The sequence below is a fragment of the Falco biarmicus genome, chromosome 1, assembly GCF_023638135.1.
Source record: "Falco biarmicus isolate bFalBia1 chromosome 1, bFalBia1.pri, whole genome shotgun sequence".
Classification (NCBI taxonomy): Eukaryota; Metazoa; Chordata; class Aves; order Falconiformes; family Falconidae; genus Falco; species Falco biarmicus.
The window spans coordinates 27,543,379-27,818,577 of NC_079288.1; the positions used below are offsets into that span (position 1 = coordinate 27,543,379).

A 275,199-nucleotide genomic window follows, 5' to 3' on the forward strand; every position below is an offset into this window, starting at 1 on the left:
GGTGAGCCCCATGCTGGGGGCAGCCCAGCCGGGGGGGTGGTCTCGGGACACTTGCCTGGGGTTTTTCCCATACCTCTGCCCCTTCTCAAAGCATCACCGGAGGAGCTCTGCTCATGGCTCCTTCCCACTTTCCTCAGCCCTGCCCGCTCCCCTGCGGGAGGGTGTCCAACCCAAAGACCATGGTGGTGGCAGGGGGATCCTGGGTGACACTGGCAGCCATGGGGCCGGGGTGGCCCCAGGACCAGTGGGGATGTGGAGGACGGCTGTTCCCAGGCACTGCCAGGCTTCACGCACCCCAAAGGCGCACCCACCCCAGGCCAGGGCTGTGCCCAGACCCAGCACTCCACAGGGCATCCAGCCCGGCCCTGAGGAAGCTTCTTCCCCCGCACCCAGGTTCTTGCTCCCTGGGGATGATCTCTCTGACATGTGGGGCAACTGTTTTGGTTGCAAAGGCAGGGGCTAGAGACGCGCCCACCCCCTCCCCGCCCTGGCCCCGAGCCACGTGCTCTGAGGATGCTGGCAGGGAGCTGGGCATCCCAGCATTGAGCATCTTTGGCCGTCCAGGCAGAGGTGCAGAGCCCTGCTGCGGGTCACAGCAGCCACGCTGGGGGACTGCTCGGGGCTGGTGGCAGAGATGGGAGACGGCTCCAGGCTGCTTAAGCACTTTGTGCCGGTCAACAAACAGCCATGCCAGAGCTTTTCTTCTTTGGCCTGGCTTTGCAGCTATTAAAGGACATTTTATGGCCCTGAGCCGCACTCGATGCTTCCAGGACAGTCCATGGGGCCGTGGGTGGCTGTGCCTGCCTGCAGCATCGCTGCTGCCTGTGGCTGAGATGAACTAAAACCAGCCTGGCAGAGCCAAGGGGAAGGAATCGAAGCCCAGCAGAAGCTGTGCCAAGCACTGTGTCTGCCACTTGCTGGGGTGCATGAGGGGCTGGGACATGCCCAACAGCAGCTGCAGGGATGCACGTGCCCTGCGCTGGGGCCTGGGGCAGGTCCGTGGGGATCCTGGGCTGGGGACCGCTATGAATTAGCCCAGGAAGATGGGGAGGGCAGCGGCTGGATCCCTCTGTAGTGCTGTAGCTGGAGGCACAGAGAACAGAAAAGGATGGCGGCAGAGCTGGGAGCATTGTAGGGGCTTCCTCAGAAACCTACCTGCCAAAACCTGTCCACGGCGTGGCGTGATTTCTTTCAGAGCCACACAGTTGCCCATGGCCCCTGCAGCCCCATGAGGCCCCATCGTCCACGGCTGGGGCTGCTGCAGACCACAGGGACAAACCCCTCAGCACATGACAGCCAGGGCAGGCTCTGGTGGCAACACCCTGATGGGGGTGACCCTGTGTGTGGCTGTCCTGGGCGCCGGGGCTGAGCTAGCAGCCAGAAGTGCTGCTAGGGGAGCTGCAGCACATCATCTGTTGCAGGACCCCCATTAGATGTTGTGTGCAAGAGAGCTGCTCTGGGCCACGTTAGCACTGTGTGACACTTGCTGGGGTGACAAGGGAGTGACCCGCTCCTCTGGGAGGTGAGAGGGAGCTGTGGGAGTCTGATAGCCATGTTGTCATGCCCCCGTCCCACTGGGAAACTCACTTTGCTGCAGCAAAAGTCAGCACACAGGCCTGACGCGTCTCCCCAGGTCAGGCAGCAAGATGCCAGCGAAGGGGTTTTGCTGCTGCCCTAAACCCACAGCCCGGCTATGGGGGCGTGCCCCAGGCTGTGAGCCCCTGCTCTGTCCTTGGCTCTGTCCCGCCGTGATGGAGGAGCCTCCGTGCTGCTGCTGCTGCTGCCCCGCGGGGTGGGTGCTTCTCGGGGCCCCAGAAGGGTGGGGGATACGAAGGGAGCAGCCCAGCACGCAGGTGCCCCCGCGCTCAGGCTGAGGGTGCTGCCCTGCTGCTGCCAGGACCAGCTCCTGCCCCTGGCTGTCCCCAAAGCCCCTGGCTGGCTGTGGGAGGTGGCCGCGGTGCCCCCAGGCTCAGGAGCCTCGCAGGGTCCCTCGGCAGCGCTCCCTCGCTGGGGATGCAGACGGGCAAAGCCAGACGTTTACCAGTTATTTGAAGGCTCGTTTTATCGCGCATGGAAAGAGCCAAGTTCAGCAGTTTTCGGCCGTTCCAGCGGCGGGGTGGCTTGCTGGTTTGTTGGAGGGATAAAGTCTCTGGCTCCAAAACTCCTGAAGCAGGGCTGGCGGGCGCTTTGTTTGCAAGGGCCGGTCTGGGTCTTGGCATGCATTCGGCTGATGCATGCAAACTCCAAATCTCCTTGCCAACAAACCCAACAAAGCGGGCGACTCGAATGTGAAAGCTAATGAAATAACTCCCCGACTTGGTGTTTGGGGAGACAAAGGCTGCGGCTGATCAGCTGACCTTGGTTTTCATTGGGTTTTAATCCAGCATTCTCGCTTTGAATCATGCTTTAACTATTTTGTAAATAGTTTTGGCACCGTTCTTCTGTGGCTCGGTATAAATTCCACCTCTCGGCCCCAGCCCTTCACTGGCTCAAGCGGGTACTGGTATAACTGGTAAGACTTTTCTATTTATTGTCCTCTTTTTCGTCGTTGCCTCCTCCCAAGCCCGGGTGCTGGAGCTCCCTCCTGCAGTACTGGGCAGAGGTGCGGGGCTGGCAGTGGGGTGCAGGCACACAGTGGGGTGAGCCATGGGGATGGTCCTGTCCCTGCAGCCCAAACCGGGCGGCCAAAGCAGGAGCACTGCTGCCTGGCCATGGCTCGGTTTTTGTTTTATTGGGAATGAGCCGTTTTCGCCTGGTTTGTAGCCTGATCAGATACAGGGCATCCCACTGGACTTGAGGATGAGGGTCCTTCGTAGGGGCGGCTGTGCCGGGCAGAGCTGGGAGGTCTTGCACCAGTGACCCTGGACGCACACGGCAGGCTGGTGGTGGGAGCCCTGGTGCTTCTCCCCATCACCTCTTTCAGGCACCTGTGTGGGACAGGGAGTCCTCAGCTGTCATTTTGTCACTTGCTGGGCAGGGACAGCACAAAAAGCCTTGACTGCAGGGGCTGGGCTCTGCTGGAAATGCCCCGGGCTCCTGGGTCCCCTTCCTCTGGGCTGGAGACCCTTTGCAGGTCCCATCACAGGTGATGCTGCCCTAGGACCATTGCCTGGGCTCCTCCACGAGCCTGGGGAGGTTTGTGGTGCCCAGCAGCCTTGAGTATGGACTGGTCCTGGTGAACCCAGCCTGTGCCCACCCTGCCGTGAGCCATAGCCCTGGCACCCCTTCTCCCTTTCCCTGCAACTCAGCAGCAAGGAGCAGTCGGTGGCCGGGCGCTGGGCAAACAGTGGGGTACGGACAGGGGGCTGTGAGCACGGTTCCGGGTGCATCCTCAGTGGCAGCTTGTAACCCACTGAGTTTTCCTCCCAAGGCAGCGGACAACCCAGCTTATGATGGCTTCCGAGCACCAAATGCCAGCCTCCAAGCAGCAGCAAGCCAGCTCTAAGGTCAGTGTGTGGCTTCTCAGCTCTGCAGTGGGGCCGGGGCACCCTCGGCCTCACCGAGTGCCCAAATCATCCCCCTGGGACGCTTCTGGGGAGCAGCTGAGCTGCAACGATGCAGCCCCTTGCCAGCATCTCCCGACTGGCATCAAGCATGGCCGGCTGCGGAGCAGAGCTGTTTGCAGACGGATGAGGGCACGGGGAGTGGGGTAGGACACGCTCAGATTTTTCTGGCATCTGATGGCCCCGGTGCAGGCGGAGCGGGTGGGAACGGATCAACTCCTAATCTCCCACCACCTCTGCAGACACAGCAGATCTGCTTCCTGCCACCCCGTGACCCATGAAATCTGTGCTGAGCTGGCAGCGCTCAGTCCCCGGGACTGCCCTAGTGCCCTCCCCGTGTGTGTGGGATGTCCTGCTTACTGCATCCCACCAGCGGCAACGATGCTCAAGCCAGAGCTGGGGGTCACTCACCTGAAGCCTGGTGTGAGCGCAGGCATCCCTCTGTGAGTTGTACTAGGGCGCTGGGCCAGTGCTGGCAGAGATCACAGACATCCAGTAGTGAGAGCTGCATATTCAGAGAGCTGGAAACATTGGTCCATGCTAGAAGGCTCGTTAAAAGCTGCTGAAGTGCAGGTTTTGGAGAGCAGCACGAGGTCTGGGCTGCAGCAGGCATGGGGCTGTGCTGAGCCAGTGACCAGGGACAGTGTGTGCCCCCCGTGTCACATTGCCAGGGACAGCATGCCCTGCTCTGAGGCTCCCGCTCTCTTCCAGATCGCCATCTTCGAGCAGGAGAACTTCCAGGGCCGCTGCCATGAGCTCAGTGGTGCCTGCCCCAACCTGAAGGAAGCCGGCGTGGAGAAAGTGGGCTCCATCCTCGTGCATTCTGGACCGTATGTGCCAGGGGGGCTGGGGGGGCATGGCAATGCGTGGGAGGGAGGCAGGGGCTGGGATGTGAAGGGGATGTCGCTGCTGCTGCCGGCACCCGCACTGCACCCCAGATTTCATGTAGCCAGCGTTGCTGTGCTACTTGCCTGCCTTGCCCCTGCGGGTGCCTGGTGGTGGGGGTGCCAGCGGGTGAGCAGGGGGTGCCCAGCAGCAGGTGTCCCCCAGCCCTGCTCGGTGCGGGGGAGGCTGGAGGGGTGTGGGCATGGGTGTGGATTGGATTGTGGTGTTACCCGCAGTTTGGTTTCCTTCTCTTCAGGCACAGGGACAGCTGGGGATGGCACCACCTTGGTGGTGCGTGGTGCTGCCGGTGGCACCCCCTCTCCCCACCCACCTGCTGACCCCTGCATGTGCTCGCAGAGGGAGGCTGTGGTCCCTAGGTGGGGGGCTCTGGGCAATGGGGAGCCCCTGAAAAGTGCCTGGGGAAGAGCCAGGGTAGGTTCCCTGCCTGCACCCTGCAGCCAGCAGTACCCAGGAACAATGGGGCAGCTGTGGAGCACCCTGGCAGCACAGCCCCAGCCAGGACATGTGGGTGATCCTGTCCTTCTGCGGGTCCCCAGGGACCAAGAATGAGTGGCCACCGTGTCCAGAGCAGCCACGCTGGCAAGCCCTATGGTGTTGTTGTCAGCAGGGACCTGGGACTGGCTGTGCCGGGCCCCGTGCGCTGGACCCAGGCATTGCCCCACAGGCACGGCTGCCTGCTCCCACCCTGGCGCTGCCGCCAGCCCCCCAGCTGGCACCACGGTGCTCGTTTCCATTTTCCAAGAGGGAGCAGAGGGGTCTGCGCCCTGCCGGGGGGCACATCCTGAGGGTGTTTGCTGGGGTCTGTGCTGGGGTGCTGGCCCCTGCACCACTGCCCCATCTGAAGCTCATCCCCTGCTCTCTTCCAGCTGGGTGGGCTATGAGCAAGCAAGCTGCAAAGGGGAGCAGTTTGTGTTTGAGAAGGGGGAGTACCCCCGCTGGGACTCCTGGACCAACAGCCGGAGAAGCGACAGCATCACTTCCCTGAGACCCATCAAAGTGGTGAGAGCACCCAGACAGCCACTACCCACCCGCCAGACCAAGGTCTGCAGCCAGAAGTCTTCCCCAGCCTTCCCCCGCCCTCCCCAGCCCCGCGGGCAGAGGGGCACCCCCTCCTGCGCACCCTCGCCCCAGCCCTCGGGGCCCGGGGAGCCGGTGGGGGGGCGGAGGGAGCGCGGGGACAGGGGCAGTGGCAGGTGACCCCAGAGCGGAGGACATCTGCGGGTAAGTCTGGCAGTGCCCGTGCAGGTGCCGGCTCTCTGAGCTGGATGGAGGGATGTGGAGCAGCCCTGGCACTGGTGGGAGTGGTGGCATGTTGTGCCAGCCCCTCACCTCGGTTTCCCCCTAGCCCTGGGCTTTGCCCCCCCTGCCCAGCCCTGGGTGCTGGCAGCCGCTGACACCCTGTTTCTGCTCTCCCCTCTGCAGGACAGCCAGGAGCACAAGATTGTACTCTATGAAAACCCCAGCTTCACCGGCAAGAAGATTGAAATCATAGATGACGATGTACCCAGCTTCCATGCGCATGGCTACCAGGAGAAGGTCTCATCCGTGCGGGTCCAGAGTGGCACGTGAGTACCGGAGTGGTGGGAACTGGGTGATGATGGAGCATCATGTGGCCGAGTAGCCTTGGCCATGCCATGCTGTGCCAGGCTGTGCCGTGGCTGCCAGGCCAGGTGACGGTGCATGACCCCTGTGCTTGCCTTGGCAGGTGGGTGGGATACCAGTACCCTGGCTACAGAGGCTACCAGTACCTGTTTGAAAAGGGGGACTACAAGGACAGCTCAGATTTCGGCGCTCAGCACCCCCAGATCCAGTCGGTCAGGCGCATCCGGGACATGCAGTGGCACCAGCGTGGCGCCTACCACCCCACCAACTAGAGCCCCCGGCCCGTGCCGGGGCGCGGGGAGCAGAGCAAGCTTTCCCCCAGCCGCCGCTGACCGCCGGTGGCCTCGCCTCTTGCCTCCCTCCGTGTGATGCACACCGCTGCTGAAGCAACTGAATAAAGCTTGGAGTTTCAAAGTCCCGGCTCTGGCCCCTTCATTCCTGGGGGACACAGAGGGACCCAACAGCGGGATGCTTGACCTGAACCCATGCTCCTGGGTGGGGAGGGGGGGCCCATCGCCGCACCCCAGTGGCATTCCACCTGCTCATGGCCAGCGGCAGTGCCCTGTCCACTGCCCGGCGCTGACAGCCCACCAAAGTGCCCGGAGGGAGGTGAGCTGGGGGCTCAGCGGGAGGGACGGGAGCTGCTCACATCTCCAGCAGCCCTGGGGGAGTCCAGCCCCACTGCGGTGGCTGTGGGGCTCAGCCCTGTGCTGGGGCACATGGCCAAGGGCGAGCGGCTCCTCCTCAGCCGTGCATCCCGCTGCGGGCAGCAAAGGTGTCCCTGGGACACCGTGGTGCCAGGGCAGACGCAGTGACAGCTGGGGGATTTGCCCGGATTTGCCCTCTCCATCAGGACACCTTCAAGCCAAATAACTGCTTTATTAGGCATTGTAAAGCTTAATTAGCAATAATGCTTTTATTTAGCATTAATAGCGCTTAAGAATGCTTTAATTATTTGCATCGTAAGTCGAGCAAAGGAAGCTGTGGGACGCCAGCCCCGCAGAGGAACCGCAGCCTCACGCAGCCCGGCCGGGGGCTGGGGACAGCGGTGGCGGTGGTGGCTGCTGCGCCCGCCCGGTCCCCGCCGCCAGCAGGATGCGGCCGCGGCAGCCGCTGTGTGTCACTGCAGCTTTGCGGGCGCAGGGCGGCTGCGGTGCCGGGGCGCTGCTTCCCAGCCCCGGTGACGGGCATCCGATGGGCCACCGCGGCCACCCCCTGCGCTGGCTCCCGCTGCGCTGCCCTCCCATGCACCGCAGCTCCCGGGGAGCGGGAACCTGCTCGGCTGCAGCGCTGCGTCGTGAGCACCAGCACCACCGGGAGCAGCAGGGAGACAAGGACACGGGGTCCCCGACGAGGACACAGGACCCCCGCTCGGCCAGCTCCCACGCGCAGCCGCCCTGGCAGAGGGTGTTTTGCCCCCTGAATCCTCCGCGTTTCAGAGCCTTTTCCGCTGTGCTCAGGATGACTGAGCCTGGCATAAATCACCAGTTTGGCAAGGCCCAGCTCTCACGGGGCGATAATCTGAATTAATCATTTGCCAAATGTTGCTGCAAAATGTCAGCTCATCGGTGAGTCGTGCTTTGGCAGCACGCTGCCGTGTCGCCTCGACCGAGCCGCTTCCCTGCAAAAACCTGTGCCTTTCCCTCAACGGGGGAAATTCAGAGCGATCCCAGCCCTGAAAATTTCTCATGAAAAAAGGGGTTTTAATGGAAGGAGCGACACTCGCCGCTGTGCTGCTGATGGGCGAGCTCTGCCTTGTCTGGGCGTTTGGCTGTGAATCGTTCGTGGGAAATGGTGTCTTCTGTGGGTGCGAACGGCTAAAATCAGCAACGAGGCGGAGAGCAGAGACCCCCAGACCCCGCAGCTGGGGACCAGGGCAACCCCCTCGGGGACCACAGAGCCTGGCTGTGAGCAGCCAGCGGTGTCCTGGGGGTAAACGCACTGAAAAGCAGAAGAAGAAAATGTGATTGAGCCCTGAGGCAGCTCATCTGGGACTTGTCGGAGGAATTTCCTCATCTGGTGGCTGGGTGCACTTGGGTGGGTGCCCTCAGAGCACCTTGGTGAAGCTTTAGCTCTGTTGAGTTGGTTTTTTCCACACTCTGACCCCAGGGTGCTCCCCAGGGTATGGGGAACCACCGCGCTGCCCCAGGTGCCTGTGGCAAGGGGACTCGGTGATGCCCCAACCACCTGGGGGATCCTGCCTGGTGGCATCACCGCCCCAGGATGGCACTCCTGGTTGCTGGCCCCAAGTTTTAGTGGCCTGAGTTGGAGATGGGACGAAATGCAGCAGCTGTGGCATGAGCAGGACCTGGCCTCCAGCCCGGCACTTTGCACCGGTGCGGGGGCTGCACCCAGCTTGCTGCAGGGCAGTGGCCATGCACCAGAGCGGTAGTTTGTGCAGGGGATCAGACAGGAGGAGATGTGCTTTCCTGACTGTGCGAGGGTTTCTGTTATGTGGCAGCTGCTCCCATTCTGACTCACAGTTGCTCACCGGTAACCCCAGCCCCCAAACCTGCCCTGGCTGAAGGAAGTCACCTCCCGTCCTGCATACAGGCTGCTGCGTGGCTCTGTCACTCCTCGTGCCACCATGCTGTGCCACCATGCTGCCGGCTGGGACTGAGCACGGACATGCTGCTGGCAGGTCCCCAGCTCCCCTCTCAGGTGGGAGCGGCCGTTTTCCCTTGTCATCCTCCCAGCATCGCTGCTGTTCCCTGCTGCTGTGGGCAGGGATAGCTCTGGAGAGAGCCACTTTCCATCTGGTTGCAATTTTAAGCAGAGATAACGAACACGAAGCCACCCGCCCGGCAATGCAGGCAACCCGGGCAGGGTGGGCAGATCTCCCAGGTTTGCCAGAGGCATGGTCATGGCTGAGAGAGGCAAAGAGGCTGGTGCATAGCGACAGCCCATTGCTGCAGGCCCCAGGGCAGAGCCAGGTCTCTGGTCTTGTGTCACCCTGTGCCTAACCCCAAGGCGGGAGCTGTCAGGTGCCAGCGCATGGTCAGGACGCGGTGGGGTCTGGCTGCCACCCCGCTTGTCCAGGGCTGCCAGCAGTGCCCAGGAGGTGACGGCATGAACAAGCCCTGCACTCATCCCTGGCTGTGGCACCCACCCGTGGGGCTGCTGGGATGGGGGGGAGGAGGACAGGGACACTTACCACCCCCTGCCCTGGCAAGAGGCTGGCCACACCATGGGAGGGGGGAAAGCCGGGGTTCAGCTCTTGGGAGAGCAATGCTACAGGCACTGCTGTCAGCTGCAGAGCCCTCCTGGTGCTCCTCTCACAGGGATCATTTTTCAGCCACTTACAGCTTTCCCAGAGGTTTGGATCCACCACCCAGGCGTGTGGGACTGGAGAAGGCAGCGTGGGCTGCCTGCTCCAGCTCTGTGTCCTCCTCTGGGATGTTTCTTCCTTCCAGCTCCCCTTTCCCCTTTGGAGAAACTGTAGAAATGGAAAGACCTGAGGGGGGAGCAGAAATTTGAGAGCCTGAGGCTGTTCAGCTCAGCAGACAGCCTGGCAAACCCAACAAACTGAGCTGAGGAGCGAGGGCTGGGTTTGGGGGTGAAGGCAATTAACCTGTGCAGGAAGCACCCTTGGCTTCGGGGGAACTCACCCCCATTGCAAACATCACCATTGACCCCAGCATTTCGGGAGACGTGGTCACCCCAAAGGTGCTGCTCCTCGGCAAGCTGAGCAGACGCTGTTGCTGGCTCGGAAAGACATGTACTGGGAATTTTTTTTTCTTTTCTTTCTTTCTTTTTTTTTTTTAATTTAAAAGAAAAATCATATTCAAAAACACAAGACCGCCTCCATCCCACGCGAGCTGTGGAGGTGCCATCTGGCACGCTGCTACCTGCCGCTCGCCTCCCGTCCCCGCCGGCAGGGCTGCCCACCGCAGCGGCTCTCTGCCCCCGGCCGCACCAAACCACATCCCTTAAACCTTCTCCCTCGCCGCTGCCCACCAGACCTCGCTGCCGGCGGGGGGAACGGCGGGCACTGTCAGCGGTGGTGGCTGGTGATATTTCAGCGGTCCCACGGCTCTGCTGGCGGGTGGGTGGTTTTGCTGTCATGCCAATAGACGGGAGAGCTAAAGCTGTTCTCCAGACTGGCAAAGTATTTCTTTTTTCACCCAGAAAATACTGGGGGGGGGGGCTCAAACCCCATCGCCACCAGCCAGGCTGGGTTTCACCCCCCCTCAGCTGGCTGTTTCCCCCAGTGCCTGCAGTGCTGGCAGGAGCGGCAGGTGCTGTGGGGTGGTGGGCATCCCCTGGGACCCTCTGTGGGCGAACCCCCCACCACGTGCCAGCAGCCCGGGCTGTGCCCGCAGGCTGGAGGCAGGAACAGGTACTGCTTGCAGGGAAAGCCCTGCAGCAATTTGCCACGGAGCAATTCATGCAAGAATAAAGATAGTGCAAAACCCTGGGTAAATCGTATCTGAGGTTCAGGTGCCTTTTCCTTCCTGTTTTATTATTCAACTTAAGCATAGGCTATTGTCTGTCCTTGGAATGTGCCTTCATGGGGGACCATGTCCAAGGTGGGATGGACTGGCTGGCAAGGAGGAGGTAAATGCAATGATAAGTGTGGAAAAAGTGCCCATGTGCTCACACTGGCTGTCCTTCGCCTTCCTGCAGAGCCCATGGTGGCAGCTGGGTGAAGCGCCCCTTGTGCGCAGGGTGCTGAGGCCCTGGGAGACACGCCAAGGTAGGGGAAATCATTGGCAAAAAAACTTACGAGAAATGAGAAGTGATTATTCTTAGTTATAGTGGGGTGATTTCTATCTCATCTGCAGCCTGGATGCCTTGGGTATTGAATGTGCCTTGCCAACTGTTAGAGGTTTACCGCGTGTTTCACAGATTTTTGACCTTTGAAAATGATTGTTATGTTTAATTCTGCAGCTTCTGGAGCCATAGGAGTATGTGAGATTCTTAGATTTGACTTTTTTTTTTCTTCTTTAAATTAAATTGAGCTTCTAGCCTCATGCTTGTCCATGCACGCAGACCGTAGCCACAAATACTAAAGGCTTAAGAAAGGAAGGGAAAAATAAGTAGGCATCCAGCATGTATTATTAAAATCTTGTGGTTTTCAGGGCAGATTTGTGATGTATCAGTGCTCAGCTTTGGCATGTGGAAAAGTAATCTCACCTCTGATTAATGCGAAAGCTGGGACAAGAGAGAAATAACCCGGTGTTACTTCTCCAGCCAAGAGAGGAGCCTCTCCTGCCAGCCCCGGGGCGATGGGGAGTAGCAGGGCTCAGCAGCAGGGCTGGAGGCTGAGCTCCCAATGGCTTCTGCCACCTTGTTTTCCCCCTTTTCTGATTAAAGAAAACAGCTGGGGAGAAAAAACAGCCGCTGTGAACAAGTGGATCTGCTGTGTGGTGGGTCCCTGCCGGTGGCCAGGAGCTGGGGGAGGGTGGAGAAGCCGGGCTGGGCGCAGCAGCACTGGCATGATGCCGTGTGGCCAGCAGAATGTCCTGGCTTGGCTTGGCTTTATAAAATCACCTCTGTTTATAGTGACCAGTTTTTAATACTCCTAGATGAAGAGTGGGATGGTGTCAAGTAATTTTTCCATTTCAGGCTCTGAATGCTGGCAGCCAAAACACAGCATTAGAAGTGGAAAGGAAACAAACTAGGGCTGATGGCTGCTGGACCCTGGCTCAGGACCTGTTCACATCGCTGCACTGGTGCCAGCCTGGACTATGGCTTCTCCTGTCTTACCAGCGGCCACGCGGGTCAGCGGCGGTCATCTCTTATATTTATAAGTAGGGGTAATACCAAGTCCTGTCCAGCAGCCAGTGAAAGAAATGCACCTTGATCACCTTGTGGTACCTGAGGCTCTGTGCTGTGCCGGGAGCAGATGACTGGAGCTGATGGATGCTTTTGTCCAGAATGCCAGGCTCCTGTTTGCTTTCCTGCTGCTTGTTTTCGTTCCTAACATTAGTGCGAAGAGGGAGAAAAAGGAAGGAAAGAAAGCTTTACAGATTCCTATGCTTCTTGCTGCAAGTAAAACTCATGTCCAGCTGAAGTACTGGAAACATCTCTTCGTCAAAGGCTAGAATTGGAAACAGCCACATGGAGTCATAATGGGATTAAAATGTATTGGGAGATTATAGCAGCAGCATGGGCTCAGCGATGGTGCTCCTGCCCCATGTGCGACACTCAGTTGCTTGGTGTATTTTTCCCAGTGCTTGATTGTGAAACGCTCAGGAAAGAATCAAAATGCTTTAATAATATGAAAAACTAAAGGTATGTGCTGGGAAATGAGTTGGCTGCTGCACTCGGCCCCCGTCCCCACCGGCGCAGGGCTCGCAGCCACTCTTGTCCACGGACGTACTCTGCCATGGGACGGGGCTTTGCATCAGACGGCTTTACCTAAACACATCTGAAAAAAGAAAATGTTGTCTTTCCCTCCGGGCAAGTGGCCAGGGCAGCCCTGATTGCTTCCTCGTCCCGCTGCCGGAGCTGGCAATTAAACTCTGGCAATCACCAACAAACACAGTGTGACCCATCCATTGTACCCACGCACCCCCACCCCGCTACCAGTGCTGCCGCCTTTGTAAGGGAAATAGTGGCTCAAGGTGGCTAATTGGAATATGAGCAGCCAATGCCATTATATATGATTTGAGGCTGTAAAAGCCAATGGCGGGGTCTTGCTTTCAATGTCAACATGAAAGGCAAAGAAACTATTTTCAGTGATGTAAACTCCTGGGCAGCAGAAGTGCCAATTAGGAAACATCTGCTCCTCATAGTCCAGGCGGACTTCAAGCAAGCACATGGCAACATAATGGGATTAAAACATATCACCGAATTATGTTGGTGCTGCAAAGATCAGCTGCTGTGGATGTTCTTATGAAATTAGGGGGAAAAAATGAAAAACAAATTTCTCTCTTCAGGATGGACGTAACCTTTTTTTTATTATTATTATTTCTTAATTTGTACCTTATGTAACATGCAGGAGCTGGTGCCATACCTTTTCTCTATATGGTTCAGTTAATCTAAAAAGACAGCCTGTGCTGAGCTGAGTTTAAGCAATTTTAGATGAAATGGCCACATGAGCAGCTGGTCCCTCCCGGTCCCCAGGCGCTGCCTGCGTGGCTGTGGTTGCAAGGTGGGAGGCTGCAGCTCCTAAGAATCGGCTTTGCCCGGGTGTCTGGAGGTATGAAATGGTGACTGTCCCCTCTGCCAACTCTGGGCCACCTCTGTGCCTCCTCTGCTCCTGCTGGGGGGTCTGGAAGGTGCGACATGAGCAGGATTCAGACCCTGGGGTAGAGCAGTGCCTTCTGCAAGAGTCAGGAGTCCAGCAGCGGTGGGAGGCTTGTGCAGGAGCAGGGCTGTGTCTGCAAGCATCCCTGCGGTGCAGCAGCCAGAGGCTCTTCCCTTCAGGCTGTGCCTTCCACTTGTACATTTGGTCTGTAGAAAAACACGGAGGAAAGCGTTAGGAAAGAAGAAGTTCAAGGCAGGGAAAGATGATCAGAGCAAGAGGGAAACTTGCATTGTAGCCCATGGCCCCCAGCTTGCAGCACCAAGCCCGCTTGCCCCATCCTACACACAGGGCCACCCCGCAGGTCCCCCATCGCTTAGACCCCGACTGCAGCTCAGATGGTTCAGGGGTCCCCATCCCTCCCGCACCGCAGCCAACCCAGCGCAAAAAGGGTTTACTCAGTGCCAGGCAGCAATTTCCAGCCATCGGGCACTGCAAATCCAGCAGACAATAGGGACATTCTTCAGAAACCCATAGAAATAACACAGAGATGCACACACTATTTTGGGATACTCATATGCTCTAAGGCAAATGTCATTTATATGTAACATCCATTTAGGGAATGGAGTAATGAAGTCGTGCATCATAAGGAGGGAACTGCTCGCTTAGCAACCTTCCCATCGCATGACGTCTTCCTTCTGCAGGATGGGATTGCTCCTTCAACAGCCAGGAGAACAAAATGCTGCTCGCAGCTGCTGTAAGGGACATTTTCCATTGAAAGACTCACCAGCTCCCAGTAAAATCAACCTCTTGATTTGGGCTTGTGTCCCCAGTCAGATCTCAGCAGCCTTTGTGCTGCGAGGGGTGGTTTGGGTCCTGCCACCTTCTGACTTATCACCAGCAGATTTGGGGGCTGCCTTCCCGATGGCTTTCTCTTCTCTGCTATCGGTGGAAAGAAGCTGGGGCATGGCAGGGGGTGGAACAGAGCCCTTTCATTTTGGGAACCGAATGGGAGAGCTGCGATTTCAATTCCCATCGAGAGCTGCTGAGCGCCACAATGGCCTGATGGCCGACACAGCGGCATCGGTTACGGGAAGCACAGCTAAAAAAACCTCCTGGCATTTTGTACATGGAAAGCATCTTCAGAGAAGCTGATTAAAAAGCAGCCCCTGCTCTCTGCCAGTGCCACTCATGCCACTGCAGATTTTGACTGCGATGTGCCACAAGTGGAAACAAACGGGTGCAGGGGTGTACTAGGTGTGCTGGGTGCTCTGGGTGCGCTGGTTGGTGCAGGCTGGCAGCAGGATGATGGCAGGGAGGGAGAGGATGACTATATCACATAGGGGGAGTGTCTGTCCTGGCTCACTCTGAGGTTTCCGGATGATGAGCAATTAAGGGAGAGAGATTTAGAGAAGATTAAGTCAGAAGGCAAAGTCCATTATCTGCTGAGACTAGCTCCAAAGGAAGAGGCCAAGCCCAACGGGGAATTAGGACGCTTTAACTATTAAAGTCCCTTTTGACATGGATCTGGTGTTTGAAGGACAGCAGCTCTCATCCCGCAGGGATGGTGGCCACTGGAAGGATGCTGGCACGTGGACGGCAGCAGGTCCATGTGCTGCCTTTCCCTTGCCACAGTAATGGCATTTTGGTACCTGAATTAGTCCCAATTCTCTCACAGCAGCCTGGCTGCATGAGAACTGTGAGCATACGTGATTTCAGAGCTTGGTTTAAGCACCCTGTACACCTGTTGTGTGCCATGTGCCTGCCACGCTGCTGCTCTCACACAGCAAAGGCAATGCGAAGGGTGTTATTTGCTGAGTTTGTGATGCATGCGCCGGCACAACAGTAATTAATAGCTTGCATTTTCCCATGTGTGGTTTAGAAGCATTTGGTCCTTCTCTGCCCTACCCAAGCAGAAAGAAGTTCATGGCTTTTAGCGTTTAATTGAAAGAAGTGTCTTTTCTACATCCCATCTGAGTTTGGTTTGCTCTTAGTACAGCGCATTGTAATGACTGCTTCTCTTGGAGGACAAACTGAATTGTCCTGTAGGAGATGTGCTTTCCACCAGTGTCAGGGGTCAAGCTCAGCTCAAGATGCTATATCCACGTGAACGCATTTTAGCAGAAAGATGCTTTTAAGGTCACTGACAGATTATTCACTATGCTTTTTTGACATGTAACTTTCCCTGTGAATTGTCCCATTTATTCCCAGGCAGGCTGTTTTGGGGATGCTGCAGTGATCTGCCCGGATGCACCCACAGACCCCATCCATGGAGAGTCCTGTTCCATGCGCCCCTGGGCAGAGCGGCCTCATTGGAACTGTGTTTCCTCAGCTGTGAAATGAAGATAATTTACTGGTTTGCTTTACAAGGGCACTGAGAGAGTAGATTAATTATTTGGCATATGGGGCCGCTGATAGGATGGGTTATGATCCTGAAAATCCTTCTGCTTTGTTGTTATGTGCAGCGCAGCAGGACCACAGCTTTGCTCTGCAGCCATCGTGGGCTCCTTTCCCCCGTGGACTTTTCCTGTGGTGTTGCTCCTGACCAGGCATCAGGGAATCGCGTGCCAGCACGAGGGCTGAATCAGCATCCCGGGGATGCCATGGCCAGTGGCTCCGGTGGCCTCACACCTGGCACACAAAGGGCAACCCAGTGTCCAGCATCTGCGTGCGAGGCGATGACGCAGCTGTTGCTGCCTACTGGAGGCACCCGCTGCTGTGTGTACCTTTGGTGTCTGGGTTAAAGCTGGCACCTAGGGCCTAAAAATCTGCTTAAGTGAAAGCTGACGTAATTCTCTGTGTTGCCAGGTCATGCGCTGCAGCATGGGGCCAGATCCCTCCCTGCTCTCCTGCTAATCTGGAGCCAGTGCTCATGGATGGTGTGCCCATGGGCTTTGCCCACAGCTGATACAGTGGGGACACCCCTTCGTGCCATCCTACAGCCGATGAGAGAATAAGGGATGATGTCAGGTGCCTGCAGATGGGCAGCAGATGACCCTGAAATGGCCAGCCTGCCCGCAGTCCCTGGCCCTTCCCCGCAGCAGGGAGGTCCCCAGTGCCTTTGCCTTGTTAGTCCCTGGGGGTGCGGGACCGGAGCCACCTCACAGCCTTGCTCCCTGCTGGCTCCTTCCCTTGTATGATGATTTCCCGAGCATCCCCTTGCCCTGCCACCAGCACCAGCCCCTCAGCATCCCTGCAGTAAGCTGTGCCCTCTGCTTTGCCAGTCCATCAGCTTGCTGGGGTGCTCCTTCCCCTCACTCCATGCCTGTCCTGGGGGTGCTTGCTGCAAAAATCTGGAACTTTTGGGGAAAAAGCAGCACACTTGCCCGTGCTGGGGGCTCTCAGGGCACAGCAGCACTGCACAGCCCCTCTGGGACCTGGGCGCTACTGACACCAAAGTTAGTTATTACCAAAGCGGAAAAGGCAGCAACTAAGGCTGCTGAGCACACACTTCTTCCAAAATTACCTCATTTACTCAGAGAATCAGATGCCGCAGTCTTTTATGGCTTCTTACAAGGCTTGGATCTTGTGGGATGCGAGGCTATTAATAGGAACCAATCTTTCCCCTTCTTCTCCTCCAGGCTAAAGGGAGAAGAATTAGAACAAGGGCCCCTTTGATGTGATAGAAGTACAAATAAACTCCATGCCATTTTGTTCCTAAGCTGACAGCACATTCCTACCACCTCACCCCGTGTTTCTGGTGGGGTTTATGTGCACGAGGGCTTGAGCCGCAGCACCTGGGGTGCCCTGGAGCAGGGCAGCCGAGGTGGAGGAGCAGCCTGTGATGATGCAGCACCATGACAGGACATGGAAAGCACCAGGTTTGTTCTGTTTCGCAGAGTTATTTTCTCTCACTGAAATAGGGAGTGATGCAGCCAAGTAGAAAAACTAACAGCGTAATGGCTGGCTCAGGCAGAACAGCATGATTTCCCTTCTAGTCTTCTGAGCAGCCTTGGAGAGAGGGCTTTTCCCATGTAGGTTTCAAACACAAAGCCCAGGTAAGGGGGAAAGGAGGGCTGGGACACAGGCAGTGAGGAGCAGGTGTCTGGGACAGCCTGGCTTTCCCCTGGGTCTTACATCTTCCAGCTGCAGCTGACGGAGATAAGCCGCTTTCCATGCCTTTATTTGTGGTACAACAGTGGGTGCTGCAGGCAGAAGGCATCCCCTTCCACTGGCCAGAAGGCTCCTGCCTCCAGCAAGACGTCAGTGGATGCAGTGAGGGCAGCGGCTGAGATGCCAGGGGGGCTGCATGTGCTGGGGGCTGCTGAGCCACCCGCCCTGGTTCCGCTCTGCCCAGACCAAGCCTGAGCTGCCAGACTGGACAAAAGGGGCCATCCCGACTGCAGCGCCGCCAGGGGCATGTGCACTGGCACCAGAGCTCCGCACCCCACTGGGCGAGATGCTGATGCCTGGCTCTTGGTGCTGAGTACCTTCTGGGGATGTCAGCTCAGGGGCAGCTCAGCCATGGGGGACCACGACTTTGGCTTCTGCCACTGTGCACCTTCTGGCTGACACCGCTGTCATCTGTGGTGACATCAGGCACCCAGGGCCATCTCGGGGACCAGATGTGTAATGCTGGATCAGGTGAACGATCAGCCAGGGCAGCAAATGCCAATCTGTGTGCAAATACCCTTTGAGTACAAAAAGCCAGGGAAGAGAAATAACTAGAAAGCATTTCCCACATAACTAGAATTGTTTCCAAGGAGCATATTTTAAAGGTTTTCTAGCAGGTTGGCTCGGCTGGCTCCTCACAGGCAGCCTTGCTGGCACTCGGGGGGAATTTCAGCGAAGCGGCACTGGAGCCCTGCACCCTCCAGATGCCAACCTGCTTCCACCACGCCTGGTGCATTCGGCATCACCCTGGGGTGCTGCCGTCTGGAGAAAGCCCCACACCCTCCCACTGCCTGCCAGAGCTAATTGTGTCCTTCTGATATACACCTGCAATGGGCAGCAAAACCACCCAGGAGATGAGGTCTTTTATTTTCAGCACTGGGTGAATTACCTTCCGTAAGACTAGTGACAGAATCTGAATTAACTTGTGCCATTTCAATATCTGCACAGTTGTTGTTTTTTCTCTTTCTCGCTCTCAAAATTTATAGCTAAATTAGTCAATTATTGATTTTTCTTTCCTTTATCAAGTTACACTCAAGCCAGACTGTGGAACAGTGAATGCTTGATGGTTCCCGCTTGACATCTGTTTGTCTAATCAGTCTGTACAGGGAAGATGCTTCTTTAACGCCAGCTGATATTAGCTGAAGGGGGTCTCTTTTTTTAAATGTCTTAAACATTTGCTGTTACAGTCCTCATTGGGTTTATTTGCTTTAAACTGTAACAACATACTCTGTTGTTTTTCAGTCAGGGAGGTCTTGAAGACAGGTGAGTTCTGAGCTGGGTGAAGGAAGGCACAGGCAGGGGGACATGGGGAAGGTCCTCTGGGACCCCCGGAGGGGGGCTGTGAGGGTCACTGCCCCACTTCTCCTGGCTCTCATCAGGCACCTCTAACCCCACAGGCAGGGCTGCACCGAGCCTCTAGCAAGGCCTGAGCGAGGAGCTACGCCCATACTGTGATCAAGCCGTAAGGACGATCAAGGGTGGAGATTTAGGTGAAGAAATGGCTTGAACTTCTCCCTGATCCCCTCCTGCCCTGTGACACTCTGTGCAGGGCAGCCCCCCTTGCAGAGGAATGCAGGGTGGGTGCAAGGTGGCACTAGGAGATGCTGTTTAAGAGGCAGAATCAGGGCTGGGTATTAGTCTAGCCCGGGGCTATTAAGAGCCTTTCTCTGGGCTATTAACTGCCTTTCTCCTACAGCAGTGAGTGTTTTAGTACCACCAGTGTGGCCCCTGTGCCTCAGCTGCATGCTCTGCCTGGGCTGGTTTTGGCATGGTGATGATGGCTCTGCAGCCCTGGCCCATCCAGCACCTGCTCTGCACTGGGGATGCTGCTCCTGTGCTTTCTAAGCTTGCGTTGGCCAGGTCAGAGGCATGTTTCTTTTTTTAGATGTGTGCATGGTGGGGAAGAAAGCTGTTTCATTGCTGTGCTCAGTTTTAGTAACGTTCCCATGCGTACTGGCAAGAGGTCACGGCCAGCTCCGGCAGCAGTGTGAGAGCATCTGGCTGTAGGGACAGCAAAAATACAGCCCGTGGGAAGGGACTTTGCACAGCAGTGGGTGTGTGTCACAGCTGGGAGGGAGAGGTTGGCTGGCACTCATGTTTTCAAGGAAAAACTCTATTTTTGTGCCATGCCTGTGGAGCTAGTGGTGGCTGTGCAGGTGCTCAGGTTGTTTTTACATTCAACCTCTGTGGGTGGCCTCAGGTGAGGGTCTCTTCCAGCACACAAATGTTCCTCTCCCCATTTACAGCTTGGTTGTCAGTAAATAAATAAATAGTCTTTAACTGCTGTTCTTCCCAGTAAATGATTTGGCTCAGCCCACTACACTTGGATTTGAACACTCTGCTAGGAAGCCACCCAGACCACTTCTGGTCCTGACTACAAGCAAACCAGTGTGATCTCCTGCCGCGGGGAAGCCAGCAACAGGAGCTCTGCGATTTCAGTCCAGCAATGCGACGGGAGCGCTGCAATTCTGGTCAGGCCCCTGCCCCTGGGAACCCCTCAGTCCCCATCCCAGCGCTCCCTTTCCACGCTGACCTGCCCCACTGCCAGCGTTGCCCCCTGGGAGGGCAGATGCCCTCTGCTTTGGAGGTGAGTGAGAGCTGGCTTTCCCGTGCCCGGGGCTGGGGTTTCCCCATTCATCTGAAGGACCAAACCTGAGGGTTTTCCCAAAAAAAACCCCAACCCTGGAGGGATCCATGGCTTGTTAGTAGTTGCTCAGGGGTGCCTGCTGTTTTGGCTTTTCTCTCTGTCTTGTTGGAGCCAGTCCCCATCATCTGTTGGGCAGGGGAAGGGCTGATTTTGTTGCTCAGCGATGGAGACATGGGAGCGGTGGGAAACTGCAGCCCACCCCAGGTCGGAGCTGCAGAAGAGGGAGCCAAACCAAGGCAGGAGGGAACCGAAGCCCCGTTTTTCTCTGTGCCATTTCGTGATCGATTTGCACCCAAGCCTGCTGGTGTTCTCTTGCAGGAACTTCTGTGCTAGTGAATAGGCGCCTACTATCTGTTTTAATTTGTCTTTAAAACCCTCTGCACTTTCTTCACAACATTCAGTGTTTTCATTTGTGTCTCTTTCCATTCCCTCACTGAAAGGAAGCAAAAGGAAATAAATAGTAGAGACTGCCTTAAAAATCTAGAGTCATACCAGAGGAGGGAACAGTATGCTTATTTAAAGAAAGCAAGCATGCTTTTTTTTTTTTTTTCCCTTTTTAAAGTCTCTTTCTGAGTTTGAACTGCTTAAATTTGACCACTCTGTATTCGGCCAGTTTTCAAAATACCTTAATGCAGGAATTCCCGCACATGACAATTTATTTATGCTTTATAGAAAGTTCATTTTTAAATCCCTGTGTAGGCTACAAGATGGCTGACAACTCAACTTGTGTCTTACCTCTTGCTGGCCCCCGAGTCTCGCCAACACTGGGATTGGAATAATTTTATTATCCAAAATGAAGAAATCACTCATGTATGTAGCTTTGAACCTGCAGATTAACTTTGTGAAATTAATTGTTGAAGGTTTCAACAGTTAACACTCGAGCTGCATGATTTAGGTGATGCGGTCTGACCGCCTGGTTAGCCAGACATCCCAATGAAGGGCTCAACGCACAGTAATCCAGAAGAGAAATGCCACCTGTATGAGCACACCTGAAAACACCGTTTCTGTGAGTGATCCCAAAGTACAACTCTCACTATGGACAGCAATCCACAAGCCAAGAGAAAAGGTGCCCTACGGAGGCTTTTGGCTTCTGGTAGCTGATGTGAAGAGCAGGCAGGATTTCAGCTGGCTTCTATCAAACTGGGAGGAACCGGAGGCAAGGTGGACATGACTGGGATGCCTCTTGGTTTTGGCTTGCCTTAGGACTCTGCCTGACATCCATACCATGTTAAAAGGCTCCAGGTACATGATGAGCCTCCCCATCTCGTGATACATGCTGGTACATAAACCATCAGTGCAGAATCTTGTCTGCAGTGGGGCACTTGGAGTCAGTCAGTAAATAGATGTTTACTATTGCTATTAATGATCATTAATGGCTATTAAAGAGAAGATACTGCCAAAGTGTCAGTCCAACCGGAAGGTAAAGGGACCAGCTCAATGACACTGTCAGGCTGGGAATGCAGAACACAAACATGCTACAGAAACACTGCTAGGAAAAAAGCGTCTGGGGTTGTGGTGAGTTGCACACCAGGAGGGTCTGAATTGTAGCATTTTGCAGAGTTGTCCTATTTCAGTTCAAAAGCCAGGATCTCTACCTATGACAGATATGGAATAGAATATTGGCCTGTAGCCCAGACAGCGCAGACATTAGTAACTGTCAGCCTGTTACAGAAGGAGATTATTACTAGAATTAGTGCTGATGTACATGGACCATTCTTTCAGGGAGAAAAAAATGGAATTTGCAGAGGATCCTTCCTGCCTTCTTCTTATTCCTCACTGAATGGACAGAACAACACATCAGAGTGGTTATCGCTGGTGTCCAGCTGTGCCTTGGAGTAAGGGCACTTCCGAATGCCCAGCAGGATACGTGCTGTGCTGGATGCTTGGAGGAATGTGCTCTGCTTGGCAGCACCAGAGGCAGGCACTGCAGTTTTGGAAGCTATTTCTTTCGTCCTGTAGCCTTGCTCAGTGATTTGGGCAGGCACGACGTGTTTCTTTCTGGTCTGGTGTTGCACAGAAGCCACTTACAAGAACTGAAAGCCCTGTGGGGTGGCGCGTGGGCAGGACGGGTCCCTGCGCTGCTCATGGAACACACGTGGCCGTTTGGCAAGCCCACGGCAGTCGGGCTGAAGGCTCCTGCAGATGGCCAGGGGAGTTGGGTCAGGCCCATAGTGAATCCATCATAAGCCACCAGCTCCTGGCCCAGGGCACTCTTGGCCTTTGCGGAGGGTGAGCATGGTGAGAGCAGAGAGGCAGGAGGGCCAGATGTCTGGGGTGCCACTGGTATTGGCTCTCCAAAGCCAGAGTAGCCACATAAATCAACATCTGCTCAAGATTTGGGCCCCAGTTTTTATGAGATGATCTGTACTGGAGAAGTTCCTGTGTGGCTGGCAATCGAATTAGTGAGGGGCCAGAAGAATGCATTCTGATGTTGCCATCATCTGAGCCAGATTTTTTATTTCTTCACAATTTATTTTGAACTAAAAATACTGCTAAAACCATTTCACTCAATTCCAGAGGAACACATATTTCCTCCTGGAGGATTAAGCCATGCCAGGGGTCCGGCCAGGCGCTGCCATTGCCCAGAGCAGAGCGGATGAGATCTCCTGCCATCCTCAGCGCAACCTCCTTCACTGGTTGCCCCTGCGACAGACAACGTGACTCTTCTAAATTGCCCCTATGGGACCATTTTGAAGTTTAAAAAAAATGGCAGGAGACTCTGAGAGCACACCTGGGGCACATCTGCCCAGCTCTCAGGTGGCCGTGGAGGAAATAGCAGCCTTGGATAATGAACCAGCAGCCCGGCAAGGCGCAGACTGAGGAAGGAGAAAGCAACAGGGCTTTTCTATGTGGTGTGTTGGTTTAAGAAAATGTGCAGAGGAAAATGTCCAAAAGATATTTTTATTATAGTGGTGAGAGAAATGGTGTGATGGAATCGCAAATTGAAGGACCTATACCTCTCATGCCTGTGTTTCCTCATGCAAGACTTAAGACATTGCATGACTTTCAACTCTGTTCTTATCTGTATCCCCAGAGGACATTATTATTACTAGACAGACTATTCAAGTACAAATGTCTGATGGTGAAAAATAATTTTGAGAATTGAATTGCCATTTGTTTCCCAATTAAAACTTTCCCTTCTCATCACATCGGCTAGTCAAAAAAAGGAACAGGATGACTATCAACTACACTGAGTGCTTTACCTATCAAAGGTGGTTGAAGTACCTTTGTTAAGAGCATTCAAGAGAAAGCTGGAGGAATTTGTAGAGATGCTGAGGAGCCATGGCGTTTCTCCAGGAGGATGGAGTTGCAGCGCTTATTCCCCTCCTGGGATTCCGGTTGCCTAATGCAATGGCACTGTGAAGGCAGAGGCTGTCTTCTGTAAAATTGCTCCTTCTGGAATAGTCAGTGAACAAAAGCAGCAGAAGAAATGGCCATTAATTACTCTATTTGTTTTCCATATTGCCTTTCACTGCTTATTAGCGTAGCATTAAGGAGATGGGATGCAACTTCAGCCTCGGTGTGGATGCTGCAGAGGAATGCCCGAGTGCTTGACCCGCTGTGCCTCATGCCCTACTCTGCATCGAGGCCAGAGCCACTCCCGAGCCCTGCAAATCGGAGAAGCCCAACAGGCAATGGGGACAGTGTGAGGCTGTTTCCTTGGGATGCTGGGCTAAAAGCTTCCCTCTCTGCCGTGTCCCACACGGCCAAGCGTGGGAGTGGTGACTCTGCACCTTTTTGCCTCCATGGCAGGGCAAGATTGGGGAAATGCAGCAGGCTGACAGGGGCTCAAGTTACCTAATTTTTATGAAGAATATTTTGCAATTTTTCGTTCTTACTGTTCTGTGGGCACTTTACTGTTGCTTACTAATGAATCCTCACACAGCCTCATTACGCAGGAGCTGGTGCTCCTGTTCTTTACCTCCAGGTAACCCTGCAGTTGGAAGCTGATTTAGAAGACTTTGGCGAGAGAAGCTCGGTGGAGGCGGTGTGGGGAAGGGATTTCTGCTCTCTCCCTTTCAGCCAAGCACGTGGTCACACCCCAGACAGCACTGCTAGAAGTAAAGGAAGCAGCAAAACATAACCTCTCTGCTTGGCTATTACACAAACAAGCCACGGAGAGTCAGATCCCATCGGGATCCATCACAAATAAATGTATTATCCTCTACCAGCGCTGCTGTGGAGGAGCAAAGAATGCAGTGGGTTTCTGGCTGTTGGCTTGCTCTCTGTAGACAGCAGCATCCCACAGAGGGAACAGAGCTAAACACTGCTTAATGCCCTTAATCTCAAACTATGTGCGTTTCTGGCAATGTATGAGAAACGTTAAAAACCCCAGCATTTAATAATCTCCTATGTGAACATTTCCCTCAAGAGGTATCATTGTTAGCATTAGCCACACACAGTAGCAGAGACCTTATTTGTTATCAGATTTGCCACAGGTTTGAGGGCAGCAGGATGAATATGCCCCTGCCCTGGTGTGCCGTTTTGCCCCGTTATCTTGATGAGATGTTAGTATAAGGCGCACTAATAAATCCACTTCAGATTCATTACTCTCTGTAATATCATCTGTCAGCCTGTGAACCAGAGCAGTGCAAAATTAAACATTTAAATCTTACACAGATGGTAGGAGAAACTCACTCCTCGGAAGGAAGAAACACCAGGGAGGAGGCAGGGTTTCTTGGCTCTGCAATGGGTGCACACAAAACCCTGCACTCAAGCCCAGCCAGGCCTTGAGACATGCTTAAATTGATTGAGCAGTATCAATCAGCATTCGCAGAAATGTCAGGAGATGATTAAAAGCATTCAGAGTATGCATATATCATACTCTGATTGCTGTTAACCCTGACATTAATTCAGGGTTTCCTTTACCTAGGGGAAAACACACACTGGCACAGCACACTGTTTACAAACACACACACAAATACTACATACAAACACTGAAACCAACACACAGCACATAAAACAAAACACCCTCACACAAAGAGCAAACTCCACATAAAATACAAACACTAAACCCCAGATACAAACACTAAGAAAAGTGGCAGACTTGCACTTGGGGAATTGAACTTCCCTGCAAAGGATGCTAGTGCTACCTGTTCTGCTTGCTTCAGCTTCAGGGAAAAAAAAGAAATCAGGTATGCTTCCACTCCATAATTAAAAAAAAAAAAAAAAAAAAAAAGCCCATCCAAATGACCTGCAAAACCCCTGACTATAAAACTGCAGAACAAGTGAGTTTTACGTGCTGCTATGGGTAACGATTAATAACCAGCTCTCCCCTGCTCCCATGCGGGTGCAGCACAGCTCCGGCTGGGTGGAAGAAGGGAAGTTTGGACTCTGCTAGCCAGAAGCATGGCTACCTCACCAGCTCATGCAGAGGGGTGGCTACAGGGTCACACCATCACCTCTGACTGCATTGCAAATATGCTTTTCAAATAAATGGTGAAGAGAACACCTTTCCTTATAACCCACTGCTGTTTTGGTTCCAGCTGCTGTGGCCACGCCAGCTAGCACCAACGGAAAGACGAAAGAACAAGTTTCTTAATTGGGTTTCTGTATTAGCCATCACCAAACATGACTTTCTTGGAATTGTCATCAAGAATGCCTTTGAAGAGTACATTACAACAATATTCAGATAACAATGGTGAAAATGTGGAACAGGAATTAAAAGGAGAGCGTTATGAATCCTAAGCGGTGTTTTCGTGACCATTGTTGCTATCATCATCCCTGTAAAACTTAAATATTTTAGATAACAAAAGGGCCTTTGTTGGCAAGGCAGCACTAGGCAGGCAGTAATGGGTTTCTGTTTGCTTTCTCCTCCTCTCGGTGTGGTTGCATCGTGATGGTGGTGTTTAGCAACACTATCAGGTCAGCACTGACAACCTCCCTGCCGTGCTCTTGCTTCTTCTGCACATTCACACTTCAGGAAATGAAAACCAGTTCTCTCCATGGAAATATCTGGGAGTGGTGAGGGGCAGAGCGGCTGCCCAGGCTGTGTCTTAGCCGTCCCCTCGGAAGAACCAGCAAAATGCACGTGTCTGGTCATGTAACCAGGCTAAGGATGCAGCAAATAAGGGTGACAAATGTTTATTCCTGGTTAAGCAAATCAGAGTGTTCCTTATAACCGTGGAGCCAAACAGTTTTGGGCCTGTCATTAAACCATGCCAGCCTTTCTCAACGGAACTCAAACATTTTAAAACTGTAAAATCATTCCACAGACGAGGTGCAGACCATGGTTTTTGCCTTAGTTGGTAGATTAGCACACTGCAGCACAGGGCATCTTGTATACTTTGGTATTTACAACTCATCAGACAATAATTCTGCAAGTGTTGATAAGAGCGCATGGCTGGATGTACCTGGACGGCTTCACAGACAGCAACAGGACCGCTCTTGTGTGGAGGACTGAGCAAGACTACTCTGCCAGGCTGGGAGAGAGGTGCCATGGAAAGCATCCCAAATCACTGCATCCAGGTGTAACGTCTCTCCAACCACGGCCACTGCAAAAGGAAAGCCCAGGCAGAGGTGCTGAAATAAGCTTTAGAGTGGGAGCCCTGGGTCCAGACTGAGCCTGAGTCGTCACAGGAACCATGTCAATGGCCCACAAGCTGGACCCGGCGTTCCCTACCATCCCGGCAGATTTATGAAAATAAAAAATACCCCTTTCCATCTCATAGCTTGGCTCAGTTAAAACTTCAAGCAGGGCTGGTGGGAAACTTTACCCTGAGCTTCTAAGAGGGACGTGCCCCATGTCCTCCTTTGCTCCTTGCTCGAACACCCCAAGCCTCAGCGCTGCTCCGTGGTGATCAGGAACTTCACTGGCAGAGGAGAAACCTTCCCCAACGGACCTGTTCTGGGGAAAAGGGTGGGTTAAATTAACATTTTCAACAAAAAGCGGGTTCTCAGATGGTTTGTAATGAACTGCAACGGTGAAATCCTCACAGCTGTATGCTCCACCTAGCTTTAATCAGATCATTAACTTTCATAAAGCTGTAGGAAGGAGGAGTGGCGGCACTTGAAAAGCGCTCAAAACAAGGTGAGTTTTCAACTTCAGACTTGTCATTGACTTAGCCTTTCATTGAGCCAATTATTTATGACATATTTGATGAAATTCAGAAAAGAAGTTGAAATCTGCATATCTGCTTGGCTGCAGCAGAGCTATTACTATATTTTTACCCAGGAATACGAGTGGGGAGCTGTGCCAGAGCCCCCTGGTGCAGCGAGCCCTTCGGTTCCAGCTCCCAGCCGCCTTTCGCACCGTGATTTGCCAGCAGACGAGTTTTGACGGGCAATAACAGGGTTTCACGCAGATGTATTTTATTGTGTGTCCTGTTCTCCTTAGGCACATCACGCTACAATAAACTACGAGGAAATTAGATTTCCAAAGAGACGCACCGGGCCGGTGCTGAGGCGGGCAGGCAGCCCCGTGGATGTACAGAATTATTTAGGTTAGAAGAAAAACCTTTGGGGGCACCAAGCCCAGGCCGGCTTCGGGGGTTGCGCGGTGCCTGCGCATCCCGGGGGCACCTGCACCCCCAGCCGGGGTTGAAGGCAACAGACACGGCGGACCCCCTGCCGCGGCTGTTTGCGACCCGGAGCTGGCAGTGCCGGGGGCTCTGCTGGCTGCGCCACCCCCCCCCGCCCCGCCCCGGCCGCCGGGCTCCCCGCGGAAGCCCCTCGGGGCCGCCCCCGCCTCACTCCGGCTCCCCGGGCCGCCCGTGGCCGCGCTCGGACCCGCCGGCGGGGGCCGCCGCCGTGGGCCCGGCGGGCGGGGGAGCTGCGGGCCGGCCCGGCGGGGGCGGCGCACGGGAGGCGGGCCCGGGGGGGGTTTCCCGGCCGCCCGCCGCGGCGGCCGCGGGCTGAGGGCGCGCAGGGCCGGCGGTGAGCCCCGGGCGCGGAGGGCGGGGAGGCGGCCTGCCCCCCCCCACCCCCCCGCCCGCCCCGCGCTCACCCACACGCACAGGCGCAGCCGGGAGGCGCTCGGCGGCACCGGCGGAGGGGGACCCGCCGCCCGCCTCGCCCGCCCGCCGCCAGCAACCCCCCCCCCGCCATCCCCGCCTCGGGGGCGGCTGCCCCGGCGGAGCCTCCATCTGCAGCCCGGCGGCGGGAGCGGGAACATGGCGGACCTGGAGGCGGTGCTGGCCGATGTCAGCTACCTGATGGCGATGGAGAAGAGCAAGAGCACCCCGGCGGCCAGGGCCAGCAAGAAGATCACCCTGCCCGAGCCCAGGTACCGCCCGCGGGGCACGGCAGCCCCTCCGCCCGGCCCCGGCGGCCTCCCCGCTCCCTCGGCCCCCGCTCCGCGCCGGCCCCGCGGGGCGCGGGACATAACGGTCTGGCGGCGGGCGGCCCTCCCGCGCTGCCGGGCACCCCGCGGCCTCCGCGGCGGCCGGGCTGCCTGCCGTTCTCCGGAGCAACTTCTGCCGGTGTTTCTGGGCTGGGAAAGGTGTGGAGAAGCTCGGCTTCTCCCGGAGGAAAAGAAAAACCCACCAAAAAACCCAAGAAAAAATCCACCCGCCCCACGGCTGGGCTGTTTATTTGGCCCTAAACTGGACGCTGCGTTTGGTGGGTGAGGAGTCCCTCGGGCTGTGAGCGAAGTGACCCAGACGGGCTCGTTCCCGCAGGGCTTTCGGCGGTGCGGACCGGGGCCGGGGCCGCGGGGCGCTCGGCCCGGCTCCATCGGCGGCGGCCACCGCGGGGCTCGCCGGGCGGCTGCCTCGGCACGGCTCGGGTCGTTTCCTTGGGGGTCGGTGGTAAAAGCAGCTTTTCTTCTGAACGACGGTGCCTGGGTCTGCACGCTTTCATAAAATCACCTGAGCATCGGTTGCTGATTTATTGCTGAAATTAAAAGCAGGATTTCCCTTTTTTTTTTTTTTTTTTTGTTATGTTGAGCTATTTCTCTTTCCTGGCTCTGTGTATATATATATAATTTAAAACGAAGACTTAGACAGCAGACCAAGTACTGCAACAGAAAAAATCTAAACCGAAATTTACTGCAAAAATGTGTAGGCAGTTTGCAAGCCTGCTGGTGGCCTAGCTTCGCTGCCTGCCATGAACGACGGAGCACCAGAGCCCTCTTCTCACTTGTTCCCTTGCTTTTTGCCTTTATGCTTGAATCCAGGGCAGCGCAGGGAGGCTGCAGAGCAGGGGAGGGTGAGGGGCACAGGGGTGCCCAGCCTGGGTTAATCCCCCATGCAGAAGCAGTGAAGCCTCAGAAAAAGAAGTTTGGCAGTCGTTCTTAAGGGCCGATTGAGGATGGCTTGCTGGGCAGACGAAGGTGCCCATTTTTCTCCTGGTATGTGTACATGCTTATAAAAATAATATCCAGAAAATTTAGCCCACGCTGTTAACCTGAGGTACGGTATGCTTTACTGCCAGCGCTGCTGGCTTTATATTTACCCGTGCTTTGGTGTTGTCTGTTACTGTGCTTAGTGATGTGCTCCTTGTTTGCAGTGGGGACATGGCCCCTGTGGGGATGCGGAGGGTGTCCAGGGAGGAGTCCTTCCGATGCTGTGAGAAATAACAGCACTGTTGGTGCTTGTGGGGAGGCTCAAAAACTGCTGCCCAGATCAACATCCCCTTGAGCAAAGTGTGGGGCAAACCTTGCAGCACAGCACAAGGCCTGAGGAACCCACGCTGTACTGCTCTCCTGCTCCAGGATCTGCGTGGTTTTGATGTTTGGTAGTTTCCTTGAGCTCGGAGGGATGGCTTACCCACGTTCGGCTCCGCGGGGCAGGAGACAGCAGCTGGGTGCAAGAGGAAGTTTTGCAGAGTAGGGGGAAAGGTGAAGGGTTAGGTGGCTGAAATGCCTTGCTTCTAGAGCTGCATGTGGAAGAACGTGTTTGCAGATTACATGAAATATTAAAGGAAAAAGATTGTTTGCCATTCCCCCCTCCCCGAACTGTCATGCTCTGAAGAAGGTGAGAAGCCTTAAGCAAGGGAGAGGTTTGCAGCTGTATGCAGTGCCAGGGTGCTGTGGGACAGGGGTCATGTAAGAAAGCTCAGCAGATGAACGAGAGGAAACATGGACATAAATGAGAACAGAGACTTACCTAAGCCTGGGACCACAAACGGCTCTAGATTGCTTGAAATGACTGAACTTCTCAGCTTCTAACTGAAACCTGGGATTTCCTCATACAGTAGGAAATTGTGACCGTTATTCTGGTGTCAGATGTCTTCATACTGGTTTCTGGTTGGGTTTTTTGTTTTTTTTTTTTTGATACCTCTCATTAAAAAAGACATGGTGTGTTGAGTATGCTTAAATATTCTGTATCACTGGCAAAGTGATTCATTTCAAATTATATAAATCGGCTGGTTAAATGCAGGTTGATATAGTAACAGTAAAAAAACCCAAAACCAACACAAAGTCCTCTCTTACACGGGTTTGAAATCAAAACAGTTTTTCCACATGTTTTTTTTTTTTATTATTGCTGTGTGTGAGAGCAGTTCCTTGGAGCCGCGTGAGCATAGCTTTGTAACGCTGGGCTGTGAGCAGCCGTCATTGCACTGGGCTCCTGGCTGTCACTGGGACAGACAGCAGGAAGGTCACTGGAATATCACATCCACGCTTGGAAATAAATGTCTCTGCCTTATTGCAGCACTCTTCTCGCAGGAATGCGTTCAGTTTATCTCTGGCGGGCAACCACAGCCCAGCAACAGCATCCTTTTGCTTCTGATGTTATCTCCTCAAGAAATATTGCAAAGGTTTTACCCCCCTATTGCAATTTGTCTCTGCTGGAGCCTGGTACACCTGTCCTCGCTGCTTTATCTTTCTGAGATAAGACTGACACTAAATGAAGTAAATGAGTTTACTGTAATGCAAATTTGAGGGGGCTTCCTGTTTACAAGGAAATAGCTGTAGTGCAGGCAGAATAAATTCCAAGGCTGCAGGCCAAGGCTTAGCAGCAAATAAACTATGAGGGTGAAGAGTTTATTGGCCGTGCGGCTGATTATTGCTGAGTTTACATGAAGTACCCTCAGACTGTTTTTGTACTGAAATCGTTAAATATCACAGTTTGGGAAGAAAGAGGACAGAAAACGCTAATGAGACAAGAGTGCCTAAGGAAGAGGCTTAGTGTGTGTTTTGTTTTTTTAAAACACCAAAACAAAACAACCCCTTTTTCCATCCTCTGTCATCTGCTTTTCCTTCCCTTCTGTGTTTCCTCTTCTCGTTCCTAAGAGCCTTGCCAAGAACTGGGAAAGCTGCAATATCTTTTGGTTTTACATTGTTTCTTAAAAGCCTGTTTTGCGGGTGGATTTGCATGGGTGGACGGAAGGGCTGTCAAAGGCAGAATGTCCTGCAGAAATAGGACCTAAAATGGGAAAGAAGACATACGTGTTGAAATGTGAGTAAATATGAAACCTTATTCTGCAGATATTTTGTCAAATATTTGTCAAAATATTCTGTCAAATATTTTAAGTTTGGGGGGAAAGGAGTACGTCAGCTGCACTCAATTTTTTAGGCTATTCAGCAGACTTCTGAAGTTTTTCACTTTCCCCTGTAAATTTTAGATTTTCCTTATTTTAGTCAACAGGAGTGGAAGAACACTATGTAACAGAGCTTTTTCTTTTGCCAGCAGCTGCTTCTGTTTTGAGTAAAGGATTTACATAATGTGAAGTTGAGAAAATAGTCCAAGAGATCAGGTAACTGGAATCAAAGAGGGCGCAGGGCTTGCAGAAGGCTCGTGTACAGCACTGCTGTCCTCACGCTGGCTGCGGCCGTCCTCGCCAGGAAAGTTAACATTAAAGCTTCCTTACTATAAACATCACGTAAGCTTAGGGTGGTTTCGGTGTACAAATACCAAGGGCATGGTAACAAAACATAGCATGCATCTGTCCAGGCTTCTCTGGCTGTGGTTGTAGATGTTTCTCATCTCATCTCTCCTTTTCTAACCTGCTTTTGGTAATTACCTCTCTTTCAAATTAATTCTTATTTTTTCTCCCAACCTCTTTCTTTGGTCTCCTATATTCCTCTGAATCCTGCCCCTCTGGGGAAAAAAAAGAAACATGTTGCAGCCAGTTCTTTCTTAAAAATCACACTTTTAACATGACATTGTTCCTGGTTATCATCCCATCTTCACTTTACCTTTAGAGCTGAGACTGACGAACTGGTGCCCCAGTTGCTTCTTGCCGGGGCAGTTTAGCTTTTTGCTTTCTTGCCTGGTATTCAAGCTAGCTTGTTTGAAACTCTTAATTGATGTTCACTGGATGCACAGAGGTTGCCTTTTCTTTTCCAGTTCTGTCCTGAGCTATTTGTCATTTGCTTTCTTTCTGTTACAGTGCTGAATATTGTTGAAACCCAAGTGACATCTCCCACTAGGAGCTAGACATCATTACTCTATCCTCTATTGCTGCCGTTTTTTCAATTTTGTTCTCTTGGCGTTGCTATGCTCTTTCTCTGAATTTTGCTTTTTTTCTTCGATGTGTCCTTCAGCCTGGTCTTGCACCTCTTGAAACTTACGTAACAACTCTTAAGTTACAGGCTAAAACTCCTCTATCTCTCTGCTGTCAGTCTTGGTTACTTTGATGGTATTTTCTCTGGCTTTAACGCTTTCTTGTTGTGCTTATTCATTTAGCATGCTGTCTCTAGGAAAATTTTCCTGATGATTGTTTGTGTAATTTTCGTCTTTGCTGCTATTACGCTCATGTCATCCCTTTTGCATCCTTCTGAGTTCTTCTTTGTCTCTGCTGCTTCAAGCACACCATTCAGTTTTGGGCTTCTGCAGGTGGCACTCAACTCACTGAACATCTCTTGCTCAGTGTCATGGTATGGTAAGCTGCTGCAGCTGGAGAGTGCTGCCAGCTTCCGTCGTTCCCCTGCATGAGTCAAGAGGCACTGCCTGCTTCGGTCTGTGCTGTTTGTTGCCATCAGGTGTACAAAACTCCCCTGAATCCCTCATTAAAACACTCTCTTCTTATGAAGCTTATGAGGTTTGACTGTGATTAATCTGCCAGTGCTGGAGGTGTTGGTGCAGTGTTTGTCGTGTTTACGGATGCTGTGTCCTGTCTGTCTCCCTCTATCTGTTTGCATTTGCTTGTCTCCGATGGCAAGCCTGGGACCTGGAACGCCTTTTTGTGGTGGTGGTCTGCGTCACAGCATAGCAGGGTCTGACAGGGTCTCATCAGTGATGTTAACACCAACCTCCCCTACTTTATATGCAGGTTCTTTAGAGAACATAGTGGCCTCAGGAAGCCTTGTGCTATATTACACTTCTTCCTTGCTATCTGAATACAGATGGTAGAAATCTTCAAAAGTACTGTTTTCCTGGTTTCAGAAAAAAAGTAGATGAGGATTTTGCAAAGGTTTATGCATTTACTGGGCTTTGCACAGAAATGGTGCTGGTGAGCGCACAATTAAATCAGAGGTGCTATGGAGGGTGAAGGATCTACTGGTTAATTCAGATGAATTTATGTAATGGGAACTTTAGCTCTTGAAGGTGATGGTACATCGTTGAAGCTTGTTCCATCTGCTTGTAGCAATAATGACTGAATTATTTTAGTAGAACTTCTTAAGCTTGGCTGTCTAAAATTGCGGAACAGTTTAGCTTTTTGTTTGACATTTACTTATTTTTTAGTGTCAAGCAGGATTGTTTCTTGGTATTTTTATACCATTTCCAGGACTTACTAAAAACTGAAATGAAAAATTTGGAGTAAGAAATTAAAACCAACATGCAGGACACTCAGAAATTGTGCGAAATGGTTTCATCGACAGGTAATTTGTGAAACTACAGAAGGCAAAAGGATTCTAAATGGAATGGGTTTATGATCTAATGCATTATTTTGCAGCTATGTTATATCTCACAATTTTGACTTGGACATTTAAGGAAAAATAAAGGAGGTAAAGCTTGGTGAGAGCTAAAGATGGCCAAATGTGTGATGTACACCAGGCAGATACTCTGAGAGCTAGGCTAAGTGCTATAGGTGAACCTGAAGTAGGTGTGTTTTGGAGGCAGGCAGTATGGATTTGTACTTTGCAAGGTCAGAGTGTCCCTGTTAAACAGAGCTTCTCATAGTTCACTGGGCACTTTCTTGATGCAGGTAGAAGGCTGTTTGAGCAGATGCATTCCATGTTACTGTACTTCCCATTGCCATCTAGTAGGGGCAGCTAGTATTTCTGAGGTGCTGAATGTCTTCTCATTTCAGTGAGACAGCAGAGCTTTCAAGTGTTAAAAATCCCCACGAGAGTGCTTTTGAGACACTTGAGCATGCCTTTTGCCCAAGCACTAGTGCTGCTCTGCTGCTCAGAAGGGTGTCCAGGGAGCAGTGTGACCACATTGCCCATCATGCTTGTCTTGTGTCCTAGACTATCCCTCTGTTCTTTTATTGCCTTACTTAAAGTGTGAAATTGTTATTGGCAATTATGGTCAAGAATATATATGTTTCAAAAGTTATTTTACATGTTCAGGAACGATGAAGTATGTAGACTGAAGGTTATCTTAAATCTTAATGTTGCTTGGGGGAAAAGGCATTCTTGAATATTCATACGGTAACTGTTTGAGGAGGGGGAAGAAACTTGTTTTTTGTCTGAACTAGCATTGCATGGAAGGAGGAACATTTGTTTTTTATTGTGGAATAGCTTAGTCCTGCTCAGGGTGGGTATAGATGACAGAATAGTTAAATGTTGTTTAGAAACTCAGCCTCCTAACTTTGCTGTCAGTAGAAGCGTGTGGTTGAAGAGGTAGTAAAAAATGGTTTTCTCAAAATAGATGAGTGTACATACAGAAATGTAGGGCTGCTAACAAAGTGTACGTGCGTTTTATCTCAAGTGAGCTTTGTACTATGGCACTTCCTTAGGAAAAATGCATGCTTTAGGGATGGATATGGACTGTCAGTATAGGAGGGCTCCTGCTTGCTGCGGATGCTGCTCTCCACACCAGTTCTCTCACTTGGGAATTCCAGTTGTTACTTGTTGTAACTGCAGTTTCTGATGCCTTAATAAAAGACAGGCTGATAAAGAAGAGCATGGGAAGGTAAAGGGCCTGTTGCAAAGCTTTTGCAGCTTTAATAGACAAGAAATGAGAGTCTGGAAGGAGGGCACTGCTGTTTTCTGTATTGTACAGATTGGAAGGTAAGCCATTTAGAAAATAAGTGATGTACCTATTTCCTGTGCTCACACATAGGACATCTGGCAGATGCAGGAGCTGAAGTAAGATTTTCTGAGCTTCAGCTGAGCTGTGGAGCTGTCTCAGCTCCTCAGCGTACAGTACTTGGAACATCTCTGGGCACAGGAGAGATCTGGCCTTAAGAGCGATGTTCCAATTAATTCTCCTGTGGGGATCCTGTAAGACTGAAGCTTATGTTTTGAAGCATAGACCTTCCCTTGGGTGTCATTACCTTAATTAAGAAAAAAGGTAAATGAGGGTGATCTAGGAAAACAGCAGTGTGCAGCCTTCTGTTTCTATGCTAAAAACAGAGGGATATTTCTAAGGGTGTTTTGGGGGGAAAGCTTCTGTAATGTGATGTTGCATTATAGGTGTAATGCATCTGCGTGATCCCATGCGGAGCGGGTGCCCGGTGTGGACGGGCTGCGGGTGCTGCTGGCACCTGCTCCGAGCAGCTGCCAGGGCTGGGTGCACTGGCTGGTGAGGGTTCGGCACACGGAGCGCGCTGGGTGTTTGTGGTGGGAGATAGGTGCAGGCATATTGGCCTTTTCGGTAAAATTAATAAACTTTATAGCTGTTACTCCTTTTATAGGTGTGGTGGCTTTTCAGTGCCTTGACCTTCCCATGTGAAATGTTTTCAGCAAAATGCTGGGACTGTAACATCAGGAAATGAGTGTATGAAGCTCTTAGTTTCTGTTCTGGTGAAATCATGTGGAATGTCCTGGTCTAATCTTCATATCAATAATAGCTTTTCTTTCCTCTTTTGATAGTTAATACAATTAGAAAGAAGCCTATCAGGAGCCGTCAGGTCCAGGTGCATAAACCGAATAACATAACTTAATTGAACTAAATTGATGTAAATGCAGCAGTTTCTAGATTTAGAAAATGCAGCTGTTTTCCACAGAAAGAGCTTCACCCCATACTTACTAGTTTCTCCAAGGAAATCATTCCAATACTGAATAAACACCTATATAAATATGCCTTCCATAAATAAATAAAAAATTCAGATAGTGTTAGAAGAAACCGCTTCCATATAGAACCCCTCAGTCTCCTTCCAGTGTGCCAGGAATCTGTCCCGTCAGCATGTGTCATGTCCTGTTGAGAAAGGAACTGGGGAAAGGGCAGATTTCTCAGGATCTGATAGAGCTGTGCAGATCAAAGCCTTCATTAAATGCCAACAGAAATTCAGTCTGGCTGATGCTGTGTGTTTGCAACACGCCGCACCAGCCAGGCACTGGCTGCACTCCGACCTTGCTGCAGCGTGGGGGGCTCCGCGGGGATGCACGTTGCAGAAGCTCTGTATGGAGCCGGAGCGGATGGCTGCTGTTACCCACGAGGAGTTGCTCCCTGGGCTTAAGGTGCAGGTGAGGAAAGAGCTCCTGGTAGCTTCCATGTTCTCCCAGAAAATTAAAAAGCGGAGGGTTATCCAATAAAATACTCAATGCCTCAAACCTTAGAGGCAGGCAGCTTTCTCCCGAGGGGCTGAGCACAGAACGCAGCCTTGATGTGACGGCCCTGCGGATGCTGCTTGGCTGCTATTCTGTTTGTTCAATTTCTGTCTTGATTTCAGAAGGGAAAGCAAGCTCCATGAAGTACAAGGTTTGGTTAAACTGAACTTTGAAAAGAAGGTAAAACGTGGGTAGGGGTTTTACTCCTGAGCCCATAATTATCTGGTAAAATAAGCCTGGCTGTGCCATGAGCAGAACTGGCTGGGAGGGACTTTGGTTCAGGCGGCTGCAGTTTGCTGGCTACGCCTCGGAGTTTGGGCTGTCCTGGCTTTGATTCTCAGCCCTCGGTGGGCAGTAAGGGTAGCCGAGGTGGTGCCTCTGAGGTGACTTTCCCTTCAGAGCTTTCTCATAATTTGCTGTTTTTCCTAAGTCACTGGCCTGGCTGCCCTATGGCTTCCCCATCCCATTCTGCCCATTTTCACATTTGAGCAATTCTGTAGCTTTGTGCATCATCCTCCACTTAAATTATTTTTACCACCCCACACCCCACCGATTTTCCCAATCTTCTTTCCAGATTGCTCTAATGATTACAGTTACTTTGTTCACATCTCCCTTGCTTCTGGGACCTTAAAATAACTGCTAGATTAAGACATGTAATAAGAAGGGGAAAAAAAATCAATGAAGGCAGTTTTACACTTTTTTTTTGTTTTGCTGTAGGAGAACTGCTGCTGAAGTGTTTGGGATGCGAGGCTCTGGAGGAATGCTTGCTTGTTCAGAGGGGATTGTTTGCTCTGGGGGAGAAAAAACTAAGGGGAATTTTCTATATTTTTAATTTGTTGTTTAAAAGAGTTCTGAGAAGATTCGATTCTTAGGCCAAATGTTTCTTAATAGTTTTCACTTTTGATTGGTCTTGCATTGTTGAACCTTTTAGATGCACTTTTATAAAGAAAAAAAAAGTTTTGGCTGTGACGGCTGTGTGCCATTCTGCCATTGCTTTCAATTGTGCTTGTTGACCCTGTTGTGCTTTCAGTTCAAAGGCTTTTGGGGCAGGATCTTTGCTCCAATTTTAGCAGCTTTGTGATGGATTTGGGTAGTGCAAATAAACATTGAAGTCTCTGTAAAATTGCATCCTGAGACTATAAATGAATAAATAAATTACAGGCAAATGTAATGTGTTTGGTCAACGTTGGCTGTAGTTCTTGGTAGCTCAGTTAATGTTTATACTTGCATGCTGCTTTCAGAGAAGGTTCTAAACATTTCATAGCTATGGAAAGATTAGAAAAAATTGGCACATCTCCAGTGATTTTGTATTTGTTTTTTTGTGTTTTTTTTTTAAAAAAAGATGATTGGCGAATTACTATAATTGCAGTAGGAGCGAGGAGATGTGGTTTTGCTCAGATTTCTCCTTCTTTTACTTTCTCAATAGCAGCGTTCTGGTGGAAGGGCAAGTCCTTGACATTGCAGTTCAGTGTAATTATTCCAGAAAAATTCATGTACTTAGAAGCTTTTATGTTAGTTTCAGATTTCAGCAATGATAATGCAAATGATCCTGAAGGAACATGAGGATACTGTGTATTTTGAAATCGTAGCTACATAGCTGTTGCTTTTGGCACCCTTGTTGTAAACTTTCTCCATTAATATAATTTGCATAAGTGAAGCTGCTTCGTCTCATCCGCACTGGAGGAGGCTTGCGGGGAAGTGGGAAAGTGTTGCTGAGCTTTAATCCTTCCCATGGCAAATACGGTTCTTGGGTGGAATATGCTATTAATCATTCTTGACAATTATAAGGGTGTTAGTTCACTGCAATGAAGTGACTTGGCAGTGGGCTTAGCATAAACTTTAGAGGGTGCGCAAAGGCAGAAAATGGGGTAGAAATGGGTGAACTTGGGGCAGAAAATGGCAGAGCCCTGTTCTTGTCCTGTGTAACATTGGTGCAAGAATAACTGAGATGTGTTCTGCATGCGCTGTCCGTTGCTGTGCGGGCATGCACACGGACGTGCTGGGAGAGAAATGAAAGTTTGGTGTCGCTCATCGCTGCTTTATTTGTCAGCTGGTGAGACTATGAGTAGAACGAGCATGTGTGCTAATTAATGTAGCACCAATGATCACTTTTATATCTCTGTTACATAATGAAGTCGGTTGGATATTGTGTTGCCATCAGGGGTATTTTAGTAATATTACAGGATGCTAAAAAGTAAAAGAATAAAAGGAACATATTTTTTTCTCAATGTCACTTCATTGTTGTCCAAAAATGTTTTTTCAGTCTTCTGATGATTTGTTTCCTCTTCAAATACGGAATTTTACAAGTAGTAGACCATCTAATCTGATATATTTATCTAATGATCCTTTCTGGCTTTATATGCTGGGAATTTACTTTTCCCCATTAATTGTTCGAACAAAACTTGCAATGTGTATTTTCCAGCATCTGAGAACAAAATAATTTAGAGAAGCATTAACTTCCGCTGAACTTTGAACTGGGTATGAGTTTGAGAGAAAGCAAAGGGAACTGGGTTGCATGGTTTATGGTATGTTCACTATTTTTTTACCTCTTATGTAGGAGGGAAGCTAATTCTTTTTGATGGGTTGCATCAGGTGTCTGCGCTTCACTTTCGCCCCCAAAGTGTATCATGAAGCTGATCCAGGGACTGTGATCCAGTGACTCCTTGCAGTTTATGATCTCGTTCGAGGGGAGTTTTCTGTTCAGTTGGAGAGGTACTTCATGCCAGTGATGAACGTACTACAAGAAAATAATATCATCGTTAGTAATCAGTCACAGAGGTTTACTCTTTATTTTGAGATGTTTCTTTCCTTCTCCCTGTCGTTTTGTTATGTGACTTGTTTTCTTTCCTACTCTGCAAAACCTCAGTAAAATACTTTAAAGGCAAAGCTATATTACTAATGATGCATTGGCAGTATTATCCTTCATACTTTCAAATTTTCTTCTCATTGGAAATTGGGTCTAAGTGGGCTTGGTTATTTTCTGACTGTGGCAAGCTCAGGTCTTTGTTGGCTTTGTGAGACTTCCCTGTGTGTGCGTGCTGGTGCATTTGTGCAGAGTGAGAAGGCAAAGAAGGAGGGAAAGACGAAAGCTGAAGATCGAAAGGGATGAGAGGACGTGATAAATATGGTGCGGAAAGCCAGGTGAGAAAAGGATGAGAGATGTGAAAATGGGAAATAGGGAGTGATAACAAGAAGGAAGAGGTGAAAGCAGAAGGTGCTGGCGGGTGCGGAAGTGGGATGCTCACAGTGTGGAGGGCAGGAAGGTGGTGGGGGTAGTGCAAAAGGTTGGCAAAGGCAGTGGTAATCTAGTTGCTGAGTATCTGGCATTTTCTTGAAAAAGTGATTATAATTTGAGTAGTGTTTGGGTGTGCCATCAGGAGTTTAGTGTGCTGGGTGCTGGATACATGCATGGCAGGGGGACGATACCTGCCCTGATGACAAAAGGAGAAAAAAAAAAAGAAATACAGCTTTATTTTACAGACTGGGGATCTGAGGCAGATAAAGTTTATGACTTGTCTGAGATGGTACAGGAAATGTTGATAGGGTTAAATACTGAACTCTGTTCTCCTCAGGCCAGTCTCTGTAAAGCTGCCGTTTCATTCTTGTTTTGTTTTTCTGTTCTCCTTTTTCTGTTTCAGCATATAGGTGAATATATTAGTGAGTGTAACTGCATTCTTAATGTAGGTAAGTTTCTTTAATGCTTGCAGTAAGGCAAATAATTTATTTTTTTTTCTAGCTGTGGTGTGCATGTGTGCATCTGTACAATAGATAATATACCACAAATCTGAATTCTTACTGATTTATAAGAAAAATTAATATGCTTTTATGATAAGTAATTAAAACCTCCTTTAAGATGCCACAGTAAGAAGGCCAATAGCAAGCAGCTTCATACAGTAAGAGTATGTATACGTATACATACCATCGCATGTTTCTTTACCCTTTCTATTTCCTAATTGCGAGATGCTTTCAAAAGACCTCCTGCATAATTTAGTATAACAAACCTGTAGGGACAAAATCCATGCATCTTTGAAACTAATAGCAGAAGTTTTAGGAAATGTCAAAATGAATGCTCTTTATTTTACTGTCCTCCATAACTTCTGGTTTCTGCATACATCCGTTGTGGTCGTGCTCCTGGCTGCCTGATGCGCCGGTGGCCATCCTGCAGGCTGTGCGGTTGCAGATGCAGTCATACACCCAGCGGGAGTTTTGTTTTTTTCTGATAGGTATGCTTATCTTGGGACTTGCAGAATATTACTGATCTCTTATAGTGGAGGGAACAGCAGGAGGAATGATTGCTGCCAGCACTGTGCGTGGTTCTGGCTGCAGCCAAGGACAGATCCTGGCTCTGGGGTGGGCTCCCTCCCTAAGGGACCTCCTGGTTTGCTGCTCCTGGTGTGGCTCGCCCGAGAGAGAGGATTGCGGATGAGTGGTGCTCTTGCTGTACACATGTCCTTTCCTGTGTTAAAAGGACATAATGTGTTTTCTCCTTAGTTTTTCAGAAGATGTGTTTTCAAGTAGACATTTTCTGCCTGCACCGACCTTGGCACCGTGACTGTTGTCTGCGTCCTGTCAGGCTGCATGCCTCCATGCATGCTTGTAGACAGTGAGACCTTTTTAATTACAGAAAGTGTTTTAACCTTGAAGGTTGCTTTTTAGTGCGTTTCTTTGATAAGCTCTGAAAGGCCAGGATGCTGGCTATAGTAACTAGAGCTTCAAGATGCATCTTAAAGCACCTTTTAACAGATTCTTCAGCTCACGCTTGTAATAAACCCCTTTGCTGGGGAGGTGGAGGAGCTGGCCTGGTTAGGGCGACCTGTGCTGTTCACAAAGTTTATAGTTTGATGACAATGCAGATAGTCATCTTTCTGCCTGCTTCTGGGCAGGCGGCGTGCTCTGAGCTGCTTCGCAAGCCTGGTGTTTTTGTTCAGCTCTTTCTTTAAGGGCAGTGTCTCCTGTTGGGATGCAAGAGATGAGCCTGCTGAGCGCCCACGGCCGTGCTGCAGCACCCGGCTGCCCACACCCCTCGGCATCAGCATGAAGCGCTACGTGGGTACCATTTGCATTGCCAGGGATCGAGATGCTTCTTTTATTTGCAATAAAAAAACCCCAAAACTCTTCCAGAACTTCTTTACTGTGCCACCTCAATGTTAGTTCTCTCTGACCGACCTTGGCATGGGTGCTGCTGCATGCCTGGCCCTGGGGCTGGTGCAGTTCGCTTACCTGCTTGATCAGGGCAAACGGCTGCACCGTGCTCCCAGGTACCCCCTTAAATTTGGTCCCGATTAAACCAGCAAAGAGGTATCTGGAGTCCAAGTTACATTTCTCACAAAATTTTAAGCCTGACTGTTCCCCTACAATATACTTGCCCTGTAATTTCAGTTGACTTGTGATACGCGGACTGCAAACTGTGTGTTTCTGTAATTTTTGTTGTTTGCTGTTTTCTTCTCTGAAATAAAAAATATATGGACAAAAAGTATTACAGTCAGATATGCTTTTGTTTCTGAAGTCTCCATGGATTTTGTTTTTAGACAGCTTTTGTTTCTGCTTATTTTGAGTGTTGCTATTAAGGTAGATCAGGCTGTGAACTGAGATGAACTTATGCAAAAAGTCCACTCCTCGCATTAGCGCATTGTTTGCCCTGAAAGCATATTTGGATATGGAAAGCTTTTCAGAAATGGCTACATTTCTGTGAAATGCAGCTTTTAATCCCAGATTGTTTACGTGTAGGCAACTAATGATTCAATATACCAAAGCAGAGAGGGAACCTTCCTTCCTGTTTGTGGAATGTGCTAGGCTCCATTTAAAAATTTTCCATCCTTCTGAAAGCTATGTGGGCTCTGTTTCCTTTGAACTCAGTAGGGTTTCTACCTTTAAGTTCTGTGGGAGAGTTAGAAGGTAACTGGGTAATCATAGTTCGCTCCGTGTAATTTTTTCCTATTTATTCATATGGATGAGAGAAATGGTTTTAAAGGGGGTTCAGAAGCTGGAATGCAGTGTGGAGTCCAGTAGCCTGTGATCATTTCACGGATTTGTTCAGACTCTGTAGCTGCAAAAACGTTTTGTTCCTTTGACATGTTATCCATCAGACCAGAAGTACTACATATCGAGGGAGAGGAGGAGAAGTGCTGGAGGGATTTATTCGTTACACAATCAGAGTGTTTTCCTTGACATTTCAGTCATACGTTAAATTTTTCATTATCTTTTCCCATTGTCTAGACGAAGATATGTTTATGTAATTTCTTGCAGTGCACTTGTTCGAGCAGAGGAAAGCTTTCTTGATGTCATTATTATTAAAGAGGCTTATTATGTTACTAATGGTCTAGCGGTCAGTGGGAATGGGACTTTGCTGAAGAGTGCTTTGCATGCAGGCGCTGCGATGGGCTCGGGTCAGCCCGGAGGCTGAGGAGAGGGAAGGCTGTGGTTGCTGTTGATGCACAACATCTTCATTTATAAGTGGGTGTTCCTGTAAGCGTGGAGAGACAAGGGGAAGCTCTGGCTGGGAGAAGAGGGATGCAGAGGGAAGGAGCCCGTGGGCGGGTGGAGCTGCAGGGCTCTCCTAAGCCTCCAGCCCTAGACTTGGGCTGAGGGCTGCTGCCTGCCTCCGGCCACCCCCTGGTCCTGCCAGCCCCCCAGGGCAGCGGGGGGACCCCGGTCCTGCCAGCCCCCCACCCCACTCCGCAGCCCAGGGCAGCGGGGGGAGCTGTGTGGCTCTTCCAGCCCCTGCTCACCAGGACGGGATGGCAGCAGTACAGCTGGAGGTGTTTTGCCATCAAGGTGCTAACCTGTTATGGGTTCAGGAGAAGAATTAAGTTTTATGGTCACCACCTTGAATGTGTTAAGCTAGGATGTGTATTTTTAAATATCTACCAATAGAACAGGCAGCCCAATTCGGCAATTCTACCGATTAAGTGATAAATTTTATTTTACTACCTTGCTTTTCCCAAGTACAGAACTTGATCTCTAGATAGTGCCTCCTCTTTGTCTGAAATCAGTATTTCCTTTAGGTTGTTAAAATGTGCAGAGAGTAGACCTAGTTTTTAATGAACAAGTAAAAAGACTAAAAAGTTTGCACTGAATAATTTATAATCTCAACCTGATTAACAATGTTTAGCCCTCCCAATTCTTGTTTAACTTGATGTGAATGCTCGCCTCCACAGTTCTCGCTTTGTATCATGGTGTTCGTAGATCTGTGTTCCATGTGGGGCTTTGGGATCTACATAAAAACTATCAACAGAATAATTTCATAGGTGGGGGTTTAGGGCCTTTGAGGTAATTTCTTGGCTTTTATTACAGACTTTTTTTTTTTCTGGTCAAGTATTCAGACTTCATGTCTCACGTCCTCATTTGAGGAGGAGCACAAATACTTTCCTCCCTCAAAGACGATGAAAGGGATGATTATTAATGTGTGAGGTTTTTTGGAAGCTTACCTGCTCAGTTTTTTCCTGACAAAGTAGTTCAGAGTTCACATTTTAAAAGGGTTTAGGTGCTCAGTCTTACTTCTGCAGAAATATGAGTGATACTTAACAGTCTTGTTTAAGGCATGGGTACTTCCTACAGGGTATTTATGGTTATTTTTATAAAAATAAAGAATAGATATGAAAATTACCAATTTAAAAATTGGAAACAGAAAAGTGGAATTTTGACTTAGTACTATAGGAATATAGTTGTTTTACCAAGGCACAGTACTGCTGGGCAACATTGATTTAAAAATCTGTGTACTTGTAGTGTTGCCCTTATGAAATTTTTATAGGCATTATATTAAAATGCATATTGAGGTTACTTTCATTGACAAATAAAGGAAATCTTTGTTAACGTGCTTTAAATGAGTGATTGTGACATTATAAATTAGGCAAAGTAGATGTTAAGTGCGCTGCAGCCAAGCTGGGGGCCTAATGGAGCTTCTGTTGGCTCACTTTCTAAATGGAACGTGGCAATTGCAGTGTTAACAGCCCAATGTAGTGTTGATCAACTTGCACATTTATTTTACATTGTGCAAACTAAAACCTGGTGCGAGAGTAAAGAAATGAAGCGATGACCAGAACGTGCCATGGGAAGTGCTGGGACCTGTATTCCTTGTGTGCTTCTGCCTGCAGCCTCCGTTTTTAAGGAGAAACACCCCCTGTTTGGTGCTGCAGCAGCAGTCGCCCCATACTACCCTTCCATTCAACCCAGGAATATCTAACTGGGATAAAAACCCAGCTGGGCAAACCCGGGGAAAGGCTGGGAGCTCTCCTTTTGTGCTCTTGCTTCTGTAGTGGATACAGCAAAGGGAACTGTGTGCAGTCACTGGTGTTATGGTTTTTTTTTTCCAGTTTATGGTCAGTTGTGGCATTCTCAAACCTTATTACTTAAGTATAGATTATATACTTAAGCATATAGATAGATAGATAGTATAATGTCATCCTGCCAGCACTGCCAAGCCCATGACTAAAACATGTCCCTGAGCGCCCCATCTACATGTCTTTTAAATACCGCCAGGGATGGTGACTCCACCTGTGTTTGTGACTTGATGACAGGCTTGCTGGCCGTTAATGGCTGTAGCCCTCTGGACTCTCATGGTCTTTAGATGGAGCAGCAGAATGCCTGTTGTGCTATGAGTTGATGCGATATAGGCAGTTACCACATGAGTCTTTCACACTGTTTGTTCATTTTAGTAATCCTTGTCTCTAAAGGTCTGGTTTAAAATAAGCAGTTTAAGTAACTTTTTTTTCTTTTTTCTTTTTTTCTTTCAGTATACGCAGTGTTATGCAGAAATACCTTGAGGAAAGGGGTGAATTAACCTTTGACAAGATCTTTCATCAGAAAATTGGTAAGTCCTATTTCAATAAAATGTTACTCATGTAAATATTTTTAAGGTTGGCCTGCCTGCCACTTCTCTGTAATGATTGCTGAGAAATCGGTGTTGTAGATGTTCTGAAGAACACTGGAGTATGGACAGGACTTAGTAAAACAAAGGTCTTCAATAAAATGAAATGTTGTGAAAGAGAGGAAGATGAAGCAAGGCAATCTGTCAACTTCATTTTCTGGAAAACTACTGTTTCCAAGTAATTTAATTATTTTCTCATCGAGGATAAAATTATATTACTTGGTATGGGCTTGTCAACAGTATAATGTGTCACATCAGTTAAACTTTTTTTTTTTTCCTCTGCAGGGGTAATAAGCTTTGTTGGTAAGGGAGCAGTAGTAAAAATACCATACGTGTTGTCTTGACTGTCTGACATCATGTTCTTGCTCACAACACAGGGGGATGTGGCCTGGGTGAAACTGCTGCATGTGGGGGGGGTGAAACTGTTGGGGAAAATTGACTTGAGGAATCAGTGCTTCCTTGTCAACATGGAAGGATGTATCCAGGGAGTTTGCATAAGAGCATCAAAGATCAGTTACTGTGCAGCATTTTAGTTAACAGTGTGAGTGCTGGGATGAAGAACCTCTGTATTCTGCTTGTGTGCTGTAACCACACTGAGAACAAGGACAGAATTACAAGAAATCTCCATAAACTAGAGGAGGGGGGGACACATGCAGTGCTTCTTGGTTAAACCCAGCAGCATCCTCTACACTTGTGCTGCAGGACAAATTACACAAATACAGGCTGGAGAACCACTGATCAGGTAGATGTTTTTAATTGACTTGGCTGTTACAGTGAGCCGTAGGTTATTGTCTCAGCTAGATCACACAACTAATATGAAATCAGGATTGTAGCCAGTGAGGCATGTGCAGTAATCCTCTTTTGGCAGAATATTATGTCCATCCTGGCACCGAACTACAAAATATACATGGACCTACTGGAAAGAGTCTGGGAAAGAGCAGTGTGAGTGAGCAGCCCTGAGCCGTCTGCTAAATATGACCTACAAGGAAGTATTGAAATAGGGTACTATGTAGGCCATGAAAGAGAGAAGTAAGGTTGAACAGTCTTCAAAACCAGAAAAGCTGTTTGAGAAATGTGAGGTTAGTCAATTTTCCAAAGGCTTAGCGTGTGAATTAAAAAAAATTTGGATATGAATAAAATGATTTTTGGAGTAGGACAGGTAGTAAAGCAGGGGAATGGATTTCATGAGGGGGTTTGCATGTGTCTGTTAGGGTAGTATGGCTGCTCTTGTCTTGTGAAATGGGGACAAAACCATAAAACGGGCTGGCAGTACTTGGGGAGATTAATGGATCTGTTCCTGTCTGAAATACACTGAGACTGTAATTAATTGTGGAAACAAATGCCCACGAACAAAGTGCTGCTGCACGTCGTTTCCCAGGGAAGGTGGTGCAATGGGGCATCTTTGGGCTGCTCGAGCTTTAGCTGGTCTCCATGGTTGGAGCAGGAATGTCTTCTCCCTTCCTGGTTGCCTGGAAATGTGTGGCTCAGCAGGTAGGAGAATATTCTGGAGTGGGAGTTTTAAGTATTGCCAGATTAAAATAAATAGTGTTCTTGTATAGTATCACAGATTGTCATTAATGGATTTCATAGCTTCATACAAAGAGGGTTGTGGAAACACCAGTCTAACATATGTGTTCATAGAAGTCCCATGGAGCTTTTCCATTGTATTGCAGTAATTGAAGTGTAGTCTGTATATGTGTGCATAAAAACTATGACTTTTTGTTCTGGTCAAAAATTTTATACTGTAAATGCATAGATACCTCATTTGCTTGTACTGACATCTCTCAGTGTGTGCTTCAGTTTAGATGTCTGTGCTGAATCATTAATATTTTGCTGTAGCATGGTAGTTGCAAAATAAGTGGAGTTTTAAAGACCAAGCACAGGATGACTTTAACTGTTTGATTCTGTTTGGTGGCAATGAAATTAAGAAATCTCTTCCTCCCTTCCCCCCCACCCCCCCACCAAAAAAAAAGTCAAACAGAACACTTATATATAATGGATAGTTCTGTTTTTATAATTGAATACTTTTCATTAATAGTCAGTTCAAAAGAACAGTGAAGAATGTTGCAGTTATTTTGGTAAGTTATAGCAATTATAGTTGGAAGGATTGTATGGGTTTTTTTCTACCCCCCCCCCCCCCCCCCCCCCCCCCATGCTGGTAGCTGTTGAACCTGGAATTTTAGAGTCCAAAGTTTCATTAGCATATTTGTTTCTCACTTACATCTTGAGATGCATAGTTCATAGATGTGCAGAGAGTTTTTCTCCTCTTTTCCCCTTGTACAGTCATAGCAGTACTTGCCCTCTGTTACCTGGAAATGAGGAGGGCTTCTGTGACCACTTTGCTGGAATTTCAGTTACTTCTGAAGCTGGTTTCTTCTGAAGTAGGATTTAGAATGGAAGAAAAAAAAAGATTAAAGATAAACATGACTTTTTAACAGAAGACGTTGCATTGCACTCGAAAATATTGTATTTCCTTACTGTGGTTGTTTATTTAAATTTTATTGCAGTTTCTAGCTTGTTCTTTGCCATTAAATTAGTTCTGTTTCCAGACATTAGCATAATTGCTTGTGGTAAAGTACCTTCAGTTTTAGGCGAGCATTATGCAAAAGGCTGTGAAAATAAATATGGTGAGGTAATTAAAAGTCTAATCACCTTTTTACTCTTGTTGTCATATCTTTCTGTGGCGGGGATGTGGAGAGACTGCAGCTAATGCTGGTCTGGGGTGGATGCCCCGCAGGAGGCAGCCCCTGCTCGAAGGGAGTTTCAGGTCGATCTGAGTCAAACGAGTCTCTGATCATGAGCTGTAATTCTGCTGGTTCATCCCCTTGCTGCTGGCTCTTCTTCTGCCTTTATTTTCTCAGTTAAAGAGCCATCTAGTATTATGGTGCTTTATACTTGTATACTAACTATAAAACTTCATCAGGCTACATATTTTTTCCTTTGGCAAGCGATGTAGATGAGGACTGTTAAGCTTTTTTCTTTTTTTTTTTCCCCGAGACCACAGTTCGTTCTTACAGCTCCAAGTAATTTTTTTTCTGTTTTTGAATATCCTTCTTTCAAATGTAAAAAACAGGGCTTTGATCAGCTGTCTGATACAAGTCTTTCTGATGTCATGTATGGAGTCCTTCCTGTTGGATGTTTTCCTATGTGTATTCTAATTATGGTGCAGGTCTTACCAGCTGCAAGTGTTTATCCTTAATGATACCCTTAAATCCTTTTAGGATCAGTGCTTTCCAGGTCCCACTATAAAAGATTGGCCCAAATTCCCTCCCTGCCACTCACCCCAGGTGTGCAACTGCAGGGAATCGCATGGGCAGTTTGGGCTTGGAAACCAAAACCTTTGCTCTGCCCTTTAAGATCAGAATCGGAGCAGAAGCTCCATCAGCGAGTGGTGTGGCAGCAGCCTTTCCAGGGATAAAAATGACCTGGAGGCTTCATAAGATTTGCATAAACAAGTCTCTGTCCTCTGTTTAAATCTTTTTCTTCATGAAGGCAAATAGGTTCCTCACATTTCTTGAAGATGGCATGACTGCAGGAGTGATGCTTCACGATGATCTTGAACTCTCGAAGAATCGCCTAATGAGTCAGAGGACATGAAGATAATAGAGCCACACAGAAAAATGCTCTGGCAGTGCTTAATTAGCCCAGCAGCCGGCTGTTCCTGCAGAAGCTGCTTCCTCCACAGCAGAAGCTTTATGGGGAAGTACAGCATGTCTCAAAGCGGAGTGCATAACCACCTTTAGCTGGTTTCTTTTTACCACATCCTGTTTGCTACAACACCAGATTATCTGTTTGCTTTAGAAAAAGAGACGTTTTCTGGTATCCCAGTATCTCTAACTCACACATGGAATCCACTCTGCTTCATGACTGTGTTAAAATTGCACATGAGGTTCTTCTTGTGGTCCCCTGCACGTTTAAAAATGCTGCTTTCCGAGGCAGTTTTGAAATGAACTCTGGTGTGCCTAGCTCTTGGGTGGATTGGGGTCTGCTGCGGCCAGTGTCACTGTCAAGTGTTAAAGGGAGTGAATTAGGTCATAATACCACTTAGAAAAGGTTTATCATGGTTATTAAAGTTAAATGCTTCTGAGCAAAGTTTTTGTGAGTTACGGTTGAGTGACTCTGATGCCTGAGACTGGACTTTCTGACAAATTGAATCTACCTGTAGGCAGGGAATAAAGTTGGTGTAGAACTTCAGCGGTATGATGGTAGAGCATCCTGCAGCTTCAGGTCCTGGCTTAGGTTCAGCCTTGGCTTCTCTGGTGACTGTATGGAAGCTGGTGGGACATGGCAGTTTGTCTACACCCTTCTCTGTTTCCCATCTGTTGCACAGAGCCATTGGGTTTGGGTCTTGGGGGAAAGATGAGAACAGAACATGTTTTAGCTGTTTCAGCAGCTGGTCATACCGCAATATAAAATTTTCACCTTGCTTAGTAAGTAACTTCTTTTTTTCTTCTGTTCTCCCCAAAGTTGGATCTAATTTCTGTTTTATTTTCTTGAATATAACACTTCAAAAAAGAACCAATTAAAAAAACTTGTAGTTGACGTAACAAGTTACAAACATGTTTTTTTTTTTCCCTATTTACCATCCGCTTTTGTGTAGTGAGGAATGATCTTTCTTGGGCAATTCATTTAACTGTCTTTCATATCCCTCTTAAATCAGCAGGCTCCAAGTTGGTAGGTCTTCCCAGCCGGGGTGAGCATTTTGGCCATCTGTATCAGTGCTTCTTCCTACACACGCTCTGTCTTGTGAGGGCCTCTCTCGCTTCTTACCCGCTCCTTTACACTGCTACAGCTAAGTATAGCTAATGTATATTCTGGTAGCTTTTTAGCCGAGTTTCCAGAGCAGATGAACGTTTGGTCTGTTTTGTAGTTCCTTCTGCACAGACAGCCTGCGACTGTGGGGAGGGACTTTTCTGCATGCCCTCTGCAGTTAGAGGGAAACGTGCCTCTTGACCGTTCTGGCTGCTGTTTCTCCAGTTTTGTCAGTGACAACTTTCTGTTGAAAAAAAAAAAAACACCCAACCACCAACCCCAAACTAGGGTGAGAACAGCTAAAGTGTTTTTTTGGGGTTTTTTTTTAGGGCAATGAATTCATGTTTTCTGTTGCTTGTTTCTCTAGTTATGGACACAGCATATTTCATTATTTCAGAATTTTGATGCTAATCATTAGATGGATCTTGAGTTAAATTCTGTTGTGAAAAACATTCTCGCTCTTCCTCTTTCTGTTGCCAATGTGGTAGCACTGCGCTCCCCGATATCTAAAAATAACAGGCTGGGAAAAGTACCTCCCTAGAGCATTATTTAAGCTATTGTTTAATTTAAAGCATAAGATCTATGTGCCATTGGCATTTTGAACTAATTAAGTAGTCCTCTGAGGAAATAACAATGAAAGCAATAAAACTTGGTTGGGAATAAAGAAAAGCACCTGAGTTTTTGGCTGTTAAATGAGGCAGGGGATGACAAAAGTATTAGCAGATCTTGCTCCTAGTCGCTTCTAGCCACTGGTGGTGACTCTGGAGCTGCGGGCCAGCCTGCACCGTCGGGGAGGGGGGATCATGCCAGTGGCGTGTTCCCAGCGGTGGTCCAGTGGTGGTGGTCCCAGCGCAGGGCTGACTCCCCCAGCGTGTTGGGGAGCCGATGGGTGCGAGTCCCTGCAGGGGTGGGTCAAGGTCCTCTGTCCTTCTGGGGAGAGGCAGCGATGAGTAGGGGGGCTGCACAAAACCCCATGCTATGTGTCTTTATAAATGGAGAGTATTTTTAGAGCTGAAGTCACCCAGGGGCATACGTTAGCTACTGATCTAAAACTTGAATGATTGAAACTGTCACAGCCTTGGACTTCTTAACAGTATTCATGAGAATTGTAGCACTGCGATGATTTTACTCTGTTCTGGTATATTGATGTTAAATAATGTGCAGCTGTGAAATAGGGAAAATAGTTAATTGCTTGGCAGGTTTTCTGTAGAAGCATGAAGGCGGGTTGGTTGTTCAAGTGGTTTTATTCTGGGGTTCCGTTTCTGACCTGGGGAAGACAGCCACCACACAGAAGTAGACACCATCAAAATTGGGAAGTAACTGTATGAACAAAAAAATATATTGAAAATACCATTTGAAGATTGATCTTATTTCTCATGTTACTTCTTATTTTCAATTGAAGTTTAAACTAAAACGGACTGTGGATAGTCTGCAGAAGGCTTTTATGAATCTATCGGAGCCATGCCTTCCTTGCACATTTCATATGATCAGTTAAAAACAACACAAAAACCAAACCACAAGTAGATGTTGGAAACTGTGTGATTGTAAACCGAAACGGAAACTATTGAAGTAAGACATTTCACAGGGGAGCTGTTCCTCTACAGCAATTCTCCACTTGTACCAAACTGGGGTGTGGACAGCAAAAGAGAGAAAACATGCACTCTTCTTATAAAACCCAGTCTGTTTTGCTATATGCAATATTTTTTTGCTGATTTAGTGTTTGGATTACGATCTAGTTTTTATGTCATAATTTAAATGTTACTGGAGATTACATTTCTTTCAACATACTTTAATTTTGTGGTAAAATAAAAGTGATACTTGCATGAATTACACTGAAGATCATTTAGAGGGGTGTTGATGAAGCTTCCTCCTGTTGATGTTATGTGCGTTTTACCTGCAGGCAGTTTTAAGGAGGTATCTGTCTTGTGTGTCAGGGACAAACAGTATTCAAAGTCACTATAAAAAATGTATGTATTCATTTTGGGTTTTCTTCTTATCATAAATAATTGAGTGTTTCTTTGTTGGGATGCAGCCTGATATGCTCCCATGCCTGCCTTTGTGGAGGGGTTGAAGATACTCAGTTGTGTGATTTCCCAGTGGAGTTGCAGATTTAAGTCTGAGCTTTAAAATAAGAAAAATATATATCCTGTCATCTGAAATGTCACACAATGGATAATGCACGCATGCTCATATATATTAGCATTTATATACAGTATTGTTCTTGGAAGACTTAAGCCATGGGGGGAAATAGTGTTTATCTCAGCAGAGCAGTGTAATTATCCAGTTTTTGGGGGAGATTATTGAGAATTCCAGGCAGACTAGAAATTCTGAACTCCAGAAGTAGTAGTATAGGAGAGGAGATAAGCAAGATAAGTAACGAATATAACATATAGAGGTAACATATTATAAATTATTTGAACGAAATTGCAGTTGGATGTTTCCCGGGTTAAGTTTTCAGCAAGTATACATACCAGACAGTAAACTCTGAGCTGCTCGTACAAAGCCTGCAGTGACTTTGTTGTGCACATTCCATAGGTTGGTTTGTTTTTCCCCAGGAAGCATGTCCGTAAACTCATTCCTTTCAGATGAGCTGAGCTCGCAGTGATTTGTTCGGTCATCCTGCAGCCGCACACCTGAGGCTTCGCAGCACTCTCCTGCAGCGGCCAGATGGCATCTGCCTGCTGGTGTGGCCAGGGGAGCCAAGGAGGAGGAGAAGAGGGCAGCCGGCCTCAGGCTCTCTGCATGGGTACTGGCGAGGGATGGCACGTCCAGCACACCGCTGGGCTGCATGGCCTCCCGGTCTTTGTGCAGCTGGGGCAGAGGATCGCTGGGCTCCACAGTTAGGTCCTGCTGCTGGGTGGGACCTTTGTGGCTTGCCAGGTCTACTACCCGATTGCAAGAAGGGGTTGCAAAGACCAGTTTGGAAGGCTTTGCACTAAAATGTTCTAAACCCATCCTTAATACAGTGCAAAGTGACTTCCACATCGAAGATAGTGTTTTCTATCTGCTTGTGCTCGCTTGAGCTTTCTTAACTCATTCTGATGGAGTGTTCTACCTGTGTATAAAATAAACAGCAATGGCCTCTGATCTTCATTGCCCCCTCCTGCCCCCCAGCACTTTCTCCGTCAGTCCAAAGCAGTTGCACTCCCATGGAGTCTTTATCGATGTGTCTTGAAACAATTCACAGACTAATTAATTCTCTGAACACCACTGTGAAATAGGTAAATATTAGTTTTCCATGTCTGTAATGTGGCATAATAATGACTTTAATGAGATTTACCTGCATAGCTCTGTACTACTAATAAAGCAAATTCGCTGGTCCTGCCAGTGCTACTCATTCATCTCAGTGGGATAACTCATTAGTAACAGGAGAAAAGCTCAGAAACCAGGAGAAGCGTTAAGTAGTCTCTAAATTACTGAAGCTGTTAAGTCTTCTAACTTTCAGCAGCGCTTTCAAGAGAGCGAGCAGCTACAAAGTTGCAGAGCAGAGATGCTGGAGAGCTCTGGCTATGGGTTACCTCGTAAATTCATCTGCAGAGCAGAGAACCAACATAGGTATTTACTATAAGCCTTTCAGATGCTTTTCTGTTCTGTACCAGTGTCTGTCCTGTAAAAGAATGATGCATAATACGACCTGCAAACCTGCCTGGGAATTGGTCTGGATTTGCAAGGTTCTTGCAGTAGAACATGACTTGGTGCACTGTCGGGAGGTGAGTAATGTACACCACCAGACCTCCGAAATCTTCAGACTCTGGAGGGGAACAGAGCAGTAACCTTATAGGGTAGTTGCTTCTCTCTTTCCTGGCCTCTTTCCACTGACAGCATTACATCCCGTCAGGGCCTCTATAATATTCTGCCCTCAGATGCGTGCATGTCTCTGGTGGTTGGATAGGTAGGTTCAGAAATATGCAAAACAGTTTCTTGATGTTTCTAGCTACTTCTGTCAACAATTTCTTTGATTAAAAGGGGAAAGAGTATGAAGAGAAGTAGAACCATCTGTTTCTGAACCTCCAGCTCTCAGCAGCTTTCTTCTTAGAGCACACAGAATGAACTAGCGGAAGGCTTTAAAAATCACGTAGGAGAATAATCTGTGCTCTGCCACTGTTGTGTTCGTGGTTTTGCTCCTCTCTACTTAAGTGCTGTGTGTATTTACTAACTGAATACTACTGGTATTTGTGTGTTGATTTTAAGCACAGTATAACAGGCTTCCTACATGCTGTTGCAGAACAGTTTGATTCTTTACAGTGGTTAAAATACTGAGCAGTACTTGCGAAGGTGAGTACTGGCATCAGAGACTTGAGAATACTCTTCTGTTGTGAAATTATTCCTGTCTTTGCTAAATAATCCTGTCACCTCGCTCTCCCCCAAGAAAAAGCGCACACAGACCTCAAACCTTTCTAAGAAGTAGAAATACACCTCCCAGTGTACTTTGTGTGTTAAATCATTCATAACAGTGCATGGTTCATAGCATAGAGCATTGCAGAAGAAATGGTGTGCTTTTCAGTAACAAAGGGATACTGGCTTGCATTATTCAAGTAATTTTAAAAAGTTGTATAATGGAAAACTACTGATCGAGAAAGTAACAACTGTTACTGCCTTCACAGGGACTGAATATTCTGTGACATGGGGAAAGAGCTGATACCATAAACAACCATCATGATTGTTAAGCTGCTAATACTTGTTAGCTTGCTAATAGCTTGCTAGTAGCTGCTAATGCCACTTGCAAAGGGGGTGGGAGTTTCTTGTATTTCCAAGTGAAAAAAGAACAGAACCTCAAGTGCTAAGTTTTTCTTGATGAGCTTTAGTGAAGGAATTTAATCACATTCTTCGTAGTAACTGATTGAAATCAAACCCTTCAATTCTGTGTATAGTTGTCTGTTAAAAATTAGAATATTTTTACATATCTTTGTTTAGTGATATTAGTCTTCCATCTTTTAGAGGTAGTTTTTCATATGTACAACCCTGTGTTTTCTTTCACCTTTGATATATCCAATGCCTTTGATACCTGACTTTAGTTGACTGAAATTCTACACGTTAAGGAAGACCAGAGCATGAAAGATCGGTACCAAGTGTGGTTGAGATGTAAGGTTCTTTTTTTTTTTTTTTTTTTTTTTTTCCCCATGGCTTAAAAAAATAATTTATTGCATGTTCAATATTCAGAGGTACATTTCATGAAGATATTAAGATGATATGTGGTGGGTTGGTTGTTGTTTGGTTTTTTTGAGACAAAGATCCAGTGGCAGTTGCGGTGGGTGAAGTGCAGACATCTCTATTATTTTTTTTTTAATGATTTACAGCCGCATGTTAAAAATAGAGCACGTTCTTCTTTTCATTAGAAATCCTTTTATCATTTGAATTGGTGGGGCACTGCTTGACATCTTGACAGCTGCGGGTCCTACCCTTTGAAAGCACTGTACTCCTGGTTGCTGTCAGAGGACTGGAAGGGTGTTTACTGCAAATGCAGGCTCTCTAATCCACCTCAAGTGTTTTGCTCCAAACTGATGTTATGGACTTGAAGCAGAATAATAATTGAACGCTCTCAGTAAGTTGGTATATTGGTTTATTAGCTGCTTAAGATCCTCTACCTTGTAAGGCTGATCGAGGTTTGGCAGTCTGTGACTGCGCCGGTGTGTCCCAGGTGCGTGTGTGGCAGGAGCAGTACAGCATCTCTGCTGCTGTGGCTGCAAGAGTCTGAGCCGCATGCAGGTCTGGCATTCGGGAAGGTGGCTGACCAATTTTTAACAAGGGTTAGTGATTTCACTGGGTGAAAAGCTATTGGAAAATATGCCTGGAAATACAGATTTTCTTTGAAGACACTTGAAACCTTTTAGCCAAAGTTTGTTTTCACATTATTATTTATAGACATCGTTAAACAAGCTACCTGGCAACTTACAGACTAATTTTGAGCTCAGTTTGATTCTCTTCTAGGGAAACTGTTCTGCACTTTTCACCATCATATGGCAAGTCCTGTCTTGTAAAATATAATTTGTTCTTTTACCCTGCTTTTTATGCACAGAGATGTGTTTTAATTTGTTATGATGTGTTATTTTTAATGAACAGTGAATGTACATTAGGCTCTATTAGGAAAAATAGGTTAAGGACAAATAGCTCATAATTGGAAAGAAAAGTAGTGAAATCTGTGGTGCCTTCTGGGCTGTGAGGATTTTTGTGGCTTTGTACCCAGCCAAAGCTGTGATTCCTACGCAGCTGAGTTTTCCCTGGAAGTCTCTTTGTTCCTGAAGGAGGAGATTGGTGGTTCTTTCAATTCTGGAGCTTTTAGGTGGTCTTATTACCCTGTGCTATGGCAACTGAACATGTATACCATATAGAACGAGATTTTGAACTTGACTGGCTATTCTGTGACAGCTGCAGGCTGGTTCGAATTACCATTTTCATACGGTTTAATGATAGACTTCTACCCCTAACTTTATGTGTCTACGACCCAGGTCTGTTACTGGTACCAGTGGTGGGCTCATTCCTTGAGACAAATAAAATAAAGTGGGATAAAACATGATATGGCATGTTAGGAAGAACTGGTAGTTTTCCAGCTCTGAAGTGAAGAGCGTGATCCTGTTTATGGTCCTGGCTCGCTGTTGTACAGATGCTACAGACCGTGCTGGAGAAGAGCTCAAGGGTGTTGTACTGTTTTATTGAGGGCAACAAAGCCTTGCCTCCAGGTGAGACCCATTTCAGGTGGTTCAGATATAGAATCCTAGAATGGTTTGGGTTGGAAGGGTCCTTAAAGACCGTCTAGTGCAACCTCCCTCCATGGGCAGGGCCACCTTCCACTAGACCAGGTTGCTCAGAGCCCCGTCCAGCCTGGCCTTCTACCCTTCCAGGCATGGGGCACCCACAGCTGCTCTGGGCACCATGGTGTGTTAGCTGAGTTTTGCTATCGCTGCATGCTGTCCTGCCGTTTCCTTGGCAGTTCTGCACAAGAGGCTTTTCTGGAGACGAGCCATCTGTGATAACACCACATGCAGGTGTCCCTCTGGTTACGCTTCTCTGACATCTTTATGCTGCTGTCTGAGTTCGGTCAACTAAGAAAGATCAGGAGAGATCTTGGAGGGACTGAGGACAGTGCCATACGTAAGGAAAAGTCTGCTGAGCATGAGCATGCATTCCCAGGCAGTCTGGTTCGGGGAAGCTTGTGCTGAAGCTTTTTCTGCCTGGGAGTCGGAGCTGTTAGCTGCAGCCGGCAGGAAACGAACCTGAACTGATTTTGGTGCAGATGTCACTACTTATTTGTTTGTCATTATTCTGTATTTATACACAGCACGTTTAGTTAGGGTTTGGAAACGGCTTCATATTTTTGTTTTCTAATTTGCTGTTTTGCGCACTAGGAAGAGTCTACATCAGCATTTTGGAGCAAATTCAGGTCTGCTGTAAATAGATGCAGCTTCCTTTCAATCAGTGACATTATGAATACTTATGTCAGTGCTAAACACGTCTATTTTTAGCTCTGCTGTCTCACCTAGTCACTTCTGTTTGTTTTAATAAGATTTTTATTTACTCCTGTTAAAAGGGTGTTTGAATCAGATACTAATAAAATTCCAGTTAGAATTAGATAAGTAGTTTTCTGCAAGGTTTGTTTTATTATGGATTTCCTCATTATTACTTTTTTTTTAATATATTTACTATTCCATGCTCTCAGTTAATTGACATTCTCGTGAAGACCAAGATACGGCATTATGAGTGCAGAAGTGACCTTTAGACTGCAGGAGGAGGCAGAAGGCCAGCACTGGCCCCTCTGGTGCTGCCGTGCTGCTGGTGGCTCAGCACCTGCCCAGCCCGCCGATGGGGCAAGGCATCCTGCTTTAATAGCACTAGTAGCAGGGCAGGAAAATTACAAGTAGCTGTAAATCAGGCAGCTTTAATCCCTACAAGTGGAAAGGGCAACATATCTTTATTAAAACTGTAAGAGAAGGGTTCTACGTTGCAGATTTTATTTCTTTTTTTTTTTAAAAAAGGGCTCTGCTAACAAAAGATGATTTTTAAATATGCTGTGTCGTGGCAAAGCGGTGCCTGGTTCTATTGGTCTCGGCACAGTGCAGTCGCGTGCTGGGAGGCTGTTTTTGGCTGGGGGGGGCTCCAGGTGGAGCATTGCTTGTGCAAGGGTGGATGCAGCCCACGGGCATTGGTCTCGCTGCGGAGCCGAGGGTGGCTGCTAAGAAGCACTGGGCTGGCATCAAAGCGAGGCAACTGTGGAGGTGTGAATTGAAAGTTTCATTGATGGAGTGTGTTAAATGGATGAATTTGTCGGCTGGGATAGCCTGGGAGGAGCTGGAGGCTCGTGGGGGACAGGCAGCTTGGCATGGGTACCCGCCGGCTCCTCGGTGGGAGAAAGGTGGCGTGGGCAGTGTAGAAACCTTGCGTGGGACGAGGATCAGTGTGGAAGGCTTGCTTTGGAGTAATGAAACAGTATAACCCAAAATCAGCTCGGAACATGGTGTCAGTGGCCAGGCCAGGTTTGGCAGAAGTGTGTAGGCTGGTCACCAGCTGCATTTCTGCTCTCTGCCCAGGCCTGACTGTAAGAAGTGCTGAATTCCGGAAATAAAAAGCAGGGCTTATGAATTCAGGGGTGGGGTGGGGGTTGCCCTTGACTTAAGAGTCAGGATTTCATGTAAAGTTTCTGAAATCATGTTAGAAAAACATAATTATGTGGTATAAGTATTGAAGTAAAAATTATGGTCTATTAAAAAAGAGATAGACTAACTTAATTTCCCTCCTTTACCCCCCCAGACTTGTGAAATGGACTGTGTCCAGTTGGGATGAGCTGTGGGAATGGCCTGATTACTCGAGCAGGCACAGGCTTTCTCGCCTGAGGCCACTGGTGCTCGGCTGCTCACCGCATCTCCCCATCCATACCCAGTCGCGAGCATCCAGTTAAGACTAAGCTGCAAAACTCAAGGGTCTTCCTTATCCCTCCTTGAAAGACATTTTATCTTGGTAATCAGAGTTAGTGCAATTAATGGCATTTGACAAGCTTAGATGTGCAGGATTGTCCAGAAAAGATAATGGGGAAAAATTTGTTGTCCGGAGACAGGGAAGGAAGAGGCTTGGAGCTAGGTGCTGTCTCACAGTTGCATGTAGGTATTATTGATATCATCCATCACTTTGGTGTTACCAGAAAAAGCTTTTAAAAAATATTTTTCTTTTCCTTTAACAACTAGTGATCTGGTTGTTGCAGAAATTACATAGCATAGAAGAAGAAATCTTTAACGCAAAAGCTGTCAGCATCTTTATTTCATAAATAATTGCTGGTTCCTTTTATCTGTTACTTAATGCTATCATTTTTTTAATTCCTGCTTTCTGTTCTTGGTCTTATTTTTCCGTGTAGCTAACTGTGCTTATTGTACTTTTTGTCAGTTCTCCTTGAACTTCTTGAAACTACTGTCACTTATTCAATGGTGCATCTGTCAATTAGTTTTCCTATTATCTGAGAGCTACAGTTTCTGGCTAATAATTTTTCACTCAATCTAAGAACATCAGTAAAAAGAGATTTCCTTTATGCTGCAGTGGAAGTGCAGAATCCATTGATACAATGGGAGGTTGAAACAAATGCTTCCACGATGGAGAACATTAAGCTTTAATTTGATTTGTTTGAATTCAGGACAGTGGGAAGATTTCCAGTGTGCTGATACCTGGGGATGTGGATTGTGTGGTCAGACAAGCTGCAAGCACAGAACAGAGAAGGAGGAGGAGTATGTTTGCATTTGCATTTGTGCTGTAGAAAAGCTAATGGTTTTAAGGCCAATCATTCAAAAAAAAAAAGACTGGGGAATAGTAGGACTTGTTAAATGAAGAATTTACCCGTGAAATGTTCTGAATTTTTCTTAATACTTGGGATGTTTAGATCCTTTGGAGCAGTACTCTTGACTGGGTAGTGGAGATTCTGATTCTGATTTCCTCTGTTGTAAATCTTCAGTGAAGCAATTACGAGTCACTAAAAACCGCTCTCATCGTTTGGCAATCTGTTTTTGTTTGTCGGCTTCCCCAAAGATTTTTCCTTAACGCACCTCTCCTCCAGGCTCTGCAAGAGTATCTTACAGTCCCCAGATCCTTCTTCATTTATTGTCCCTAGCCGTCAGCCTCTGATCAATCATCCCTGGAAATAAAGTTTTCCATCAGACCTCCCGTCTTCCTGGCACCGTGGCAGCGATTTGCCTCCTCCAGCTGCTTCCCGGCGCAGCCATGGGATCCAGCTGCTCCAGGCAGCCGGCAGCCAGCCTGCGCAGAAGAGCAGCCCTCTGTCCAGGCAGGGCAAGGAGGGATGCGTTTTGCTGCCTGCATTTTGCTGTCTGATGTGACTGTCATTTTGACACAGGAAATATCTGACCTGACACCCTTTTGCCCTGTTTTCATGAGACAAGTGGAAAAAAATAATCTCATTAACTGTGAGATTATCAATTAATTAAAAAGAACACCGTCACTTGGTTTATCCTTCTCTAGATACAGGCTGGTGAAGAAAAAGGTGATGCTGGACACCTACAATTTTTTCCCCGATGTCTGTGTTGCTAATTTTAAGAGGAGCACTCACGGTTGCCTAGTGCTAGCCAAGCATTAGGACATACTTAAAAACCTCAAAAGAATCTGATTCTTGTCAATCACATGTAAAATGTCGTAGTGGGGAGGAAGTTCATTTCCCCAGCGAGGGGAGAGGGCTGCTGCAGCACCTGGATCCCTTCGCCGGAGGCGGCTGGCACAGCTCCCGTGCGGGACGAGCAATTGCTTTGTTCAATGCCGCCTCAGCAGCAGTAATGAATTCCGCAGCTGGCTATCTACTTTCAGTTCTAGAGTGTTTTTCCAGTGCTAAAGCCACCAGATGGTATTTCGGTGACCGGTGCAGGCACCATCACATAGTTGTTAGAAACGTATTCCTGAAAGTAATCAAAATATGTGGGTTCCAGTTGTAAGGTATGGGTCTGTACTGACACTGACATAGAAAACTTGTAGATGAAATAACCTGGTGCTTATTTGCAGAGCAGTGTCTAGCTTTCAAAACTGTTGCTTGGAAAGCTTATGGTTCATATTACTTCTTATTTGTTCATTAGAGCATATCTTTTAAAAAATAATGCTAGAAACCTTTCTGTCAAGGGGAGTTGGTCCATGTGAAATTCAGGTTTTTTGACTGTACAAGCTGCCTGTGTGTATACAGTATATCTTAATATAGGTACGTAAATGCTTCCAGTCCATAGGTTCTTCAAAGGAAACTTGAAATAGCTACTTTTATGTCAACGTAATTGGTATCAAACAACATTTCTTGCAAGGAATCTTTTTTTTTTCCCCCTGAAAAGACAGTGGTGCATAGTTGAGGAAAGCTGATGCTTTAATTTATTTGTTAAACACTCCTCAAGTGCTTGAATAATATTCATCTTGGATACTACTGACCTTTTAAAGTGTGGGTTGGTGTATTTATTTTTTTTTTACCACTCACCACCCCACCCCCCACCCCCCGAAACTTGTAAAAATTACAATAAAAAAAAGGTCTTCACTGTTTTTCTGGTTGTGAGAGAATTTCCCTGTGACCTCCTGCTGTAGCAAATGTGGCTGAGCCAAGGACAGGGAGGGGGCTCAGCCCCGTGCATGGTGCCCACCCGCGGGGGCCGAGGGGCTGCCCCCTCTCCCTCCGTCCGCTCCCCACTACCCTGCTGCCCCTCCGGGTGCTGCCAGGCTGGAGGAACCACTGTCTGGCGTTCCCTGCAAGCCTGTTTTAGATATGGTTTTAATAATTGTTTTAAGATTAAGAAGGGTTGATTTGTTAGATATCAGGAAGAATTCTTCCCCATGAGGGCGGCGAGGCGCTGGGACAGGCTGCCCAGGGCAGCTGTGGGTGCCCCATCCCTGGCTGGGCTCAAGGCCAGGCTGGACGGGGCTGGGAGCAGCCTGGGCTGGGGGGGGTGTCCCTGCCCGGGGCAGGGGGTGGGACTGGGTGGTCTTTAGGGTCCTTTCCAACCCAAACCATTCTGTGATTCTGGAATATCTTGGGTGTGCTGCTAGTGAATAATTACAACATTTGTAACTTCAAGGAATAGAGATGTTTCATGCTATAATTTATTTTACTGCAGAGTTTTTAATTTAAAAAAAAAAAAAATTATCATACGCTTTAAAATGCTGCTGTAGTAATTCTGCTCATCTTCGCTGGAACCTGACTGACAGCATTTTCTCAGTATTTATTCATATGGCTGTAACATTATGACTATATTAATAACTTATAAAAGTTTCTAACTTCTTGTTTTGAATGTCTCTAGGTTTTTTTGCATAGCAATACAGTTTAAAAAAGATTTGGTGAGCAGCAGGCTGTAAAACCCAGGCAGCATAAGCCTGCTGTTGTTGCTTGTTCTCTGGTCTTGTGAACCTTTTCTTTCTCTGCAATAATTAAATTAAAAAGTTTGGAAGACATTAAACAGGGCTAAAATGTCTGGCATGGCATTGTTGAAAAATTGTGTTGGTATATTTTCACACTCCTCCCACAATTGTCTTTGTGGGTTATTTTGTTTTTGGGTTTTTTTGTTTGTGGGTTTTTTTGGTAAACAGCCAGTAGCTGGGACCACGCCAGGGCTTTTTCTTTCACTGCATTCATTGCTGTTTGTGCCACTCTTTGGTCTCTTAATTACACGACTGTAATCTTCTTTGGTTTATTGTCCAAATAAAAGTTTGGCCAATTCAGCATTATTTTGCTTGGTGCTACTGCTGTTTCGATCATGTGTAAAATAATGAATTAGGTTCAGTTCTGTAAGTGGCAGGTTTTGTTCTCAAAACCGGGTTCGTGCCACGGTTACTGCTCTGGCAGGGGAGTGCACGGGGAGGGGTGCTCTCCCCATTTGTCTCTAGCAATGAGTGATTTTGGGTGGTTTTGCCTGGGTTTTGGCAGCCATGGGGACGGTTTGTGACTTGCTTGGGGTGCCTGCCTGGGGGGAGCCCTTGTGGCCCTGCTGTGACGGCTGACTTGGTTTGGTGGCTGGCTGGGAGCTCCAGCCACCATGTGAGGCACGGGCATCACCGGGTCTGCTCTGGTGTGTTGCTCCTGTCTCCTCTGCAGTAAGGGAAGGCAACTTATTAAGAACATTTCCAGTAAAAAGGGAACTAAGACCAGCCCTTTAAAAAGAAAGAAAGAAAAAAAAAGGAGAGAGAAAGAAAAAAAAAAAAAAGCACTCTAATTGCAAATTGCTTTTAAGGAACAGAAAATTTGGTGTTGGGTGGTTTGCTTTCAAAAAAGCACATTTGTTTATAAAATATTTCAAGAATGATTCTTTTTGTTGAAAATCATTAGAAAGTTTGGAGAATCTCATAAGAGAATCTCTTAATAAGATTTCTGTCCTTTTTTAGAGAACAAAACCCAGATATCAAAATATCCTCATCAACTAAATGAGTCAAGCGAAGTATAGGAGTTATCTGATCATAATGCCTTTTCTGGTGTTCTGGTTCTGGGTTCTGACAACATAAATCCAGGGGACCCCAGGAAAGCAAGCTCTTCTAATAGGAAATTTAACTTGGGATCCAGATCGAGCTAAAGGGGCTACTGGGAAGAAATGTTTTCATTATAAAGTAAAGCTTCTGTTTGCCTCATCAGCATTGCTTTGTCTACTGTGACTAATGGTTTTGCTTCTGAGGAGTTGGTGGGTTTTTTTCTTATTTAGGTCTTTGATAAAATTAGATGATAAGGAGTTGAAAGGACATGATGTTCTTAACTGGCAATTAAATGCTCTCCTGTACATACTACAATGAAATTACTATGTAGCACGTGAAGTGGGTTTTGTTTTTTTTTTAAAGATGGTATACTCTGGAAAGCGTGAGATGTTGTAGGTGGTGGCTGTATTATTTCTTGATTGAACCTTCAGTGATGTGCTGCTTTTTTGTTGTTGTTGTTAATACAGTTTTGCTGTAACTTCAAATTACAATGACATTTTAATTAAAAAAAAAAAAAGTAGGTCTTTTGTACATATATATTTTAAGTTGAAAAGGGGCATCTTATATTTTGATGTGCTGCCCTGTTGGGAGAGGAGTTGAGCAGAAGAGAGCGGGATGGAGCAGTCCCCAGCCCGTGCCAGCCCTTGGGTTAGCTGCTCTGCCTTCTCTTGCTCGCTTTGTGATTTGAATTTACGTTTTTGTGGGCTTGCCTCCAGAAGTTGGGTGTGATTTCAGGAACTGTGCAGTCACCCTAAACAAGGAAAGGTGTTGCCTGCTGCAGTGAACTGAGAGCATGTTCAGGTACAGCTTGGAGGGGCTTGCAGATAGCTCAAAAGATTAGCCGTGACAAGAGGTCCCCACATAAGTAAAAGGGTAGCAGGTCCCAGCTCAGGCGCATGTAAAGACAGTACTTCCATGAGCTGAAGCTTGTAATGGTGCATTAAAATGCTTATAATGGAAAACACTCATCAGCAGGCTGCAGAGGTCATGCCTTAAATGACTTGCAAAGGAACTATAAAGACCCTGATGTAATTTATTGTGCTATAAAACCTATTAGAGGTAACATTACCCAGTGATTCTAAAATCAGTATGCAGGAGAGATTGCTTTTTATCAACAGAATGTAGGTGAATCTATTTAAAAAAAAAAAAACAAAAAAAACCAAACCAAACTGAGAATAGTGTCTAGATTTTACTCTCAAAAATAAAAATGTCACCCAAATCTGATCCGTGAAGAGGAATGGGATATTTTGGTGCATTATGTAAACATCTCATACAATTCTCAGCAGGTAGAAATTGGAATATGCTTAATATGACTTTGGGAGGTGAGTGAGGTTTGTGATCGCTTTCTGCTCAGAGTGTTGTAGAGCCAGCTTGGTAATCAGTATTGCCAAGCCTTGTCAATTAGGAGTACTAACACCGGTATATACGATTCATGATGTTACCTGGGTGGTTTTGTATCCCTTTTTACAAGTTACTGTAATAATGATACCTATTTTTCTGAAATTCTTTGTTTTTTTACTTTTTCTTTCCAGGATTTTTGCTTTTTAAAGACTATTGCATGAATGAGATTGATGAAGCTGTCCCTCAACTGAAGTTTTATGAAGAGGTAAGCAGCCGTTGTTGGAGTTTTGGGACTGTGCAGGGCAGCGAGGCTGGGGAAGGCTGTCCCTGTAGTCCTCGGGCAGGGGATCCTGCCAGGGAAGGAGACGCACACATGTTGTTCTGAGTCATTGCAACATTGTAGTGGAATGGTTGATTCATGAGACAATATTTTATATAGTAATGATTGCGTCGCAAAGGGACAAAACTAACATTCTAAAAAACTTCCAAGATACTTTTAAAAATAGCAGTGTAACTATTTAATCAAATTGGTAATTTGGTACAGTATTCTTACAGAGTATTTTATGGGAGTAGCAAAGTGATTTTTTTGCCCTTATAAATTAGAATATTTGCAGGAAAAAATCTACTTTGCTCAACTTCTAACAGTGCTTTTATTAGCATGTACTGAAACTTTCTTTTTATTAAATATAAGCTAACAAAGCATTTTAAAAGCTACTGTTGCAGTTCTCATCCTTCAAGAGTTAAGTATGTTTAGTTTTAAGGAATAATATGTTGGAAACAAAACAATGGAAGAAAGTTACCTGAGCAACCACTTAATCAAATGTTCATTCACCACATTCACGTGTCAGAAGATGACTTGGAAAATACTGAGAGAATGATGGAAAGGGAAAGACTACTGATAGAGGTAAAAATATCTTTAGGTTTATTGATGTTTTCTATCATAAGGTACGCTCTGGCTACAGTTCATTTGAAATACTCATAAAAAATGAGTTTAAATTAGGTTCATCTCAGTCTCTACTTGTTAAATATATCTGATCCCTTGAGATGGGATAAGCTTTTGATCCTGTGAAAATGATGATAAATCTTAGTTCTGCCACAAAACAGAGATGAAGTTAAAGCAAGTAACATTTGCCAGCTCTCACTGGAATTACGACAGTGGATTCCTTCTTTCAAAAAGACCTGAAAGCAAACCCAGTGCTTTTTTATTATTACAGCTGACATGGGGCACAGAGTTGTATCTATTGCACAAAGTGGAGATATTCCTTAAAGGCAGAAAGCCTAAAATTAAAGCAGATTTATCTTATACTGTCCCAAAGAGCGAAAGCAGGCGATCAGGCATGGTTCCCTGATGCCGTTTGTTCATCCCTGGCGTGGCTGGCAGCTGGTGCTGTGGGAGTCATGGCCAGCCTCTGGCTCAGCTCCGTGTCTCATTCACCAGTGGATGCAGCATATCTGGTCCTCTGCATCCCTTGCTTTGCTCCCTGAGGGTTTCCCTGTGCTCTCTCTGCCTCAATGAGACACCCAAAATGCTGTGCTGACAGTCACAGGCACCTCTGTCTCTGCAGCATCCCCCAGACAGGGGACGGTGCTCTGTTGTCTGTAGCTGAGCACCTGGGCTTGTAGGAGAGGAGGTGCGACTGACTGACGTTACTGCTCTTCGGATCGCGCTCTCCAGTGCTTCATGCCTTTCTCTCACATCCTTTTGCGTGTAGAAAAGACAACAGAGTACAGCTGTCCGTGGTGTTGCAGGAGGGATGGAAGGACAGCTGAGGCTGGTGCTAGCTTCTGAGATTTCTTGGGAGTCGCTGTGGCAGGGTTGCAGAAAAGCCCTGTCGAGTGCTGCAGATGGGTAAGGGGATCCAAAGAGTGAAACGAGAGGTGGCTTTAGATCGATAAGGTCAGTTGTACTCCGCTGTCACAGAATAATCGATGGAGAAACAGACATCGTGCCCCAGGCAGGCATGCATCCAGGATAAATAATTCAGAGGAGCACGGGAGGAGCGCGTCGTGCTCTTCCACAGCTCTCCATGGCTGAGAGCGCCCCGTCAGCGCTTCTGCAGGGACCGCTCAGGAAACTTGATGAGTCTAATCGCTCCATTCATTCCTTGTTATATTTGTGACACTCTAAATATAAAACTGTAGTTAATCCTATCATAGGTGCTGGTTTCAGTTAAAACATGCACACTTGCTATTAAAAGGCAGCCTGTATTGCTCAGTATTAATTAGAAATGCTGCCTGGGATAACCTTTTGTCTGGATTACGCTTAAGCTGATGATTTAAAATTTTTCTTGCTAGTAGGCTAATGGCACCAGATAGGCTAAGCTGGTTATCAGTTTGGAGATAAACCCTTTGCCATTTACGGTTCCCCCACTCAAATTAGATACTCGCTGTCAATAAAGAATCATCCTTTTCTGTCATTTCCATCTTTTTATCTGCTGAAGATATCACTGTCATAAGTAATCAAAAAGGCATGTTGTAACAGATTGTTTAGCAAGATATTTTTAGCCACCTCTTTATCTCTGAAACAATTTGGAATTGTATTTTTAGGTTATTAGCAAAGTGTAACCTAAAAAGAATTTAAATGCTTTGTCATGTACTTTTCAAAAAATCCCATTAAAGATATTTAAAGAGAAGTTCATTGTGTTTTCTTCTGTGACATACTGGATTCAGCAGCTTTTCTTTTTTATATGTATTTAATTTACTGACTGCATTTATTACATATAGAATAATTTGAGTACATTGCTACATTAAAAATCGCGTGATGTAGAAGGGCTGTGTACTCCAGGGATTTCATGTTACTGCAGCTTAAGTCACGATCAAGCATTTAACTGGATGAGTGATTCATCCAGATAAGTTTCAAGGAAAAAAAAAAAAAAAAACAACCAACTTCTCGGTGCTTGAAAACTAATGCATTCTGATTTTCATTTTTGAAAAGATACTTTGTCAGACACTTTTCTGGAGGTGAACTGAAGTCTGCTGTGGAAGCATTGAAATACATGGTGACAGTCTGTTATCTCTGGGTCAGGAACAATACTGTGGAAACTGCTGCTAGAAGAGACAGGTTACATTTATAAATGGTGATGCTCTTAGCTCTGCATATTGCTGTATCTTTTTTTGGCATGGTACAGTAATGTTCTATTTAATAAACATGTAAAATTAGCTTGTGAATATGTCAGGCATGTGTGTTAAATGTGATCATAGTAGAGGTGTGTCATCTGTGTGATGAGAGGCGTCAGACAGCGAGTTGCCTGCCCAGGAATGTATCGCTGATAGGGACTTCTGTCTCCTGCTGTCCTTTCCTTCAAACATTTACAAAACGAAGGGACTTTGGTTAAAAAGCTCACTGTAAAGACCCCTCTACTTTGGGTGCGGAGTGAGGTGGTTTGAAAAACCCAAATATTGAAGGGCAGGAGGTTGTGTTCAAGTTGGACAGTGTGATGTGCATCAGGCTTTCTCCTGTACTTCCAGTTATATTGTGGCATTGCATTAATTAAAAAATATTTATTTGCAAAGATGTTTTGAATGATTTTAATTATAAATTGGTACCAAGGGGGAAGAAGTCACAGATGGTGAATCGTGGTGGAACTGGTGCCTTATCACAGTCAGCAAACAAGAGGACTACAGCTAGAATACAGAGTTTAATTATGGTGTTTCACCTTCGAAGACAGATTGAATTTGTCACCTGGAGACCTGTTCAAGAGCTGTGAAGTACAGCTCATCATGCAAAAGGAGCAGCCTCTGAATGAAGAAGAAAAAGAAGTATATTGTGAAATAGAGGCAGACCACGTTTTTTGAAAAAATCTTTACTTTTAGAAGTCCTCAGTGACGCGCTTTCTGTTAACCCCAGTGCCGCTCTTGCTATTGAAGCGTGGCTGGCAGAACAGCGGAGCCCTGCTTTGTGTCCCTGGAAGCCCAGCCAGCATGTTCTCCCTGTTTCAGAAGGAGATGCTCTGGTACATCGTTTGTGCAGGCTTTATTCTGTAGGCTGAAAGTACAGACAGCTCTGACGTGGCCTGTTCCTTCTCAAACAAGCACTGAATGAAATCCAGCTGGGTCTGACTCTGCTTTGGTTTTCTTGAGTCAGTGTAGGGGTCCAGAGCATGTCTGCACGCTGAGATTTATTTGGATCCTGGGACCTCACAGGCTGGTGCTGGGAAGGTCTAGCATGTCAGAGCTGAGCATTCTCCCTAAAGATCTTGGACGGTTTTGCACATTCTGTCAGTTCTGGAAGAACTCTTTCCCTAAACACACTCCAAAGGACCCTTGGACTTGGTGAGGGCTTTTTCTGGAACTGGTTATCGGGTTTTGTTCTGTAAACAAACCATATGGGATTGCTGTTGCTTCACCCGGAACATGCTGACCTCCTGTATCACACCTAAAGAAATTTGATATATTTTGTGAAACTGTCTTTCTGGCCACCTTGAGGTTTCAAATTCAACATGTAGCTGAACTGCGTGAACATTTTGAAATGTGCTTTATATTTTTGCTTGGACATCTGTACTTACTGTGCTGTCGTTACCCTGGAGCAGGATGCTTGGGCACTGTGCTGGCAGCGGAGAGCTCTCACCAGGTGATGCTTGCGCTGCCTGGATAACATTGCAACTCTTCTGCTAGCCCTGGGAGCTTGGAAAAAGGGCGCGTTTTGGTGTGCTGTGGATAGCCAGAGCATTGCATGAAATAATCTGAGAAAGGGGTCAGCACTCTTGAGTGTTAGAGGAGCAAGGTCAGTGCTCTGCATCTGTGAGCTGAGCAGAGGGGAAGAAAACCTTCAGAAAGGTTGCCGGGCACGTTTGCTCATCTTGCTTTCCTTGCACGGTCCAGTCTTCTCGTGCAGTTAACTTCTGGCTTCCCCTGCACAGGCTTGTACTCTGGCAAAAGTTAGATGGAGGAAAACATGCTGCTTTAGCTCAGTCCTTTTCAATTTTTAGAAAATAAAGCTTTGTAGCAATTTTAAGCAAATCGGTTGCCTTGCATAAAAATTCGAAGATAGAAGGGAAATCTAAGGTCCACTGTAACTGTGGTATTGCAGGTGGTTTTTTCTTTAAGTGTTAATTAAGAAAATAATAAAGTAAAATAAAACTTCAGCCAAAGTCATGTTTTTACCAAACAAGTAATGCAAAATGGTTAGAAATGTCTTCATCTAATGGATTGTTCTGTCTTGTATTGCAGATAAAAGAATATGAGAAACTGGATTCTGAGGATGAGCGTCTGACCCGAAGTCGGCAGATTTATGACACGTACATAATGAAGGAGCTCCTCTCCTGTTCGCATGTGTGTATCATCCCAGTATCATCCCAGTTTCACACTGCTCTTGGCCTTACTTGAGTAGCTGTCAAGCAGTGGTAATTCAATATAACTGCTATTTCATTAAGAGAACAATTAAGACTACTGATGAAGGAATTGTTGCTCACATACTTGCAGTGCCCTGGAATTCTGTTCGAAGTCTGTGGGGCTGGGTTTGGCGGAGTGCTTTCCTTCCTTGGGTTTTATTTTCAGTAACGAGGTGTAAATATTGGCGGTGTGTGCCGGGTTTTATTAAACTTGGTAATACGCAAAGGAAGTATTTGGAGATTGATCTGTTTTATATTTCTTCAAACTAAATCTCTTATTTTAAAATATGATGCAGTGAGCGCAGTTTGTGTGCATATATACTTGCACACATACACATACATTAACCAACCCCCCCTGCCCCCCAACCCAGCAACTACCCTGCCCCCAAAAACCTCAGAGATGTGAGCTGCTGGTGCTCTGCAGGACAGTTTGGATGTTGGACTTCGGTGTCTCTGAAAGCTCAGTGTAAAGGTTGAGATTTTGTTTAAAACTGGTCGCACAAAGATAGTTGGGTTTTGGGGGTTTTTATTATTTGTTTGGTCATAAAGCAGTCTTTCATACCATACTAGGGGCAGTACACTTCATAGCTTCGGTATGGTGAGTTAAAGGCTGCATTGTGATGGATGCACCTTTATTAAAGTCAATGAAAACAGACCTTTCCTCCAGCTGAAGTTTTGGCCCGTTGGTCTGTATTAACAGTTTCATTTGCTCTTATTTCAAAGAAGAACTTGCCGTGTGTTTTACCCTAGTGATATGGTTCTTTGGATGAAGGGTTTAAGCACTTTTTTGTTAAGCCTGCATTATTGGCTCTGTAGTGGTTAAACATCCATGTCTGCATCTGTATTTGCATGTTTCACAGTAATATACTTAAGGGGAAGCTATATCGCATTCATTCTGACGTACGCGTGTTTTTCCTGTGGTTAAAAGAAAACAGTACTGCACATCTTAAATGAAACTTCTTACATTTGTAACCGTTTGAAATACTTTTTTTTTTTTTCCCCAAAGCCTTTCTCAAAACAAGCTGTAGATCATGTACAAACGCATTTAGCCAAGAAACAAGTGCCAGCCAGCCTTTTTCAGGTGAGGTTAAGACAGTCTGTTCAAGTTTTCTTCATTTATTTGACAGTAAGTGACTTTGTACTCATTATTTCAGGAGACAGAATAAGTGGTACTGATACATACCCTTTGGTGTAATGGTGACACTAGAGTGTTTTTCTAAGTCAAATAAAAAATGCAAATTACTATTCTTACCTACAATATTTTTAAGCACATTTATGAAAACAAACTATACCTTGGTATATGAACAGAATAGTTTTTAGATTTATGTAATTTTAAGCCATTAAATGATTTATAGGAAATCACTTTACATCAGGAAGATATACATCCTGTCAGGATAAACCGAACTGCATAGTGGAGAAATTGCCTTAACGTTTCAGTAATGTGAAGTCTTTTGAAAACATTTTTCCTTTTACTTTAAATTGTTGTTTATGTAGTTGTTGATGTGGAATTAAGCATGTCTGTGATCTCACATGTTTTTCTCTCTCTCCACAAGACAAAATCCAAAGTTAGCTATCCACACAGGAGTATCTGCACCATTAAAATTGTGATGCTTTCTAAAAAGTTTCTGAAATTCTGGATTGCCAAAAGAAAGTACGGGTTTAGCATATTCTCCATTTGAATATAAAAATAAATGGTATTCTGGGTCGTTTGTGAAATTATACATCATTTCTGTTGCTCTTTACTTTAGAAAATAAATGAGAAGTGGAATATTTCTTGTATTGTTACAGCTCTAATATACATAGATACAAGACAAGGAATTTAGATATATGCTAACTTTTACAGCTAGGTGTCTTAAAGCAGTGTGGTTTGGCACATAATGAACGTCATCAGTCGTGGCAGTGCTTGTGAGCTTAAATTTCTTTGATGTAAATCTTACATATTTTTATATATTGCAAAAATGTGCAGATTGCCTCTGCCTGATTTTTCTCACTGCTCAATGAACAGTTTTTAATGTTGCAATTAAGTGAACTGACAAAGTGATAGCTACATTGCTTGTGTTATATCTCACCGCTAATTGGGTTGGGATTGGAGATTGCTTGCATGCCATCACACATCATGAGAAAGTGTTTCTCTAGAAAAAGTCACTTGGGAATTGAAGGTGCTGGTTCTTTAGTAAGGACAGAGAGGAGAGAAGCACCAAGAAGATGAAGCCAGAGCACAACTCTGGGAAGTGCAGAATCCACAGGAGCGTCCATTTATTCTGTTTAAATATATTTGAAAAAAGGACCGTACTGAGGTTGTTTTGCCAGACTTCCTGTCCATGGGCAGGTGCTTTATACAGGTTTTGTACAGCACCCCCCACCCCCCCGGCAAACATTTAATGTTTTCTAGCTCCTGAAAGTATTTTATGTTTGACTTCAGGCCACCTGCTCAGGTTCCAAAAGCTGAATGAAGCTTAAATGCTTTATTGAGCCTTTTTCAAAGAAAACACAGTAAATGCTGTATTTGTATAGGGCCAGCATGAGTTGTATGTCATGGGTTGTATTGCATACCAATTTATTGTACATTTAAATACTAATCGTGTTTCTTAACCCTTTTTAGCCATATATAGAAGAAATTTGTGATAGTCTCCGAGGAAAAATATTTCAAAAATTTATGGAAAGGTATGAACGTGACATATTATCTGAGCTTTCTTCTTAATGTAGCAGGGAGCCAGGTCCCTTGTGTTGCTGTAAAATAAGGCTAAAAATGTTTGATCAACTTAGTTTAATTAATAATGTATTATCAGCAAGCTCCTGCAAATTACTAGCTTTGATGTATATCATGATTAATGTCAGGGTGTATGACCGGAGAAAATTGTAAAGATGATAGATTTTGCTGTCACTCCATGTAGCAGTAATAACAGATTGCAGTTTGAGCTCAAAGGTTTAAAAATGCAGAGCTGTGTTCTGGGGGATATTCTTATGGGATATCCTCTTAGGAGAGTAAGAGAATCTGATTCTTACCCTCATCTTATGGGGATATCCTCATATGGGAGTATCCTCATGAGGATATTGTTATCCTCATCTTAGGGGATATTCCCATGAATAACTCTCTTGTGCGTGTGACTGAGAGACCCAGTCGTTCTGGGTAGTGTCTGGACACCTTGCAATTCAGCAGGAATGGTCTAGTAAAGACTAGGCATAGACCTGGTTCAGCTGAGCAGCCCCCTTAGCCTTAAGGGAGCTGCTCTTGCGTGCAGGGACTGTAAAGCATGGCTCTCGTCCAGCAGCAGCCAAATACACTGTGTGAAATGGTTTGTTGGTGTTCTGCAACCAAGCTGAAATGTGAAAATGCCTCCATAGAACTGGTATTTCTTGCTCTGAAAATCAAATACTTAATTATTCATGTAGAAATGGCAAACCATTGTTTTTGGCAACAGCTTGTGGTATTATTGATGTTTTTCCTATTTGAAGATAAAATGAGTTTAAAGCATTCCTTGGAGTATACGGAGGTTCATTAACGTAAATCAAGCTGCCTCTGTTTTCTTATAATTATCTTTCTCTTTATGTAATTTAAATGCTTGCTAGTTCCAAACTTAGTTGTTTTTAAAGATTAAAAACCATCTGAAAGAGAGCTGCAAGAACATACTGAGCACTTACCATTACAGAAATGAAGTTATCTGATATCCTTCTCTTGTAAGGGTGTAAAATATTAAGTGTGCACTGCCTAGAAATTGTTTTTCTTGGTGGGGGTAAGATTACAGTTGTTTGAAAGGAAGGCTATCATTTACTAAGTATTGCAACACGCCCTAGCACAAACTTTATTTTAAATATCAAGAGTCTTGACATTTACTATAATACTTTACACAGTAGTCTCAGACAACTTTTAAACTTCTTTTTCCACAGTGACAAGTTTACTAGATTTTGTCAATGGAAAAATGTAGAACTAAATATTCATGTAAGTACTTGCGAGTGTATTTATCTTGTCAAAGGCTGATACAGGAAAGAAATATGTTGGCTTTTGAATACTGCTTCTGAAAAGGTCTTATTAAGGAGTACGGTGAACGTTACCTCTCTGCTCTTCTATTCTTAGATGTACAGTCCTAACGATTCCTTTCTGGACGTCCCTTCTGCCCGTCTGGGGTTAAGAGCTTTTGATTTTTATAATAGCTGAAAAAACCTGAACTGCCAGTATTGCTGCTCTTTAACAGCCCCCAACGCCCTCTGTCTCCTTTTCCCCCCTACAGTTCTGCCATCCCCAGCACCCCTTACCCCGGCCTCTGCTTCTGTCCCCCTGCAGTGCTCGGTGACAGCGCTCTGTAACCTCACTGGGACTGACAGGTTTTGCCAGCGGCAGTCCCATCCGTCCTCTTTATACTTCGGACTGTAGTCCTTGCACGTTCGCTGAAATATAAACACTAAGGGGCTCCTTTTTCCAAAACAACAAGTGCTATATAAATTACAGTAGTTAAGTATCTTAACACATTAATAGATTACTTAAATTTTTTTTACAGTGAGTTTTTGAATGCTGAAAAATGAAGTCTGGTTTTGTTTTGTTTTGTTTTGCGTTTACAGCTGACCATGAATGATTTTAGTGTACATAGAATAATAGGAAGAGGGGGATTTGGTGAAGTGTATGGTTGCAGAAAAGCAGACACTGGAAAAATGTGAGTATATATACACACAGTTTATTTTAGAGGTAGTTGTAAACTCTGAACTAGTAAGGAAATCCTTCCAATAATTTCTTACAAAATCACTGGAAAGCAGTGTCGCATAACTGTGTAGTTCTTTGAATTAAATTTTATCCCAAGAGGTTCTGATTTCTGGATCATCATTAAGTTTAGTTTGATATTTGATCGTGTTACGTGCCATGCAGTGGAGCTTCAGTCTAGCAGAGCTCTTAAGCACATCCTTCATTTAAATGGTCTTGTCAAAATTAATGGAAACTGCACATGTGTTTAAAATTAAGTATGTGCTTAAATGATTTCCTGGATCAGAGCCTGACAGTGCAGAACGATGTTCTTGTGGAAACCGTGGTGATTGTGCGAGGTGTTGCCTCTTGTCTGGTGAAGGTTGTTCTTCTCGCCACAAAGCGCATCACGTAGCTGGTGCTGATGAAGGGTCGGAGGATGACACAGGAACATGACCTCAGGGTTGTGCCTGGGCAGATTCTGAATGTGGTGTTCCAGATTTGTGTAATTGCATACGTTTCTGCCCTGCTGAGCACGTTTCACTGGCAAAAGCAGTGACCCTTGCTTATGTTTGGAAGATTATAGTTCCAGTGTTGAACTTCTGTTTAACAGAGCTCTCAGTGGGAACTCCAAGATCATCCCTCTGTGGGTTTTTTCTTTTCTTTTTCTGGACTTACTATTCACACACTTCTTCTGATCAGATTTCAATTTCTAGGCACATTGTGTTCTGTTTTGAACACCTAGGCATTGATTCAACAAACTGTTCTCAATATTTATCTGTGTGTTTATTTATTTACACCCCACCCAACCCCTTTCATCTCACTTTTTTCCTAACAGTTTTAGTCCAGGGACCATCCTTAAACAATTCTCTTCTAAGTAAGCATGGCGTGTTTGAAGTGCCAAGTCTCTGCAATTACAGCTGGCTTCACTGGCAGTCGTGTGTGCTTGGCATCCTTGATAATAATAAACTTCTAAGCTATTAACAAGTGGAAGACATCTTAATGTTGCAATCATGCTCAGTGTTTTTGCAGTGACTTCAAGTATTTATATTAATACTATCACTAACAATGCTGTCTTTATTCTTGCTTTGATACTTTTTTGTCCATGTACAACTTGTCAATTTGTCCATGTACAAAAATAAACATTTTATTTACCTTGAGCCACACTAAGTAGTTGTCCACCCTGAAGCGGTAGCTCTCAGATCCCAAGTCGTTTTGATGTCTGAGTTTTACTCTGGCAGGAGGTGGATAAACCTTGGGACTAGCAAGTGAAGCAAAGGACAGTTTTTATCAGAGTATTTTTAAATAGAGTAAAGGGAAGCGAAATGTGGGAAAACCAACCTTTTTCAAATTTGAAGCAAACCTTTAGATTCGGTTCAGTTTCTGGGTAGAGGTTTGGTTTAGTTCTTTCTTAATCCAAACCTGTTTACCCATCCCTAATCCAGATCCCGTCCACTCTAGATGGCTGCCTCTGCTGCACTTACTGCCTGCAAGGAGCTTGGGAAGCCACCCCTCGAAGGTAAATGCCATCGGTGTTTCACTAACCCACAAAGACACACCTGAGGCTTCTTTCACATCACCTCCTTCAAGGACATTTGACAGGGGCCAGAAGTACCATGCAGAAAGCAGTCCGAAGGGGGAGGGGTAGCTGTGCTTTTTGAGCACGTAGATATCGAGATACTTGACTTGGACAAGCCTTCAATGGCCCCAGTCATTGCTTTGATCAGCGGTGTCAAAGCATAAATAAAGGGTAGCATGTAAAATGTTATTTATAGTCGTCATTTACAGAGTCCTCAGCAAGGGCACGTGCTGTGAATATATTCCTTGTTTTGGAAGCTTAAAATTCCAGTATGTTCACGCTCACTCTTCCCCCACTCACAACACTTGCATGTCAAGGAATGACGTGGCTTTTTTAGGGAGTGCAAGGCGAAGGTGACAGGAGGCCCTGTTTCTGTACAGAGCTGTCACAGTGTAGGCAGTTGATTAGCATTGATGCAGGGCTGTAACGTGGTGTTTTCCTGAGCGTATTTTAAAACCGGTGGCCTAAAAATCCGTGGTTGCCCATGTCTAGAAATCTTCTGTGCAGGAGCACACGTGTCCTTCTTGCTGTTGTCTAATAGTGGGCTCACCTAACATCTTGAAAAAATATCCAGACTATATTATATCCTGCTCTCGTTTGATGGTTGTTAGGGGTAACATTCTTTTTTGAGCAAAATTTTATTAGTTTATGTAATACAGACGGTAGAAAATTAAAAAAGCTTTCCTGTGTATATCTGACCTTTTTTGAGTAGAAAGAAAACTTAAAAAAATACCCATAAAACTCAGCATGTGTTCAAGATATTGCTTTCCTGGCAGAGCTGAAACTGTTAGAATTAAATGGAACTGTAATAGAGTCTGTTACTTAATTCATATGGCAAATCCTTGCTTGTAGGTATTAAGAACTGAATGTATGGTACATAATTCCTGTATGACCGTGGTTGCTCAAATGCAGAATTACTTGTTAAAGCACATTTCTCTGTTAGGAGGCTTCTGTTGAAAATGTTTTAACTTGAGGAGATTTTTGAGGTTTCCTTGTTTAGTCGTGTAATGATGGTTTTAGTACCGGGTTTAAGTCTTTAAAGAGCTTGTACTGTAAATATGCATGGCATAACTGCTACTGAATAATACTGAGCATAGGAGGAAACTTTTTCTGATGCTTTTTCTGCATGGTTAATATTTTCAGGTATGCAATGAAATGTTTAGATAAGAAGAGAATCAAGATGAAGCAAGGAGAAACATTAGCCTTAAATGAAAGAATTATGCTGTCTCTTGTCAGCACAGGGGTAAGTATCATTGATTTGTTATTCTTTTCCTTTTTTTTTTTTTTTCTTTGCATATAATATAAAGGCTGTTACATATAATACATATTCTATCTATTTGGCTGTGTGACACGCAAAATTAAACCCCCCTGGAACCTTCCCCCTGGTTCTAGTAATGTGTCTGAAAGAAAAATTGAAAAGCAAGCTTGTTTTTCAGTTTGGGTGCTTACACAAGTGAGTGTCTCGGCTAAAGAGGCTTGAGGAGGTTCCCATTTCTTAGGTAATTGATTCTCTCCCCCTCCGTTTGTGGTTTTGTATATATTCTTTTTTCTAGTATTTTTATCTGAAACTTACCCAAAACATTAGGCTGTCTTGTAAAATAATTCCCTTTTCTGCTATAGTTATGTACTACTTTTGTAGTATATAGAGTGCTAGTTCAGAGAAGAACTTCAGTTACCTGTTCGCCCTCCCTTTCCTGTGACTTTGATATTAGCTTATCCAATTTTTCCTTTTTTTTTTTCATATGCTTTAGCTGAGTACCTATCAAGGTGTACCAAATAAGTCTGCCCCTTTAGCATACAAGTCTATTTAAACTAGGAGTATCACTAATGTGCATAAAAAGCAACCCGATGGGCACTGGTTTCACCAGACCACGTCATGTTACCAGCAGAAGAGGAGCTGGGCAGCAGCCGCAGTGAGTTGCACTCGGACAGCTTCAGAGCAGGCTTTGAAGTGCCAGAGCCTACCGCGTATGCTGCCCTCATTCAACAAAACTTGACAATCGGCTTGTATCACCATGGTTACATGTGATGTTGGTAAAAAGGTTAAATTTCCTCGTGACTGCTGTGATGTAGGAATTAAATACTTGGTTTGCACGTCCCCTTTTCCCAGTGCAGTTAAAGCATGGGAAGGAATTGGCATGTGGTTTTGTTATAGGCTTGCACAACTGGTGTGCAAGTAGCGTACTGTCTGTGGTGCAGGAGGATTACTGCTTTGGCTTGCAAAATGGGAGAGAGCATAGGCTGTGCTTTATTCTCAGAAACAAGAACTGTATAGATTATAGACTCATAGAATCGTTCTGGTTGGAAAAGACCTTGAAGATCATTGAGTCCAACCGTTAACCCAGCACTGCCAAGCCCACCACTAAACCATGTCCCTAAGTGCCTCATTTACACATCTTTTAAACACCTTCAGGGATGGTAACTCCACCTCATCCCTGGCAGCCTGTTGCAATGCCTGACCGTCCTTTCAGTGAATTTTTTTTTCCTAATATCCCATCTAAACCTCGCTTGGTGCACCTTGAGGCCGTTTCCTCTTCTTCTCTCACCTGTTATCTGGGAGAAGAGACTGACGGCCATCTCGCCATAACGATAATTAATAATAATTCTCCTATTAACTTTAATTTGTGATACTGTTGCTCCAGTACTGAATGTGAATTTTCATGTCTAGCAATTCGAAAACAAAATTATTCGCAAGGATGCTAATGGTGGAGCCAGATTTCTTATATGATAGCACGTAGCTAGTCATTTAGCAACAAAGAAGCAAGGAGACCATTTGGTGTTTTTTGTGAAGGATTATCAGCTCATTAGAGTGTAACTTCTTTTAGATTCTCAGAAATTTGAGGAAGAGTTTGAAAAGAGAGATTTTATACAAAATGTGACCCATTCAGGTTAGGTACACCTGCCAGTGCAAGAGATGCTGAAGCATTCTGAATATGCAGAATTAAATAGGTTTGAAAGTGGTAGGGTAAGATAATTCATTTCATTCCTGAATATAAGCTCTTAGGTTTGAATGAACAGGATTGATGTGCTGCCCGCAACAAAATGGAACTGGGAAGTTCATCATAGCACAATTAGTCATTTAACAGGGAATCCAGATGTCTCTGCAAAATGCATAGTAACAGCTGTGCAGATTACACATACGTTTGTGTAATCATTTTTGTTAATCCACCTCAAATTTTGGCATTCACAACTACTTCTTGAGTAGAGAGCTCCCAAATTTGAGTACGTCATGGCTGTGTTGTGAGAATAACTTTTCATGGTAATGTTACAGCTCAGAAGTATGACAGACACCTCTACAGAGCAGAGGGAACTGCTTGGGTTGGCCTAATTAATAGAAAACTTGGGCTCAGCATTGCTTGGATTTGCCATGGGTATATTGACTTTGTCGCTGGCTGTTGGTGTAACCAACTGTGGCTGAGGTTTGTGTTTCCTCTCCTGCAAGATACAGGCATTGTCTTTCTCTCCCATAAAGATGTTCAGTCTGGAGGCTGGAAATGCATTTTGCAGTTCTTAGAAGGTAGCACTGTTGGGAAAATACTCTACTTTCTGTTAAAAGAAGAAAAAAATATTTTCTGTAATAGCCAATATTTGCCTAACTTTTGTTCAAAAATTGAACACTGAAATCGCTGAGACCATCGCTGCTGGCAGGCTGTATAAAACCAAACTGCCAAAAGGTGCTGTTTGTGGTAGGAAGTGGTTATTTAATAAATCTTTTCCTGGCAGTCAGGAGGTAGTAGTTCCAGCAGGCTGCTGCAGGACCAGGAGCCTTGCAGGGCTGTGCCTCCGCTCCACTGTGTCTTCCAGTTCTCTTGTTCTAGAAAAAAAAAAAGAGGCAGTTAAGCTGTCTTACTCAGCTCTTTTTGAGATAATTTGACTAATGACTGGATGCAAGGTTCCCTCCAAGGGATGATAAATAGGAGGTACAGCAAAAGTGAACAATAAAACATCGGAGATAATAAATCAAGTTGGGCTCTTTTGAGAGGAACAGGTATTTTGTTTTCACGTGTACCGAGATTTGTAGGAGTCTCGATTTCACTCAAAAATGGAATCTTTTCCCAAATCTTGATAGTCACTTGAAGGAATATCTGGGAATGGCAGATAGCAGCTTGGTGTTTTAAGCCTTGACTTGTACATCTCTCCGAGCGAGACCCATCAGAGCGAGCTCCCCTTTAGTAAGAAGTGCTGCACAGCTGCTCTACAGCATGAACAGGTTTTTATCTTTTTGGTGTCATTTCTAGGGTCTGCTCTAAAGCCGGGTGCTCGGGTTATGGGAAGGAGTCACAGTCAAAGGTTTCCTCCTAAAGTAATTGTTAGTGTGCTAACATCTTTAAAACTACATTCCTACAATTTTGTATAGTTATTATGATTATTTTTTTTACCTTCCACATAATTTATTACCACTCATTTGTCTTCAGCATATTTTTTGGACTTAATCCAGGATTGTTTGGATGTAAAGGAACTGTTTCCGAACTATTCTTAGTTCACACATTGTCATACTGTCACTTTTTTTTTTCAGACCAGAAGTTTGATTGCAGGAAAGTAATATTATCTTGGGAAATTTGATTTATTGCTGTATGTTTCATTTAAAAAAAGTGCCTATAGGTTTGTTTTATTTCTGTGCTGGAAAGTAGTCTTTTGCAGTGGTTTTTGCGTCAGAAAAATATCACAGTACTACAATTCCTTCTCTCTGTTAAACGATGAGAAGGTAGTGATTAAATGAGGAAGGCTTACACAAAAATGAATTATGCATTCACAGTTGCACATGCAGATTTCTTTTCTTTTAAAAAATGAGATCCGTAAAAATATGGGCATGTTATGTTCTGGTATAGAAACACCCTTTTATTTTTCTGTGTATGGTGTTTAAATTCTAACACTAAATCCTTCTGAGTAATTAGATTGCTCTGAAGTTTTAGGAAGCCCACTCGGGGACACTTCTGAATTATCTAGTTGATTCAGAAAATTAAGTTAATAATTCTACTAAAGCTTTTGTTCTGAAGCTAAGTGGTGACTACAACAGTCTGTAGTTAGGAGCAATACAGAGTTCGTAAGGAGATGTAGTGTCTTTTGTTAGATGCCTTACTGCCTTGCCTACAGTCTCTGTATTTCCAGGACTGTTTAGCAATCAGGCATTTTTCGTGCATGTTGTGCAGGGTGTTTCAGACATGTGCCTGTGTTCTGCAGGGGGTGCCTTTGGAATTAGTATTTGCACAATAAATACAATATACACAGAATTTATAATATATACTGCATGCAATAAAACACAGGTTTGAACGCTACAGCAGGGGCATGGGAATCACTGGGGGTTGCAGTCAAGTAGATAAAGCTTTCTGTTGTAACCTTGTGTGGCTTTGCCTTGTGGAAGTATGAACGGACTTGACCTGTCCCGGGGGGGCCGGTGTCCATCCCCTCCCTTTCCGCCCGGCCAGGCCGGCGAGGCAGCCCCCTGAGGCAGCCCCCACGGCCCCCGCTTTGCCCAAGGCCGCCGTGTTTTGCTGCTTCTAAATTGGGAAGGAAACCAGTTCCTGATAGAGATTCCCAGAGCTTTCACTATCAATACTGCAATAATTAACACATTGTTTAAGTCACACCAGGGCACATTCATGCTTCCTCCAGTGCCGTCCTTGCTCGTCAGCAGTTAAGCTTGTCTTGGTTCATCTTCCTGTTGGCCTCCACGCTTTGGGGTCAGACCGTTGTCTTTTGGTGCTATGGGGTGTTTTGATAGCACAGCCGTTATTTAGGTTTTCCTTGCAGGCAGCCCTGGTTTCATATGGCTTTGCAGAAGGGGTCAACAGAGTAGTAGCCACCCCCGTCAATTAGCCGCTTGCATCCAATATAAGCCTAACGAAGAGAGAAAGGTCTGCCAACTTTCTGCTGTGTTGCAGAGGTGCCAGCACACTGAAGAGATCAGTGGCAGTAAAGAGGTGTTTGTCCAGCTGTATTTTTTATGGCTGCTTGTCTTAAACATCTGCATTAGGGTTCAGGTGTGTCAGGAGGTGGGAATGTAATCCATCCCTGCCCTGGCCGCTCTGCAACGACGTTCTTAAATCTGCACCCAGCGCACTCTTTCTGCATTTTGCATCATGTGGACCTTGCTGTTCTTGCTTCTCGTGCATTGCATACGCATCCGAGTTGTGATTTCCTTCCTAGTGTATTTATGTTCCTTTTAACTATCTGTTGCAAATGCTGCTGGGGAGCTGAAGGGCAGCGGTGGGTGGCAGAAGGCCTGGCTGTCACCTCTCTGCAGGGGCAATGCAGCAGCATGTTCAGGGTCTTACTGGTATAGCTGCATTTAATGTATAGGTGGGGATGAAATTTTTCTTTCCTCTGGGTTTTTGTATGTGACGTGACTCATGTTCTTGGTCAGCGTTCCGATGGCTGAACGTTCACCATGCAATTGTGAGAAATAGTGTGTATCCTTCACATGTCAGGGGAACAGCTTTAATTTTTTTTCTCAGCTGGCCTAAAGGTTTAGCTTTGCTGTATCTTTCATGTAAGTCTAGTGTAAACTCAGGTAAATATTTTTAGAATATTTCTAGCTGCTGTAGGTGCAAGTCTTTAGAAGATAGAGATGCTACCTGCATTTTTTTAAGCCTTTGGCTCCTCATAGCTTTTCTAATTTTTTTATTGAAATGAGATAGCAAAATCTAAGGTGTCTAAACTGGAAGTGAAACAACCCAGTATGTAGGTTAGTACACAAATAGCTTTAGAAAATTATTATGAATGTTGGCAAAAATAATGGGAAGAACATCACATGTATTTTTAGCTTTCCTAAGAAGTACTTTGCTTATTGTCTGAGATGAACTCTTTGCTCCTTTCCTTTTAGGACTGTCCTTTTATAGTGTGTATGACCTATGCCTTCCACACCCCTGACAAGCTCTGTTTCATTCTGGACCTGATGAATGGTAAGCAAGACTCATGCAGATGATTATAACATGACAGAAATATTGGCAGGAGGACTTGCTGAGATCATAAGGAGAATGAGGGAAAAATAATCTGAGGTGTGAAGCATCAGCCTGCGAGCAGGAGGGGTAAACCAGGATCTAAACCAGGGAATTGTAGAAGAGACTGGAAAATGTTTGTTACCTTATAACACACTTAAATAAAGATGTCAAAGGGTATACAAGGCTGGAAGCTTAAGGAAATTATAGTCATGGGTAGAAATTTACGAGGAGATCAGGGACACAGCTTTCAGAGTAAAAATAAAAGAGCTCTGCAAAGAAAATTGATGGGGGAAGTATTCCTCAAAGGAATGAAATGATACCTGGAATGCTTAGCATAGCTCTTGTGAGAACACACAGAGGGGAATCGACAGAGTTAAGAGAAAGAAGATACTGCAGTGCCCTTACTTGCTGATGATGCTCAGCACTTCCAGGACTCATGCTCAAACTCCAAATGTGGTCCTGCAGTAAGCATCTAAAGATGCTGGATACATCTGTGTGTACCATGTTGCAAAGCTGGAAGTTTAATTGAGAAATAGAACTCATATCCTGTAGGCTTTGGTGTTTCACAAGTGAAGATTTGCATTAAAATCGAAGCTGTCGGTCAAATTCAAGTAACTGGTTGATTATTTTAAATCTGTAGCTTGATCAGAAACAGTTTTCTAGGAATATTCACAATTTGATGTGTTGGTGGTGTGGATTAGCTCACAGAGTGACATTGTGTTTTGTCTGTTCTTTGACTAGGAAGGTGTGAAAACATCCCCAGCGTGAATATTTGAATATTTTGGCCCAGATGACCTTTCACATTCCATCCCAACCTGGGCTGTTCTATATGCTAATTTATTCATTTATCCAGAAACCTATGTCTGTGGCTGCATTTTACTTGCTGTGGAAATCCTAGCCTTTGCATTAAGACTCAGTTGCTGGATTGGTCATTGAATGCAAATGTATATGGAGCAAATGTATTTTTTAAATGAAGTTTCAGATGGATCAGATTTATTTATTTTCTCCGGTATTTTGTCACCACATGTACTTGCAGAGGGTAGGTCTGGGTCTCTGTGTGCTGCACAGGTTATAAGAACCTATACAAATGCTATGCTGTCCCACACAACGTCATACCGTCTGCCTGTGAGGCAGGATTTTACTGTTCTTTTAATTACATCTCAATTCATCTAATTTTAGGAGGAGATTTGCACTACCACCTCTCCCAGCACGGAGTGTTTTCTGAAAAAGAAATGAGATTTTATGCTACTGAAATCATCCTGGGTTTAGAACACATGCACAATCGCTTTGTTGTATACAGAGACCTAAAGGTAATCATTAACATGGTGACTGCATTCCCACAGGTGGTTGTTAGATAGCAGCAAATAATCCAGATCTACTGATAAATTAAATGAATTATCTTACCTGAAACCTTTTCTTGAGAAGAATACAGATTGCTTGTCTTTGGCTGATTTTTCTAGTAATTTTTCAAAATAGTCCTAATCTGTGCTGTTATCCAGTTGAATGGGCCTGGGAGGTGCTTCCTTGGGGTCAGAATAAATGCTGTGCAGTATTAATGATCTCACCATCTTAACGACACTATTAATTTAGAGAGGACAATGTATTTCTGAGAGCCCTGAAGGAGGAGTGTTTGTGATGGGAGACCAATAGGAAAAGTTGGTCAAGGGTGTTTAACTGACAACTGGGCAGCTGAGGACTGCCCTGAGATGGGTGTCTGTGAGCCAAGGGACAGCAGAAGTGGGGAAAAAAGTCTGCACAGGGAATACAGAGTGTAGACTGCAAATAAAGGATGTAACAGGCATACACAGACCCTTCTGTGAAAGAACCAAAAGCAGTGGGGGCTTGAGACTGAAATGGATTTATTCTTTCATGTGCTTTCTGTTTCAAACCTTGCCTGTTTTTTCTCTCTGTTATTCTTCAGTATTTCATAATCTGTGGAGATGGTAGAGCTCTGTTAGAATGTAGATTTTATCTGGAAAGTGTCTGTTACATTGACAAAAAAAAAAAAAAGGTGGCATTTACTAGAGAGTATTGATGTTATTGATGCTTGAGTTACTGTGCTCTGAGAATCTGTAGTTTTGTCAACCGGAAAATACCAAACAGTAACCTTTCTGTGTCCATGTAGCCTGCAAATATCTTGTTGGATGAACATGGGCACGTGAGGATATCAGACCTTGGGCTGGCTTGTGATTTTTCCAAAAAGAAGCCACATGCTAGTGTGTAAGTATTATGTATGGGAGCTTTGCTGCACATGCAGTTATGGCTAAGTCTGTCCTTTATGTGTCTTTGTAATTTAACTTTGCCTAGAGGAATAAAGTAACACTTGTGTGGCACAGGCTTGCTTTATAAACTGGATACTCTAATAAGGTTTTTCAGTCCCCTCCTGTTTTCCTGCGCGGTTGTAGCAGCTGATGTGTAGGCATGCCTGGAAGATGACACATTATTTCAAGATGATTCACTGTTCAGAGAAGATAAGAACCTGAGTTAAACACCAGATTGTTTTTATTGTCCTAAACAGATAATTAAATATTCCAAACCCAACTAAAAAACAGGATTTTTTGTGTCTTTCTCTTTCTGGATCTTTGGAGAACTGGAGGGAAATTGTGTTCCTTTCTGCCTGTTGGCATGAGGTCATAACTGGGATCTGAATGTCTTGGGTTGTGTGTGGATTCCACATCTTATCTGGCACATTTTATTCTCAGATCCTCATTTGCCCTGATCTAATCTCAGAATTTACGCAAAAAGGAAAGCTTCAGGAAAAAGTTCGTATGTTCCAATTATATCAAGGGTAAAAGCAGTATGTGGTGACTACTTTCTGTTGGTGACCAGTGATGACTTCTGGAGGTGTCCTGTTGTTAAATCTGGCACATGTTAGCTGGAAGGAGACACATGAAGTACATCATGAGAGCATGAGCCAGCTGTGCTCGCCCTGTTCCTGGGGTGGTGGGTGGGAGCAGGTCTCGGTTTTGCAGGTCCCAGGGCTGGAGAGATCTGGCCTTGTAATAGCAGGAGCCCTGACTGTGTCCTGGTGTCTGTCTTTCCTGTAAGCGGAGCGGACAGAATACACAACCTTTCCACCTCTCTTGCCTTTCGCTCTTAGGCAGAAGGCTCCTTGCTGACCCCTGTACTGATTCTGCTAAGCCTCGCTGTAGCTGCTTCATTTTTCTTAAGCATTTCTGTTGTTCATGTTTTAAGGTATCTTCTCAGTAGATAGACACAAACAAAAATGTGCGTGTGTGTGTGGCCAAAGAAAAAGCAAAATAAAATTATGTTCAAAATTAATTATTTTTAAATTAGGTTGTCGTATTGAGAAAATTGATTTTTAATTATTATTTATTTCTTTCAACGATAGTTCTGGTTGTAACCAAGATTTTGTCCTTTTCTGCTTCTCAGCGGTACCCATGGATACATGGCTCCTGAGGTGCTCCAGAAGGGAACAGCATACGACAGCAGTGCAGACTGGTTCTCATTAGGCTGCATGCTTTTCAAGCTTCTAAGAGGGTGAGTGAAGTTTTATGTCCCATGTGCCTTTTTTTTTCAGGCTGGGCCTCATCATTGTCTGTCGTTTGAAACACCTAATATGTAACATACTGCATATTATCTACAATGCTATCTTACTGCCATCTCTGTGATATAGACCCATCTGCACGTGAGACTAAAACAGGCTCTTTTTGCTTCCAAAACAAATAAAACAAAAACCCTGCTTCCTTTAGTAGGTACAGGTGTGGGGCAGTGAGGAAAGCAGATGCCCTAGCCACTCTTTTGACTTATACCTATAGGCAATTTACTCATCCCTTGGCAACTGTTAGTCTTTTAAATGATACAATGTTATTCATTGCTTAAATACACTAGCAGTCCTGTTAAATTACGGACTTGCATTTTGTGCTAAAGACCTGCTGTTCTGGTGAAACTCTCTGCTGCATTGTTCCCTTTTTACACAATACTCAGTCTTCCCTTCTGTAGTCTTTGTGTAAGTTATGATGTGTGGGTGCTTGCATTTGCTGAATCTGGCCTGTTATCGTATGGGTGTACAAAAGTATATACTAATTACAGCTTTGTCAGCTGTAATTTGCCCTCTCAGTAAACTTATGTGGCTAGATAGAATTTATTAATATTACGGGTTTAATCAGTCAGTAAGCACTGACTTGGCAAGTGTTTGTTGAAAATAGCATCCTCGTTGTTAATGGCAATACAGAAGAAACCTAATATTTTCGGAGTGATTCTCTGTAAAGACTGATCGTTAGTCAGATCATCCTGTGTCCTTGTACATAACTAATTTTAAGCTCTTACCTCTATCCCAGACACTGTGCAAAGGAAGGTAAGCGTGCGACTTCTGAATTGAGATACAGAGCTATATCAATTTAACATTAATTGTTCACAAAATAGATCAAATATGAGTGTGCAAATAAGGAAAGAAACCTTGTTTAAATTGCCAAAGAGAAGTATTTGTTAGTACAGACAGCATCATGCAGCTGAGCAGTACTCTGTCTCTCTAATCACTCATGGAAGAATTCTGAAACATGGTGGTCTGGGTTTGCTGGGAGGAGGGAGAGCATCTTTCATACGCAGGGCCACTGCGGGCTCCTCGTCTTTTCTTTTGAGGCCTTTTCCTTTTGAGTCACTTGGGCACAGAGGAGTAGCGCATCTGACTGACTCTGGTGTCGTTCTTCCTTCACAGGATTGAAGTTGTGTGATGGAAGAACTAGCACCTAGGGGCAAATGATCCCATTTACCATGGAAACTCAGGCTTGTGGGGTGGGGAGATCTCAGTCTTTACGGGCTGTGATTCTTCCCGACAGAGATCTGTGGGGTGGTATCAGTGGTCGGCCAGAAGCCAGAGCATTATTCATTGTGCACTATCCTTCCTCATATGTTCTGAAGCCAATTAAACAACGCACATCCCAAAACAAGGGTTGGGCACATGGTGCCATTTCTTGGTGTTTAGTAAATTTAGTCTGGCATAAAATCTGCCCATAAGTCCCCAGTGAGTCATTTGCTTCCCTGATCTATTCAGAACCTTGTAGTCAAAGTACGCGAGGCTGTATGTTAGACACTTACTTTTGCCTTCTTACCTATCATGCTTAAAAACAGAAAAAAGGAAATCCTGGTCTCTCCATCAGATCCATTAATGAGGAAAGTTTTTGAGGGTAAAGGGGAAATAACTCTTGAGTAGCAGGTCCCCAGTTGAAACCAGGTAGTACACACTGCCATGTGGCAAGACAAAATGTTTTATAATAGCTAATTAATGTATTTATAAGTAAATAACATTGTAATGTTGAAAAATATTGTACCCTCAAGGTTTTGAAGAAAACTTAAGAAACAGGGAATATATTCTAAATCGAATTTTAAAAAATCTCATACTAAAATGTTTCTGCTTTCTTTAATGCTGCCGTTTAAGTACTACATAATAAATCTGTGATATTCTAAGGTCTTCTGTAGCTAAAAGGAGAAATTCAAACTCAAACCACTTATAAAGCAGGAAAGGGTTAAAGCTGATAATTTACCAGATATCATCAAATATTTTCCCAGTCACTAATGCTGTGGTATCTGTGATTACCTTCTGTTTCATCTCCTTACTTGAAGGTCTTCCTTTATTCTTTCCATATTGATGAGAGGTAAGTTCTGTGGGTGTACTCAGTTTCCATATATAGGTCAATATTTGTAAATATCTGTGTTGTGATAGCTGTTCAGGATTTTCTTGTTAGATGAAATGTTTCTGGGTTTTGGGAGGCATAGATGTAATGAGTAAGGTATTTGAAACACCATCTTGAAGGACGGATCACTGCATTTAAGAATTAACTAACCTTCTGCCTGCCTTTATATGGACTAACTAGGTCAGATTTCCCAGAGTTTGGTAATCCTCAGGGATGTCTGTGTGTAGTCTTTAAAGAAATTGAATGGTTACTTTCCTCTGAATTTGATTTTTATGTTCACCACATGCAATTACACTGAGAACAGAAAGGATAAAGTTTCTTGCAAAGCAGTGCAGGTCTTTGTAGTACCAAAAGAGAGCAAAGTTGCGAGAGATTGAACATTGACACTTTTGAGGTAGTGAGTAGCCACAGTATGCTAGTGTGTGAAGTCTCATTTTTTGTTGTGAATGCTAAATATTTTACTACTTGTTGTATTCTTCTGCAGGACAGGATTGATGAGGTGGAAGCATGGGACTAGGAGAATGCTAAACTCTTTCCTGGGGTTGCCACAGCTGAAGTAAACTGATATGTTATGGCATTACATTTATTAGTGCATTTTCTTATTTCTACAGTCACAGTCCTTTCAGACAGCACAAAACCAAAGATAAGCATGAGATCGACCGGATGACGCTCACCGTGGTAAGGATCCTGGTGACAGTTGCAGTTACATTCCTCTTGTTGAGTAAACTCCCATTTCCTCTAAAAACTGGAACTCCATAGCCTGCTTGCTGAGAAAGCTGTATTTACACATGGGAGGGTTGTTTACAAACACTATCAAAGAAAAGCTGCTTTTCTGTGCGGGGAAAGCAGATCATGCTACTTCTATAATTAAATGTCTCTTTTTATACTACTTTTTTCATAGAATGTGGAGCTACCAGATTCATTTTCTCCTGAACTGAAGTCCCTTTTGGAAGGGCTCCTGCAACGGGATGTTAGCAAGAGACTTGGATGCCAAGGAAGAAGGTAGGTGTTATCTTCTCCTTGGACCACTGCCTTTAAAAATTTCCACTTCTCTGTAAATGAATGAATTCATTTCAAGTAAAAACCTGCCTCCTGTTGTGATTATTTTAATTTTGGAAAGAGAACATTAAAAATTGCTTTTGCATGGTATTATATTTCAGCTTCCTTTTGGTTTGGACAAATTTTTGGACAATTTATGTTTGTTAAAGACTTCCCCCGAGTTCTCCACAGTCAGGCTTATGTTGAGTGGTGTTCATACTTTTCATCCCTGTCTTGTTTTTATGTTTTTGCCTGATCTGTTTTGCGATGAAGTCATATTACTTGACTCTGACATCCCTATCATTAAAATTTATTGCTTGTATTGTATCTGTAATGATACGAGCAAATGACAGACAAAAACCCCCAATCCTAGAACCACCAAGCACAGAAAGCTGTGAATACTTGCTTCATTTTGGGTTGCCTCTGTTTTCAGATGTGCCAGTTTCATTTCATGATGCTAAAGAAAGTGGTGGTTTTTTGTTCATTGACTACAAAACACTGCTTGCTCCTGCCACGCTTACCTTGCTTCTGGCTGCTGGCTGAGATTGCTGTTATCACCTGTTCAGAAGCCAGTGTGTGCCTCCCATGAGACTGGGAGAGAAAACCGTGAGAGGAGTAAATAACTGTTGAGAAACCATTGGCAATATGTGGCAACAGTTAATTGACAGTCACACGTGAGACTTGGGCTGGCTCTAATTCTAGTGAGATGTTCAGAGGGCTTTTTTATCATGGAGCCCTCTATGATAATGACCTGAGATTGTTTTTGAGCCTTGGGCCTATCGAGTAATTGCTTGTTTTGCCATAAAATATGTATAATAGGAAATGGTGTGGAGTAAGCTCGTTACTTAAAAGTAGTGTATGAAATCTGACAACAGACAAGCATTGTTTGTTGTTTGAAATGATGGAATACCATAGCAAAACAAGAGTGATTGCCTGCCAGACCTACAGCACTATTTCTAGTGTTTCCACATGAAAGTATTCTCTTCTCTTGTTTACTTAAGAAGACTTCTCCCCCCCCTGCCCCCCACGATGAGAAAAAGAGCATTTCACGGATGTTTTCAAGGGACAGAAACGTGACCTTTGAAGGCTTTATATTTCTCCAATACATTTGAAAAACCCCTTCAGCTTGTTGACTTCAGTTACTTCTCTTTTGCAGTGCACAAGAAGTAAAAGAACATCCATTCTTCAAAGGCATTGATTGGCAGCAAGTCTATTTACAGAAGGTAAAGGATTAAGATAGTGACCCTCGCTAACTTAGTAAAGCAGTAAAAGGAAAATAAGCCTAGATGGGTAATGGACAAAAAACTTCAGGGTTCCGGTCCCCAGCACAGGTATTTACTTGCACAAATACGTGGAGGACTGTTGATGAAAACTGCTGTATATTCATTACTGCAAGTTTTCCTGATGGGTAGTACTAAATTATTATTTTTTCAGGGTCATACAACTGCATGGTTTCTTCTGCTTAGCTGTCTCTAAACTGTAGGGTTTTTTCCCCCAGATTTGTGGGGGAGCATTTATTGAAGGAGTGGGGGACAGAGAACAGCTTTGCACTGAAGTTTGATTTCAAGGGACTTAGTCTGGTGTAATTTGTGCAAAAAACAGAGAGGCTGATTATATCCACAGAATGGATTTAAATACACGTCCATTAATTTGTCTTTAATTATGCTGCTTTTAATTTCTAGTATCCTCCACCACTTATTCCTCCCCGGGGAGAAGTAAATGCAGCAGATGCTTTTGATATTGGGTCATTTGATGAAGAGGACACTAAAGGCATTAAGGTATACAAGTTTAAATGATAGGTGGAAAATGGCACTGTGACTGCTGTGCTGAACTTTTCATGTGCACATGCCATTCCTTTGCCTCAGGGGCTACTGAATGTGCAAGGAATTGCTTTCAAGTTTGGAAACTTAATCCACGCTGTTATGAAAGAGGTAGCTTGGGCCAGTGGCTGGTTTGTTGCTGCTTGCCAAATCCTTATGTTTTATTTTTTAGACTGACTGAAATCTACCTTCCTATCAAAAGTTTTCTATGATAAAGCAAATATTTCAAATGGTCAGACAGCTTTTGGGAAATGCTCATATTTTCAAGAATACTTAATGGTTTGTAGTTTTAAAAATTGTAATTTATTTCTGGTAGCTTGGATAAATGGAACTACACCTTATTTTAAAAGTGTTACCTCACTCTTAAAAAGGACAAACTTTATATTAATAGTAGCAACCTTGTAAGTTAGAAAAGTGTTAAAAGAAACTTTCACCTTCTGGTATTATGCAAAATCTAATGAAAACAATGTAAATGAAAAAGTGAGAAGTAAAAGCTCCCAGCCCATTTCTGACTTGCATGGAAGTGGTGTGACGTACCCTGCGTATACATCCCCTCTTCTGAAGCCTCCCTGGCACTTTGACACAACAGGGGAATCGGTGCCTGTCTTGGGTCTGTCCCGTTTGTTATTTGTATCGTACAGTTCTTCAGTAGATCAGACTTTATTCTTGTTATTGCAGAAGTAAGTCAAGAGAGAAGCTAATTGCTCTCAACTTTATAAGCAAAAAAAAAAATGTTAAGTGCTCACTGTGCCTAAAAACAATCTTATCTGTCAGTGTCACCTGCTGTAATTACAGAAGTTGGCACAGAAAAGATTTTACATGTTTAAAGAGAAATGCAGAGAACCCAAGATGTTCTTTATCCCAGAAAATCTGCATCTTCAGTGTCAGTGTTAGTCTAACAGGATTCCAGTTCCCTGCAATTCTGGAATGCCATAATTAAGAGGAACATTTTATGTGGAGATCCCAGGTGGTCTTTGTATTTAGTGAGGGGATCAGATGTTCTCAGCAAGGCCTGTAAATCGTATAGCCGGATCACTTCCAGGCCATCTTTGTTCAGGCTGCCTATAAGATAAATTTATTCTAAGTCATGAGTCAGTGAGGGATATCATGTACAGCTTCTTCGCTCTGTACTTTCGCTGGGATGTCACAGTCTTTTACAAGGGACTGAATAATTTGTGCCTCTGAGTCAGCTGCAGTCGGAGCTTCCATTAAGGTGTCAGGAGATGTCCCTGCCCGTGAGGATGCCAGTTTTGAGTGCCTTGCTCTCCTCCGTGGCCCCTGTGGATTATATTTATAGTGCAGTGTCCTGTGACACTGAGGTGAACGTGTGTTTCTTGAGGTTATGAACTGGAAAGCCAGCAGTGGATGGCCGTGGCTTTCCCCTTACTCGATGCCATGAGGAGTCCCTGTAAGCCACCTGTACAGAATTGCAGAGATGTCTTCTGCCTTCAGATCCACCATGGGTTTTCCTACTGTGATACGACTGTGGATCTCTGAGAAGGAGCAGAATGTCTGTTCCAGGAGTGTCTGGCCTGGCTGCAGGAGAATTAAGCCAGGCTCTCCTGCCCCGCTCCTGCAGCTGCCGGAGCTGCTGGGCTTGCCCAGCGTGCGCCCTGGCTGGGATCTGCCTTCCCCTGGGGCAGCTCTGCCAGCTGGGCAAAGGATGCTGCTTGGTCTTGTTGCCAGAAATAAAGCCCTAGTTTTTCTACTGATGGACAGAAATTGAAGCAACTGAGGGCTGGCCGTAGGGAGTTTCAACTGATCTCCAAATGAAAACCTTTAATAATTTTATAGGGAAAACAAAGTGCCCTGTGGCTAAATCCAGAATGCAGTTGCGTCAAGCAACAAACAGTCCTGCCCTGAAGATCCAGTCATTTTAGTTCCCTTCAGTGCAGTTCAATTTAAGTACTATAGTTAAGCATTTAAGGGAGGAAAGAATCAATATAACAGGAAAATCAGGTCTGCAGCATGCACTGCTGAATTTTGAAGGTTAATTATTAAAGAATGTAAAATTAAGCTGTGGAAACATGGAAGACATTGTATAAAAGGTATCTTTTCATTTATTAATGGAATTTTTGCGCTGAGGAAGCTTTTATGCAACAAAGTTAGGAATACTGCTGCTTACATTTAAGTAATTATTTAAATGTCAAATCTAGAGAACATTATGAGACAATGCTGATTAAGGATTTTAGAGCCATCAAACAAGTTTTGAACAGGTGGCCTGTTCTCTGTATATAAATGAATATCTTTGCTTCAGGTAGTATCTGTGTTTTCTATTGTTTGCACCTGTTTGTTCTGGTAAGGTTGGAGTTCAATACATCTTTTAAAATAATACTGTTACATGGGTAACTATTAACTATGGGGGATAAGAACAGTACAAGTTATTAAAATGTTGGGGTTTTATGTTGTTTTTCTCTTGCAAGTTGCTTGATAGTGACCAGGAATTATATAAGAACTTCCCTCTGGTAATATCGGAGCGTTGGCAGCAAGAAGTAGCAGAAACTGTTTATGATGCAGTAAATGCAGACACAGATAAAATTGAGGCCAGAAAAAGGGCTAAAAATAAGCAGCTTGGCCACGAGGAAGGTAATCTGTCAAATACACTTCTCTCCATCTTTTGCTGCTAGATAGTAATTCATGTGTTTGAAGCTTCACACAACAGACTCTCATATTACTGTCATTCACCAGTAATTGTTAGAATTCATTTAGTCAGTATCGTGTTTCTTAATGTTTTGAAATGCTGTATGATGACATAATGTTATGGAAAACCTTTTGTACTCGTACTCTCTTTTAAAGATTATCGTGTACAGCCTTTCATTGTTTTTGTTTACTGTGTATGCTCAGAAAAGTACATGGGGGATTTGATTTCGTGACGAAGCTGAGAAAGAAAGCGGGAGGTCATTTGCAGCAAACTTCACTTGTTTGCACAAGGATGTTGCATCACAAACTCTGAACTTTGGATAGCAACATATGTGTCTTTTAATAGTTAATTAGATAGCTTTTTTAAGAACCAAATTCTGTTCTTGGTTACTCCACTGCAGCCACATGAGTTCATGTCATTAAGGCAGAATTGGGTCTACCTGTGCCTGTGCACATAGAAGCACTGTTGCAAGCCTGGGGAGGGCAACGCGGAGTCACGTTGTGTTCAGGGCTGTGTCCCTGCTCAACACAGCACATTCGCAGAATGCTTTTAGGCAGAACCTTGTTTTCCATACTAATGTTTCCTCTTGTTATAGATTATGCACTTGGGAAGGATTGTATTATGCACGGATACATGCTGAAATTGGGGAACCCATTCTTGACTCAGTGGCAGCGTCGCTACTTTTACCTCTTCCCAAACCGGCTTGAATGGCGAGGGGAAGGAGAGTCCCGGGTAAGTGAGGTTAATCCCGAGAGCAGAGCTTTCAGGGGCGTGAAAGGCAGGTGGACGTTGAGGCAAATCTGAGAACTCGTACTCGGACGTACCTCCCGTGGAAGTAAAGATTTGTCCGAGTAAATGACCAGTAGATTTGAGTAACTTACCTTGAGTATTGCTTTAGTTAATGGGTAGCTATGCTGCACTGAGGAAACATAAAGTTGACTTGAGAAACCTGTTTACTTTGTTTTGTTATGTTTTTAAAGGAATTTGGTAGTTCATGATGCTGTTTTTCATTTAGGACCTCTGGACTATTTATACAAAAAAACATAAACTGGTAAGGTCATAAGTGCTATAGCATTTTATTTTAAAGAAAATGCTATAGTAACTTTAGTTTAGTCCAGCTGTGATCACGTGCTAGGCAGATCATTTGTATACTTAGTTAAATAAGGTTTTGGAATTTCAAAACGTTGTTGTCCTCTTACAGTCTATAGGGAAAGATTTTCTGCAGACTGTTGTGTATGTTTGCTTCTTTGTGAGTATATAGTACTTAAATATTCCCTTTCAGCTTGTTGAAATAGTAAGATTGTCCTTTTTATTTTTTTAGCAGCAGTAATACTTGGAAAAAATATAAAATTATGTGCACCTCTCTTGAGGGAAGATAGCGAATATTTTGTTTGTAGACACACCTACTTGTAGATTCTTGTTTCATGCTGTCATTACTGGCTTGCTTAGCTTATGTTTTGTTGTCTCTGTTGAAGCAACCAAGCCCCTTGCTCAATTTCTCTCTTACCTTATAATCTATCTTTAGTTCATGACGCAGTCTTCAGAAATAAAGAAAAGTTTGTGTAATGACTATTACTGTTCATAACTTGATTTATGTGACTAGTCCAGAAAAATTAGGTAGTGGCTGTATTTGATGGGCAACAGGTTTTTTTGCATCATCTCTCTGCTTTTTTGCAAATGCTACAGCAAAACCTGCTGACAATGGAACAAATAGTATCTGTTGAAGAAACACAAATTAAAGACAAGAAATGTATCTTACTGAGAATTAAAGGAGGAAAACAGTTTGTCCTACAGTGTGAGGTGAGGCGCTTGTTTTTCCGTAACTCTTAATCAGGTTGTTTTGCATATGATAAAACAATGGAAAAGTTTTTCAGGCCCTCCCATTATGCGTTAACTAAGGGTGCTTTATGAAGGAAAGCTGAATCTAAGCAAAACCGGGAAGTTTTTATCACACACAAATTCTGCAAGTAGGAAACCTGCAGCTATGCCAGTTTCTGTCATGGATTTCAATGGTATTTGGGCCAAAGTGGGTTCAGTTTAATAAATAGCTAAAGAAACTTGTCAGCCTGCGTGGGCTTCGAAGGCCTTGTTGGCATGTGGCTCGCTGCAGTAGCTGGTGGTAGCCGATGCGTTTGCAAGGGAGGAAGCGCACAAGCCCTCAGAATATTTTGACCGGCTGTAGTTGCTGCTGCCTTGCCTGGCTTCAGCAGGGTGATGGAGAAGCAGAGGGTCGTACATTTTCAGTATCCAAAGTTACTCATTGCTTCGGAAAGTTAAAATAAGTTGCTTAAAGCGCTATCTAAGAGAGAAGAGGGTATTGGCAGTTTACTATGAAGTGCCAAACTACTTCTGTATCTCTTTCAGAGTGACCCAGAATTTGTTCAGTGGAAAAAAGAGCTGACAGAAGCTTTTACTGAGGCACAGAGGTTGCTGCGTCGAGCTCCAAAGTTTCTCAATAAATCTCGCTCAACAGTTGTAGAGCTTTCAAAACCACCACTCAGCCACAGGAATAGCAATGGTCTGTAGGAGACACAGAGAATGGAGTTCACTTGGGGAAAGCTACTTGGTGAACATGCTGAGTTTCACAGAATCCTTACGAATTACTTTGTGCAATCCTGGACGTGGGATGTGCTTAGAAGAGGAAGAACAGATGTTTACAGCGTGGGATAATGTCAGAACTCTGTCTCTGGAGGTTGCAAAGACTGGAACAGTGGCAAGTGAATTCATGCTCCTAGCAGTGGTGGAAATTACCAAGCGCAGAGGCTGCATATTGCTCCCATGCATTCCCACACCCCGGAGGTGTCTAAAATGTGGTCCGTTACTCTAGAACTACTGATGGAAGGAAGGTCCTGCTTTCTCTGCAATACCCTTGTTTGGTGTGTGCCAAGCCTGGAGACTGAAATGGTTACTGCTGGCTAGGATGACACTTCTGTGTGCGATACCGAGAAACCCCTCAACTTGGAAGGAGCTGCAGACTTGCCATGTTGGATAACCTTTAATCTGTCGTGTTGCCATGTTCTTTCCAACCATTACTGCTGACTTGATAATAACCTTTCTCCGTACTGCTGATGGTCAACAGTGTGACTCTTATGCACTTCAAAGTACTGAATTCTAACTGTCCTGTGGTTTAAATGTTACTGCTACTTCATGGAAACATTGAACTCAAATTATTCACTTGGTTTGTTGTACTCACTAATAGTAGCTACCACCGTTTTGCTTCTTCTACGTATATGCAGTACTATAACTGACACAGTAGAGTAATAATTGGTGAAGAGGAATTTATGGTAGCTTCATCTAGTGCTCTGTTGTATAAATTGACTATTTTAGCACAGTTTTTAAAGAGCAGATTCCTTTTGAAAAGTTTACAGTGAACATAAAGACAGTACTTTTCCATTTCAGGTCAACAGCACTTTTTAAAAATTAAAAAGAAATTATTCAAATCCAATGCATTCTAGTGCATGTACTGGGTTAAAATGTCTGGGTACCTTGGTACGTATTCTGGATCACTCTTCAGTTACGGGACTTGTGGATCCTTCTCTGCTGTACATAAAACCATTAAGCAGGTGTGTTCTCATAGCATAGATAGCCCAGACTTTCATTGTAGCTCAGCTCAGGAGTTTCATGCACACACACCACGTGGCTCGGCTTGCAAAACGGTTTTTAATTTTCTTTTCTAGAGAGTTCAAACTGTCCACACTGAAAACCATCCAAAAATACTGAGGATGGAACTGACGAAATGAGCTGTTCAGATGCCAGATTTGTATTAGTTCTACTTGAGACAGCAGTCACATCATGTGGAAGCCCTTGCTAAAGTAAAGATACAATCTCTTAACTGTTAGACAACTTTAAGCACGTGAAGTCAGCCTTTCCCTGGTTATTGTGATGTTTTGTAAGAGATAAGTCAGGGCTGAATTTAAGCTTTTTTACCTGATTTGGTAAACACCTTAGAGAGTGTTTTCTGCCCAGCTGCGGTGGTATGACTCTCATAGTCCCTAAAGACGATGGGAATTGCATCTGCATAAACGGGAATAGAATTTGTGCTGACAGCTTGCTCTGCCCACCTGGCATGCACGGTTTGTCTGGCGTGTGTTGCTGACAGATAACCACAGAGTTCTAGACCTGTTTCCTTGTAGAAAAGTACAGATTGGCAAAAATAGGAAAACTATTTTGAAAGTATTTGTTTATCCTGAACACACTTGTGATAAAATTAGGTGTATTTGCTTCTCAAAGTGGGAAGGCTTAACTCTACATAGCATGTGCTTTCACAACTGTGTGAGCTCTGTCTTACTATCTGGTGTGGCATAAAAAGAAAAATGCATTTTGGAAAATACCTTGTGTGAGTCAGGTGGTATCTTTTAATGATTTCTTTTTTCCCCTGTTTATTTTTCGAATTATTCTGTATGAAGATTACCAACTCCTCTGCCATTCTTACTGGTGAGTGGTGTTTAGCATCTCAGCATCCTCTGTAAGGAGTAGTGGTGGTATTTACTGATGTTTGGAGTGGAAGATGTCTCATCTTTCTGGCACTGGCTGTGCAGTAGATGTTGTTAAGCTTTTCCTACAATACCATGCGATGCTCTGATTTTTCCTCTTGATTTGGAAAAAACCCTCAGATTGTGGTAAAGATCACTCTTAGATCTTGTGTAACTTGTTCATACTTTCTTCATTCACGGTCAGTTCCATTCTTCTCTCTTAGTTACTTTCCACAGTTGCTTTTTATGCAGAATGCTTGTTGGTGGAGTTTTGTGGTGTGGTGCGCCAGACACCGTAGGTTCTGGACGCTGGTGTCTGCGAGGAGGGGAGGGACAGATCTGCAGTGGGGACGTTGTACCTCAAACCCATAGATTTTATATGAAACAAGGCTGCGTATTGACTTACAGAAATACACAGATTTTGAAGTGTAACAGAGTTGGGATAGCCCTTATTGCCTCATCGGGGTACATGGCAGCTGAGCTGTGCCGTCGGTCAGCACCGCTCGCCAGTGTCAGATGGGAGCGGGATAGTAAAAGATTTGGGTTTTTTCAACTGATCTATCAACAATTTATAAAAGCTTTATATTTGTGACTTGCATGTGACTGCGCTGTTAGGAGAGGAAGAGAGACTACCGTAGCGAAAAACTCGCGTACGTGTGGGGAAAGCTGGGATCCCAGTAACAAGCGGGGCTCTGTGTGGAAGGGACTGGATCTGCTGGTGTGGAGGGAAAGCTGGAATTCTGCCCTTCAAAGCAAAATGCTAGATACTGCTCCAAACTGATCGTCCCTGGTTTAGGTACCAGATTCTCTGAAGGTTGTTTTTTTTTTTTTTTCTTGAAGGGTCAAAGGTTCTTGATGGTGTTATTTTACATGAAGGTCTTCAGCTGTAAGAAAATCTTACTGAATGCAGAAACCATAAGGCACAATGTCTTTTACGCATTTTGACCACATTTGTAGGACTGTTCTTTTTTTTTCATGTTCAGGGAAGTAAAGATAAAAGAAATTAGAGCTTCAGGCATCAACAGAGCTGAGTGAATGATTAAACACAGACTTTAAAACAAATTATCTGAAAGTCCTTTAAAAAAAAGTCAGCTGTACGTACTGAAGATGTAAGCGTGTATGGGAATTGTTTCTGAATTTCAAAACAGAGAATTACATGCCAGATAGAGCCATATTAAACACTCCCCTTACACATCCACATGCCTTCTCAGTGCTGCAGGGATTATTTTCTGATTATTCTGTGTCTCTGACTTACGAGCTGACAAATGCAGTTAAGACTAGGGCCTGGAAAGCAAGTGCGAGTGCTGTGGTGGTAGAAAGATGTGTAATTTCTGCAGGAGCTGTGCTTGGGGGGGTCACAGTGACTGTTCGGAGAGCTGCAGCTCTGTGCTGCGAGCTTTTCCTTTCCTGCTGCTCTGAGGTAGGGCATCATTTTTGATAGGTGGGAGTTGCTGTAAATTAATGTCTCACTTCAAGAATAGGGACACAGAAAATTCTAGCCAAAATCAGACCTTTGTAAGTTGAAATTTAGGTGAAGGAGAAGCAAAGTGCCAGTTATTCCTGCTGTAAGCCAAGTGTGACTGAGGAACTGTTTGGAGCTGGGCTTGGCTGATGCTGTAAAGTGTTCCCTGGACACCATGTCAGCCGAGATGTCATGTCATTGCAGGTAGAAGTTAGGCACTTTTTATTATTCAAATTTATTTGGCAATTATTTTGCAAATTCATGAAACTGTTAAAGGAACATCTTTTAAAAAAAACTTCACGTAGGTGCAGGCTATCCAGTTTTCTAAGTATAAAAGCTTCTTCGTATTAGTTGTGTTTGAGCTTTGTGCCTTGTCACTGGTCCAGCAAAGTCTACGCCTGCAGTCTCATGAGTTACTTCTCAAACCGCTGCTGTGAGATAAGCTCTGCTGGTGTAAATGCTGGAGCTGATCCAGCTTGCATTGACGTTCCCGGTATGTTACCCCCTGTTAGGCTTCAAAAACGAAGACTCTGAGCGAGCATGCTAATAATAGTTGGCTGTGCGGATGGGAACCCTGGCAGGAGGGGACAGCATGGTGCTCAGTGAGCAAGGGTGACGGCACACAGCTCCGGCAGATATACCTCAGCTTAGTTGCGTTTGGATTTTCCTTCATTTCAACAACTCTTCTTTAGCAATGTGGCAGAAATATTTCTTCTCCCACTTCTCCTGGTGGGGGGAAAAAAAGAAGGAAATAGGATCATCGGGTTGGTTTTGGTTTTAATACACATGCTGGTGTTTGCAGTCTGGTGCATAGATAATACGAAATGTGGTGTATTTGGTGCTAAACCCCCCCCTGTTTATCGAAGTTGTGATCCTGTATGAGGGGATGCTGTTGATGTCCAGCGCAACGGCTCGAGGTGTGGATTTGGTACAGCAGCATTGCCACCACGAGTAGGATCCAGCCCCTGCTGGCTGTGCTGACTTGCGCATTAACGTTTTGTAGGTTTACAGTAAATTAGCTCATGAAAAGTGAAGTACCTGGAGCTCTGTGCGTTGCTCTTTTCCTGGCAGCTGATCAGTTTTAGGACTAGATTCTTTTTTAATGTCATGTGCATATCTACGTGCTGCAGACGTCCACAGTCGCACACTGGTTTCACTGTTCCCCGCACAGCAGATGGCAATGATACAGTTACTTTAACTCTGAAATGCTCACACTCTAAATATATATGGAAGAAGGACTATTTTGAAGTGTACAGTAGAAAGTAAATAATTCTAGTTGTATTGATTAATATAAGGAATGAGTCAATTCTAAAAATTAAAAAAAATCTGAAAAGCGTATTTTGAAAAAGCATAGTATTAATTTTAATATTGTAAAAAAAGGAAAATATCTAAAATATACAGAGAACATATGTATATCCAAATGTCTGAGAAATTTCAAGATAATCTACTTTTGTTTTCTGTTGATTTCTATTCCATGGTGTACATATTGTGTGGATTGAACATTGGCTGTTTTAATACTGTTGTTAAATTGTATTTTTATTTTTTGTTAAACTAATCATCACAGACTCAGCTTTATTTTGTTTATGTAAAGGTTGCTATGCTATGTAGGTATAAAACCAAGAATTCTATTTTAACAAAAAAGCATTTTATATTATTTATTAAATACATGTTTCTCCAACTTCTGACATTCCACAGAATTTCTGCTCCGTATATGTATAGAAATGACAGCTCCTTTCAAGCAGGATCAGTCAGCTTTATTCTGTTTTTCATAATAAAGTGGAAATAGTTCCCATCAGCCTGTCCAGCTCACCCTTCTGTTAGAGCGTAGTGACTTCCGGGTACAGATGGGCCCATCCCAGAGTGCAGTGGCTCGTGAATGTTGAATCATCTGAAAAACTCTTGCAAATAAACCCCTGGATGTGATACCTTTAAATTTCCCCACTATGCCTCAGCATCCCAGAGAGTGAGCTTTTATTCACATGACTCTGTGCTGTGTTAACGAGAATTAATGACCTTAAAATTGGGGCAAGGAATCAGCTTGATATTTGAAAAAGCTCAGACATCAGCTGAGATATTTGCAAAGCTTGTTAATTCCACGGCTAATGAGCAAGTGGAAGGGAGAGCCCAGAGGGGCTGCTGAGTTTGAGCGCTGGAGGAGTCCTGGTGTGGGTCTGCTCGGAGCGGTGGCTTACGTTGGGCTGGTTCGGGTACAGAGCAGAGGTGTGCTGCCTGGCATCGATAATGGCAAAAATGTATTTACTGAAAATTATTTTTGCTGTTTCAGGGTGATTACTTGGTCCTTAAAAATAGGCTGGAGCCTGCGCAGATAGGAGAGGTGTGCTGCGGAGCACTGGGGAGCCAGGCAGCTGGGACAGATGCCCGGCCGCGGCGCAGGGCTGTGCTCCTTGTCCCCGTGCTGCAGCTGAGCAGGGGAGCGGGGACCCCTAGGACCCCGGCAGGGACTGTGCCTCCAGGGGGGTGTCAGGAGGGTGACCCTGTGCTCCCCGAGCTGAAGCAACCTCATGAGGCAGCCCCCCGCTGCAAGTAACTGCTGCTGGGCACATCTGTAGATAACCAAACCAGGCACCCCCTTCCCCAGCAAGGTACAAAAATAGCACAAAATTCATCAGATAACTCAGTTGCTAAAAATAATTCCAGTTGCAATCGCGGCCTCTGCAGTCTGAGGAACACTCAAGGTAGTAAAGCACATGCTTTTAATTTCCACTGTGGCAGAGCTTGAAGTACGTGCTCATCGGGGCTTAACCGAATGATATCTTGAGGGTGAAATCTGGCTTTTGCCTGCTGTGCCACTGAAGCCGCATCTTCTTGTTGAGATGCTGCCGAAAGTGGGGAGGAGGTGGCTGCTTTTCCCCTGTAGTAGTTAGTTCTTGCCTTGTTTTCCATTTTCCCCTTCTTCACGCCTGTCTGACCGTGTTTGATTCCTGCAGCTGAGGAGTGAGCTGTGGCATTGAGAGTGGGAGAGGGAGGCCAGCGGCAGGTGTGAAACCGCGGTGGTGCCGTGAGGTCGTGGTTCCTTGCTGTACCGTGACAGGGATAGCGCCCAGACTGGTGCCGCAAACCTGATGTGTGCCCAAGCAGGGCTTTGGTAGAAAACCTGCCCAGGGATGCAGAAAGCTGGTGGTTCATCCACAGTCGGGGTTTGTCCGGGTCTGTGTAGCTCAGTGTATTGCCAGGCTGGAAAAGGAGACGGATGCAGGCGAGCTGGGGGCTTGCCGGGATGCGGGGCTGGAAAGAGGCTTCCCTGGCTGTAGCAGCCATCTTTTCCTTACGGAAAGGGAGAGATCAGAGAGCAGGTGAGATGGCAAATAAAAACAAGTCTGAAAAACAGAATAAAGTGAGAGCATCCTAGGAGAGGTGCTTTTATGAGCACTGTTTCAGTGACTACATTTGGTCCTTTAAAAAAAAAATTAAGGAGCAGATTCACATGAATAGCTACTAGTGATTTAAAGAAATATATTGAAAGAGAACCTGTTTTCAATGTGTAATTTAATGGTAAGAAAAGCCAGTATCTGTAAATAACTTTAGATATTGTATCTATGAGAATCATTCTTTGTTTTATGTACTTGGCTCTTTTCATATTTATTGTGCAGAGGAGGGTGTGCCCCGTGCCGGTGTATGCTGCTGCACGTTCCGGTAGTATTTCTCACAGAGACTTATCTTCAGAGTTTACAGTCCTTGGCGATTTGTGACTGATGTGCCACACTTAGTTAATCCCGCCATTATTTTTTTAAAGGATTATTTTGGCACAGCTAAGCTGCTTCTGTGTGTTGGTCAGTACGACTGCTCTCATATGACAAGAACCCCAATAAAAACCGTCCTTTGCGTGTGTGCTGCCGCCTGGTTCTTGCGGTCTCGCCTATCCCTTCCTGCGCTGCGGCGAGGCTGTGCCGGGCTGCCTGCCGGGACTGGGCAGTGCTGGATGCGCCCCTGCTCCCCATTGCCCCCCGCTGCCCCCCGCAGAGGTAAGTCCCTTCACTCCGCCAGAGAAGCTGCCATTCGCGTGCACGGTGTTGGTGCTTTTACCACGTCTGGCTGCTGTGGGATGCACCGGCTGCGGCTGGGATGGGGCCGCTGTGGCGGGGAGGGCCCTGGGGGTGATCCGCAGCCCGGTGGGCTGGAGCAGCACAAAAAGTGGCCCCAGCAGGGACCATGAGGTGTGTTACAGGTGACAAACTGGCTTTCCAAAAGTGCAGGAGGGACCCTGATACTCAGAGCTGAGGGGTGCCGCAGCAGCCAAGCTCCCACAGGGACCATGTAAAGGATCATCTGAAACCACATGTCCTCACGCTGTTCCCAGGTGGAAAAGGGGTTTGGTGAGATGCTGGGGGCAGCCCTAAGGCTCCTGCCAGGCAACTACAGACTAACAATCCTGTTTCCTTTCTTATTAACAGAGCTGTCCCAGCTGCCTGTGCTGATGCCCTGGCCACGTCCGTGGAGCTCGCTGGGGAGGTGTGGAGCAGCGGAGGGGGGGTTGCACCTCTGCAGGCGTCTTTGGTCCCATCCCGCATCCTGCACCCCTGGCTGGGTGTTGGGTGCTGGTGGTGGTCGCACTGGGGTGGGTGGGACGTGGGTCCTGGCGGTCCCTGGTGGGTCACCATCTGCCCCGCGTGATAGCCCCATGGCACCCCCACATGCTCTGTGCCCAGCAGGGCTCTGCAGGGGGGGGTGGGGCTGGCAGGGACAGGCAGGGCTGCCCCCCTCCCTCCCTCCCCACCCGCCCTGCCTGGGGTTGCTGAGTATGTTGGCGTTATTGCTTCGGTGACTGTTTCTTTCCACCAGTGGGAGGTTATTTTGAGCACTGCTTTTGGGTCCCTCCCCAGCTCAGCCCCCCATCTCAGGGCTGGGGCTGGTGCGGGGAGCCGGGGTTAACCCCCTGTGCTGGAGCTCTGACCCGCAATCCTGGGGGACAGCCTTGGGGTCCCCTCCTGCAGTGGTAGAGTGCCCAGAGCTGGCTCACCTCAACCCACAGCAGTTCTCCAGCATCTGCGGGGTGCAGGCATGTGCGCTGAGGAGGGCATGGACACACGTGCGGGGGAGGGCACGTGACACACGCGTGTGCCACCCAGTGCAGAGAGGCCAGGGAACAGGAGGGCCCCACGGTGCCATTGCCTCTCCCCAGCAGAGGCCCCGGTGCCACCACCGCGGGTATTTTTAGCAATGACATGTGTCACCTCAGCTGCCGCGGCGGCAGGGGGTGGCAGGGGGAGGCGCACGCTGACCCGCTGCTGCTGCTCGCCCGCCCGCCGCCTTCGCTCCCCTGCTCGCTGCGGAGAGCCCGGTGCTGGCGTGGGCCCGCAGCCCCCACCAGGTATGGACACTCCAGGGGGGGCTCTGGGGTGGGGGGTTGGGGTCAGGGTCCCAGTGGGGCTTTTTGGGTGTGCTGGCAGTCAGGCCGTGGGCCCCTTGGCAGGGAGGGCTATTTTTAGTTGGGGATGGATGGCGATGGCGGCAGCCCCAGCTTTGGGGGGTGGCTTCAAGCCCCCATTCTGTGCCGGGAGGGCTGCTGTGGAATGTGGACTGTGCTCCCTGCCCCATGTGAGAGGGTGGCTGGGGACCCCTCTGCGGCCTCAGCTTGTGGCATCCACTGGGGTGGCAGCAGGTCCTGGGTGGCAGCAGGAGAGAGTCCCCAGCTGGCTCCTGCCTGGGGACCAGACCCAGACCCAAATGGAGCCACATCGTACTCGCTGGGTGGGGTGAGCTGGAGTGGTGGCGATGGTGGTCCCCGGCCCTTTTTTGTGCCATGCTACGTGTTTGGTCGAGGCATGTCCCCCTCTGTGCCTCAGTTTCCCTGCATGTAGAGCAGGGCTGGGGATCCAGCTCCAGCTGGCAGGTATGGGTTGGCCACCGCAGGCACCTTCTGGGCTCAGGGCTCTGGCTGTGCCCCTCGGACCTGGCTCGTCCCCCACGGCCGCAGGGCCCTGGCTGGGGGGACAGCATGGGGGCAGCAGGAGGGAAGGCATGTGGCACCCGGGGCTGCCACTGGACAAGGCAAGTGACATTCCTCAGCCGGCTCCTGGCCGCTCCCGGCGCCCCTGCCCTTTACTGTACAAGGAGATGGGGCTGCCGGCGCGAGCGGCAGGGCCAGACGAGCCCCGACCTGCTCAGTGCATGAATGATCTCAACAGGTGAAGCCAGGGTCAGCCCAAACTGGGGCACGAGCGGGCTCCCGCGGCCACCCTGTGCCACCCAGCTCAGGGCAGCGGGTCCCAGCACCTCCCCGGTGCCAGCGACACCCTGTACCACCGCGTCGCCGTGCTCCCTGGCCCTCCGCTGTGCTGTGCCAGGGGGCTGGAGGTGGCTGCTCGTGGCTGGTGCTCTCCCCAGCACTGCCAAAGGACCCGTCCCCTGCATGCCCAGGCTGCCGATGCCGGGCAAGATCATGGTGGTGCAGCCCTGGCACGGCCCCGGGGCCAGCAGGAGCCCCTGGATAACTCTCTCCTCTCTCTCCACCTCATGTGCCCAGTGCGGCCCTGTGGCTTCTCTGTACAGCACCGTCCCACCTCACTGCCGGCATGGCCATCTCCTCGCGCCTCGCGCTCTGGGAGCAGAAGGAAAGTCTCAGTCCAGGGCGGCGCTGGCGGTGTTTCGGGGCTGGATGCTCTCGGGCTGCCTGGGTGCTTGGTACTGGGAGGGGGGACGCACCGCAGCCAGCCTGCCGCATGGCTCCGGGGTCAGCATCCCCTCAGCGCCCCGCACATATTGCTCATGCTGTGTCCCACCCTGCCAGCTCCAGCACCTTTGCAGCCTGGAAGTTCTGGTTTGGGTGATTTTGCTGCTGTTTGGGGCATGCGGTTCCCTGCGGGGATGAAACTCATGGGAATCTGCAGGGTTTGGTGCGTGTGCTGCTGCACGATGGGGCGGCTGGGAAAGCCCTTTGCTGGGGGAGCTGTGAAAAGTGGGGCTGGGTTTTGGCTTTGGGCCTGGCATGGAGGGACCCGCTGGTCTGCACATGGCTGCAGTGATGCCAGGAGCTGCTTCTTATCTCGCTGCAGCTGGGACGGTTCCTCCCGTGGCCATGCTGGAGCTACTGGGTGCTGGGCAGAGCTTGCAGCGCACACAGACTCCAGCCCTTGGCAGCGTGAGAAACCTGGGTGCTTCCCTGCCAGGCTTTTCTTGGTGCTTCTCCTCCTTCTCATCGCAGCATCCCTGAGCCAGCCGGGTGCTCAGGGGTCACCCATGGCCTCACCAGCAATCTGCAAGATACCTGCAGCTGCAGCCAGCCCTGCTGGCAGAGCAGGGTGCTGGTGCTCGGCTCTGCTGCTCATGCCACTAATGTGCCCACGGGGCTGGCTTTGCCGGGGCTCCTGTCCCTGCGCCATGCCCCGTAACCAAGCCTCTGCTCCTGCAAACAGATACGGGACGAGGACCGGGGGCCACCCCCATCCACACCCCCCCTGCTCCTGTCGGTCATCCCTGGGGGGTTCATCAAGCAGCTCGTGCGGGAGACTGAGAAGGAAGCCAAGGCAGCGAAGCTGAAGAAGGAAACCAAGACGAGTGTGAAAGAGGAGGTGAGAGGTGATGAGTCCCATGCAGCGCCAGGGCATCCTGCCTTGATGCTGGCCAGGTGTCCCTGTCTGCCCCCAGCCCAAAGCGGTTCCTGGAGGGCTGCGGGGGCCCTGCCACACTGGCCACAGCCGGGAGCATGAGGGTTTTTTTTTTTTGCATGAGCTGGGTTGGATGGTGAGGCCTGAGCTTGCAGTGTGCTGTTGGCTGCGGCAGGCTGTGTCCCGGGCCAGCCACCAGCCTTGAGCAATTAATGCTGGAGACTTCATCAATGCAACTTGCCATTCTTGACTTGCTTAATTAGAAGGCAAGTCATTAAGCAGAGTGTGAGGCTCTCTGGTTCAGCTCACAGTGCAGGAAGGGAAGAGGAAGGACACCTGGGCACAGCACCAAGTGTGACCCAGGACCCAGCGGACGGAGGGACAGGCTATGGCCAAGCGGGAGGGAGGAGGAGGAGGAGGAGGATGCCACCACTGACTGCAACCATGCAGCCAGGTCCAGGCAGCCACCTGCAGCCACTGGCTGTGCCCAGACCCAGCAGGTCGGGGCTGGAGCTCCATGTCCTGCTGGGCTGTGCTTGACGTGGGCATCCTGCACTGGGGCTGTGGCTCCTGGGGCCAGGGCTGGGGTCAGGTCCTTTGCCCTGTCCCTGTCAGACCCGGCTCCTCTCCTTCGCTTGACAGCTGGTGGTGGAGGACAGTGAGGCCCGAGACAAGGACGCCCCAGCCGCCAGAGGAGAAGTGGCTGGCAAGGAGCAGCCACTGCAGAACGGGCTGCACGCAGAGGGACAGGGGAGCGAGGGGGTTGCAGCCCCCCCACGCAAGAAGCTACCAGCTGGGAGAGCAGCACCAGGGCCCAGCCACAGCAAAGCCCCATCTCCTGTGCCCAGCCTGGCAGCAGCTGCCCCCAAACCAGTGGAGACCCCTCACCTGGAGGCTCCCAAGGCAGCAAAGCCATCATGCCCTGAGAAGAGCCCCAAGGACCCCCTCCTGGGGGGCAGCCCCTCAACTCTAGCCCCCACACCCAACAAGGGCCCCCAGTGCTGCAGCAAAGTCCCAGCAAAGGAAGGGGACGTTCCCAAGGGGACGGGCCCTGAGAGTGGCAAGAAGGAGAAGGGGGCACCCCCGAGGCACGAGGAGCCCCCAGCCAAGGTGAGAGCCAGGAAGGAGCTGGGACTAGCCAGGAAAGAGCCCGAGAAAATGAAGAAAGATGTCGGAGGTGGCAAGAAGGAGCCAAGGGAAATCAAAAAGCCTGGAAAAACTGCAAACAAGTCAGAAGGTCTCAAGGGGGAGCCAGGAGGGATCCAAGAAAAGTCAGAAGATGCGGTAAAGGAGGTGGGGAAGGCAAAGGAAGAGCTGGGAGAGGGTAAGGAGACAGCAGGAGAGAGCAAAGAGACAGGCGAGAGCATGGACAAGGACCAGGTAATGTGTCCGCGGACGTGCTGGGCTCTTGCCTTGGAGCACCGATGCCATTTTCTGGTTTCATGCAGCTCTTCCCATTCGTGTGGGCTCAGCAGGGGGATGGGGGGCAGGTGACCTCCAGGGCCAGCCAAGCGGGCAGAGGAGGGGCAGGGGTTCTGGCTGGAAGTGTTGCTGTCCATGGGGCAAACGCAGTTTGTCCAGCTCAGTTTTCCACTGGTTCCTGCACAATTCCCCTCTCTCCTCCCCACAGGCTCCGAGGGACGTTTGGTACGAAGCAGAGAAGGTCTGGCTTATCCAACAAGATGGATTCACCCTGGGTAACTTGCCTTCCTCTCCCTCGCTTTCCAATGCCAAAGCTGTGCCGTGTCTCCAGCCTGGCTGTGGGTGTGGAGCAGGGTGGGCGCTGGGTGCTGTGCCAACACCATGCCCCAGCCTGGCTGCGGCTGGGGGTGTCCCCTCAGCAGCTCCCCATGCTGCAGCCGGCTCTGCCCCGAGCTGCCTCGGCTGTGCCATGCTGGAGGGACACACCAGCCTCTCGTTGCAGCCACGCAGCTGAAGCCAGATGTGGGGACACCCGAGCTGCCAGCCGGGAGGGTGAGGGTACGCAGGGAGGCGGACGGCAGCGTCACCGAGGTGGACGAGGACAGTGTGCAGCGGGTGAGCCCCCTCCTCGGTTTTGGCTTGTGCAGGGACGGGAGCCCTGCCCACAGCACCTGGTGCGTGGCAGTGCTCGGGCAGGGTTAGACCCGGGGCAGCCCTGCTGCTCAGGCCGTCGGCCCAGGCTGAATGGGCCCAAGGTGTCAGGGTGACGGTGGGGTCCGGCACAGCCCGTGCCACGATGGCAGGGCTCGAGGGGGGGCTCTGGCTCTGTTCCTGCAGACCAACCCCCCCAGCCTGGATTACGCTGAGGATCTGGCCGCGCTCATCAACCTCAACGAGTGCAGCGCCCTGAACACGCTGCAGCAGCGCTATCGGGCCCGGCTCCCCTGCACCTACGCGGGGCTCAGCCTGGTGGCCATCAGCCCCGGCTTCATGGCCAGCAGCAGCTCGGGGAAGGTGAGCGTGGGGAGGGGGGACCGTGGGGTGGCTGGCATCTCCCGTGGGAAGCGGTCACCCAGCCCCGTGGGGACAGTGGCGGTGGGCGCCGGGCGCTGCGGTGCCGGCAGGTGGCACCGTGGGACCGTCACAGCGCGCGGGGGAGGCTCGGGCTGAGGGCGCGCAGGGCCAGGGATGCTCGGGGCCAGGGATGCTCCGAGGACACTCAGGACTGCAGAAGCTCAGAGCCTGCAGTGCTCAGGGGCAAGAGGTGTAGGGACTGGGGATGCTCTGAAGACACTGAGGGCTGGGGACACTTGGGGCCAGGCAGGCTTGCAGCTGGGAACTGCTCCCACCACAGAAGTTTTCCTGGAGAAAATCACTGTGTTGCTGTGACTGCACGCCCTGAGCAGTCTGGGGGTGCCAGGGCTGGGGAGGGAATGGGCCAGGGGTGCAGTGCCCAGGATGGTGCCTGGCAGAGCTCTTGCTCACAGGCAAGCTGGAGCGGGTCCTGCGGCGGGTTCCCTGGGTCAGTCCCCAACCCTCTGGTGCCGGTGCTGTCAGGCTAGGCTGGTTGGGCTGGGAGGCATTTCCCCTTCCCCTGGGAGTCTTGAGGGCTTCTGCACCCTGAGGAGAAACCATGGCCCTGAGCGTGGATGTCTTTAGGATTTTCTCTACAAGAAGCCTGTTTTGGGATGTGCTTCCCCACTCTCTCCCTGCCCACAGGCACTCAAGGGGAAGCGGGACAGCATGCCCCCACACATCTTCTCAGTGGCACAGAGAGCCTACAGGAACCTGCTGATGCAGCGGCAGGATCAGGCCATCGTGCCCCTGGGGCGCAGCGGGGCTGGGAGGACCACATGCTGCCAGAGTGCGCTGGAGTACCTGGTGGGCATGGCAGGCAGCGTGGATGGCAGGGTCTCAGGTATGGGGCTGAGCGGCCACTGCGAGCTCCAAGCCCCAGCAGCAACGCAGTGAGCCCCAGCAGTGGGGCTGAGGTTTGCTTGGTGCTGGGCAGAGGCAGCACACCGAGACTGTCTGCGCAGGCTGGGGAGTGCACACAGATGCAAAGGTGGGGCTGTTTGCCTCCATTTGACCTGTTCCCAGTCTGATTCATGCCCCTTTGGGGTGGCTCCCAAGCACCTGGGTACAGCTGTGTGAGCGCAGCATGTGCTGGTGGGGCTGCAGCCCAGGGGGCAGGTGAGCGGTGGGGCTGAGAGTGCTGCTGCCGCTTACCCATCCCAGACCAAACAGATTTGCTATTTTGATAAACACCAGAGTAAGCACCAGAAGGGAACTGCGTGCTTGGGGCAGCACTTTTCCCATCTGATCAAGTTACTGGTGACGTGAGAGGAAGCACTGTTAAGCAATCAGTAGCTTTAGAGGGCAGGTTTAGATTTCGGAGGTCTGGGTACACCATGCTCTTGCAAAGGGCTGGCAAACAGCCTGGAGCAAGGTGGAGGTGTGGGTGGGCTGGCATGTCCCCGTCCTGCCCATGTACATGTGTTCCTATGGTGCAGGGTGCTAACCCCGTGCCCGGCTGGTGCCCCAGGTCCCCATGCACTGGGACAGACCCCCGGGAGGAGCAGGCAGAGGTGCAGCCAGGAGGAGAAGCATCCTCCAGCACCTGTCTGCAGCTCTGAGCCTGTGCTGGTGCAGCAGTGGCGCAGTCTGGCTCTCTCACAGTGCACAGCAGAGCAATGCAGGGCTGCAGCTGCTGCAGGCTGGCTCACGGGGCTGCCGGTGCTGGTTTTGCAGTGGAGAAGATCCAGGCAATGTTCACAGTTCTGGGAGCCTTTGGATCAGTGACCACCAGCCACAGCAGCAGCTCCACACGCTTCTCCATGGTTCTGTCGCTGGATTTCAGTGCCACCGGCCAGATAACAGCTGCTCATCTCCAGGTACCCCATGAGCCCTCTCATCTGGTGAGATTGGAGGGCTGTGGCAGAAACTGGGGGATCCTTGGGATGGGGGCAAACAGCCCCAGTGCCCCACTTCCCTGCCAGGCTGGGAGCGAGAGGAGTGACGCTCTGCTCTGCTTCTCCTCCTGGACCAAAGGTGCCCCAAATTGCAGCTGGGCAGAACTCTGCTAGCGGCGTGGTAGGGTCCCTGCAGCACGGCACCTCCTCCCCTGGCTGGGAGCACAGAACAGTGCTGGTATGAAATGTTGATGAGGAAATGTATAATTCAGCATCTCATTAGCAGCACCTTACACGTCAGCCTTGAGCAGAAACTTCTGAGGGCTTTTATCACCATCAGGGCTGTTTTGCAAAGGTACTTTCATCAGAGCTGCCTGTGCCCCTGGGCACAGATGGACGTCCACAGATGGACGAGAAGGCTTCAGGTGGTGTCTACTTGTGGACCACCAGGGCTTCCCACAGCTGCCCCAGGCACTGGCAGGGAGCTGATACCTGCTGTGGCTGTCCTGGCACTGGAACAGGAATGTGCCCTGGGAGCATTCACTCTCTGGACCACTAGTACCATCCTGGGATGCTTGTGGGAGACAGCAGGGGGGTCCCAGCTCCGCAGAGACTCATTCCTCATGTCAGTACTGGTGTTGAACTACCCTGACGGGGCTGGGGGCTGGTCTAGACTTGTCTCAGGCCCAAGCAATGGCTTATCCAGAGACTGTGGCACCTTTGCTAGGGCCATCGCATTGCCCAGACCTCTGGGGGTGGGGAGGGACCGTGGGTGCTGCACCCTTGCACTGAAATATTGCCCTTGATGCATGCCTGGGGCACGATGCAGCTCTTGCTTGCACACCCTGCAGTGCACAGCCCCATATGGGAGGAGCAGCCTGCAAAGCCAGCTGTGGCCCTGCAAGGAGCAATCCAGCCCCTCCTTGACAGCTCCCAGTAGCATTTCCCTCTGTCCAAGTGCCACCGTCTCCTCTCTTCCCTCTGTGCCTCGATGCCCTGGCACAGCAGCCACCCTGCCTGCACCGAGGGGCTGTCCCTGCCTGCACACTGGGTGGTGGGGGCTGCTGCTCATGCCTGCCTCTGCTCCCTCCCCAGACCATGCTGCTGGAGAGGGGCCGTGTTGCCCAGCAGCCTAATGGAGAGAGCAGCTTCAATGTCTTCCCCCTGATGCTGATGGGGCTGGATGCAGCGCACAGGTGGGTGTCAAGCTCCCATGGCACTGGGCAGCTCTGCTCCTCGCCTGGCTGCTCAGCTAATGGGCATCCCTGCTGCCAGTGGGCTCTCCTGTAATTTACACCTAAGTTGGCTCCAGCAACGTGATTTTTGAGACCCCTCTGATAGGAAAGAGGTTGTGAGAGTGAATACATTAGTGATGCTGCAAGGATTTTTATAGACTTAATATATTAGAGGTTTTCTAGCATTCCCTGGTGCTTTTTTTGCCCCTTCACTAAAACTGAAATTGGGCTGATCAGATGAGAGAGAGGTCCCTTTCCCTTCTTGCTTCTGGTTTTCCCCCCAGGCTCTGTGTCCCCAGGCTGCCCCAGGCGAAGGGTCCTGGTGTGTCTGGTGCCAGCTCCATCCCCCTGTGCGGGGCAGACCTGTGGCAGCTTTGCCCGTCAAGGTCCCTTGGACATTGCTGTACGGGGCTCTGTGGGTGTCAGAGATGCTGCCCGAGGAGAGGGCAAGGGGTTGGGGAGTACTGGGGGCAGGTGAGGAGGGAGCTTGACTCTCATTTTCTGTAACTACTTTCAGGACGATGCTGCACTTGCACCAGGTGGCTGAGAACAACTCCTTTGGGATCAAGCCATTCACAAAAGTAAGGAGACATGCTGCACAGCCACCTGCAGTGGGATGCTGTAGCACACCCCATTCATCACCCCCAGCTACAGGATATGTTGGGGTCCTTGGCTGCTGGGCCACTCAGGGTGGTGCTGCTGTACTGGTGCATGGAGGGAGGGAGTGGATGTCAGGGTGTGAGGAAGGGTCTGCCCAGCCAGCCTCCAGCCCCCTTGACAGCCCCATGGGAGTGGGGGAGCTGCCAGGACCAGGGCTGCTGCTGCCTGGTGTCTGTGCTGGGGTTTCAGACTGTCACCCCATCCACCCCGAGGACAGATCCTGCTGCTCCAGGGTCAACACTCCAGGTTCAACAACCCCTGATGTTCACCTGTGGTGTGGTGGCAGCTCCTGGGAGAAAAGCGCATCCTTTGGAGTGCCCAGAATGTGATTTTTAAGGGATAAAAGTACTGCAGTTGATTTCCAGCACCAGCTCCTTATTAGTCTGAGCTGTTTGCAAAGATCAGGCAAATTGCCCATGAGCCAAAGTGCTGGGGTGAATTGCAGCAATTTGCAGTTACATCATCTAGTGATGAATTCAGTGTTCGGTCTTCATTAGGGAGCTTCTGCTCCTGTCCAGCAGCTGAAGGAATTGGCTGTTGGGGCAGCAGCTCCCATGGAGGGCATGGTGAGGTACCGTGGGTCCTCACCCTGCTGGTACAGCAGCAGGCTTGGATTCAGAGATGGGGGTTTTACCTTCCCTTCACAGTCCCTGATTCCTGTGGGTCCCCTGTCCCAACATGGAGGGTTTTCCTGCTGGGATGCAGAGGGTCAGCAGGAGCTGGAACCAGCCCAGAAGGAAAGCCAGGGCAGTGGTGTGCTGCGTCTGGGTTCACTTGGAGTTTGGGGAAATTCATCAGATTTTCCCTTCTGAACAGTGCTCCAGGTGCTGAGCAGCAAAAATCTCACCAGTGGCATCGCAGCTTCATCCCTGCAGGCAGTGGGGATGGATAACTCCTGCTGTAACACCAGTGTCACAAATATTTGGGGTTTTTTATTGAGTCTGGAGAAATCACAGACCTCAGTTGTGTTTTCTCATTAATAGCCACCACACCAAAATCCTTTACACCAGGTGGGCTGGTCCTTGCTGAGATGGGGATGCTGCCTGCTGGAGCCCACGTGCAGTGTCTGCCCCAGGGCTGCACGTGTCTACACGGAACAGCCTCAGGGCAGGGGCAGAGAGCCCTGACCTCTCTGTGGGGCTGCATTTGCCAAAAAACCTGCAGGAGTCGTGGCCGGGGCTGCTGGGGCTGGAGGTGGGCAGATGAGGTCCTGCTGGTGGCTGGAAGCGGTTTGCTGGCCCCAGCACGCCTGTGGGGGGGTGTATTTTGTATTTAGCGAGAAGTGAGAAGATATAAAACGTCTATCCCTGGCTGCTGCTAAACATCTCTGCAGACACTCCTGAAGTGGGGAGTGGAAATTATGTGTAGTCATATGATGAGGAGACGTACCCAGGCTTGTTCCTAACACCAGGCTCTCGAGGAATCTGCCGGGGGCTTCTCCCACCACTGTCTGAACTGTTTCTAGGGTCCCTTATTGGCTTTTCCTTGCTGCCCATATGGTTTTCACATGCCCTTTTGCGTTTCCCCCATGTATCCCCCTGTGCCTGGCACCTGCGGTGCTCTGGCAGAGGCAGTGATGTTTCCCCTCCTGTCTCTTTCCCCTGCAGCCGGAGGAGAAGCAGAAAGCCTCAGCAGCATTTGCCCAGCTCCGGACTGCCATGGGCACGCTGGGCATCACAGCAGAGGAGCAGACTGCCATCTGGCGCGTCTTAGCTGGCATCTACCACCTGGGAGCTGCTGGCGCCTGTAAAGGTAAGCAGGGCTCCTGCCTTTCCTTTCCTTACACCTCATCTCAGTGCGGGGGTAGGGGAGGGTGAGGAAGCACATCCCAGCAGCGTTCGGTGCTTGGGGGCGTTGCTGGCAGGGAGGTGCATGGGAGCGATGCTCGACCGGAGGCTGTTGCATGGGCAGTGGCTCTGGGCTCTTCGTTGCCCATGGAGGAGCTGGGCAATGCTGCACGCTGGCATCCTGCCCTGTGGGGGCTTCTGGACCAGGTCTGGCCCCCGCCATGGGCAGACAGGACGGGGGCTGCAAGGCATTGCCTTGTGCCAACTCTTCGGGAAGGTCCAGGGTAGGTAACTCATTTGTTGGCATGTTGTCCCCGACGACACTGCGAAGGGACAGCTTCAGGTAGCAATAATTTTATCACCTCTTGAGTACCTAATACAGTAACTGAATTATAATAGGATGAGTCTGGATGAAGATTGTATTTATAAAGACTTCGTTAATACAGGCATATAGAAATTGCCTTATCCCTTATAAATTATTTTAAGATGTGCTCTAACCCATTTTAGAGACAGCCACATTGATTTACACACTTCAATTTATGAGGGCTACATAAAGGCTGCTATAAACTAAGCCATAGACATTTATAAATGTCTCTGCAACATGTCATAACACATCTTATGTTAATTTATGCCATTAATCATTTATTAATTATTTTAAAAGGATGAATGCTGTCGTCACTTACAGCTAGCTCTCTTTCTCCTTCTCTCTGGTGTTCTCTTTCCCCATCTCCATCTCCCCTAATACCCTTCCAACTTCTAAATATGACCCTGCTGTCTGAGGCTGAAGTGTGAGATAAGGCACTTGGAGAAAAAAGAAAGTCCTTCTGCCTTGAGATTTTTCAGGAGAGCAGATTTTGGAGACGTGTCTCATGTTAAGAGTGACCAGCTCGCAGGCGGATGGAGGCATGGTTACTGTGTTGGCTGTGGAGAGTTTCGCTGGGTTTGCTCAAACTTACTGACTGTTCCATCCCAAGCATCCTGTAAGTCAGTCTAGAAGTGAATCGAGTGCTAATGTTCAACAAATCTTGTCACAGTTATTTCAGCATGGATGGGAATGTTAATTGCAGGCCCAGGCAGGGCGGTAGCTTCAGAGCAGACTTGGGTACAGGATTAGCAACCAGAGCATGTCTCAGCATCACTCACTCTGGTATTGATTCCCCCATCGTGTCTCAACAAAAGGGGAGAAATGAAAGGAAATATGGATAAAAAATGGATCAAAGCTGGATGGAGCAAAAGTCTCAGTGGGGGCAATGACTCTTTTAATGTGGTTAAACCTGTCTCCTGATAGCCATCTCTTCCCTTCCCCTTTCATGCACTTTGAAGTTGTGTATTCAAAATCCTCTCCTTGAAATCTCACCAAAGGGAGCCTCATCGCTGGTTTTTCACTGACATTCAGGAGCGCAGCCAGGCACTGCAGCTGCCATCGCAGCCTCCGCCACTGCCATCCCCACCACGTGCCGTGCTCTGGCTGCTGGGCCCCAGTGCAGGTTATATGCACTCTTTTTTCCTTCTGCTGATGGCTACCATCTCGTCACAAATTCAGTTTGTCTAGGAATAAACCCAGAGGAAATAGCACCACCTCCTTCTGGCTGGAAGTGGAAAATATATTTGCAGCTAGACAAACCCTGAGAAGAAAAGGTTGAATTTCACAAGCCTGCTCTGTCCTGGTGTCAGCGTTTCCCGTTGCCTTTGAAACCTGTTAGAGCAGCTCTTTTTGTGAGAAAGCAGCCAGAGGCCAGCGAGGCATCCTAGGTACCCATTCACCTAAGTACTTCCAGTCCCCTCTGTGGGCTGCAGAATATTACGTATTTTCATTTATTCATCATCGCCTCTTTAACTGGGAAGGAGGTTTCAAGCGCAGCTGGGGGTTGGCATTCAGCTCGCACTCAAGTTGTCCGTTTTGCTGACTGTTATAAAAATAAAGCATCGCTGCTTTCTGTGGGCTTCCCACCGCATGCCTTTAATAGAGGCGACTGGGTTTCCAGCAGCTGCAAGTCACTGAAGTCCTCTCAGTGCTGCAGGCATGTGTGTGCCGCAGCCGGGAGCCAAGCGTGGCTACCCCCACCCCCCCATGTGCACTGGCACAGCAGAGGCTGCTGCAAAACCGGTGGCTTGAACCCCTTGGATGGAGGAAAGCCAAAAGGGCAGGAGGCAGGGCTGGAGCCTGCTGCTCATGTCAGGGAGGCTCCGAGCCCCCCCAGACCCTCTGCAGAGGTTGGCAGGGTCATGGCAGCATCCTGCATCTGCTGCCCTCCCGCATCGCTGTGCAGCCAGGGCTGGTTCCCCACAGCAGCAGAGGGGTGGGAGCATCCAGGCAGCTGGGGAGGATTTTGGTGTCTAGTATGGGAGACCACCAGCAAGTAGCATGGGGTCAGTGATCAAGCTGCTGGCAGCCGTGGGCTACCGTGGCCCCGGCTGGGTCCTGCACAGCCCCACCGCTGCAGCACCGTGCCCTTGGGAGGCAGGAGAAGGAGCATCCGTGTTTCAGACCCAGGAAACCGAGGCATCGAGCAGTTTGTGAGCTGGGCTTGGGTCATGCCAGGGCTGAAACAGATTAAGGGGCTGAGCCTGGGTCCCATGTGCCAATGTGCAGGGCCCTGTTGTGTCTCTCCAGGGTCTCAGGCAGATGAGGCTGGCAGGAGCAGCAGGGATGAAACCCCCTTGAACACCCTTTTAGCTGTGTGAAATGGAAAGTTTCCAGAAGGGCAGGAAGCCATTTAGCCAAGTACAGTAATGGGGATGTCCATCAAAATGTGAGAGGGAAAGCACCTGGCAGGATCTGACTGGAATTAATTATGCAGCTTCCTGAGCGCAGATGTCAATCAGGAGTGGACTCGGGTGACTTACTGCTTTCTCACCAGAGCTGAGAAAAAAGCCTTAAACCCGTATTATTGCTGCTGTTTTACAGCCTCTGAGACGTAGTGACCTTTTCTTAATTGATGTGGAGATGGCACTTTGTTCTTAGTTCCATGCAAGCTCAATGCCCAGAGTTACCCTAATTTTTTATTGCTGCCTGTTGCTGAAAGGAGGAGGGAACAGCATCCCTGTAATTAGCCCTGCACCAGAGTTTCCCTTCTGTGAAAAATGTATCGGTGCCCCTGGGTTGGTCACCGTTGCAGAGGGGAAAAAATGCGTGGGTGGCCGTGGTGCGGTGGGTGGGATGGAGCTGCGGCACTGCTGCTGGCACAGCCCGAGCCTGGTGCTCCGGCAGCGTGTGGGCTGCTGTCAGGAGGGGAGCACAGAAGGGGCCAGGCAGTAAATCACATGAAGCAACATCATGAAGCCGTGTGCCAATCATCCCTCTCCCAGCAGCTCCACCTGGCAATGCTCTCGGATACCTGTCTGCCTGGGGAGTCTGTAAGCCTTTGCAGTTTGTTTGGGGAAGCGGGGGGAGCCCCCAGCAGCCCCTCCTTTCCCTGGGATTCCTGTAAGTGCAGAGGACACAGTTTTGCAAGGAAAGCTCGGTGATCATTGCTTGTGTTTGTGAGGCTTGGAGCCACTTGTGTGTTCCCCGGCACTGACTGCAACAGCCAAACTGGCGTTGGAGGGGAACAGAGAGCAGGAGCCAGCGTGGGGAGCCTCTGCCCCGGCTTTAGCTTCGCTTTCCCATGCCCAACGGCAGCCTGGGGTGGTTAAATCCCTGGCTTTGCAGTAGCTCTGTGCTATGGGTGAGCGAAAGGCCACCTCGCTCCTGACGGGAAAGGCTCCTCTGTCTCCTGCATCATCATGTTCGTCAAAATGATTCTTGGAAAGGATTGCGTTAGGGCTGGCCTCTTGATCTTGCCAATTTTTCTCTCTCTCTGTTAAAGCCTTTTACTCTTTGGCACCTGGGTTTTCTTGCTGTAGGGGGAAGTGCAGCTGATTTTGCATGTTTTGTTTTTGGTAGGATGGTGGCTTTCTGTGTTTCTTGAGTTGAAACCCTCAGGAGCAATAGTTTTGCCCTGATGAAGCCTGATGGGAAAGACCTAAACCAAGGCAACACAGTCTCCAGGGGCTGGATCATCATGCAGTGACCACCCAGCCACAAGCCCTTGTACGCTGGAGGATGTCCTTAGGATTTCTTTTTCTCAGGCAAGAAGATTTAAACAGAATGGTGCATCCCCCCTCCAGGGCAGGGGGACCCCTGTTTGGAGCACAAACTGGGTAGAGCTGCATGCTCTGCTTCCTGGGTCTGCAAAATGAGGAGGTTTGCTGGAAATTGTGTTTTGAGCAGCTCAAGCCCCATGCAGGGAGTGGGGAGCAGGTCCAGACCTGCAGGCAGTGGGGTGCCAGGGGGGTCTGCACCCTGGCGCATCACTACTCACCATGGGAGCTGGTTTTCCTATGTGGCCTGGGGTTTGGAGCCAGGGGAGCAGGAGCAGAAAACACCGGGAGTAGCTGGGGTCCTGGCTGCAGCCTGGCTGCTGCTGCTGGCTTGTTGGGGGCCTGGGGGGTGCTGGCTTGGGGATTCCTGTTAACATTGCCTCTCCTTTGCAGAGATTTTAACGAACACCACTGCAGCCCTGGGTCTGGGCGGGCTGTCTCCCCACACGCCGAGTTATGACGCTATCTGTTCAGTGCTCTGACATCTTTATTACAAACAGTCGGGGAAATGCAGCCAGAATGGCAGATTTCTTTAATCATGCTATTACATAGCTCTTCCCTTTGTTTATATATAGGTGTTAGTATGTCATACATCAGGCAATGGGTCAACAGAGAATAGACTGGAGAATTTAGTGCAGGATAAATGAATTAACCATTCAGGTCAGCAGGAGCCTCCTTTCTCTCCCTGTCCCCTCCCAGGGTAGTAAAAAGGAACAAATGGATTTGTCCCATTAGCAGTGCAAATGTTTTAATGACAAAATAAGTGGAAGAAAAAGGGCAGGCTGGCAAAGTGTGCCCCATGCAGCCAGTGGGGTGTGGGAAGGCAGGTTACTGGGGCTGCCAACCCACACAGCTTGCACGGGCAGAGGGCTTGTCTGGGCAGCGAGCCAGTGATATAGCTCCCTCTGCTCCTGGGCACTACTGCTGTCGGCTTGCAGGTACCAGCCCCAGCAGCAGCAGGTATGGGGGTGGGGGGATGGGGGATGTAAGCCCTCCAGGCTTCCCTGCTGCTCCTCATGCCTCCCAAATTGAAGTAGAAAATGGGCAACACATGGGCACGAGAGTGAGATGAAGCTGGTGCTGACCCTGTGTTTTCTTACTGCTTCTTTTAAATATTAAATGGGCTGAAGTAATTACCTTTTAGGTGTTAGAGCTGGAGTGTTTTACCATGGTCACATTACACCCAGGAGGGCTGCGTGCCACTGCCGCTGTTTATATTTTATGAAGTGTGAAATGGTGTCTGGCCTCTCCTGAGGCGGGCTGGCGGCTGTGGGGTGGGCAGATCTGCGCCTCGGCAAGCCGTGGGCACAGTGGGGTTTGCAGAAGCACCGTGCCCCTGGGCTTGCTGAGCCCCTGGGCTTGCTGACTCAGCACACGCCAGCTGCTTACAGTGAGGGTGTAATCTGGGGAGCACCAAAGGAGCAAATGCCATTGGCGAGGGAGCATGCCCGGGGGATACCAACATGCCAAGCAGCATTGCGCAGCCTCGGGCACCATGTGCCAGTCAGACAGTGGCTGTTTGATTTTCTGGAGGTGTGAAATGTGGTGCTGCATCCCTCTGCCCAGAGCAGCAGGATGTCTTCCATGCTGGAGCAGCACGGTGGGAGCAACTGGTTTCCCTGCTTGCAACTGCTTCATTAGGAAGAGATGGCACTGTGGAGGGCTGGCCTGAGCAAAGCCCCTCGCTTGTCTTGGGGATGCTGGAGCAGCTGGCATGGGATGCTGGAGTGGCTGGTGTGGGATGCTGGAGCAGGCAGCATGGGATGCTGGCTGTGGGAACCCAGATGGCAAAGCAGGTCTGTGGCAGCCCTGGCCCTGCAACCCCTCCACTCCCCAGCATCCAGCGGTGTGAGGAGATCTTTTGTCTGATGGGAATCAGCTTCTGTCCAGCCAGCTCAGATGAAAACAAGTGAAAACAAAATAAATCAAAGCCTGGATTTTTGAGGCAATTCCTCTATCTGCTCCAGCACAGCCCTTGATGTTGGAGTCCTTCAGTCAGAATGAAAAATAATAGGAAAAGATCAAAGGGGAAGGGAATAGGGGGGTAACTTACATGGGCGTGCTGTGAAGCAGCCCCCCAGGCCCAGGGAATGTGGCTTTTTGCTGCTTTGTGCATCACCTCAGCTGGGAGCAGGCACCCTGGTCCCCCTGGGACTGGCTAGGATGAGGCCATCTCTTGCTTTCCATCCCAAACCCCTGCCACCAGCCACCTGCTGTATTTTAGGGGCTCGTCTTAGCCATGAGCCCCCAGGCTGGCTTCTCATCCATCACCACCTAAAAGTGCTACCTTGAGGTCTCCGGGCAACTTTGCTTGTCTGTTTCTGTTTCTACTCATCCCACGTGTTCTTGAGCCTGTGCCACCTGGCTGCCTCTGCAGCATCTTTCCTTCCTGGATTTGTAAAAGGATTTATCCCACAGATTGCTTCCCTATTGATTTTAATCATTAAGCTGGAATCACTGTTGCTGGATGTAAATACTGTGTGCTGGGAGGAGTGCTGCTCTCGGGCTGACAGGGACAGCAAACTTTGCTGGGGGCTGGGGAAGGTGATCCAGGATTTTGAGGGATTGGTTCATAATCCCATCAACTTCCATCAACGCATCTGCTAGTTCGCTGCACGGAAGCTCTTGAAATGCTGGCAGCAGCAGTTTCATGGTCCACCTGGTTCCTGACTTGCTCTGAATTGCCTCAGAACATCTCCTTGGAGCAGGTCTCCTCTCTGCCCGGTCTCACAGGGCAGGTGGGGTGCTCTGAGCAGTGGGGAGCACTGTAGCAAGGAAAATAGGTTCAAAAGCATTGGCTTGAAATCCTTAAAGTTGTGAACTGACTTCTGGCCAAAAAACCCCAAAAGTCCTCTTCTGCTGAATGATTGCCCAAGGGACAAATCTGTCAACCTTTCTCGAGTCAGCCAGCCTTTAATTTAAGTGTCGTGCAAAGCTGAGAAAATCCTTACAGCTGTTGTGAGCAGAGGCACGTGTGTAGGGAGGGCAGCCCCACGTCCTGCATGCTGTGAGAGCGGGAGCCGGTGGACCACCAACTCCAGTCCCTGGAGAGAGATACGGGAGCTGTCCCTGAAGAAGGGATTGCAGGAGGAGGTGGATGGACTTTAAGGAGGAAGAAGCTTTTCAGTTGAGTTAGTGACATTACGCAGATGGCGAGTGAGGCAATGCTAGAACTCTTCCTGGCAGCCATACCTTCAAGGTGGCAACCGTCTTGTGATGTGGGTTGATTTGTAGCTGTTTTGCATCCTCGTTTCAGCCAAGCGTCTGAGTGCTGCTGGGGGGGCAGAGGCCCCCTTCCCTGCCCACCGCGCGGCTCCTGCCTGCCTTGCCCAAGCCAGCTCGTTGCCCAGAGGGCATCCAGGCTGTGGTCTGCAGGGTCGGTGCTCTGAGTGGGTCAGCAAGGGCAGTGCCTGGTCTGAAATTGCCTGTTAGGGATGCAAGGGAAGGGCTGATCCAGCAGTCTTTGGGGAATGGCAGGGAACTGGGGTGCACTGGCACAGCACCACCACTCGCCTCTCCATCCCACACTGCAAACAGTGGTCCTTTTGGGGTTTTATTAGATTTTTTTGTGGGGTTGCACATGGGAGTGGGCAGGAATGCTTGCTGGAGGCACCAAGCTTGTGCCCAGCTCCGCTCAGGCTGGCTCTGCCTGAGCCCTTCATGCTCCCTGTGTTTTCCTCCCCAGTCGGCAGGAAGCAGTTCATGAAATTCGAGTATGCGAGCAATGCCGCAGAGGTGCTGGGCTGCGATCTGGAGGAGCTCACCACCGCCGTCTTCAAACACCACCTGAAGCAGATACTGGCACAGGTCACGACACACGGCCACCAGCTGCCTCTGGCAGAAGAGAGCTCGGCAGGTACCGGGATGCTACATCCCTTTTTCCTTTATTTATGGGTGGTATTGAAATGCTGTGCTCTGTGCTGCTCTGGGCTCTGTGTGAGGAGAAGATGAAGGGTGTGCTGCAGGGAGAGGCAATATGCCCTTTTTTTTTCATGGCAGTGAGGTCCATTTAAGTACATTCATATTAATTAAATCATTAACTGTCCTCTGTCATGTAGCTACCCTCAGCTCTACAGCTGACCCTGCTTGTCACCCTTAGGGACACGGAAAGATCAGGTGAATTCAGATACTGCCCTTGGCAGATAAGTGACGTGGCTTAAATGCTGTGAGAGCTCTCCCCAGAAAAGGGAGGAAACACCCCAAACCAGGAGGGCAGCAGGGTGGGCATCCTTCCCCCGTGCGCAGAAATGAAGCTGTGCTGGTGTTGTGCACCCATGTGCTGCAAGGAGACCTGGACACGGCGGGGAGCTGTGCTTCTGCTGGACAAGCTGCTGCTGAGCCATTATGAACCTCAAATTAATATATGGATCTAATTCAGGAAGGCAGATCCAGCATGCACACGGCAGGAGCATGTGAGATATTGTCCAGCTTTAAGATCAGCTTTTCCACACTGGTCTTGTCTTCAGCGATAGGATTACAGCCAGGCCCCTGCAAGTTATTCTGATAAAAGCGAGAACTTGCAGAACTGGCCTTTAACATGGCAATGGTTTTATTTCTTAAGTATATGTTAGGGAGGAGGCACTAGAGGAGCTGAAGGCGGGCAGGTGGATATGCACTGCTATCTAACTGGGGCAGGCAGAGGCTGAGAGCTGTGCGGGTCATCCTGCCCGCCGAGCGAGGGAATCCCCTGCTACCGGCTGGGCTCCATGTGGGCTGAACTCAGCTGGAAATAAATGATGTGTATTTGCCTGCTCTTCTCTCTGCCTGCGCCAGGACCGAAGATGACGGGTGTGGAGTGCGTGGAGGGGATGGCTTCAGGTCTCTACGAAGAGCTCTTTGCTGCAGTTGTGTCACTGATTAACAGGTACGGAGCTGCTGAGGGCTGCACTGGGGGTGTCTGTGGGCGATGGCTCCTTCTCCTGGGGTTGCTGAAGAGGAACCTTTGCTGGGGGCTCTCCAGAGGAAGGCACAGAGCAGGCAACTGTTGCCTGCTGAAAAAAGACACTTATCTGAAAATCTGCGCCTGGGAGAGTGTGCTGGCACTCAGGACCTTCTACGGCTGTCAGCCCTGCACGAGCCGGCAGCGGGGCCGAAAGGCCCCACGGAGCCGCAGTCTCTGTATGTCCGGGTGTTGCACAGGGCACCGTGTGTCCTGCCAGCACGGGCAGCCTGGCATGGAGACCCGACAGCGGCGGTGCCCGGCTGGCACCGCTGCTCCTGCAGCAGCTAAGGGAGGCGGCACTGTGAGCAGACGTACTGAGCAGTGGAGAGGAGGGCATCACGGCACTGAGAGGAGCAGCCTAGCTTCCTATTAATAATAGATGTGACTTTGCAGACTGAAATCAAGGTTACCAGTACAAGCAGAGCAATAAACCAGTCAGGGAATCCCACAGCGAGCCCTGCAGGTGCATGGTAGGGGTTGTTTTGTAGTAAAAGCTTGATTGCAGGAGAGGTTCGAGGTGTCAAGAGTGAAAGGTCTGGCACTAGAGTAGCTGTTGAGGTGCCCTGTGAGTCTGGGTCTGCGTCCTGCTGCTGGGTGCTGGTGCAGCTGAGCAAGCGGCACCTTCCTCTGCCCCAGGGGCTGGTCTTCACTTGGCTTATTTCCATCTGGAAAGCCAGGATGGCAAGGACATCCTCTGTGGCCTGATACATCTCTTTCTTCAGGTGGTGTAAGTCCAAAACAATCTATTCAGATAAATAGAATAATTTAACACTGGGGTAAGGATCAGGCCCCCAAACCATTCAATTTTCTCAGTTCCAATGCACAAGTCAATTTGTTGAATTCAGCATCCACATAAAAGCTGGTGCCCAAAATACTCTGTCTTGTTACTGTAGGTTTATTTTAACCTGCAGTTATTTAACCTGCAGAATATTTTTATTGTAATTCCTAGCAACCACACACCAAAGGGAAATTGCTGATGGTACTCAAAGGACTGACAGAAGAGCAAAATGTTGCTGGTTCTTCTGAATGATAGCATTAGCTCGGGATGTGTCCCAGGTCCCCTCTTCCCTTTAAAGGTAGCTTTGTTTTGCCTGGCTTTATTTTCCACACCAGCCCACCAAAGCCTATTAAGCTATTGCAACAATGATCCAGGAGGAGAGGCAGGTTTCAGTGCATCATGAAAATACTGTCTCCTCAGTCGATGGCAATGGTGAACCTGAAGCTTCAACTCCAGCTGCAGGAGGGTGCTGTGATGAAAATCTGCAAGGAATTCATAAATTGTTTTGTTTCTTCATTCAACCCTGTGCTTTCACGGAGGTGCTGGCATCCTCAGTGGCCCGTGCCCACCCAGGAGAAATGCATCCCCTTGAGTCTCACTGAAGCAGTGGTGGGCTGCCTTGTCAGCAGGGCTGTGGGGAAAGGGGCAGCACTGCAGCTGGGGAAGCAGCACACTGCGATGCCTGTTTCAGAAATGAGCATTAAAAACAATCTTAGAGGTTTCCCATGGTCAGACTCCACTGCTGTCCCTATCTGAAATACTGGAAAAGTCTGCAAGCAACATTTGAAGAAGTAAACAACTCTCTCCCAAGAAGCTCCTTGATGTCTGCTGCTCCGACCACACATGTTCCTCTTACAGATTTCCCCAGGAGCTGAACACTGACAGCTTCCCCTGTAGAAATGCCACAGACAGTGTGGCACAACATGGCAGCTGGGGCTCTGGATGCTCCCGTTGTCCTCAGCGTTGGTGTCACATGCCAGTTTAGGCACTTTGCAAATTAATTGCTCCATCAAACAATACATTTGGATGAAGATGTAGTACTTTAAATACCTTAAGTGCCAGGATGGGGCTAAACATGGGAAGGGCGGCATCTGGCCCCAGCCCGCTGTTAAGTGTTTGTTAGGCCAGGCTAGGAGCAGTCGGTGCCATGTGTCTCCATCCAGGCTGGGAGGAGATGCTTGGCTTAAATAGATCAAAGAAGAGGTGGGTGAAGCAAAAGGGGTAATCACAGGAGCTGTGCCAGGAGGTGTGGGTGCTCCCTCACAGGAGACACTGGGAGAGAGGGAGGGGGGAAGCACTGGGCTGGTCACTGCTACATGGGATGGTGCCCACCCAGGGATGTGCACGTTGTGGAGAGGAGGCAGTGTTACCTCTGAAGGGAGAGCTGAGATGCATCTATGGGTAAAACCTGGTGGTGTGTGCGGTTCTTTCCCCAGGTCTTTCTCCTCCCAGAGCCTCTCCATGGCTTCCATTGCGGTGGTGGACACTCCTGGCTTTCACAACCCACGGCACCAGCGGAGTGAGCGAGCGGCGACTTTTGAAGAGCTCTGCCACAACTACGTGCACGAGCGGCTGCAGGCTCTCTTCTATGAGAAAACCTTTGTTTTGGAAATGGAGAGGTACAGAGAGGTGAGGAGCAAGGGGTGAGAGCAGCATCCTGGAGAGCAGCTTCCAAGCACCTGGGGACGGGGCTGTCTTTGACCCAACAGGTCCCTGTGCCCTGCCGTTGTGTAACCAAATAACACACTCAGTAGCTTCATCAGGAGGGATGTTGCAGAGATGAGGGGTCTGTATAGAGTGGTGGCTTTGAGCTGGGTCTCTCTTCTGCCTTGCCACCCCAGTCACAGATCCTCTTGGGTATTTCTGACATGCCAGAGATGCCAGGCTGCCTTGGTATCTCTTTGGACATACTTGTTCCAGCTCAGGAGGCTTCGTGCCCTTCTGTTGGTGCAGTTGAGTTTTTCCTCAGGAGATGAATAATCCAGAGTAGAAGGGGAAATGATAAATTATTGCAGAAATGAGCTGCTGAAAGCTCTACAAGGAGAGATGAACTTGTTAGGCTTGCAGAAGTTACATTAATACCTCTAACCCTGGGAAAGTACTTGAATACCCATAGCTTAATATTCACACATCACTTGTGCCAAGTAAGTATATACGTGCTTGCTCTTCAGTAGTGATGAATGTGTTGTCAAGCTTGAAATGGCGGAGGGCTCAGCAGGCTCGTCTTGCCTCGGCTTTGTTGCTGTCCGAAGACGGCTGCCCTGGTGCAGGACATGTCTCTGTGAGCCTCTGGACTGCAGCTGTGAGCCTGAGCCCCAGTGACACATTTTCTCCCAGAGTTGGGTCCCACATGAGGGTGGTAGTGGCATGTGCCCTTGGTAGGAAGAAACTTGGGCCCTGCTGCTGCTCTCAGCCCCACCTGCATGCTCAGGCTGCAGGCCTGAGTCCTGAACAAAATCTCACCGTGTGTTACCATGGAGAGACACTAAAGCTACAACTTCTGCTGAACATCCCCGGTTCATATGTGAGCAAGAGCAAGCCTTGCTTACTGTGCCCATCGCGGGGGGCTCCCCCTGCTCCAGGGCACAGTGCTGGTGGATCGGGAGCGGGTGCTGGAGCTGGGGGTGGTGGGTGAGCCCTGCAGCCTCAAGCCTTGCAAGCTGCAAATTAAATAATTTATTGTTTTCTTGGTGCTTTCTTAAGTCTTCAGTTGTTATCATATCCATGATTTATGCAGCTTGTCTGGCATCCACAAAGCGCTGCAGACCCCCGGGGGGCATGGTGGCCCTGACAGCCCTGCCCAGGGGGCAGATGCGGCCATGCCCCCGTGTGTGGTGAAGGTGTCTCCAGTGGCTGCTCCACTCCCCCGGGGTCGGATCTCTGCAAAGCCGAGCAGGAGCAGGGCGTGCACCATCTTCCCCCAACTCCATGCAAACCTACCTCCTCTTGGCTTTCAGATGCCAGACCGTGACTGAAACAAGCTTTTAAATAATGTTTTCCAGGAAAATGTTGAGGTGTCTTTTGATCTTCCAGAGCGCTCTCCACTGGCCACGCTGTCCATCATTGACCTGAGCTCCTCACAGGTAACCTGTCCCCGTGGCCGTGGGGGATGCTGGTTGCTCTGGCTGTGCTCGAAGCATCCTCCTGCTCAGAGGAGTGATGCTTTCAGAGACAGAGTGGGACCTTGTGGTGTGTTTTGCACAGAGCAGCCCGGGGTGTTGCAGTGGTGGAGGGGGCACAGCATTAACTAAGACCTTTTGGCTTTCTAAAATATAAGCCCTGCTCTTGGTCAAGCCCTGCACCCCGGGCACCCCTCCCAGCCTGGCTGCAGAGCCAGGATGACTGGTCCCTCTTGGGACACTGCGTGACTGTGGAGGTCTTGGGGGTGATGTCCAGAGCTGGATCAGGCCAGAAGCCTGGTCTGGGGCAGGGGACACAGCTGGGCAGTGGCACTGGAGGGCAGGATGGGGGTGAGGTGGGAGCAGGCTGGCATGGCTGTGGCTGGATCCAGCTGCTGGCAGCCCTCCTGCCCCTTCCCTGTCACCCAGAGCCATCTTCCTCGGGCAGCCACAGGCGCTGCCTGGCAGCCCGGGGGCCGATCGCAGGGGGCTGCTGTGGATCCTGGATGAGGAGGTGCTGATCCCAGACTCTGGGGATGGCACTGCCTTCGACCGCCTGTGCTCCTACTTTGCCACGAAGAGACCTGACCAGGAGGGTAAGTTGGGGTCAGCTCGGCTGCCCATCCTTTGGCATCACCATCTAGTTTTTGAAATTTAAGAAATCACGTATCAAACTAAACTGCTTGCTGGGCTTTTCCTCTTGGGCGATTTTGGGGTGCTGTTGCTATTGCAGGGGATGGCTACATGCGTAAGTGCGAGCAGGTGCTGCACTTTGAGATCTCCCACCAGCTGGGCACGGACCCTGTGCGCTACGACTTCACGGGCTGGGTCAACAAAGCCAAGTTCAACCTCTCAGCACAAAACGCCATCCAGGTGCTGCAGCAGTCCAAGGTGTAAGTACAGGGGAGGTGTCACGGCGCCAGCAGCCATCCCCACGGCCGTGGGAATGGGTTGGGGAGGCTGGGGCTGGAGACTGCAAACCTGCCCCAGCTCCAAGAGGCTGTTTGGGGTATGGAAGGCAGAGGGTTGCGTGGGGCATCCCAACAGAGAGGAGAGGACCCACAGTCTGGCTGAGGTCAGAGGAGCTGCAGGCAGCCAGAGTGGGCAGTGATCTTGGTGCTGGCTGTAAGGTGTCCCTGAGCGTCCCCCCACCTCCTGCCCAATGCACAGCCTGGGGGACAGAGCTAATCTGCCCTTGGGTGGGCAGGAAGGGGATGGGATCTCAAGTGGATCCCATCTGTGGGGTTGCCTGAGGCACTTGCCAACACTGGCATTGCATTGCTGGAGTCCAGCATCACCCAGGGGAAAAACTACAAGAAAGCCAGGAAAAAACCCCACACCTTTCAACGCAGCTTTGTGGGAATCCTGAGAGTTTAGTTAAGGTGGGGGGAGCAGATGTCAAGTGATTTGACTTACAGCCATCAAACCCCGGGGCTGACTGACAGCCAGATGTACACGTTGTGATCACAGTAGACGCCACAGAGTGAGCTGGTGAATAATGCCATGGTGAGCTGCTCTCCATCAAAGCTGCCTGGTTTCTGCAAGTCAGCAGATCTGTGCTGTTGATGTTTCAGTGGGGGTCCCCTCCTGTGGGTGTGGCCAGGGGGTAGGATGGGGGCCACCGAGGGGACCCCACGATGTCCTCGGCTCTGCAGTGCTGCAGGGTTGGGCGTCTGGCACGGGCCGGTGCCGCGAGGCATTGCCAGCCGAGGGCAGCTCACTGTGCAGCAACCACACAGGTTTCCCCCGCTGCTTCGAGGCACCTTGTAAACTAAATTGGAATTGAAATGTAATCGAGCTGTCTGTGCACACGGGATGATTTTAGCCTTCTGCTTAAACACTCCCCAGCTCATTTTGTTTCGGGCTTCAATTCAGGGAAGTTTTAACAACAGTGAATAGCTCAGTGCCCAAACCAGGGAGGAACAGAGAGGTGGAGGGTGTCCCAGCACACTGCTTTACTCCATGGCCGGGTGCCCTGCAGCAGCACCAATGTTGAATTTGGGGTGCTGGGCGTTGTATCCCCATTGAAGGGGCTGGGAAGCAGAGGTTCCCTGGCACCACCATGGCCCCACCACCCCATCTTGTTGCTCGCCCTGACAGAGATGCCGTGAAGGAGCTGGTGTTGCTGCGCTCGTGGGCACCACTGGCCTGCCATGCTGTGGCAGGGCTGGAAGGATGCTCCCAGGCGGCCCTGCACCGCAACAGCTGCGTGAGGAAGACCTTTGCAAGCAGCATCGCAGCTGTGAAGCGGAGGTCGGTGTGTGCTCAGCTCAAACTGCAGGCGGTGAGTGTGGGCACCGGACCCCTCATGGCTGTGGGTTGGGGTGTTTGCAGCACTGCATATCCTGATCTCACACCGACACCCTGCCATTCACACACTCCTCCTTAGTGGGGAGCCCCACACCCCCTGGCAGGCACCCTGTGCACCATGGGGCTGGTGGCCACCGTTGTGGCTCTGTGTCCCTGCAGGGCTTTTAGTCCAGGATTCTGCTCTGGCTGCGAGTGGCCGCGAGCCTCCCCAGCGCTGCTGTCACTCAGGGAAAGCATCCCAGGCAAACAAATCATTAAGCAGATTACACACACACCTTGCTGTGCTGCTACTTAATCCTCTTAAGCACTCAGACAAGTAGACTGGCCCTCCGTGCTGGGGACATTCCAAGCTTCTGCTATCTCAGCCATAATTAGGTGGCTAAACTCTCTTGAGGAGATGAGGCTCAGCTGACTCCTTGGCCAGTCCACTTTGTGGTCCTGGCTGTCCTGGCAAACACCTGTCCGGCAATCCTCGACCCTGGTAACTTTTTGTAGCCCATCAACTGAAAACACGGGACATTAGGAGGAAGGGTCCTGCTCAGCATCTGTGACCTGCATCTTGGGGTCACCTCTCTGACTGAAGCGGTTGTTCCTAACATGCTTTAGAGCACTGAGGGCTTTGAGGGCTCTGAGGATGACTCCTTTACCTGCCCAGACATCCTGCAGCGGGTGCATGGGGAGCATTTCCCACTACTGTCACGTGCTGCCCCGTTGTCCCCCTCTGTCCACACTGACCTCTGCTTGCCTGGCAGGACGCGCTCGTCAACCTTCTCCGACGGTCCCAGCTGCACTTTGTCCACTGCCTCCTCCCAGGAGTGGGGGCAGAGGGGCCAGTCCCTCGGCTCCCCGCACCGCCCGACACAACCCTGCAGCTGGATGTGGCAGCCCTGCGAACCCAGCTGGAGGGGACCCAGCTCATGGATGCCCTGCGCCTCCACCGCATCGGTACGCCCGGCCCTTCGCCACTGCCGTGTGCAGTGCCAGTCCTGTCTACCAGTGCTGCCCTGCTGGTGGCTCAGCGCTTCCACGCTTTGCTCATCATTCTCCTCTTGTCAGCCCTACATCAAAACCCCCAAGTTTTACTGCTGTTTCTTGCAGGGGTTCCCAGCCCCTCTCCTGCCTGCAGCCTGCAGTGCTACTGGGCGGCACAGCCTGGGCATGGCAGCTGCAGCTCCAGTGGGAGCTCCCCTGGAGCATCCATGTGTCAGGCGGGACCTGCACCAACCATGGTCACAGTCCATGCCAGGGGGAGAGGGATCCATGCAGGAGGCTGTGGGGCACCTTCTGCATGACACGAGGTGCTGGGATGGCATCTCACCATCTCAAGCGCATCCCTGCTGCTTCTCTACTCCCTCTGCCCTGCCCTCACTGCATCAGTTTCTCTCCACTAGGGGCAGATCACCCCCATACCCACCACCTGCTATGCCTTTAGCTGTGCACAGGAGGTGCCACCCTTCGCAGCAGCCCCCCACAACTGGTTCCCTCCCCAATACTTTGGTGCAAGCCGCATGCCCCTGGGCTGGTGTGGTCCCCAGCCGTGTCTATTTGCCCCCAGGGTATGCGGATCGCCTGCTTCTGACCCAGTTCCGCAGGCGCTTCCAGGTCCTGGCTCCGGAGGTCATGAAGAAGCACACCTCTGCCTACGAGGTGCCGGATGAGAGCAAGGTGTGTGCTGGGCTGGGCTGGGGAATGTGGGCTGAGAGCCCTACATGGGCCTTTGCCAGTGCCAGGGCTCTTCCAGCCCTGCCTAACGTGGTCAGGGCTTTCTTTGCAACAAGGAGCAATTCCTGGAGGTCCCTGCAGGCAGCCCCTGTGCTGACATTGCCCGTACCCTCCATGAGCCCAGCTGTGCTCCCTCCAAACGGGCTGGATCACACCAGCATTCCCCTGCCCTGGGCCTCACTCAGGCATTTGGTGTTGCTGATATTATTCCTTTATCTGCTGTAGGCTCAGTACCCACAGGTCTGTGGGCTGCCGAGCTCTGGCGTCACAGCTGTGGGTGATGCTCCTTTGCTCTGTTGCCACAGGACCCACCACAGGTGGGAACACACATCTGGACAGCTGTTGAGGAGCTTTGGTAGCAGGGTTCTCAGTGCAGGTCTGGGGGTTCTTAAACACAAGGCTGTGCCCAGGCACTAGGGATGAAGGAGTACAACCCCATTCAGCAGGGCTCAGAGTAGCACACCAGCGTTCACAGTGCTGCCGAGAAACAGCGACTGGTTTTGGAAGCCTGCGGGGTCAGCCCGTAGGGTCAGAGATCTCTAGTAATGATCAGGAGTGATCTGGCAGCGGCTCTGTGTCCTGCGTGGGTGCAGCCTCATGCAGCACTGGGTTGCAGGGGGTGGCTTTGCAGCCTGCTTCTCTTCACCCTGCCCATGCGTGCCTGAGCACGGAGGGACATGGGTCCTCCAGCAACTTGGCAGAGCAGCCAAGCTCAGCTCTTCATCCCAGTTTCTCCCCCTGAGGACTGTTTTTACAAAGGCAGTAAACATGCCTGGTGTGGGCTGCATTTGCCAACGTTATTGCACTGTGGAGAGGACTTGGAGAAATCAGCCTGGAAATGAAGCCTGTTATTGCTTCTTTTTAATACTCAAGAGGAGACAGCTTTGAAAAGCCTGCTTGCTGAGGGCTGTGTCTTGATCATCTGGTGCTCTGGCTGTATGCCTGGTAGGTCTTGTTAGGACAGGGCACAAACTGTGGGACTGGAGGCATGTGCAGGGGCCAGGATCTGTGTGTTGCTATGGCCAAACATGGCAGCACCCCATCCCTCTCCATGGCTCCCCAAAACCCAGCTGGCTGAAGACCAACCAGGCAGCATTCCCTGGGACCCAACAGAGCAGCGACCATGGGGCTTCCTGGGGACTGGGCATCATCTGCCTTCAGGCACCTGTAAAGCAGCAGCCCAGGGTGGCTCTTGGCCTCATCCCACAAAGCCTGAAAGTCAAAGGAGCTCGGGAATGAAGGTGGAGATCTGCCAGTTTTATCGGTTTCATAATAAATATGTAGCAAAACCTGGGGACAACCTCCTCTGCCCCTGGAACAGGCTATGAGTGAGGCGAGAAGCACTGAGAGCCGGGAAGAGCTGAGAGGAGATGAATTAAACATGGGCGTGTGCTCTGTTGTGCAAACTGCCAGCCAGTGTGTGCAAATTCAGTTAAGACCTTGGGATTTAATAAGACAAGTTTGACAGTTGGAAAAGGTCAATATTGTTATTAAATGCTGTAAGGAGGCAGAGGGTGCCCTGTTGGCAGCGTGTAAGCAGGGGATTTGAAAAATCCCATCCTCCTGGAGCTTGTTGCCACACAGTTTTGTTAGCTGGAGACTTCTTCCCAGTAAGCTGCAGTAACTCGGCTGCTGGAACAGGAGATGCTGGTCTGTAGCGAGGGTGACTGTGCAGCGATAACTGACCCTGTGCTTGCACCAGCCCCACCGTTGTGGATGGGATGGGATTGTCCTGCACAGCCCTGTGCCCGGCCTCAGTCCCAGCAGTATCGCAGGAGCGGGGCACAGCCGCGGTGCTGGTGCTTCCTCACCTCTGGCACATGGGTTCATGCACCGTGGTGGTCCATACCGCCGTGCACTGACATGCTCCATCCCCACCTCGCCCTGGTGCATGCACAGCTGCAGGTGAGGGCTAGGGGTGCAGTTCTGCTGCAGCAAGGTGCTCCCAGGGCTGTGATGAAATATTTTGTGCACGGGTTTGTCCTTCATAGAGGAGATGCATGAGGCCGCCAAAGCCTCATGTTGTATGCTGTGAAGTATTAGTGGAGGATTTTTGTTGCAATTTCTGTAGCCCTGGGGCTTTCAAATCACTCCAGATGACATTTGCTGCGCCGGGGAAATGTATGATGTTACTGGCTGTTATGTTCGCATGTTGGTCCAAAGCTCAGAGTAATTGAGTCCAGGCTTCTCCTACGGCTCAGGACTAATCTCCTGGTTGCCTCCCCGTGAGGGCTCAGCTCTGCACTGGCAAGCTTGTGGGGGAACTCGGTGCTTTCCCCCCTGCTTTTGGCTCTACAGGCTGAGCTGCTGCCAAGCTGGGCAGGAGGGGAGCACTGAGGGCTCACAGCTGCACAGCACAGCTGGGGACCCTGGCTGGACAGTGCCAGGACAGGCTCTTACCTTCCCCTGAGTAACGTCCTTCCATACCTGCCCTATGCATCGGGGTCCTTCCAGACCAAGGGTGGCAGCAAAAGGGGGAAAATCTTGCACGCAGCAGCAGATCTCTGCTCCCCAACTTGCCAAAAGCCTCCAGGGCAGAAAGCCCTTCTCGCACTGGGAGGTGAGGCTGGGGCAGCTGCTCTGGAGGCTGCTCTCGGGCTGGGTAGGTGTACCTTTCCATGGGGAGGCAGAAATGAAAGCACACCAGGATGCACCCTTTACTGGGTGTCTATAAGGACTAGGGGTCCCTGTACCTCATTTCAGCAGGTTCATACCAGGGTATAAATGTTTTGTGAGCAATTGCATGATGTGCTGCTTCTCCACAGGCTATAGAGGAGCTCTTCCAGGTGCTGGATCTGGAGAAGAAGAGCATTGCCATAGGACGCAGCCAGGTATGACCACTTTGGTCTCTGCTTCCCCATTGCTTTCGGTGCCTAAGGGTACAGCCAGCCCCCACTGGGCACTGCCAGCTGCCCAAAGCTCCCCAAACTGGAGAGAGAGCCCCTCCTCTGCTGCTCCCTGAGGTTCCCAGGTGGGCTGGGAAGCCAAGCCTCACTGAAAATCAAAGCAGAAGGCTCCTAATGCACATTTGAAAGCACTAGCTTGGGTAAACTGTGTACCTAATTATTAAAATCTGGCCCCTTGTTGCATCTAAGTTCCTAATTACCTTTGATGTCTCATGACAATAAATGGAGCTTGAGCAGCTGATGGTTTTGGTGGGCTAGGGTAACACTGCTAGGCTGGGCAGCTGCAGATGCAAGAATTGTCACAGCAACAACATTTGAACTTAAATGTGATAATCTCAAAGAAAATTTAATTTTGCATGTGTGCTTGCCTTCAGCTCTCAGAGTCTATAAAGAAAGAATTTGTGAAATGGTTCTGTGGAACAAAATAACTTTCTTTTATCCTGCAGAGTGCAGTTTGCAATTATCTCTTCTATGAAACCCTTGTACTTAATCAATAGCATGATAGCAGCTCTAGCCACATCTTGTTATAGAGGAGTTAGTTTTGCCATTGCTTTGAGCATTGATTTTGTACTAGCTTCTAAAACTCCCTAGTTTGTGAAGTTAATACCGGCATTAATGAGACAATCAAATAGGTGGTGGAGCAATCATAGCATTATCTCAAGAAAGTGAGTTTCCTTGGAATTGTTCTTTGATTCAATTTGGCATCTTTAAAATGCAGCTCTTTAAGTGTACCACCGGCTTCACAAGCGTAATTCAGTTTTTATTAAAGCTGTATTATGCAAATGGTGTACAATAATATGGAGCGATTGGTCCCATATCCCGAGAACTTCATCAGGCAATGACCAAGAGATATCTTACACTCTGACAGGTCGATACTGAGCTAAATTCAATGGCATCAGCAAGTCTATATAATTTATGAGGTCTTTCTGACAAGTTCACTTAAAGAAAATTATGTAGTTGTGGTTTTTTTTCCTATTGTAAACTGGCATCTTTGTCGTTATCTGTATGTACACTGTCAGGAATGCCGTAGCCCTCGCAGTGGGTGGGAAATGGGCAGTGGCCCCAGGGAAGGGTTTTAAGGACTTGCATCTTTTAACAGTTGATGCCTATGTCGAAAGGGAGGAGTGAGAGGAGTCAGGGACAAAGAGCAAATGCCAGCATGCATGAGGTGTGAGGGCTGGATCCCAAAGGGCACTCAGCACCCTCGTCCTCAGGGAGTCAGTGGCACCTGGGCAGCCCTGTACACCCTGTTTTGGTGATGCCCAGGGACAGGAGATGTAAGGGTGGGTTGAAGATGCTCTCCGGGATGTGCAGCCATCCTGCTGCTGGGCTTGTGGATGGGACGGACACAGCTCCCTCTTGCTGTCCCATGAGTGTCCCCAGGCTGGCTGGTGCCAGGCTGCCTTGGGTACCTTCATGACATGGGGCAGACTGGCACATTGTGCGTTCGGCCACATTTGCTGAAGCCCCCTTCCAGCCTGGCATCTCGGGCTGATGCAGGGGTCACGCTCGGTGGTCTCAGCTGGTCCAAGGACCTTTGGTCTCCTGCAGGTCTCAGGGGAGGCTGCCAGGTGTTAGGCAGAAATACATCCTGCTGACTGCGGGCAGGCTTCAGACCCTGTCCTCGGGATGTGTAACCTCTCTTGCTTGCTGTCAGGTTTTCCTGAAACCGGGGGTCATCTCCAGGCTGGAGAAGCAACGTGACAAGCTGATCGCCCAGAAGGTGATCCTGCTCCAGGCTGCTTGCAAGGGCTTCCTCAGCCGTCAGAAGTTCAAGAGGTTGAAGGTATCCATCCTGTGGGGTGTGGATACCCTGTGCCCACTTCAGCAGGGGCTCAGGCTGCTGCAGAGGGTCAGCACTGCTGTAATACAGCACAGAGCATCCAAATTGCAGCACTTCTGAGCAGAGAAGGCTGCTTCTTTAAAGGGTACCCCCCTTGCCCTGCCCCTTGGGCAGCCATGAGATGCCATCCCCTGTGGTGCAGCGCTCCTCCACCACCTCATCCCTCTCCAGCCCGGCACCCCAGCCTGGTTCTTCCTGGTGGGCTTGGTCATGGCTGGGTGAGGGGCACTAACAGTTGTGTCTCCCTGCAGATCCAGCGCCTCGCCATCCGCTGCATCCAGAAGAACCTGGTGGTCTTCCAGGTGGTCAGGCACTGGCCTTGGTGGCAGCTGCTGAGCCGTGTGCGTCCCTTGCTCAGCATTAACCTTGCGGAGGAACAACTTCGTGCAAAAGAAGTATGCACCAAGCGACGGGACGGGATGGGACAGGATGGGACAGGACGGGAGGGGATGGGATGGGAAGGGATGCTTTAGGGGCTCTGCCTGGTGGGTTGGTCAAATTGGAAGTCACTTTTGCCAGGGAAGAGATGTTATTCTGACCATCCAGAAGTCATCATCTGTTCTTAGCACTGTGGTTTTTGCTCTGAGTAATGTGTTTTGCAGAGCTGTGGAGTGGAGAAATAACTCTCCTTCTTCCTTAGAGGGACTATAACAAAGGCAGCATGTCCCTGCAGCTGAAGCCCCATCCCAGGACCATGGCTGCCCTGCTGCCCTCCCCATGCTCCCCGCGAGCTCGCTGGGGCTGGGTCCGCTGAGCTGAGCCCCTTGGGGTGGGTATCCCACATCGGTCTGTGGGGTAATAGATGATGGGCAGCCAAACACATCCTTGACACAGGACACTCTGCTCCATACTGTTACCAGAGCTGTACTGGCTTCCATCTGCACTGCCACTGGTGATGTGAGACATAAATGGTCATTTGCTGACCTGGGAAGGGGCACCCTCTGCCCCTTTGCACCATCCGAGACCTGTGCTAAATTCTTAGTCCGTCTTCCCTGGCATCCTGCTCCTCCTCTTGCCTTAGTGAGGTTTTAACAAGACGTTTTCAGGCTGGATCAGATGAAATAAAAGCTGCGAAAGTTTCTGTTTCTCTCTCCAAACCCACCTGGGATCTATCAGACCCCATCAACCGTTAACCTCTGTTTTTATCACGACTCTGCATGTTCTGCTTCTGCTCATTGTTGGACATCAAAGCAGCACAAGACTGCACCGAGCAGCTCTTTCTGCCGTTACAGTCAAGCTGCCTGAAAAAGAATCACAGAAAACAATGTGCCTTTGCAACCACTCTGTGATAGCCTGCCAGGGCCCCAGGAATGCTCCATGAGCAAAATTCAGACGTTTGGCTGTTCATCCCAGGCTTTTGAGGTTTGCTTCTTTCTCATAAAATGTGCTCTGTGAGCACACCAAAGCTGACATTCCCTCCAATGAAATTCATGTCAGGAGCTGTAGTCCTGGCAATTTGCGGTGAGCAGCCTTCAAAGTTGCCTGGTAAATTTTATTAATAAGGCAGTTATGTCTCTCCCACTTATTTTTAACAGAAAACAAGATTTTTGTAAATAAACTGAGGATGCTGGAGCTTTCCATATGTGGTTTTTTTGCAATCTTCCCTAGGAGGAGCTGGCGGCGCTGAGAAGGAAGTTGGAAAAATCTGAGCAGGCATGCAGCGAGCTCAGGCAGACTGCAGAGAAGCTGGAGAGCAAGGTAGAGCCCCCCAAAAAGCCTCTGCTGCAGCCTCACTTGGTTGAGTTAGAAATTAAGCCATTGGGGATATATATGGCCACCAATTACATTTCAGCAGGAGGAGCTGTGATCAGCAGAGCGTTGGGCAGGGCAGAGTGACCACAGCAGAGGCGGTTCTCTATGCAGGACCCAGACAGGCTGCGGTGCCCACCTGTAGCACGGAGAACCAGCATCACTGCAGGCTCCGTGCTGGGTGGGATCCTGTGTGCCAGAGCAACAGGTCCCCCCAAGGTCTGCACCTGGAAAGCAGCCTGGACGCCTTGGGAATGGGCCATTCCCACTCCCACAGGGCAAAGCTCATGTCCCCTCCAGCAAGGACAGATGTCACCTCATGCTGCCACCAGCACGGCTTACAAGACTGCAAAGCGGCAACGCGAATGTCATCCCCTCTGCTGACAGAAGGGTATAATTAGAAAGGGAAAATACACACAGATGTATCATGTTCTCATTACGCGCGCAGGACTGCAGGCTCGCCGACCTGTGCAGACACCAGAAGTGACTTAGTTTAATTGCATGACTGCTAATACCCAGGGGATGGCTCGCCAGAGAGGTGTCCTGCACATCCCCAGGCTCTGAGCGTGACCCTGTCATGCATGGTGCTCAGGAGTGGCAGCTCCTGGGACAGCTGATCAGCTGCTCTGCTGTGCGCGTCAGAAGGGACTTGGAGGCATGTTGGGGAGCACACGCATCCCCAGCTAGCCACTGGGCCTGTGCAGGTTCCCCTCTCAGAGGCACAGGCTCCTGTGCAATTGCAGCTAGGGTTTTGTTAAGCACCGGGAGGAGGAGCAGCTCCCAAATTTGCTAGAAATACCCTGGGTCTACCCAGCTCTCCAGGCTGCGGCACCTACCCCTTGCAAGAGGTGGCTGAGCTGTGGCCTGGGTGCAACGCTGCAGCCCTGGCTATTGGTGCCAACAGCCCCGAGGGCCAGGGACCTCCTTCTTGATGGGAAGTGGCTAAAGATGACTTAGCTTAAGCTCCTTGTTAAAAATGAAATCACACCCACGAGGCTGGGATTGCTGAGCAAGGCTAATGCCTCAGGACAGACCTAGAAAAATGCTGGTTCCCCAGGGAAAGTAAACCTATGGAGTTTACCTTTTAACCTTTACTGAGTTAAAATTGCTGGACTCCCTAAGGAGTTTGTGTAACGTGCCTGCAAAATGTGAAGTGCCTTAAAATGCTGCCAGATGGAGGAAAAGGAGCATTGGAAGCCTGTGTGTTCCTGCTGGCCCTGCTGCATCTGCAGTCTCTTACTTCACTGGCTGAGTGGGATGGACTGTGTTCACCTCTGCTTTGGTGAAAGTGGAATTCATTCTCTGGATTAATAATTCCTGCCTTCATTCATCTGCTTGTTGCTTTAAATGAAATTTAATGTTAATCAACTACAACAATGGAGAAATCTGATGAACCCTGCCTGCAGCTCACTGCAGGCAGCACAGTGCAGGCAGCGGGCAGCTGCCCTGCCACAGGCAGCTGTGTGAGGGGTGCACAGCAGCGGCTGCTCATTGCTGGGCACTGCCAGTGGGAGTCTAAGTTCCCACTGGTGACACTGGTCAGTGATGGCGTGTACTTACACGTCGCCTAAGCACAGGTGGCTGCCAAATGAGATCAGTCAGAACACTCGTGTCGATGCAGGATGGCCAGTCCCCCCCAAGCTGGCATGCACAGTGATGCCCAGACTGACTCCCAGCTGCCCCCCCCAGATCATCGATCTGACGATGGAGCTGTCGGATGAGCGGTACAAGGGCGACATCGCCTGCCAGGTGCTGGATGGGGAGCGGGCAGAGAGGCAGCGGGGCACCCGTGAGCTGCAGGAGCTGCAGGTAGGAGAGCCCGGAGCCATCGGGCTGTGCCAGTGGCAATGCCACCCTCTTGGCACAGCCTTGCTGGACCCAAGTGCCCTGGAGCCGGGTAGATCTGCTTCTTTCCTTCCCTGGGTTTCCCCAGAGCAAACATGACCAAGTGCAGAAGAAACTGGAGTCGGTGGAAAAGCAACTGGAAGAGGCCCAGCAGCTGGTTCAGTTGCATGAGATGAAGATAAGTGGCTCTGGAGGAGGTAGGGGCATCCCTCTGGGGGCAATGCATGCTCTGGGCACCCAGCCTGACCTGCAGGGCCAGCAAGGCTGCCCTAGCAGGAGAGCAAAGCCTCTTGCAATGGGCAGAGGTTTGCCCCCCCTGCCGAAGCAGTTCTGCTACCCCAGCCCCTGGTCACGTCAGAGTGTTTTTGGCACCCCATCATTCTGCATTACTTGTCCAGCTCTTGCACAGGGCTGGGGATGCAGGCAGGCATTCTGCTTAAGGGCGCTGCTGGCACTGCCTGGCACCCCTGGCAGCACAGGGTGTGTTTGAAACATGTTTTGGAGTGATGAGGAGGCTGCTGAGACACAAGTGGGGTGGGATAGGACAGGACAAGATGGGATGGGATGAGATGAGCGTGCACGCTTTGTCTAAGGCAGGGGTACATGTGCTGTGTGAGCTGGGGCAGCCCTGGGTGCACAAAGCAGAGCTGCACCCTACGAGCTCAGCGCTGGCGTTCATGCCATACAGGGGCTGTGGTGCCATTGTGCATTTCCCCACCCAACCCCGGCATGGCTGCTCGGGCTGGTCAGGCCTGAGCACCCACCAGTGCCCCCGGTTCTCTCTCTGTTCACAGAGGACGAGTGGCAAGTGCGTTTTGACTGCGCGCAGACGGAAATTGCTTTCCTGCGCAAGCGGCTGGTGCAGCTGGAGGAGCGGCTGGAGTCTGAGCTGGGCACCCGGACGGGGCTAGAGCAAAAGGCAAGTGCTGCCAGCCCTGGCCGTGGGATGGGGGACAGGGACTCCCCAGGGTCACGCTGTGGAGTGGGGCTGGTTATCCTCTCCCTTCTCCCAGGGCAGGCAAAGCTTTACAGGGCTGAGGCTTAGAAATGCAGTCACTTGCTGCTGATGCTCTCACTGACCGGGGAAACCAGCTGTTTTCTGCTGGTTTGAGAATGAATACCCAAAAGCTGCCTCCAAGCTTAAAAAGTCACTTGTGCACCAGAACGTGGCAAAATTCAACCTTGGTCAAGTGTGAGCACAAATGAGCACAGGGTGGGAAGCTGTGGGGTGGGGAGGTGCTCAGTGGTGGGTCTTGGGGCTGATCTGGCTTTTGGATACTGGACAGGGTTGTGCTTGCACTATCTGTCATGCAAAGAGCTGCTAATGTGAAGAGCTGGAGGCTTCCAAGCTTTGTCATGAGGAGGGGAAAAGCCAGTGTGCTTCCCTGCACAGTGTCTGGGATTCAGGTCACTTCCCATGAGGATACAACAAAGAAATGTAGTGATAGGCCAAGGGGAAATGGCTTTAAACTGAAAGAGGGGAGATTTAGATGAGATATCAGGAAGAAATTCTTTACTGCAAGGGTAGTGAGGTGCTGGCCCAGGCTGCCCAGGGCAGCTGTGGGTGCCCCATCCCTGGCTGGGCTCAAGGCCAGGCTGGACGGGGCTGGGAGCAGCCCGGGGGTGTCCCTACCTGTGGCAGGGGGGTTTGGAACTTCATGGTCTTTACGGCCCCTTCCAACCCAAACCATTCCATGATTTTATGATTCTATGAAATGAATATTATTCATGGTACATTAAAAAATAATAAAAGCAGCCCAATCTTAGGAGCTTGGGTAAAGCAAAACAGCCCATTTGCTTCCAGATAGTTGGGAATTACAGGCTTCATTAATGCAAGATTTTGCTTATTTAAACTCATTTCTTAATGACTCCATTGTCTGGCTGGTGAGAACACTGCGTGTCTCTCTGTCCCAAATACAATATAAATCCTTGGGGGATCCATTTCATTTGGTCCAGGCGTTACCTTTTGCAGAGAAACGGGGTCAATCATCAGCCCCTGGGCAGCTTTGCTACTCAGCAGGAGGGATGGGATGCTGCAGGCCCACAGGAGGGTGCCTGGAGTGTGAGGGGTCAGGACACCTAAATTTGTCCTTATTTGGTGAAAGATCTCCGGGTGAAGCATCCCCTGGTACTGGAGGGGGGCTGAGCCCCACACGAGAGGGGCAGCTGTGGGGTGCATATGCCATAGGGTCCCTCCGCCACCCCACCACTGCCTCTGCCCGCAGCTCAGCGAGGTGCAGGCAGCATGTGAAGCAGCCAAGAAGGTGTCCCAGCAGCTGCGGCGGCGGTGCAGGAGGCTGGCCTGCGAGCTGGAGGATGCGCGGGTGCTCTCCGAGAGTCAGCAGAGCCGCAGCCATGAGCTGGAGAAGAGGCAGAAGAAGTAAGGCTGGCGGGAACGTGTGGAAGGGCTGGGGCTGCTGGAGCAGGAGGGTGGGGAACAGGGATGATTGGGGTGCCTTCAGTTGAGGAGTTCCTGGAAGGGTTGCTATTTTTGCCTACTTTGACTGCTGGAGGTTGCATCAAGCTGGGAGGTTATTTTTACATCCCGTTGCTGTGTGATGGAACACGCTTCCATAAGAGAAATCACTCCCAACGCAACGTTCAGTGCCATCGCAGGGAGGGCTGCCTGGGGCTTGGAGAGCATGTGTCTGGCTCCCGTGTCACTGGGTGCGGGGCACCCTTGTGCTGGGCCATTCCTGGCTTCCCTGTGCCCTTTGTGTAGAAATGTCCATGCTGGGGGCGCTGCTGGCAAACCGGGCATCTGGTGTGGAGGAGAGGAGCCCAAGGAATGACCCCCAGTGTCTTATTGTTGCTGTTTGGTACCCATGAAGGAAATAGGGTTTCTGCCCAAAAATTGGATGCCAGGTGCCAGGACTAAGCAGGCACAGAAAACATGAGAAATCGCCTATCACTTTCTTTATAACTTCTTTTAATTTACACTTCATTGACAGTGCCCCTTGCTTGCCTGAGCTGAGACATTGACTGTGGGCTGGGGCTTGGCCTGACCCAGAGATATGAAGGTGCTGAGAAGTTCCCAGGACTATTGCTTTGAAGCAACAACGCTTCCTAAGCTGAAACCAAACCCTCAGTGCAGCAGAGTCCCAGCCAGCCATGGGGATGGAGCTGCCCATGGGGGGGAAGGGGGGGCAGAGGGCTGCTGCCCACACACAGGCACGTTTCGGGCTGTTTTGGCTCTGTAGCAGCTGGTTACAGTGGGGTTTTGCCCTCTGCTCTCGGTGACCACCTGTGTGCACATCGCTGCTGCTCCACACCATCCACTTCCTGTGGCTGGCACCTGTGTGGAGTAATTAGGGATTCACAAAATAACGACAACACTTTGCAGACACTTTTTTGTCTTCTCAGAAGCACTTGGAAAGTCCAGTGCCAGGAGAAGTGGCTTGCTGCCGGCCAAGGCTGCCTCCCTGCCTGCCTTGGCACAGCTCCCCCAGCCAGGAGGCAGCTGTGCCACCATCACAGACTCATTCCGGAGAGGTAACGCGTGTTTTCCCCCTCCAGATTTGACCTGCAGTTAGCTCAGGCCCTGGGGGAGTCTGCCTTTGAGAAAAGCCTCCGTGAAAAAGTGTCACAGGAGAACACCAGCATCCGATGGGAGATGGGCAAACTTCAGCAGAGCTTAGAGGTAAGAGGAAATTATCTCACTTTGTTGCATTATACCCAGTTTGGGGAGCAGCTCTCAGAGCAAAACCAATATCTTTGCAATTATAGCAGAGGCAATCGGGCAACTTGATTCCAATTTCTTTTAGTGCAGCTCTAGGATATGCTTGATGTATTTAAATAATATTATCCTCTGCCAGAAGAAAGACTATCACTTTTTACAAGTGATACTCATCCTGTGGTTTAGCTAATTAGGCCCACCCTCATTTTTACTGCATTTATGCTCTTCCTCATGCCTCTGCCCTCAAGAAACTGCAGGTCTGTGCTGCCGTGGGATGGTGCTGCACCAGCCACCTGCCAGCTCCCCCCCCAGCAAGCAGGGGCATGGTGTGCCGGGTCTGGGGGGGAAGCCACAAGGTTGCTGCCACCCACGCCAAGCAGTGGGGCCTCCTGGGACCCAGCAGGTGGGACAGCTCATGGGAGGAGGAGGGCAAGGTCAGGAGCAAGTGAGCAAACCCGAGAAGGAAAGGATTCCTCGGGGCTCACAGTGGTGATGGGGCTGCTGGTTCAGGGAGGGGGCTGACCGCTGCCTGCTGCTGCTCCAGGGTGTTTCTGATGACACAGCTGGAAACGGTCTGGGTTTTAAGAGCAGGGTGTCATGCCAAGCCCCTCTCCTGAGTTTGGGGCTTGGCTGCTGACCTCCTGCTCTGCCCCTACCGAGCAGCAGAAGGAGGCGGAGGTGGCCAGCCTGGTGCAGCGTGTGACTGTGTTGGCCGGCCGGGTGCAAGAGCTCAGCACCCCCAGCGCCCTGGATGCCCGTGCCGTGCCTGCGCTCAGGAAGCAGCTCTGGGACCTGGAGGCTAGCGCTGCAGAGCAGCGGAAAGAGCTGGAGCGGCAAACAGCTGCCGTCGATCACCTGGAGCAGGTAGCGTGGCACCCACCCAGAGGGGGCTGTGTGTGCCAGGGATGTTTATCTCCACACGGGCATGCCAAACCCACATCAACACCCTCTTCATCCCCCCGGGGTTGTGTGCAGCCGCTATGTAAGCATCTTTGGGTCTTTCAGCTCCACCAGAGGCTGGAGCTGGAGATAGAGCGGATGAAGCAGATCCACCAGAAGGAGCTGGAGGACAAGGACGAGGAGCTGGAGGATGTGCGGCAGTCCTGCCAGAGGAGGGTAGGTTGGGACTGCTGGGAGGATGATGCTGGAAGCTTCCCCCAAGCTCCCCTAGCCACAGTGCAGAGGAGCCATTCCCAGGGGTCCTCCCTCCCCAGGGAGTGGTGGGGTGGGTGGGTACTGGCTTTCCCACCACCAGCCCAGCATGAGCTCTGGTTGTAGCCCTAGGGTGAAAAATCAGGGTCTGGGTCAGGCATGAGTCCCTGCCACGCTGGAGGGGCTGTCAGGGGTGGTGCACAAGAGCCATGTGCAATGCAGCATACAGGCATGCTGCTCCTGGTAACGCCAGCATTATGCCAAGGACATCAAGTCCAGCCATCCCAGGCTTCGTGTTTGGTGATACTGAATGGAAAATAACATTTCAACAAGGCCCTGAGATTGGTGGCATGCAAACATGAATTCCAATTTCTTCAAAATCTCCGGGGTGTTTGATACAGGGATGCAGGGCTGTGTGGTAGCAGCCAATTCCCATTAGGCCTGGGGCATACCTGGCTGTTGATAGTGAATTAACATTGCTGAGGCTTAATGAAGCAGTCAGTGAGGCTTTGCATATGCTATTTCAGGAAGGCAGGACAAGTGGGAAAGCAAATGAGGCAATCTCTGCTCCTTGTGTTCCTGTCAGCACATAGTCGTACCCTGAGTGGTAAAGCTGTGCATGCCAAGGAGGGCTGCCACCATGCAAACACCACCATTTCCCACCACACTGCCTTCCCACGGTGCTGCCCTTCTGCTGGATGGGGCAGCAACAGCTCAGGACTGCTCTCTTCCCCTCTCTGCTGGCCCATTTTTGCTGAAGCTCTGGGCTGGTTGCAAGGACGCGTTGCTCAGGGCTTCTTCCTGGGATCTTCCCTGCCCTTCTGCACCTCTCTGTCTAATTGCCCTCTGCAGAGAGCAAGGTAGTGCAAGCATCACTGAAGGAGATGCCGTGCCTTGCAGGTGCTCTCAGTCAACATGCTGTCAGTCATCCTTTCTCTCCTTCACCCCGCATGGCCTGAGCATTCTTTTCCAAATGAGTAAATGGCCAAGATGCTTTGGAGAGCAATCGATATGTAGCAGCCTGCTCACATTCTCTTTTTAAACTCTTAGCAGCGGCTGGGGGTGCAGGAGGCAGCTGGGGCAGAGAGGTCTCCAGGGTGCTGTGCCAGGGTTGCAGCCTGGCATGCCTGCTCTTGCAGCCACAGCCGTGCTGCTGCTTGCAAGGGGAGGAGCAGGCTGTGGAGTAGGCTGCTTGTTTCATTAACACATTTCCACCATCACCACCACAGCTGGACTTGCTGGGTGTCTCACAGCTACACGGCAGAGCTCTGTGGTGCTGCCCCGGGTCTGGGTCCCTCCTGCAAACACTTGTCATTGCTGCAGTGTTGCAGGACAATGGTGCTTGAGCAGAGGCAGAGGGATGCAGGCTCCTGCACTCAGTGCTGGCTCTCAGGCTCCTTTTGCTCCCAGCAGCAGTGCAAATCCTGCCTTTACGGCATGCTCTACTAGCGAGGCCACTGTCACCTCTACTGATGGGGAGGTGGACCAAATAGTGTGCTGCTTGCCTGGTTCATGGTCACAGAATGCCTTGAGGAAACCTGAAGGGATTAGAGGTGACTTCTCTTCTAGCTCAGCTGAAGGCCCTGTGTTACTGCTCCAGAGCTGCAGGGACAGGTTCTGGGGACATCTGAGTATGCCTCACAGGCAGAGTGGCTCAAATAGCCCATTGTGTCCCCAAAAGTCATTTAGGTTCCTGGACTGCTTCCCCTTGCTCCTCCTGGCCAGGAGCAGCTGCTTTGCCTGGGGCGTGGGAGGTGCTCCAGGCTGTGGTGATGGGGGGCTTTGGTGCACACCCTCTCCCAGGGACTGCCCGGGTCTCGCTGCAGTGGTGGCTGTGCCCTGCCGGGGCATAGGGCTTTGGCAGGGGTGGCTGGGCTCTGAGCCTGGCTGGGGTTGTCTTTCATGCATAGCTCCGGCAGCTGGAGATGCAGCTGGAACAGGAGTACGAGGAGAAGCAGATGGTGCTGCATGAGAAGCAGGACCTGGAAGGGCTCATCGCCACCCTGTGTGAGCAGGTAAGAGGATGACGCCTGCCCCGGGGCCAGCTCCACTCTCCTTGCTGCTACCTCCTGGCCAGCCAAACTGCTTCGCTGGCCATGCCCTGGCTCAAAACGCTGCTGGAAAAAAAGGGAGTGTGAATGTGTGTGTGTGGGGGCAGGACGACAGCGTGGTTGCTCATGCACATGCAGCTGGCTTTGATGTCCTCTGTCCCTCATCTTTTCCAGACACACCCCACCACCCCCTACCCCGTCAGAGCAGCAGTGTGCTGCAGCAGGCACTGGGTGCCAGGAATGCTTTGGGGCTGCAGGCACCATATAGGAGACAGCTGGTCCCACTAAGGACCCACGGAAGGGAACTGTTCGCTTTTGTACAGGAGAATTATCTAAGCAGGGGGAGTCATCTGCTTTTTGCTGGTATTTTCATGAGAGTCAAACTAACCAGGACTGATGCTGGAGCAGCTCCAACTGCCCAGAAAAGCAGTTTATCAGATTCTGCTCTTTGCAGAGGAATGCTATCACAGACACATTTGTTGAACAAATCCTTTTTCACTCTATAATGTGTCTGTGGCAGTGATTGAAGTGCATGTAATGGGAAAAGCACACACAGCTGCTCCCTGTTAAATTAGAAGGCGAGGGGCTGAATGCAGCCTCATTGAACAGCATTTATCGGCTTGGGAATCACTTAGCATTGCAGAGGAGTCAGGCCCAGAGGCCGTCTCATGCACCAGCTCCTGCTGAAGGAGCTCTGGTGACCAAGCGAGGTCCCACCTGACCCTTCCCTGGGGCCATGGGGCTGCCAGGGCCAAGGATGGCATCAGCCCAGCACTTCAGAGTTGCCATCTTGTTGCCGCTGCACCCCAGGGCTCGCCAGAGCTCAGCCAGGCTGGGTTTGTGCTGATGCCTCCCAAGTGCCTTTGCATGGCCCCCATTGCATTGCAACCCCCACTGCACGCACAGGAGAGGAGGAGCTGATGACCTGGAGTTACAGTAATTAAGCAGCGCATCCTCTGGCCATTGGCACAAGCCGGCTGGATTTCACCATTTCACCAGCCCTAGCAATTGCATGTGTTCATTAAACGGGATGAATGTGGGAGCTTTGCAACACTGAAATGGTGGGCATATTTCAAGTAGACACAAAATGGTCTGACGAGGCTTATCCATAACATCTCCCTGGCTCTTGGCTTACAAAATATTTTGGGAACTGTCAGAATAAATCTGGCTGTATAAAAGCAGCATATTATTATAACTCTCTCTCAGTCCAACATGTCCCTCTTGTTTGGTGGAGGAGAACTGAGATGGATAAGAAGGAAGCAGGAGTGCACAGAGCAAAGCCGGTGGGGCTCTTGAGGAAAGGCACCTTCTCCTTCCTGGGACTGTCCCCAGACGCTGCCCGTGCAGCCCCTGGCCCTCACCAAGGGCAGTCGTGCCTGTGAGGGGCAGGCGAGATGGAACAGCGCATCCAGGCATTGCTGTAGTGTATGTGAGGCACAACCAGAGCCTTGAAAGCAGCTTTGAAATGAAATCCCAGCTTTGTAACTGAAAAAGCACTGGGCTGCAGTGGTGGGAGGCAGGTGTGGCTGCTGCCATATACCTGCTGCTTCCAGCTACAACACAAAACGCATCCTCTGTGGCGGCGGACAGACCCTGAGCTAGGGAAAATGATGCTGAACGGCATCCAAGATACAGTCTGTAGGGATGGCAGGGATAACAGCAAATCTACTCCGCTGCAGTGTTGTTCTAAATGCCATCTGATTTACAGTGGACAGTGTGCTTCAGAGCAGTTTATTAAAAAGAAGAAAAAAAAAAAAAAAAGCCAAGCCAGAAAACTAACTAAGGAAATGGAGATGCCAACGATTTCTGGTTCAGCAAATGCCAGCCAGCTCTAAACCAGGTTACAAGGTCAAACCTGCACAATTAATTTTAGCCAGTGAGCAGAAAATAGGAGAATGGATTTGAAACAAGAAGAGCCATGGAAAATAGACTAAATGGAAAATGCTCTTAAACTTCAATTAGTCTGAAATCAAGTACTGTAGCCATGTCCCTGTTTATTTGGTGGGTTTCTAATTCTTTTATCCTTGTAACCATGGTTGCTGTCAGCTTGAGGAGGGAGTGTAGATGGGTTTTTTTTAAGGTGCTTCCTTACTAGCCTTGTTTAATAGGCTTCAGAGTGATGTGGTGACACCACACTGCCCAGGGACAAGCCTCCAAAACTCACCCAGCAGTTACTTTCTGCCAGCGCTGCTGGGGATTCATGCATGAGAGACTGCTGCCTCCTGCACCGAAGGCAGCAGCATCGGTTACATCCCTCCACAGCTGACAGGGACTCCAGATGCTTTGCATTAGAGATGTGTAAATAACTCCTAATGAAGCTCTCCTCATCAGTGTTTCGCATGGTTTTCCCTTTCCTCTTTGGGCTGACTTTCCCCTGCCTTTGTCATTCTTTTCCCCAAAGGTTTGTTGTTTTTTTTTTTTTTTCTGGCTTTTTTTCTTTCAAGGAATGGCTTTTGCATTTTCTGTGCCAGCTTTCAGCACAGACGCTGCACGCACATCTTCTGGGTCTGCCGCTCTCTGGCCCTACCCATCGGCCAGGGGTGTCTCCCAGAGGGGTGACAGTGCCCAGTGGCTGCAAGGACGAGTTGCTCTGGTTGTGGGGACCCACAGTGCCTGCCTGTGTCCCCAGCTGTGTGGCTGGGCTGTCCCTCTGGGCACAAGGGTGGTTGCTTGGCAGGCACGAGGCTGATGGAGATGAGGGGGGGAGGCAAATGTTTTCAGAGGAACAGCTTTCTGGTGGGGAAAAATGTGGTGTTTCAGTGGAATCTGCTAGTTTTAACCTTTACAAAATTTATTTTCTTCCTTTCATTTAACTGTTTAATTATTTTCATTTGATAGAAGGACAACAGTAATATTTATACATAGATATTTACTATCTTCTTGCATCGTGACTTCAGCACTACCAAAATTTTTCCCTATTCCCAAATTGTGTGGGGAATGACCTGGGGTGGGAGGGAATGGTCCAACAGAGGTTTTGTGGGGTGAAGCAGGGCAGCAGGGTTCAGGACACCCCTTCTCCCCTCCCCAGATCGGCCATCGCGATTTCGACGTGGAGAAGCGGCTGCGGCGGGATCTGCGGCGGACACGTGCCCTGCTCGCTGACGTGCAGCTGCTGCTGGCAGCCCCTGGGGAGCCCAGTGCCAGCGCCCAGGAGCTGGAGCGGCTGCACAAGCAAGTAGGTACCTTCAGGCAAGCGGGTGTCTCCCTGCCCCTTGGAACATCACCCTTTGTCTTGGCGGAGGGGAAGCTGCAAGAAATATTTACAGATGTCCTGCTTTTAACTGTGTGTGGGATGAGCAGTGGCCCCGTGCTGTCTGAGCATCCCTCTGCCAAGGCCAGGGCGAGACATGCCTCTTGCTCTGATGAGGGTCTCTTTGTAAGGAGCAGTTCTCTGTAATTAAGCCAACAGTGGTTAAGTATTTTTTTTTTGCTCCCCCCCCCCCCCCCCCCCCCCCGCCCTGTTAATTACCTTCTGTTCAGTGCATTTTCTATCTGTCTGATAAGGAGCTCTAGCAGCTCCAGGTTCGGGAGGCGTTGCCATAGGGATGCTGTAAGGCAGGAGCAGGGATGGCAGCGGATTTGCTGTAGTTTAACCTCAGACACCCTGCGTTCACAGCTGGCACTGAGCTACCTGGCGAGTGCCCACCAGGCTGGGGATGGCTTCAGTCCCAGGGTGAGTTCAGGGTCCTGTGGGGTGCCCTGCCACAGGATAGGGGTGGCATGGGGCTGTCCATCCCCAGGATGGCTGTGCACATGGATCCCACAATGCCAAGGACCAGGACTGACCTAACGATGCCAGTCCTCTGAAACTGCTCGGTAATTAATCTGTACTGTACATTTCCCCTGGAAACAAACTAATTGGGAGGCATGAGTGATTCCAGCAACATACATATATAATTGAGATAATAGTTCTGCATAAATAACATCTGTGAGCAGCAGCTGTTCCCACCTGTGCCGAGGGAGAAGGGGAAGGTGAGGTTGGCCTGACATGGCCAGCTGAGTGTCTGTGCCCATGCCTGTACCCACGTCCATGCCTGTGCCACTGACCTGGCCAGCCAGGGCAGTAGATGGCCATGGCTGGGGCAGGCAGTGGGAATGGCCATTTTTAGCACTTGTGCATTCCCTTTTAAATATTATTGAGCTAATGCTGTAATGTTACACTTAACTAATCCCTCAAGTATTTCCCGCATCCTGCTGTGGGGTTGGAGATGATGCACAGCCCCTGCCTTGCTCTTTCCCAGCCCCCAGTGCTCTTAATAGGGCAGAGCCCCATGCTCAGTGCTGGAGCTTGCTGCAGTGGGCTGATGCTGAGGGACCCCTTCCGCATGCTGATCCAAAGGACCAAGCAGCGATGCTGGGATGCTCGCTTTGCCTGGCGAGCATGGCTGTCCCTGTGGTGTCCAGCCCCACATTGTGAGGGGAATAACGCTTTGTTCCCTGAGCAGCCTGGTCCCCGCAGCGAGGCAGGCTCGTGCAGGAGGTTGCTTGCTCTTGCCTGTGGCCGCAGTGCCATGCGGTCCGGCCCCCTCGCAGCTATCTCGGTGGGTAGCCTCTGCCTGGCTGCCTCATCTTTGGAGGCAAACAGAAAGCCTTAATATTGGGGATATTGAGGTTTTGCTATGCCACCAGCACTGAGACTCATCATGCATTAAAAATGCCTCATGATTATTCCATGCCTTAAATTTAAACAATTTCTAATGGCATTCATGACGCCTTTCTCAAAAGCCAATACATCCTACCACCAGCCCACAAACCTCCACAAGAATAAAAACTTTGCTAAAATGTTACATTTCCGTTAATCAAAATCCATATGGCTAGAAGTATAGCATTGTTTCTTAATAAGGCTGAAGCATCCATTTTATGCAGGTATTTAACAGATGGTGTAGCGCCGCAAACTAATATTTTTCAGAAGCTCATACATTATGCATTTTTGCAGGGAATTTCAATTTATTCTTCCCAAATGGGAAAATTCCATTACATGAAGTGAAATGGAAGCTGGTATTTAACAAGAGGTCCTGGAGATGCATTTCTCTCTGATTAAACTCTCTGGAGTTTTAGTGTAATTGTGGCAAGGGAAAGACCAGTCCCAGGCGCTGGTTGTGGACAGCGTTGCTTCTGGAGGAGCCCAAAGCTGGGCAGGTGGAAAAGCTCTGGGCCATAAAACCAGCAGGCAGTCCGACTGGCATCTTTAACACCTCCCAGCAGCTATTCCTTGGGTCGTTCCAGCAATGGCTGTCTGAGCTTTATGCAAAAGCCAAAGGCTATTTTTCAGCTGGAGGAAGGAAAGGGAACACTGCATGTGTCGCTGTGAGAGTGGCTCTGCAGATGTATGAATAGACTGACTAGACAATCCATCAACACAGGCTGAGTTTGGGCACAGGCACATCATTTTAAATAATGTTTTTTCAGGATCTGAACTGCTACATGTCTCTGTGCCAGAGCTTTGTATTTCCCTGAGCAGCTTCTGGCTGGCACTGTAGCTGGAGACCCAGAGATGTTCAGAGTTATTTTTTCCCAATCGTTCCTTGGAATCATTGACTTCAAGGGAAAAACAACTTCCATTTCCTCTGCAGATTAGGCCTGAGGAAGCAAATTACTTGCTCAGCTTTTCCAAGTAGGTCTCAATCACTCCAAACAGTTGAGAAAAATGAGCTGAGGATTGTTCCAGTTATAGTACCTTATAATCCCCCCCTTTTTGAGGGAGAGAGTTAAAAAAAGACAAGTAAACCCTGAGAAAATAGTCTAAAATGCTCAGATTCTTGTCATGGTGTGCAGCAGCTCTCACTGCCCCCAGGAGCTCTGCATCCTCTGCAGGGAAACCAGGACTGGGCATGGGAAATAAGCAGCAAGTGGAGGGGGTAAGTTTTGTTTTTCTTGAAGAAGAGAAACCCAAGTGAGAAGGAACTGGATGTTCAGGTACAGCCTACATGAACTCCTCCCTCCAGGCAGTGTCAGTTTTTGGGATGCTGCTGCATCTTCCAGATGTTTGCAGCCCATTTAAGATCTTTGTAGTCTTAATGGTTGAGCTATAAAAACTGAGAGCAAATTAACATTTATAAATGTGATATTTTATGTGTATTTGCAAATGCAATTTATGCCACATGAAAAGCCCATTTGCAAACTCCGAATCATGAATTGCTCTAATCAGGAATTACATGTAATTCACATAATTTTGCAAATTAATGATCCCAGCTCTACCTCACTCAGCAGTGCCAAGGCAGAGGGAGGATGTGTGGTTCGGGGCTCTTACTTCAGCACTCAGCAGGACAGTCAGGGGTGGTAGGATCCACAGTTAGGTGTGCCAGGAGCTGCTAAAGAAGCCCTGCCTCACCGGCTGGGAAAGGAAAAGTGTTCGCTGTAAACCAGGAGCAGACGGGCTGAAAAGCAGCACAGATTTTAAAAGGTCGAGTTTCCATGTGCGTTAGCAGGGGAAAATGCTCTGGGAGTGAAGTGTAAATAGACGTGGCTGTGCTGCAAGGGGAACAGCATAATCCGCACATGGTTTGTGCTCCTTTAATTATCATCTCCCCCAATTTTTCCCAGTTGGAAGAGAGTGAAGCAAAGTGCGCAGAGGCCCAGAAGTCCCAGCAGACAGCCGCCCTGGAACTGGAGAACTTGCACGCAGAGCTGGAGACCCTCAGCAAAAGCAAGACCCTGGTGCGTTTGTGGAGATGCAGCCAGGGCAGGGGAGGCCGAAGGGCAGCAGTGCAGTCCTACCTCCCTGTGTTTGACAGCAATAATCAGCTTTTTTAGTAAATCATCAAGTATATTTACTAGACCACCCAATCTCTTTGGGAACAGCCCCCGGGGTGGTTTTATGGATAGCTAAAACGATTACAAATGTGCCGCATCCCGTAGTCCCCCTCTGCGATATGCAGTAGCTCCCTTTGCCTCTCCTGGTGCCAGCAACGGGGCTGGATGCTGGCAGCAGCATGGCCCAGAGGGTGCCACGGTCCAGGGTGTGTGTGTGGTGGGTCCTCCATGGGATGCATGAGCCACCAACCCTGAGGGTCCTCCCACAGGTGGACGAGCAGCTGTACCAGCTGCAGCATGAGAGATCTGACCTCCTAAAACGCATCGATGAGGACCAGGAAGACCTGAACGAGCTCATGGCAAAGCACAAGGCTTTGATAGCCCAGGTAGGAGCCAGGGCTGTGGAGGTTGGGCAGCATCCCCCTCCCTGGGAGGGTGCTTGGAAAACCCTGTAGCCTGGCTGAGAGCAAGTGGCAGCCCCCATCGGTATACCCAGGGTGGGGACCCCAGGAAGCAGATGCTGTGAGGAGAGGAAGGGATGGCTCACTGCTCCGGCTCCTGTCACCTTAGTTTTTAATCTTCTTTCAAGAGGTGTCTTGGCTTTAGTTTCAATAGTTGGGAAATCCTGTAGCTTTCCATCTGGATCCTTTTCTAGTCTGTCTTTCACTGTTTTCTCATGCAGAGCTTAAAAACTGCTGACAGACAGCTCTGGGGCTTTCTGTGCAATATCCAGACTAAGGCAGGCTCTCCCAAAGGATTGTACCTGGAGCTGTGGGACTTCAGGGCTCCTGGTGAAGCAGGAGTAGGCTGGTGAGACTGACAATTCACAGTCTGGTGCCCCTTGCAGTGGTGTTATGGAGCCAGGAGTCTATATCTGAAAGGACCCCAAGAACAGAAATTACCTTGACTACATGGTTTCTGTCCTGATCTGCAAATACTTGTTTCAAAAATGAAGAAAGCTGCATTGAGTCAGGAGAATTTAGCTCCTTCAGTCCAGTGCAGGAGCTGCTTGCTGTTTGGGTGGTAGGAGGTGCAGGCACGAGCCAGCCTTCAACACCACACTCCTCATGATGTGTGCCCTCTGCTCTGAGCCCCGGGTCTGCTCCCACCGCTGTGCTTTCTCTTTCCACAGTCGGCAACAGATATCGCTCAGATCCAGGAGCTGCAGATGCAAGTGGAAGATGTGAAGAAAGAAAAGCAGAGCCTTCAGGAGAAGGTAATTTCTCTCCAGCCCGTAGCACCCAGAGCTGAGGAGCAAGAACCACCTCTGACACCTGTGCCGGGTGTGCTGTCGGTGCTAGCCGCAGATGCTGTGTTCTTGTCTGAAATCAGACCCTAAGTCTCACCCTGGTGCTGCACAGTCATTTCTCCTCTGTAACACGGTCAGGTCCCTCTCCTCTCCCTGACACCCTTGAGAGCAGCACAATGCAGAAGACACTGTCTGCCCGCTGCACGCCTGCAGCCCCGGCCCCACGGGTGGGGGTGGGGCTCTGCCAGCCATGACCTTGGCCTGGAGAAAGCTTTCCCTGGCAAGGCTCTTGGGATGGAGAGCCCCCCTTCCCCTCCTTCCTTCCCAAGCTGCTGGTGCCGTGGCTGGGATGGGGCTGACCCCAGGGCAGGTGCCAATGGGTGCTGCACTGCCTTGCCTCTGCGGGTGCACCGACCCTCCTGGAGTGTGTGGATTTAATTTTAAACACATGAGTAATCCCATTAACTTAAGTGCTTTATTGGAGCGTAGCTAAGCTGCCCAGGAATCAGAAGCAGGACTCGCTCCCTCTGAGGCAGAGAGGGTGGTGCTTTAGAGATAGGCCGAGATAAAAGAAGGCAGATTCCCGTAGTTCTAGGTCAAATACAAAATCTGAATCAAACTTGTAGCAGGATCACTAAAAGGGCAGTTTGCTTTGGAGATCTCAGTGTAACAGCTGAAGAAACAACCCAATGCAGGAAGCTTTCCACGCAGGGCTAAACTGTGAGTTTTTATGCCTGCTGTCCTCAAAGAGTTTGTGAGAAGAGAAAAACCAAAAGAGGCTCAGACACGTGTCGTCTTGCCAGCACATTTTTCATTCAAAAATACACGTTTGTGTCTTGCATTTACTGTGCACTATTAACAGCAGCGAATCCTTCAGGAAGCCAAAGGCAATGCTTCTCCATAGTGCCTCAGGGGCCGTGCGGGGTCCTCGGTGCTGCCACACCAAGGCGAGGGCCTGGCGGGGGATCTCGGAAAGGGACCAGGAGGTGTTTGCATGGGTCAGGGGCTGGAGGGGTGCTAATGCAGCCTGTCCTCTCCTAGCTGCAGGCAGCGCAGGCAAGACTGGAGCGCCTGGAGCAGTGCCCAGCTGAGCGCTCCATCGTCAGCCGTCAGGAAGCCCGCATCCGCGACCTGGAGAGCCAGTTGGACTTCCAGGCTGTGCAGATGAAGCGCTTTGAGGTACCACCTCTCATTGCTGGCAGAGGGGATGCAGAGCCCTGGGGAGATGCAGCTTGCTTGCAAAAAGCTGGGTGTAGCAATGCCACTGCCTCAGCTTTGGGGGAAGAAGGACCCAGGAAGGGGTCGAGAGGGACAGGAGAGGCCATATAGTTCATGCCGCTGCTGTTACCTATACATGCTTTATTGAAAGCCGACAGTGAGCCTAGTGCTATAAACACCTGGAGGAATATACAGTCCCTGCGCCTGGGCACAGCGCATGGTGTGTGCTGACTGCACAGCGCATCCATCACAGCACCTTTCTGACAGCATCCCTCTGCTCTGGCATCGTCCAGAAGTCAGGACCTCAATCGCAGTATTTCACTGTTGTCATTAATCAGCACATCTGCTGGTGCCCTGGAATATGTTTTTACTGTCGCTTTTCTCTAAGTCATGCTGCCTGAACAAGCCCAGCCCAGGGGTGAAGGAAAATGCTTTTGTGTCTGCAAAGCAGCAGCTGTCCTGGGGGGAGCCCAGGGGGATGCGCTGTGGCCCTGGGGGGTGGCATCGCCTGTTGTGGGGCACAGGGACGGAACGGGGTCACTGGGGTCCACACCCACTGCAGGCAGCTGCTGCCACTTGTAAGGTCTCAGAGCAATGTTTGATAATGATAATTACAGTGACTGGCTCTGTGGTGTGGGTTGGGGAGGCAGTGCTCTCCGCATTGCTTGATGCTTGTGGAGAGCTTCATGACTCCTCATCTCCATCTCGCTTGCTTCACCTTGCACCTTCCTCCCCAGGTGCTGGTGTTGCGCTTGAGAGACAGCATCATAAAGATGGGCGAGGAGCTGGAGAAGGCGGCAGAGTCAGAGGCGCGGGAGAAGGAGAGCACCAGGTACTACCAGAGGAGGATGGAGGAGATGAAGGCTGACATGGATGAGCTGGTGCAGAGGGAGCTGGAGTCCAGCCGCCGGCGCGTTGAGCTGGTAAGGGGGTGCTGTCCCCATGGGCTTGCGTGGTCTCAGGGCCATGAGGGGGCTTTGCGGCTGCTGCAGGTTACCCCTCCGTAACCTGCAGATTGGCCTGATGGTCCTAGGAAAGTGATGCTTTGTCTGCTCTGTGCTTGGAGGTAGAGATGGCCAATTTGCTGTTAGCTGCTCCCCTCCCCAGGCTGCTCGCCTGCAGCTGCTCTGGGCTCTGCTAATGCCAGGGCGTCAGGGTTGGCTTTGGGGAGTGGAGCTGGGGAGCTCTTGCAGGGGCAGTGAATTGCTTTGCATCCCTCTGCAGCCCCAAACCATTGAACTGAAGCTGTTACTGAGGCACCTTGCCTCAATTCTCTGTGGCTAGGCTGGCAGACTGGGTAGTCCCTCTGTTCTGCGTTTTGTTCCAGCAAGGAGAGCGCTTTGCCTGCTCAGCTCTAGGAAATGGCAAGTTGCTCAGGTCGTTCCTCCACCTCCTTGTGCTGGTTTTCCTCATGTCGGACAGAACCTCAGCTGTGCATGGGGGAAACACCCCATCCTCCTGCCAGCCCGCCACGTGCCGAAAGCCAGTCATGTGGCTCGGTGTGCCAGGGCTCAGCCCAAAGCGGCAGCTCCTTGCGGTGCTCCTGGCCTTGCCAAATAACCCCCTTGTGGCACGGCAGTGTGTCAGATGGTGCCAACAAGCAGCTAACCTGCTCTGCGCGCGCAAAGCCCCAACTGGATTTGGAGTACGGCAAAAATAGATTCACCTTCATTTTACAGTCCTTTACAAGCATCTCTTTTCATGTTGTATTTTTCCAGTAAACAAAAGGAAAGCCTTGCTTTCAAGCAGTAATTGAAAGATATTACATTTCTGCTGGCAGCAGAGCCACATTAGAAGCAGTTATTTTATCAATAATCTTTTATTTAACAATCAAGGAGATTTCAGCATTTATTTCGCCCTGAGGCTGCCAGCCTTTCTGAAGGGAATGGTGTTTTAGTGTGAATTATTCCACATCCCCTGCCTGCACCATGAACAGGCTTTGTCCTTGCTCTTCCAGCCTGAATCCTACGTGCTCGCACACAGCTCTGGCTGCCGGGACACCCTCCCCTGGGCACAAAACGAGTCTCCCATGTAGGTCAGAGTCATGTAGCCACCGATGCTCTTCAGAGTTGTAAGATTTTCAAATGAGAGGCTGTGCCGGGTGCACGCTGCATGCCAGGCAGCTCCCTGGGCTGCAGGGCTGCCCGCTGGGTTTGCAGCAGCCCACCCCGGGGCTGGTCCTGCTGCTTTCCCTGTGAGTGCCGAGTGAGACACAGCTTCAGTTGCTATGATAAATGTGCGTTAATTACAGCTTTGTTAGAAGTGTGATGTTTTGGAACACAGATGGGCTGTCTGTTAGGATACGGGTGGGTTCTTTTAACTGTATTTTTGTATTTGTGCACGTATTTTTAGATGCTTTTTGAATGTTTCATGTGGGGATATGAATGATGGGTGTAGCAAGATACTTGGTCATCTTAGCATGCTTCTGTTCTCACCAATGAAGTTGCAAAGTCTGAAAGGACCTTTAGGGGCATCTCCCTGCAATAAGATATAAAACCCCATAAACAGACAAACTCATAAGGCAATACTGAGGCATCTAGGTTTATCCAGACACTCAGACATTTGGGGGTTGTCTGGCATCTGCTGCAGTGGGACAGGAGGAAGGAGCCAGGCAAGCACTAAAGCCCCAGGTGAAGCCCCCAGACACATCACACCAGCTCCAAGGTTCTCCCTGCTGGCATGTGGCGGCTGGTCACTGCCGATTGTTCTGCGGGAACCTGGCTCCATGATCCCACCATGGCACGAACACATTGGGAGCCGGGGGTTGCTGTGGTGTTCCCCAGGAACAGAGGTGTTCCCCTAGACTGTGTACTCTTAACAGCACTTAAATAAAACATCACGAGAGAACTGTGATTGCAGAGCCCAGCCATGCTTGTCGACAGGCTGGCAGAGAGCATCAATAGTTAATAGAAAGCTACTTACGGCTCTGCTCCTGATAAATCCCCCATCAATTATAAATACTGCATGAATTATTCACTTAACATTACTTAAGTCATCGTCTGCACCTAACAATTTTTTTAAAATATTATTTAAATAAACAGTTGCGAGGCTGTGGACTTTCCATGCACTGTCAGGGTTTAAGAGATGCGTTGAAGGGACAAATTCATTGTACAGTTTAGGTTAGAAATCCCGTGCCTGTATATAAGGTATTTCATTCTCACAGCTCGTGTTTATCAGTGGTTGAGGCACTTGAAAACCCTGTCCCATCATCCCCACACTCTCAGGCAGGCTCAGGACAGCTATTTCAATCCCTCTCTCATTTTTGACCTGGCTTTGGGCAGTTGGGAGGCAGACTCATGCCATTCACAGGAAGCAGGGAAAATCCAGCAAGAAGCAGGGATGGGAGCTGGAGAGCTGGCTGACAGGCAGATGGCTCTGCCTTATGAATTTTTTAAGAAGAATAGGTTTTGAACACTTTCCAAGCCCGGTGCCATTGCAGCAAGGGTGGCATGTTTTCTAACGGTGGGGGTAGTACTTGGCCCTGGTTGTCTCTGTCTTTGCTCTGGTTGCATGTACTGGATTTGTTCCGTGGAGCTATAGCTCCTCTTCCAATAAAATCTGGATCCCAGCCTGCCACAACTCCTCATTTCTCAGCTGCTGTGCTGACACTCAGAGCTTGACAGGCTAGACCCAGCCGCCTGGTCTCCTTGGACCACAGCAGAAACTGAGTCATAACAGAAGTGAAAGATGGATTTCCAACTCAGAGCCAACTCTGGGGAGCTTAAAACCAAGCCCAGCTCTCTTTGCTTATTGTGTATGCACATATGCTCATGCTTGTCCCCTGGTGAAGTTGCCTGCTGTGGTGCAGGGAAGGATGGAGCCAGGGGCTGGGACCAGGCGTGGGGCAGAGGTGTGGAGAACGATGAGCTGCCGTCACTGCGGTGGGATCAGCCACCGGCTGGGATTTCCCTCCTGAGGCTGCTGTTAGGGCAGGATGATGATGGGTGCTGGGCTCAGCTCCTGGCTTTGGTGCTCTGGAGATGATACTTGAGAGGGGGTAGATGGTCTATCATAAGCATCGGGGAGACAAGGAGGTGTTTGCAAGAGGCCTTGTCTTGGCTGCTTTGGGTGTCTGCAGCCATCACTAAGAGCCCTGGACAGGGACAGGGACACTGCATGAGGACCCTGTCCCATGCTTTGCCTTTACAGGGCTGTTCTCACAGAACTTCTGGCAGAGCATCTTCTCCTCACCTGTGTGTGTGCTGCAGCAAAGGGGGGGAGATGTGATCTACTAACAAGCCAGGGTGGATTAATCCACTAATTCCACCTTTTAGACAGTAATTCTTCCAGTAGGTGTTAAGAATAACTAAAAAGCTTAAAGGAGCTCCTGTTTCTGTAAGGGGGTACCTGCGGCTGTGCTGCTGCTGACTGAACTAGCTGCACAGCTTACATTTCATGGGAGGAATCAAGCAGCTGCTGGAGCCTGGGATGGGAGCTCTGGGATGGGAGCTCAGCCATGAGCAGGAGCCCCAAGGTCCCTCCTGCCCTGCATGCTGGGTGCCTCCCATCCGTGTGGGCTGTGCTGGGGCACCAAGCTGGGATACCCAGGGAAAAGCAGGGGCTGATCCTGCTGGGATGAAGCCCCAGCTGGCAGAGGCACATGCCAGTGAGTCAACTGGACTTGTTGGGTCTCTTCCAGCCGTCTGCACTGACAGACACGCTGCTAACCCTACCCAGCCCCCACTGCCGGGGCACTCCATGGGGTCTTGCAGGCACTGTCTTCAAATCAGGTATCTTTAATGAAGCTGTGATATTTGTCACCATAATAATTCACTATTTTTACTGAAAACTGAAGTATAGGTGGGAAGATATTCTTTGCACTTTTTTTTTAAAAAAAAAAAAGAAAGTTGAGAGTCACAGTGTAAATAACCTTTTTTTTCTGGTTCTTATGATGTGAGATCTCCTTCATATTAATGCTGCCCTGTTATCGCCACTCCATCCGGTATGCTGTAGCACATTGCAGCCTGATCTCTATGAGGTTGGTTTTTTTTTTTTCATTTGCAAGCTTTAAGGATTTTGGTGGTGCTTTCAGTGAACTTGAGAAGCCAAGTGGGAGCTGTTTGTGCCTCCAGCTGAGAATGCCACGCTCCCACCCAGGCAAACCTACAGCTCCCAGCCGGGTCCCAGCCAAACCCTCTGATGTCTCCGCCCTCAGCCCCAGCACCGCTTGCTCCTGGGGCTTTCAGAGCTGCTCTTTTCTTTAAAAGCTAATGGCTTAGACTAAGTGTAACAACAATTATCATCAAAGGGAGCCAGTCCTTAGAGGTGAGGTTGGGTGATGGAGGAGCTTCGGGTGAAAACTCAACTGGATAAGCGCTAATTAGGCCTGTTGTACAGCAGGCGCATGATTCCTGGTTTGCCATTAAAGTAGTAAATTCTTCAGGAAATCATCAGCACTTGTGGTTGCTCACACTAATTACTGGTAACAGCAGTGTTTGTGAGCACAGAAAGAGCCCCTCACCCCGACTCACTTGAGACTTCAATGGTGGAAATTTCGTCACTTCAAACTTTCTGAAAACCTTCGAGTTAATTACTTAATTAAAAATAATAATGATTGATGAATACTGCAGGTGTACACTAAATTATTCAAATAGAAGCAATCCAAATTGGACTAATTAGATTACACTTCACTTCAGGTGGATGGGATCTTGCAAAGGTTATGTTGTGACAGCAGAACCACAAACAAAAATAAAAGACGGTGACGAGGACACGGTGCTGGCTGCTCTGCAGTGCCTGCCTCGGCATTCTTTAGAGTCCCACAAATTATTTCACTGCTGGTTTTGCTTAACGCTTTTTAACTTATCTTCAAATGCTTCTGGCACAAAATTAGATGAAAAAGAAACTCTTAATAAAAAGAGGAGTTTAGAAATCCTTTTCCAGAGAAGCAATGAAAGCAAAGCTAGGATGTGGAGAGATGGGGCGACGTGGGTGGGATGAGGTGTCCCCTCCCTCCCTATTTCTGAGGAGGCTCTGGCCAGGGGCTGAAACACCTCCAGCTGCCTGCTGCTGCCTGCTGCTGCCCCTCACTGCTGAGGGCCTGAGCATCTTTGTTGTTGGAAAAGACTGCTGGCCAAGTGCAGGAGGAAGCCCCAGCGATACTCAGGGAGATGGTGGGCAGCAGGATCTCACTGCCAGCTGTGTGGGGGCAATGTGGGCTAGCAGCCCCCACTGGGAGCAGGGAGACCCCTGGGAGCTGCCAGCCCATGTCTCCTCCTGTCCTTGCCTGGTGCAGAGCCTGTGCTTGTCTTGATCTCTTCTGCTGCAGGGCTGGCTGACAGCCCTGCTGCCATGCCATGCCGGTGGTGGGGTGCCATGGGGCTGGGGGCTGTGCCCTCACCGCCCTTCCCTTGGCTTTTGCTTGTTTGGGTACCCATGAAGTGGCAGCAGTATTTCCCCTTTGCAGCAAATCTCTTCCTTTCCAACCTGTCCTTGCAGTGGGAGTGGATGGTGCTGTGAGAGGGGCAGGTGGGGGGTCTGGGGCTGCAGGGGCTTTGGGCAGGATGGGTAAAGAGGGGCCGTATGAAATGCAGGGAAGGGTGGCTAGCAGGCCAGACCCACTGTTGAGCACTTGGCTGTGACACTCACAGTAGGAGTTAATTTTTTTTATACTGTAACCCATGTTGTCAGGGTCTTACCAGCACAGATGTGCAGCAGCAGCATCCTGTGAGCCCCCCTGAGTGAGGACAGGAGTCCCACCAGCATCTCAGAGTGATGAGATGTTTGCTATGTGCTGACCATCACCAAGCAAGCTCCCACCCCCCTCGTCTTGAGAGTGCCTTTAATTCAGGCTTCCTGTAAGCAGAAATTAACCACAGATTTTCAGAATAAATGCTTTTGACCTGCCAGTGGGCCAGTGCTGACAGGTTTTGGGACTGCTGGGCTCTGGGACCATCTGTCTGCCGATATGCTGTGAATGGGAGAATCTAAACTGGAAACGTATGCAAAACCAGGCGGAACATATATTTTACTTGTTGATTATAAAATACACATCAGCCCGGGTTTCTGAGCTGGTCAGACTGGTTTCTGCTGTGAGTGACTGACTGGTTTGGTAGAAGGAGCCAGATATACTGGTGCCAACAGGGACCGGCGTTTAACAACAGAGGATGCTCCTGAGCCCATGTAGCAGAAGTGCTCTCAGCTCCCATTTGAGAAGCTGGGGCAGCTTTCCCTGGCCTCGCAGCTGGTGCCATGTCCCTGTCTCTCCTTGTGGCCCCTGTGCCAGGTGCGTGGGCAGGTTCTTCGCTGGTAGGCAGGATGGATGCTGTAGGGCTGCTCCAAACCACTGTAAGGCAGGAAAGACACTAGCGGAGCTTTTCAGTGAAAAATCAACATACACATGAAGTAAAGGACCACCTGCTCTAACATCTCTGGTTTGTGGCAGGAGCTGTAGCTCCTTTCTGGAGCACTGGGGCTTTTTGCAAGTCTTGTATCTGGTGCTTTGCAAGGGAGAAGGCAATGATCCATGCTTCTCCCTAGGAGAGGGAGGGAATGTGCTTCCAAAAGCTGATGGGGACCCCTTGGCAGTGCAGTCCTGCACCCAAACCCTTCCCAGCCAGCAGCTCCAGTGCTGGCCCTTGGCCCAGTGGCTGTGGGGTTCCTGCCCTGAGCAAGCAGCCCCCCTGTTTGGGGGTCACCTTTTGGGGGAGGCACTGGGGTCCCATGGGGCAGCTCTGGCACTGCTCTTGATGTGCCATGGGCTGGCAAGAGCAGCCCAGCTGAGGTGTATGTGTGTGCTCAGGGATGAAATCCCCCTACAGATCAGTTTGCCGTGTAATGCATATTAGACCCCTGTGGAGGCTAAAGAGTAGCAGAAGAAATCTCATAAACAGTTGGAAAATTGCTGCCTTACTCCCCATTGTGCAGCGTGAGGGCAGCTGCTCCAGACTTTGCCTGCTCCCTGATTAGGTAGAAAGGACTGATTCCTCTGGCAGCCGTTGCTTTATAAGCTCTGTTCACCAGCACAGCTCCTCTTATTGCAGCCCTCAGCAGCAGCCATCCAGGATCCCTGTCACCAGCAGCACCGGCCGGAGCACAGGGGCTCTGATAACAGGCCATTAACAACGAATAATTCAGGCAAAATGATGTACAAGTCACCTTCCATCCCCCAGGTCCAGCCGCAGCGCAGCACTCCGGTCCCCGGCAGCCTCTCGTTTGGCATCACGGTGGTTTCTTGTGCGTGGTGAAGGGCAGTGGCTGGCTGGCTCCAGCTGTGGCCACCGAGTCACAATGTGCAGGGAAGCCGGGAAGGGAGAGGGCAGATCCCTGCGTGCATGGGTGAGGTGGGGCTCTGCCGAGGCTGGAGGTGCTGGCAGGGTGCAGCCATGCCTGGTGCCTCTGCAGCCAGGTGAATTTCTTGGCTCCTAGCTGCTGCCTGGAGTGGGAGAGGACAGGTTCATCCCTGGGGTCCAGCAGGACTGGGAGAGGGACCGTGGGTGCACCACCGCTTGCTCCACTCTGCAGCATTTCTCTCCCTGCTTCGGCAGAGCCACATGAGCAAGCAGGTTATGAGTTTTCTCAATAAATATATTCTCCCTTTCCCCCGCCCCTTTTCTGCTCAGAGAAAACAAAAAGCTGGCAAGACTTGGCAGTTCATCCTGAGCGAGGATGTAAATGCTCAGGCCAATTACTGTATTAAAAGGGAAATGCTTCTTGCATTTACATTTAGATTGAAACAACATGTGTCAAAGGTGTCTAATAGTTCCGTGGGATAACAGTGGCCTGATGCTGGGACCATTCTTGTCAGTTTGTATTACGAAGATAGGTTTTTCACATTTGAAATTAATTATATTGACATAATTATTCCTTTCCTTGAGACAATTGTACGGTGCAGAGTAAAACATGAAGTGCTTCTGTGCACAAGATCAGGGATTGAGCACTGGGGTGGGTGGGACAGGGGGTTTGCAGCCCCCTCCCCACTGCAGTGCTGTCCTTATGAGCACAGGGCTGACTGACCTAGCTGCTCTGTGGCTCCGTAAATGAACCTTTCTACTTTGCACTGTTTTGAGCCCAAAATACTGAGCAGCACATTCACTCAGAGCATTTCCCCTTGTGCTTCCCCTGGCCAGCCACAGCTCTGCTGGCCTCCTCCTCCTCCTCTTCCTTGCTGGCTGCAGCATCCTTGGGAGCTGTGGATATGCTGAGCCCATGCCAAAAGACAGGGCACAGAAACTGAGTGGTACTGTTTCTCTTCCCCACATCATCTTGTTGCAGATTTGTATCACCAGAATTCATTTTACAGTAACACTTGAGCCCCAAGAGCTAAAATTTGCTTTCTGTATAGGCTTGTGCAAGCCACTTGGCAAAGAGCGAGTGTGGAGTAGCCCCAGGTTGTTCTTTGAATGTGACTGGTGCTTTCCTCTGCATTTCATCAGTCTGGGTACCTGGGGCGATGGCGGTGGTGATAGTACCTCTGCTGGAAGAAGTCTGTTTAGCAACATCACTGCGCTTAGCAGTGTCAAATCTTATTAAGAAACAGGTATTTTCAGGCTTATGTTCACATTGCCACTCGGCTGGCGTGTGGGCAGGGGACCCCAAGGTTACCCGCAGTGCGTAGAGCCCAAGGCTGTGCAGTTCCCAAAGTCACCCCAGTGCCCTGCGCAGCCCCATCCTAGGCCAGAGGCTCCTCCCCACCACACAGTGTGGGTGCCATGGACCAGGGGTACCCAGGGACTGCGGCATCCCCGGGGGAGCTGGGCTGCTCCCCACCATGCAGCGTGGGTGCCAGGGACCAGGGGTGCCCAGGGACTGTGGCATCCCTGGGGAGAGCAAGGCTGGAGCCCCGTGGTGGTCCTGTTTCTTTAGCCATGCCTGTGGCTGTCATGCAGAAGGCAGTGGGGCCGGAGAGACCCCACTAGCCGCCAGGACATGCTGTCTGCTGCTCTCGCAGCTGTGCCCAGGGGATTTCATTTGTCAGTGGCTAGAGGAAGCGGGGTCTGGGTGCTGGAGGGGTCACACCCTACTGTGTGCCCAGCTGCCTCCCCGCCAGTCACTGTCAGGTTAATAATAGCAGAAAGGAAGAAAGGAATTAAATGCAGCCACTGAAGTATATTTAATTTGCACCATATCCTGCAGCCAAGGAAGTAGTTCAATAGAGACTCTTATCAACCTGTTTGAAGGGTTGAGCTCTTTAGCAATTGTTTTGCTGCCTGGTCTCGCAGTCACTAATAGAGGCACGTAGCCAGCCGGAGCTTGGAGCTCACTCTTCTTAGGCTTTTCTCCTCTCGGGGGCTAGTGTTTCACCCTGTGCTCCCTCCCAAGCCCCTGGCTGTTTGCAGCATCAGCCCTGGCGAGGGGAGCATCTCCACTCCCCGGGCAGTGGACCATCCCCGCACAACTCGGAGCAGCTTCCACAATGAATGGGTCCTTCGCACCCTCTACATTCACCTGAACCAGGAAGGCAGCAAAGGGCTTAGAAGCACAGAGTTTCAGAAAGCTTCTTGGCAGCATTCAGGTTTTTACCAATATCGACACATTTGCAAAAGCAACTGTGATGCTGTGCAACCCAAACTGGGATATTTCTTTGCATGTTTTTATGAACTGAAATGCTCTTCCCCTCAGGCCTGTGCGCCTGGTGATTCCAGGGCTTTCATTATTTACTCTGACAGTCTGCCGGCTCCTGCGCCACGGCCTGTCGCAGCCCGCATTGCAAATCATCTCTCACCTTGTCGCCACTGAGATGGCAATTTTACAGCTGGCGGCTTCAATCACGGTGAATTTGCAGCTCACGCTCACTCTCCTCCTCTCTCTGCCGTGTGATGGTTTAGAAAATGGCACAAAGATTTCCTTCCTAGCTGAAAGGTCTTGGAATCTCATGAGCATGGTGGTGCTCAGCCACGGTGGGTGAGCAGTGCCTGGTCGGCGTCCTCGGTGTGCCATGAGGCTGCCCGGCTACAGGTGATGCTGGGTCCATGGAGCCATGCGGGTTGTGCGGCTTATCCAGCTTTTCCTCCTTGTAGTTTAAATTATGAATAGATTTTCTGTTTTTTCTCATCAGCTCCAGCGTTTCTGGAAAGAGCTTTGTTTCCAGGCAGGTGTGTAGTGTGTGTGAGTGGAGGAGCAGCCCTGAAACACCCAGGAGCATCCCTGCGGTCTGTGCCCCACTCTGTCCCTGGCAGCAACGTGGTGCTTTCACACCAGCTGCTTTTACATGTTCCACATGGGGCAGGGAGGTTAATGTTTAATATCAGATTTAATCATTTGGTATATCAGCATTACATTTTGATTTAGCAGAGCAATACAGCAGTGCACTGAAAGCACACCATGGGTACAGTACAACTGCAACATTCACCCAATGTGATTCACCAACGTGATACAAAGATGCGATGCCCAGCCCAGGTCTCTGTACACTCACCGCCACGGCACTGGACATCCCCAGCTGCAGGAGCAGATGTGTGGGCTGAAGCCAGCTCAGGCCTGTTGCTCTCTTCAAAGATGGTTTTTTTTTACTTCTCCAGGTTTTATATACTTTTTGTTGGGCTGAGCCGTATATATGCTTCCCCCATGGTGGTCTGGCTGGCTCAGGAAGAAATTATTCTTTACTAACAATCTCCAGGAAGGCTGTTAGTACAATCTGGTGGTGCCTTGGTACAGCCATGTGCTTACAACCGAGGTCACCCTCCCCTCCCCGGAGTTCAGTTCAGTTTCCGCACAGAAATTGCTGGTGGCTCCTTACATTCTTCCCTGTACTTGGGATATTTGGCTCGCCTCCTCTGAGCCTTTTTCCATTGTGGGAGGTGGTGCTCAGTCATGGAGGGTTCAGCTTCCTTTGCCTCTCTCCTGTTGGAGGAAGTTGCATTTTACAAGCTATCACACGTGTAGCAGAGCGCAGTGGGAGGTAGCAAGCCCTGGCAGAGCGCAGAGAGCAGGGGGACACACACCTTTATCAGGTGCCTCGCTCGCCTGCTCCACAGTTTGGGGTGCCATGCTGGGGTGCCAGTGCTAACCCAGTGCCGTCCATGCAGGAGCAGCAGCTGGCGGAGCTGGCAGAGGTGCGGCAGGTCCTGCAAGCCGACCTGGGGACCTCCATCCGGCGCATTGCCGATCTGCAGGTGGCCTTGGAGGAGCTGAAATCCAGCGATGAGAGCGATGCGGAGAGGTGAGGCGAGGGGCTGCAAGGGGCTGCAGAGGGGCAGGGTCAGATGCTTTGTGGTGGGGAAGGATGCTGCGTTGTGCAAGGGTGATGCCAGGGTGGCTGTAGCTGCACATCTGCATCTTCGCACATTTTTGGTGCAGCAGCACACGTTTACGAACCAGGAACCTCATATTAAGGGAAGGTTTCACAAAAAAAGTGTCACCCTTAAAATCATAACGTGCGGCCCAGCTTAAAGTAAGCAAAAGGGGTGGAAACCACTCCGTTCACAGAGCAAGCTCCTGTCCCTAGCAGCACGGCATGCAGCTGTGTGTCAGCAGGTGCCCCAGTACTGGGTTTATTGATTGAAAATCCTGTGATTTGATCAGCCATAGGAGCTGGGGGCCTGGAGGAACCAGTGAAGCTGGCTGTATTAGGTAGAGGATTTTACTACCAAAAAATGAGAAAAAAATTCAAATGAATTTTTCAGGTGTTATTTCTACAGCCCTTCAATTTTCCCCTCTGCTACACTGCTAAAGGGGCATAGTGACAAATGGAGACAAAGTAGATAAATGCATTAAAAAAAAAAAAAAAGCAGAGATGTGCTTGTCACCATGCAGTGAGAGAGATTTTCTTTATGTAGTGATTAAACCAGGGAAGGGTGAGATAGAAACCACGAGCTCAGAAATTCACTCCTTTGTAAAACAAAAGTGATTTCCAACACAATTGACACATTAGCAGGAGGTGAGAAGCGCTTCCCAGCAGGGACCTCCGCAGCTGCTGCGGGCTGGGAGGCGGTGCGGTGCGGTGCGCGGTGCTACCTGCCCTTCCCCGGTGCGGGCACCCCAGAGATGTGCTGCGAGTGCAAATGCCACGTACGCTGCAGCAGCCCTGATGACTACGGGGGTGCATGCACCGGGTCCCTTTTGCAGCCCAGGGCCTGGCCGGTGCAGGGAGCAGGTCAGGGGGTCTCCAGCCACGCGACGTGCTGGCACTGCCCCCGCCCCGCTCCCTTCCGCAGCTCTGCCCGGGCTGCGGGGAGCGATGTTGCCTGGCTCAGGCCAAACCCTGCTCTGCTCGTGTCAGCCCCCAGAGCAGCCGGCTTTGGTGCAGCTGGCCTGGGAATTTCTTCATCTTGTCAGACCCGTGTGGCGGCTTTGGGGAGGCTGTGCAAGCCATCGCTGTGCTGACCCTTTTGTTCTGTCCCTTGCAGCGCGCAGACAGCAAGGGGAGTGAGCGAGCCCTGGGGAGCTGCTGGCTGAAGGGCAGGAGCCTGCGCCTGGCTGTGCCGTGGTCACTGACCACCAGCTGCCTGCAGCCTGCCGAGGGCAGGGAGAGGGGCTTTCGGATGCGCTGGCTTCTTGTGCCCCTGCGCCTGTTGACCCACTCGCTTTCCCTTTGAGCTCTGTCTGTTAAACCAGCGAGATGCTCTCACTCCCCCAGGCTGCACTTTGAGAATATGAAGCTGATCTGTGACTTTGAAGGAAAACTGAGATCCTAAAGAATTTCATCTGCTACAGCTGGTCTGGGGGTTCCCGATGGGTGGGCAGGGGTAGCTCCAGGCCCGGGGGAGCCCAGGGGGGGCGTAGGGCACAGTGGGGTACCTGGGGTCATACCAGCTCTATCACTGCAGCTCCAGTCCCAGGGCACTGCAGGCAGCAGCGAGGTTTTCCTGCCCACTGGCTACAGGGCACCTATAAAACCGAGGGAAGCAGTTAATGGCAGCAGTGCTGGCCCAAGGACCAGGTTATCTGTTACCCGACCTGTGCCAGTGCTCCAAAACAGCCAGAGCAGAGCCTACCAGCTGGAGCTGCCGTTACTGGAGCTGTGAAGGAGCCCCCCGGTCTGTGCTTCACACGTGCCCCAGGACCCCTTCCCAGTGTGACCAGCCCTCTTGCCTGTGCTTGCAGAGCTAACGGGGTATCTCCTCTCCCCACAGGGATGCCTGCTCCAGTGTTGGCTCCACACTCAGTCTGGAGCCTGCAGAGAGCGTCAAGTCCTGGCCGGGTTCATCCACAGGCTGGTCTTCCCTGGTGGGTTCCAACATGTCTGGGAGCCTTTTGGCACAGTCCGTCAGCAGCCGCAGCACCCAAGGCCCGAGGTAAGGGACCCCCAGCCTGTCCTGGGCACAGCCACCTCTGGCAGTGACAGATGCACGGCTGCTCTCCCTGCACGGGGCACCCGACGCCGCTTTCCTCCAGGGAAAACACAGGTGCTTGATGCCAGCTCCAGCATCTTGCAGATGTATGGATGGTAGAAAAATGTCTTGCAGGAGCAAGCCATCACAAAGATATTTTAAACCCTGCTGTATTTTAATCTTTTTTTTAAAGAAGTGTGAGAGGCAGGAGTAAGCTGCTGACAGCACTGGTTTCTCAGTGTTCAGGCGCAGAGAGGTAGCTGTGGGCATCCTGCCCCGTTGGGGTGTCAAGGCAAGGAGCTGTCAGCCCCGGAGCTGCTCTCCTGTCACAAGAAGCTTCTGCATGGGCAGACCCTGCAGCCTGGTGGAAGGTGCTGCCTGCTCCCCTGCCTGCTGCCTGCCAGGGGCAGTGGCTGCTTGTGGCCCTTTGAACAGGGAGAACACACGCAGAGCGTGGACCCCATAACTCCCTCAGCAGAGCTGAGTATCCCAAACCGCTATGTATCCTCAGGGGCTCCCACTTGCTCTCTTTGGCTTTTATTTTCCTGTGGAAAAAATCAAGAGGGATCCCATGGCACAGCGAGGAGCACCATGGTGGCACCGCTGCAATGCCTGCACCTGCTTGGGGACAGGGAAGCCCCTGTGGTTCACCGAGAGATGGTGCAGATGCTGGGCCAGGGATGGTGGGTACTTTGGCTGTGCTCCGTTCAGGACATGTGGAAAGGAGCTCAGGGGGTCCGTGGTATTTAAGGTCAAAATATCAAATCAAGGAAGGTAGTTGCTGCCACACCAGGATCAGTGAAATGCTAGATGAAAGTCGCTACATCAAAAACATGCTTCAAGCAGTATAATATCCCTTGATGTATTCTCTAGAGATAATTTAAAGAGGCGATGCAGCCTATTTGAGGATTTGTATGCCATATGCTTGCCTTTCACTGGTGAGGAAACAGTCTGCATTTATACAGTTCTAATATAAAATATGTTAATTTTTGACAGTAATGCTAATGGGCTGTGAGGGAGTTGGAGAATGGCCTAAGCACTTGCATGGCCAAACTGTCTCTGCTCAGCTCCTGCAGAGCCACTCCAGGGTGCTCGGCAGCAGGGCTTCTCGGGGCTGAGTGGGTGCCCACGTGCCCAGCCCGAACTGGAGCCATGTTGCCCAGCTGCCCGTCAGAAGGACCCTCCAGCCCACAGACAAAGCTCTGTTTTACAGCCATCCCCAGCACCATAGCAATTGCCAGGATGAGTTTTGAAAAGCCCTGTAAATCAGGGCCTGGTAGGTGCATCTCAGAAGGGAGGTGATGGGGATGGAGGAGAGCGTTGGGTCTCTTTGGAGGCTTGGGAGAGCAGAGATGGAGCAGAGATGGAGCTTGGAGTCCTGGGGCCAGGAGCCATGCAGGGCTGAAGTGGCTCCAGACAACATCATCCCCATGGAGGGAAGGTGATTTCTCTATTTTGCATGCAAAGATCTGCAGAACGCTAGCTTTCTAACAAAGAAAAGCACATTTTTTTTGCATAATGCATGACCTATAACATCGATTGACATGGGACGTGGTGTCAGCCTGCAGTGGACACAGGTGCAAAGATAGGCCAGCCGAATTCAGGGCAGGCAGGGCTGTCAGTACCCCTGCCTGCAGCCTGACGCGGGGCCTCCCTGCCACACTGCTTTCCCAGGGATGTTGTATCAGGACATACATCACTATTTTCCCAGCTTTTCCCCCCATTTCCCCCAGAACCAGGGTGAGGGCCGGGCTGATGCTAAGTACAGCTCACTGCAGCATCCCCTTGCTCCCTGCTTGTGTGCAGGTCCATAGGCAGATGCTCCAAGCTGAGAGCGTTTGATAGGGTTTGCATACTGCCATTTCATTGCAGACATTAGCATTAAACTCCCTGCTCTGGTTCTGGTGAGATCTGTTCCCACTGCATTCACCTGCTTTGTACAGTAAAATAACTATTGCCGGAATTAGTTTTCTGAAGAGCAAGTTCTCCTGGCAGCGGACACCTTGGGTATGCTGCAGCGGTTTGAAGCAGTCCATTGCTGATAAAAGGCAGAGTTTAAGAGCAGTCTGGCAGGGACCCGTGGGGAGGTGATGGGTGAGAGCTCTGACAGCAGCCAGTCGAGCTCCTCTGGGACCCCACACCGCACCCCAGCACCCATCAGTGAAGTATTTCCTAAATACTGCTTAGGAGTCTTTGGTCTGAATGACCCAACTCTAAGCATAGATGAATGGCAGCACAACAAGACTTACGGCTAATGTAATATTTCTGATGTGCAATACACTGGATTTATAGTAAAAGGGCAGGTATGGAGGCTGGACTGACCATGGCCATTGTGACAGGCAATTTGTGCCTGGAAATAGTGTGACAATCCGCCTCCATCCTGGGGTCATGAAGGGCTGAATTACAAATCCTGGTGCAGTAGCAGTGTTTGGCTTCAGCTAATCTAAGATGGAAATATTAGCAAGGAGGCTATATGAAATGCAAACAAACAGACAATGAGACTGGTAAGGTAATAAAAATGAGATCAGCAAAACGAGCTCTTCCTTATTAAGATTCCTTTGTCTTACACAAGCACCCAGTAATGAAAAATGAATCGTCCTAGCATTCGCTTCTCGGCACTACATATGGGATATTTGCTGAACAAACAGCTGCCAAAAGCCAGAGGAAAGCACAGAAGGCTGTTATCATCAGTGTGGCGTACAGGAATGAGAGATTTGATTAACGTTTTCTTTAATTCTCTGCTATCTAAATGCTTGTACAAAATGGTGGCCAGCAGGGCTAAGACTCAGTAAATATGACACATTGCAGAGCTGGAATAAGCTATCATTATTTTTATTAAGAAGACAACTCAAAATTGTATGCGTTTCTTCTGCCCCTCGCCAGGCAGGGCAGGGTTGCATTGCGGTAGAGGGGCTGATCCCGCAGTGCAGGCAGGGAATGGACCCGCGGCACAGGGCCCTGCCTCTCAGTCCCTGCATCCCATGGCACCGCAGCATCCACAGCTCTGGCATCACCCCGGCATCCTCCCCCTTCTGCTTCAGTTCACAAAATCAGGAGCCCAAGTGCCAAGGCTGGTGGGGATCCGACACGTTTATTTTTAAACATTATCATGTCAAGAGCAAATCATTATATGGGAAACTGGGAGCTCTTCTGTAGATGACGGCGTGACAAGAAAATCCTCTTCTGACAGAAATTAGGCCAGTCTCTTTTCTCTCGCTGAAATGGAGTTGTCTTGGCTTTATTTATGAGCTACCAGGAAAAGCATCTGAGCCACACTTTCATTCCTGGTCATGTGTTGCAATGCATGTGTGGATTTTATTGTATAAATTATTTCAACTAGCGTAATTGTAATCATGTTAATTGCTATGTAATCTTCACTAATTATTGTTGTATGTCATTTGCTTTGGTGTGAATGGCATATTGCAGAACTCTGTTTGGCTTACAGATGCCTTCCGAGTTCTGCATTGGGCCCCTGCTTTTGCTTTTGGCTCAGGAAAACCATCTCCTCTGATGCTGAGGCAAGGAGCGGAGTTTTGCTGGGCAGCTGCAGTGTGCTCACGGTCCTGCCCCCTCCAGCATCACCCACCACCGGGGCTGCCGGGGCTCCCAAGGGTTATTCCAAGCCCTGGGAGTTGTTACCAACACATCAGCCCTTAGCCTGGGATTAGCCAGAGGATGCTGCAGGATGGGACAGGACCATCTCACACTTGTGCTCTGCCTTGTGAGAAGGCTTGAGTATGGCCAAGAGAAGATTAGCCATGATTTTTGGGTTGTTTCTTTTTCTTTTTTGATAGCCATCAGGGTATGGTTAAAGGAGCACATGATGAGGATAGGGTGCTGCTACCGCGGTGGGCACAGCTTGACCAGTGACAGGGTATGGCAGCCCAGCAGTAGCACCAGCTCCAGCCTCTGGGCTTGTTCCATCGGAAACTTGTTGCATAGGAGAAATTACGTTGTGGTCCCCAGGCTCCTTTTCCTGAAAGTAATTAGTTGAAATTGAGTGTGATTTCAGCGCACCTGTGGCAGAGGAGCAGGGGCTGGTGCTCCCACATGTGCTGGGCACACCACAGCGGTGGCTGGTGCTGGGGTGGGCAGCAGCTTGAAGCTGTCATGTGGGGGTCTCCAGAGGTGGGCAAAGCAGGTTTTGGCTTCCTAGGAAGGGAAGAAATAATGGGTGTTGCTGGAAGGACCTGAGTGTTTTAGGTGCTGGAAAGCAAGAGGAAAAGCATCAAAAGTGGAGATATTCATGTAGTGTTTCCCCACCACACGGTGCTTTTGCTACTAGTATAAACATTTTAATTTAAAATTCATTTACATTTTCATTTAAAATGCAATCAGGCCCCACATGTGCTCACCAGGCAGCTGATGCTGCTCGGGGTTAACACACCACAACCCTGGCACCAATGTGCCGGCGCTGGCACCGCATGCACTGACCATGGGCTGATGAGCCGTGTCCGGAGAACTGCGGCTTCCCCAGAGGAACCAGCCCTTTCCCTGGCATGTGCAGTCGGGTTTCACTTAATGAATGTGGCTAATACGAACTGTTGGGACAGACAAGGATGGAGGGGGTGGTTTTGGACTTCAGCTATTTTGCTGAAAACCAGGACATGGAGAGCGTGGGCATGAGATGCTCCATTACGCAGATGGTCCCTGCTTGGACCCAGGGGGCTGCAGGGCCTCGGCAGCCGGACTCTTACTAGCCATGGGAGCTGGAGGAAATCCCATGTTTGCAGCTTTCACTCCATTTCAGGCTCTAAAGATTTTCATAAAAATGCTAACTGTCCATCATACCGAACAGGACAATAAATAGTGGCGTGTAAATTGTTCATGTTCACAGTCCATTAGTGTTTCTTACCTCTCCAGCTCACTTTTTATCTCAGCCTTAAAAACCAAATAAAAACATTGAAGCTGGCTGTTTAATTTATGAAAGCCGGTCATGCAGCAGTCAGTTTACAGTATTATTTGGAAACGTGGAGAGTGATTGGAGCAATTTCCGTACAAGTTCTCTTGGAAGGATTACACCAGCTATTTAGGTAAGATGCAATTTAGGTTCATAAAAACCAGCTTTATCGAAATGTCTCAAACTATTAATCAGCTCCGATGGTTCAGCAACATCAGGTGCTGTGGCATGGGGTAATGCTGCAGGTTGCTGTGTTTGAGGGAGTTTAAATCTCTGGTTAATTCATTTTGCATTAAATAATCCAGTGGGTTAGGCTCTTTTAATGAGCTACAGGCGCGTGGCATGGAGGTTAGTGCTGGGGCCAGGCAGGCACCCCTGTGCCCTGGGCTGTGCCAGTGGGCACGGGGGACCTGAAGGCCCTCCATGACCCCATCATTCCTGCAGTCGCTTGTGTTTCCCAGCCGTGGAGTTTGCCTTCAACCCATCTCGGCACGTAAATTATTTCACAGGTCAGCAGAGCCTGGTCCGAACCGGTCCCGCATGGTGGCTGGATTATCTGCTCTCTCCCCGTTCCCATGGCAACACCAGCATTCCCAGGGCAGGATGCTTCATTACCAGTGATGTAAAACTTGACCACTGCTTCCGCATCTCAAAGCCTGCTGGCCTCCAAGAGATGTATTTATATTTAGGCTCTGCTGCTTTACTCTGCCCTTCACTGTCTTTTTCCCTCCTCCTTTCTTTCTCAGACAAATTCAAGTCCCGACAGCCTTCTCATTAAGGCCAATACCAGACCCCCCTTGGCTGAGCAATGGTGGGGGTATCTGTGAGTGGGGATAATCTGCCGACGGTGCTGGCAGCTGCCATCACTGGGTGCAGACTTTGTCAAAACGCATCACTCGCAGGCGCCTACGCTCCCCAGCTCACCGGCAAGCGGCTGCGTGCGAGCAGCCTATAGATAGTAACTGGCTATCATTGATCTAAAGCGATGGACCGAGGAGAGACACAGTGCAGCTCAGCAGAGCGCCTGCTCCGCTTCAGATCTATCCTGGCAAAGAGGACCCTTTGTCTTTCCCTACAGTGGGACAGGCAGAAAATCCAGTTTTTCAGCCCTTCAAGCCGACGTAGGTGCTGGTGGGGGGGATGTAAAGTGTCACACTGGGAGCTCAGTGTCACTGAGCCCACTGGTGATTGCAGCCCCTCCTCATCTCCATGCATCAGCTGCACAAGGAAGGGGACAGGCTTGGTGCAAAGAAGCCCTTTCTGGCAGCCTGCACATGCCAGGAGCCGGCTGCTCGGGAGCAGCTTCAGAAGCTGAACAGGCACTACATTGGCATCCTGTGGTGCCCAAGGAGATGTTCCCAAGCTCCTGTCCTGGCTTGTGGGTGCTCAATGCCATCAAACGCTTTGGGGATGGACAAGCAGGATTTGGGGGAAGGCAGGACCATCTTTTGCTCCTGCCCCCATGCCACCATGCCTCTGTCCTGCTCAGCAAGTGGCTGCTGCAGGGGTGGGAACAGTGTCACCACAGCGGTCCCAAAGCAGCTCTTGCAGCTCTGTGGTGAGGAGCAGGGGTTAAATCAGGAAAAGCAGCTGGCTGGCAGGGCTCCTCCTGGGCATCGCCTCTCAGCACCATGTGCTGGTCCCAGCCGCAGACCTGCTGTGTGCTACTCTGCTCTCAGCACAGAGGGGCGTGCATTATTAGTAGTATTAGTATTGGTGTTAACAACATTAACAGTATTATTGTTAACATTACTATTATTAACATTATTATTGTTATTGCCCTTTCTGCTGCTCTACATATGCACTCTGCACAAGCTGCAATCCTGGTAGCAAGAGCAACATTCTGCCTGTGCTGAGCCAGTGCCATCCCAAATCTGGCACCATGTTCTGGCTGAACCAGCCCTGCAGACTGGCCACCAGCCTGCTGATTGAGGGCTGTGTGTCCTGGGGACGGTGTCCTGCTGTGACGGTAACCAGTGTGGCTCCTCTTTGGTGAGTGGAGGTGGAGCCCACACGGTTCCTGTATCAGCCCTTGTTTGCAGGGCAGGGGTCCCATCTCCGCACATCACTTCTGTCAGTCACTTGTCAATGAGCAGCCCCTGGCCAGGTGGCATTTGGCTCTTGCAGTTCAACAATCCTTCTCCCTCCACAGCATCAGCCTGGTTGAAACATGCCCTGCAATAATGTTAAGATGTATTCAGGGTTATCTGTGAACTGGTTTCATAAAATTTTAGTGAATAACCTTTGGCTTTGTCAGAAATAAAGTAAATCCTACATATTGCTATAATCTGTCAAGAAAGAAGGACATTTGGAGATATGTCTTGGTTTGGCAGAGATAAAGTTGGTCACGCCACACACCCTACACTGTGGATATAGCAGGGTTAGCTGACCTAGAATTATTTAAGATAAAATCTTTGGGCATTGCCCAACTGCTTAGTGTAGCAGAGGGAGTTTATTCTGAGACTACCATGCCAATACTGGCTTTTTGCTGCTCAGCCTTGTCCTTGCTGAATGACATTATGGACACTGGAAATCATGCAACTTAAACTAATGCCAACATCTGTTTTTTAGGGTGAACAGAGACACCAAGGAACCAGTGCTGAGCCGGCTGGCTTCTTCCCAGAGTTCTGCCAGGTCCATCGATCCTGTGGATCTGGGGAGGATGACGAGTCCCTTGCTTGGTGCTAGGAGACAGGAGTACGGAAAACCTCTGGCAGATGAAGAGGAGCTGGAGAGCCCAAAAAAGCCTGAGGACAGGATAGGAGAGATGTCCCCGTCAGTGCTGCGGCGTAGGACCTCCCCTGCCCCGGACACGAGGTTCCCCAGCCCGCTGTCTCCAACGGTGCCAAGGAGGAGAGGGCTCTCCCCAGTGTCAGGGATGGTGCCCAGCTCCTCAGCTGCCCTCTCTGAGTATGTGGAGGAGCTGCGGCGGCAGCGGGGAGTGGAACGGGAGCAAGGGCACCTGGCGCTGGGTGACACCTCTCCCCTCCCCATTTACCGCACCACGGGTGCTGCAGCCCTGCGGCGCTGCAGAGCTTTCCCAGCGGTGGAGGATTCCCTGGGGAAGCTGGATGGGAATCAGCTGAGGGAAGGTGAAGAAGCAGGCACCAGCCTTGTGCGCTCCTCCAGCTTGAGGGAAGGTGAAGAAGCAGGCACCAGCCTTGTGCGCTCCTCCAGCTTGCGGAGCATGGCCTCAGAACCAGCTGAGCAGGCACGCTCCCCAGCTCTGAGAAGAGCATCAAAGTTCGGCTCCTATGACTCCCTCCTGCAAACCCTTGATGGCTCCGGCCGCCAGCCAGGCTCTTCAACTGCAGGAACGGAGGTGCTGGGCACACCGCGGCCAAGCTCCTGGAGGAGCTGCCTGGAGCCTTCGGTGGAAGATGTGGAGGTGGGAAGGGGCTCTGGGGGGCTCTTGGGCTCACCATCCAGCGACAGGCTGGGCGAGGGGAAGGGGAGCAGCTACCCCTTCAGCTGGCGAATACCCACCCTCAACTATGAGAGGAAAACCAACATCGACTTCGATGACTTCGTCCCGGCTATTCGCAAATCCCGCTCCACCAGCAGCCTGGCCAAGCCTGGGAGGGACAGAAAGGACGGCCACCGGCCCCTCACTGTCCGCTTCGAGGATGAGGCTATAGCAGGCAGCTCAGCATCCTCCGAGACAAAGGGCACAGTCAAGCGCAGCCCAGCCCCCCGGGAGGACCCTGGGGACCTCTCCGATTCCTCCTTATCCTCTGGCTCCTTCCTCTCCTCCTGTAGCGCTGACAGCATCAAACGCCGGCCACAGCCCCAGAGAGGGGACGGGGAGGGTTGCAGCAGCAAAGCCAGCACCCAGAGCAGCGGGGCAAGCCACCGGGCAGAAGCAGAAGGGAAGGAAGACGATGTCACCAGCATCATGAGGAAGTATCTGGGAAAAGACTAAGGTAACTGTACTGAGCTGCTGCCTGGCACTAGCTCAGAGCAGTGGTGGCAGGTTTGCAGTGCTGGCCCCAAGCCGCTGCCCCTCCAGCCCATGCAGTGCTTGCACTGATGCTGTGGTGTGCATGAGGACAGGGTGCCCCAGGCCAGCGGGAGTCCCCATGTCCCCTGTCCAGCATGCTAGAGCAGTCCAGGGCAGGGGAGGCACTGGCCCAGCTTCAGCCTCAGTGCCCGACTGTGCTTCCTGCTCTGCTGCAGCTGGGATGGTGCCAGGGATGCCCTGCAGGGTATGCAGCACTGGGGACCCCTTGCCTTCTTCTTGCCCACTTTGGAGCTGCAGAGGGGTGGGCAAAGGGGATGCTGCTGGTGCTGGGGCCAGCCCCACAGTTGACCACAACACTGCTGGGTTCCCTTGGCATGCTGGTTTCCTGAAAATAGTGTCCCCCAGTTCCTACCTTGCCACCCAGAAGATACATCTTCCTGAGCCCTGCTGAGCACTCCTCCTGGTGCCCGTGCTGGTTTGGTTAATATGACATTCACTTTGGCTGGATGCTGGAGGTCATACCCTCGCCAGAGGAGGGGCCTCCCGCCTGGATCAGGCGTGTTTCTCCCAGTTAGCAAGTGCCTCTGACAACCACTTGGATCCAATGTCTGTATCACAACTGACGCTTCAAGAATTAGGATTTATTACTGCAATCCAGGTTTGAAAGCAAAGTCCCTAATGAATGCAGCACAACTGTAATTAAGTGTTTAAAATAGATTAGAAAAACATTTTGTAAAACCATTGCCTTTAGACTAACTTACTGGATGTCAAGCTGTGACCAAATTGACTAAGCCAACACAAGAAGGGAGCGTGTGTTAATAAAACATTTCTTTCCAGGAAGCACAATTTGCATAATGAAACGTCCCACTTTCTCCAGACTTGGTTTCAATAAACTGTAGCGACTGGCCTCGGTGCTGCACCAAGCAGGGAGCCACGACCGAACTGCTTCCCCGCTCCTTTGGAAGAGCACCTGATAGGAAACACATAATTTAAGCCGAGACTGAAAGTGGCTCCCCAAAAGTCATGCGACGGTTTTACAGACAATGGGACTTTTTTTTTGTTTCTAAACATACCTTGGTTTCTTTGTGCTCCTGCCCTGTTTCCATTACCACAGCTTTGCTCAGGGCCAGCCGCGGGGACAAGGGACTTTCTTGTTCTCCTGCAGTTGTTTGACTCAGGAGTTGGTGCTGTAATTAAAACCCAGCGGCTGCCATAAATGCCTGATAACGTGCTGTGCTGGCCAGGGGAAGGCCACGCTATAAAGAGCTGGAGGAACACCAAACCCCTTTTTAACCCAGAAGGTGCAGCCCAGACATCTCAACCCATGCACCACTGCTCAGAAATCAGCTGAAGGGTCAAAGGATGCTTTTGGCTCTTGGTGTGACACCCAGCAACAGCAGAGCTCTGAAGCTTTTATAATTCCGTAGATATTTGAAAACAGATCCGTATGTACTTTCACGGTTCCTGCGTGTTTGGGACATCTGGGCACACACCACTGGCGTGCAAGGCAGCACTGCCATGTGTGTGGCAGTGGGAGGCCGTATTCGATGTCTGCTTGGTTTTTACACAATAAAATACTTGCTTCTTTGACACGAGTCTCTTTCTGTCTTTTCTTTCCCCGCAGCTCTGTGGAAGCTCCCCCCCAACCCCCATGGCTAGGGTCTTCTCACTGGAGACCCTGCCAGCTTCCCTATCTCTACACTTACAAAAAGCACTTTTTTTCAGCCTCAATCTTCTTTCCTAGAAGAGATCGAAACTTACTCAGTTATCAGAGGGCTGTGGCAAAATTATACAGGTATGTGAACAAATCTCTCCTTTCCGTCAGTGATTTTGAAGTAATTTGCTCGACTGGGAAATTTGCACTAATTCGCACAACCTCGTTGGACCTCCCGGGAAAGCCGCAGTGCAGCGGCTGCTTGAAAAGGCAAATTGGGCAGTTTTCAGCACTTTGGTTTGCCTTTTGGATTTTTTACATTCTTTTCTAATTTAAACCAAAGCCTTGCAGCAAGAACCATTTTCCTTGTCACAGATGAATGCAAAGTGTCCGGATGGGGGTTGACATCAGCAGTTTGCTTTGCCGCCCGTAGGCTGTCAGCAATTCCCAGCAATTCCTCGATCCCAGCTCTGTCAGCAGCCCTGCAGGCAGGAGGCAGCTCTGCACAGGGTGACACTCCCTGTGCTTCCAGGTCTCCCTTTTGCAATGTGCAACTCATACAAGATGACAGCAAATGAAGAAATTGCCGCTAATTAGTTTAATATTGGCCTTTCTAATGATTCTGCTATTTCTGGGGGAAAAAAAAGCAATGCATTTTGTAGTTCTTACATGTCTCAGCACCACCATGCTGGCACACATTTGGCCATGTGCCACAGCTGGGTACGTGTGTTTGGGGGGTGGTCAGATCCTGCCCGTCGCTGGCTGGCAGTTCAGCACCCTGGGCTGCTGGTGGTGGTGCTAGGGAGGTAAAGCGGCACTGGGAGGGCTGGGCTGGGTGGGTGGTCCTGGGCTGGGACACCCCGTGTGCTTTGCTCCTTGCAGCGAGTCCTGCTCCCCGGAGGGATTTCATGCTCCTTTGGGCAGGGACAGGCATCCCCTGGGGTCAGATTCAGACCACAACAGCAACCACCCCCCCCATGCCAAGCCCCGGTGTGGCCCGGTGAGGACTGTGCTTCACCTTTCCCGACTGCTCATAGATGGGCATCATGGCACATGCAATGAAGGTGGTTTATTCCTGATGTTTATCCAGACACACACTTGGCATTGGGAAGCGAGGGGCCAGCTTTTGGCACTGCGGCACGTTCACGGGGGCCCTGCAGAGCTTGGCTGTTAGCGGCATCTTCAGTGAGCACGGTCCGTTCTCTCGGTGCAATCCCAGTCAGAAAGCCTGTGTACAGCTTGGGGCTTTTAAAAGCTTTTTTTCCCTTGAAACTGGCAAACTGGAGTGTGCTGTGCTGTCATTGCACTCCCTGCAATTTCACAAATTAAGTGAAAGGCAGCTTTTCCCCAGTTCTCTCTGCATAAAGTATGCAACTTAAAGGAAAAAAATAGTTTACAAAAATCCTGTACTCCCTTCTGTGCTTTCAGATGAAAAAAGAAAAATCACAGATTGTGTCGTTTGGAAGAGATATCTTCATGATCTGCCCTTCCAACTTGTCTGGAATTTTTTAATGGTATATTCGAACAAACAGTTCCAGGAAAAATCTTGCAGAGCAGCACTGGCTGAGCTGGGCAGGAATGGGAACTTTTTCCCAATGAACTTCTCAGTCTGAATGATGCTGAACCTGGCCTCGCTCCCTCTAAACTGCTCTGCTCGGGGGAATTACTGCGGGGATGTGTTGCAGAGGGAAATTGTCTGCTTGGGCAGGAGGTCCTGCCTGCCTGTCTCCTGCCTCAGTGTGCAAAGCTGATGGGAGCAGGATTGATGCTGGCTGTCCTGGGAGCCATCAGCAAGACCCGCTTCAGACATGGGATAAGGAGGAAACCACTGGGATCACCTGGACGCTGCTGCAGCTCTAACAGGCTCTTGTGTGTCCTGAAAAAATGTGTGATTATATCCAGCACTGGTGGCATATTGCATCTGGTCCTGAGCGCTGGCCCCGCTGGCAACGGCTTTGTAAATGAAACTGTGACCAGAGGCTCTGGAGTCGAGTGATGCTCTTGGAGCCTCCAGAGAAATAAAACAGCTGGAAAAAAAGATGCAGTGCAACTGAGAACAAATCACTGCCTGCCTGCACTGGGGCTCTGAGTCGGAGCTGCCAGCAGGCCCCCTGGAGCACCGGACGCTTGCGGGTGGGGGTGAAGGCTGAGCGCCCCCTGCCGAGGCCACAGTGGGTGTGGGGGTGGCTGGGGCAGGGGCTGCAGTGGGGGGGACGTGCCACACAAGACCAGCACACAGCACTGGGGGAGGGCAGCCATGCAGCTGCTCACTGCAAGGAATATCTGTATGTGTGTGCCATTGGTAGGACTCATTAATTGTCCAAACGAGCTGGGCAAGCCGATATAATCAGATTAAAGTTCAGTGCAGCAGCAGCACTGACATGGTGGGCATGTCAGGCTCCCACGGCCCTGGGCAGGCTGCTCTCCTGGCATGGGAGACAGAGCAAGCCTGTGCTGTTGGAGAGATGGGAAACATGGGGCAGGACAAGGATCGAGGCTGAAGGCAGATGGACAAGCAGAAGGAGCATTGCAGCATGGCTTCCTCCCACAGCATCACAGGTCTGTCACTTCTGCTCCTTCCCTGCAGCACATGGCGCTGGGGGGACATGCCAGCGCCTGCAAGAGTGGGGTCTGCAGGTAATGGGACCCCCAGCTCACCCAGCGCCGACTGGTGGCACCAACAGGCAGGGACACTGGTGACCCTTGGAGGAAGGGACACCCCAAAGGGCACCCAGTGCTCATGCCAGGAGGCCAGCCCTGCTTAGCTTCGTCACCACTTTTGGCCTCTGAAGTCTGACCTACAAACGCTGGCTGGATGAGGTGTCGGTTTGAAGTTCATTTTTAATCTAATCTCAAAACGCTACATAAATTGCTCATTATTTGGCCGCTGTGCAAAATTATTCCTTTGACACTGAGCCTTTGATTTGGAATTACTACAGCGGTGGGTTTGCTGAACATTAAGCTGTTGCCATTTAAACTTGCAAAAGAAATGCAGATTTGTGTGTAATACGCTGACTTCTTTTTTTTTTCCTTTTGCTTTGCAGGCCACAAAGGAAATTGCTCTGTCACTTGAAATGGCTTTGCACATCCTTTAACAACAAACCACAAAAAATGATGCTTCAGCTGGAGCTTCTCGGGCTGAGTCCAGAGAATTGTGTGCCCTTGAAGCAGCCGGAGCAGGAGGAGAGCAATGCTCATGGGTGGCAAGAATGAGCCATCCATCAGTGCTGGCCGTCAATAAATACTGCACGTGTACGGATGGGGTGTGAAAATGCCTGTCCCCTGCCCACTCGCAAACACACAGGAGACAAGTAACCAATGGCCAGGTCAGTCAACTTTAGGACCGTGGCAGTTTATAGCCTGGAGTAGGAGGACAAGAGTTATTCTCTTCGCCCCTGTATTTTAGCTACATTTACCTGCTTTCAGCACAAGAGCTCTGCTGTTTGCTGCTGTAAGGGATGGCATCTGCAGGGAGGACAGTGTGGCTTTGGATGGATGCTGTGCCCCCATGCTGCGTGAAGCAGCTGGGGTGGGTTTTGCTACTGAGCTGCAAATGTTGCCAGCCCAGCTTGGGGATGCTGCGAGCTCCCTTGTAGGGGCATCTGCCTGGGGATACCCCGTCACCCTCAGAGAAGGAAGAGTGCTGCCAGCCCAGAGCCCACTGGCCAGCTGGAATCCTTCACCTGGGTGCACCTCATAGCCTGGATCAAGCTGGTGCTGTGAGGGTAACCCCAGCACCCCTGTGCCCACAGCAGCCGGCTGCCTCTGTCCCTCTCCAAGGAAGGTAGACACTGATAAGGGGAAATGTCTCCTCATCAGACAGAGAAGCACCAAGCAATGGAGGCTGTCAAGTTTCTAATTAGCATAATTAAAGCATGCTCTTTTCTCCCAATAGATGTGCCTTCAGAGAGCCTTCATCAGAGAAATGATCTCTGTAAAGGGCTCCTTCGTCTGCAAGATGCTCATCATTCAGCAATAAGAGTGTCCAAAGCCATCCTGCCACTGACTGCAGCGTGAACAGAGCCTGGACCTGGCTGTTCTCCTGTTGGCACATGCTTTTTCTGGCACGTCACATCCGTAACGGATGGAGAATCAAACGCTGGAGCGGGCAGGCTTGTGTGCTGTCCAGTGCATGTCACCGTGGCAAGCAATGCACGGTCCCTGCTGCGGGGTACCGGGGCTGGCAACCCTCCGGGCTCCCCATCATCCCCCCCCTGAACTGCAATGCCTTTGCAGGAGCTGGGTGTCAGGAAATGCTCTGTGGTTCCCTCCAGTGCTCTCAGGGAAGTCAGGGAATTACATTTATTATAATTCCAAGTTTATTAGTGGGGTATGTAAGCCTCTTTTCAAATGAATAAGCTGTTTTTCCCAGTGCCTGCATCTGGAAACACTCCGCTTTGATTCATAGCATTGCTCAGTGGGATGGCAAGCATGCAATGATGCACACGCTCACCACATCCCTCCTGGGGATGGGACGTGGCAGAGTGGCCGGGGCTTCTCCTGTGGGTTGGTGGCTCTGGCAGCTGGGAGGGCGTGATGAGGCTCCCCTCTGCCTGTGCAAGCAGGGCCAGGCAACGTTCGGCTCCCACTCTGCATGTGACAGGATTCAATTTCACGCCTATTGGATGCAGGGAGTTAATACCCAATTGCTGCCATGCACGAAGCTTCTCTGCCACTTAAATGTGTTCCTTCCAAAAAAGGAAATATAATTGAAATTATTCTTCCTGCGGGCAGTTCAACAGGCGTGGAAGCCTCCTTTTGCTCTCCACAGTGTTTGCCATTGTGGCTGGTCTCGTGCCCTGGCAGCTCTGACAGCAGCCAAGCCCACCTCCAGGACAGCAATTTGCTGGTGACCTTCAGACAGACTTGGGCTGGGGAGTTTGCTCTGCAAAGCGGTGAGCCAGGTCTTTGTCGGCATGGCAGAGCTGGATGGAAAATGAAAATCACCTGGACTCGTCAAAGCAGTGCAGCCTTGGCCAACGTCCCTCCTTCCTGTGCGGATGGAGAGCAGGGATGGCACTCTGTGCTATGCAGGATCACTAAAGGGTGACCCCAAGCCCCAGGTCCCCACCAGGACCGGGACCGGCAATACTGCTCCGTACCCCAGCACAGGGTGCCTTCCCACAGGCCAGCACCCATCCCGGTGTGGGCACTGGCAGGGAGGAAGACTGCCCATCCTCCTCGGTGGTGATCTCTGCCAAGAGGCGTCAGCTCGGGCTGCGGGATGGTGGCAGGATTTGTGCTCCCTGCCTGGCTCCCTGCTGCCCGCCTTTCTCCCCAGCGCAGGGCTGAGTGACTGCAGATTCAAGGCCATCTGTCAGACTTGGGGGTTTGTTTTATCAGGATGAGTTTTATCCTTATTGAAGTCCCGCCAGGTTTCCTACATCAGCGTGAGCCAGCCTGCACCCTCCTGCCGCGCCGGTGACAGTTGTGTGCCCTGCTCCAGCGAGGCTCCCGGCAATCCCAGCAGAGCTGAAAGCACCCCGGCTAATCTGGTGAATATTTAACTATACCGTGCACACACATGCCATCGCCTCATGCTCACTGAGGGGGGGCGATTCCCTAAAGTTGGGACAAGGAGCCAGAGGAAGAGCTGGTGTCTTTAGGCTGAGGTTCTGCTGGGCTCAGCTTAGTCTGGCATACTGCCCCACAGCCCCTCCATCTGCTGCACAGCCTCCGTGGGAGCTCCTGGGTTTAAAGCTGAGCTCTGAATAACAAATTAGCAGAGGATGTGGTAGGATGGCAGAGTACAAATTAAGAGCTAGAGGTGTATTTTAGTGACGCCCCCCCCCGCTGTGGGCTCTGCCCAGGAGGCTCTGCTGCATCAGCATGGACAGTGCTGTCTCCACGTTGGACACTGCATCTCTCTCTCAACTCGAAAGGTCCAGAATGTGTATTGTATGCATTACTTATAGTATATATATTATGTACTATATGTACCCATCTATTATAGAAGGGCTTGATACGTCATCAAATGACTGGTGCGTTAGTGAAAAAGTGGCGTAATTATCCTCATTCTGTTTTCCTGTTCTCACTAAAGGGACTTTTTCTTGAACTGTTAAAATTATTATAATTAATTTTTGGTTGAGTTTTTGGGGTTTTGGTGGTTTGGGGTTGGTTTTTTTTTAGTGTAGTCTCATGCAGGACTTTCCCACCTGTATCCAGAGATAATTTTTACCATACACCCACTGAAGTCCACCTTAAAATTGCTGCAAAATCAACCCGATACAATTACATTTTGCAGGACAACTAGTGATTATTTCTAATAAATTCTATTGTGCTAAATAATTTTGATCATGTGAGGACTGAGAGCAGGGGACGGTCCCTTCCCTGCTTGCCCAGATGATGGAGAGGGAGCAGGGACACTGCTGGGACCGCAGGTGGGGAGGAGGTGAGGGATGCTAAGCACCTTGCTGGGGCAAGCTGCCCCTTGCTGCCCACCACAACCCAACCTGGGCCCCTGGGACTGATGCAGTGGACAGTTGTGGGCAGGAGGGGCTGGGGGTGGGCAGGAGGGCAGCACGGTGCCTGAGATCCCACTGGGGCTGCCCCACGGGCTGCTTCCCTCAACACACTGGCCATGGCTCTTGGGGAAAAGCATTGTTTCTCCACAACTTGCAGTCAAGCTGCTCATCTGAGTTGGAAGTGATGAATTTCTCTGAACTGACATCCTGAAAGAACAGCAAGAGCTTAATTACAGTAAAAGGTCCTTGTGCCTGTGCAGCACATTGCAAACCAGCTGGGGAGAAAAGTTTCTGCAATAGGAACCTTTCCAGAGTAACGTGCTGGCATTAGGAGACCTGGGGTATACAGAGGTTTTTAAAAAGGAAAAAAAACCACCAACAACTAAACACCCTACAGAAGAAAATCACTACTCTGAGGTTCATTTGCATTTCTATTGCAGAGCTTCAGCATTGGCAATACAAATTCAGCCCACCCAGACATCACTTGCTTACAGAAATGACTGCAAAATCCAGAACTGGAGCAAACTGTTGATGCTGAAGATGCTTTTTAAAATGAATATTAACATTCTCCTCTGTTGGTTAGAGGGGCCAAGGCACAATGACTGTGCCTTAGGAAATGGGCCCCTCGGAGATGGCTGTAATCCTGGGGTTGGGAGAGGAGACAATCCCACTTCTGCCATTTTTTGCTGATAAGTTATGAACTGCTCAAAATCTTGAGTGTCTTTTAGGACAAAGTTCACGGGGTTTGGTACCTGTCCGTTTTAATTGCTTTCCAACAGCACAACCTTTGTCAGATGCCATCCTACAGGTTCAAACCATTCTGCTTTGCCAACATTTCCCACCAAAAGTGGGATTTCACTGGGAACTTGCATGCACAGCACTGTACAAAAAAGCAGGGTGCAGGACAGACAAGCAGGGTGCAGCACAGACCCACAGTCCCTCTGGCAACCCAGGGTTCCTGCCACCAAGAAGGGGTGCTGGCGAGGGGGAGTGGGCTTTGCTCTGGGGGCTGCCGGGGCAGGTGGGGGTGCCCTGGGCAGGGTCTGGGGCTCGCAGCCACCCACTGGCATCAGGACCGCAGCCGCTGCTCCGAGTATGGGGGCCTGCGGAGCATGGGCAGGGATCCAGGGAAACAGAGCTCTGTGCTGAAAACGTGAACATGTGCTTTACGGAAAGTGCCAAGAAAGCAACATTTGGAGGTTAAGAAATGGCAGAAAACAGACAGATTTTTTCATGTGAAATTCAGTGAAATGATGACTGTGAGTTTCAGAGCGCAAGCTGTGTAGCTTTGATAATTAATTAATATTTGCAGAGGGCTTTGGGATCCTCAGATGAAAGGTGTCAAGCGTTATTACCATGATAGATGGCCGATGGCAAAGCTGGGGGACGAAGGTGCACGGGAAGGGGAGCTGCAGGCTGTGCCAACGAGGCCCCCTCCCACCCCCGGTTTGAAGGGCAGCTGGTGGTGCACACCAGATGTGTAAAGCTGTGCATCCAGTAAATGCCTCAAGGGCTTCACTCTGAGGCTCCTGCCCACTGATGGAGCAGCCAGGCAGTGAGCTGGTGGCCACTTTCCCCACGCACAGCGAGCCGGCAGCCCTGCCAGCAGTGATGCCTGGCTCCCCCCTGTCCCAGGGGAGGCATGGGGGGCCGCCTGCTCTGCACCCTTCAAACATTTTTTGCATTGACGTCGCCAATTGCATTTTTGAGCCCAAAACGCCCTGTAAATTAAATTATTTATTCATATGAAATGTGCTTACAATTGCAAAAGGGATTCACTTAATTGAAAGTGCAGCCAGCATTTTAATAAAACTATAAAAGGGTGAAACGTGCATAAACGGAAGAAAAGTGTTTAATCTCAGAGCAATCGCTTGATGTTAGTGAGAGCATTTAGCTTCCAATATAGCTAAGCAAATAATACTGAGATCCCATGAGCAAAGAGATATTTTTATCTTTTTGCACAAGCCCTAGGTTTAAATTTGACATTATAATTGTGAATTATGTTAGTTCATTACCATAGCTACAGAAGGCTTTGACCAGCTAGTGGATTGCATTACTAATGGCTGTCACAGGTTGGCTGTGCATGTGTCAGCATGACAGTAATCCCTCTCATGCACACGGGGCTGCCATGCCCTGTGTGACACTGCCGAGCCAGCATCAGCTGCATGAGGCACCGTGGGCATGTTATGGATGCAGGGTCAACACAGAAAATAGCCTGTGCTTGCATTTAAGCCATTCAGATCATAGGAGATGGCAGCTATGTGATGAGCCCAGCTAACGAAGTGGGCTGATGGTCACCTGCCACTGTCTCCCAGCTCTGCTGGCACCCTACAGCTCCTGGGGCAGTCCCAGGACAGACCCTGCACCCAGAGCTGGTTTGGAGGATGAGAAAAGCTTCTGAGAACCTTTTATCTTCCATTTAGCACCAGCCCAGGGTGCTCCCCTCTTGGAGGGGCTGGTTTTATGAAGGGGCTGGGGAGCCTCGGGACTTGCACTCATTTTCCAGCTGGACGGTGCTGCTGTGGCTGCCCTGAGGAAATGTGGAAAGGGGCAAGGAACTGCTGGTTCAGGCACTGAGGATGCTGCAGCGAGGCGATGCCCAGCCCTGCACAGCCTCGGGGAAACGCAGGACCCAGGAAAGCATTTGCTTACAGACCATCAGCACCATGTGGTCCTGGAGCTGCACCTCCTTGATAGCAGCACTACACCTACACCTCCCTGGTGTGCTGGCACTGGGAGCAGCACCCTCCTGTGCTTCACCAGAGGTGCTGGGTGAAGGCTGAGGCAAGTCGAGCCCTGTGCTGGTCCATGTAGTCCCACGCCAGGTATAACAGGCAGCACATCCTCTATTCAGCAGCTCCCAACAGCCAATTAATCCCTTGTCTTGTTAATACCTCAGAGCAGCTTGTCTGGGCTGCATGAGCCTGTCTGCTTCCCGATGAATAATACAGCACAGCGGGGAGGTTGCTGAGGAATTATGCGGTGATTATAATTAGTGTGGCAGGTGGAACAAGGGGGGATGTGGGGCACAGGGGGGGATGTTCTCTGGGAGCAGGAGGATGGAACTAGTGAGCTCCACTCTGGCCCGGGCTGGTACATCAATGGTGTGTGCTGCTGCCTATTAATAGCATCGGGCTTCACGTCAAGGACGAGGCCATTAACACGGGAGGAAGTGCTTCTGCCCAGCCCTGCAGTGATGCTACCAGGGGGGTTCCTGCCAGAAACCTCTTCTTCCTTCAGCCGTGTGATAGCAGAAGCTCTGGACACCCTGCACAGGACTTCATCGCCTTCCACCTGGAAACGCCCCAGATGCCCCATCCTGCTCCTCAGGCTGTGCTGAGCCTCCCAGCTTGGGCTTCGTCCTTGCCAGAGCGTGGCTGTAGGATGGGCACTGTCAGGGGACAGTCCCAGGGTGCACACTGCTGAGAGATCCCGGCTCCGGAGAGATCCCTGGGCTGGTGCCGCGGGAGCTGCTCAGCCTGCACTTCTGCATCCCAGAGCCAACTCCATAACCAGTGCTAATACTGCTAAATTACTCTAGCAAAAGAGCACACGGGAGGGAGGGAGGGAAGAAGTTCTGTCTTTCACTTTTATAGAGATTAACTGAGAAACATGCAGAGCAATCCCCTGGCAGCTGTGGCCTCCTGCCCTCGGTGAAGCACAATGGCTGTGCTGTGCCATGGGGCTCTAATGATGAGTGATTGCTGGGGGGACCCAGCAGCCCTCCAGCTGGGCTCCCCCACCCACACAGGGCACAACACAGGCTGTTCCCCTGGCCCAGCAAGCAAATCCCTGGGGATTTCAGGCAGATCAGGAGCATTAGCAGCAGCTGGGCAGGGGTGACCAACCACTTTGACTTTGCAGGTCCATGTCCTCTTGCTGCTCTCGAGGCCTTGAAAGACTTGTTACAAGACAACTTTTGGCTCCTGCTGTTGGGCTTAGCCTAAATCCCTGCCCAGCAGTAAAGCTGCAGGGAAGGAGCCGCCACCTTTGGGCTTCTGCACTAAAATCCCTCCTGTGGTGTCTACCAAGACAGAGGCTGCAGCTCCTCTCCCTGCCCCAGCCCAGGGATAAAGGGTCTGTGAGTGGCTCCTGGAAATCACATTAGGTTCTGCTGGGGGAAACTTCCCTTCTTTTCTGGGGAGGCAGGTGAGAGCTGTTCTGCACCAGTCACTACCTTTCATCTCAAAAGTATTTCTGGCTTCAAACACTCATCAGATCCCTCTTGCACAGTATCTCCTGGCTTCGGCTTTAGGCTGGGATATGCTGTCACAATGGTAAAAATAAACAAGATCACTTTTAAGAGACAAACACACAAATTCTGTAAAATCTCAACAGATTACTAAATCTTGCCTTGCTGTGAGTAGTGCATGCAGCCTGTGCATGGCGCAGGGATACAGCCAAGGAGGCACTGGAGGCCAATGGTCTCTGGACAAAGTCTGCTCTGGCTTCAGGAGCAGCAAAGGATGGACAGGATCCGTTCAAAGCAAATCCTCACATTTGGGTGCAGGGGCTCTGTAGGAGCATCTGCAGTGATGCCACAAGGACACAGCTCTGCTACCAGATGCACAGCTCATGCCCTGCATTGGGGAAAATGAGGCTCCCACCCGTGTGGGAAGAGCTGAGCCATAGCCCGTCACAGCTTTCCTGCTGTGGCCATAGAAAAGCAGACTCTGCAGAGACGTGCAAAAAGATCACTTTTGTCCAAAGTGATCGTCTTCCCCCTGACATGGCTGATGTTGACCGAAAACTGACCCCACACAGCCTCTGCAACAGCAGCTGGTGGTAACTGGGATTGCACAGAGTCCACTGGCTCTGCTCCAACTGCAATGCTCAGCCACCTCTGCAAAATGAGCATGAGCACCCGCACAATGCCCTCCTCTTTGGAGCATCCTTCCAGTGCCGTCACCAGTACCCCAGGGTCCCTGCACGGTGGTACAAGGTAGTGAGCGGCAGCAAGATGAGGAATCGCTCAAATCTAGGATTTGAACTCTGTAGCTGAGGAGCTGCTGCTAACAGCCTGGTCTCCAAAACTGCATTTGTATTGCATGTTGTGTGGAGTTACTGTAACCAAGGAGATTGGAAACTCGGGGAAATGGCTAGTTCCACTTGTTAGGGGCTCTTCTTCATCTCTCTATGGCACAGAACTGTGCTCAGTTTAATAAAGAGGTTGAAAACAGTGTGGCCCTTTGCAGGGAGAGGCTCTTCTTCATGAGGTACGCTCCGCTGGCATCTGCTGATATACAAAGATGGACAACTTCGAAAATCAGTGCAGCTAGCAGCTGAAATTCTCTGCACTCCTCTAGTCATAAAACTTACATCTGAATTGCAAAAATTACTGGGCAGTTTCCAAGCTGGTGGGAGCTGGCATTGCACCAAGGAAGGCACCTTGCACCAGCTGACAGCCCAGTGCAGAGGTGCCTGGGCGGTGGTTTGGAGGGTTGCACCCATGCGCTCTGCCTGTGGGCACCGCTTGGCCACATCCAGAGGGCAGATCACCAGGGAACTCCTGGTGAATGCTGCACTGCAGCCCCCACAGCCCCCAGCATCCTACCCCAGCCCCACAGCAAGGAGCTGCTTGTTCCCATATGCAGGGCAGAGCATTAATATATTCCTGCCTATTTTGGAGTCTCCTCCTGGGGAGGAAAGCCATTATTTAAACATTAATTCCTTGTGTGGGCTTTCCTGCAATAAAGCAGGAGCGCGGAGGTGCTGAAGGAATTACATTTTTATTTAATCACAGAGTAATTACAGGACCATAGCTCTATGGAGTGGCTCTGATTGACTTCCCAACTCAGATCAGCCCCAGCTCACGGGAAGGGCTAAGCCAATTGACACCAAACACACGCAGGGATGACTTCGGATCGGGCACAGGCTTTGCAACTGTGCTGCAGCAGCTCCTGCCAGAAGCATCCTGTGACCTCCCCAGGCTCCTGCCTGCTGCAGCCCCTGCCTGCACCCCCCAGCTCTGGCACTGCTGCAGGACTGTCAGTGTGGCTGAGAAGCAGATGCTTATCGGGCTGCATGTGTATCTATACATACAGTCCTCCAAGGACAGTCCCAGCTTGCACAGGGCTCCACTTCCAGGCTGGTTTTACACCAGGGAGCTGCAGCCCCATCACACAGAGCAGATACCCTGGGGCCACATCCAGACTGCTCTCTAACTTCAAATTTTGTACAGACACCATTTTACAAAAGGCAAACAAAATGTCCCATGGGTGGCAAGTGTAACAGCAGGGACACCAGCAGGACCAGCAGTCCCAGCTTCACTGGGAACAGTATCAGTGCTGGGAAAAGCCTCCGCTCTCCCAGCCCACGGTGGAGACTTGGACAACTGTTTTGCCTTAAAGCTTTCACCAGTCTCATCAAAACATGGTTATGCTGATTTTAAGGCCAGAGGGATTCTGCAGGGTCTGGGCTGACCTTTGAGCACAGGCAATTAAATCCCTCCAGTCGCTGCTGGACAGAGCTCAGTCATTTGTGTTTGAGTAAAGCTTCTTCTCAGAAAAAACATCCCGTCTTAATTTGAAAACTTCAAGAGATGGTGAAAGCACCACTTCCCCTTGATAATTTGTTCCAATAGTTAATTACCCTCCGTATTAGAAATGTGTCCTTTGTTCTAATTTAAATGTGTCTGGCTTCAGCTTCCAGTCATTAGTTCTTGTTATGCTTTCCCTGCTAGATTAAAGGGCCCTTTCAGAGCCAGCTTTATCCCGGGGAAGGTTTTTGCACAGTGGTTTCAAGGCACCACTGGACCATCCTTTGGCTAAACCACACGGACCACACTCTCCCCTCATCTCTGAGGTATTTTTCCAGACCTCAAAGAATTTTCCTGCCTCTTTTATTCACCCATTTGCCCAAATCCCTCTTTAATTAACCACAGCTCCCATACCTGCCTGGAATATTCCCTTTGGTCCCGCAAGCGCAGCAGGACCATGGCAAGACCATCCCTAGCCACACACCATGGCTAGACCAGGACTGTTTGCTCCAGCCCAGCCCATGCATTTAGAAGTATATCACAAAGTGCAGCCCTAAGAGTGCCTGTTGAGTTGCTTTTTTGCTACAGTCTCTAAAATATTTTTGCATTTGATGTTTTCTGGGACACAGCCGCCCAGTTTGTGAGCACAGCCTATATTCTCTGGCTCTAGATTGCAGCATCACCTTGAACTGTGTTAACACATATTTTTTCTTGGATGGTGTTTAATTTACCAAGTAACCCAGATCCCCCTGCTCCCAGGGACATCGGCTCGCCAGCAGAACCAGCAAACGTGGCACTCAAGCTGCTTTCCAGCAGCACCCAAACTCTGCAAGAAGGCAACTGTGTCCAAGAGCTTGAGCTGTCTCTTAAACCGACAGAAGCACCCTCGGCATTGGCACATCTGGCAGCAAGCTGCTCAGCTCTGGGCGCCGCTGCCAGTGCTAATAGGTTTAGCATCGGGCCCCGTGGCTTAAGCTGCTTAGTGGAAGTAATGCTGCATTTGTGGGAAAATCAGGGCAATGCTCCTGCACAGGGATCCCTGCTCCCATCCCTGTCAGCAAAGGCAGCCTGGGAAGTGCCAGGGGCACTCCCTGCCCTGCTCAGTCCTTGCAGCTCTCCCCATGGCTGCCATGCCAGCACACACCGGTGTGTGAGGGGTGGCCAAGACACCCTCCAAGGAAAGGCAGAGATGTGGAGGGGGCAACAGTGCATCCCTCAGGGCTCTGGCTTGGCAACCAGAGCAGTCTGCAGGAATTGCTCAGTTCCACAGTGCTGCTTCTGGTTTAACAAGTAGAAAATGGTCACAGGAGAGCAAGTGGGAGAGCCATCGTTTCCTGCCATGCATGAAATGCAGAGGAAAGTTGGGAAAGCTGAGGGTGCTGCTGATGCACTGCACCATGCATGCTGCAAGCAACCAGATGGCAGAGCACTGGGCAGCTGGCACAGCACTGGGTGCAGCGGTGAGGAGCAGCCCCATCCCAAGCCGGGCTCGCACTAGGCTGCTGCTGCAACACCAGGTGCTGGCACTAATCCAGCCTTGCTTGCAGTCAGGGGGTTGCAAGCCCGAGGCATTCCTAGCATTTATGTGTCACCCCTAATGATGTCTCTAGTCAACTGCAGCATCATTACCAGCTCAGCGCAGTGTGTGAGCAGGACAGCTCTGCTCCCTGCCTGCTGACACCAGCAGTCTGTCCAGGGAGCCAGCCCCTGGGGACACTGTTAGCGAGCACTGCACTGTTAGTGCTGCATAAGCTAATCAATAGAGACTGCATCGCTCAGCTAATGCTGGTCTTAACAACCCCATTCCAGGGCCATCCACCCCAGCACAGCCCTGGAGTCATGCTCTTCATTCCCATATTGTGTGGGATTTTGTCTTCACCTGGTGAACCATGCAGCATCAGGCTCCCTGTTGGGGTGGGTGGTTTGACATTTGTGGGTATTCACCAGACGGTGGCCGTGGATGATTTCCAGGTCAGGGGACGCCTGCGGAGAACTCGGCAGGGATTACTCATGGCTTGCTACTTGTGTTGTGCAAGTGGTTGCGTACAGACACGGCATCACTCCTGCTTCCTGGCTGGATGACAAACAAACAAGATGAGACCACGCAACACCTACCACAACACAGGAGGACATGCAGTGGGGGGTGTTTCTTCAGCAATAAGGAAGATCTCTAGCAGTTTCTTTGAGCAAGACAGAGGCCAGTTTCCTCCTTTGACAAGACCAGTGCCTGTGCACAAGGCAGGCTGGGGACCCCTGCCCTCCATGGGAGGGGTTCATAAATCATCAATGACTTGCACAGTCCTCCTCTCACCAAAGCCAGTTTCTTGTGGAAGTGTTCCAGGAGGATCTTTGTGGACCTTCTCCTCCTTGGAGGTGTTGCATAGAGGCATCAAGAACATGTCAAGTAAATAAAGATAAGACTTGACCCACTGCTGTTCATGTGAATCATCACTGGGTCCCAAAAGGGCATCACAGGAAAACATTCCATTTTCCTAGACCTCTGCATCCCCACTAAAAAAAAGAAATCCTGGCTGTCCCCTTGCCCTTGCTCTCAGCTCTGCCAGCGGTGCTGAGCTGCCAAAGCCCCAGCACAAGAAACCTTCACCAAGCATCTGCAGACAGTGCAGAAACACAGAATGAACTGTGCTCTCAGCAGTCCTTCCTGCTTTTTTCTGCATGTCTTTTTTTCTGCACAGGCATTTGCACACGAGGTTAGAAGCACTAGTGGGGAAGGCGCCCGAGCCGAGGCTGGCCGGAGGGGAGAAGGCAGCCTTTGCAGCGTGGATGCCATGGGTTCGGGGACCTGCTGCCCTGCTGCACAGCCCATGCAGCCAAGCTCGAGGGCTCTGGGGAATCAGATGGCTTCAACCCCAGAAAAAGCCCTTGCTGACGGCTGCAAGGCAGTAACCACAGCCTGTGCGCGGCAGGGAGCACAGCCCCTGGGAAGCGAGGGGCTCAAATGCTGCTCCAGGACCTGCAGCTTGCTACAAGGGGATTGAGGGAACTGCTCCTGGAGCAAAAAGCCCAGCACCAGGGCTGAGCTGGAGTAATACACCTTGCCTGGGGAACAGGCCACCGCTTTCAGCTGGCCTGTTTGAAATAGCAGGCCAGTCTGCAGCCCTGGGCAGGTTTTATGGCTGTACAAATAGATAACGAGGGGTCTTGCCACCAGTGCATCCCCAGGGTGACTCTGCCTGGCCAATCTCCTCCACATCTCTGTCCTGGCTTCCAAGTGACGGCTTTACAAACTACCCTTGTTGAAGAGTCTGTCTGCCATCTGAACGTGCCAGGCAGCAGCAGCAGCCACGAGCAGGAGGTGAGGCACCGTGGCAGCCAGCACACAGACTGCGTCTTCCACCGCCTCCGAGACCGGCAAACATCCACCGCTTGCTCCTGTCGCAGGGCACACGTGTTGCAGCATGACTGATGTTTGTTCTGTACCAGCCCAGGAGCTGAAATAAATTGCAGCTATACAATGAAGAGGCACTTTATTGCTAAGGCATTAGGCAAAGCCAATGTAATCTGAACTGATATTGAATACAAATCCTTGACTGTGAGTCACCCTGCTTTTACATTGTGTTCTGCAGTGGAGGAACGGCATGCCATCAGAAAGCCAGGCATTAGAAAAAATAAGAAAGGAATATGGTTTTCTTTCTCCCTGTGAAAGACAGCTGCAATGACGGCCAAATCACCCAATCATTGCATTAATTAATAAGTGTTTGGAACCTCCTGAGATTGATTGGATCATTATAACACCAAGTGAAGCCTAAAGAGAAAGAACTCCTGGGGGAAGACGGTGCTGATTTTATGTTCACTTTGGCTCTGCTCACTTGCAGAAACAGCGTATCAAAGCTGAAGCAGTTTGGAAGCCCACAGAGGGGAAGAGACCACATTTTTTCTAGATAATTTATTCCCACAAGTGGCATGAGACTTTACACCCAGCTCCTGTTCTTTCTGGGACTTAAGCCCAACATGGGGCTGAGTCGCTATGCTGGTGCAGAGCTGCAGCGTAAGGACCGCACATTTGCAGAGAACTGGGAAACGCAGTAATGAACCAGTCAGGGCTGCTCTGTGCCAGGGCTGATGCAAGCCAGTCCTCCTGCCCTGCACAGTGCTCCTGCCATGCTGCAGTAACCTCCGATGCTCCCTTGCTGCTGCTTTTCCCCATGCACAAAATCTGCTGCCTGGGCTAAGGGGCCAGAGGAACTTCATTTTCCCCAGCCCAGCTCGAAGGCAGACCCTCTCACTCCCTCTCCGAGAGCAGAACTGAAGAGCTGGGACCCTGCTCAGCAAAATATTTGCTTTGCGCAAGGTGATTACAGATGCCACATTTGTGCATGATGCACAGTTAACAACCATAATAGCACTTCGTATTGATGGTGGATCATTCATCTCTAGGTATGAATGCATTTTTGCAGACATTGATTAATCAAGCTCCTAAATAGTCCTGCAAGGCAGGTGCTATCAATGCACACTGTGTTAGGTGAGATTTAGAGTCAAGCATGGCCTTGTGCTGAGTTAGGGAATTTCTGCTGCTCGCCATACCTGAGGTCAATACTAATGCAGTCCTTGATCCCACAGCCAGCTGGAGGCTGAAAATCTTCCTTCTAATATGGTCAAGAACTTTTCGTGGTTCAAGCTCTCTCTTTCCCTTTAACTTTTCATTTCAACACCAAGCAAACTTGAGAAAATCAAAATGGTGTCTCTGACCCACCAAGGCCAAGAGCCCCAGAACATCCCAGACAGGTGGGAAAAAGCCCAGCAATGATGAAGGGCAGAGTCAATCTCCACTCAGGGGTTACTCACACTGAGTCTCTGCAGCCCCTGGTCCCCTGCCAAAACCTGCATCCAGGCACCCTTGGGGACAGCCTGCTCATCCCCTAACCCCCTACAACAGAAATTCTTGAAGTGATCCAAGAAAATAAATATGATCCCAGAAAGAAAAATCAAAATACCTCCCACTCATGTATTGGATCATCACCTTGTCAGATACCCATGCTGTGAGCACATGGGGATGAAATAACCGTGAGTGTTCGAGCGCAGAGATGGCTCTCCAGCACAACAAGGTGTCATCCCTGGCTGCAGACACTCTTCCAGCCCTGTGACATTGCTGGCTGCAGGCATGCTTCCAGCCCCACAACAGCCCCCATGCAACCCAGACCCCTGCAGCAGCAGCAGCTACAGCCAACACACGTTGCATGGCCAGCTGGTGAGTGGATACACAGCCACCAAGCCCAGCACCAATGCCACCTGCATGCACTGAAGCTGTTTTGCATCACGGGAGGCTGGGAGGGCAGCACTGGCTTGTGTTTCCAGCTTGCCACTGCCCTAGTCCTTTCATGTGCCTTGTGAACATGGTCAGGCATCAGCTGGGACCATCCTGCTTTGGATCATCTCACCAGTTTCTGCTGGGCATCAGAGCTGGGAATGAAGCACTGTGCTCAGCTGCAACCTGCAACAGGCACCTCTGAGCCCTGAGCTGCTCCCCAGTCCCTGGCTGGCACATCCTCCCGCTGCCCTGGGGACCCCATGTGTGCCGAGGCCAGCGTTGCCTGCAAGCCATGTTGCAAGTGTTGAACACATCTGCTGTTTCCCCTGGCTTTGGGGAAGAAGGAATGAACCGTGCTCACACTGCCAGCAAAGCCTGTAGGAAAGGCAATAAGTCATTTGCTCCTCTCCCTCGCAGTGCACCCCTGTTTAATGAGACTATCTATCACTGGGGTTTTTTTAAGCTATCAGCATAGTTCAGAGAGAGACTCAGCCACCAGTCATGGGGATCTGTCAGCGTCTGAAGGCAGAGGCAGAGGCACTGACTGCTTCCCAGGGCCCAGAGCAGCACTGCACTGAGCCCCCCTGAGCCCCCACCCCTGTGGTCCGGGGCGCAGCACAGTGCCTCATCCCACCCACAGCATGGCAAGTCCCAGAAAGGCACCTGCTGCTGCTGTGTCATGTTGCTCGAGGCTTTCTGAGCAGAGACCGCTAATCCAGACCCCGGGATGGCTCACCTTTCTGGCAGTACCGGCACTGCGGTGTGGGAAAGCTGTGTGCAGCAAAAAGCAGCCTCTGTCAGGGCTATTGAAGGCTGCAGAATGAAAAGGTCAGGCTGACACAGCGCAGTCTCTTGGTAAATGATCCCCCAGCCCCATGCCATCCCTCTGCTTGTTTATTTTCTCTTTTGAAAAACACCAGGGGAAGGGAAGCAGAGCAGCTCAGAAACAGAAGGTGCAAGGGCAGCAGGATGAAAGGGGCTGAAAGCAGATGGCAAGATGGGGAGGGACCAGAAATACCTGGAAGGCTTGAACTGCAGAGAATCGGTCTGAAATGCGAATAAATGGATTTTCCACAGTGCTGTGCACCACAGGTGGACAGGCAGGGGCTGCCAGATAGGTGGCTTCTACACCATGAAATCAATCCCACCCAGCACACACAGGCATTTCTGCCGGCAAACACTGTTCGTTCGGTCAGGAATCCTTCCTGGGTCTTGCTAACCCACCTCTGATCAACACCCACAGTTTCCAAACGGAATTAGAGCAGCGATGAGTAAAATGAGACCTTTTTTTCCGGAGTGGAAAAGAGCTTATGAAAGTGAGAAAATGCCAGGAATGACTGGTTTTTAAGGAGATGTGGGACACGGCTGTGAGCTGAAAGGAAACCTGCGCAGAGCAGCACTGGTAGCAACACAGTTCTCTGGTGTGGAGCCTGGCACTGTACCCTGAAAAACAACAGCCACAGGGACCACACACCATTGCAAGTTCACATGTAAACAGCAATTTGTGCCAGCACACAAACATCACTCAGGAATGTCCTTGAAGTACAGGCTCAGCAGTCCCTGAAGAGATTATTCAATGAGTGCTGAGTTTTGCAGAGTGCAGAGGCAGCCTTGGTCAGAGCATGAGAAGCTCCTGCCCACCCTGGTGCCAGCGTGGGCCAGCCTTTGCTTATAAAAGCTGGTTAAGCAATTGTGCAGCACGGCTGGCATTGCATGAGAAACCACAGCCCTGACCACCTCCAGCATGAGCACCACCGGCTGCGCCCCAGCCCGCAGGGAGCAGAGCCTGTCTCAGCTCACCGGCACCTGCCCTGGTGCAGTAGGGCTGGAACACAAGCCCTTGAGCACATCCCAGTCCAGCAGGTGATGGCAGGAGCAGCTCGAATGGCCATGCTGTGCTGAACCCACCAGCGCAGGGGGGAGTGATGGGCCACGTTGAGACAGCACGTTCCTCAGAGTTCGGGGTCCTGTGCGGCTCCTTTTGCTGACAGTCAGGTTTTGCAGTGTCCACTGAGATGTCCCTCAAGGCAGTGGCATGCAGCAGCCTTTGCACAAGAGGACACACCAAGAGGGAGAGCTGGAGAGAGCTCACCAGGAGCCAGCAGCAGGGCAGAGGTGGGTAGCCCCCTCCATACCCCTCCAGAGCTGAAGGCACTCAGGGCAGTGATCTCCCATGTGCTGCCCTCCCCTTCAGCCCTCTCGTGCCACCGGGGCTTTTACCAGCTCTGGGAAGAAGGGGAGCAGGATCCTGGAGCTAATCCAAGAGGCAGCCCCTGCCGTGGGCAGAAAGGCTCTTTGAGGATGCTGGAGAGCATTGTATATGGGCTCTTTATGCACAGGGGAGCTTTTGATGATCACAGAGGGCTTTGCAGGCACAGAACAGAGACGGCACTAAGTAGGGGCATGTACGCTGCACAAATCTGCCACCACATGTACAGAAAAGGAAGCAAATACAAAGGCTTTACAAAAAGTCTTATTTTCTGGAGAACCATAAGAGAAAATTCTCTGCCCGTGGTTACAGATGTTACATTATTGGTGTTACACACTCAAGCCCTTGGCTCCAAGCATGAAGGCTTAAACAGCTCATCCTCTCATCATCCTCAGACCCAGGAAGCCACACATGGGGCTGGGGAAAGTCTCCATGACTCAGGGCTGTGTGTCATTGTGCCCAGTGATCGCCCCATCACACCCTCACATGCACGCAGCCCAACAGGTGACCTGCCAGTGACGGGCCCTGTGAGCAGTCAGGACACACCACATGAGTTCATACATGGTGGGGACGCTTGCAGGTGTCTGTGCTCACACACACTGTATACATACATCCATACATGTATGCATTCAAGCTCTGCTCTCTTGGCTTCACATGCATCTGACCTGTGCCTCTATACATAGCTTTACATCTCAGGCTTACAGCTCCCCTTCCCCAGGTAATTATGAAATGGTGATTACATCTAACTCATGCAGAATTAGCACTTTACTTGAAACAGTGATGACTTCATCCTCAGACCCACAGTTTTCCCAATGGATGTCAGCAGAAGCCGTATCAGTTTGTGACTGTCCCTGGCTACGGGCCATAACCAGAATCAGAGGAGCAGGTCCCAACACCATGGAGCTTCTCTGCCCCCCTCACACCCCCATGAAAACCCCCCACCAGCTCTATGGCTCATCAGAAGGCTTGAGTTGCTGAGTGGTAATTCATTACTTGCTCAAAATAAGAGTTTGAAAGTATAAGAGAAGATTGCGTGGAAGCATCTTTCAGCCCCAGACAAGGGCATGCACCAGCACTGCTGAAGGAACAATGCTAATTAACACAAAATTATTATAACCAGGGTATGCAGAGATGGAATCCACCAGATGAGAGGCTGAGCATGCTTTGGACTGGGCAGGCCACATTTATTCCAAATCCAACCCTCGCTGCACACATCTTGCCTAACCCCCTGCCCACCCTCCACCTCCATCACTCCCAGGTCTAATCCTGCAGCTGTGAGCAGAGCCATCACCAGTGAAAGCACCACCACCATCCCTCTGGGATAGCCTGGAGAGGCGGCTCATCCTGGAGCCAGCTTGTCTGGGGGCTGCCAGCCTCCCTCCCTCTGATCCCCCTGTGTAATAACACACTACCACACTTGACAGCTTCCCTTATCTGCTGCCAGGCTGATCAGTTCTGGCTGTAATTTCATGCTGTTATAAGCAATCACACTTGTAAAGCAAAAATCATGGCTGTGTTTCATAGCAGAGGATGTGAAGTCAGCTTTTAAGCGTTGGAGAAATCCTGGCTGGCAGCTCTTCCCTCCACTGGCACCAGCTCGCCCAGGTGTCCCCGCAGCCACCCCATTCCCACGCCTGCTCCTGATGCACTCAGACCCACCTCCCTATCCCAATCCCTTAGGCTTTTGCTGAGACAGCAGCTTGCAGCATCCATAGCAGGGCATGCAGAGATGCGCTCAGGGATGATCTTGGCACACAGGCAGAAAGACGAATGACTCTGGGCAGCGTCAGAGCCATACACGTACAACCATTGCTGAGCCCAGGGCAGCACACAGACACTGGCACAGCAAAAGGAACAAATATATTGAAAATTTTGGTGCAAAACTTTACTTTTATGGTGGGAGGCTTAAACAACAGTGCTGCTTCTGTCCTGAGTCTTCACAAGCCTTTTGCTGGGTCTCAGTCCTTTTGTACAGGGATGCAATGGACGTGTCATTGGGATCAGAAACCACCCTCCCCCTCAAAACCAAGTATTTCTCCCACAAAATGAATCTGACCTTGGAAAGATGCTGCCTTATCTTCCCTGGGCTGTCAAGAGCAGCATGGACCAGGCAGCAAGTGATCCTCCAGCTCCCGCTGCACCCACTGCAGGGAAAAGACAGGAGCTATGAGAGCGGAACCTCCGAAGGACCAAACAGGGCTATTTTTAGAAATAAAAGAGAAGCTTAAGACATTTCCTGCAGTGTTTTATAAGAAACCATTTACAGACATGCCTATGGGGAGGGATCACCCCAGGGAGACAGCACCAAACTGACCCCCCCGGCTCAGAGCTGAGCAGGAGAACACCCATGCAGATGCTGGCCCTGCAGCAGCACCAGCCTGGCAGAAGCCCACCATGCCCCCATGGGAAGCTGAGCTCTTACTGGGGAGGGTCCCATGCTACCCTAGGTGCCAGTTACAGCAGGGGGAGCAGCCAGTCCCAGGCACCCCAGGTTTGCTCCAGGGCCTTTCCCCACCCATGCCCATGCTCATCCCTCACACAGGCAGCACAGCGGGGAGGCAGCCTAGGGCTCCCACCCTGCCATGCTGTCCCTGGGGAGCCTGGCATTCCGCACTCCCTCGCTCATCTGCTGAGGGAGCAGAGGGTCCAACAGCCACACCAGGGTATTGCTGCAACACAGGGTGCGAAGCCCAGCTCTGCTGGCAAAGCTCTCCTTCACCCCCCACCCTGCCATAGAGAGCCTTCCCCGGGTGTGCAGGGAAGCTGGGATTTGGCACCCAACATCAGAAGGGCACGCAGGATACCAACCCCTGAGGTGGGCTATCTGTTGTTAGCAAGAAATCCTCTTGCAAGCCAGCCCTGCTAGCACACCGCTCCACACTATTTGCACAGCATCAGCTCAGCCTCTCTCAGTGCACAGCCCCCTCCATACCAGCAGCCTCCCAGGAGGGGTAGTCCTGGCCCTTTTTAATGGCTCTCAGTAGCAAGGCCCAGGTGGAAGCAAGCATCTCCAGGTGGGCTGTGCCCCAGACCTGCCCTTCAGCTCCAAAACCTCCTCCATGCTGCTCCAGTGCCACGAAGCAGGTGGTCAGGTAGTGGCCACCCCACAGGGACATTCAGGCAGTCACAGCCTAGCCCTGCTGCTGCTTCTCTGCAGCCCCTGGCTGTGCACATCTGCATCAGCTCTGGGGGCTAAGGCTGGTACAGCTGAGTTACCTTCTGCATGCTCTGCACAGCATGGTACCTCATCTGCTGTGGGACAGATGCACGATGCTTTCTGGGCACAGCATGCCATGCACCTGCAAAACATCCCTGAGCGCAAGCTGCGGAGTGTGACTCTGCTCCAGGCATGCAGGGGCAGAGAGCTCCCCATTCCTCCCCACTGCAGAGTCTGAGGGAAGGAGTATGAATGATTCCTGCAGAGCCAATTGTGCCTTGCACCACATAGTGCAGCCCTGTGCAGACACCTTGTTAGACAGGCAGAGAACGTGTCGTGTGTTTGGGGAAGGAAACAAAACTCCTTATGGTGCTCTCCATCTGGGCTGAAAGGTTGCCTGGAAGGAAGGACAGCCAAGTGCGCAGGGCACTGTACCAGGGCGAGCAAAATCTGTCCTGCTTCCAGCCCAGCCCCCCACCATGGCTCGGTTTCCCGCCCCTCTGCATCATGTGCTGCTGTCCCCCACAGGTGTTGGGAAGAGGGGCTGGGAGCCACGGGCTCAGTGGGAAGGCACCACGCCACGGCTCTGCTCACCAGGTACCGCAGGGAAGAGGATGCATCTGCTGAGGGCAGCCAGGAAAAGGATGTCAGGCTGAGAATGATGCATCTCCTTTGGCCATAGCAGGAGGGGAATGAGAGCAGCTCGGCTGAGCTGTGGGGCTCCCGTGGAGGGGGGGCACATGTTTCTCCACTTGCAACTGGCGATTTTCAGCAATGAGTTGGGATACAGACAGTCCAACCTGCAGCTTTTCTAGCAGGGGCAGGCTGCAAATGCTTGAATTTAGTTCCAAGTTGTCAAATAGCTTTGACACCCTGATGGAGGACAGCTCCTGCACTCGTTTCACCTTGTTTTTCACTCTTGCATTTCTGAAGAGTTGATATTGAGGCAATGCAATGGAAAATCTTTTTAAAGAGAGATAACTCCCCAGTTGTGTCATTTAGCTTAATACAGGACAACTTTGGCAGGAAAATGTCATTGCAGTAAAAGGCGAGAAGCTCCATGGGCTTGTTGGCATGGCTGGCCCTCAGCTGGCTCCTGGCACCCCAGAAACCCCTGTATCCACCTGGGCTCAGCCCCTGCATGGGCATCCCAGCCATGGGCAGAGTCCAGCTGCCTTCCTCACCCCAACCCATTCTTCAGTGGCTACCGGGGGGTGACAGGGCTGCTGCGGAATTGCAGCTTTCGGCAGCCCTCATCCCTCCCAGCCTGCCCAGCCTCCCAGCAAAGCATCTTGCAGACTCTCCCCTGTCCCAGCACCTCTCCAGCCCTGCTTTGGGGCTACAGGGGTGGGGTGATCTATTTGGGTGACTGAAAGACCAACACCATAGGAACAATAAAGGCTTTCCCCAGGTACCAAAAAAACCCTGAACTTGGGGATTTTTCTCCTCCTGGCAGTAACTGATGCAAAAGTGTCTTTTTGGGCAGGAGAACATGTGATGTCCATTCCTGCGTGCCCCCAGGGGAACTGCTGCTTTCTACCTTATTCATATTTATAGATCAGGACTTGGGCCCAGCCAGGCTCTTTGTTGGATTTACAATCTGTGCTAATAGCAAGGCTCCTTCCAGGAATCCTCCAAATAGCAGTGGTTTATGTTGTGCCTGAAGCTTTCAAAATAAACAGCTTGTCTTGGGGCTGTGAGGATGATGTGGAGTCAGTCAGCACTTCCCCTGTCACAGCCAACCCCAGCAGCAGGTGAATGAAGCCCTTGGAGGGTGAGGAAGAGCCGGCAGCGGCTCAGGGGACCCTGCGGAGCTGCAGGGACTGTGCCCTGCTGACTGCAGGCAGCAAGGTGTTCAGAAAGCGATTTGTGATTGCAGTGCTGCTTGGAGCTGCGGGATCAGGACTGGGATCAGGCTCAGGCTCAGGCTCAGGCTCAGGAGGACATTTGCAGCCACAGCCCAAGCAAACAGACAAAAGAGCCAATGAAATTCCCAACTTTTTCCTTCCTTCCTTCCCAGGAGAAAAGCCAGGGACTCAAACTGCTCTCTCTGATACTTCTCACCCATGAGCTTGCCATGCCCTCATCCTCCATCTTCCCTAGAGAGCCTGGGCCTTCAGCCTCCCAGACCCCCACCCCTCTCCTGCTCTCTGGCTCTGGGGGTGAGCCCCGTGTTGGCAGGGCTGTGCCGTTCAGGACTGGCTGCAGCTCAGGAGAGGGATTATTGATCCGCCGGCATCCCATGCTGTGGTGAGAGCCTGCTGCAAAGTTTAATTAATTGATCAGTAAGTGCTCAGAGATCCCCAGAAGATCGAGCCACGTAATTACTGAGTATCATCCGGTGGCACTCAGAATAATTGCAGTAACTACTGCTCCAGGCTATTCTGAGAGGCCAAATTACCTCGGTGTTTAATGTCACCCTCTGGGGAGAGACAATATTCTCCCTGAGCCATACAGAAGGGACTGGAGAGCTGGCCTTGGGGAAAAATACCCCTCTCTGCATCCCCTGGGATGCTGGTCCTTGGGGAGAGGCTGGGGACAGTGGGAGGATGGTCTGAAGGGTGAAAGATGAGGAGCTGCTGTTCAGCCTACAGACCTGAAGCAGGGACCTTTCAGATCACAGAATTGTTCAGGTCTGACAGGACTGCTTGAGATCATCTGGTCCAGCCCCATCAGTAACCCCATCCATCAACCCCCACCACCAATGCCGAGGAAGCCCGTTGAAGATCTTGTGGTTTGGGCAGCAGCGCTGATGCGAAACTGCTCTCGCGCAAGCAAAAGGGCTCTCCCGTGGGGAAGCCCTCACAGGGCTGGTCCCCAGCACGCCCCAGGGACCTGGGGACTGAGGCTTTCCAGAGGAAGGCGCTGGAGCCTAAAAAACTGCAGTTATGCAGACATTCAGCTCCATGTGGGTTTCTCTGACAATTCCCAGCCTTATTTTAGATTTTTACGGTCTGCCATAAAACCAGTTATAGTAAATTATTAGACCTACATGTGGGCTGTCAGGAGGCTTCTTCTGTTTTAAATCCCCCACAATGTTGTTAACTCATTGCACTCAGCTGGGCCATGTGGACCAAACCACATCCCTCCATCCCCTGTGTTCTGCCCCCACAAGGCGTGTGGGGCTGGAGCCTCATCCCCTTGCACCCACACTGGGCTTACGGGTGGATAAACATGCCAACAGGGAGAGAGGAACCTCAATGGTGATTTTCTGAATACAAGGGCTGTGCTTTGGAGGACAGATGGGGGTGCTGCATCAGGTGACAGCAGAACACTGTTATCCCTGAAGATATTTGAGATAGACATCCACTGCTGAGCTGCCCCAGAGCAGAGCTGGTTCTGCACAGCCAATGGGCATCATTTCCCAAAACACAGGGAAGAAAAGCAGCTGGGGACAGCCTGGTGCCAGGAAGAACGTCAGCTGGCCAAGCAAGAGCCCTGGTAAGAGCATCACCATTCACTGCACTGATAAGAGCACCACCATTCCTCACTTTGAGGGCACCTGCTCCAAGAGTGGCAGAAGCCCCAGGCCAGATGCAGCTCCCAGACAATCACTTTGCAGCTGAAGCTGCTGCAGCCAATTGTTCCCCCCCCCCCCCCCAACTCCATTTCATGTGGTTCCTGTGTGAGGATCCTGCAAAAGACAGGACCATGTAGGATGACATGAAGGTTTCCAGAGATGTATCCTCAACTTCACCTCTTCAGTCCCAGCTGGTAATGATATAAAAGTGCAGAATAAACCCCCTGGGTATTTTGCATGAAGGAGCATCAATGCCAGAACATGCTGGGCTTGGGAGCCAGTGAGCACACGGGGAGCCCAGGCTGTGTGCAGCGTGCCTTACCCCACAGCTTTGCCCAAGTGTATGAAAACCTCTCGTGAGTCAAAAATGGTCCTCACTAAGTCATCCTAATAGCCAGGTTGGGGAAAGCAGAACAGTATTTGCTTCTACTGCCAAACACAAAGCAGAACCTGATCTCTTGGGTGCTTGGGAAAGTTTTACAAATTTTCTTGGTTTATTCTATTAACCCTGGAGGCTGCTCCAGGGAGCTCAGCAGTCATGTTTGCAATAACATGACCTTGACCTCCCTTTAACCCACAGACATGGCTCCTTCCCTGCTTTCCCAGCTGCTCACCAGTGCAAAGCCCAGCTCCCAGCCCTGCCTGAGCTGCAGCCCAAGCAGCTATGTGCTTTGGTGCAATCTCAGGGCAAGAAGCCTGGGCAGGACATCTCTCCAAGGGCCAGGAAGAGCTGAGCGCACCAGTGTCATTCAACTGACAATTGCAGCAGGCTCGTTTCTTTGCACAGTAATTAGCTGCAACTGGAAACCACTTCCACAGTGGGGTAGGAGCTGTGTGGAAGTGCTGAGCTCTTCTTCAGGCAAAGCAGCACAGATTGAACTGCAAACATTGCTTAATGCTGTTGTGTTTCCCCGATGGGTAACTAACCCTGCTGGGCTGGAAAGTGGCCAGAGCTGTGATCCCTGCTGCACCACTGTGCTTGTCTGCCTTAGCATGGAGGGATGCCACCACTGGAGTCTGTCCCTTCACAGGGCTTGCCTGTGCCCCTGCACCCTCTGTTCCAGCCTCTTGCTTGCTCAGGAGCTTTGAGATCCCCAGCCCCCACAGCAGGCTGCGGTACCAGGGCTGGCACCGCCTGATCAGAAACCACGGCTAGAGCCATCCTGGGGAGGTGTCTTAGTCCGTGCCTGATGGGATGAGGTGACTCACAGTGAGTGGGCAGTGGACGTGTGCCCATGCCAACACCAGCTAGCATCCTTCCTCTGCAATGATACCCCACCCCTAGCTTTGAAATACGTCTATAATAAAGCTGCACATGAATAGAGCCGCAGGGTTTTATTAGCGGTGGTGCTGCAGACACCCCTGGAGAGCCTCAAGCCCTTTCCAGACATGATGAAGCCACCAGCAAGGGCAGCAATGGGTTTCAGCCACCCATCTGCTGGTGCTGCCTCGGAGGGTGGAAGCAGTTCTGTCCTACAGCTAAATCAGGTTTGAGGACAGCTGAGCACAACAGGCAGCAGAGGCAGAATGGATTGCTGGGTGCCCCAGGCAAAGTGGCAGGCCCGGGAGCAGGGTGTCTGCAGCAAGGACATGCACAAAAACCCTGCACAGGGTTTCTCTGAGCTGGCTGGAGAGGCTTGGCTAGAGGGTGGGCCAAGGAGGGAGCCCTGAAGTTAAGCCAGGGTGAATCCAATTGCTCCTGCACATATGCGGCCTCAGGGCAATGACTGCTCCCTTCCCACATGAATCAATGTAGACACAGAGGAGCTTAACACTGGCATGGAGCCCTTGCTCTGTACTCTACAAAGAGCTTGTCCTCTTGTGGGACACGTGCTTATAAGGGAGACAAGAAAAAATAATCTCTGCTGTTGCAGTTGTCACCATCATCAATGTTACACGTGCAGCTACGAGTCCGAAGAGACCTTTCTGCTCTAGCACTTGTAAGTACTGAGAATTAAAAGCAAGCCTGCAGCCCACGAAAGCCCCTTCCATGACAACTACTTCTCTCTGCCAAGCATCTCAGGACCTGGCCCAGATCATCATCTGAAAACACGTGGATTTGTGCTAATTGTAATGGAGGCACCGGGGGACATAGCTGGTTATCGCCGGCTGCACAGCAGCCCAGGGGCCCTTCAGCTCTGACTCCCCAGCAGCTAGCTGCCATCCTGCTTGGCACCACGGACTCACCCAAGGTGCCCAGCAAAGGAGTGTGTGCTCCTGTCCATAGGTGCAGGCACGAGTGCATAGGTGCAGGCAGGGCTGGCAGCTCTTTGAACCTGCAAAGCGTGTGCCATGAGCAGGCAGCGAAAGGCAGGTCCTTTCGGACAGGCACAGGCGCTGCTTGTAATGTGCCAGAGCTGCAGGAAACAATGCTGGGTGCTTTCAGCCGGCGGACTATTCACTGCACAAACATTTACCAACAGCCCCCTGCCTGCCTCCCCTCCCTCGCCAGCAGGCAGGGCACGGGGGTTAATGGGCAACATTACACAGTAAACTAGGCATAAAGATTTGCATTTGTTGGAGACAGAGATTTCCTTACTAGATGGTTTGTGTTTGCAGTACATTAGCTAATCTCATTTCAGCTTGCGCTATGTCTCCCACCGTGTGAATGCACACGCGCACACACTGCGATGCTGAAGCCCTGCCAGGGCCCAACACATGTTGTTTCCAGTTTGTCTGCTCCTCCCTCCTCCCCAGCCTTCCTCCTGCCTTTCTGAGTCGTGCTTGGATCCCCACAGAGCCCCTCAGGTGCTGATGCTTCCACAAATGGGGAAGGACTGTGGGGCTGAGGCCATGATGCCTTCGCATGCTGGCTGCTGTGGCACGGTGCCGGAGCCACCGCGGTGGCAGAGCTGGGCTCACTGCCCACCCTTCCAAATTGCTCAGAGAAAACCCCTGCATGGAGCCATGGCCAGATCCTGCCGGGAGTACAAAACCATGTAGCTGGCACTGAGGGACAAGCCCCTCCAGGAAGACCTGCTGGATCCCATAACCAGCTGTATGAAGTACTGGGAACCAACATCGGACCTTCCAGCCTTGACAAATCCCTGTTTGCAGGACTCTGACCAGGTGCTGGGAGCCAAAGTACTGTTATTTCAGAGGAGGCATTTATATAGCTGCACTTAGTGACTGCTGGTAGGTTTATACCAACCCCTCATCATACTGACACACTCAGCAGCATGAAGTTAGAGCAAGCCTTGATAATAGCTCTGCACAAGTGAAATGTTATTATTTCGCTAAGATCTCTGGGAATAAATAGTCCTGTATCTCTGTAACCTCACGGTGCTGCAGGACAGGCAGCATATGTGCAGCATGGGTGCAGGTAGCAATGTGCATGGGATGCACATGGACCTCCCAGCTCAAGGCAGTGTACAAGGGCTGACCTGGCCACAGTCTTAGGTGCTGTGTGTTTTAGGGGCTTTTCTCTTAAAACAATGGAAAAGCATCCGCCCAAAGGCACTTTGCAGGCAAAGGGACAAGTCTGGAGGCAGCTAATGGCTTTCCACCTGCGGGAACTGCGGAAATGCTACCAACAAAGCACAGGCTCGGCTGCCAAGCTCTTACAAGCTAATCAATTAAAGCATCACAGCTTGGAAGACGGGTCAGAGCAAAGCAGCACAGTATGGATTTTATTTTTTCATGAAAAGAGCTTTAGAACAAATCCTCTTTTCCCCCACAAAGAGAGCAACAAGCTCCTGCAGAGAAAACCAGCCCCAGGGCACCAGGGAGTATCCATGGGTGGGCTGGGAGGGAACTGCTGTCTCCCCAGCAAGGCACAACCACTCACTGCCAGTTAGTACCATTGTCCTTGCTCTCTGTGTCACCTGGTTCATGGGTGCTGGCTCCCTGGGTGATGCCCAAAGCATGGGAGGTGCAGGTATGTCCCTGCTAACCCATGGCTTTGCTGTGGCTGAGGCACAGACCCCATCAGGAATTTGCTGTGTGTGAGGGTTGCCACTGCTTCTCTGCAAAGCCAGGATTAAATAAAGCCCCGCTCCTTGCTCCAGCTGCAGGAGCTGCTGTCATGGTGGGTGTTTCTCTGACCTGTGTGATGCCAACTGCTTTTGCCACTGCAATGGGGCCCTTGGCCTCTCAGACCTCCAAATCCCTTCCACCACTGCCCAGAGTACAGCTTTCCCATCCCAAGGCCCTCTGTTTCATGGCACAGAAATTAGTATTTGACTGGCTGGGCTACAGCTGGTTTAATAATTCATCCTGCACTGTGACTTGGGTGCGCCATACGACTGCATGTCTCCACACAAGTTAACCAACCTGCTAATCTCTGGCTTGTAAATCGAATCACTAGTGATTTTGTATTTACCTGCAGACCATAAGTGAGTATGTGAAGCAGTGACAGAGCTAAGCACTAGTTCTTAACGGACTCATTAATAATTCCTCAATTTGAAGATGATTCCTCATTGCTGTTCTGTGAGATCTGTGAATGAGCTGGTTCTTAACTCACTTAAGATGCACTGCACTGATACTGCATCATGCTGCTTTTCATGAGAATACTGCTTGATACCACATCAAATAAATTACAACAACCTATGACAGTGATTCAGGTACCTTCCTCCATCAAATGTATAATCTCTTCAAAGATTACAATCAGCTGCTTCACAAAATTTGGTTTTCATAATGCCATGGTTATTGGTGCTAATTGTAATCTGTTTTTTCCTTCTTTTCCCTCTTATTTCACTGTTCCTTTCACTTTACCCATGGTCAGCCTGTGCTGCCCAATGGCTGGGCTCGCCTGCTCTTCCAGTCTCTCCAGCATCTCAGGGATTATTCCCATTCAGCATCATCAAGAGGTGCTGATTGCATCAGCTCCTCAGAGAGTGCTTTTAAGATTCCTGTGGGGAAATTATTTGGGCTAGATGGATTAAAAGTATTTACCTCTGGTCAGTGCTCAGTGCCAAGGTCTGCAGGCTGCACCCAGCCTGTCCTGCAGACGCCTCAAGCCTTCCCCGAGGCATTCCTGCCCAGCTTGAGGTGCTGAGCACTGATGCTGTGCCATCCTGCCTGGGGCTAGGGGACCCCGAACAGCGTGGGGAGACAGTAGTGTGAGAAAGCCAGGACATCTTCCTGGAGACAATTAATAGATTACAGTAAATGTAGAATAGTGCAGAGGCAAAGAAATCACTTTTTTTTAGAGGCAGTTGGATAGCACTAAAGCCATGCTGCACTTTGCCTCAGTTGAAAAAACCAAACTTCTAACAAAACTTCTTTTTATTCTTCAAGGAAGAGTTGCTAGATAGGACAAAATAATTCTCATGAATTTACAAATCCAGTTTTCTGTATCAGTAACAGTATCTGGTGCAGAGTAACATCTCTTGCAATTTATATGGGATGCAATGAGTAAATACCAGCAGTGTCCTGGCATGAATACCAATTTTGAAATGAATACGGAGAATGGAGGCCCAGGTAGGAAAACATCAACAGAGTGGGTGTTTTCTGACAGCTGGCACTGTGCAGAAGGTGCTTGTGGAGATGGTTCAAATGGGCTGGCCACGGAGCTTGGACATGGATTCAGATGCTGACTGCTCCTGCATGCTTTGCCTGATGCAATTCCTGCCAGAAACAAAACCCAGAAATATCACAACTAAAAAGTCCTTAAAAACTTTTGGACAGCACAGTGCAGCAGTGAATTGTAGATATGGCAACCAGACCAGCATTACTGCCTTGGTAAAGAGTCTGTCAGCCATGGGTCGGAGTTGGCTGGAATTGCTGCTGTGCCTGAAGCTGGTGGAAGCCTCTCTGGGTGCTGCCATGAAGAGCTTTAGTTAATTAAGCTGTGAATTATGCATAAAGGATAAAACAATGCCTGTTTTATGGCTGGGGAATTAAGGTGCCGCAGGCTCAGGTAGGTGCTCTCAGGCTTCATCCCTGCTGCCCGATGAAAGCATTTGCTCCAGTAGCGGGATGGCTCCCTGGGATGTGCCACGGGGACTCATCCCTGCAAAGCCATGCTGTGAGCCATTGCTCAGCCGAGGGATGTTGAGGTGCAGTGCAGAGGTGATGCCGTGAGTCACAGCCGCCAGGCCTTGCCTGGTTGCTTGGCCAAGGAGCAGATGGGGGGGTGGGCCACCTAGCACCCCAGGCAGGCTGCCCATGGGGTCCCTTCCCTCCTGCTCCACAGGGACGCTGCTGCCTTCCATCTCTGCAGCGGGTTTGTTTCGCTCAGCCCCCTCCAAACCCCAATGAGCAATAGAGAGCCTATTTTTGAGCTGTGCAAAGTCTTCTCCTGTTGACAAGGAACAAGGACTTCCCTCCTGAAAGGGCCCCCAGCTGTGCCTGCAGGCACTCACTCAAAGGGGTTGGAACTGAGCCTGGCCTGGGACTCAAACCCCCCATTCAGGGCTGGCATTTGTAAGGCAGAGCAGGGATGCAGCCTGCTCCAAAAGCCAAAGGCTGGAGTGGCTTTGCCATCTCAGAGGGACAAAGGCCTTTTCTGCCCTGGGACAATATTACCACTCACCAAAGATGCCCCCCAGCCAGCAGAGCCTGGAGACTGCTCCTCAGAGCCTCCATTCAGCTTCACTCCAGGAGACCTCAGCTTCCAAGTCTAAAGCTGAGGTTATTTTTCCGCTTCCTTCTGCCATTGAAGCCTCTCCAGGCACTGCAGAAAAGGTGGTGAAAGCCTCCCAGGAAAGCTGTAGGGAGGAAGCTGGCCATGTATGTGCACCAAGGGCTTGAGAGGGCAGGAGCCTGGCACCCCATGTCTGCCCCTGTGCCCTCAAAGGAACTCCTCTTTACAGCATGGAGCAGCTGTACTAGCCTGGGGTCCCAAACAGGTCTGTCCTCCCCACCCCTCCATCCCTCTCTCCAACCCAGGGCTGCCGTGTACTCGCCAGCACTGGGGCCCCACTGCCCCACAAGAACCAGTGAAAACCCACCTTGCTGCTGGCCGACAGCATCTCTGCTCAGAGCCCCTGCCCTCTTTACACTGGCACTGGGGAAAGGGACCTGCACCCAACTCGTCTTTAAGCTGTGAGGTGCTCCACTTCTGGTAGCTCAGGGTGGAGGTCTTGGCTCATCAGGAGAAACTGCTGTGCCCAAACTGGGAAAGCTCCTTCCCGCAGCACTGGAGGTGCCACCGTGGCCCCCTGCTCTGGGCATATGCTGCTGGAGTGCAGCTGATGTGGGTTTGCTTTCTGCATCCCTGCTCGGCTGCAGCTGGTGCATCCCCACCTGCCCGACACCACTGACTGGCAGCTAACAGTGATGCTTCGGCCTGGGCTCAGGGATGACTTGGCTGTCCTTGCAGGGGACACCCTCAGGGCTGGGAACAAGGGCCCAGAGATGTGTCACTATCCATAAAATCACCAGAGGCAGCCAAGGGTTCCCAGCCTCTCAGCTGAGCTAGAAAGCTTTAGATGCAGGGAATCAGCTTGTTAGTGCTTCTGCAGGCTGGGCACTCGGCGAGGTTCATAGCATGGTTGGGGGAAAGTAAAACCTGCAAGGGCGCTGGCTCTCTTGCTGGCAGCACAGCAAACACCCTGGGCGAAACCCCCGCAGCCCCCCTGCCCAGATGGGGACGGCCAGCCCCGGGGTGTGCAGACGCACAGAAGGTGTCTCTGCACCGTCCCTGCTCCTGCACTTGCAGGTTTCAGCACAGCAAACAACCCCGCTTGGCGGGTGCGCCAATGCTGTGCTGTGCCCTGTGCCTGCCCGGTCTCTGCCCGCCACCCGGGAGGTGCCGGGGGGTCCAGTGGCTGCAGTGCCAGTCCCACCCCACTGTGGGACAGATGCTGCCAGGCTCAAGGCAGAGGTGTCTGCAGGGTCCTTGGGCAATGCCCAGGCTGCATGGAGCCTCAGCTAGTGCTGCTCCTGCCCCGCAAGGTGCAGGGAGCTGGGAGTAGATGGTGATCAATAGGTGTAACTGCAGAGCAAATGCAGCAACACTGGGCTGCTGCATCACCGTCATGAAATTAAATGAGAGATTGATTTTCCAGGCAGTTTGGATCTCATGGATCTTACCAGCTGTGACAAGTGGAGCTCAGGCATGGCCAGCATTGTGGGGCTGACACCTCCTTGTGCTCCTGTGCGCCAAAGAGAGGCAGCTGGGAGGTGGCTGAAGGCTTGGGCACCCTGAAATGGGGGCAAAGCAGGTCTGAGGGGCTTCAGGCTCTTGCTAGCATCGCAGGGGACAGGCCCCAGGCAGGGAGCCAGGCAAGACTGGACACAATGGGAGGGATGGGGAAGCGCGGTGCCCCATGCTCCCCCACAGCTGCCCCTGGCTCACCGGCATCAACTGCATCCCAAACTGCAGTGAGCAGCACTTGTCTGCTCACCAGAAAGACACTGTCTTTCTTGTAACATCTTATCTTCAAGCTTCTCCTCCTAAGTCACATCTGACTTAATTATGGTAATTAAGATTGACATTAATACAAGATTAAAATGTGAAATTAAAATTAGCTGTGAAACTTATCTGAATTTTTAGTGTGCTTATTGATTTTCTTCACTGTTAATCAAAGGTCTGAGGTAACCACCAGTGAACATGGTGCTAATTAGAACAATGCCCACTAAAGTGGCCTCAGGGGACTATTCTCTTTATTTCCTTTTGAATACCCCAGGTTTCTGACCACACAAACATCTGCAGCCCTGAGGACTGTCAAAGAAGCAATAACGATTTCTCCTTTTCTTACACACAGCCGTGTGGCTGCCTGCTTGTGAAGCCACCATCTCACACACTTTGGCCACTGGTGCTCCCTGTATGCAGCCGAGCTGCACACGCAGTGGTGCACAGCGGTGCATGGCCATGTGCAGTGCTGGAGGAGCTGGTGTGGCTGGAGGGGGCTCTGGGCAGTGGGTCCTGGCTGCAGGCAGGAAGGCCCCGGTGTTTTGGTGGGGGCAACAGGAGTGTGGTGACCTGGGAAACATCGAGGCGGATGGCTCCCCCACTGCAGACATGGACGTTGTTTCTCAGGCTGAAATTTCACAGGTCATTAGACCTCAGCACTGGCTGTGCGGGGAGGCTGCAGGAGGAAAATGATTCAAATCACCCAGTTACACACCAGCTACAGGGAGTGCATCCCACGGTGCTTCCCACCCCATACCCCCGCATGCGCTCCCACCTCCCCACTGCCTCCAAGCTCACTCAAGGCCTCAGTGAAGCTGCTGGAGGGGCGAGGGGTCCCCAGCACCACTGTGAGAGCCCCGGGCTCACCAGGCAAGCACCATCCCCAGCAGCCAGCGACATCCCTCCCCCCCAGCCACAGGCACTGCGGGGAGTCTGGAAACACACCCCAAGAGCCACACCGGCTCTCGAAGAGCAGCAGCAAACCCCAGCTGGTGCCAGGCTTGATGTCCCAGGCTCATGGGGTGCCGTGCCAGTGGGGAGCCGGAATTAGGCAGCACTCCCTAATCCCAGTTGGTGAGCCACGGCTTGAGTTTAACCATTCCCTCTCCATCACTAACAACTTTTGCCACTTAGTGGGCATTTCTGCATTACAAATACAGCATTTGTTCTTTTTTCCTGCCTGTTACCATGGCGCTGGTATTATTATCTGGCTATCTTAAAGAGTTTACTACAATGCAGATGAACATAATAAAAATCACTCAAGGAAAACTGCTAAATGAGAGACAACTTTTATCTTTAATAACGTCAGGTTGGGAAGGAAGCTGGGGATAGAGCAGAGAGGGGACCAGAGCAGGCTGCGCTCGTTGTGTCTCAGATAGCTTTGTTAGACCAAATTAAACCTCTGAGCAAGCGAATCCCACTTTGTATATGAAAATGACAGTGTTAAATAATACACTGCACCTCTTGGTGATTTCTCTCCCTTTCTTATTTTGTCCTTCTCTCGCCTGCTGCCCAACTGCTCCCAGCTGGCAGCAGTGAGGAGTGACACAGGGAATGCAAATGACCCCGCTGCCCACACAGCCTGCCTCACGCTCCTCAGAATCCCGCGGCTGCTGCTTCTCCCGGGGTGGAGGAACACTGCAGAGCCCAGCAGGGAAAAGGGCAGCAGGATCGGTCCCCATGTTTGGATGGTTTCTTGACTTGATGTGTTCTGCGTGGTGGCATCTGTAGTGATACCAGTATGTGATTATTGTTGCTGAGGTAACCGAGATCAGTGTAATTGCTCTCTCGAAGGTAGCAGGGACTTCTCAGATGGCAGCATCAACAAACTGGCTATTTGGGGGGAAGGCTGACCTCAATCTTGTGGTGTTTGACACTTGTGTTGAGCTTTGTAACATTGTTCTGGCTGTTTGACTTGACTGGCAGAGTGGCTGGGAGAACCAGGCAGCTCTTACCGGGAGGTGGTTTACAATAAACATTTCAGGGTAGGATTTGGGATTTCAGGACCATGAAATCTCTGTTCCTGTTCTTATGAAAGTCAGTGTAATTGCACCGTGTGCTCTGACAGGCTCAGGAGGGGCCTGCTGGAAGCTCCTAGCTTACTGCAGCTTCTGCTGGCCTGGGCAGCAGGGATGGACCAGAAGGGACCAGGGCCAGAGCAGGAAGGGAGCATCTGAGAGCCATCAGGCCCACGCTCCAACCTGTAGGCAAGAAGGTTGTGGAGCTCCGGGGCCAGGGTGCTGAGCAGGGACTGCACATTGCTTCTCTTGCTGCAGGGCTAAGGAGACGCCAGTGCTCACCCATGGCCATGGTGCCAGCCCCACGTCATTGGGGGTTCCTGCTCAGCTTCCACAAACTGTGAGCTCTCATGTGCCTGGAGCCCACCACCCACCGTGGCTGGGCAGCTCCCTGTTGCCGGGCTTTGCTGGCTCCAGCAGCCAGACCGGACTCTGGGGCACCCATGATCCCAAGGGGCGCAGGGGGCCTGCATCAGCCCCCCCCCCCCCCCCCCCCCCCCCAGCACCACTGCCCTATTGACAGCCTGCTTGTGGGGAACCCGAGGAGAGGGAAAAGGGATAAAGATGGGCTTAAGTAGGGAGGCAAGAGGGGCTTGGGGTGCTGAGAGGGGCCTCAGGTGCTGGGTGGGGGGGATGCTGAGAGGGGTTTTGGGTGCTGAGAGGGGCTTCAGGTGCTGAGAGGGGCTTGGGATGCTGAGAGGGTTTGGAGATGCTGAAGTAGGCTTGGGGTGCTGAGGGGGGCTTGGGGACAAGGGACAGTGGAATGATACAGGAGACTGGGCACAGGCTGAGCGAGGCCTGCAGCAGGGAGCACAGCCCCCCCCCCCCCCCCCCCCCCCGCAGGCTGGGGGGGTACCGGGGCCCCCGGAGCCTTGGGGAACGGAGGAAGCCACGGGGGACCGGGGGCGGCTGAGGAGATACGTAGGGGGCTGCGGGTCGCCGGGGCAGACCCGGGCCGAGGAAAAGCGGCGGGTCGCTGGGGCTGGGGCTGGGGCCAGCCGGGGGGGCCGGGGGAGGCGCGGGCGGGGCCGGAGCGCGCGACGCTGCGCGGGGACCGGGGCGGCCACCGGCGCCCTCCCCCGCCGCTCGCTCCGCACCGCTCCACGCCGCGCCGCGCCGCTCCTCTCCGCCCTCCGCCGCTCCCCGCGCCCGCTCCGGCTCCGGCGGCAGCCCCGGCCCCCGCCCCCGGCCCGGCCCCGCTCGGCTCGGTTCGGCTCGGCTCGGCTCGGTTCGGCTCGGCTCGGCTCGGCTCGGCTCGGCTCGGCTCGGCTCGGCTCGGCTCGGCTCGCAGCAGCGCGGAGGCTCCGCCGCGCCCGCCGCCGCCGCACCATGCCGGGGCCCCGCGGGCTCTGCCTGCTCGCCCTGCTGCTGGGCAGCCCCGCGGCCCCGCGGCCAGGTAAGCGGGGCGGAGCGGGCAGGGGCTGAGGCGCGGAGCAGAGCGGGGGCTCCTCGGGCACGGCCGCCGGGGCCCTGCGTCTGCCGGTCGGGGGTGCGAGCGCTGCCGGGGAAGGGGGCACCGGCCGGGGCGGGGGTGAGGGGGGACGCAGCCGTGGCCGGGGAGTGGGAGCTCGAACCGGGAGGGGATGCTGGAACCTGCCGTGCTACCGCCGACCGGGCACCCCCTGTTTCTGCTGCTCCCCGGGCCGGGCTGAAACTTCTGGCATTCCTTGGAGAGGACAGCGCTGGCACCGGCACCGGCACCGGTGGCGGCGGGGCCCGGCGGGACAGCGGCGGCTCAGCACCGAGGCGCGGACAGCTCCCGCAGCCCGCCCGGGTCCTGCCGGGGCCGCCCGGGCACCCGAGTCCTAACGGCGATCGCTGCGCAACGGGGGCCGTGTCCCCCGGGGGCCCTGCGGACCCTCCGCCTCCATCCCGCCCCTGTCCCCAGCCCCTGGTGTCCCCAGCTCCCGGTGTCCTCGGTGCCAGGTCCTCGCCGCTGCTCCCGTCCCACCGGCAGTGGCATGCAGAGGGTGGCCGTGGGGTGGTGCATGTTTACCCAGGGGCTGCATGTTCATTCCACGTGTTCCACGTTTCCACGCAGATCCGCTCCCTCTCCCCCTGCCGTGATGGCAGACCTAAGAATAGGCTCCGGGACCTGTTTGCGGGTGACTTGACAAAGTCATTGCAAACTAGCGCGGTGCTTAAAGATCTCTAGAGTGGTGCCTGCTCCCGGCCTCCGGTCACTGGAAGGCGGCGGTGGGGAGCAGCGGCCGGGTCTGGTGCGCTGCTGGCCGTGGTTACGGTGCGGGCTGCTCAGAGGGAGAACGGCCTCGGTGCCTGCCTGTGCTGCAGTGTTTGTGCAGGGCCCGGGAGCTGACCTCTAGGGCCGATGGTGCGTTTTTAGCAAAGATTAACAGCTCTTGGTGGCAGGAGGGCTGTGCAGTGCTGCCCGCTCGGCTTTGGTTTCTGTTCTCATGTTCAGATCGCATTAAAAGACTGACTTTTTTGGTCTCAAACCTGGCTCTCCATATAGGTATTATATTACAGAAACCATCCTTCTTTCCATGTAAAAAAGCAAAACTGGGCATAGATTATGGCATTTTCTCTCTCACCTGCATGGGTTTGTGTTCTGTGTATGGACATGCATGTATATATGAAGGAATCAGGTCTGAAGTCTCTATCTCCAATCGCTGGCATCCTGTCTCAGTGTCGGAGCAAATAGCAAGACACATTTCTCCAGCATGTTACACAAACGATCTCATCCAGGCTGCTGGTGAGCTGCTGCAGGAGATGTGTGTGTACAGCGATAGTCCCCGTGCTGCCAGGGGGGCCGGGGGAGCTGGGCAAACAAACCGGGAGAGTGCAGGGCCCAGGACAGGGCTTACAGCTCCAGTGCTGCCTCGTGCTCCAGAGGCGGGGGGGGTGGTGGTGCCCCAGTCCCGAGCACCTCCTGGGAGCATCAGCAGGAAGCTCAGCTCCTCAGGAACAGGATTTGGCCCTTATGGCAAGCACGATCTGTCATAAATCTCAGGGCAGGAGAACACAGCGTACTGAAGTCCTCTTTCCTTGGCAGAGAGGGAGCTGATAAATAGTTGATAAATAGTTGACCGTTTACAAGGTTTGGCGAATTATTGCTGTAAAATCCCAAACTCTTGCACATGCAGCTCTGGAGCTGACAGTGACGTGGCAGCTCTCCCCATTCCCCAGGGGGTGGCTTGTCGATCTGTTTGTAGGAGGTCACAGCCGGGGCTCAGATTAGCAAACCCTGCTGTTCTTAAACTGTGAGGGGGAGCAGGATCAGACCCTGCAGAGAGGGTTTGTTGTGCTCTGTCTGCCTGCTCTTTCAGTTCGTGCTTTCAAGAAACAACTAATTTCACATGACTTGCACCCATCGGTCGCTCAGCTGGTGGCTTTTTGGTGCTTTGCACTTGTGAAGCCATTTAGATCAACACAGAGGAGGTGTGAAAGCCTCTCCTCTCAGCATCCGCTTACAGCCACCCACCAGCACGGAGCACAGCAGCAGAACAGGCAGCAGAGGCACGTCCCTTCGCAAGGACTTGTGCCAGGAGGCTCCGGGCAGCAGCGTGCAAAGAGCGCTGTCACAGGCATGGATACTTATTCAGCGCCGTGAATACAGCGTGCAACCACGGGGCGTGCAAGCAGGCCACGTCCAGTCCGGCAGCTGCAGGCAGGGGAGGGCAGCAGTGCTGCCTGTGAGCCCGTGCTGCCCGGGTGAGCTTGGACTGGGACCGATGCTGGGCAAAACCCGGGCGCTGGGGACGGTGGGGACACAGCCAGACCCCCTGGGAGGTCCGGGGTTTCTAAATATATCCCGTTTGGGGTGTCCACTAGAGGTTGCGATGAGACCAGCAAATCCTTCCTGAGGCTGCTTGCCGATTGCAGAGAAGCAACTCGGGGAGTGCTGAGCATCGGGCTCCACCTAGCCCGGTCACCTGGGCTCCCCCTGCTCTTCTTCAAGGCATTTGGGCACCTCCAGGCTAGTTGTCGAGCAGAATAGCGAGCTACAGGGGATCACCTGGCTTTGTGGTGAGCGCAGCGTCATGGGAGAATTTTTCCAGACAATCAGGTGTGTCCAGCAGGAAGGAAAACCGAGCATGAACTCATCGAGTGCTGCAACAAGTGAGCAGTGTGCTCTCACTGCAGTCAGCTGCACCCCAAGTGGTACCATCTCAAGCAAAGAGATAATAGCTCACAGTCAGGCTGCCAGTGGGCTGTGCGGCCAGAGATAACAGGGAACGGAACTTGTCTGATGGAGAGGTATCAGAGGCCCTAATAAATGTCTCCTCTTCCTTCTCTCCCCCTTGGCAGAAAGAATCAGGAAAGTCTGGATCAGTAGCAAATGAAATTAGTATCTCTCAGCTCTCTACTTCTCCTGTATTGCTGCCTTTATGAATATATGAAGATGCTATTTAAAGTGTATGTTTTGTGGATGCCAAAGATGTTTCCTTCTATACATTTTTAACTTTGTCAGTGCAGAATTTGATACGCGTACATGGGGCTGAAGAGGCAGGCTGTAGACCAATTAAGCTAAACAAGCTCGCTTGGCATACAGAATGCCACACAGAGGTCTTATAAAAGCAAACTGTGTAAAAAGGGAAGTGCAGAACATACCAGTGTATAATCCATCCCTTGTAGCTCTAAGTCAGATTCCGCTGGGTTCAGAAATTAATAGATAATAAGTCATGGAAGAGCCAGTATGCACAGAGGCATGGCAGGGCATCACTGGATGGGTAACACGGGCATCAAAAATGTCTGGTGTGAGAATGGCATGTCCTGCCAGAGGGCAGGGTTATTCCTGCGGTTATTCAGGGTCAGAGCCTGTGGCGCTTCATTATCCCATTTTGAACAAACAGATATATTTTTTTTAAATTAAATGGGCTCTGTATGATTAAATAACATGCAGCTTTTGATCTAGACTGCAAGCATCCTCAGAAATCGGTGTATTTTACATCCTGTGTCATTGCAATGAGTACAGCCAGTTCCAGTGGGCTTTGGGGAAAAAAAAAAAAAAAGAGACTAACCTTCTGTGAGCAATCCAAAAGTAATTTACTTGATGTGATTTTATTTTTCAAATATCTGAAAGTGGTTACTGAACAGTATAATAGCATCATAGAATTGTTTAAGTTGGAAAAGACCTTTAGGATCATTGAGCCCAACTGTTAACCCAGCACTGCCAAGGCCACCACTAAACTATGTCCCTAAATGCCACATCTACATGTCTTTTAAATATCCCCAGGGATCGTGACTCCACCACCTCCCTGGGCAGCCTATTCCAATGCTTGATCACCCTTTTGGTGAAGAATTTTTTCCTAATACTCAATCTAAACCTCCCCTGGTGCAACTTCAGGCCATTTCCTATTGTCCAGTTGCTTGTTATCTGGGAGAAGAGACCGACCCCTAGCTGGCTACAACCCCCTGTCAGGCAGCTGTAGGGAGCAATCAGGTCCTCCCTGAGCCTCCTCTCCAGGTTAAAGAGCCCCAGTGCCCTCAGCTGCTTCTCACAGGGCTTGTGCTCCAGCCCCCTCCCCAGTCCCACTGCCCATTTCTAGACACACTGCAGCCCCTCAGTGTCTGTCTTGGAGTGAATGTCCCAAACCTGAACCCAAGATTTGAGGTGAGGCCTTACCAGTGCCAGGTACAGGGGGGTCACTGCGCTGGTCCTGCTGGCCACACTGTTTCAGATACAAGCCAGGATGCTGTTGGCCTTCCTGGCCACCTGGGCACACAGCTGGATCATGTTCAGCTGGCTGTTGACCAGCACTCCCAGGTCCTTTCCCACCGGGCGGCTTTCCAGCCGCTCTTCCCCAAGCCTGTAGCATTGTCTGGGGTTGGTGTGACCCATGGGCAGGACCTGGCACTGAGCTGTGTTGAACCTCATACAACTAGCCTCAGCCCATCGACCCAGCCTGCCCAGCCCCCCCTGCAGAGCCTCCTGCCCTCCAGCACATCAACACTGCCCCCAACTTGGTCTCATCTCAAACTTACTGAGGGGGCACGTGATTCCCTCATCCAGATCATCAATAAAGATATTAAACAGGACTGGCCTCAGTACTGAACCCTAGGGACACCCCGTGTGCCCGGCTGCCAGCGGGATGTAACTCCATCCACCACAGCTCTTTGACCAGGCCAGCCAGCCAGCCTCTTACCCAGTGCAGAGCACATCCATCCCAGCCAGGAGCAGCCAGTTTCTCCAGGAGAATGCTGTAGAAGACAGTGTCAAAGGCTTTAGTAAAGTCCAGGCAGAGAACATCCACAGCTTTCCCCCATCCGCTAGGCAGGTCACCTTGTCATAGAAGAAGATCAGGCTGGTCAAGCAGGACCTGCCTTCCATAACCCCATGCTGACTGGGCCTGATCCCGTGGCTGTCCTGCACATGCTGCATGATGGGACTCAATATGATCTGCTCCATAACCTTCCCTGGCACTGAGGTCAGGCTGACAGGTCTCCAGTTCCCAGAGGTTCCCTCTTTCCAGCCCTTCTTGTAGATGGACATCACACTGGCTAACCCCCAGTCTGCTGGGACCTCCCCGGTTAGCCAGGACTGCTGATAAAGGATTGAAAGTGGCTCGGTGAGCCACCAAGGAAATCCTGTTACAAAACACAGGTTATATTTTAATTAGCATAACGTGCAGTTACATGGCTGGAACTGGAGCCTGCCAATAAATATATCTTTCAGGAGTTCAGATAGATGTCTATAGGAAATACAGCATGAGCACTGGCTTTCCAATTTTCCAGTCCATCAGGATGGATTTACACTCTTGTCAGCAGTATGAAATTGCTGAATTCAGTGGGGAGAGAATTCTGTGTCTTTAACCACTTGATTTGCCAGGCACAGGGTGCTCGGTAAGGCAGGAATGTGTCCCTGCTTCGGTCCGAGGGACACAGAAGCAATGTGGGGGGGTCGCCCACCAGACGGGCAGGATGAAGGATGAAGGGTGAAGGATGGCACCCTGACAAGCACCCACCCCCTTGCCCTGCTTTAGGGCTTCGGCAGAGCCAGCACCAGGATGAACCGAACCAGTATCAAATGCAGTGCACAGGGCAAGCCCTGGGGCTGTTGGCGGTACCTGCCCATCCCCCTTCATTAGCAGAGTGGTGCACAGGGACAAAGCCGACATTTCCAGCAGACCACAGCTCAGGAGCAGACACCCCAGGGTGCAGCCGTGGCCAGCACCCATAGCAGCAGTGATGGTGACCTGCCATACTTCCAGCCATGGCCTTGGGACAGCAGTGGGGAGCAGTGTGTGTGCCAGGGGGGGTTAGATCTGCTGTGGGTGGCAAACAAAAGTGCTTCAAAGTCCTTGTGTTGGCTGTGCTAGGCCAGGATCGACATCCCTTGGGGAGGGTGCTGGCAGAGCCCAATGAAGCTGCTTTTCTACTGCTGCTTTCAGAGGGAGGTCACACACATGTGGTCAAACCAGCCACAAGAAAATGCCATTGGACTCCTGCCAAAGAGGCACAGAAGGGCAGGGAGCCCCTCTGCCTGCCCCAGCAGCACCCACTGTGCAGGGTGCTCATTGTTCCCCCTGCCAGCTCAAAGGGAAGAAGTGTTTGGCCAACAATGTAATTTAAAGAGAGACAGAACAATCTTTAACATGTCCTAAGGTAAAACACTGGACCCCATGGAGCTGGAGGTCTGGGATCCCAGCTGAAGCCTGGGACGTCTCCAGCCATGCTGCAGTGCTGTGAGGCCCTGGGCACAGGTCCGTGCTGTGTGCTACTCTCTGCTGAGATGGAGAGCAAAGCAGAGAGTGTTAGGAAGGCTCTGGGGAGGCTGCAGGAGGGTGAGGGAGGATTTGGCATCACTCTGACTCAGGTTGCTGTGGTTCAGCTGCTGCTCGTAACTGGCTTTCCAGAGCCCTTCCCAAAATGACCTGCTTCACAACATAATTTTTCAAGCTGATGTGCACGTGGGTGATGCCTAGATCAGATGCAGGGAGGTGACTTGTGTGATACAGGTGCTTCAACTGCTCTCACTGCAGCCCTGCACCTAACCCGGTGTCGGGGCACCGCAGTCTGCATAAGCCAGGATGAAGTGAAGGAGAACTGCTTTGCAGACAGCAGCCCCTTTCTGCTGTGTTGCTAAGGGAAGGTGTCCTTCATTTCAGAGGACAGGCCACCAGCTGCCTGTCTGTCTGCCTTGTTTCACAGCTTGTTAACAGACAAGTTGTTCAGGATGTTCTTGCACAGTCCCGTGGGGCTGGTCTGCTCTATCCACATCCTGCTCCGGTGAAGATCTGTCTGCTGCAGCCTTGCCCTGGCAGGAGAGGAAAGCCCGGGACAGATGGATGCTCATTCGGTGTGCTTCTGCACCCTAGCCCTGAGCCCAGGCTTCCCAGCAGCTCTCCCAAAGAAAATGGAGCTGCTCAGGCAGGACGAGCTGCTTGCCCACTGCCATCCCCCTCTACTGGGTTTGCATGGCAAGGTTTTGTAGTTTTAGGGCTACAGGGGCGGCTTTTGTGAGAAGCTGCCAGAATCTTCCCCTATGCCCGATGGAGCCCACGCCAGCTGGCACTTGGCTGGACCCGCCGCTGGCCAAGGCTGAGCCCATCAGCCATGGTGGCAGTGCCTCTGGGATAAAGTATCTAAGAAAGGAGGAAAAAATGGCACAACAGCAACTTCAGCTGGAGAGAGGAGTGGGAATATGTGAGAGCAGCAGCCCTGCAGGCAGCAGGAGAGCAGGAGGGGCAGCAGGGGCTCCCAGCACCAGAGCAGAGACTCCCCAGCAGCCCAGGGGAAGCCCACGGTGAGGCAGCTTGTGCCTCCAGCCCACAGAGCCCACAGGGAGCAGGTCCCCACCCCCTGCAGCCCGGGCAGGACCCCACGCTGGGGCAGGGGGGTGCCCAAATGAGGCTGTGACCCAACAGCAGCCCCCACTGGACCATCTCCTGGAGGCATCTATGGCCCCCTGGAGAGGAGCCCAGGGCTGCTGGCAGGGCTTGGGGCCCCGCAGGGACCCGTGCTGGAGCCAGCTGTGCCTGAAGGATTGCATCCCATGGGAGGGATTCACACTGGAACGGTGTGTGAAGAGCTGTAGCCTCTGGAAAGGACTCATGTTGGAAAAGTTCATGGAGAACTCTCTCCCGTGGGAGTGACCCCATGCTGGGGCAGGAGAAGAGTGTGAGGAGGAAGGAGCGGCAGAGACAACATGTGATGAACTGACTGCAGCCCCTATTGCCCATCCCCCTGCACCACTGGAGGGGAGGAGGGAGAGAATTCAGGAATGACGTTGAGCCCAAGAAGAAGGACTTTTTTAAAGTTTTTAAGATTTGGGTTTATTTCTCATTATCCTACTCTGGTTTCATTGGTAATAAATCACACTAATTTCCCCAAGTCAACGCTGCTTTGCCTGTGACAGTAATTGGTGAGTGATCTCTCCCTGTCCTTATCTCTATGAGCTTTTTGTTGTACTTTCTCTCCCCTGTCCAGCTGAAGAGGGGAATGCTAATGTGGCTTTGGTGGGAACCTGGCATCCAGCCAGGGTCAACCCACCACATCTCAGGCACAATTGCTACAGCAACTGCACCACTGGGAAGATGAAGGGGAATAAATGAACTTCTGATACTTGCAGTGACCCCCTTGTCACTCAGCTCTCTTATCTCTCAGACTTCATCCATAAGGATTTCAGAAATCAGAGGAGATCCACAGAGCTGGGCAGCTGGAAGAGCTGGCTGGAGCCTGGGATGGAAGAGGCAAAGCCGGGAAACAGCTGGAAGAAAGAAGACTAATTTGTTATAAGGGAGAGTAAAGCACTGTGGATTTCTAGCAGAGCCTATGGCATAGGCTGTATAAGCAAGTACAAGCGTTGCTTATCTTTGACTTGAATCTACAGCCGTGGTCCCTATGGCTGGAGGGATGTGTGAGCAGTCACAGCTGATGCCTGTGTCCTGACGCAGCTTGGCACCCTCTGGCAGGCCCAGGCCCCCCCCCCCCGACAAATGAGGGGGCAGGTGATCAGCAAGGAACTGCCAGGAACTTTAAAAATTAGGGGCTGCAGCTGGCACAGAGAGAGAGTGCTCCTTCTGTGCTTTCGAGAAGACACTATTTCTGGCCCAATATCTTTCTTACATGACATGGATGTGGAATAACAAACCCTTTGAAGCGTGTTGCTGTGTTTCAGCATCATGCCATTAAAGCTGCTGGAGTTGCACTGATTTGTAAAAGCAGGGATGCAGCTGAGTGGCCCAGTCCTTGTCTGCAGCCAGAGCTGCCGGGGGAGCGAGCTGGGGGAGCCCAGATTTAGCCCCACAGTCCCCCTGTGTGGGCATCACCCCGGGCTGGCCAGATGCAGGGGTGGAGGGGGGTGACAGCCCCGTGGCACAGGGGACTGTCTGCTGCAGTGCTCTGTCCCCGTGATGGCTGGGGGGCTCAGGGCCGCAGGCACACAGAGGTAATGCTGTCCCTGACTGGGGGCCTCCCTGGGCTTGGGCTGGGGACTGTGTTCCCGGGGCGCTGAGAAGCTGCTTTCCCCTCTGTTCCTTCTTTTGCTTGCTAAAATTCATGGCTCTGGTGCAGCTGAGGCTGACACGCTCACAGTGTGGGCAGAGAGCACAGCCCCAGCTTGCCACCTCTTTTATTTTTCCCTTTTCTCCTCCTTTTTGTTTCCCTGAGGAGAGGCCAGAATAGCAGCTGACCAGAAGGGACCTGAGTGCTGGCTGACCTGGAGCTTTCCTGAAGCAAAGCAAGGAAGCTCTGCCTGGATTCCCCAGGTCTGTGTTGTGCAGGGACAAGCACAGATTTGTCCAGAACTTTCTCCCTTTTCCCAACCCCAGGATCCCATCACTTGCAGTAGAAGGTGTTCAACCACTGCAGAACCCAAGCAGCTCCCCAAGGGCAGGGCCAGGGCCTTGGCTCTGTATCCCCTCTGGCAGGGGTGGGGAGTGCAGAAAGGAAAAGGGCATCAGCACCCCAGGACAGGTGGATGCAGCGGGAAGGTACAAGGAAACTTGATGCAACCAAAAGCCTTAAGCTCCTGGCAGCGGGGAGGGAATGTATGAGAAGCCTGGCCACTAAACCCAGCTCTGAAGGTGTGATTCCAAGTGCAAAGCTTTAGTCTGGGAAGGAAATTTGGTGCCAAAATGCAAAGGCATCCAAAAATTTAAGCGCAACAGAAGGAACATCTGTGGGACTGATCCCAGAGCTGTGTAATCCGCTTGGCAAAAGATTTTTACATCTCTGTCCGTCTCACTGTCTTGCACACTTGTGCCTTATGTGCCAAAGCAAGGAACCAGGGCACCAGCAGTCATGCTTAGGAGAGGCAGCTCTGCAGGCGAGACCCCAGAGAAGGGACAGCAAACACGGTCCCCAGGGCTGCTGGGGTAGTTTCAATGACATGCTTCAGTCCATCAGCAAGGGAACTACCATGGGGACCTGGCACTGCCATGGAGAGCTGGGGCAGAGCAGGCAGGAGTGGGCTGGGGGGTGCCGGTGGGAGCAGTTCTGCTGCTGGTCCCCTGCGGGCAGGGAAGGAGCAGGGATGGAGGGGTGTCCCGTGAGATCTTGTGGCGGTTGCTGTTGGGCTTGGTGTAGTTCTGTGAGCAAAGCACTAAACTGATGAAGATATTAGATTAGTCCAAGCACCCAGGCACTAATGGAAGAGGAATAATGTGGAGTGAGTGAGGGAATGTTCTGGAAACTGGTCAATTCGGGGTGATTTCAGAGTTAGTCAGAACAGCTGAAAATACTTAGAATTCAAGAGAGAATCTCCATCTGACTTTTTAGGGTGGATTAATGGAGCATGTCAACATTTTGTGGATGACATCCTTCATCTCGGGTAGATTGGTGGCTGGGGGACAATACCAAACAACATCACTTCTGATATCCCCTCCACCGCCTCCCTGCAGCCCTGCAGCTCTTTCCCTGACAATGGGGCTGCATGATGATAGGAAGGAATGGGGCTTGCATTTTCTGATGATGATTTAAATGCAATTTCAGTAAAAAAATCAGGCTGTTCCTAACAGTCCTAAACTTCCGTTTGCAAAGATACCAAGTCCCTAAAATGAAAGACTACTTTTGCATGAGCCCTAACAGCCTCCCAGTGCTCCCAGCACACCCGCAGCATCCCCACCCACAACGAGGAACTCTGCAAATACAGCTTAGCAGATGCCTGCTTGGACACACCTTTACCCCACTGCACAAAGGAGGGAAGGATTTTAAAAAAGAAAGGTAGATGATGCTAGCAACATTAAAAACACGATGCAAGTGCTGCTTTGTTGTTAGTGGGGTTGGGGGGGGTGCATAGCTCTGCCACCCTGGTACCCAGGCTGGCCTGGGGCAGGATGCAATGCTGTGCTCCAGCACCAAGAGCATCCTTACAGATGTCAGACTATTCCCAGCACTGTCACGGCAGTCACCTCTGGTGCAGAGGGAACAGATCCTGGGGTAATGCTGCCCAATGCAGCTACCACCTGCAAAGCTGTCCCAAAACCCAGCACCCTGAGATGTGGAAAACCTGTTTTCCAGAGCACACAGCCCCCATCAGACAACTTGGTTCCCTTCACCCCATATCATCCATCCAGCTTATTCGTGCAGCAGTTTTTAAATTGCTGTTGGACACTATATTTACATAAATATGTGAGCCAATGAGGTCTAAAACCCTGGTGAGCTCTAAATGGTGTATTAGGTTTCGGAAAGAGGATTTTATCAATTTACTGAGAGTACAAATCAACAGAGCAGAATTTACAAACCCATCAAAAAGCGAGGTGACAGTTTAGAATTAATCCTCTGCCTGAGGCACACAATGTACCTCCACAAACATCTCCCAGCATAGATATATTTGAGAAATAGTGAAAGAAAATGTAACTTCTAATGCCTTTGTACACTGCCAGTGAAACGGCTGCAGCATCATTGGGGAGATGAATGGAACTAATGTCATTGGGAAGGTGCTGCCGCCTCTCACTTTATTTTTATCCAAGACTCAGTCCCCAGCCTGTGTTGAAATATTTCAGTTAGTGTTTGTGCCAGAATTTCCCCAAAAGAAAACTTCCCCACTAATCTCTCTTCCTCATTCATTCTTAAAAAATAATAATAATAATAATTTAGTTTCTCCACACCCACTGCTTGGAGCAGCATTGGAGCCCACGTGTCATGGGGGGCATGAGTCTGCCTGTGCTGCCAGGGTTGGATGGTGCTGGTGGGTGGCTTTGGCTTTGGGGCAGTAACCAGCAGTGTCTGGGGCCATTTGTGCCTGGAGAGGTGCAGGGGTCAGGGGTCTTCTCGGGCTGGGTGGGATGCTCCAGGTGCCCATGGCCCCTGCCTGGCTCCCAGGTGGGCAGCAGCCCTGCTCTCCTCTGGCATTTGCTGGGCAGTGGCACTGCTCCTTGGGTAAGGAGGGAAAACAGCTTTTGCTCTCCAAACCCAGCACAGCACCCTGAAGGCATGAGGATTCCTTCTCCTGTGCCCTTCCAACCGCAGGATGCGTGCGGCTACCGCCTCTGCCAGGAGCTGGGGCTGCTCTCCCATAAGGGGTTTAGAGCTGACACGTAGATGAAATCAGTGAGGCAATTTTAAGTAAAAGCAAACTTTTCAAGCTATCTAATCAAAAAATATAAAGGCTTCTTTTCAGCTTTTGTTTCCAGTACACAGAGGAGCCCATGCCTGCCAGCGGTGAAATGGCTGTCTTTGTTGTGTAGATGACTGTGAAGGACACAGGCTGCGTTCCCATTTAGGAACGCATTGAGGCTTTTTTGGAATTCATTAGGAAAGGTAGGGAGGGAAGGGTGCAGCAAAACAAGAGCCCTTGCAGCTGCAGCCTAATGCTCTCCTGACAGTGACACAGGGGAGGATCAGCCTGCTCCCCCAGAGGCAAGTCTTTGTAGTTTTTCCACTGCAAAATGCCTTTTACATAGACATCTAAAAGCATTTTCCATTCCTCTACTGGGGCTTATCTAGAGTCTGCAGTGACAGGCAAACTGCACCACCAGCACCCCAGCTGCTTGCCAGCATTGTTGCAGCTGCAGTCCCAGCCAGAAGCCACCACACCTCCTCGCAAAGACCCATCCAACACGACCTGAATGGCTCTGCTGCATGTCAGCATCTGCTCCTGTCTTCTACAGACTTTTGCTGCTCTTGTATAGGCCCAAAACTTGCATGGAGCAGCGGTGTCGAGGCTCTGTGTGCCCACCAGCCTGCACCACAGGCAGAGGCATGCATGCACCTCACCTGCTCTGACCATGGCATCGCTGCTGCTCCATTGCCACAGCAGCCACCTGCATCCGACTGGTTCCCTGGGAGCCAAGCTAAGGCAGAACCAACAGCTCGCTCTGCTCACCCAGCAGACATTCAACATTTCCTGCAGGCTCAGGCACCGCATGTGCCTCAGCATTGCGGCTGGATCCAGAAAAATTGTGCCAGCCTCAGGAATCAGCAAGATTGGCTGTTTGCAGCCTCAGAATTGCCATGCTGGCCACCCATGCCGTAAAGAGCCAGCGCTTGCAAACCAAGAAGATAAAACCAATGCAGCAGAAACGCAGGCATGCCAATGAGAAGAGGGCGGTGCTGGGCTGCAGGCAGCATCCATCAGTCGGGCGCTGCCAGGGGAATGGCTGCTGGTGAAACACAATGGGGAGATGCTCCATGGTGCAAAAAGTCCCCCAGGCTGACGGGATGCAGCGCAGGGCGACTGCAACTCATTATTGCTCATTGGTACATTGTCACCCAACCGCACAAATTGAATTGAGTCATGGCAAATAACGTCTCCTTGAGTGACTCAGATTATCCAAGCGAGCTTCCATAGGCAAAGGCTGTATTTTTCCACATTTCCACTCCACATGCATCAAGTCAGCCTCACAAGTAAAGTCTTTCTTAAATTATACAGCGTTGCATCTTTCATCAAAACAAGAAGCCCGAACAAATAGCAAAGGTAACAGCCCACTTAAAGTCCGGGCTATGAGCCTAGCATTAGATTCAACTCTGAAAAAAGCATTCGGCTCTGAAAAATTCCTTCCTAAGACTCCCAGCGCCATTCCCAGTTACAGGCCAGAGCATTCTCTGATGGAAAAATACATATAAGTTTACGTTAAACTTGCTGCTGCTGCTCTTCCCATTCCCATGCGATTAGCTGTCGTGTTTCTAATGAGCAAACAGCCCTAACCCCGGGCCTCCCGACTCCAGCCACTGCTCCAGAAACTGCTACGGGCTCTGCTGCACCTTGTAGGCTGCTGCCCTCCCCCCCTGCCAGCTCGGAGCGGGACCTGGGGGGGACCATCCCCACGTGTGGTCGGTCCAGGTCCCCTTCAGCAGCAGCTGGTCCTTCCCTGAGCATTTAATATTGCACATAAAAAAGGCAATCCTTAAAAACAGATTTATTTCCCAGATGTGCCTATTTTAATCATACTGCACTGCTATCAAAAGTATGTTAAAAATTACAATTAACTGGTAGGAACATAAACAATAGCAGCAGTAGAAAAAAACTTATCCAACTTGCATGACACACTGGTTTTTATAATTTGCTGATTCGTTACCTGCTGGGAAGAACAGTGCCAGGTACTTTCTCACTGCATTTCCCAATCAGCAGGGTATGTCAAAAATAATAATATAGCCAGGAAACACGCACAGGCACCAGTGATGTGACATGCATGTTTTACAAGAATATATGAGGAACATCTGACAAAGCCCCCTCTCCGCACCCTGATTCAAATATCAAAGCTCTTCTGGAGAGGCTTGTAGAGTGCCGCTGCTCCCTGAGCCGAGCCGGAGCAGCAGCCGCTGCGGTGGCACACGCTGCCAAAGCCGCTTTGATGGGAGGAGAAAGACTGGAAATTGAAGAGCTGCCCCTGAGGAGAGCCCGATGCACCAGCAGCACAGCAGGTCCAGCCCTGCTTCCCAGCACACCCACCCCGAGACAGGGCTGGTGCTAAAAACAGGCCTCAAGGGCTGGCGTTTAAGGGCTTTCTCATTTAACTCAATCCATCTGTGGTTAATGAACAAAACAGGCAATCATTTACATATTTGTGTTTTCTGATTTTTCTGTTTAAGGAATTCTGGGGAGTGGGGGAAGGTGATATTGCCCAGCTCCTTAAAAGGGAGATGTGTTTCCACATCACTCGTCGGTATCCTGTACCAGCTCCTATGGTGAAGCATGGTGGGGGTGCTCAGTGTGTCCCACCTGGGACGGGGAGGGCAAGATGAGAGTGCCCTGAGCCTGGTGGGACCCAGCTAGAGCCTCTGCGTGGGCACAGGGCAGGGTGAGGCACCTCCATGCAGGGCAGGACACCCTGATGTGGGTGGCACAGGAGAGCACCTACAGCGAGCATCTGCGGTGAGACACGACGGGAGAGGCAGACATGTGTTCTCTGCTGCCTGCCATGGTTCAGCTGGGGCCTCTTTGCCACATCCTCTTTGCTTGCTTATGACACGCATTTAGCTTTCTGCTTCTCTGTTTCAGGGGAATACGGGGGTTTCCTGGGCATTGGCGATGCCCTGGAAGCAGCACTGGGAGCAGAGGACTGGGTGCCCTGCAGCTTGTCAGGCTTGTTAGCTGGGTGCAGCGGCTGTGCCTGCCGTTGCTGCCCGAGCAGCCCTTGTGTGCTCTCAATAAAGAGCCTGTCGTCTTTGTTCCCAATGTACTTGCACCCCCACAAAGCCTATCATTATCCTTTCTGATATAATTAAGATCAATCAAATGGAATAATAGAGCAGAGGTCAAGGAAGGCAGTTACTTCCTCAGGGAACAAGGGTCTGCTTTCGTCAGAAATACCAGGGAGCCAGCTTAATTGTTCTAAATTTCAGAAATTACCAACGTACCTTATAATTGCATGTCCTCCTGCACTGGAGGGAGGAGGGACCCGAGGGAGGCTTTGTCTTGGAATTCACTGCGTGGCCCTGCATTCAGCTCTCACCCCACAGTCACTGCACCCCCTACCCTGGTGGATGCTGTCATAGGGCAGCATGGCTAAATTAGCTTTTTTTCAGGGTCCAATGGGTCATGCCACCAAAACCCAGCTGGTAGGAAACTCTCTGCCCAGCCGGTCCAATATGGGTGCATGCGGGTGCAGAGGGATGCAGAGGTGGCTGGAGCCGGGCAGGGGTGGGGGCTGCACCCTACCCTGGGAGTGAAGGCACCGATGCTGCTTCCCGTGCAGGAGGACCATGATTCTCTCATGACATCTTGATGACTAATGAAAATAAATTTGCTATATGTATTAATTAAAATAAAGTGCAGCGGCTTGTCATTGGGCTTGGTGGAAGAAGCTGTACATAGGTTATCATCATCCAGCATAGCACAGTGCAGAAATGGAATTAGTTCTGCCAGACCATCTTTAAAACACAAATCACTGATGACTGATACAGCTGACAATTAATTATATAAAAAACAGAGTCACTGGAAATAAAGCAAGAACTGAGAGGAGCACCAGCAGCAGCCCAGCTGCCCTGCAGTGATGGACCCAGGCTGGGCTGTGCACCCATCCCAGGTTCCAGGGCAGTGCAGGGTGGCAAAAGCTGTGCCAGCCCCAAGCTACTGCTCTGCTCCTGGCAGAATGACTCCATTTTACTAGGAAAAATTAAAAAAAAAAATAATTAAATAGAATTTTATATTTCTTCAGTCAAGAAGAAATTTATATTTCTTCTTGTCTGAAAACAGGTTAATTTTTGAAAAAGCTAGCCAGTGCACTGGTGCATCCTGCAGCATGGCAAGGCTGGATGCACAGTGACATGCTGGGTGCTGTCTCCTATATGGTGCTGAGCAGCTGGCTGTGCCGCTGACATGGGGAGCTGCCGTGCTGCCAAACCCGAAATTGTTTTGACATAATGAGGATCTGGCAGCTGAAGTGCAGTTTATTACTTTCTTTAGAGAGAAAATACTAAGTAATGGAAGAGGTGACTGCCCGATAAACTGCATCACATTTGCCTGGCGGTGTTCTGGGCTGTTAAATGGTGTTTGGGAGCAGAGCGTGTCCTGTCCCTTGGCCACGTGTGGTGTCGAGCTGTGATCACTCCGCTCCACCGGGGCACACCGGGCTGCGGCGTGGGAAAGGGGAGCACCGGGCTTTGCCCTAGTTACTAACAGCCTCCGCGGCACAGACCGTCCCTGTAATCAATGGAGTCCAATAACTATAATAACCACAAACATCAGTAACCCAACACTTTTCCTGCCTTCCTGATTGCTAGCAGCAGGAATGTTCGCAATCTGTCAGGAATCATTAGACGCCAGAGCTACATAATTTCAGAGGAGTACAACAGGGGTCTTTTCAAGGGCACTATGCAGTAGCAGGCAGCAGACGGGCAGGTTTCTGCATAGGCGCCACAAGGGGAGAAAATGCAAAGAAAAGCATTGCTTGGAAAAAAGTTTCTCAGGGCAGTTCCTTGGGGAGATGTGGGCTGCAAGCATCAGTGGGACATGACCCCAGTGCCTGGCCTGGCAAACCGACTAAGCAGGCGGAGCTGAAACTCCACTTAGTCCCCAGGGAGGGAGAAACGGGCCGTGCGCAGGGGCTTGGGGGTGCGGGGGATGAAGGCACAGCCTGGGGTACAAGGAATACCCAGCCCTGTCCCCCTTCCCTCACCCTGAGCATCGCTAGCTCTGCCCGCCTCTCCCCAGCGCATGGTGCGATTGCCAGGTGCTGCATCCCCGCAGTGGGAAAAGCCCAGTGAGCAGAAAGTACCATGTACCACAGTGCCAGGCTTCACCGGCACTGCCCTCATGGCTCTGAGGCACCTCCACACCCCAGGAAGATATCCAGGACCCGATGGCCTTCAAATCCTACCCAGAGACACTCCAGGGCATATTTTGGGGTCCTAAAAAGAACCCCTCTATGCTTTTGGGGTACCACCGAAAAACCCACGAGAGGAGAGCAGCCATGGACAGCAGTGGTGCCAGCTGGACCCTCCCTGGCTGCTATGGCACAGGCAGTGATCAGACCCTGAAGAGGCTGCTTGTATCTGCTCATCTCTTAGGAGCTTGGACTAGAGCCACACTGTGATTCCTGTTACATCTTGCAAAAGAAATGTAAAGCTTTGCCAAACAGATTTGTCAAAAGGCAGCTCAGGTCTACCCCATGCTTTGCAGTCAATGCAGCAGCAGTGCTATTAGCTCAGGCAGAAACTGAATCCTCTGGCTTCCCCCACCCGAGATAGTTCAGGGCAGTGATGCTGCAGCACAAGCATGGGGCTGTTCTGGTCACTTGGATCTCTAACGTTATATTGTCATCTCATATTTCCTGTTCTGGAATGGGAATCATATCAAACCAAGCTGTGAACACACTCCAGACAGGTAGAACAACAGAAGGAGGTTTTGAACAGTCAGGTAGTCCATGAATGTGACTGCCTGGAAGTGAGAGCATGAATGATTTATAGTCAGGTAGAGAAATAGTCATCCATTATAATTAGACTAAACTTTGTCTCCCCAGATGTTTTACGGCTTTGTATCTTGCAATTGTTTCCCAGCTGTCCCCAAGTGCAGAGACTTTTAGCTAAACTCAGTGGGTGATAGCTTTGGTGGCTCTGGTGTGCCTGGTGGGATGCCCAGGCTGTCCCCCTGGCCTGGTGTGTGTCTTGGACAAGGTAGGGTAGGCAGGGACACAAGTGTGGTGCCCTGCTGGGCTGCAGCCCAGCAGCAGAGGTGTTTAAGATCAAGGGATGCAATTTGGAGCCTGTGGTGCTCCTGCAGAGCCCCCAGTTGGCATGGCAAGAGATGCTCCTGGTGCTTGGGGACATCAGTACATCAGGAAGAGGAGCTCTCAGGGGCAAAGCCCTTCTGGCCATGGTGTACCAGCCTGTCCAGCCTGCCAGGAGACCAGGGGCATCCCAGCCACAGCACTGTAGCCAGGGCTGCAGGTGCTGAAGGCTGCTTGCTCACTCCTTGTGAGTAACATCCCACCTACAGTAAAGCTGCTGAAACCCAGGCTGCATCCCTGCTGGAGCTCCTGCATCCCTGCAGGGGCTCCTGCATCCCCTCCATCACCCAAGAGGCAGCAACAGGGCAGAGCAGCCCTGCCAATGCATCAGCTCATGCAGCACAGGCATCGAGAGGCACTGGCATGGCATGGGCAAAGCCAAGCACAGCCCAGCCAGGGCAGGAGCAGGCAGGAGCCCCCAATGGCATTGTGAGAGATGAGCCATTTAGGAAAGAGCAAAGCATGAGTTGCATTTCACAGGGCTGACCCTCTCCCAAAGAGTTAATCGCAGCACTCACTTCTCAAGACCTGCTTCGCTGCATCTTAACAGTGATGGGAGATTAATTATTTCAGTCTCAGATAGCTGACTAGAATGGGCTTTTTGTATCTAAATATACTCTCTCTTTAGGAACCCATTTAATTTTATATCCTGATATAGACGACTAGGCTGGATGATTAGTTGAAAAAGGAGCTTCTCTTCCCCCAGTTCAATTTGTATCCTGAAAAGCTGCCAAAATACTCAATTCCTCTCCCTGGGCAAGCCCTAAGGAATGAGCATTGGGACCACTGAGCCCAGAAGAGCCATAGGATCGATTTGCCTTCACTGCTTTGTCCTCTTGATGAACCCCTCCAGAGCAGGGACAGCTGCCGGGACATGGCAGGTCTCCCCTGCCCCGGAGTGTCTATGTTTGGTGCTGGCTGGGGCCAGCCTGGGGGTGCATCTGGCCAAGGTCAGAGGTTTGGCATCAGTGATTTACCAGGGAGGCTGAAAAATGCTATGAGAATCTTTCTATTTGCACCTAGTGAGGCTCAGCCTTCAAAAAAAAAAAAAAAAAAAAAAAAGAATTACTCCTTGAAACCACCCTGTTAATTTGTTTCAGACAGGCCTATCCGCCCGTAACAAGGCAGACACCATGTCTTTCTTACATTTGATATTACAAAAAAACTGCAGTGAACTCAAATGAACACTGCATCAAAGTACTGCTATCTCTAATGGCTTTGCTCCCCTGCTCCTTGGTCCCCACCAGCCTGTGTATCTCTGCTGAAATATCAGGATAATTAATCACACCCATCAGCTGAGGAGGCAGAAGCAGTGGTACCAAGCCAGGACAAGTCAGCACACGACAGTCGTATCGTTTCCATGCTGTAAATCTCTTGATTCCTCCATAATTGGATGAGCCTCTTTAATTCCTCTTCCTCGTTAGCTGCTGCCGCTGCTTCTCCTGCAGTGGAGCAGTGACCCAGCTCGTGGGCACTTGCGTCCCCTTGGGAAGGAGCTGGGCATCTCCCAGCATGGGCTGGGTTCATCCCCAGGGACCTGGGGATGCGAAGGGTCTGTCAGGGCTGCTCAGTGCTGGTGGTGATACTGGGGGGTGAGAGGTGCTGGGGCACTGGTTCTCAGGGCACAGCAGGGCTGGGGCATCATGGGGACATGGGGATCCACAGGCAGCAGCTCTGGGAGCTAGGGGGAGCGTCGGCAGGTCCCCACACAAATGCCTGAGAGTCAAAGTCTCATTGATTCCAGCTCTGTGAAGCAGCACTGGGGAGGAAAATCCATTTTCCTCGTAGCTTGGAGAAGTGTGTAATTTCCAGGCATCTGTCAGGCTGCTGTGGATCGTTACAGCAGTTACGAGCTTCTCCAGAGCATGGGGAGGGGGAGAGGTTTGCAAGTTTAATTCCCATGTTCCTGTCCATGTCCTTGCTTCTGAGCAAAGAAAGTCAGGCAGTATTGCTTTATCACTTAAGCAGGTTTTTAAAAGAACATTTCATTCTCGGAATATTACCCCCACCTGCAAGCAGTGCCTGCCACAGAGCCCAAACCCACGGCTTCCACCTGTGACCAGAAACCCCCTCACCCAGGCCAGTCTGTGGGGGTTTTCTGCCTATCTCAGCCCAAAGCTGGGGCCAAGCATGGGCGTGGGCGTGGGCATCTACTGCCACCAGGGACCATGCCCCAGCCTGGTGTCCCTGAGCATCACACCAAGCCCTGCTCTGACCACGAGCAGCAGACACAAGTGAAATGCCTTTCCCCTTGTTTGCCTTTACTGACAAGGGCAGGTTTGCTGCTGGGTGCAGGAGTAGTGGCCAGGTGGACAGCAGGGAGGAGAGCCCAGTCCATGGCCACAGCTACTTGGGCTGGGCACCACTACCAGCATCCTCACCCAGTAATGAGGGTTTCCATAGCAACCTTATTTGAGCATTGCTAGTGACACAGATGTAAATTTTAAAATGAAATATTCAGACCACAGTCCTATGAGCATAAATAAACTCCTGCACATGGCCAATTTAACAGCATTTTAAAGCAGTTTGGAAACTCCCCAAAGCCACAGGAGTCTCTGTGGTATTAGGGAATTCAGGAAAATGGAAGGAAAAGTGCCCTGACCCCATCCCACCCTGGGGGCCCCAGCGCCCAGCTAGGTCCCCAGTCTGAGCCCAGCATGGCCCCGAGCTCCAGGGCAGGATCAAATCAGCAAGGGAAGGTGCTGGTTACAACCTGTGCTGCAGAAGACGCACTACTCAAGGACTGCACACGAATGATGCCCAGATGCCCACAGAGATGGGAGGCACATGGGTCCTGAAGGTCCTCGACCTCTGCTGCAAAAACCTGAGCAAAGCCTGGGCGTCTCTCTTCTTCTGAAGTAACTGCCTGTTAATTGCTCTTTACAACAGCTACGGTGAGGACAGGCTGGCTGACTCCATCCACCGCAGCCAGCTGTGGAGCCCCACAGTACCCCAGAGCACCCCAGCACTTATTTTTAAGAGCCACTTGCATTGCACAAGCACTGGGAATCACTGCAGGATACTCTTACTGCCCTTGAAGGCGCAACATCCATGTCTTCCCGGCAAGCAGGACCAAGCACTGGAATCTTGGGGCTCCCCACACCCCCAGGCTGTCATCCCCATAGGGCAGAAGGATGTGGGGACGGGCACCCCTCCTGCATCCCTTGTGCTGCACTGGGCACCAAACCGTGGGAGAGTTATTTTCTGCTTTCTCTGACTGGGATAGAAACGTTTGGATAGAAGCCATCCACAAGCCTTCCCGCTCCTGCCTCGCTGGCTCTGGGTGGCACAAAATCACCTTTATACAGGAAAGTGACTCAGAAATGCCCAATACAATGGGCAGATACTGCTCTAGCTGCGTTTATCTGTGGCCCCCCATGGATGGCTGAATGATGATTAGATTGCTGCTATTTTATTTGCTTATCGGTTAAACTGTCAGAATGCTCTTGAGGAAAACTTTTTTCTATTTGAAAATCTTAATTTGCTGAAATTGTAATCATAGGAAAAAAGTAGGTTTCAAATCTGTTTGGAGACAGGTGGCCATCGAGGCTGTATCAGTCTTTTTTTGACATTTTGAAAATGAGAGACTGTTTTGATTCAGGTTTTTCTGCTTTTCAAGATTTAAGGCAAAAATCTTTTAAAATCTGAAACCAAACCAAAGCATTTCCAATCCATCACGCTGGAGTGTTTTAATGGATGCTACCTGCTTTTTTTCAGATCCTTGGTTCACACTCAAACCCTTTATATTTTTCTCCCTGACTGTGAAATTTATTTGGCGTGTGCTGGAGACCAGCGTGGGACAGAGGCCCTGGGCGAGCATGACATGCATGGGGCCTGCGCTGCCCCTTCCCACCCACACAGCCCTCCATCAACTCAGGGTTGCATCACAGAACCTCAACACACCTCTTTTATCCAAGATCTGGATCAGCCCTGTGTGAACTCACAGAAGGAAGTTTCAGATTTAATTAGCAACACGCACATGCCTGTGCTGCCACAGCGTGCAGAGGGCCAGGCTGGAGGGCAGTGGGAGCGCGGGCAGGAGCTCTGCATGCATGGCCGCCAGCCGGACAGTGAGGGCAGTGGGACAGGCAGCACCACCTCTGCTGCCAGACTCAGCCCCGCACAGCCCTGCTGCCTGCCAGCACACAGCAAGCCCTCCTGACCAGGCACTGCTGCCTGCGGGCACTCACGCTGTGGCAGGAGCAGCAGCCCTATGCAAGGGTTCGCATCCCCCCCAGCACGCGGGAGCTGGTTTCTCCCATTGGGGTAAACGGCAGCACTTGCCAACCCTCCTTCATCGATCTGGTGGTAATGGGTAATTCCGGGCATTCAGCCTGCTCCTTCATCTGCTCGCATGCTGTCACTGGCTTCAGATCACCTTCTGCCTGCATGCGCTGCAGGCTTCGAGGAGGGAAGAAGAAACCTCTATCTTTAGGAAGACAAGTTTGGCCTAATCAAAGTGGCTGCAGCATCACAACAGCCTGGGCTGCAGTGGAGGCTGCCGGGCTCCTTCCTTAATGGCAGGATTGGCGCAGCTGCAGGAGCAGCTTTGGTGGGAGCTTTGGTGGTGGGCTGCAATGTGTGGAGCCCCAGTGCGGGGGGGAGGTGAACCCCAGCCTCCTGGGGCTCAGCCAGTTCTGTGCCGAGGGAGGGCATGGCTCTGGCAGACCTGCCCAGCCTCAGCATTTTGCTCACCCGAGCCCAGGAACAGAGAGAGCCTCTGCTCCAGAGCACATCCTTCACGTCGCACGAGAGGTGCCAGCCAGCGTGCGGAGGCAGTTATGCTCATTATAACTATTGATTGCCCCGTTTCACCTGCCAATGGAGCCTATGACAAGGCAGAGATGAACCATCTGCTGGGGTTCACCGCTCTGCTCAGTCCCCTCTCCTCGGCTGCCTCGGTCCCTGCCGTGCCATCCATCTCAACCTTCAGAGGACCTCATTCAAGGCAGAGAACACAATAAAAAATTGAACTCTACTCTGAAAATAAATCAAGGCAGCATCATTTTAAAGGAAAGCTTATTGCATGTCCCCAGCTGGTTTGGAGAAGTAGCTCTGCTGGCACAGAGCATCCCTGAATGTGGGTTCTCCATACCAGGGCAGTGCTGTGTGCCATTCCCGGGCACCCACTTCTCAGAGAGCTCCCTCCACAGTCTGGCCAGCCCCCCCCTCACCTGCCTGACCTTGCAGACACACAAGGGCTCGTGGTCTCCATGGTCATCCCTGGAGCCAGGCACCACAATGCCTCCCTGCTCCCAGGCAGGCATCACATCCCACTGGCAGTTCCCAGCCAGGGCAAGCGGTGCTGTGCCAAAAGCAGCCCACCCCAGAGTGGCATGGCATAGTATGGCAGATCTCTGCAGCAGCACCCCCAACTCAGAGAAATCCTCGCAGCTCCCTGCAGAGGCTGAGCCTGCAGCCCTGACCCCGGAAAACCCTATGCACAAACCAAGCCTATCTACCTGGGCTGGCTTTATTGCAGAGTGGGGCCAGCTGCTCCGGCAGACCCTTAACGAGGGCTTGTTCCCAAAAGCAGGGCACCCCTAGAGCTGGCATGGGGCCAGGTGTGTGCAGAGGCTGGAGTGCTGGGGTTGCAGGATCCGTCCCAGCTCTCAGGGAAGGCTCGGGTGAGATGTCCACAGCAGAAGCAGCTCCGGGCAGGATTAGCCAGTCCCGGCACACCGTCAATCCACCTAAACCCGTCACACAGGCAGAGCACAGGGGCTGAATGCCGCCATTAATAGCATCCGTATAAGCTTCTCAGGGTTTCTGGTATAATCAGATCGCTAAAACCTTCAGGACGGTAACTACTGAACTTGAGCAATCAAGCCGCCATCCTCCAGCAGCCTGGGAATGTGTGCTCACAGCGAGGCAGTGATAGCATCGGCATTAGTAATGGGAACCCAGCGATACAGCTACTCATGGTTTAGCTCTTTCAGGAGCACAGCAGCAAAATGAGTGCTATGTGATTATTTCAGCATCCTTTTATCAAGCATGTGCAGTTCCCTAATTCCTCTAAGCTCCTCTGGCTGAGATACCAGCAGCAATCAGATTTGCCTAGCTCTCTCCAGCCATGGCACCTCTGGAGAAGCACGTGCATGTCTGTCATCACTGGCCATGGGACACAGTCCCATCTCCCCACCTGGGGCTGTGGGAGTCCTGGGGACCCTCTGTCATGAGGATGAAGCACTGGGGCTGTGGATGATGATCTCTGATGTTGCAGAAATCACAGTTGATGGGGTTGTTTCTGAGGAGGTGGCTGCTGCTGCAGGCACTGTCCCCAGGAGGTCAGCTAATGGGCAGTGGCTCCTGCCCTGTGCTGAGCATCCCTTCAGGCTGCAGGTATCCTGCAGCCAAGATCCCACCCGAACCCCAGTGCGGCACCATGCTGGCACCTGTCCTGCAGACCCAGCACAGCCCCACGCCAGCCTGTCCATTCCAGGGGAACTGGGGATCCCTGGGGCCATCCCAGGGCCTCAACCATGGGCAGGGACCATGGCAGTGTAGGCAACGTGCTTTGCTGCCAGCTTCTTCTAGTGCTTTGAGTGCTGCGCTTCCCATCCCCTGCTCCTCTGCAAAGGCTTTCAGGGCTGGAACAAGCTCTTTGCTGTGCCCTGAATTGAAAGTCCCTTGATTGGGGGGGGGGGGGGGGGGACGGACTCTGGCATGGTAGCAGCACAGGCAGTGGTGCAGCTGCAGCTGCTGCTGGCAAGGAAGGTCTGACAGCACTGTGGGTTTCAGTGCCGTGGGTTTCAGTGCAGGTTTTGTTTGCAAATTCAAGGTCCAGTAGCTGGAAGTGTCATCTCCTGCTATGCTGGTGCTGTGTTAAAGGCAGAGTCTGGGGGTGCCTCATGCCCAGGAGTGCAGCCGGGCCCCCCTCTGTGGGGACATGGGAATGCTGGCACTGCGGCCACCTGAAAGCGCTGTGTCCCTTGCCCTGCGCAACACACAGCCAAGCTGCTTTTTGAGAGGGACAACTGAAAAACCTCTTTCACTTTTATGGAGAACAAGAGCTGATAGTGGATGAAATTGTGGCAAAGGGGAGAGCTTGAGCTCACATTTAATTAGTGTTCTTTCATTCGCCTGGCCTTGCAATCTCATTCACTCTTTTGCTCAGTACATTATGTTGCACTCAGTTAATGTGCCTGGGCCATCACAGCAAATTCCAAGCTACAGCCCAGAATCTGTTGCTCCATGCTCACAGATCACAAGCAGTAAGTAGATCTATTTCTGAGTAGTGGGAAACCAAGATTCTTCAAAAAAGCAAGGGAAAACTATCCTACATGGCAAAAAAATAAAAGGCTGTTTGCACCTGAAAAATATTGTCCTAAGAATTAGTTGTTCTTTATATGGGCAGAAGGATTGCGTGGGTAACAGAGCACAGAGCACAGGTATGTTGGTCTTTGAGGTCGTTGATTTTTTTCACGCTGATGGCAAGTTTCAAAGAGGCATTTGTAGTCATCTATGTACATTTAAGGATGCTTTTTGTGCCAGGGGCCCTCTGTGAGCAGCTGACAGTGCTGCTGAGGTGGGCTGGTGGCTTGTGCCCTGCAAGCACCCAGGTCAATGCTGGGTCTGGGCAAGAGGAGCAGCTTTGGCAGCCCCTGCCCCTCTCTGCCCTGCCTGCCCTGCCACCCCTCAAGAGCCCCGTGCCATCAGCCCAGCCCAGGGGACTGGGGCTGCATCCCTGCTGTCAGCCCTCCCATGCGCAGCACGGTGCGCTCCGCACCCCTGCCCTGCAGAGGAGCCAGTGCTTCCGACGGCGGCTAAGTATAAACTGTGGGGGAGTGAAAGCTGGTTGGAGATGTCCTCCCCAGAGCTGAGCTTCCTTCCTCGGTGTTTACACGCCGGTATCTAGGCAGATCCCAGAATAGACCTGAAGATGAGCTGTCGTTTTGCATTAAGGTCACTTGTGCTCCAAACTGTCCTGGACGTTTCTGTCCCATCTTGCAGGAGCAGCCACCCGTGCCAACACCGCTGTGCAGAGCACAGTGCCCCGGGTGCCCTGGCATGCCCGGGGAGAAGCAGGGGCTGCAGGACCACCTGCAGAGGCTTTTGTGGATTTAGAGAAGCCTTTTTAGTCTCAAACTGCTTGAGGAATGCTCCTGATCAAGATACAAGATAAACCCCTTGTACATCTTGATAGCATTTACTTCCTCTGGAGCTGGTTTAGCAGATTAGAGCAAGGTCAAACGCAATCATTTCCACCAGCTCAGTGTCTCTAGACTGATTGCTTGTGCAGAACTGGTTGGATTTTGGCCGCCAGGACAGGTCCTGCTCTGCCTGCCCTGACCCCCAGCCCAGCCTGCCAGGGCCTGGGGTGGTGGCAGGGAGCTTGGGCACCCTGCAGCACTGGGTGACGTTAAGCAGCCTCAGCTTGTGCTGGCAGTGGGCAGCAGAGGGTGAGAGCCCGGCTAGGAAGGCTCCCCAAGCAACCGACCTGTGCTGACATTTCCTGCCTGCCATTACAATAATAGTTTTGCTAAAGCAACTCAGATTAAATCTACAGAATTGATCACAAAACCCCAATGGCTTATTTAGCACTCCAGTGGATTTAGGTGGGCGGGCTGCACTGCTGTGCTCCTGGGAGTGGAGAAGGGCTGCAGAGCTTCCAGAGATGAGTGTGAGCCACAGACCCCCATGGTCCTGTGCTGGCTCCTGGATAGAAATGCGCGAAAGGTGCTTGGGGAATTTCAAACCTCATCTCTGCCCATGCTTACCCTGTAGTCCCTGGAGGTGGGAGGATGGCTGTTTGCATTCAGATCAGCATGGAAAGTATCTTACCAAAGTCCACCCTTATCCTAATATCAAATATGGAAACCTACTGCAATCCTTCCTTAAGGATGAGGATATTCAGGTCTGCCTCTCCTGCTGTTTGCTTTTCCTAAAGCCTTACTCACCCTGGAGAGGCCATGGGCAAGGGAGCTCACCTCTGCGGGCAGCAACACCCACTCCGTGTGCCCCGCTGGGAGGGCAGAGCTGGGGGTTCCCTTCCCATGATAGGCACCAGGCACGAGTGAGCAGAGGAAAGCCAGCCGAGTAGGGGGCGTGCGGCTCTGCCAGGGCGGGGGGGTCATGGGGCAGCACCGAGGCGCATGGGCTGGGACCAGGGGCTGGCAGCACCAGGGAGGCAGCAGGCAGAGCTGGCAGCCCACACCACGGGGACATGCTGGAGCACAGCTCTGGTTTGGGGGTGGCAATGCAATCTGGAATTAAGATTGTTAATCAATTCTCTTTCTGGTAATGTGAAATATGCCCTTATTAATCACTGATGCCAGGGGCCCCCTGTGCTTCCATCTCCCTGCTCCAGCCTGGCTGCATTCTTTGCTTCCCTGAAGTACACATTTGCCCTTTACAAACTAAAGCATGTTAAGTATCTCATTACAGACTCACTATACAGAGTGTTTTATTTCATGCTTTGTTAAGGACAGAATCGTTTAAATGCATACTGGCAAAGGATCTAATAAGAAATTAGTCAACTTTCTGAAAGCATAAAATATGGTTTAACAGCAACATCCGTTAAGAATTAGAGTTCATGTGACAAATAACCTGAGGATGCTGTTTTGCTGTTTCTGGTAACACACCAGCTTTAAGGTCTCAGGTTCCTGCAGGAACACCCTGACTGTCCCCCTGTGGGCCCAGTGTCCTACCATGTCCCACCACATCCCAGCGGTCAGTGAGCACCCTCACCTCCCAGGGCCGTGCTGCCTCCTCCTTGTCTGACAGCCCCATCTTCTCCTGCAATGGAGAAACCATTTTGCTGCAGAGCACTAAAACCAATGAGCTGAGCCTTGGCCAAACCAGCGGCACTGGGAGAGCAGCTGCCAGCCATCCATCCCAGGCTTGCGGTGGGAGACGAAGCCTAAAGCACATGAGAACCGTGGAAAACTTGTCACAGAAGGAGCTGACACTAGCACTGCCTTGGGACCGATTCCCTCCATCACCCTGTGGCAGGATGCCCATGGAGGCCAGGCTCAGACCAGGACCAGGATGGAGAGGGAAACAGAGACACTCAAAAACAAGCAGAGGGTGTAGGGGTTTCTGGGCTGCCCCACCAGCAGTGTGGGTGGGGATGACGAGGCACCCACGCTCCTTGGGGGAAGCCAGGGGGGATTATTCAGAGCTGACACAAATCCCGTGGTTGTGGATGACATGTGTGAAATGTCTCTTAATGTGCTAAGGGAATCAGCTAATGAATTTGCTGAACCACTGCTAATTAAAGAATTTTTTAAGTCAGGGGAAACCAAACAGGAGAGGCCTGGTAGCCCTCGGTAGCTGGGGCTGGCTGACCCACTGCTGGCTTGGGGCGGGCATGGGCACAGCACTGGCTGCCCCAGGGAGCTGGGGCTAAGGACCAGCCGGGGTAACAGCAGCATGTGCAAGGGCTTTCTGGGACCAAGGAGCAGGAGCAGCTCTGACACTGCCCTGGAACAGCCTGGCAAGAGGAGAGGCAAGCCCACCCGTGGCCGAGGGGAAGGCTCCCACGCTCCTGCAGTACACCCACTGCACAGACCTGGACAAAAATACAGCTCCAGCCTTGGACAAGCAGATACGGGAAGCTCCATCCTTCAGGCTAACTCTCCCAGCTTTTGCCTTTCCCTGTTGTGTTCCTTTACCTTCAATTCTTGCCAGAAACTGCTTCAATTTTCTAGAAGATGGAGCAAAGTCAACTTTCAGCAGGCTGCTTGTTTCCCTCTGCACAGGCTGCATGTGCCTGTCCCTCCTGCCCTGTAGGCAGCAGCTGCCCCATTAGCAGCTAGGATGTCCCCTGTCCCTCAGTGTGTTCCCCAAGGGTGACACTGGGCTGCTTTTGCTGCAAAGCAACCATTTGGAGCAGCGACCAGTGCTTATCCTTGCACAAGCTGCAGCAAGAATAACTGCTTGGTTATAAAGGGAGCTGGCAGGGATCACTGGGACATGCAAAGCCAGACTCTGCCACTCCATTGCCACTGTCGGTCCCTTTTCTCGCTGGTACATGTGGAAGTGACACTGTCCGAGTCCCTGGTCCATCTGGGCAGGTGTTTTCACCTTACAGCGTATGAGCCCAAGTCCTGTAAAGCCCCTGATCCAGCACATCCAAACAATGCAGGGGATGAGCGTTATGCATGCAAGTCAGTTCTGAGCAAGTGCACACCTCTGCAGAAAGCAGAGCGGGTACCTGAGTGTTTGTAGGATCAGCACTTAAATGTGTAATGAGAGGCCACAGCTGGATGGCACAAACACGCTGGGGGAGCTGCAGCGCGGCTGGGGATCATGAGCAGCATAACAAGCAGCCGTGCTCTGCGGTGTCACCGCCGAGGCAGGTTTAAGGTCCTCTACAACTTTCTTCCCTGTCAGGAGCCCTCTGTGCAAAATCTTGGGCAGGGTAGGGGGGAGGGTGGCTGACTGCATGTGCCCACACAGGGCAAGAGGAACACCAGCTCCCCCAGCCCAGGCAACGCTGCAGAGCAAAGCCAAGCCAGCTCACTGATCCTCACCTGCTTCCCCATTCTCTGCTCAGCTCTGCCCCAGCACTCACATAGTTAGCTGCAATGAGATTACACTTCTGTGCTTAGGGCTGAGGAGTTAAAGCATCCCGTACCAGCAGAGCCCTTGTAAATACACTGTTGCACCAGGCTGCACTGAGGCCTGCCCGGCATGGCACTCGATGGCTGTGCAGCCGCAAAACTAATGCTAAGGCATCAGAAGCAGAAGTTGAAAGGCATTAAAATCACAGGGTGATGTAAACAGCAGTTGGAGTCCGGGGGAACTGTACTCCTCCAAAGCAATCAGCCAGCAGTGTCCCCGTGTTTCAGGTTTCATATCCAAAAATTCCTTTCTTCCTTTTCATTCTGGTCCTACCTTAATTAGTAGAATTTGAAATGCAAAATTCAAGTCAAATTTAACGCCGGCACTGTGCTTTTGTTTAAAGTATCTCTAACACTACTTGCAATGAATTGCCCAGGTTGAGCCAGAGGTTTATCCCACTTTGCTGGAATCTGCTTGGAACAGAAACCCTGGCTGCTGCTCTGGTCCTCCATCCCACAGAGACCTGGCACTGTGGCAGGCACATGTCCCGGCTGCCCCTGTGGGAACATCGCAGCAGCTTGAACTGCTTTTCCGAGCAGATCGATGCCTTCATTTGCAGTCGCGAATGGGAGCACATGCCCAGGCAGCCCTGGGCCAGCAGCAGGGCTGGGGACTTGCAGAGACCCCGTGTTTCAGGGACTCCAAACCCTCCCAGGGGAGCCGAGGGGGCTGGAATTACAGTCTTTAAGTACTGTGCATTAAACACCTTCCCTGGCAACTGCTGTTTCCATGGAAAATGTTGACACTCTGCCTCTCTGCAGCATTTCACAGAGCCACGGCACTGCTTACAGCTTATTTTACACCATGGATCACAGCCCAATCAGACCCGTTGGTGGTGAATAAATCTGTACCTCATGCAATTAAACTCCCTGGCCAAAGCGGTGGCGGTGCAGCTTTGATTACTCTTTCCTCCCTGCCCATCGCTTTGCCCAACACAAAAGGTTAGTGGCTGCCTAAGGAGAGACTTTACAGAAGCAGGTGGTGTTTTGGTGCAGGATGCCAGAGGAAGCCGGTTAATCGGCATCGGTTCCCCGCCAGGCAGCAGCGTGGGGAAGACAATGGGAAAGAGCCGTGGCCTAATCAGGCACTTTGCAATAACCATATTTGCTGATGACAATTGCAAAAATAAAGGCTTTTCACAGAGACCGAGCCAGAGCAACAAACTCGGCAGGGGCGGGTGAACCTCTCTGAAAAAGTGACCTCTAGATAAAGAGACCAAATAGCAGCTCTGAAATGGTGAGATAAGGCCACCGAGTATCAGCAAAACCCAAACTTTCAGGGAATTGGTGCAGACTTATGTTTGCTTTCCCATAATGAGCCCGTTTGGGAGAGCGGCAGGCATTCAATCAGCCGCAGCTCCTCAGGGGCCTGATTTCGTGCCACTGCCACAGTTACAATTTCATGCCCAGAATTGCCCAAGTCCCACTTTTCCCCGTTTTTTTGCAGACGGCGGATCAGGGACAGCGCTGGTCCCCACCAGCCCAGACCCTCTTGCTGTGGATGAGCTGATGGACAAGATGGTCGGCGGAGCTGAGGAGCTCAGGTACACCACAGGTTTGGCTGGCAGAGCCGGAGAGCTTGGGCACGCCACCGCCCTCAACCTGCTGCCAGCTGCAAAAGAAGGCACCCAGACGGCAGCGGAGGAGGCAACACTGCTGCTGCAGAGCCACATCCCGCCAACACCCACCGCTGCCCCTGAGACTGATGCAAAACAAACTTTCCCTGTTAAGAAAAAACCACCTACTCTAAAGCAAGTAAATATGGCAAGGAAGCACCCAAGACCCAAGCCCACCCTGCCAGGGTCCCCCAGGGCTGCCTCTCCGGCCAGCCTGCTGGGCTCCAGGCTCCCCACAGCCACCCAAGAGCTGCATGTGCCAGCAGAGGCAGTGGCCGGGGCAGGGGATGTGGAGCAGAGCCCCCCTGAGCTGCCCTGGGGGGGCCAGGCCACCACAAGCCCCCCCGCACTGCAGATCTCCCCACCCACGCTGCCGCCAGCGGTTCTGCAGCCCTTACCCAACAACATGGGGGATGCCGGTGAGGCTCCGACAATGGCTCCTGACGGCACCACTGTTAACTGGACAAACAGTGGAGAGAGAGAGGTGCACGGCTCTGCATCAGAAGAAAGCCAAGAAACCACCACATCCACCATCATCACCACCACCGTCATAACCACGGAGCCCACACCAGGTAAGCCATGCTGCCCGCATGGGGCCGGGTAGCGCGGGCATGTAACGGCAGCTGATGGGGAGCAGCTGTGTGCGGTGCCAGTGGCACCACCAGGGTTCATGGGGCTGCCTAAAATCTGCACTTCAGCAGTGGTGGCCGCTGGAGCCAGGAGCCAGGTGCTGGGTTTTAGGGCAACGGGAGCACCTGGGCATGGGAGGGGGCTGCTGGGTGAGCCGTTTCCCCCGGGCAATTGCTGATGCACTGTTTCCCCCCAGTTCTCTGCAGCATGAGCTTCCATGACCCTGAAGGCTACATAGACTCCACAGACTACCCCCCGCTGCCCCTGCACAGCTACCTGGAGTGCACCTACAATGTCACCGTCTACACGGGCTATGGCGTTGAGCTCCAGGTGAGAAGCACGTCGGTGAAGGGATCACCATGGCCCAACCCCCCTGCTCCACAGCAGCAAATGATGCAAAGCACACACAGCTTTGGTTATGGCTGCCCCAGGCACCTGCACTTGCTTAAAAAAACCCTTCCTGGGGAAAAAAGTATATTTTTCTTAGGCCATGTAATAAATAAACTGTGTATGGGAACTGGTGCATCCTGAACATCAGCAATGATCAAAGCATTAAAACGCCATGCAATTAATTTAACAACAAGGCACTGGCATGCTGTTTGCAAAAAAGCCTTCATGGGAAGGGGCTAAGCCACAGCAGCTGTCTGCAGTATAGCCACTGGCCCCCTGCCCTCACCCCCCAGCCTGCTGGAGGTGTGCAGGCAGCCCCGAGGGGTGGGGAGCTCTGGGTGGGCAGCCCAAGCCCCCTCTCCAGCCAGCACTTGCTTTGGATGGCTTCTGACAAACAGCCCCTACACCAAAGCAGGGCCACATCCCTGCCAGCTGAAGGGTAAAAGCCACACCGACAAGGAGGCATTTTGCAGCAAACCCCAGCAGCAGCAAGTATGCATGCTGCAGTACCAGGCCAGGGTTGAATTTCTGTGGGAAGGCGTCTGTGAATGCTGTGAGCTGGCACACATGGGAGCACAAAGCAGTGGGCACGGCTGGTGCTGGTGCAGCACACCCCGTGCCAGGGCTGCCGCCGTGCTGGTGCTGTGCAAACCCATCAGAGCATGGGGGTCTGGCCCAGGCAGATGTGCTCCGTCCATTCTCCCTGAAACGCTGCATCCCACAGCCTGCAAAGCTGGGAGCATGCTGGGTAGGGGCCTTGACATGTTTCAAACACCATCAGTCCATGGTCTCCAGGCTCTGGTGCACAGTCCTTTCTTGTTCTTGCATTTCTCCCATGTCACCATTTACATTCAATTAAAACCCATTAAATTTTCTGTCTAATTAAGAATGTGCATTAAAAGGAGTAGTAGTTCCAGCGAGCTTGTTCCTGCCATCCCTCCGGTGGGCACACACAAGAGGCTGACCACCATGGCACAAGTGCCTCCATGAAAGCAAGCCCCACTGGGGAGGTTGCCCTGGGAGCTGGTCTTCCCAAATTCGCAGGGTGCTAAACATAGGCTGCTCTGCTGCAAATTCACCTCCGTCCATAATCCATCAGGTGACACCACTCCTGACCTTGCTCCATTGTAAACCAAGATTTTAATGGAGCGTAAAATTAGCCTCTCCACCCCCCAAGCTTTGGATTTCACTTTGCTGATGCTTCTGAGCATTGCAGACAAATTAAACCACAACAATAGGTCTGCGTTGGCTGAGCATGGTCTCATCTGGAGCTGGCTGAGCATGGACTGAGCAGCCAGTCTGGCAACAGTTCCTGGGGTGCCCGAGATGCCTGTGGGCAGCTGGGCAGGGCTGAGCCCCCCGGCTCATGGACACTGGGGAGAGCTGGAGGAGGATGGGCCATGGGGCTGCAGGCAGTGGTGCTGAGCAACCCGGAGCTGCTGCCTTCAGTTGAGCGCAGCAAGTGCCTGCCCATGCCCTGCCCCAGGGCTGGCAGCAGCTCAGCAGAGATTATCAAGGAGGGAAGGGGGCTGCCAGTCCCTGCCCTGCTGCCTCAGCTGCTGCAGCGTCCCTCTGCAGGTGCCCATGGATGGACAAGGACTGATGTGCTCCAGCATGACAGCATCAGCGAGTGCCTGACCTGCGGTGCAGGGAGTGAGCTCTACAGAAGGCTTTTTAACCACTTAGGCGGCAGCAGTGACATGATTTATGTCCCAAAGAAGCTAGAAATAGCATTCATGGCAAGCAAGACAAACAGATTTATCCCCTCTTTAGTTCATGCAAAGGATGTCGCACACAATACATGCTGATGGAAGAGGCAGTGTAGTGCAGAAACATTGTCTGTGTTTGCATGCAAACCTGATTTTAAGACAACAGGTCCACCCTGGACATCATCCCTGACCAGTGGGGCTGGTGCAGAAAGCTCTGGTCCCACGGTTGGGACTTTTCCCCACCATCACAAACAGGCTTTGCTGTAAGGACTCGTGCCCAGCTGCTCCTGACAAGCCTGCAAGACCAGCATGGAAGGTTGGCAGCCGAGAGAGCTGAACCTGGAGGCATCCCCACCTGAGCTGGCACTGGCTGTGGGGGAACAGCGGGCTAGCAGCCAGCCCCACATGCAACAAGCCCCCAGCAGCATACCAGCCCCTTGCCCCAGGGCTGAGGAAATGGGGCACAGCACAGCGGAAAGGCCACTAATGGGCCAAACCATGGGGTTTGGGCTACCTTTAACCTTTGCCTGCCCTCCCAGGTGCCAGGACCCAAGGCAGTGCACAGGCGCTGTGCCTCAGTTTCTCCACCTGGAAACCAAAACCAATGGCTTCATTCTGTGCTGCTCTTCTGCTTGCACTTTGGGGAATAATTAGCACAGTCATGTTGGAAGGTGGCAGTCCTGATTCTGCATTATTTCCTACCAGAAGGGCTGGGACTGGAGGTGGCAGGGAGGACTGGTGACTGCAGGGATGGCTCACAGGTCCAGCAAGCAGAGTAAGGAGTACACTAGCCAGCACGAGCAGGTGGTGGATGGTGTGTACCACTGCTCGCCCCTGATGTGTCAGCCTGACTGAGGGCAATGCCCATGCCGGAGCCGTGTGAGATGGCCATTACCTCCTGCTGCTCGCCCTTGTTTTGCCTGGTGCTGATGAACTCTTTTCCATTGCTTTTTAATTACTTCACATGTACAAGAGCTGCAAGCTTCAGTGGCTCCGAGGCTAATTACATTGGGCAAGTGCTGGAGTAACGCAGTGCAACTTCCTCAGCTGCCTCACTGTGATGTGGATAATTGGTTAACATTTAAGTGATTTGGATTTAATTCACAGCTCCTGTAAGGGAGATGGGCAGGGGAGGCCTTGCTGTGAGGAGGAGTGGGGCTGAGCTCTCCTGCCACGATGGTGTGATGCAGAAGTGACCCATGGGGGACTCCTTTTTTCATGTGGCTTTGCTGGGTCTGAACTGGGAGCTCTGGAGGCCAGACCTGCTGCTGGTGTGGGAGAAGCCAGGCTGGGCTGGAGAGCAGAGCTGTGCAGGTGCTGCGTGGCCTGGGGAGCTGGGCTGACCAGGCTCTGCATGGAGCCTGGGCTGGTGCACTCCCCTGTCACAAGTGGTGTGCAGTCTCAGCAGGTCCTGCCTGGCGCTGGATGTGAGGATGTCCTGGAAGGTCTCCCCCAGGATTCAGAATGCAGCATGGGAAGGGCAGAACAACTGATGGTAAAGTGCTGCCCCTTACGTCTTGCTAAAGGCATGTGCAGGAGAAAAGAGCTGCCCCTGGGAAGGAAGGTGCTGCATGGGGGTCACCTCCCAATGCAGCATTGCAGCCCTACGCTGAAACTGAGACCAGGAGTCCAGAGCCCCGGGGCTGCTCCTGCAGGTGCTGGGAGCCGTTCAGGGGGCCGTGAGGACCCTCCGCTTCCTTCCCTTGCACCCTTTGGAGTGAGACCCTCGCTCGCTGTAGGGAAAATCTGTCCCTGGTGAGGAGCAGGCTCAGAGCCTGGATGTCAGGCATGGTGTCAGGGAAGGCTGCCAGCAAACCTGCCTGGTGCTGGGGGCTTCCCAGGGCCATGTGAGAGCTCGGGGTCCCTGTTTGGCTCGCTGCTGGCAGCCCCTCGCAGCATCCTGGAGAGAGCCTGCTTGCCCCCGCACCAGCTGGGTCACGCCATCGCAGCCCTGGGAGCTGCAGAGCAGTTGGCTCTCTGAATGCTTAGTTAAATTATACTTATTTTTAAAATTCTTGAATCTTCTTGGCAGGAAATAGAATTTCGCTAAAGAGATTTTCTAGTGGGTGAGCAAGGCTGGCAGTCTGAAGCAAGGATCCCTCCTGTCTTCCCAACAGACTCTTTAGGAGCTGACATCGGTGCAGTCTTTGATTAAAGTAAGAACTTGTCCTCCCCAGCCCCTGGCAGGAGCTCACACATATGGTCCCTCTCACAGCGGCTGACAGTCCCTGGCACGAGGCCACTGCATCCGTCTGTACCTGCCGGTTACTCCAGAGCAGACGGGGTCTGAGGATGCCTGCCTGCCTACCGGGCACGGGAACGGCGGGTCCTTTGCAATGACACCCCTGCTCCAGGCTCCTCCAAGCCTGGGTTTACAGGAGAGGGAGGCTGACTGCAGACCAGAGCAGTGTCCCCACCCCACAGCACCCTGTGAAGGGCCAGGGAAATGCTGCAGCGTTCATCAGCTCCCTCTCTTCTGCGTAGCTCTGCCTGTTTGAGCTGCTCCCCTGAAACCCCTTCCCAGCAGCAGAGCTGGGGCGAGTGAGCAGAGCAGCCCAGCTGCGATCAGGTGCTCAGAGGCACCTGAACATTCCGCTTTCTGGAAGTGATTCGGCGGTAAAGAGCGTGCTTGATGCTAGTTATCACTGGAGGAAGCTAGCTGGAGAACAGGTTTTTCTTGAAGTGATTTCAGAACAAAATACGTTAGAAATACCGTGTAAAAGTCTTTTCAGTTGTTCAAACCCAGCTTAGGAAGCAAAACTCTGCCCCAGCAGGAGTTGGGGGGGAAGTCATTAGCATTGTACGTAGCCCACTTAGCATCCCTGGGTCCCACGCTCCAAAATAATTCATCCCCAATAACATTTAATTCCTTTCATTTATTAATTAGATCTGAGCCATCCCACCAGACAAAATGTGTGCACACCATGCTGGGGAGGCACATTTTCAGGACAAAACCTGGAGAAGAAGAAATGACCTGGGGCAGGTTGGGGTCCAGGGCATGCACTTGGCCCGTGTTTCCAACGTGCTGCGCAGCACCTGCGACAGCTGAGGGCTGCTTTTCCCTGCAGTGAGGACCAGAGACTCCACAGCAACCCAGAACACTGCTGCAAAATAAGGCAAAATCAGCTCCTCCTGGGTTAAGAGTGTGGGCTGGGGTAAACCCAGGCATACTCTGACCCAGTGGGGGCTACTTGGCCCAGCCCCGCAGCAAGGACCGAGCTTTTCCAGGCACTGCTCAGGGCTCATGGACCTTTGGGGCAGGCAGGGAGGTACTCTACAGGGTTGGGCTTGTTTCTCCCGAGGAAATCTCCCTCCTTCCAGCAGAAGGTCAGAGGATGCCAAGTCCTGTGGGTGGCTTTGCATGCAGCTCGGGTGGCCCTTAGAGCTGGGTGCATCCCCGCAGGCACGGTTGTGATAACAGCAACAAATCCTTCTAGTCACAACATCATCGGGAGCGCTTGCAATTACGGGCTAAGGCTGTGGTGCGTGCTAAATATAGAGCCCTGGTCCTCACACTTAAGGAAACAAATGATCTGATGAGCATCTTTCTGCTGAAAGATGAGCTCATTTATTAAGCTAAATGGACGTGAAATGCAAATGTGAGGTTACTTTTCAGCTACTTCTAAATAATAATTAAAGCTTTTTGAGACTGCTCATCATATGCATTTGCCGTGTGACTCCCCATCCATTCCCTGGTGTGGATGAGGGAACCTGGGGAGGATCCCTGGTGCACAGGGTGGATGGTGAGCACTGAGCCCTACAAAAGTACCTAGTCTGGTTGCAGAGCTTGCCGGGCAGCCCAGCCCCGGCTGGGACCAATGAGCCCAGGCCATGGCCACACTCCGTGCTGTGGTGCCCCGAGATGCAGGTCTGCTCCCAGGGCTGATGCGGGTGGAGCTGGGGCCCCACTGCTACCCTTACCAGTGACTGATGGCACCCCTCCATCTTTCTCCTGTCTAACCCTCTACCACTTCTACCCTCCTGCCCAAATCCCCGGTTTCAGCAGGGAAGCAGATGTGGGTCAACTTGTGCATCACAGGAGCATCCAGCTTCAAAACGCAACTCAAGTGAGCGGCTCTAGCTGCCTGCACCCGCTGTCCCAGGGGAGAGAGGGGGGGTCAGTCAGTGGTCATGGGGTCCCTCGGCCTCATGCAGGGCACACACTGCTCCATCTCTGCTGAACAAGCAGCTCCTGTCTGCAACGAGCCCCCAGCGCTCAGAGCAGTGCAAAGGGAAGGCTGTGGAGGTGTGATGCTCTGTGGCTGTAAATACTGTGTGTGTTCCAGGGCTGGGATACGACCACCCACTTAGCACCCTGCTGGGTCCCCCACCTTCACCCCTGCTCATGGGTCTCTGCTCCCACCCAGGTGAAGAGCGTGAACCTGTCAGACGGAGAGGTGCTCTCCATCCGTGGGGTGGATGGCGATACCCTTGTGGTCCTGGCCAACCAGACCCTGCTGGTGGAGGGCCAGGTGATCCGCAGCCCCACCAATACCATCTCTGTCTACTTCCGCACCTTCCAGGATGAGGTGGTAGGGACCTTCCAGCTCCACTACCAGGGTAGGTGCCTCCTCAGCGTGGGTGCACAAGTGGGGGTGGGATGGGGTGTCAGTGCCGTGGGGCTCAGCCCCACCAGACTGCAGGGGTGGAAGGATGCTGGGCTCTGTCCCCACAGACCAGCTGGGCTCCTGTTTCACTGCGTGCCCATGCTCAGCCTGCCGGCAGGGCCGACTCGAGCAGCAGCCTGTGTTGTGCCCAGAGCAGAGGGTTCAATGTGTTCAATGTGCACTGATGTCCCAGACCCCATCGCTGGCTGTGCTCCTCACACCCGCCTTGCCCCCTTTCTGTCCCCTTGCAGCAGCTCTCCTGCACAGGCTCAGACTGCAAGTCTATTTTTTTCCTTGAAGAGCTATAAAAAATAAATGAGTTCAAGCAAATGATTTTTAAAATAGAAACTGGGTCTGGGCAAAAGCAGTAACAGGTGGAGTAGCAGCAGCATGGTGGCTTGTCGGTGCTCTGCAACTGGCACCCGGCAGCGAGGTCTGTCCCTGGCAGCATGGGCACATCCAGCACGTACGTCCTCAGTGCTCCCCCCGCTGACTGCGGGATGGCTCTGAGCAGACAAGCCCTAAATTCCAAAATGTGTGTGCTTGTTCCAGTGTTTATGCTGAGCTGCAACTTTCCACGGAGACCTGACTTTGGAGACGTCACTGTGATGGATTTGCACTCGGGTGGAATTGCTCATTTTCACTGTCACCTGGGCTATGAGCTGCAGGGTCCTAGGGTGCTCACGTGCATCAACGCATCGAGGCCGCATTGGAGCAGCCCAGAGCCAATCTGCTCAGGTACGCTCCTCATTAGCTAGCCTCAGTGCTAGGAAAAACTGGGGTCCCCAAAGAAAAAAATTAGAGTTTCTTTCTTTGTACCATGAGTTGAATGCAGTCCTGGGGGACAGTGAAAGCAATGCCCAGCTCCTGCACACAGTGCAACCTGAGGTACTGCAGGTTTTCATGTCAGTGGCAGCAGAATCTGTGTTCTAATTAGGCAGGTAAGGGAAAGGAAATAGTAGATTTTATGCGTATGTGTGAGTATATATGTGCTTGCATAAAACAGAGCAAAGCCAAGCCAGGCAAGAGCTTCATGCATTAAAATCTGCTGAGAAGAGCTGGGCAGGCATCAGCAGAGGGGTTCGAAGCCCTGGGTGCAGTACCTGCCTGTACCCTCTGCCTTGCCCTGCCTCCTTGCCCGCCACAGCAGGACTGTGCTCTGTTTTGACAGCGCCCTGTGGCGGGACGGTCCACAATGCCACCATCGGCCGCGTCCTCTCCCCCAGCTATACCGGGAACCAGTCGAGCAGCATGTACTGCGTGTGGGCCATCGGGGCTCCCCCGGGCCAGAAGCTGCACCTGCACTTCGAGAAGCTCCTGCTGACTGAGAAGGACAGGTGAGGCTCCAGGAGCCCTGGTGCTGGCCCAGGTGCTGCCCGCCAGCAGTGAGGTCTGCAGTGAGCCCTTTCCCTGCACCCCGGGGACTGCAAAGGGCTTTGCTCTGCCCAACGTGGGGAGCAGGGTGCTTTGCTGGGTGCTAAATATACCAAAGCTTGCAAGCTCCCAGCTGGTCGCAGCTCTCCCACCTTGCATGTCCTGCTCCCCCGTGGCCGAGCTGCAGGTGTTGCGGGAGGCAGCACCGACCCAAGCTTGGGTGCAGCATGGAGGAGACTGCCAGCCAGAGGATGGTGACAATGGTGGCAGAGAAGGGTGCTGGTTCAGATGTTGAGGCACTCAAGAGGCACCACAGGTCTGGGAGCAAAAAGAGCTGCAAGAGGCAGGCACAGAGCACCAGCCTGTGCTTCCCAAGGCCCTGCACTTTGTGCCAGGGGACCTTGCAGGTCTTCTGATCTCACTAGCGGTTGGAAAGATGCAGTGTGCTGTGTCACACCCCTCCTTTCCTCCCCCCAAATACCCAATGCCCAGCACAGCTCAGCATTATGGCACAAGAAACTGCAAATCCCATGCTATCAGCATCCGTAACGCAAAGCCCACGCTTATGGTGCTGATGCTTGTGTTTAAGCAGCATTAACATTCAGTCTGGTAACAGGCAGTAAAGCAGGTTTATGGCTTGTAGTAAAGTCAAAGAATAAAGCCCCTGTTTATGACACAGTAAAAGAGACTTATCTGGCTGGTGAATTTTTGTTTGCACAATTTCTTTAAAATGCCATATTCTGGGAGCACTGGAGAGCGGGTGCTGGTGAGGAGGGGGGCTGTGTCATGCTCTGGGGGTGTGTGGGGACACTTCTCCCATGTAATGTACTGTGTCCTCCCGTGCAGGATGGTGGTGTACAGCGGGGACACGAACCAGTCTGCCGTCCTCTACGACTCCCTGCGTGCCGACAGTGTGCCCTTCGAAGGGGTGATCAGTGACGGCTCCTCCATCAGGATTGACTTCCTCGCGGAGGAGCCTGCAGCTGCCACGTCTTTCAACATACGCTTTGAAGGTGATGTGCTCTCATTTTGGTACCCCTGAAAGCAGCAGACTGGCCTCAGCCAGTGATCCCGTGCCTCAGGATGTTTGGGCAATTAACAGGGATACAGCTGTAGGAAGGGTCTTGGCTGCCCCTGGCATGGGCAAACATGGTGCTCTGCTGTGCCACTGTCCCTGTGCTGCTGTATTAGTCCCGCAGGAGCCCCACGCCTCTGAGCAAGCTCAGTAACGCAGTAATCCCAGGGTGGATTGCTCAGCAAATACAGCAACTGGCAACACAGTGAGTGTTACTGATGGTGATACACAATGGAAGTGGGGTTTGGTTAAGCCTTCATGGCTCAGGACAGATAAACTGTTGTTAATCCTAATTGCCTGTAAAATACGCTGTGGAAGAGGCCATCCGTGCACGGCAGGGTTGGAGGGATGGGTTTCTAGCTGGGGCCAGCAGCAGAGCGCAGGGCTCATCTAACAAACCCCCAGAGGTGAGTGTGTGAGGAGCGGGGGAAGGCAGCGCGTCCCCCAGCCAGCTCCATGCCCCTATGGCTAACGGGGGGTTCTCTTCCAGCCTTCGAGCGTGGCCACTGCTACGAGCCCTACATCCAGAATGGGAACTTCACCACCTCCGACCCCACCTACAACCTGGGCACCACCGTGGAGTTCACGTGTGACCCTGGGCACTCCCTGGAGCAGGGCCCCGCTGTCATCGAGTGCGTCAACATGCGGGACCCATACTGGAATGACACGGAGCCGCTGTGCCGAGGTCAGTCCTTGCACCGTGGGGCAATGTTGGGTAGTGTGTGCCAACGACGGCTGAGCCCTGCCTGCCTCTTGCTCCCACAGCCATGTGTGGTGGGGAGCTGACTGCCGTGGCCGGGGTGATCCTGTCCCCAAACTGGCCGGAGCCCTATGCGGAGGGGGAGGACTGCATCTGGAGGATCCACGTTGGCGAGGAGAAGCGGCTCTTCCTGGACATCCAGCTGTGAGTAGCTCAGGACCCTGGTGCCTATCTCTGCCCTGCCAGTGCTCAGCCTGCTTTGGTGCAGTATCTCCACTCCCCTCACCCCAAGGACCCGCACTGTTTCCCTGTTCTCCCCCTCAGAGCTTTCCTAACCTCCTGTGATGCACTTGGCACCCAGGGGGAGGTCCAGGGCAGTACCCAGTGCTGCTCCCTGAGTTTAAAGCTCTGTTAAACCATCCATTGCAGTAGTTAATTGTTCCTGAGATGGCTTCTGAACTCCTCCAGAGCGAAACCACAGGCAGTTGGTGCCACAGCAGCATGCGGTCACGTGCAGCTCAGAGTGACACACAGTGCCATCACAAACTGGTTTGTACGGGGCTAGGAAAGTCTGGGACATCCATGAGATGGAAACCTCAGCTCGGTCTTTGGCTTGAATGTGATAGAGGCACTAAGGGAGGGTGAGGGGCAGAGGGAGGCTCTGCCCAGCCCTCTCTCCTGTGTCCTGCCTTCTTTCTCTTGTGGGACCAACATGTCTTCACAAAACACATCAGTTCCCCTCCTGACTGCCAGCCTGGTAATGCGCCTTTCGGTGACGTTGCTCGGAAAGCTGCAGGGAGCAGAGCAGAGCTACCAGCAAGCCCTGGCTGTGCTGTCCAGGCATGGGCAGGCACGGCAACACTCACTGCACATGCCGGGGGTCAGAGGGATATAGGATTCAATGCCAGGCTGGGAGCCCTTGGCATAATAATGCCGCTGATGCAAAGGGAATCTCCTTTGATGCTATTTTTGATTTTCAAGAGGGCACGTTTCAAGTAGGGGCTTAGAGTCATCAAGATTTTAAAGCTTCCTGTAAAATCACAAGTCAGAGCTCCCAGTGCACCTCTCCCAGCTTTGTGGGTGCTTGGGCTGAGCAGAACTGGAGGCCAAGTGATTTGAAGTCATCAGACATAAATGTCACTGAGGAAATCATGTTTGACAGAAAGCAGAGATTTACTACAAATGTCAGCTTGCCATGGGGATTAGCTGGGCGCCTTCCAAGAACATTCTTAATAAAACATTTGGGGATCAGCTCAGGCATCTCCAAACAAGGCTGAATTAGTCAGCCAACATGAAGGGCAGGGGTCCTGCAGTGACCAAGCGTGGCCTGGGCTCACAGGTATCGTGCATGCACGGCCGGCTGGATCCTGCCTGTGTGCAGGAGCCCAGGCTTCGCTGGGAAAGTTACTTCAGCCTGAAAGCTGATGGAGTGTCCTCCTGTGGGGCCAGCAGCATCTCAGTGCTCTCCCCCTGCCCCTCTTCCCCAGGGGAAGGGGAGGACGTGGTGTCTCTGCCCCAGCCCCTCCTATGCTGCCAGGTAGCAGAGCGCTGGGTGCTGGCTGTGCTCCCCAGCACCGCTGAGCCTCACCAGCACCCAGGATGGGGCAGGATGAGCAAGGGGAAGGCGAAGTCTGTGCCCACTTTGGGGGTGATGTGATCATTTCACCCACACCACCAGCACTGAACAGGCAGCCCGTGGTGGGGCTGCAGGGACTGCAGTGGCAGGCAAAACAGCCTGGCAGCAGGGCTGGCTGCCGGGGCGGGGGGCGGCGGGGCAAGGTTTGCTCCGGGATGTGCATCCATCACCTGCCCTTCGCCTGGGAGCGAGGAGAGAGCCCCTGGTCCCCTCCTGCCCGAGGGGCAGCCGCATCCCTGCTGCAAAGGGCGCGGAGGGGGCTGCTGCGGGTGCTGGCCCTGGCTCTGCAGCAGGGTTGGCTGCCTGCCCGGCCTGCGTCCCCTGCCCCGCCTGCCCCCCCTGCGCCCCCTGCCCCCCTGCCCCCCCTGCCCGGCATCCCGCCGCCGGCCCCGCCCCGAGTGCCCCGCCCCGCCCCGCCCCGCCCGCGCCGCCGCGCGCCAACCGCGGTCCGGCACCGCTCTCTGCTGGCCGGGCCCGGGCGGGGAGCGGGGAGCGCCCGGCGCGGGGGCAGAGCTGAGCAAGGCGGGGGCGCCGCGGGGGGACGGCACTTTGCACGCCGTGGGCAGGGTCCGGTGTGGCGGGTACCGGTCCGTCACGGCGCTTTGGGCCGCCCCCGCCCGAGCAGCCGCCGCACTCGGCACGGGGAGGGGGCCGGGGTGAGCTCTGGCGGGGGGGGCTGCCGGCAAAGCAGCGCTGCTGGCCTGCTGGGGCCGGGCCACAGCACAGCGCTTGCCCAGCCTGCCTGGGGATGGGACAGGGGTGGGATGGGATGGAATGGCACAGGGATGGGGATGCAGATGCCGATGGGACTGGGACAGTGATGGGGATGGGGATGGAAAAGGAATCACCATCCCTGGAAGTATTTAAAAACCATGTAGATGTGGTGCTTAGGGACATGGTTTAGTGGCAGACTTGGCAGTCCGGGGTTAACAGCTGGACTTGATGATCTCAAAGCTCTTTTCCAACCTAAATGATTCTGTGATGGGGATAGGGGTGGGGACAGGCCACAATGCAGGTTCGTTGCACTGCAGTGCTGGAGCAGGCAGTCACCTCACTGCCCCTTCAGCCCAACACCATCGTGTCCTACCTGGGCTCCCTGCCCAAGCTGCTCTCTAACCAAGCTCTCCTTTCCAGCCTGAACCTCACCAACAGTGACATCCTCACCATTTACGATGGGGATGAGCTCACTGCTCACATCCTGGGGCAGTATGTCGGCAGCAGCGGCCCCCAAAAGCTGTATTCCTCCAGCCCCGATCTCACCATCCAGTTCCACTCAGACCCTGCTGGGCTCATCTTTGGGAAGGGGCAAGGATTCATCATGAACTACATAGGTAGGAAAAGCAGGGTGCTGGGTGTGTCCCCTGCTCTGCCGCTGCAGTGCAGGTGGCAACTGTGACATGCAGCTGGACCACGCTGTCCAGGTGCCAGGTTTGGAAGCAGGAAGAATTGCTGTGACACCAACACTTCTTTCCACGTCCCACCAAGCTCCTGCAGAACCCCCCAGCCTCACTGCAGGTCTCTGAGTCAGACAGCTCTGGGGTGTCCCTGTGTGTCTCCCCTCTTCCAGGCTGGCAAGAAGACAGTGGCATTTTTGGTCCCTGTTGGCCCTGGTTTGGCCCCGTGCAGAGAAGAACAGGGAAAGAAATTGCTGGAACTGGGGATGCAGGATCCACTCGCACTCTCTGTCAGGCAAGAAGCTGATGGTACTGAGGCACTGCAGCAAGGTTTCCTCCTAAAGGAGGTTACTGAAGGCAGTCCCCAGGTGGGCTCCTGAGATGGATGTTCCCAGATCACAGCTCCTTGCTCCAGAGAGGCTTAGACTACATCTGGAGATGCCTGTTTGCATCGTCCTTTGGTGCAGCCATGTCTGCCAGACTGGGGTGGCTGGTGCCCAAGGAAGGGACAAGGACTGGGAAGGGCACTTCTTCCCCACGGCTGCCCGCAGTCTTGCTGCCTGCCTCTCCCTGCACCTGTCTTCCCCTGGCAGACTTCTTCCAAGTGTGTTTTCTTCCCACTGCTGACAGCTCTGGTTATGACAAACCAGATCTGCAATGCAGATCACCTGCGAGGCTGCAGGTCCCCTCCTCGGTGCACTGCAGCACATGCGGCCGAGCTCAGCTGTGGACACGGGGCTGGGGAAAGCAGGGCAGAAACCCCTCACCGGAGCAAACCAGCCGTGCCGTGACCATGGCATCTGCACCATTCCTCTCCTGCTCCTGCAGCCAGAGCTGAGCTTGGTGTTCCCAGGCTGCTCTTTGTGTCCTGACCCCAGCACAGACACTGCTCTTTTTCCATCAGCACAGTCCTTCGCCCACTTGTAGGGTCAGGGCTGGGGAGGCTTTAAAGAGCCCGTTACCCACGTGGTGCCCCTTGCCTCTGCCCAGGGGATGCCACCCGTGGACTGGGCTGCCGGCTGTGGCTGTGCCATTTGTGGTGCGTGGGGCTGGAGGGCTCTCAGGGAGGGACAGGCACTTGGGGAAGTGCTGTGGGTCCACACGCAGTGGGTCCAAGGAAGGCTGTGCCGTGGGGTCCCACTTGTTGGGTGACAGCCAGCATCTCTCTTGGCTGCAGAGGTGTCCCGCAATGACTCCTGCTCTGACCTGCCCGAGATCCAGAATGGCTGGAAGACCACATCGCACACGGAGCTGGTGAGAGGGGCCAAGATCACCTACCAGTGCGACCCGGGCTATGACATCGTGGGAAGCGACACCCTCACCTGCCAGTGGGACCTCAGCTGGAGCAGTGACCCCCCCTTCTGTGAAAAGAGTAAGTGCTCTGGGCAACGCGCTGCTGTCCCCATCACATCACATCACATCACATCACATCACATCACACACCACTTTGTACGGCTGCTGGTCCCCGCTGCCATGCCAGGACTCCCCTCTCAGACAACCTGTTTTCCCCAGTTATGTACTGCACAGACCCAGGGGAGGTGGAGCACTCGACCCGCCTCATCTCCGACCCGGTGCTGCTGGTGGGAACCACCATCCAGTACACGTGCAACCCAGGCTTCGTGCTGGAGGGCAGCTCATTGCTGACCTGCTACAGCCGCGAGACGGGGACACCCATCTGGACCTCGCGGCTCCCACACTGCGTCTGTAAGTTTGGGCCATTTCCCACAGCTCGGCTCTTCTGCCTGGGGGTCCTGGGAAGCCCTGCCCTGCAGCTGGGACCTTCCCCAGCCCCATGGGGTGGAGCAGAGCTTTGAGCTACCTGAAAGCGGGATGGGGTGAGATCTTGGGTGCTTCCCTGCTGCCACCCAGGCTCCTTCTCTCCCTTGGCAGCCCTGGGGCTCACTCTGAGATGTGTTCCCTTGCAGCTGAGGAGTCACTGGCCTGTGATAATCCAGGATTGCCAGAAAACGGCTACCAAATACTTTATAAGCGCCTTTACTTGCCAGGAGAGTCCTTGACCTTCATGTGCTATGAGGGCTTTGAACTCATGGGGGAGGTTACCATCAAATGCATCCTGGGCCAGCCGTCCCACTGGAGCGGACCCCTGCCCATCTGCAAAGGTAACAGCAGTGGTCGCTGGGGAGGTGCGGGGACCGGCAACTCCTCTGACCCCAACCTGGGACAGCCGAGCGACCTCCGTCTGGCTGCAGACCCCCAGCGGTTCTCTAGCTGGGAGCTAAGGTCATCTGAGACCTGAGTGCTTTTCTGGATTTGTGCTGAGCAAGCTCTGCTGCCCCGGGGAGGGGGAGCAAACCCTCCGGCCCCGTGCCGTGCCGTGGTGCAGGGCAAGCCTTGCTACTTGCTTGCTTTCTTTGCTGCTTCCCATAGCGGCTTGCTCAGACTCAGCAGGGATGCTGTCCTTGGGCACCCACTGAGATGGGAGAGCTCAGCCCTAGGAAACCCTCTAGGTGCTGGTCTGAGTAAGGTCTGGGGTTAGTGTGCTTTCTGGACGCTGGAGAACCCTCCATTGTGCCTAAGCTGCAGGGATAAATTGTTCTTAATTACTACTTTGAGAATAAGTGGAGACCTTGTCTCTTGGGCAGCAGGGCTCTCTGGAGGGTACCACCACCCCAGGCAGAGCCGTCCTGCAGGTGTCTCGCTTGCTCAACCCCCTCAGCCCCATGCACCTGCTTACAGAGACTGAGAGCTTATTAAAAACTGAAAGTTTGCAGCGTGGCTTGGAACCAAATGGGGCAGGGAAAGCCTGGGCCTGGGCTCCCCATGCGGCCAACACCTGCCAGCCAGTCAAACCCAGTTACATAGCAGTAACTCTCCGTTTCTCTTCCAGTGAATCAGGACAGCTTTGAACATGCTCTGGAAGGTGAGTGACTTGCATTTGCTGGATGAGCCCTGTGCAGGGCCCTCAGCCAGAGCCTGTGTGGAGCCCAAGGGGAGGGTGGGGAGAAGCAGAGGCAGAGAGGGGATCACAAGGTGCTTGCAAATGCCAACATAATAGATCTTGTCCTTTTAGTAGCAGAAGCTGCTGCAGAGACATCGCTCGAGGGGGGAAATATGGCCTTAGCCATATTCATCCCGGTGCTGATCATCTCCTTGCTGCTGGGAGGAGCGTACATCTATCTCACAAGGTGGGGTGCAGAGTCAGGCTGGGGGGCTGGTGGCAGAGCCCCCTGGGGATGTGGCCAAGGCTGGCTCAGCATCACTATGCCCTTGCCAGCCGCACACCCTGGGCACGGTCCCAGGGAGCCAGGCATTGAGCTCCCACTCCGGGGTCCCTGGAGTGCTGGTGGGGAGCTGGCATGGGGGGGATGTGGAAGGACGGGGGTGGTTGTACTTTGTTCTGGGGTTGTGCTGTGCAGCCCAGGGACTCTTGCGTCTCCCTCACAGGTGTCGGTACTACTCCAGCCTCCGCCTGCCCCTCATGTACTCCCACCCCTACAGCCAGATCACAGTAGAAACAGAGTTCGACAACCCGATTTATGAGACAGGGGTGAGTCCTGCTGTGCCCGTTCCTCTCTGGGGACCGTCGTGCTGAGGAAGTGCGGGTTTTGCCAGGTGTGCAGCAGTAGGATGAGTCCAGCCATCCTGGTGCTGAGTAACGGGGCAGGAGGCTCCATCCCCGTCGGTTGCTCCCGAGGGGCCCGCTGGGCTCCAGCAGACAGGAGGAGGCAAAGGGGGCTGCGGGGTCCTGGTAGGCACTGCTTCCCTGCGAGCAAAATGACACCCAGGGCTTCTCTTGCCGCCTGGGAATGGGAAGATTATCCTGAAATGCAGCTGCTGCCCTCAACTGGCTTTTTCTTCTTTTCAGGAAACAAGAGAATATGAAGTTTCGATATAAGGACATCGGTAAGAGAGTCTCCGGCTGCGAACTTAATGTGCTCTCATAGAACTTCCTCAGTAACTAATCCAGAGACCACGTGGAGTTTGGTTGGACCCCTGGACCTGCTGTTGTCTTTCCTTTTGCCTCTTTATTGAAGATTTTACTGTTTTCTTCACTGTATTTATTCTATTTAAACTGCGATAGGTGTGCTGCAGAGCCCTGGGCACAGGCAGCAGTGGGAGCCGGGGCAGAGCCAGGTCCCGGCGAGGCCAGGGCAGTGTGGGGGCACATGGTGTCCCCCCCGGCACAGCGGCACGGCAGCACGTCCCCTGGCACTGTCCACACACGTGCAGGGTTTTTTTTGCGGTTCTGATGTTGTTAAAAATTAAAAATGTCTCCATTGCAAGAGCCTGCAGTTGATTGCTGGGAGCTGAGGTAGGCGCAGCGTTTGCCACAGGGTCCTGCTGGCACTGCCAGCCCTGCCAGTCCTGCAGCTCCCGGCTCCCCGAGCCCCCAGTGGGACCTGCAAGGCGGGGGCTCGGGGGCCTCTGTGCCACCAGTGCAGGGACCATCCTCACTGTGGGGAAGTGGAGCGTGGCTCAGGAAAGCCGCCCGCCAGTGCGGAGCCCTGCTTGCTGTGCCGGGGAGCAGGGGACAGCCTGGCACACACGAGGTACACGCCACTTTCTTTTCCCATTTTGCTTTGGATGCTGGAGAGGCAGTGACCCAGGACCCACAGCTCTACGGAGAAGCACTAACCAGTGCCCCCCAGCAGCCCAGCCCAGCAGGGCACTGCCGGGGAGCCATGCGCAGCCTCCCTGCAGCAAAGGGGAGCTCCGCAGCCAGTGCCTCTTTGCTCACAACAGTTGTTCCTCAAACACTTGCCATGACCCATGCCAGGAACCCCCCGATCCCACTAAAGGCTGGAGGTCACCCCTTGCCCCCAGGTAGCATCTCAGGGTAAGCAGGATGGACTGGGCTCCTTGCTACCACTCCCGCCAGCTGCGGAGCTCCCCTTTGCTGCAGGAGGGTCCGCTGCCTACCCCAGTGTGTGGGCAGCCACACCAGCAATGGTGCCAGGCAGAGATGGAGGCAGCACAGCCCACTTGGTGCTTCCCACCCAGACCCCCGTGGGTTTGCAGCTCCCACCCGAACCCCCTGGGCTGGCACCTTGCTGGGCCTCGCAGCTGGGCAGGAGATGAGGAGGGGCAGGGGAAGAAGGTAGAGGTTTTTTGGGGTAGAAATAACAGGCAGGCAGCATGGCCAGGCTCTGGCACGGGAGACCAGCCTGCAGGGAGCAGAACAGGCAGAAGTCAGCTCATCAAAGCTGGGCCCATCACAGGCAAGTCCCAGTTCAAGCCTCAGCATCCCCTGCACTCCTTTGCTGCCTTCACCCCTGCCAGAGCCAGACACTGGTGGGGCTGCCCCCCATCTGCAGGGACACAGACCCCAAAGGGCCATCTCCTCCCCAGGCCCCCCATGCTGCCAGCCCCCCAGGCAGCGAAGCCACCAATGTGTCCTTGGCTGCTGATGTCCTTCTTTTGTCCTTGTAGAACAGCAATTGTAACCATGGGAGGCTGGTTTAGTTTTGGGACGGTTAGTGCATCTCTGCAGTGTACAGCTGAGACTTAGTTTTTTTCCTTTAAAAACAATGAATGTGTGTTTGTAATTTGTAAAGGTTAAAAAAAAAAAGAAAAGAAAAAAAAAGAAAAAAATGTGCCAAAAATGTACTAAGCATTTCATTTCCCTTCATACATGTCTGTTTTTATAAGAACAATGTGAAAATTGCTGGGATTAAATATTTTTGAACATGATGAAGTACTTCCGTGGGAAGCTCTAGCTTTCAATATAACCTCAATACAAATTGTTCTGTATTTTTAAATGTCTGAGATAAGTTTGCAGAGACCTGGACAGCAGGCAGGCCCTGCTGCACAGGTGCAGGGGGCTACAGAGGGGCAGGAGAGGCCGAGTGCCGCACACCTTGCTGCAGGATGGCGGCCACATGCCTCTGGCTTGGCTCTGTGTGGTTTCCAGGGGCCAGATCCTGAGCTAGCCAAGCCCTGCGGGAACATGGGGTGAGTTGGTACGACCCTGGGGGCGTTTCATCTCCTCAGGACACCCCACGGGAGCTAGCACTGGCTCCCCCCACACCCAGCCTCATCCCTTTCCTGAGCGTTGCCCGTGCTGCAGCCACAGCGATGCCTCATGAGGCGGGTGGAGGGTCCTGCCCTGAGGTGTGGGGACCACACTGGAGACCCATGGACAGAGGATGTGCAGAAGGTTTGGGGTGGAGACCCATGGCCGTGTCACAGAGGATGTGCAGAACGAGGGAGCCCTGTCAGCAAAGCCCCTCAGGGCAGGAGGCCTTTGGGGACCCATCCTGCCTGTGCCCTGCTCACCCTGCAGCACAGGCTGTCACCTAGCAGCTCCACGGCACGTGTGCCAGCTGGGGCAGGGGAGCTCCCCAAAAGCACAGGGAGAACATGGGTGGGGGGCTTCCTCGCCTGCCCCTGTACAGCTCTGCACCGGCTGCATCCTGCACTGCTGCAGTGTGGAGCAGGCAGGCACAGCTCCAGAAAGATCTCAGGGCTGGGTGGGAAAAATGGGGAGCCTCTCTGGGCTGAGCTGCTCCAGTGGGGGCTCATCTCTGCCCCCCACCTGCAGGAGGTTTCTCCCCCAAGCAGCCCTCTGAAAGCCAGCCAGGCCCTGCCGCATCCCTGGAGAGCCGAAAACATAAAAAGCATCAGGTGTGCACAGGGCAGGGTCCTGCCTGGGGGAACCCCAGCTGCCTGCGGGATGGCCCCAAGCATGGCCCCGCTCCAGGAGCATGGTGATGGGATGGTTGCTGTCACTGCCTTGCTAAGGAGCAGGGCCACTGGGAAATCCCAGGATAAATACCTTTTCCTGACACCTGCAGAGTCCCAGGTTTCCCTGGCAGTGGCGATGGCCAGCAGGGAGGGACAGGGATGCACAGTTCACCCAGCACCCTGGGAAATGCCCAGGGAAACCTGGGGCTGCCCGTCCATCCCTGCCCCTCCCCACATGAAACAATAAAATAATCCTGCACTCTCCAAATGTGCTTTTTAAAAAGGTTATGATGTGACATAAGACAATAGCTTCGTCTAGCAGCTGTCAGGCTAATGCACAGGGGGGCGAAGGAGCCAAGGCTCTGATGCAGAGCATTCCCGAGGGAGGAAGCTTGGGTTATTTTTGGACAGAGATTGCAAGAGAATTAAAATGAAGAGGGAAAAAAAAAAAAAATCTTGATGCTGCTGTTCCTCCTCCGTGACGTAAAGCAGGAACCAATCTCTGGCCTCGAGCTTTGTGCTGCAGATTAAGCTTTGTCTGGGCACAGCAGCCACAGCCATTACCCACCTCTCCCCTGTGGCAGGCGCGAGTGGATGACACAGTGTGCTTGTCCCCTGGCAGTCACGTAGCCAAGGGACCCCCACGTCCACCCACCTGAGCTCAAGGGCAGAGCAGCAGGGACCCCTCGCCTCCTTCCCGTCCCTGCCCAGCCCCAGCGCAGGGGCTTGCAGTCCTCAGCCGGATTTCACACAGCCATTCCTTGGTTGCGTTCCTGCGCCATGGCCCATCGCGGGGTTATTTCTCAGCAGGAGCCAAAGCAGTCGGCGAAGCATGCTAAGGACAGAGAGCTGGGGCACCAGTGGGGCCCCAGCCCCCCTGCTCTGCTAAGGGCAGACCGGTCATGGGGTGCCCGTGGTCACTGGTGTCAGCGGTGACAGAGCCCTGGGGCTGGCGCTGGCACCCTTCAGTGCAGAGGGAAAACAGCAGTAGGGTGGAATATGATCAAAGAGGAAAGAGCAGGGGGCTCGGGGCTGGGCTGGCAGAGGGGGCTGGCAGCACAGCAATGCCCAGAGGTGGAAATGCTGAGGGACGAACACAGGGCTGAGCAGTAAAGCCATGCTCCGAGGATCCTGCTCATTGCCTGGGCACAAGCTGGTCAGGAGGGGACTCAGGGAACAGGAGCCTGTGCAGTGTGGGTCTCCTCAGCTTGGGAAGCACAGGGAGGGCCCCCCCCGGGAGCACTGTCCCAGCTCCAGCCTAAACGCTCGGGGAAATCCTGGCCCTGGCAGAACACAAGCACAGGTTTGGCTGCAGCCACATCCTGGCAACGGCTCAGGGGGACACCGGGTGGTGTCTGCCCCAGGAGTACATCTCAGGAAAGGGAGAAGGGATCACTGGAGCCAGAAGGCTGCCACACAGACAGGGTTCCTGCCAGGGTGCCGCTGGGCAGATCTGTGCCAAGTGCATCCCAGGGCTGTTCCCAGCCCTTCTGCCGTGAGATAGTTCCTGTGCCTGCTCTTGCTGCCTGCTTGGCCCCTGCCAGACCCTTCTGTCCCTGCCTGGAGCCCCGTCACCCTTCCTGGTGCTCAGGTGCTAGCAGCGGGGCAGGGCTCACGCCTCCATCCCGCAGCTGCCCCATGGCTGTGGGCACCGGCAAGGGAGCGGCTGCAGAGGCAGGGCTGTGGGGTGGGTGCTTGGGGTGCTGCAGGCTGGGGTCCTGCTTGCAGTGCTCCAGGGGATCCCAGCTGAGCCATCCCAGCACCCCTGCCTCCCAGGAATGACCCTCCCCAGACTGGGGAATCACCGAGGCCAAAGTTCAGAGGGACCTGTGAAGCACAAACCCAAGAGGAGGCTGGCAGCAGAATTAACCCTCGCAGCACCCCTGCCAGCCCCTCAGAAGAGCACAGGGCAGAGGCATCCAGCCCCTGCACCCTCAGCGTGTGGCAGGCATGGGTGGTGCAGGATGTGTTGCAAGAAACCTCTGTGCTGCATGCTGTGGACTTAGTATTACTGGGGAAATGCACACCAGGGACTCAGGATGAGACCCCCAGTCCTGCAGACCTCCAATTCCGCCTTATCTCCCCGGAGCTATGGGAAAGCTGCACAGCAGACCGGTTGCTGGAATGTGTGCAGTGTTGGGAAGGCGGTTGCTACACCTGAAGGGTGAGGAACACCAGATGACATCCTAAAGGCAGAGGAAAGACAGGGGCAGCTCATCCCACAGAGACAAGATGAGCAGCAGAGCTGAGGATCAGGGTCTGGAGGGGCCCAACAGGGAGCAGAGAGCAGAAGGCAGACAGAGGGAAGAAAGGATGGGAGAGTCCAGAGCCTGGTGCCAAGAGCCAGCAGACTCTGTGACTGCCAACAGAAGGATGTGCTGTCTGCCAAGAGCAGGCAGGAGCTACGGGGTGAGGCTGAGATGGGTCTGGGAAAGAGCAGGAAGGAATAAACTCACCCTTCTTTCACCCTGCAACATGCAACACTGCCAGAGCCCTGCAGAAGCAAACTGGGGTGGGGATGTGCTTGCGGTAGCACAGGGAAACAGCAGGAACAGACAGGATGCAACAATGTGCCAGGAGAGAAAGCAAGGTGCAACTTAGGTCTGCGGCAGGTGGGGATGAGGTTGCTCCAAAGCAAGCACACACACCTGAGGGGCTGAGCAGAGCAGCCTTTACTTCACTTCTAAA

The 275,199-nt window shown here is 51.1% G+C and overlaps 4 protein-coding genes and 4 long non-coding RNA genes across 17 annotated transcripts; 5 read left to right on the forward strand and 3 right to left on the reverse strand.

The window, feature by feature from the left end:
• Window positions 1-2,344: 2,344 nt before the first annotated feature.
• Window positions 2,345-6,425, forward strand: CRYBB2 (crystallin beta B2). 4 transcript variants are annotated; one of them, XM_056329668.1, is made up of 6 exons: window positions 2,345-2,512; window positions 3,371-3,446; window positions 4,215-4,333; window positions 5,276-5,450; window positions 5,832-5,974; window positions 6,115-6,425. In XM_056329668.1, exons 2-6 carry the CDS (start codon window positions 3,390-3,392, stop codon window positions 6,281-6,283), a joined length of 663 nt encoding a protein of 220 aa, XP_056185643.1. In that variant the 5' UTR covers window positions 2,345-2,512; window positions 3,371-3,389; the 3' UTR covers window positions 6,284-6,425. The 4 variants fall into 4 exon arrangements, with proteins under 4 accessions (XP_056185643.1, XP_056185663.1, XP_056185635.1 ...); XM_056329688.1 differs by having other exon boundaries at window positions 2,358-2,512; window positions 5,276-5,408; XM_056329660.1 differs by lacking the exons at window positions 2,345-2,512; window positions 3,371-3,446 and adding an exon at window positions 3,814-3,946.
• Window positions 6,426-26,031: 19,606 nt separating this feature from the next.
• LOC130143799 (uncharacterized) lies at window positions 26,032-28,002 on the reverse strand. Of its 3 annotated transcripts, none has more exons than XR_008819874.1 (3): window positions 27,919-28,002; window positions 26,680-26,805; window positions 26,032-26,457 (listed from the first exon to the last, which is right to left on the reverse strand). It is a non-coding gene; the product is annotated as an uncharacterized LOC130143799 (long non-coding RNA). The 3 variants fall into 3 exon arrangements; XR_008819872.1 differs by lacking the exon at window positions 27,919-28,002 and adding an exon at window positions 27,134-27,570 and having other exon boundaries at window positions 26,680-26,810; XR_008819873.1 differs by lacking the exon at window positions 27,919-28,002 and adding an exon at window positions 27,134-27,569.
• GRK3 (G protein-coupled receptor kinase 3) lies at window positions 27,925-104,333 on the forward strand. 2 transcript variants are annotated; one of them, XM_056326694.1, is made up of 22 exons: window positions 27,925-28,187; window positions 45,239-45,315; window positions 65,067-65,140; window positions 70,045-70,146; window positions 71,212-71,286; window positions 72,808-72,869; window positions 74,094-74,145; window positions 74,763-74,854; window positions 77,600-77,699; window positions 83,280-83,358; window positions 84,577-84,707; window positions 85,523-85,617; window positions 86,791-86,898; window positions 89,663-89,729; window positions 89,953-90,053; window positions 91,246-91,312; window positions 91,772-91,867; window positions 94,333-94,495; window positions 95,146-95,282; window positions 95,566-95,601; window positions 96,237-96,350; window positions 96,915-104,333. In XM_056326694.1, exons 1-22 carry the CDS (start codon window positions 28,075-28,077, stop codon window positions 97,074-97,076), a joined length of 2,103 nt encoding a protein of 700 aa, XP_056182669.1. In that variant the 5' UTR covers window positions 27,925-28,074; the 3' UTR covers window positions 97,077-104,333. The 2 variants fall into 2 exon arrangements, with proteins under 2 accessions (XP_056182669.1, XP_056182670.1); XM_056326695.1 differs by lacking the exon at window positions 95,566-95,601.
• LOC130143800 (uncharacterized) lies at window positions 28,462-31,286 on the reverse strand. Its single transcript, XR_008819875.1, has 2 exons — window positions 29,357-31,286; window positions 28,462-28,795 (listed from the first exon to the last, which is right to left on the reverse strand). It is a non-coding gene; the product is annotated as an uncharacterized LOC130143800 (long non-coding RNA).
• LOC130143802 (uncharacterized) lies at window positions 39,225-41,982 on the forward strand. Its single transcript, XR_008819878.1, has 3 exons — window positions 39,225-39,647; window positions 40,145-40,190; window positions 40,730-41,982. It is a non-coding gene; the product is annotated as an uncharacterized LOC130143802 (long non-coding RNA).
• LOC130143801 (uncharacterized) lies at window positions 45,332-55,071 on the reverse strand. 2 transcript variants are annotated; one of them, XR_008819876.1, is made up of 3 exons: window positions 52,596-55,071; window positions 48,025-51,391; window positions 45,332-47,748 (listed from the first exon to the last, which is right to left on the reverse strand). It is a non-coding gene; the product is annotated as an uncharacterized LOC130143801 (long non-coding RNA). The 2 variants fall into 2 exon arrangements; XR_008819877.1 differs by having other exon boundaries at window positions 48,025-51,444.
• Window positions 104,334-107,861: 3,528 nt separating the features above from the next.
• On the forward strand, window positions 107,862-182,116 carry MYO18B (myosin XVIIIB). The gene is made up of 39 exons (XM_056323604.1): window positions 107,862-108,013; window positions 108,692-109,429; window positions 109,680-109,746; window positions 109,974-110,086; window positions 110,309-110,485; window positions 111,191-111,389; window positions 112,223-112,365; window positions 113,479-113,579; window positions 114,136-114,199; window positions 115,886-116,030; window positions 123,834-124,004; window positions 124,922-125,012; window positions 127,305-127,497; window positions 128,871-128,951; window positions 129,436-129,583; window positions 129,721-129,880; window positions 131,088-131,271; window positions 132,050-132,242; window positions 132,853-132,962; window positions 135,785-135,850; window positions 137,583-137,711; window positions 138,020-138,163; window positions 139,377-139,466; window positions 141,207-141,326; window positions 141,451-141,559; window positions 142,157-142,281; window positions 143,588-143,742; window positions 144,879-145,002; window positions 145,702-145,902; window positions 146,044-146,154; window positions 148,101-148,205; window positions 151,270-151,416; window positions 154,785-154,898; window positions 156,127-156,210; window positions 157,285-157,422; window positions 158,199-158,384; window positions 169,422-169,555; window positions 171,468-171,629; window positions 179,137-182,116. Exons 2-39 carry the CDS (start codon window positions 109,208-109,210, stop codon window positions 180,485-180,487), a joined length of 6,357 nt encoding a protein of 2,118 aa, XP_056179579.1. The 5' UTR covers window positions 107,862-108,013; window positions 108,692-109,207; the 3' UTR covers window positions 180,488-182,116.
• Window positions 182,117-220,592: 38,476 nt separating this feature from the next.
• On the forward strand, window positions 220,593-271,439 carry SEZ6L (seizure related 6 homolog like). 3 transcript variants are annotated; one of them, XM_056326744.1, is made up of 17 exons: window positions 220,593-220,990; window positions 252,183-252,923; window positions 253,178-253,311; window positions 259,448-259,640; window positions 260,240-260,425; window positions 260,859-261,024; window positions 261,908-262,074; window positions 262,627-262,821; window positions 262,902-263,040; window positions 265,607-265,803; window positions 267,044-267,238; window positions 267,379-267,570; window positions 267,792-267,986; window positions 268,715-268,747; window positions 268,898-269,012; window positions 269,272-269,374; window positions 269,693-271,439. In XM_056326744.1, exons 1-17 carry the CDS (start codon window positions 220,924-220,926, stop codon window positions 269,720-269,722), a joined length of 3,048 nt encoding a protein of 1,015 aa, XP_056182719.1. In that variant the 5' UTR covers window positions 220,593-220,923; the 3' UTR covers window positions 269,723-271,439. The 3 variants fall into 3 exon arrangements, with proteins under 3 accessions (XP_056182719.1, XP_056182720.1, XP_056182718.1); XM_056326745.1 differs by having other exon boundaries at window positions 268,901-269,012; XM_056326743.1 differs by lacking the exon at window positions 220,593-220,990 and having other exon boundaries at window positions 252,050-252,923.
• The last annotated feature ends 3,760 nt before the right edge of the window (window positions 271,440-275,199 follow it).

Excerpts from the sequence above, each read along its gene's own strand:
- CRYBB2 (XM_056329660.1), top strand. The coding sequence starts at position 3,851 with ATGTCCTGCTTACTGCATCCCACCAGCGGCAACGATGCTCAAGCCAGA. Across the intron at positions 5,451-5,831 it reads TACCCACCCGCCAGACCAAG|GACAGCCAGGAGCACAAGAT; the intron begins GTCTGCAGCCAG and ends TCCCCTCTGCAG. Across the intron at positions 5,975-6,114 it reads GTGCGGGTCCAGAGTGGCAC|GTGGGTGGGATACCAGTACC; the intron begins GTGAGTACCGGA and ends TTGCCTTGGCAG.
- GRK3 (XM_056326694.1), top strand. The coding sequence starts at position 28,075 with ATGGCGGACCTGGAGGCGGTGCTGGCCGATGTCAGCTACCTGATGGCG. Across the intron at positions 94,496-95,145 it reads GCAGCTTGGCCACGAGGAAG|ATTATGCACTTGGGAAGGAT; the intron begins GTAATCTGTCAA and ends CTCTTGTTATAG. Across the intron at positions 95,602-96,236 it reads ATACAAAAAAACATAAACTG|CAAAACCTGCTGACAATGGA; the intron begins GTAAGGTCATAA and ends CAAATGCTACAG.
- MYO18B (XM_056323604.1), top strand. The coding sequence starts at position 109,208 with ATGAAGAAAGATGTCGGAGGTGGCAAGAAGGAGCCAAGGGAAATCAAA. Across the intron at positions 137,712-138,019 it reads AGAAGTTCAAGAGGTTGAAG|ATCCAGCGCCTCGCCATCCG; the intron begins GTATCCATCCTG and ends GTCTCCCTGCAG. Across the intron at positions 141,560-142,156 it reads GATAAGTGGCTCTGGAGGAG|AGGACGAGTGGCAAGTGCGT; the intron begins GTAGGGGCATCC and ends CTCTGTTCACAG.
- SEZ6L (XM_056326743.1), top strand. The coding sequence starts at position 252,050 with ATGAGCCCGTTTGGGAGAGCGGCAGGCATTCAATCAGCCGCAGCTCCT. Across the intron at positions 260,426-260,858 it reads CCCAGAGCCAATCTGCTCAG|CGCCCTGTGGCGGGACGGTC; the intron begins GTACGCTCCTCA and ends CTGTTTTGACAG. Across the intron at positions 267,571-267,791 it reads GCGGCTCCCACACTGCGTCT|CTGAGGAGTCACTGGCCTGT; the intron begins GTAAGTTTGGGC and ends GTTCCCTTGCAG.